This window comes from Monodelphis domestica, chromosome 2, assembly GCF_027887165.1.
Source record: "Monodelphis domestica isolate mMonDom1 chromosome 2, mMonDom1.pri, whole genome shotgun sequence".
NCBI classification, from domain to species: Eukaryota; Metazoa; Chordata; class Mammalia; order Didelphimorphia; family Didelphidae; genus Monodelphis; species Monodelphis domestica.
The window spans coordinates 181,762,666-182,051,023 of record NC_077228.1 but is presented as its reverse complement, the minus strand read 5'-3'; the positions used below and the strand labels follow the sequence as shown (position 1 = coordinate 182,051,023).

The 288,358-nt window shown below is 41.3% G+C and overlaps 4 protein-coding genes and 1 long non-coding RNA gene across 22 annotated transcripts; 1 reads left to right on the top strand and 4 right to left on the bottom strand.

Annotated features, from left to right (window-relative positions):
- Positions 1-30,940: 30,940 nt before the first annotated feature.
- Positions 30,941-34,947, bottom strand: MRPS23 (mitochondrial ribosomal protein S23). 3 transcript variants are annotated; one of them, XM_056816516.1, is made up of 5 exons: positions 34,829-34,947; positions 33,676-33,846; positions 31,963-32,040; positions 31,617-31,743; positions 30,941-31,258 (listed from the first exon to the last, which is right to left on the bottom strand). In XM_056816516.1, exons 2-5 carry the CDS (start codon positions 33,816-33,818, stop codon positions 31,235-31,237), a joined length of 372 nt encoding a protein of 123 aa, XP_056672494.1. In that variant the 5' UTR covers positions 33,819-33,846; positions 34,829-34,947; the 3' UTR covers positions 30,941-31,234. The 3 variants fall into 3 exon arrangements, with proteins under 3 accessions (XP_056672494.1, XP_001367668.2, XP_056672495.1); XM_001367631.4 differs by having other exon boundaries at positions 34,746-34,926; XM_056816517.1 differs by lacking the exon at positions 34,829-34,947 and adding an exon at positions 34,347-34,687.
- Positions 34,844-40,068, top strand: LOC103098634 (uncharacterized). 2 transcript variants are annotated; one of them, XR_461932.3, is made up of 4 exons: positions 34,844-35,229; positions 37,423-37,523; positions 37,826-37,872; positions 38,337-40,068. It is a non-coding gene; the product is annotated as an uncharacterized LOC103098634 (long non-coding RNA). The 2 variants fall into 2 exon arrangements; XR_008916328.1 differs by lacking the exon at positions 37,423-37,523 and having other exon boundaries at positions 34,861-35,229.
- Positions 40,069-64,130: 24,062 nt separating this feature from the next.
- CUEDC1 (CUE domain containing 1) lies at positions 64,131-197,700 on the bottom strand. Of its 9 annotated transcripts, XM_056816509.1 has the most exons (13): positions 197,536-197,694; positions 197,133-197,315; positions 159,370-159,421; positions 98,876-99,519; positions 93,665-93,792; positions 84,462-84,588; positions 82,975-83,161; positions 82,349-82,432; positions 79,463-79,549; positions 76,451-76,544; positions 75,629-75,687; positions 73,002-73,072; positions 64,131-67,823 (listed from the first exon to the last, which is right to left on the bottom strand). In XM_056816509.1, exons 4-12 carry the CDS (start codon positions 99,170-99,172, stop codon positions 73,005-73,007), a joined length of 1,131 nt encoding a protein of 376 aa, XP_056672487.1. In that variant the 5' UTR covers positions 99,173-99,519; positions 159,370-159,421; positions 197,133-197,315; positions 197,536-197,694; the 3' UTR covers positions 64,131-67,823; positions 73,002-73,004. The 9 variants fall into 9 exon arrangements, with proteins under 9 accessions (XP_056672487.1, XP_056672485.1, XP_056672488.1 ...); XM_056816507.1 differs by having other exon boundaries at positions 197,133-197,691; XM_056816510.1 differs by lacking the exons at positions 197,133-197,315; positions 197,536-197,694 and adding an exon at positions 194,361-195,190.
- Positions 197,701-213,997: 16,297 nt separating this feature from the next.
- VEZF1 (vascular endothelial zinc finger 1) lies at positions 213,998-230,064 on the bottom strand. Of its 4 annotated transcripts, none has more exons than XM_007481829.3 (7): positions 229,860-230,064; positions 224,273-224,967; positions 223,426-223,489; positions 222,207-222,408; positions 220,401-220,532; positions 218,017-218,061; positions 213,998-217,454 (listed from the first exon to the last, which is right to left on the bottom strand). In XM_007481829.3, the coding sequence occupies exons 1-7, from the start codon at positions 229,890-229,892 to the stop codon at positions 217,027-217,029; spliced, it is 1,599 nt and encodes a 532-aa protein (XP_007481891.1). In that variant the 5' UTR covers positions 229,893-230,064; the 3' UTR covers positions 213,998-217,026. The 4 variants fall into 4 exon arrangements, with proteins under 4 accessions (XP_007481891.1, XP_007481892.1, XP_001363202.1 ...); XM_007481830.3 differs by having other exon boundaries at positions 222,207-222,390; positions 229,860-230,061; XM_001363165.4 differs by lacking the exon at positions 218,017-218,061 and having other exon boundaries at positions 222,207-222,390; positions 229,860-230,063.
- A 17,675-nt stretch (positions 230,065-247,739) lies between these two features.
- SRSF1 (serine and arginine rich splicing factor 1) lies at positions 247,740-256,466 on the bottom strand. Of its 4 annotated transcripts, none has more exons than XR_461928.2 (8): positions 255,323-256,466; positions 254,587-254,774; positions 253,930-254,102; positions 253,019-253,708; positions 251,721-252,071; positions 249,757-249,826; positions 248,769-248,886; positions 247,740-247,942 (listed from the first exon to the last, which is right to left on the bottom strand). XR_461928.2 is itself a non-coding variant. In XM_003340199.4 (4 exons), exons 1-4 carry the CDS (start codon positions 255,514-255,516, stop codon positions 253,514-253,516), a joined length of 750 nt encoding a protein of 249 aa, XP_003340247.1. In that variant the 5' UTR covers positions 255,517-256,466; the 3' UTR covers positions 247,740-253,513. The 4 variants fall into 4 exon arrangements, 1 of the variants encoding a protein (XP_003340247.1); XR_008916326.1 differs by having other exon boundaries at positions 249,757-249,823; XR_008916327.1 differs by having other exon boundaries at positions 248,825-248,886; positions 249,757-253,708.
- Between the last annotated feature and the right edge of the window lie 31,892 nt (positions 256,467-288,358).

The following is a 288,358-nucleotide window of genomic DNA, read 5'->3' as shown; positions in this document are numbered from 1 at the left end:
CAGTGGTCCACAACTGTAAGAACGTTCCTGACCTCTTAAACAGAATGTGCTCTGAGTAAAAACTCCCTATGCAGAAGACAGAGTTTATGAGTGAAGACTGAACGGCTGAGAAGGGGGATTCATCTTTATTTCACTGCAGAGCAAAGTTCTCCCCCTTGTCCCCCAACAATTTTTCCCGGGCCACTGTGGATGGCACCTATAGCAAAGTCCAGTGGACAGATCATGTTCTCAGAGGTCATTAGCACAGTCCCCTCCTAAATTATCCATACCTTCTCCCTCTAAAGTTATCTTTTATGTATCTATACATATCTTGCATATATCTATTTATTTGCATGTTATCTCCCCTATTAGACATAAACACTTTGAGGACAGGGACAGTTTATTTCCCTTTCCTTGCATCCCTAGAGGTTAGCAAAATGTCTAGCACATATTTGGCACTCAATGCTTTTGATGGGTTTTTTTACTTGTTTGCTTGAACAAGGATCCCCTCTATAAAAAAATCCCCAAGTCTATTATAATGCTATTCACTTTAGAGCAGAATGTGGTATGGGACAGATCCACCTTGGACCCCAAGCATTATGGTTTTAAGAGAGAAGTGCCAAAATATCAGATTCATATTATTGGTATGTTAGGCCCAAAAAAGCATGAGGCAGCCAATAAGTCCTTATAGAAAATCTCCAGTGGACTAAAGCCTGAATCCAGCTTGGGTTTAGAGGATATTCTTTAAGAGCTCCAAAATCCTGAGCAGGCTGGGTTTGTTTTTTTGTTTGTTTTGTTTTGTTTTGTTAATTCAAAGATATTTTATTTTATAATAACAATTTTCAATATACATTTTCCAAAATTATAAGATCCAAATTGTCTTCCTCCCTCCCTTCCCTCTACCTTCCCAAATCTGGTAAGCAATTTTATTAGGGTTATATATGTTTTATCATGCAAAACATAGTTCCATATTGGTCATTTTTTAAAGAGAATCCTCCTATAAAAACCAAACCCCAAAAGAAAACCATAACTAAACTAATGTGAAAGACAGTATTCTTTGATCTACATCTGATTCCAACAGTTCTTCTTCTGGTGATGGATAGCTTTCTTTGTCATAAGTCATTCAGAACTGTCCCATATCATTGTATTGCTAAGAGTATCTAAGTCTTTCTTAGATGATCATATGATGTGGCTGTTACTGTGTATAATGTTTTCCTGGTTCTGCTTATTTCACTCTGCATCAGTTTATGGAGGTCTTTCCAGCTTTTTCTGAAATCATCCTGCTCATCATTTCTTATAGCACAGTAGTATCCCATCACCATCATATACCATAATTTGGTCAGCTATTCCCCAAAAGATGGACATACCCTCAATTTCCAATTCTTTGCCACTACAAAAAGAGTGGTTATAAATATTTTTGTACAAATAGGTCCTTTCTCCTTTTTTATGATCTCTTTCATAGTCATTCTCGGTCACCGAGAGACTACCACTATGATCTCTTTGGGATACAGACTAGTAGTGGTATCACTGTGATATCACTGAGTGAATCAAAGAGTATGCACTGTTTTATAGTCCTTTGGGCATAATTCCAAATTGCTCTCCAGAATGGTTGGATCAGTTCTCAATTCCACCATTCCTGTCCCAATTTTGCCATGTCCCCTCCAACATTTGTCACTTTCCTGTACTATCACATTGGCCAGCCTGATAGCTGTGAGGTGGTACCTTAGAGTTGTTTTAACTTGCACTGGCTGGACTTAAACACAACGCACATGTATCAAGGCCTCTATGGGATTTCCTCTTCATGCTGTCATGCTTTTCATTCTCACAGTATATCTACCACACTTTGAATGGACTCTCTCCTCATCTTTTTTTTTTTAGCATCATTCTCTTTCAAAAAATTTTTTTCTTTTTCTACAAGTCTTTTTCTTATGATCTCTTTGGGGTATAAGGAAAAAGACTTGCACAAAAATATTCATAGCTGTGCTCTTTGTGGTGGCAAAAAATTGGAAAATGAGGGGATGCCCTTCAATTGGGGAATGACTGAACAAATTGTGGTATATGTTGGTGATGGAATACTATTGTACTCAAAGGAATAATAAAGTGGAGGAATTCCATGGAGACTGGAACAACCTCCAGGAAGTGATGCAGAGTGAAAGGAGCAGAGCCAGGAGAACATTGTACACAGAGACTGAGACACTGTGGTACAATCGAATATAATGAATTTCTCTACTAGCAGCAGTGCAATGATCCAGGACAATTCAGATGAACTTAGGAGAAAGAACACTATCCACATCCAGAGGAAGAACTGTGGGAATAGAAACACAGAAGAACAACTACTTGATCACATGGATCGATGGGGACATGATTGGGGATATAGACTCTAAATGATCACCTCAGTGCAGATATCAATAATATGGAAATAGGTCTTGATCAATGATATATGTAAAACCCAGTGGAATTGTGCACTGGCTATGGGGGAGGGGAGGAGGGGAGGGAAAGAACATAAATCACCTAACCTTGGAAAAATATTCTTAAGTAATTAATTAAATGAAAATTTTCAATAAAAATAAAAAAATAAAAAACACCTTACTTTCTATCTCAGAATCCATACTAAGTATTGGTTCCAAGATAGAAGAATGGTAGGAGCTAGGCAACTGGCGTTAAGTGACTTAAGTGGGGTTAAGATCACACACCTAGGAAATGTCTAAGGACAGATTGAACCCAGAACCTCCCACCTCCAGGCCTGACTTTTTATCCACTGAGCCACCTAGCCACCTCTAGAGTCCTTTCCTTTCCTTCAAGGCTCAGCTTGATTCCCAATTTCTCTTTAGAGAACTCTCGTCCTCCTCCAGTTATCTTAGAGCATTTTGTCTTAATCTCTCCATTAATCCCAGAACACCTTACCTTATTGAGGGATATGAGCTACTTCATGTCTGTTTGTTTTTTTATTTTTGATTTCATATTATAAATATAATTTTTAAAAAATATTTTCCATGGTCACATGATTCGTGTTCTCTCCTTCCCCTCTTTCCTCCCCACTCCTGGAGCTGACAAGCAATTCCACTGAGTTATGCATGTATTATCACTCAGAATATATTTCCATATTATTCATTTTTGTAATAATCTTTTCAATTTAAAACCCCAAATCCTTTACCCATATAAACAAGTAACAATCATATGCTTTCTTCTGCATTTCTGCTCCCACAGTTCTTTCTCTGGATGTGGATAGTGTTCTTTCTCATAAGTCCCTCACAATTGTCCTGGATCATTGCATTGCTGCTAATAGAGAAGTCAATCACATTTGATCGTCCCACAATATTTCAGTTACTATGTGTAATGTTCTCCTGGTTCTGCTCATTTCACTCCACATCTGTGCATGTAGATCTTTCCAGTTCTTATAGAAATCAAGGAGTTGTAAGCTGCTTTTTGAGAGCCTATTGTTAAATTTTAACTGGGAGCATTTACATCTCAGCAATTATCAATAGCTATATATCAGAGACTAGTTTTACTGTTCTATAGATTCTCTAGACCCAGGAAAGTGATGGAGAAAACATTAATAATGCAAATTAAACTTAAAAGTGGGATGTGAATACTTTTTTTTCCCTAGAGAGCTCAAACATTTGCCAGCACATCCCTGATATACTTCTCTGTTAGGGTAAGCATTATATTCTCTCCCCACTATAGACTCTAACATACAGACCCAGCCCTTCAAGCGGGCATTGTATGAGTGTTCATTTTCTATTCTGTGCTCCTATGAACGTACTTTGAATTATCATAAGAACATGACCTCTTTTGAGAGCAAGGACCAAGCCTTTGGTTGTTTTTTGTGGTTATTATTTTATTTTTTTAAACCCTTTACCTTCTGTCTTAGAATTGTTATTAAGTATTGATTCCAAAGCATTAAGAGTAGTGAGAGCTAGGCAATTGGGATTAAGTGACTTCCCTAGGGTCACACAGCTGGGAAGAGTCTGAGGCCAGATTTGAAACCAGCACCTCCCAACTCCAGTCCTGCTGTTCTATCCCCAGAGCCACCTAGCTTTTCTTTGTATCCACAGAACTCAGCACATAGTAATCACCTAATAAATGTCTGTTCACTGACTTACACACCTTAAGTACAAAATAAGTGTTTACCTGTTTGCCTCAGTTTCCTCATCTGTCAAAGGATCTGGAGAAGGAAATGGCAAACCCCTCCAGTATCTTTGCCAAGAAAATCCCAAATGGGGTCACAAAGAATAGGATATGACTGAAATGACTGAACAAAAAAACAAATAAATGTTTGCAAAATCTGATTGCATACACTATCCAAAGATTAGGAGAAATTAGGCTAGCTCTAAAGGAGCCACCATCATTGGACTTAAGGACAATATCATTAAGGGGCATCTGCATGGCTCAGTGGATTGTCAGGCCCAGAAAAAGGAGGTCCTGAATTCAAATCTGTTCTTAGACACTTCCTAACTGTGACGTTGGGTGAGTCACTTAACCCCAATTGTCTAGCCTTTACTGTTCTTCTGCCTTGAAATGATACTTAATTTTGATTCAAAGACATAAGATAAGGTGTTTTTTTTAAAAAGACAGTACACATGAAAAAGTGCTCTAAATCTCTTTTAGTCAGAGAAATGCAAATCAAAACAGCTCTGAGGTATCACCTCACACCTAGCAGATTGGCTAACATGACAGCTATGGAAAGTAATGAATGCTGGAGGGGATGTGGCAAAGTAGGGACATTAATGCATTGCTGGTGGAGTTGTGAATTGATCCAGCCATTCTGGAGGGCAATTTGGAACTATGCCCAAAGGGTGCCATAGCACTGTTGGGTTTGTACCCCAAAGAGATAATAAGGAAAAAGACTTGTACAAGAATATTCATAGCTGCACTGTTCGTAGTCACACAAAAAAAAATTGGAAAATGAGAGGATCCCCTTCAATTGGGGAATGGCTGAACAAATTGTGGTATATGTTGGTGATGGGAGACTATTGTGCTAAAAGGAATAATAAAGTGGAGGAATTCCATGGAGACTGCAACAACCTCCAGGAAGTGATGCAGAGCGAGAGGAGCAGAACCAGGAGAACATTGTACACAGAGACTGATACACTGTGGTACAATCAAAGGTGATGGACTTCTCCATTAGTGTCAATGCAATGTCCCTGAACAATCTGCAGGCATCTAAAAAACACTATCCACAAGCAGAGGACAAACTGTGGGAGTAAAAACACCAAGAAAAGGCAACTGCTTGATTGTATGGGTTGAGGGGATATGATTGGGGATGGAGACTCTAAATGAACATCCTAGCACAAATACCAACAACATGGAAATGGGTTCTGATCAAGGACACATGTGATACCCAGTGGAATCGCGCTATGGGAGGGGTGGCGAGAGGGGGGAGAGGAAAAGAAAATGATCTTTGTTTCCAATGAATATAGTTTGAAAATGATCAAATAAAATAATGTTTACAAGTAAAATAAATAAATAAATAGACAAATAAATAAATAAAAAGACAGTAATACTAAAATGATTAATAGGATCATGCTGATTTAGCATATAACAAGAAGTGAGTAAGGGTGGAATTCGGAAGGCTTATTTACTTTTACTCCAATACAAAAACAAGGCTGTACTTCTACCACCTCAAATCCCAATTCTTGTTGAATACTGCAATCCCAAGTGGTCCCAGCTTTATGCCTTGACACATCCATGGGAGCAGTGCTGAAAAGCAGATTGTCACAAAGTAGGTCATATTTTCCCATAGAAATAATGCTATAATTGGTGGTTGCATGTCTAACCAAGAACTCATCATCACATAAATCACAGATACAGCCAACGACATGTCATAAAAGCAAAGGAACAATGACTATAAACCCTATCATCATTTAAAAATAATAAAATTATACTGTCTGCCTATAAAATGGGCCAAAAGGTACTGTAAGCTTGAAATACACAAGGGATTCCCATATACCATTAAAAATGTAAAACAATTCACCTGTCATATATTTTTGCTGGGGGTTGGGGTTTTTTTCTTACTGATACATTTTGTTTTGACCTTCCCAAGATGGAAGCATGAAATGTTGTATGATAGAGAGTAATGAAAGTGGATTTAGAGCCAGAGGACCTGGGTTCAAATCCTTCCTCTTTCATTTACTCTTTGTGTGGCCTCAAACAAGTCACTAGGTTCTTCACCTGTAAAATGAGAGGATTGGAGAGATATCTAGGGAGCACAGTGGACAGAGCTGCAGACCTAGAGTAGGGAAGACCTGGGTTCAAATCTGACCTCAGATACTTCTTAGCTGTGTGACCCTGGGCAAGTCACTTAAATCTGATTATATATCTCTTGCCACTCTTCTGTCTTAGAATTGATATGAGATAGAAAATAAAGGTTTTAAAGGGGGAAGAAATGAGAGGATTAGATGAGATGGTCTCTCAGATCACTTCCCTCTAAAATCCTTGATGCTGTGAATGTTTCCCTACCCTTTGTTGTTGCTATTATTTTTTGTTCAGTAATTTTTTTAGTTGTGTCTTACTTTCCATGACACCTTTGGGGTTTCCTTGGCATGGATACTAAAGCAGTTTGCCATTTCCTTCTCCAGCTCATTTTACAGATGAAGAAATGGGCCAATAGAGTTAAGTGACTTGCCCAGGATCATACAATTATTAAATGTCTAAAGTTAGATTTGAACTCAGGTCTTCCTGACAAGACCTGGTACTCTATCCACCATGCAATCTAGCTGCTCCCCCTACTCTTAGTACTTTCCCGTAAAACATAAAATTGGCAAAACTACCTAATAAAGTGATTGCAACTGACTTGTCATAAATTTGACCAAAAACTAACAGGACAGTTTTTTTTTTAACCAGATAGTTGAATGAACAAATGAATGAGTGAACAAAAAGGTGCCTAACACGTGGCAAGGGCATAATATGGTAAAATGCTTGTTGTTTTATTAACTGAATGAGAATTCCCTCTATACGATACCCAGAAACCCTGTTCCACACTATTCATTATAGAGAAGGAATTCATATCCCACCCAATGAAGTTCTGATGTTAAGATCCCTGGTACTATGCCAATCACTAAGAGAACAGCAATAAAAGAAAGACATGGGGGCAGCAAGTTGGTTCAGTGGATTGAGAGCCAGGCCTAGAGATGGGATGTCCTAGGTTCAAATCTGGACTCAGATACTTCCTAGCTGGGTGACCCTGGATAAGTCACTTCACCCCCATTGCCTAGCCCTTGCTACTCTTCTGCCTTGGAACCAATACACAGCATTGATTCTAAGATGAAAGGCAAGGGTTTAGAGAGAGAGAGAGAGAGAGAGAGAGAATTCAGGCCTTAAGGATTTTCTAAATAGGGAGAAACATATTTTGGGGATTGGTAATCAGGGAGGGTTACTTTAATTTGGTAAGTCACAGAGATGGTAAATAGAGAGTGAAACTCCAATGGACTAGCCACTTTGTTCAAATACCAAACATACATTTTCCTAAAAGACTATTTTACAGAGAACTTAGACAAGGTAAGCATTCACACAGAGATCAGAAAATATGATACAAGGACACTCTCAAGGTCTCTCTAAAGAACTCTGGTCTCAGTTGTGAGACACAGGAGACCCTGGCACAAGACTGTCCAGCATGGCATGCCCACATCAAAGAAGGCATTGTGCTCCATGAGAAAAGCAGAATTGCAAAAGCTCAAAGAAATATGAGAAAACAAATTTCTTTTTTCTTTTTCTATTGTTTTTTTTTTAATTCCAAATTTTACAAAACCAAATAAAACAAGCATTTCCATATATGAAGAAGATTGTACCAAATGCAGTCACAAATCTCTTGTATGTTTTTACTTTTCTTCATATCTACATAATAAATCCCATACACAAGTGTGCCATGCCTCCCTCCCCTCCTCACATGATAGGAGATATCATCTGGGAGACTGGCATGTTCATACAGATTAACTCCTACAAATTAAACCTTCCAGTTCACAGAGATGTGCAAATTTAGAGACATCTCCATCCCAAATGTTCCTCCAGGCTAGCTTGAGTCTGGAGGTCACAATGAACTGATATATGAAAGAGATGCCTAAAAATATCTTGGTCTTAATGCTCCCAAATGGGAAGGCTACCTTGGCCAGGTAGAGTGTGCCATCATCATCCAATATGAGAGCTGTCCTGCTATCATTAACTTGACTGTCTTTACAATCTCACCTTCAAATGCTCTACAACAAAAAGGGTTCTTATAATTTTGAATTATTGTTGCTATTAAATAAATGGACATTTTAGCTTCAAGAAAATACCTTGTCTCTAGTCAATGCACATTTAGTGTGAAGCCATCAAGGAAAAGGTTGTGGTTGAATACAAAAAGATTTGTTGGTATCCTGAAATCAAAACTCAATGGGAAAACCATATTTAAAGCAATGAACATTTAGGCAAACTATTCTTAATGTATCCTCTCAGAACAGTGAAGTCGATTATGACTTGGATTTGGAAAATATGCTAACAAAACACCATAAAATACTCACCAAACACAGTGCCCATCTCCCCAAGATAGTTCAGAGGCAATCTTTCCAAACCATAAAGGAGGAAGAGGATGGATAAATGGTCTTAGAGTTCATGATTCATTAAACATTCACAGGGATACTTTTAGAACAAGCAAGCTTCACTTCAATGGGCAAGAGTAAAGACTGGGGACAGGTCTATGCCACTGGGTTTGCCAAATACATGTAACCTTAAATGGATTATGGGTGGATCCTATGGAATGACAATGATTCAAGAATCAAAATGTCCTCTGTGGGTGACATCCTCATGAACTCTATCAACAAGATGTCATTAAAGAAGTATTAAGAAGACAGCTAGGTGGCTCAGTGGACTGAGATCTAGGTCTGGAGATAGGAGGGCCTGAGTTCAAATCAGGCTCAGACACCAGCTACCACTCTTTTGCCTTGGAATCAGTTGGTTAAAAAAGCTTAAAAAGAAAAAAAAAAAGGAATATCAAGCAAAGGACTGAGTCATGCAGATTTGTTTATGTGAAAAGAGAGCTTTAGAGTGGCAGCTCTGTACTAGTTCATTGCAACCAACATTATAACTTAGTGATCAATATAGATGATGCCAGAAAATGGTAGACATATCCTCATTGAGTTTTTTTTAAAACCTTTACCTTCTCTCTTAGAATCAATCCTAAGACAGAAAAGCAGTAAGAGCTAGGCAATTAGGGTTAAGTGATTTGCCCAGGGTCACACAAGTAGGAAGTGTCTGAGATCACATTTGAACCCAGGATCGCTTACCTATAGATCTGGCATTCTCTCCACTGTGCTACCTAACTACCCCCTCATTAAGTTTAAGTGACATTTTGCTATCACTGCAGAAAAATTCCACGAGATAAAGGAGCTGTTTAATGTCCTCTTTGAGTGGAGTCACAGAGCTTGATGTCATTTATATATAAATGTCTAATAAGATCTTTTGGCACCACTTCATCCTTAACTTGTATCCTGGACCAGGCTCAGGATAGGAATGAAATATGACACTCACAAACTAAATAGAACTTAACAAAAGAAATAGACCTTACAAAAAAAGGGAATTTAGCAAAGATAAGTAGTTAATTTAATTTGCCGTGGTGGCCTGCCCAGTTAGAAGAGTATATTGCCTAAAACAACATTGGGACTTCTATCAAGCCTGAAGAGCACCAACTGCTCCCACACTGGGTTTTATCCTTGAAGCAATTGGGAACTACCAGCGATTTAAGCCTAAAAATCTTGAACCAACTGAGTCTTGCCTTTTTAAGAAAAACAACTTTTAATTAGCCTATGTGGCTGGGACCTTCCAGTCTATCTAAAGTGGGCTACAACTAGATTAGTAACCATTATTACTCCTTCTAGAACCTGGAAGCCATTCTTGGTTTTATTTAGGAGAGATGATCATATATTTAAGACTAGACAACCATAATGAGGTTGAACTATGAAAAATACCACATTTTGTATATGAACTGTGTTGGTGGCATGTTCAAGAGAACAATTTTTTATGTGGGTCTCTAATACTCTGGCATTCTTCCTCTATTTGGTTCTGTCATATCTTTGTAGTACATGAGTGTGGAACTGAGTAAAAGGCTTTGGAGTCATCAATAAAGGCATTTTTAGATTCAGTTCAATCAGTGCTCTAGCCTGTTGAGATATTTTTGAATACTGACACTGTCATCTAGTGTTAGCTCTCTCTCTCCCAGCTTTATGTCACCAGCAAATATGTCAAAGGTGCCATCTGTGCCTTTATCCAAGTCACTGATAAAAATATTCAATAATACAGGGTCTGACACGGATCTCTGGAACACTCTATTGGAGATGCCAAATTGACATCGAAGTAATAGCTATCACTCTTTGAGTATGGCCATTCAACCAGTTCTAAAATCATCTCATTATACAATCATCTAGTCAACTTCTCTCCATTTTGTTTGCAAGAGTAGCAAGAGAGACTTTCTCGAATGCTTTGCTAAAATCTAGATAAACTATGTCTATTAACATTCCCATGAGTTATCAGTTTTGTAAAGCTGCCCAAAAATGGAAATAAAATTAGTCTGGCATGACGTGTTCACTATAAAGCAATGCCAGTTTTTTGTCTTTACTGCCTCCTTTTCTAATTGTTCATTAACAATCCCTTTAATGATACATTCTAGACATTAGCTAGGAATTGAGTTTGAGCTCATGGGCCATTTCTGCAGACTTGATTATGAGGCTTTTTTTTTTAAATCAAGTCAACATTTGCCCTCCTCCAATCCTACAGTACCTCTGACATTCTTCACAATCTTTCTGGTATCACTGATGGACTCAGAATCACTTTCTGCTAGTTCTTTCATTTCTAGAGGACGTAGTGCCTAGGAAGGTGGTGGCTTGAACTCAGCAAGAGCAGCTACTAGACATGCTGTTTTGAGTTTCAGTTCCCCATTGGCTATTTTGGTTCTATTCCTTCTAGACAAAAGACCTTTCTCCTTGTCAGAAAAAAAAAAAAAGACAGACAATATGAGTCAATCAGTTCTGTCTTTGCTTCATTATCCATGATCATTTTCCTATCCATACTGTACAACATTCGTTGTGGTTGTTTTTCAGTTGTTTCTGTCATGTCTGACTTTTTGTGACCCCTTTCGGGGTTTTCTTGGCAAGGATACTAGATTCAAACATTTAATAGCTATGTGGCCTTTGGGCAAGTTATTTAATCTTTCTCAACCTCCATTGCCTCCATTGCCTCATCTGTAAAATGGGAATAACCCTTTGCCATTAGGAATAAGGAATAACTTTCCTTGGAATCATATTCTATTCAAAGGTCTCATCTCACCTGGTTTCAGTTACACTTATGAAGTCCTTGAGTTAGGACCCCTCATTCATTTTGCTGGTTTTTCTTTCTTTTTTTTCTTAAAACGTTGTCTTAGAATCAATACTGGTTCCAAAGTAGAAGAGCAATAAAGGCTAGGCAGTTGAGGTTAAATGATTTGCCCACAGACACACAGTTACGAAGTATCTGAGGTCAGATTTGAGCCCAGGAACTCTCATCTCCAGAACTGGCACACTATCCACTGAATCACCTAGCTGTCCCATTCATCTTGCTTTTTAACCTTGCTTTGTGCATTCGTGAATAGACATCTGAGGCCAGGGATTTTATTACTAGCCCCTTTCTGGCCAACTCTGGGATTATTTTGTTTCCTATGCTATAGTAGTTTTGACTTTAAGTTTAAATCCTTTATTTTTCAAGATTCAAGAAAAAAAAATATATATATATATTCCTACCAACCTTTATTAGGTGTATTCCATCCCTGACCAGGAGCCTATTATTCCTATATTTTAAGCCATAGTCTGGAAGTCTTCCCTCTTCCCAGACACCAACTTTGCAACTAGTTATTAATTTACCAAATTTTCTTTTCTCTTCTGAAGTCCCTAATGAGCATCTATGAGGAAAATCCTACTTGTGCCCCTAAGATCTTCAGTTTCTTACACAATTCTTCATATTTTTTAGAAATGCTATCTAAATGCTTTCTGGCAGAAATAAGTTCAGAAGGGAAAATAAACAGCAAGATAGTTTTACTGCTATCCTGTTGACTGTAGTTCTTTTAAAACCAAATAGGACAGCTACATGGCACTGTGGATAGAGAGCCAGTTTTAGAGATGGAAAGTCTTGGGTTCAAATTTGGCCTCAGACACTTCCCAGCTATGTGACCCTGGGTAATTCACTTAACGTCCATTGCCCATATCTTATCACTCTTCTCCTTTGGAATCAATATTTAGTATTATTTTTAAAATGGAAAGTAAAGGTTTAAAAAAATAACAAAAATTTAGTTTTATATTCAATTCTTGTCTCTAATCTTTGTATGTTGAAATGTTTGCTTTGTTGATAATAGTTTTCATAACAAAAAGGGAAAAAATGAAATAGATTCCTTCTAACAAAGGGGTTCTTCATCTTTCACCATCTTTATCTTGTTCTGGACCTCTATGGCAATCCGTTGAAATCAGGACAATGTTTTGTTGCCTATATTCATGATGGAAGAAAATGCTAAATTTCAGTTAGAGGTTATTGAAAATAAAGATGTCATTTTTCCCCCTTCTGCATTCACAGATGTAATAAATCTCTCTATAGACCCCATTGTGTCCTCCAGATTAAAAATCTCAGTTATAACAGTGTCATCTGTTCCCATGTTAATCAACAAGTGGGGAATAGTCATTCGGTTTGATAATACTTAGGGGAGAGTTCTCAGTTACTTCCTGGACAAAGGTTATGGGAGCCAGCAATCCTCTCTCTGTTTTTATCAAGTTAACAAATTGTTGCCTCGATCTCTTTTAGCAGAGGGTCACCAACCAACACACATCATCTCATGGGACCCTTACTAAGATATTCTCTCATCTGGCAGCTCCCATAGATTCATTCCATCGTTCCTGGGACAACAGGCAGTTGCTGCTTTTTTTTTAACCCTTATCTTCTGTCTTGGACTCAATGCTAAGTATCAGTTCCAAGACAGAAGAATAGTAAGGGCTAGGCAATGGGGGTTAAATGACTTACCCAGGGTCACATAATCAGGAAGTGTCTGATGTCAGATTTGAACCCAGGACCTCCTATCTCCAGGCCTGACTTTATCTGATGAACCACTTAGCCACCCCAGTGGCTTCTTTCTAAGAGAAGCCAGCTCCTATCTCTTTAGAAAGAACTTTCATTACTGTTATTTAGCTCCAAGTGTACTGTAATTCTTCTTCTCTGCAGACCTTTTTTCTTCTTTGTTTTTACATAGAAGTTCTTTTTATTATTATCATTCGCAATATTTTTTAAAGGAACAATTCATTTTCTCTAGAAGAGTGTCCCTTTCTAGGTATCCCCTAATATCTCTAACTCCTCTTTTAGGAGAGAGTACAACTCAGTTTTAACATAGATAATGGATTCCTTTACTGTGGCCAATACAAACACTGTATATACTCTCTAGAGGTCACCTCAAAATCCTTTCTGGGGCAGGTAAGTGGCTCAGTGGATTGAGAGCCAGACCTAGAGACCAAAGGTCCTGGATTCAGATCCAACTTCAGATACCTCCTAGCTATGTGACCCTGGGCAAGTCCATTTAATCCCCATTGCCTAGCACTTACCACTTCTTCTGCCTTGGAACCAAAGACTTTAAGACAGAAAGTGACAGTTTATTAATTTAAAAAAAAAAGAATATTTGTTTCTCTCCTCTAATGCCTACCATGTCTACTAATGACAGATCACCAAATATTTTCTATAGAAAACATTCTACTCTAGATCCCTCCCAGAAACTCAAACCCTCCTTCTCTTTCACTTATTCTGTATCCTTCCTTACAAAACAAAAATAAGTAGGACAATTTTCAATACATTAAAAACAGGTCTTCATGGTTTTGTCAACAATGCTTCCCAAATATTCAAGAACTGTCCCAATTATAAATGCTTTCCCATTGTTCTTGTAAATGATGACAATGTCCTTGAAATTCCAATGCTGAAACAAATAGAAAGAGAATGAATCAAGCTTGTAAGCATTGCAAAAATATAGAGATACTGAAAAACATCGAGAACCACCAAAGATGGAGAATCACAAACTGAGAAAAATATATAGTTGTTGATATTGACAGCATCTGCCCATAAGCATTTGACTTCGACTCTAATCTGTAAAACAATCAGACCCAAATTATGCCAATCCATCCCTAGCAAAAAGGTCCCCAACGTAGACTCTAAACAATCACCCTAATGCAAATATTAATAATATCAAAATAGGTTTTGATCAATGACTCGTGTAAAACTCAGTGGAATTGCACAGATCAGCTATGAGAGGGAGGTGAGAGGAGAGGAGGGAAAGAACATGAATCATGTAACCATGGGAAATTATTCTAAATCAATTAAATAAAAATTTTCAAATAAAAAAATAAATAGATAGATAAATGAATCAATGAATGAATAAATAAAATAAAGGTCCCCAACAAGCCAGTGCTTATCTAACAGTAAACCAGAAAACCTTAGCTGCTTGTTACCTCTTTTATTCGAACCACAGGGAGCAGCAAACACTATCCATCAAAAGGGTTGGGAAAAATCCTGCACTACTGATCACTTCTACACTCTTGGAGATTCCCACAGGAAGGAAAAATATGATTAGTATCCACACCCTGTCATCTACCTGCACTCTCCACCCTGCCCTAAATCATGACTTCATGAAAATCAATAAAAATTCTTTATTAGGACAAGGTTAGGCTCCCTTCCTTAACCCACTGTCATTTTCTCCTTTCCCAAACTGCTTAAGATGTTAAAAGTCAATAGAGAGTCTTACCCAATCCAATAAATATTTACAAAGCACCTACTGAGTGCTCTCCTCCCCAAAACCCAAGCTCAAAATGATTCCGTGTCCTCCACCTGTTCTCCTGACAAAATAAAAACAGAAGAACAGCTCCTGGTAGACTAAAAACTGCTTCCATGATCGACAAAACAAAAGACAGGGTCTGCCCTCAAGATGCTTATATTTTCCTGGGCCTGGCCTGATATGACCTAGAGGGGATGGATTATTGCTAATGCACTGCTCAGGAACAAAGAGAGAGAGAGAGAGACTATTTGATTTCTTGACATCCAAACTAGTTTTTAAATCCAGAAATCCTTAGTAATGACAGCAATATAAGAATGATGACTCCATCTTACTAGGATCTGTGCCATTGTTATGGATGGAAGATTTTGCTAGTCTAAAAACTCTCTTTTTTACTACGGTTTCCAAAGGCAGTCAGGCAAACTCTTTCCCAAGAGGCTCCCTCCAAAGTGCAACCCAACAGAATAGCTGAGAAAACCTGGGTTCACATCCTGCCTTAGGTACCTCTTAGCTGCATAACCCTGGGCAAATGGCTAAGCCTTTCCATGCCTTAAAAGAAAGAGCTGGCTTCTTCCAGAGCCAAATCTTTATCCTTTGCCCAGACCTGAAACAGCTTTGGGTCAATTCCCTGAAAACTTGGACAATAAAGCAACTTAAGCCTTGAATCCTAAGTCTTTCATAGAGTTTTCTTTCCTTCTTTGAAACAGAAGAGAAATGGAAATCTGCCTATCCCTAACAAAGGGACCTTGCCTTAGGGAGCACAGCTCTACTACCAACACTATGAAAGGTTATACAAGGGGCAGTAGATAAAGACCCAGGCCTGAAGTGAAGAGGTCCTAGGTTCAAATTTGACCTCAGACATTTCCTAGCTGTGTGACCCTGGGCAAGTCACTTCACCCCCATTGCCTAGTCATTGACCTTCTATCTTAGAGCTATTACTAAGATAGAAGATAAGGGAAGAAGAGAAGAGAAGAGAAGAGAAGAGAAGAGAAGAGAAGAGAAGAGAAGAGAAGAGAAGAGAAGAGAAGAGAAGAGAAGAGAAGAGAAGAGAAGAGAAGAGAAGAGAAGAGAAGAGAAGAGAAGAGAAGAGAAGAGAAGAGAAGAGAAGAGAAGAGAAGAGAAGAGAAGAGAAGAGAAGAGAAGAGAAGAGAAGAGAAGAGAAAAGGTTATACAAGGCTAGGATCCTATTTTACATAAACATACTGAGAGTAAGGACCATGTACATTTTTGTATCCTGACTAATACTAGGAGCTGTGTGAGATGATTCAAATTCATACCAGCATTTCACCATCTACCCATTTATAACTCTTCCAGGAGCTGAGTCATTTTGACCAAATTTGATTCCATAATAATACACCCCAAGATGCAATTTAAGTTTGCTTTGCACATCAGGCTTGCAACTTGAAACAAAATGGCAGAAGGTGAGTTTTCTAGGATTGTTAGCCAGAGGTCTGTGATTTGGAGAATCAGTAGTCATATGCTTATTAGGTTAAATCACTCCATTCCAAATGACTTCTTGTCTAATTTTTTAATTTAATGTTTTATTTTTAGAATCGTTTCTAGGGTATATATACTCATATGCCACTCCAGCTCTTGGCAGAGGTGCTCCTGGGTTCTCCAAGGCCAAGCCAGCAGAGCTCAAGCTGGAAAGGCTTCAAGTTATGGTCCAGTAACAGATTGTCAGGATCTTCCATCCAAGGACCAAGCCAGCTAAATTTGGAGAGTCTCATCCTCAGCCAGTTGGCCACATGGTAATTCATTCTTTGGCCACAAGAATTCATAAAGTCTTGAGGGGCAGAATGATTATGATCTCCATCAGTGGAGTGAGGGCAATGATGAAATCAGGAATCCTTTAATATGTGGAAATATTTCTAGACTGAGGAAATTATTTAGAGGGCCTGAGAGGCAGGTCCCTGGGAGCTTATCCCCCTTGATTTACTCTGGGACCTGGAATTGTGAAAAGAATAAAACGGTTCAAGTGGGGAGAGGGGCTGGAGATGCCTGGATAAAAGGCACAATGGCAACCACATGACAAGTTGTATTACTATGATAAGGCAGAAGACTGTTTGAAAATAATCAGAAATTCTCTCAGGAAGCCCAATTATATTCTTATATTGTGAATCAAAATGCTGGTGCCAAAAGACCCTGGCCTATCATTCACATACCTTTTATCCTGTAATTAAACCAGATAAGCTGCTGGGCTAATTCTTTCCTGAATGATGCCACCCTTCGAGTAAGACTGTACGTCTGTAGAAGACTTCACTCTGATGATCTATTATACCAATATTTCACTGCAGTGAGCTGCCTCCTTAATGATTTACCCATAACACATCATCAGAATGAGACATCCTTATAATATATTGCTCAATAAGTCTATGGTGGCCAGGAGAGAAAGTCAGGTTCACTGCCAGAGGAAGCGCCCTTACATGGTAGATGTCAGCCTCACATGGAACATGCTGGCCTCTCCTCCCATATAAATGCCTGCGCCTGTTTTCATGAGCATCTTCCTCTCCCTCTGTCTCTCTACCTCTGTCTGCCCCTTCTCTGTCCCTCTGTCTCTCTCTATCTCTCTACCTCTGTCTACCCCATCTCTGTCCCTCTGTCTCTATCTCTCTACCTCTGTCTGCCCCATCTCTGTCCCTCTGTCTCTCTCTATCTCTCTACCTCTGTCTACCCCATCTCTGTCCCTCTGTCTCTCTCTATCTCTCTACTGTCTGCCCCATCTCTGTCTCTCTGTCTCTCTATCTCTGTCTACCTTATCTCTGTCCTTCTGTCTCTCTGTCTCTCTACCTCTGTCTGCCCCATCTCTGTCTCTCTGTCTCTCCACCTCTGTCTGCCCCATCTCTATCTCTGTTTCTCCATCTCCATCTGCCCCATCTCTGTCTCTCTCTGTTTCTCCATCTCTGTCTGCCCCATCTCTGTCTCTCTGTCTCTCTATCTCTGACTACCCTATCTCTGTCCTTCTGTCTCTCTGTCTCTCTACCTCTGTCTGCCCCATCTCTGTCTCTCTGTCTCTCCACCTCTGTCTGCCCCATCTCTGTCTCTCTCTGTTTCTCCACCTCTGTCTGCCCCATCTCTGTCTCTCTGTCTCTGTCTATCTCTGACTACCCTATCTCTGTCCTTCTGTCTCTCTGTCTCTCTACCTCTGTCTGCCCCATCTCTGTCCCTCTGTCTCTCTCTACCTCTGTCTGCCCCATCTCTGTCTCTCAGTCTCTGTCTTTCTATCTCTGTCTACCTTATCTCTGTCCTTCTGTCTCTCTGTCTCTCTACCTCTGTCTGTCCCATCTCTGTCTCTCTGTCTCTCCACCTCTGTCTGCCCCATCTCTATCTCTCTGTTTCTCCATCTCCGTCTGCCCCATCTCTGTCTCTCTCTGTTTCTCCATCTCTGTCTGCCCCATCTCTGTCTCTCTGTCTCTCTATCTCTGACTACCCTATCTCTGTCCTTCTGTCTCTCTGTCTCTCTACCTCTGTCTGCCCCATCTCTGTCTCTCTGTCTCTCCACCTCTGTCTGCCCCATCTCTGTCTCTCTGTTTCTCCATCTCTGTCTGCCCTATCTCTCTCTGTCTCTGTCTCTCTGTCTGCCCTATCTCTGTCTCTCAGTCTCTGACTCTGTTTCTCCATCTCTGTCCCTCTGTCTCTTTCTCTATCTCTGCCTCTGTATCTGTCTGCACCTGTCTCTCAGTCTCTATCTTTCTGTCTCTGTCTGCCCCTGTCTCTGTCTCTCAGTCTCTATCTTCCTGTCTCTCTCCCCTGACCTGTAATTCCTTTTTCTTAAAACACTTACTTTCTGTCTTCATAGCAACTCTAAGATGGAAAAGCAAAAGGCTAAGCAAACAGAGTTAAGTGACTTGCCCAGGGTCACACATCTGATGCTAGGGGAGGGAAAGGTAGAAAGGGAAATGAAGTAAAGCTTTATACCCTGTGTTCCTAACATCCTATGACCTTATGCTAGGAAAGCTATCTTCAAGGTCCCAGAAGGTAGATCCACAGACAATTGGGCAGAAGTTACAGAAAGCCCAACTTTGGTTGAGTATAAAGAAAAAAAAAGTTCCCAATGATTTGTTATTTAGTTGTTTTCAGTCATCTGATTTTTTATGACCCTATTTGAGGTTTTCTTGGCAAAGATACTGGAGTGGTTTGCTATTTTCTTCTCCAGCTCATTTGACAGATGAGGAAACTGAGGCAATCAGGGTGAAGTGACTTGTCCAGGGTCATATAGCTGGTAAATATTGGAGACTAGACTTGAACTCCAGGCTTCCTGACCCCAAGCCTGACACTCTATCCACTGTAGTACCTAGCTGGCTCTTGCTAACAATTAGAACTATTCAAAAAGTAGAGTTAGCTGACTCTGGAGGTCATGAAATTTTTTAAGCCGACGGAAGCTTGCTGATCACTTGTCAGAGATGCCACAGACAGAGTTACTGATTCAGGTGAATCCTTTGACCACTAAGATCCTGGGAGTGTTTCTCTGGACTTGGCCCCTAATCTACCTAGAACTGCAAACTTTCACCTTTTTGTGAGTCATGGACCCCTTTGGGCAGTCTGGTGAAGTTTATGAATCATGATATTTTTTTGCAGTGATTTTTTTAAACCCTTACTTTCTGTCTTAGAATTGATACTGAGTATTAGTTCCAAAGCAGAAGAGTTGTAAGGGCTAGACCATCAGACAAGTGACTTGTCCAGGGTCACACAGCTAGGAAATGTCTGAGGCCAGTTTTAAACCCAGGTCTGGCTCTCTATCCACTGAACTACTTAGTTGCCCCTGAATCATGTTTTTATTTTTATTTTTTTATATTTTTGCTTTCTGAATCATGTTTTTAAATGTAAACAATAAAACATGGGATTACAGAAGGAAGTAAGATGTCATTTTTTTATATTCAAGTTCACAGACCTCCTAAGAATGCCTCACACAGAACATTAGTAAATGCCCAAAGCTCCTACTTAGCCAAGTTCCCCAATCTGGCCTCCTTTGACCAGTCCTAACCTTTTGCTAGACCTAGAGCTGTGAATCTCAGGGCTGCTCTTTCCCCCTCTCCTGAGGGCATTTCTCCCATCACCCGCCCCTCTGCCCCCCAGTCCAATGGGAGCATTTCCTCCCTCCTCTGTCTGGGGTAAGGCAGGGGTCTCATGCTACATGAGGATTGCCATTTGGGCACTCAGGCTCTAAAAGGCTCACCATCACTGCCCTAGAGGGACAAAAAGGATGCCAAAAGGCAAAGAGTTGGGAGTAAAGTCACTCCCTCCAGACTGGACTGGAGACCCTTCCTCAACCTTCTCCCACCAAGGAAACCCACCTGGTTTTTGGACGCCCACCCTGAGACTGTGCTATCCTTGCTGTTCAGTGAATGCAAACTCATCCAACTTACTAAAAGCCATCCACCCCAACTTACTAAAAGCCATCCACCTTCAATATCCCGCCATCTGCACTGCTGGCACATACAGAAACCCTCTCATCTCCACCTTTTCCTCTTATATAATACTCAAATGAACACTACTATTGCTTTTGGAAATTATTTGACAGTCTACTGCCCTGTGACTCCATTCACCATCCCTAGGATCCCTTAAACCAAAACTCTCTTCCTTGCATTTCTTTTCTGTACATGGGCTGCCTTCTTAGAATATAAGCTTTCTGTCTTAGAATCAATACTGTGAATTGGTTCCAAAGCAAAAGAGTGGTAAGGGCTAGGCAATAGGGGTCAAGTGACTTGCCCAGAGTCACACATCTAGGAAGTGTCTGAGCACATATTTGAACCCAGGACCTCTTGTCTCTAGCCCTGGCTCTCCATCCACTGAGGGACCCAGCTGCCCCCGAATAGGCTAGCTTTTGTATTTCAGTCTCCATTGTTCAGAACATAGCAGGTACTTTAAAAAATTTCTTTTTTCATTCATTCAAAGTCAGCTTCCTCCACTTGGGATTTTTATGACACTATTAATGTAACACAACCATTTCCTCTTACTTCAGCCTCAGCTGTGTCCTGCTCTTTCCACCAAAAGCATCTATCTGAAAACCTCACGGGTAAGCAAGAAAAGTGAGTCAAGGGTCCTGAGTCAAATGGACCAAATAACCTCCCATCAAATATCAGGGCATTAAGGGCCTTGGTTCTCCTGCCTTAGAAACAAAAACCCCACTAATCACATGGGTTGACTGTGAGATCACCTCTGTGCCTCGGGTTCCTTATCTGTAACTCAAGGGCAATAATATCTATAGTATTATTAACCTCGCCCCCTTGTTGTGAGGCTAAAATGAGATAATGACCATAAAGCACTTTGCAAATGTTGAAGTGCTGTGGAAATGTCAGGGGGTGGTGGGGATGGTGCTATCATCCCCCTCATCATTATTAAATAGCCTTGAGTTCCCCATATAACAGGAACCCCAGACAGGCACGACATAGATTGTCCCTGACATCCCACCATGTGTCTGGCTTTACCCCTCGATGGCTGGAAGCCTTTAGAATCTGTCTCTGTTAACACCAAAAATGAAAGATTTGGCAGTGCGGGGAGATGGTTCCTGGTGGGTAGCCGGGCATGAGAAATGTGATGACTTAGAGAAGGTCCTTTAGGAACTAGGAGGCTGTGACTCCTGCTGGGGTGATGGAAAAGGGCCATTGCGTCTCTGCTGGTGGAAGGAAAGAGAAGCTGGGTGATAAAGCCCAAAAGCCGCCTGGCTCCCTCTTTAATATTCAAGAGATGACCTCAAGCATCCTCGGCTTTCAAGCTGAGAGCGCTGGGAGGGATCTGAAGAACAACTGGTGCATCCTTCTGAAAAGTCTCAGATTCAATTGCAGGAAAACTTTTCCACTCATCTACCCTTATCTTGCTCCCCTTCCCATGATTTCACAGTCCTCAGATTTCTGGGCCAATTCTGCGCTGACGTCAATGGCCCAGCACCCACGCCAGATCTCCCCATGGCACACTTGGCTCTTGTTATTGTTAGGAGGGGCCCACCTCCCTACTCCCTCCGGCTTGGGGCAAAGAACAGGAGGCCACCCAGAAGGCACCGAGTTTACATGGAACACTTGAAGGCTAAGAGGCAGGCTAAAGTGGAAGAGCTGAGATGAAAGAAGCAGCAGAATGGACTCTTGGACGTTTGGATCCCTGCCTCCCCCCACCCCATCTCCCTCTGTAGTTTCTCTAATGCTAGGATCCTAACTATGGTGCTGGAGGGGTCCTCAGAGGCCTTCTAGTCCAGACTCCCCATTTTGCAAAGGAGGAAACCGAGCTAAGTGATTTGTCCAGGGTGGCACCAGTTGGAATCATCATGGATAGATTTGAACCCAAGTCTCTTGAATTTAGCAATAATTCTCTTTCTGTGGTACCATAATGCCTTGCCTTGCCTTGCCTTCTTTTCCTGCTCCCATTAGCAGATTTAGACCTGAAAGGATTGCTTCCTTCTGAATATCATATGGGCCGACATCATCCTTTAAAAGAAACCAGTCTTGAAGGAGATGAATCAGAGCCACCATTGAGCCCATCCCATGCTTTAGAGACAATGCCCTGGAGCAAAGGTACTGAAGTGGATTGTGGGAAAAGGGGGGGGGGGGGCCGAAGAAATCATGATTGATAATAATAACCCATTTCTATTGAGCTTTTGGGCTTCCAAAGTGCCTTTTCTCACAACCAACAACCAATCACCCTGGGAAGTAGGTAGGGGAAATCTTTTCACCCTGTTTCACAGATGAGGGAAACTGAGGCCCAACGTACTGAAGAGTCTGGGTGGATTACGGCTGCCTAGCTGGAAAGGGAAAGTCCCTCTTACTTACTCGGCCCTTCTTTACCCTTCCCCAGTCTGCCCTGGTGCGGATCTCCCCCTTTGCCCCTTCCATCAAGCATCCAGGTTAGTCGCCGCCCTAATGAGGCCGAGAAACAACGTCCTGGACCCGTTTCCAAGGGTCGGGCATGTCGCTGCTCCCTGCCCTGCCCTTCAGAAAGGGCAGACTGTGTCAGCGACTTCACAGGCCCCTAGACAGAGGGCTCATTGTCCCCTGCCCCCCCACCCCTCCCGATTCCGCCCCAGGGCCTCTGCCCCCTCACTTTTAGCCAAAACACGCCGGTAGAAGGGCACGCCCCAACCTCGGCAGCCCTGGAATGCTGCAAGGTGCCAGTGTGAGGGCACAGCGCCATCTCGTGGTCTAGGCAGGAGCCCACGCCCCACGCCCGCCGTCTCCGGCCGTGCCATCGCAAATAAATCCATACCTCGTCATTACCCATCATCCCAACCTGAGGTTTGCTTGGGGGTAATGTATAACAGCACAGGACACACGCACACACGCACACGCACACGCACGCGCACACAGGCGTACTGGTCTGGGAACCGAGGATTCTAAGCGCCACGATGACTATTAAACAATGTCCGAGGGATTGATTGTCTCTCTTTTTTCAGAGAAGCTGCTCACCCAAAAGAAAGCAGCTGTTGAAGCCCCTGACCTTTCTCTGGCTGTTGGAAGGGAAATGCTGGATAAATAATAAATAGCCCACTGCTGGGCTGGGCTTACAATCATCTTTTAATTAACATAGCTGAGCCACCAGAAGGTCACGGGGACTGACATTTGAGGATCCGTCCAACGGAGCCATCCCCCAAGTGGTCTGGAAAACAGGGCTGACCTCCCCCTCCCACCCCGCCCCCGCCGACCACCACCGGACAGATCCTTCCCGAACTGGGAGTGGGGTTTGTTTTTTTGTTTTCTTGTGGCCGACAAAATACTCGACTTCCTGTCTTTCGGGGAAAGATGGGCCAGAGGATGGCTGTTGTCTGCCCACCACGAGAGCCTAGTGCAGCAGTGACTGTCCAGCCACAGCAGCCCAGGGCAGGGGCTGCCTCAGGGCTGAGACGCGTCCAGGAGACCAAATGTCCTGCCTTGGTTTAGCCTTCGACTCCTACTTAGAGACTGCCGGCCTTGTCAGCTGTTGGTCATCGGTTTAGCCCTGTTTAGGGACCCCAGAAAATCGGTCCGAGACATCTCTGCAGAAACAAAATTTAGCGCGGGAATGGAGGGAAAGAAATAGCCCCATAGTTCCATCTCTGACAGCTCACCTGATCATGCCTCCAATTGCCTGTTTCTCCAGTGGGGACACAGTGCCAGCTTCTGTCACTGTAGGTACCACACAGTCATCTCCCCAAACTTATGGGTCATCCACAAAGATGTCAACTCACTTCTAAGTCTAGCTGTGCCACAACAGCCTAAAGCTGAGGAGGATATATGAGACAGGAAAATTACAGCTCACCATATTTTGGTTTCCATACAGGGGCAGACTACTACGCTAGCTGCAAGGAAAATCCACTTCCCATATTTTTATTTTATATTTTTTATTTTTATCTTTACATTTTATTTTATTTTTAACTAATTAATTAAAAATTCTTTAGAAAAATTTCCATGGTTACATGATTCATGGCAACTTCCCCATTTTAATGAACTTCAGGGGAGGAAGACTAATGGTTAGAGGAGTGGAAGAATTGAGCCATTTTTTTGTTTTTTTAACAATAATAGTAAATTTTCTGGTCTCAGACACTTCACCACTCTTCAGTCTTAGAACCAATAATACACAATACTGATTCTAAGATGGGAGATAGGCATATTTTTTAAAAGTAAGTTGTCATTTAAGGGGAAGAAAAGGTTATTATTGTGCATACTTTGGGAAACCTTGGGGGACATGAATTGTGTTTACCAGTGTCAAAACCAAAGAGTTTGGCGTTATTCAAAACACATAAAAATAAGGAATATTGGGTTTGGATTTCTAGAAGTTTCCATTCAAAGGCCAACGCAGACTTACAAGAGAAATCCATGTAATGGCTTGATGTATTAGGGACCAACCTTTTCCAAGAATTCTGCAATTCTCTTCCATGAGAAAAAGAAGTTGGATATTTATTTTCTTCATTAATTCGCCTTCCTCCTTCTGTTCTTTAACTGAAGGTGAAACCCAAGATTCAGTCCTCAGATTTCTACTTTTTTCTCTTCATACTATCTCTCAGAAAACTCATTATTAGAATTAAATAATTCTTGGCTAGTGGTTTATGATGTTAATTTATTAATCAAAAGAGGGAATGAATGTAAATTACCTTAAAAAGCATAAAGCATTACTAAACAAAGCTATTATTGAATAAGCTATTATTATTACCTTTGACTTTCCTCTTAGCATCAGTGAACTATTTCTAAATGTTTACTTCATACTCTTGTGTGAGTGTTTTGGGGCTTTTTTGGAGTGTGGGAAAGATTAACCATATTTTAATTTTAACATTTTTTTTACATAACATAATTTTTTTTTAATTTGGAGTCCCAAATTCTCTCCTTCCTTCTAGTCCTTCCCCCATCCATTGAGAAGGCAAACAATAAGATACACATGAAGTCATGGGAAACATTTTCATATTGGGCATATTGCCAAAAAAAAAACAAGAAAAATAAAGTGAAAAAGAATATGCTCCAATTTGCACTCAGAATTCATCAGTTCTCCTGAAGGAATTCCATGTGAACTGGAAAGACCTCCAGAAATTGATGCAGAGAGAAAGGAGCAGAACCAGGAGAACATTGTACACAGAGCCTGAAACATTGTGGCATGATCGAACATAATGGACTTCTCTACCAATAGCAATGCAATGATCCAAGACAGTTCTGAGGGACTTATGAGAAAGAACACTATCCACATCCAGAGAAAGAACTGTGGGGGTAGAAACACAGAAGAAAAACATTTGCTTGATCACATGGTTCAATGGAAATATGATTAGTGATGTTGACTTTAAACAATCATTCTATTGCAAATATTAATAATATGGAAATGGGTTTTGAACAATGAAACATGTAAAATCCAGTGGAATTGCTCGTTGGCTGTAGGAGAGGGGAGGGAAATGGGGAGGGAAAGAACATGAATCATGGAACCATGGAAAAAATATTCAAAAATAATTAATTACAATTTTTTTTTAAAAAGAATTCATCAGTTCTCTTTCTGAAGATAGTTAGCATTTTTCACCAGGAGTCCTTTGGAACTGTTTTGAACCCTTATTTTAATGAGAATGGCTAGGTCTTTCACAGTTGATCATCATTAAAGTACTGTTGTTTCTATGTATGATATTCTCTTGGTCCTGCTCACTTCACTGCATCAGTTTATTCACGTTTTCCCAGGTTTCTCTGAAACCATCCTGCTCATAATTTCTCACAGCAAAATAGTATTCCATCATAATCATATGTCACAACTTGTTCAGCCATTCCCTAATTGAGTATTCCCTCAATTTCCAATTCTTTGCCATAATAAAAACAGCTGCTACATATATATTTTACACATATTGATACTTTTCCTTTTTCTTTGATCTCTTTGGGACACAGACCTAATAGTGGTTTTGCTGGGTCAAAGGGTATGCACAGTTTAATAGCTCTTTGGACATAGTTCCAAATTGTTGTCTAGAATGTTGGACTCCACCTATTTTTCCCATAATCCCCTGCAGCATTTGTCATTTTCCTTTTCTGTCATATAATCTGATAGGTAGAAGGTAATATCTTGGAGTTGTTTTAATTTGCATTTTTCTGATCAGGAGCATTATAGAGCATTTTTACATGACTTGGTAGCTTTGATTTCATCTGAAAACCATCTATTTATATCTTTTGACCATTTATCAATTGGGAAATGCCTGTTTTTATAAATTTGACTCAGTCCCCTATATATTTGAGAAATAGTCTTTGTCAGACCTGTTAATTGGTTTTGTTTATGCAAAACCTTTTAAATTTCATATACTCAATTATTTCAATTTTATCTCTCTTATTTGGTAAACCATTCCCTTATCCATAGATCTAACAGGAAAAATTTTCTTGCTCCCCTAATATACTTATTATCACCCTTAATGTCTAATGTATACATTTTGACCATATAGAAATGTTGGTTTATGCCCAGTTTCTGTCAGACTGCTTTCGTTTTTTTGGTATTTGTCAGTGAGTTCTTGCTTCAATAACTAGGAACTTTGGGTTTATCAAACACTAGATTTTATGGTCATTTACTACTGCATATTGTGTGCTTAATCCATTCCCCTGATCCACCACTCTCTCTCTTAGCCAGCACCAGATTGATGATTACTGCTTTGTAACATAATTTGAAATCTGGTATTGCTAGGCCATCCCTTCATTTTTTTTTCCCTTTTGTTCTTCTAGTTGTTATCATTTTTTCAACTCTTTTTAGGATCACAGTTTTAAAGCTAAAAGGGCCCTTGTTAGTCTCTGACTCCAATTCCCTCTCTCATTTTCAAGAAGAAGAAACTGAATAGTGAATAACTTGTTCAAGATCATAGAGAGAGTGAATAATAGAGTTGGGACTTGAACCTGGGTCTCTAATTCAAAATCCAGTGCTCCATAAAAATAAAATTTTTAAATTAAAAAAAAAAAACAAACCTTGCATTATCTCCCTCACATAGTTGTTGTGGAAAAATAAAAAGATGTCTTACAAACCTTAATTGGCTTATAGAGATTTGCATTTCTGATTGGTAATTGGAAGGACCCTTAATTTTTAACATCACCAATCTTAATAGCTTTAATTTATCTGAAAGCTGCTCATATACATTAACATTTATTTTCTATGGGGACTTGGCTTTTGGTCGCATATATATTTAGATTCATTCCCTATTTATCTTGGACATCAGACCCTTGAGATAGGGGAGAGGAGGAAGGAAATGGAAGAATTGCAATCAACTTATTTCAATTTCAAATCATTTATTTTATCTCATGTATATAATTTACTATGCAGGTTACCTATCTATGTACATGTTGTCTCTTCCACTAGAATGTAAGCTCCCCAAAGAATTGGAAGCAAAGTAAATACTCATCAATTAAGGAAAAACACAAATTGCAATAAATCAAAGTACTGACATACTACTAGAATACTTTGAAGAAACAATAAACATGAATATAGAGGAGCACAGAAACACATACAATCTGAGGCAGAATGAAATAAGCAGAGAAAAGAAAACAATGTACATGATGACTAAAACAATGTAAATAGAACAACCTCACAGCAATCAAAAGGCATGTGGCAAAATTACAAGAACAAGCATGGCTCCAAAGACCTAACACCACTCCTCTGCAAGGGTGAAAGGGCCATGAGGGTGGTATACTGCTTGTATTTTCAGATTTTCTCAATGTAATAATCAGCTTTGCTAATTGTTTCCCCTTTTCATTTTAAAAAAACTATTTCTCTGGGAGGGAAAAGGAGGAGGAATCATTACAGAAATTCTGCTTTTGTAAAAAAAAGTCAAAAATTCTTAATAAAAGAAAAAAATGTAACAAGATCCCTGAGGGCAAAGATTGTTTGCTTTTATTTTTTCTTTGTATCCCTATTGCTTAGCACAGTACCCAGCATATACTAAGTACATGTTTGTTCTCTTTTATTCCTTTTTTCCATGATGGCTAGTTACTCCCATCCATTTTGTTCCTTTTTTCTTTTAAAAAGTGTCATTTATAATTAAATCAAATATCCATTTGGAACTTGAAGGTACTCAAGATGCTAGTCAAAAACCTTTAATTTTTTGGCAAATCATTTTCCTATTTGTTATTAGTTCTTTCCTGAACTAGTTTACATGCTTGCATTTATCAAACACTATGTGCCCAGAATGCTCTCCTTCCACACATGTACTGGTAAAGTAGTGCACTTCAGAAAGCGAGTCTAGACACCCAGAAACTTAATTAATGGAACCAATATTTGTTTATTAATCTATTGATTAATAATACATACCTAACTGGCCAGAGCAACCTTCCTAGTGAAAGCCACACCGCAGCAAAGTTACAGAGTTTTTATAGGTGAGGTAAAAAGGTAAAATGAGCTCATACAAAGCTAATGAATGATATATGGCTTTAAGTTAAAAAAAAAATGAAATATGGCCTGGGGCAGACTGACCAGGACAATCAAGTCTTATCGGACACAGGCAAGATGTACCATAAATTGAGAGGATGGACCTTCCTTTATCTTATCCAATACCTGGTTTATCCCGTCCTTCAGGGGGCATCCCCTAGTTCCTCTGACCATCTGTTGTTACAGCCTGGGAAAGTACATTCCTTAAGCCTGCTTTTTATAAGGGAAAGTATACTTTATTGATTACTACCTTTACCAATTGATCAGGGATTTTGTTTTACTCTATTTCACTGGTTTACTTCAAGATTTAGCTCAACATTGAACAGCTTGGTAGATTGAGCCAAGCCCTAGAAGCAAGAGGTTCTGGGTTCAAATTTGGCCTCAGCTACTTCCTAGCTGTGTTGCTTAATCCTGATTGCCTGGTACTTACTCCTCTTCTGCCTTGGAACCTATACTTAGTATGGATTTTAGGACAGAAGGTAAAGGTTAAAAAAAAAAGATTCAGATCAAATCACACCCTCTGCAAGAGACCTTCCCGTCTCTAACTGCCACTGCCTACCTTCTGAAATGTACCCCCTTTTTACATGGGACCCATCTCCCATGTACAGTTGCTTGAATGTTGTCTCCCCCAGGAGAATATGAGCTCCTTGAGTGCTGGGACCATGTTTTGCTGTATCCTCAGGGTTCAGTCCAATGCCTTGTACATAGTAAGCACTTAATACTTGCTTACTGATTATTCCAAGTTCAATTGTCATTGATTCTTACATATCTAATCTGTTCCACTGATCTATTTTCCAAAGAGTTTTGATGATTGCTGCTTTAAACCTTTTACACTTCAGCATCCTCCATGGCATATACCAGAGGGCTAAAATTCATAGTATATACTCAATACCAAAAGAATTTTGTCCAAATTCACTGCACAATTGGTACTAAATTTCCCAGGTAAATTGCACTTTACATTTTGTCTTGGCAGCAAAGTATTAACCAAACTATGGGCCAATATTTCAGAATTGAGTTTTTTTTCCTTCCCAAAGTTTTACTGTACATGACCAATACAGAAATATATTTTGCATGACCTTTATGAAATTGCTTGCCATCTCAAGGAAGAAGGAAGGGGAGAAAAGGAGGAAGAAAATCTGGAACTCAAAATTTTAAAAAGCAAATGTTAATTTTTACATGTAATTGGAGAAAAAAGCTGAAAACCAAATTTGTGTGGAAGATGGTAGGAATGGCTTTCAGTTACACTCTCCCACAAACCAGAGACTTCCTTACCATCAGACTTCCAGTCTGTTTTATCAAATCAAGACACTCAGCAATGGAAAGTTTTATAAGAAAAAGCCAGAAACTTTGCATTCTAGACAAAGTGTACCTGCTGATAATTCTATTTCTGTTTTGATTTTTCTAATAGACTCTGAGTTCCCTGAAAGAAGGAATTCTCTCTTCTACATTTTTAATTTCCACCCTTATTTGTCTTAGTATTAGTACTTTATGGTATTATTGTAGCATGTCACTATTTACTGAAGAAAATAAATTCATTTCTTTTACCTGCCTCTACCTGAACTCTTAATAAAAAGTTTCAAGGAGATGGAATTTACAATGGGCTTTTGAAAGGATGAGGAATATTTTCATTTCCTCCTGAATAATATCATTTCAAGATAACAAGGAAAATATAAGTTCAAAATAGCATTCCATTTGCTTCAAAGTAGTGTGGGAAATAGATGAGGAGGCTCGAGTAGTACATTTATAAACATATTTCTTAGACTAAAGGTTCATAGTCAAAGGTCACATCCTTAGCAGAATAAAATAGCTAAATCTGGGGTGGAATGCTTCCATTTTTAGGAGCTGGGGTTTGTGTATATGCTTCCAGAAAGTTTTTTCCTTTCTCTCTGTCTGGACTGCTTCCAAGGACACCGTGTAAATTCAGTCTTTGACTAACTGGTCTTCTTCAAACCCCCTTTTGTGAGACAAGAACTGTAGTTAAGGCCTCCAGCCCCAATCAACCATGCGTTCAGCTCTCTGGCTGTTACTTTACAAAGAAAGTCAGCCTGGTCTTCCATAAAGAAGGCTGATGGCTCTATAGCAACAAATACAGCAGACATTATTTGGGGAGAGTGATAAATCTGCCATGAGAACACATTGAATCCATGTGAACAATCAACTGACAGATTATGAATTGAGAGAAACAGAAGAGAGCAAAATTCATCCTATCAACAAACTAACTCTGAAACTCAACCAAGCATTTAAAAATACTGAGTGAGCCTATATATGGGGATTTTATCAGATTGTTGGCAACTTCAGACTGAATGTTTCATAAATAGCTAAGCAGTATTACAAAACAAAAGCTCACATAACTGCTTCTTGAATTATAGGCTTTAATGGAAACCCCAAAAAGACAAGCTGAATGTACAAAATTCACATGTAAAAGCTCATAACTTAAGAAATATTTCCCCAGTTCAAGCATGAAAAAAATTCAACACTGGTTTACTGTATATGGTTGTTAAGAGATCAAGCATTTATGGCATACAAAAGTATAATTCAATCATAAAGAAACAAATTTATCAATTTCTCTTCAGTGAACTCCAAAGACTGATCATATTGGGCTACACCAGTTTTCCTCCAATACAGTTCTGATGTGAGGTTCTTGTTTCAGGTTTCTGACTTCCCTAAATGCTAAAAAGAAAGATTACCAACACCAGATGTCAGTATATCACAGATATTGACATTTTTACTCACATTAATCAGGTAGGGGGTTATATACAGACCACATATCAAAACTTTGGTGTTTTAAGTCAAACCCCACTAAAATAAATAGTTACATCCTAGCCTGAGTTGATAACTCATATTTTTTTAGCAATATTCAAAATGGGAACATTCTATTACATCCTTTGGAATTCAATGTAATAGGATTTGACCTGTGTTATATAAGTAAAACCAGGGATGGGGAAACGAGTTATAGGTCAATAAGAGGTCCAGATATTTTTTGACTCCTCTCAGTGGGCTAACCCATGCTTAGCAAGAGGATACTTACAGTCGCTCCTTCTCCCTTTCGTCGTAAAATAATGCCCTCTGCCAATAAAGCTTTTCCTGTTTCCACAAAGAGTTTATCTTCATCTGTTTCTCCCTTTTTCTGTAGTTCAATATATTTTTCCACAAACCTAAAAATCCAAGCAATCCCTCTCAGATATGAACATTTTCAGTTTTCCTGTGCCAGGAAATGATACTTTTTTTTTCCTCAGCTACTACAAAAGAGCAAGCAAACTTACAGAACATCCTAATTTCTTCTTCTCTGAACTGAAACTTACATAAATAACATCATAACACTGCCAAATGTCTTATTATTAAATGTGAGGTGGCACACATATAAAGACTCTTACCTTTGGCAGGAAGATTTAAAGTTTGGGTTGAGAAGGTCAAAAGTTTTGGGACCAGATCCATAAACTTTATAGTATTTCCTAGAACACAAAAATAAGTGGTAAGTCTTCAGTTAGATATCAGTATCAATGATTGATAAAATTCAAGGATGAATAATCACTCAACCTTTGATTAGTATATAAAATACTCCATACACAGCAGTCAGTTTCTATAGCCAACAAAAGAAACATTTCAAGTTATGTTAGCAGTTTGCATGCCCTGGTTTCAGCTACATGAGAAAGCTCTTTGAAAACGTTAAAGGTTCTACATAATTGCAAGGTACTGTGATATTATTATTCACAATAATATTCAGTAAAGGGGGCAGCTGGGTAGCTCAATGGATTGAGAGCCAGGTCCTAGGTTCAAATCTGGCCTCAGACACTTCCCAGCTGTGTGACCCTGGGCAAGTCATTTGACCCCCATTGCCTAGCCCTTACCACTCTTCTGCCTTGGAGCCAATACATAGTATTGACTCCAAGATGGAAGGTACGGGTTTAAAAAAAATTTTTAATTAAAAAATAATAATAATATTCAGTAAAAATCAGGAGCTAGAAAAAGACAATCTGCCACACTCTAAAATGTCACTTGCTCCTTTGTCTTTAACAAAATCAATGAGCAAACATTCTTTAATGTATAAAAGAACCATACACTCTTAGTAAAAACTGCTTCCCCTCCAGTGCCTAGCAGTGTTCTGCCCACAATAGTTGGTTAATGTGTGTCCTTTATATTATTGTCTTTAAAAACTGGTGCAGTGGAGACCAGCAGAATGTTGAAGAGCCAAGAATTTAATAACCCAAATAATAAAAGTATTTCTCTAGTTCCTTTTCTTGATGCTCTCCAAGTAGAGAATGAACATTCTGGTTCTTCTAACTCACAAAAATGAAGACAGATGAGATTATATATAGGAAATACCTTCTCTGTGGAAGAAATATGATATTTAAAATTCAAGTATAATGATTTATTGGTCATTGCCTCCTAGACAAAAGAAACAAGTATGAATGAGATGTCTTGCAATGGTTTTACTGAAGCAAGACCTCAGGTCTTTTCTCAGCTTCTGAAAAAAGAAGTTATATGGAGCCAAAATTTTTCCAAAGCATTAAGTTTTGAAGAAGCTATTTTTCATTATTTTCATTAAGCTATCAATTATCTACTGAGTTGTGATTAAAAGAAATGAATGTGAATGTGATCAAAGTAAAAGTTTCCAAATCAAAGTTCCAGAAATTGTTCCAAGCAATTGCTAACCATGGCACCCCAATTGGAAAGGAAACTTCAAGAAATTTCGGTCCTAATCCCCAAAGTTTATATCCCACTTGCTACATCTGTCCAACCAATAGCCATTTGTCCCTTTTGAGGAAGGATGGAATTCGGGAGTTCTGAACATATTTTGGCACTTTTAAAGCAGCTAGAATCATTGTGTTAAAAGGAGGTATATCCTATTTATTTCGTTGCCAGTTCCTTGACTTTAGATTCTCCTTTTTTAAGCCTTTTTCCTTATACAGAATGAAGAAAACTGATTTCCTAGTCTGAGACTATATCAGCAAATTTCCAACTCATTTCCCTATCAAGTTCCAACTCCCATTTAGGGTTTCACGAATATTTTCACTGAGTACTAACTTAACTGCTCCCTCCTGGATTTTGCCATCACCTTTCCCAGGGTGAGGAGGACAATCACTCACGCTCTGATTCGATCTTCCTGGTACAGGACCTCTGGTATCAGATCTTTAGCTTTGCCATAGCGCAGACGGGGCCTCCGGAATACAGGCTCCCTCAGTGGTGGAAAGGCCTCATACACATCAAACCACAGGGGTTTCTCCTTCATTACCCCAGCCCGAATCAGGTCTCGGGTCCTTAAAGAAAAGAATGAATCAGCTTGCTCAAAAGTGGGTTTTGCAAAAGGCCCCAGGGGCTACACTTATTATAAGCAATGGCCACAAAGCCCACACCCAATAGCTGAGGAGCTATGGGTTTACTTAAGGCCAGAGGTTCAGGAAACTGAACACTCTACCTCCCTGTAAGGTAAGAAGTAGAGGGAACATCTCCCAAAATCACAAGATTTAGAAAGGAACTTAAGAGATCCATCAGCCAAGAACCATTTATTAAGTATTTACTCTATGCTAAGCACAGTGCTTAAGGGTCCCCAAGAGATATAGCCTAAGGGCTTTTAACTTTCAGTCCTAGGAAAGAGGTCTATGAACCTGAAAAGGGGTAAATTTACATCTTTATGTTTAAAAACCCATAACTGAACTTTAACATTTCCTTTCAATGAATTTTTTTAAGTTATTTTGAGAAAGGATCCGTAGATTTCAAAAGACACAATAACAAACAAGATTAAGAACTCAATCCACACCTATTTTACAGAAAAATAAACTGAGGCAAAGGTGAAGTGCTTTATCCAATGTCAAAATGGTGTGACCCAGACAACTTTTGAAATCAAGTCTTCTCTTTCCATTGTACTCATTTTTGTTACTCGCTCGTTTTACAGATGGGGAAACTGAGGTTCAAAAGCATGAAGTGACTTGTCCGAGGTCGTGCGCAGGTTAGTTAGTGACAGAATGGGGATTGGACGCCCTGGTCTCCCGGATCCAAGAAGAGGAGCTGCCATCCCAAGAGGACGCCCAGGAAGCATCAGGGGATGTGGCCCTACTCCCCACGGGGATATTCTAGACCCTTTAGAGCTTCCCTTCCCTGTACCGGCCCCAGGTCCAGCCCCCACAGACGAAGCCCCGTGTGCTCTGCGCGCACACACCGGGTAAAGATGGTGCCAATGGTCTCCAGCCGGCTTCCCGCCATGACGACCCCAAACAAAAGACACCCCTAACAAGGTCCTACCGCTCCCCCGCCCCTGCACGAGAACAGTTCGGGAAAAGGGCATCACCGGAAGCGGAAATAGAAGTCACGGGTCAGGAGGGCCAAGAAGCAGTGCGTGCGCCTTTCTCCGCTTCGGGCCTCGATTCGTCGCAGGGAGAGGGAGGAGCAGACCCTAGGCACGCCGTGATAGGACGTTGCCAAGCAAAAGTAAATGATGCCCGAGTCCGCAAGAGGAAAGGGGGAGTAGTGATCATTCCTACTCAGGCAGAAGCACTTGATCCCAGAGTCACCAAAGGCTATTAAGCTAGGGAGAGGCAGGAGTAAAGGAGCAACGTCGAGTCTGATGAAGGGAGAAGACTTGGAAGGTAGAATATCGGTGCTGGAATAGAGAAGCCCCTAAGCCAAGCTTTCTCGTTTTACAGGTAGGGAGTGAGCAAAGTATACAGGACCCCAATTCCCACAAAACCCGTAAAGCACGCTCATTGGGAGAAACTGCTTGGACTCCATTTCCCAGGAGGACAGAGCGAGGGACTTTAAAGACTTTGACTGGTGGAGAGGGTTCTGAGAGGCGGAAGGTTTAAAAAGCCTGAAGTACGTGGATTGGAGAATGACGAAAGCACTTCGTGGTACCTTAATTGAATAGAAGACTTAACTAAGAAATATGGAAAGACTTCTACAACTCGATGCAGGATTAAGTTTCAGAACCAGGAAGAAAATAGACACAATGACTGCAACAATATAAATGAGAAAAAGAGTGAACAGAACATTCAATCTTCAGGCATGAGATCCAGGAATCTCGGGTTTAGAACAGAAAGGAACCAAAGCTAGTCCCATCCCTTCCTTTTACAGAGGAGAGAATGGACAATTAGAGGGTGACTTGTCCAAGGTGTAAAAAGATGTGGTTCAGATCCCATCTGACATTTACTGCCTATAGGACCTTGGGCAAGTCACTTGATCAGGGCCAACATTTCAGATTCTTAATCTATAGAATGAAAGGGTTATAGACTAACTAACCTTTGAAATCCCTTCCAGGCTAGCTTTATGATTCTATGAAACTGAAGTTTGTGATTATAATAACCAACATTTGGCCAGATGAAGAAATATACCTGCCTCCCCTTCTTTGCAAAGGAAATTACAAGGCAGTGATATTGCATATTCTATGTCAGACAGTATTGATGATGACAGTTGATTTTTTTTTTAACCTTTACCTTCTGTCTTAAATGTGATCCTGCAATCTAAGGCAGAAGAGTGCTAAAGGCTAGGCATTTGGGGTGAAGGGACTTGCCAAGGGTTAGACAGAAGTGCATTAGTATCCCAATTTTTCCACATTTCCTCCAACATTTATAATTTCCCCTTTCTGTCATGTTAGCCAATGTATGAGGTAGTACTTCAAAGTTGTGTTAATTTGCATTTCTTTGGTGATTTAGATAATTATTGTATAAACAGATAGCTTTGATTTCTTCTGAAAATTGCCTCTACATATTATCTGACTTTTTCAATTAGAGAATGATTTATATTTTTATAAATTTGACTCAGTTCTCTATATACTTGAGAAATAAGGCCTTTGTCAGAGAAACTTGCTACAAAACATTTTCCCAGTTTCCTTCTTTCCTTCTAATCTTGGCTATCTTGGTTTTTGTGCAAACCCTTTTTAATTTGATGTAATCAAAATTATCTACTTTATGTCTTATAATGTTTTCTGTCTTATTTGATCATAAGTTCTTCCTTTTTCCTTGATATAAGGTTCCATTCTCCTCTTATTTGCTTATGATATCATACGTTATAAATAAGTTATGTGTCCATTTTGACCTTATCTTTGTATATATTGTGAATATTGATCTATACCTAATTTCTGTCAACTGCTTTCCAGTTTTCCCAGAAATTTTTAGCAGTGAGTTCATGTGTCAAAAGCTTAAACATTTGCATTTTTCAGATACTAGATTCTATGCTATTTTTTAGTTAGTACCAGATTGTTTTGATGATTATCTCCTTGTAATACAGTTTGAGATCTGGCACTAAAGGCCACCTTCCAATGGAAAAAAAATTATTGACTCTTTTGATATTCTTGACCTTTTATTCTTACACATGAATTTTGTTATTATTTTTCTAGCTCTACAAAATAATTCTTTGGTAGTTGTATTGGTTTGGGTACTGAATAAATAAATTAGGTGGAATTGTAATTTTTATTATATTGGTTTAGTCTATCTACCCATAAGCAATTAATATTTCTCTAGTTGTTTAGACCTAACTTTATTGCATGAAAAGTGTTTTGTAATTGTGTTCATATAATTCCCAGGTTTGTCTTGGAAGGAAAACTCTTTATATTGTCTATAATTATTTTAAATATATTTTCTTTTTTATCTCTTCCTAATGGACATTGTTGGTAATATGTAGAAATGCTGATGATTTATATGAGTTTATTTCATATCCTCTAACTTCACTGAAGTTGTTGATTATTTCTTCTAGTTTTTTAGTTGATTCTCTAGGACTCTCTAAGTATACCATCATATTATCTGCAATGAGGGATAGTCTTGTTTTCTCATTGCCTAATCTAATTCCTTCCATTTCTTTTTCTCCTAATTCCATCATTCCTTTTTCTTCTCTTATTGCTATAGCTAGCATTTCTAATGGAATAGTGAATAACAGTGGTGATGATGGACATCCATTTTTCACCCCTGAGCTGATTGGAAAGGCTTCTAGTTTATATTCATTACAGGTAATGCTTGTTGATAGTTTTAGATAAATACTACTTATCATTTAAGGAAAGCTCCATTTGTTTTTAATAGGAATGAGTATTGTATATTGTCAAAAACTTTTCCACATCTATTGAGATAATCACATAATTTTTGTCCTGTTTGTTATTGGTATGGTCACTTACGCTGATAGTTTTCCTAACATTGAACCAACCCTGCATTCCTAGTATACAATCCCATCTAGTCATAATGTCCTTGGCCAATTATATTTTGATACTCTTTGTGATAGTTGAGGATTCATATCCAAAATTTCTTGTTTCTCCAGGATTTTTTCTCTCTCATCTTCTGATTTTCCCACCAGGAATAGGGAAGGTATGTTCAGATTCTTCTAGACTACTACCCCACACTCCATTTGCATGTTTCCTGTGCCAGGGTAGCCAGGGAATATTTCGTTTTGAAAAAGTGACAAAGCCACAAACCTTGCAGCAAAGACTTTATTGTATTCTTTCAACCCCACTCCCTCCAACCTCACCTTAGACACTAGCCTCAATGAAAAAAAAATCTAGCTATATCATTACTTTCCCTTTAATGCCTGAAAGGTATCCAAATCCCAGAGTATAGAGATACAACTGATGCTGTTTTTTAAAAATTGGATAAAGCTTTATTTTCCTCAAATAAATGACAGCTTTGAAAGCTGGATTTATCAGTCAGTAGTAAAGCTGGTATGCATGTGTATGTGCAAGTTATGTCATAACATTTGTGGTTCATTTGCTTTTTAAATGTGTTCACTAGCATTTCAAAAGTTAAATTGCATGTGTTTTCTCTCTCCCCATTAGAATATAAGCACCAGCTTCCAGGTCATGTGACCAACAAGACAGCCAACTAGACATTTTCTCCATTCTTCACTAAATCTCACAAAGTGGGGTGGAGTTTGGGAGTGAGGTTCTGGAATTTTGTGTCTGAGATAAAACAATTACACTGAATCCACAGGACAAGAGAGCAAGAAGCCCAACAAAGGCTTGGGAATGAATACTAGAAAATTCTAATCCTTGAAGTGCTCAGATAAGAATATAATTCAAGAAAACTGTTCACATCTTCTGAATACAGAAAATAAAGCAACTGAAAGAATCTATAGAGCTTCTTCAGAAGAAGAAAACAAAAACCCCTCTATTCTTCAAACTACAGGACATTATGGTCAAATTTGGCAAGCTCTGGGGCAATGGATAGAGAGCCAGGCCTGGAGATGGGAGGTCCTGGGTTCAAATGTGTCCTCTGACACTTCCTACTCATATGACCCTAGGCAAGTCACTTAACCCCAATTTGCTTAGGTCTTAGGCCTCCTCTGCCTTGGAATGGATACTTACTATCAATACTCAGACAGAAGATAAGGTTGTTTTTGTTTTTTAATTTAACAAGCCCAACCACAAATTCTACAAGCATCTAGGAGAAAGACCTTAAAATATAAAAAGGAAATTTTCAGAATACAAAATGATTCTGCATCCATTAGAAATTGCAGAGGAAATAGAAAAATATATTTTGAAAATAAAAAGATTTCAAGATGCAGCCCAGAATGATGTGCACAGCAACCTGAACCCAATCAGCAATGAAATAAAGGATGGATAATTAAAAGAAAAATAATATCGACATTTGAAGCATTGCTGCAAAAAAATTTAATTTAGCTCCAAATGCATTGCTGCTTAAAAAAATACATCAAGTTCAAAAGAATGTGTGAAGGAAATTATAAGACTTCTGACTCTGGGAATGATAAACAGAAGTTGACAACTTTAGTTTAAAAAAATTATTTTAGAAAGTCTAGATCACCACAGCTATTCATTGAATTTGGCACCACCACACATATATACATACTAAGTTTATGAAATTTCTAATTATAAAGTAATTGCTGATTACTTACATCCCAAAAAGGAATTTCAGCATAAGATTATTACATAAATGTTTATGACTTTGAATCTAAATCTAAATCCTGCTTCCAGGTAAAAAGATAACTGAGAAAAAAAACATAGGCACAATTCTATTACTGTGAATTTTTGGCACAAATTATAATGGGAGGGAAATTAAGCCTTTATATGATTCTAACTAGAGCAGCAGTTCTCAACCTCTGGGTCACGACCCCAGTGGGGGTCAAATGACCAAAACACAGGGGTTGCCTAAAGCCATAGGAAAATACATATTTCCGATGGCTTTAGCCACTGAGAAATCCCGCTACTTTACAGCAAGATCTCGGAAAGAATGGGGACCCTGCTGCCTGCACGTTGTACTAATATTAGTTACTTATCAGCAGCCCTCCCCCTGTGAGGGGCAATGGATTTACCCTTTTGCCTGGAGACCCAGAGATAGCTGGCTCCTGAGGGGTTAAGAACAAGTCCTGGAGGGGATAACCCAGCAAAGTGAAGCCTCAGCTCGAACTGGAGGGAGATGACAGGAAGAAAAAGGCAGCATCTGCGACCCATAACCCAGGCAGGACTTACCTCCCATCCCAGCACTCAGGCTGCCTCCTGCTGGATTAATATTTCTCAACATATAATTAAATATTGTTTTTGTGATTCATCACTATGTTTAAATTATGTTTGATTTGTAGCAATGAGAATACATAATGTATATCAGTTATTTACATTCTGAATCATAACTGTAGCAAAATAACAGTTTTGAAGTAGACATCAAAATAATTTTTTGGTTTGGGGTCACTGCAACATGAGGAACTGTATTGCAGGGTCACGGCATTAGAAAGGTTGAGAACCACTGAACTAGAGTGTTTTCATCAGTTTGGAACTTATACGAGTAGCATATTACATGTGTACTGAATTTCATGGATCGTTTTTCCTCTATAGTGAGTTTATGGATTCGCTCCCTCACAGACCATGAAGTTTGTGACCCAATTACTGAGTAATTTGGGCACATATACCCAGAATTCATTACTGGTGCTGTTCTGCCTCCTGGAACCAGAGTTGGCAGAGGAGTCAGGATAGGGTCATCTTTCTTACCTTCCCTCTCTTTCTTGTTGCTGCTTTCTTGTTGCTGCTTCTTCACTTTGGAAAGGATAATATTCTGTTGGTGTATTTATTCCCCCACCCCCTTGAGTTCTGTTCATTTCCCTACTGTGCACTTATCTTCTCTGCATGACTCTTGTGTGCATGAGCTGTTATTAAAAATTCTGAAAGTTAAGTTCCTCCTACAAAGTAGTTATCTCATTAGGCTAATTCCTGTTCTGATGAAAAATGATTTACATACATGTCTTGAACTAAAAATTCCCCAGTGAGATAAATGAATATAGGATCATAGACTTAGAACTGGAAATGTGCTTGAAGAGATTTTGGTAAATGATTCCTTCATTTACAGATGATGAAACTGAGGCCCTAGTAACAAGACAGTAACTTCCCAAACCCAAAACTCTCTACTGCACCATGCTAGTCTTCCATATTTCTTTGATAATAGCCCATCTTCTTTCAAGTCTAACGTTATTGTTCAGCCATTTCAGTTGTGTCCAATTTTTAGTGACCCCATTGGCCTTAGACACTTCCTAGCCATGTGACCCTGGGCAAGTCACTTAACCCCCATTTCCTAGCCCTTTACCGTTCTTCTGCCTTGGAACCAAAACAGTTTTGATTCTAAGACAGAGGGTAAGAGTTTTTTAAAAAATTGGTTTTTTAAAGCCCCTCTGCCCTTCACCCCTACACCTCAGATATAAATTCTTTAGAACTTATATTTAGGCTCTCACCTATGGTCTCCCCAAAAGGAAAGAGCAAAGTGGCACTTAATGTCTAATGTGAATCAGGTATGGGGTAGGTATTTTATTCCTACAATACAAAGGAAATACCAGAAATAAAATGCAAACAGCACACACTGACAGAACAATTTACAAGGTCCTGCTGCTCAGTGCCTGCTGACCAGGCATTTTCTATTTCATCTTCACTCTACTGTTCAAACAGCTCCCAGCACATGTCATCTCTGATATACCCAGTTGCTGAATCACCAAATCCGTGAAGTTCCCGGAAGTTTCATTTTTGCTTTTTTAAATAAATTCTTACTTTCTGTCCTAGTAACAACTCTAAAACAGAAGGGCCAAGGGGATTAAGTGACTTGCCCAGGATAGCACAGCTAGGAAGTGCCTGAGGTCAAATTTGAACCCAGGGTTCTTCAGACTCCAGTGCATTCTGGTGCTCTATTCACTGCCCAGAAGTTTTTTAGAGCTTCAAGCACAGGTGAGCATACACACACACAAGCATGGCCTCTATAGGCCAATTTAAGGTTTATAAGGCTCCCCCCCCCAACCACCATGTAAGGGAGATGATGCATGTGTGTTATTGTATTTGGAGCACTGGATTTTGAATTGGAGACCCAGATTCAAGTCCCAACTTTCTTATTCTCTATATATATGATCTTGAATGAGTTATTCACTACTCTTGAGTTTCAGTTTCTTCATCTTGAAAATGAGAGGGAATTAGAGTAGGAGACTAACAAGAACCCTCTTAGCTTTAAAACCGGGCTGCTACCAAGAATTACTCTGGCACACATTTAACCATCTGCATCATTAACATTTTATTAGTTTATGCTTACTAAAGTCTTGATTTCAAAGAAAGACCTATGAGAAGTTCTCATAGCCCTCGAATATATGCCCAAGTTCCTGAGACTCTTGGAATGTGTTTAAGATAAGCATACATCCATGTGTTTTCCTGAACAGCTCAGGAAATTAAAAAAAAAAAAACATTTTGAGTTTCTAGACACTAGAATAATTATAGTCTTTTTTTTTTTAAACCCTTACCTTATGTCTTAGAATCAGTAATATGTATTGGTTCTAAGGCAGAAGAGCAGTGAGAGCTAGGCAATGGGGGTTAAGTGACTTGTCCAGGGTCACATAGCAAAAAAGTGTCTGAGGTCAAATTTGAACCCAAGACCTCCTTTCTCTGGACTTGGCTCTCAATCCATTGAGTCACCTAGCTTCCCCCTCATAATTATAGTCTTATGTAGATTTGACCAGCTAACTGCTTTTGTCAGTGTAGCAGTGTTGTATTTGCTTACATCAACTGAGAAAGAGCTAAGAATGTTAGATGTAGGATGTTCAAATTCAGTCCTTCAAATTGGAAAAAGCAGTCCTAAGACTGGAAGTTTTTGGTTATGTACCTGTGGCCATCCTAAGTTTCCAAAGCACTATCTCTGTTTCTAGTAGACTGGAAGAATTTACAATGATGACTTTAAGATATTTCACTATAACCACTCCTCAAGCTGTGGTCTTTTCCTCAGTTTATTTTAACGTGTTTGGATAGCTCTAGGAACTATGAGAATCTGGCATAGCCATTTTTCTTTGTTGCTATTCAGTCTTTTCAGTCATGTCCAATTCTTTGTGACCCCATTTGGGATTTCCTTGGCAACGATGCTGGAGCAGTTTACTATTTCTTTCTTCAGCTCATTTGACAGATGAGGAAACTGAGACAAATAGGGCTAAGTGACTTGTTCAGGGTCACACAGCTAATAAATGTCTGAGGTCAGATTTGAACTCAGGAAGTTGAGGCTTCCTGCCTCTAGGCTCAGCACTCTATCCACTATGCCAGCTAGCTGCCCGCAGCCCTTTTTCTTACAGCCCCCATATTTCTGTCTTGACCCAAAGTCGATTCCAGGTCTCCTATCTTTTTTTCCATCCTCCGTTGCCTTTTGCAGGTTCAGAATTGATCATCCCTCAAATATATGCCCTCCTGGCCATATAATTCCTCAATGACAATTGAACGATGACATGAGCTCTTCTGGTTCAAACTCTTTTTTTTTTTTTGTACAGTTGAAAAAGAAGTTCTCGATAGCAATTAAATCCTAGAACAACAAACTTCAGGAACTCCAATCTCTAAAACAGCACTTTCTGCCTTAAGAACTTAACCCAAAAGGACAGCAGAAGAGAGAACCTCAGGCTTGCAGTTTGAATAAATGAATATAATGCCCAGCAGATGTCACTGTGGAAGTCACTTTGGATAAACATCACTTTTCACTTTCCTCCCTTCAGGGGAAATGGGCAGAGTTAATCACGCTTATCTCTAACCACCACCACCCCCCAGGCTTGGGGCAAGGGGCCGAGGCCACTTGGCTTCCTTTCTCTGCAACCGAGAAGACTCAAAAATACGGATTATAAATAAAACTCATAAACTTTCTGAGCCTCCAGACAGCCTATTGAGTGACATGCCAGAAGAGTATCCTCTCAGCCAGCTGAATATGTACTAATCCACAAGTTTTCCCTGTCATCACCCAATCTAGGGCAAAAATACCAATTCAGTACCCAACTAGAACTCTCTTGAGTGACTAATTTTTTAAAATGCGAATAAGTAGTGAGGAAATGTTTAAATAGCAATATTAATATTAAATATTCCATGATATGCAACAAGAGATATATGGGAGAAGCAGAGAATGGTACAAATTCAATAGTGTTTCAATTCGCTCACTCCTGGCTGAACTCACTTACAGTAAACTGGGTGGAGAACAAAGGGGGGAGAGGAGAGGGGGAAGACCTCAGCCACTAACAGGACTTACAATCAGTCTTCTGAAATTCATCTTTTAGCTTCTGCTGCTCTCTTTCTCTGACCTGTCTGTATGTTTCTTTCCTCTCCCTCCTTCTGCCTTTCTCCATCTGTCTGTCTGTCTGTCTGTCTGTCTGTCTGTCTGTCTGTCTGTCTGTCTCTCTGACTCTCCCTTGCTCTGTCTCTGTCTGTCTCTCCCTCTTTCCCTCTCTGCCTCTCCCCTCTTTTTTCCTCCCCTCTCCCCTCCTGCTCTTTCTAACATCTTTTCTCTCCCTCTCTCTCTTGTCTCTTTTCTTTCCTCCTCTCCTTGCCCCCCTTTTCTCTCTCCTCTCTCTCTTGTCTGTTTTGTTTTTCTTCTCTCCTCTGTTTCTCCATCAATCTCTCTCTGTCTCTATCTCTATTTCTCTCTGTGTCTGTCTCAGCCTTTCTAACTTCCTCTCTCCCTCATCCCTCCTTTTTTCTCCCCTCCCTCCCTCTTTGCTCTTTTCTCTCCCTCTCTCTCCTGTCTCTTCTCTTTCCTCTTCTCCTTCTCCCCTCTCTTTCTCCTCTCTTTCTGTCTCTCTTGTCTGTCTGTTTTTCTTCTTCTTCCTGTCTCCTCTCTGTCTGTTTCTCCATCTCTCTCTGTCTCTCCTCTCCTGGAGTTCCTCTACAGAAAAACAAAAACAACCCAACAACTTTAATTGCCATCATAACTTAAAAACTCCACTCTCCAATTCTGATACTTTGTCTCTTCCCTGAGTGGGAAGAAATGCAACTCCCTGAATCTTTAATGACTTAAGGCCACCCCTCAAGCAGCTCAAGTCATGTTAGAATGACTAATAAACGTATATATATACAGATCTGGCTTTGAAATGCAGATACGAGGAGACACCTAAACAACCACAAATGGGGGGGGGGAGGGGGGAATTGATTCATCAAAATAGTGTCAAATCAGTAGAGTCTTACCAAGTGAGAGAATGCCTTCTCCTTAGTAGAAAAGTATAGTACTTTGAGGAAAATATCTCCTGGGAGAAGATGGAAGGGCTGGATGGAGAGGCTTACTAATATACCAGCTGTGGAGGCCCTGAGGGAACAGAGGCCACCCAGGAAACCTGACTCATTAGGAGCTGGAAACAAACCATCCATGGAGTCAAAAATGAATCTGTGGGCCAATGGCTCTGAGAGCACTGAAGGCAACCCTTTCTAATACTGAAGGTGTAGAACATGGCAAAAATGCCATGACTATCTGATCCCAGGAATGTGATCCCAGCAAAGATTTGTTGCCAAATGGTGCCCACTAGGGAAGTATGTGTAATGGCTACTTTTTAAAATTAAACTTTTTATTGATCTCTTCTTCATTTCTCACAAAATGCCACCTATAGCACAGTACCTTGTGACACAGAATAAAAAAGAGGTAAACTAACTCACATATCAACTGAGTCTATTATATGCAATTTTGCACTCCCATCATCCCTGCCCTGCAAGAAATAGAGAGAGGTACATCTTTATGTTTCTTCTTTGGGGCCACTCATAGTCTATAATTTCACAGTATTCAGTTTGGGTCTTTTGATTGTTTTTATAGTCAATGTAAATTGACTCTATTATATATTATTTTTCTTAAGGCAGCTAGGTGGCACAGTGGATAAAGAACTGGGACTGGAATGAGGAAGACCTGAATTCAAATTTGACCTCAGGTATTTACTAGCTGTGTGATCTGGGGTATGTCGCTTAAATCTCTATTTACTTTAATCCACCAGAGAAGAAAATGGTAAACCACTCCTATATCTTTGCTGAGAAAATCCCAAAGACAGTATAGTCCATGGGCTCACGAAGGGTCAGATGTGACTGAACAGCAACATTTTCTTCCTAGTTCTCTTCATTTCTCTGGGCATCATTTCATGAAAGTCTTACCCTTCTCTTTAGCCATCATGTAACAATTATAAGCCCCAGGGTGCTGGGGCTCTCACTCTTTCCCTTTCTACATTCAAGAGACTCTCAGCTCTGGACCTGTGCATGCACCTGGAGCAGCTTCAGGCCTGAGGGATCCAGGGTCTCTAAAGAGAAGGGTCAGGCTCTTTTGTCTAGTTGTCACTACCTCTCTGTACTCCTACCCTGGACCAAGGGTGAAAAGCACTTGTAGCTTAGATTTAGTTCCTATCTAGTCTCCCAAAAAGGAGTAGAAGATTTTTCAGCATGCAATATAGAATCAGGTAGAGGACAGAAATGTATTTGCTCTGCATAAAAGGATTGCTAAATATACAAGTGTGCATTGACAGAAAATTTAAACAAGCCACAGCAGTAACAAAAATAGTGTTAAATACCCTATTCCAGGATACTGAGATGTGCACTGCAGCAGGACTGCTGAATAGGAATTTTACATTTCACCTCTTCTCTGTACTGTCCCAATAATCCCCTCTAGGTCAAGCCCAGCTGGTGTTAGGATTCATCTTTCTGCCAGTGGTCATCCTCTCTGAGGTAGAAACTCCTCTTGCTGCCGCTTAGCTCAGAGACAACCACATTTTTACTTATCATCCTTCAGGTCCCAAAGTGTCAGTTTAGGTCTATTAGATTGTGAGATTCTGGAGAGTAGGAATTGTCTTTTGCTTCCTTTTGTATCCCCAGTGCTTAGCGCAGTGCCTGACTCAATGTAATAGATTAATAAATACATTGTTTCACACGCTCTTGCTCACTATCTCTCTCTCTCTCTCTCTCTCTCTCTCTCTCTCTCTCTCTCTCTTTTCTCTCTCTCTCTCTCTTTTCTCTCTCTCTCTCTCTCTCTCTCTCTCTCTCTCTCTCTCTCTCTCTCTCTCTCTCTCTCTCACACACACACACACACACACACACATACACACACAGTGGCACAATAGACAAAGCAGATGGCCTGGAATCAGATAGATCAGAGTTCAAATACAGCTTCAAACACTTACTAGCTGCTGTATGACTGATCAAGTCACTGAACCTCTGCCTGCCTTACTTTCCTCACCTGTAAAATGTTATAGTACATGTAGTTACAATGTAAGATTGTAATAATAACAATAGGATTATTATAGTAGCAAATGAGATATTTGCTAAGTGCTTTGCAAACCTTAAAGTGTGTAAAAATAGACTCGAATTCAGGACTCCAATCCCCAGAATCCTTTTCTCCACGTCCCCAGAGCGCTTTGTAATCACACTGAATTCTCGCCTGGGCGAGAACACAAATGATTATTTAAAGGAGTTCTCCGCCTATTGAGGGGTCTTTTGGACTTCTGTTTTGGAGCAGACATGGCTCTTTTCATAATGTAGGTGAGGTCTTGTCTAGGCCTCTCTGGCCTAAGCACGTGTTTCTTATTCTGTATTTTCTTTAATCCTTAACCTTTAATAAACCTCTAAAATATGATACTCCTTGCAGAGAGAAACTAATTTCTACCTACCTCAGTCTCCCCTAAATTTTAACTGTTACAAGTGCTATATAAATAAATTAGGTGGCTCAGTGGATAGAGAGCCAGGCCTGGAGTTGGGAAGTCCTGGGTTCAAATGTGACCTTAGATACTTCCTAGCTTTGTGACCCTGCACAAGTCACTTAACCTCAACTGCCCAGCCCTTATGCCTTGGAACCAATTTTTAGTATTGATTCTAAGACAGAAGGGAAGTTTTGGGGTTTTTAAGTGCTATATAAATGCTAGCTATTATTATACACATTCTATATTATATAAATGTATATAAATTGTATATATGTATTATAGTATACAAGATATATATCATATGTAGTGTATGTTATATAAGCATATTATTATGCAAAGGAAAGTACAGAATATTAGCAAATTTCTGATAACACACATAACTCAGTATCTCCAGGGACAGTTTTCACTCCTTTGTCTGATCTTCCACAAAGGTACAAAGCCTTCTAGGCATATTTTTAAAATCTCCAGCTTTCCCTAGCTCTGTTACTACTTTCATAGTATTGTTTCCTTTGCTGGCTCTCTGTTTTCTCTTCTTTAAAATGGGGGGTGGGTTCTTAGAAGCAGTTTTTGTACTAGGAAAAAACCACCAAACAACTGGGAGCATCATGGATGCCCTCCAACTGCAAAATGGGCGAACAAATCATTGGGTATGGGATGTTCATTGTTGTTGGCATTCAGTCATGTCTGACTCTTCATGACCCCATACAGGGTTTTCTGGGAAAAGATGCTGAAGTAGTCTGCCATTTCCTTCTCCCCCTCATTTGACAGATGAGGAAACTGAGGCAAATAGGGTGACGGGGTCACATAGCCAGTAAGTGTCTGAGGCCAGATTTGAACTCAAGAACACAAGTCTTTCTGATTCCTGGCCTGGCACCCTATCCACAGTGCCACCAAGCTGCCCGTATATGGCTGCAATATTATTGTGACATGAGAGACAATGGATGAGAGGAATTCAGAGGATTATGGCTAGACTTGTATGAACTGGTGTGGAAGGAAGTGAGTAGACACAAAAGGACCATCTATAAAGGGACTTCAGTAATGTAAATGAAAACAAAAACACAGGAAATATGAACTCAAAGTCAGTCAATTGGCCTTGGTTCCAGAGGGCAAATGATGGAACAAACATGCTTCCCTCCCCTTGGCAAAGACCCGGGGAAAGAGTCTAAAATGTTGCCTGCATGCAGTCAGACTCGGTTTCTGAATTGTCTGGCTTTGGTTAACTTTTTCTTCATGAAAAATGAGGGTTCTGTAAGGCAGAATTTGAGGAAGTGACTTGTGTAAAAGACATCAAGAAAACTTTTTTTTTTAATGTTTTAATTGAAAAGATTGGATTTTGTTGTAGTTCAGTCACATCCAACTCTTCATGACCCCATTTGGAATTTTCTTGGCAAAGATACTAGAGTGATTTGCTATTTCCTTCTCCAGTTCATTCTACAGATGAGGAAACAGAGACAAACTTGGCTGACGTGACTTGTCCAGAGTCACACAGCTAGGAAGTGTCTGAGGCTGGATCCAAACTCATAAAGAAGAGTCTTCCTGATGTCTCAAAGCCTGGCACTATCTCCACTGCACCACCTAGCAGCCCAGTGATTGGATTCAAAAGCCAATATAATATCCTACCTATGGAGTTAATAGGTCTGCATTTGAGCACTGGCTTTACTCCTTATGTAACTTTGGGCAAGTCATTTATCCTTTTTAGGCCTCAGTCTTCTCATCTCCAAAATAGACGTAGATGGCTTCTCATTTAGAGCCTTCCTAGAGGATTTAAAAGCATGAGGTGCTAAGTTAATGAAACAAATAACAAAAGGTCTGGGGGACCTTCTTCATTAACAGAGATATCAGGGCCAAGAGCCAGGCCTGGAGACTAGGGGTCCTGGGTTCAGCCTCAGCCCCTTCCTAGCTGTGTGACCCTGGGCAAGTCATTTAATCCCCAATGCCTAGCCCTTACAGCTCTTCTGCCTTGGAACTGATAGCATCCATTCTAAGACAGAAAGGAAGGGTGATTATTTTTTTTTAATGCAGGTGCCCCTGGGTGTGCAATTCTTCTAAATGCCCTTGCCTCAGGACCCTGCATTGATCCCCTGGCAGTGATTCAGTGTTGTTACTGTACTCTCTGCAAGGTCCTGGTTTTTTGACTGTTTCTGTTCCTCCTCTAAGTGCCCCAAACACAAAATATTGATGAGATGTTTGTTGAATGAATGTGTTCCCTTGGCCCTCTTCCCCTTCTCCTGGTGGTTTCCTTGAGGACAGAAATCAGACCACTTTGACATTTCCATGATACCCAACAAACACTGGTGCGTAGTAAGTACTGCCTATTTGTGTCCTTATGGTGAAAGAGTTGAAGGATGCTGGTGAAACTGTGACCAGATTCAACCATTTTGGAGAACAATTTGGAACTCTGCCCAGAGAGCTATAAAACTGTGTCTACCCTTAGACCCAGCAATACTACTACTAAGAGATCAGGGGAGAAGGAAGAGAATTTATATGTTCTAAAATATTTTAAGGGTCAGCTGAGTGGAAACTGGAATTCCTGGGTTCAAATCTGGTCTTAGACACTTCCTAGCTGTGTGACCCTGGGCAAGTCACTTAACTCCCTTTGTCTAGCCTTCACTGCTCTTCTGCCTTGGAACCAAGACACGGTATTGATTCTAAGAAAAGGTAAGGGTTATATATATATAATGTCAACTCTTTATGTAATGGCAAAGAACTGGAAATTGAGATGTTTATCCATTGGGGAATGGCTATACAAGTTGTGACATCTGATTGTGATAGAATGCTTCTATGCTATAAAAAGGGATGGAAAGGTAAATTAAAAAAAAACCCAAAACATGGAAAGACCTACATGAAATTATAAAGCCTGAAATGAGGAGAACAAAGAGAACATTACATACAGCTACGGAAATAACGTTTGAAGAATAACTTGTGAAGGTCCACCTCTGGAGAAAGCAATAAAAAATAGAAACATGAAAGACAGAGTCTATAATACATTTTATTTTTTAGTCAAATGATGCTGTCAAAGGCACAGGGAGGAGAGGGAAGGAGTGAGATACCTGAGAATTTTAATATGATAGATATGCAAGAGAATTCTTTACTCTATTGTCTATTCTGAGTTAACACTAACTTAAGTACCCCTATTTAGTACTTCACTAGACTGAAAACAGGATTAACTCCCCCCCCCTTATCTACTTTTGAATTGAATAAACAAAAGATTAAACACCCTACTTAGTACTAGGTGAGAAGCTAGCTAGGCACTTAGAGAATTCACACCCTTAGAAATTCAATCAGACTAGAATCTGTGAATCTTTTTGATGAGAGCTTAACCTTCAAAAAGTGAAAAGTTGGTCCTACAGACTCTGTGTTCTGGGCAGTGCTAGATAATTTGGAAACTGTGATTTGACCCCTGTGAAGAGGGGAGGGGACAAGAAGTCACCATAAAAAGCAAACCCCAAACTCCTTCAGGGTATCTTTGAGAAGATTGTCTGAAGAGATTGTCTCCTGGAGATAGTCTTAGTCTTCTAGGGAGCTTTGCTGGAGACTATGACTTGGATAGTGGGCTCAAAGCACAGCTTCTACTTAGACTCTGACTCTTGGATTACTTCATTGGGTGAGTAAAAGGCTGACCCCTTTCCTAGCTTCTGGAGAGACTAGCTTCCATCTTGGAGGAGGCAGAGTGGTTACTCACTACCGGCCTTCCTGGTTGAGAGCTAATTAATCTCTGCCTAGATTAAGCAGACCTGGAGCAAAACATTTAGGTTGATAGGATGGATAACTTCTCTATCCCCCTCACATTTCTCTTCTTTATTGTTTCCTCTCTATTTGTAAATATTTATAAATACATTTCTGACCCAAGATATAATAAATACTGGCAACCACATAATTTCATATAATCATTGTCCAATCATTAATTTTAACCTTTATAGATAACAGTAAAAATGTTTTTAATTTAAAAAAATAGTTGAAGGATAAAATGTCAGAACTTGGAAGATAGGATCAAGTGGAAAGAGATGGAGAATATGAGGGAATGAGGAGACAAAGGAGCTCCCAAAGAGGAAGGCAAGGGGCAATGGAGCAATGAGCAACTCCTGCAGCTCAGAGTCAAAGGACCTAGGTTCCAGTCCTGACTCTGGCATTTGCTGCCTGTGTAACTTTGGGCAAATCACTTTTCCTGTCTGGGCCTCAGTCTGTTGTTGTCACCAATCATTTTTCAGTCATGTCCAATTCTTCATGACAGCATTTGTGAGTTTTCTGGGCAAAGACACCAGAGTGGTTTGCCATTTCCTTCTCTAGTTCATTTGGCAGATTAGGAAACTGAGGCAAACAGGATGAGATGACCTGCCTAGGGTCACACAGCTAGGGTCCAAGGCTGGATTTAAACTCAGGAAAATGAGATAGTGACTAGATAGCTACTAAGGTCCCTTCAAGCTCTGAGTCTATGAGACTCACCCCCTGCACATCCACAAGGCCTGCAGGAATAGGTGCCTTTCTCTTTATTGCCCATTGCCACTTTTGGAGCCTCCTTCTGCCACCTTTACTCAGCTACCCTCCCTCACCCTCCCTCCTTCCCTCCCTCTTTCTCTGTCTCTCTCTCTGTCTCTCTCTCTCTTTTTACAGATAATAACCCCCTGCTTCTGCCTCAGCCTCATTTCTTCTAAGCTCTTCATCCTTACATCAACCTTCAGCCCCTCATCTCTTCATGTTCATTCAGTCATCCCTGCTGCCACTCCTTTCTCATCCCTTAATAATTCTTGACCCTATAGTTAATCATTAACTACATTATTATATAACATATGATATATTAATATTATTTTAATATTAAATACATTTTAACTCATATAATTTATATAACATAGAATTTGTATTTTATTGATAATAATTAGTGATATATTTATAAAATTTATATATTATAGCTAATTTATATAATATAGAATTTATTTAATATTTTATGTCATTTCTATATTATTTTATATAATGTTATTCAGTTATATAATTTACTTATATTTATATAGAATTTGTATTTATAATTTATTCAATTTTTTATTTATATCATTTATTTATAACTTATTTAATATATAATTTATATAATATATTTTATATCATTCATATTCTATATAATTTATATAATATGAGATTTCTATAGTCATAAAATAATTTATATAATCTATAAATAGAATTTATTTATAGTTGTATAATTTCTATATTTTCTATATTTGTTTATAATTTATAGATTTATGTAATTTATATAATATATAATTATTATATAAACATAAATATATAATTAATTTGGCAATGCCTATATTCAGTGTTGATATTAATATATTATTATTGTAACTATAGTATATCAATTATAATTGTCCTCCACCCTTATCTTGCCTATTGTCCCTAGTATCATTCACTTCCTTCCAGATTTCAATCCTGGATCGCCCTCCCCTCCTACTTCCTCCAACCCTACACATCTTCATATCTTTTCCTCATCTTCAGAAACTGGTAGACAGTGCTGGAAGAAGTCATAGGACCACAGATTTAGAGTTGGGAAGGATCTGAGTCTAACCATCTTATTTTTCGGATGAGGAAACAGGGGTCCAGTTAAGAGGCTTCCTCAGGGTCATGTAGCTAGTATCAATGGTAGGATTCAAACTCAAGTCGTCATCACCTTGTGCTGATTAGCTCCACTAGAAATTCAGTTTATCCAATCTCAATGGGGCCCTTACTACTACACAAATTTTTTTTTCTTTTCATCTTTTTTATCCTTTCTCTCTTATTCTTAGGGTCTTTTTATCCTAATCTTTTCTTCTCTCCTCAAGCCTCCATCACCCTCCTCTTCCTTCTCAGTAGACATTTTTTAATTTGGATTTTTTTAATTTTAGTAACAAATTTCCACATAAGTTTTCCAAAATTATATGATCCAAATTGTCTCCTTCCCTTCTTTTCTCCCCCTCCCAGAGCTGGCAAGCAATTCGATCTGGGTTATAGGTATATTATCACACAAAACATATTTCTGTATTATTCATTTTTGTAAGTGTATAATCTTATAAAACCAACCCCCCCCCCCAAACATATACTCCTGTGAGTGTTCTTGACTGAGAAAATCTAGACTACCTATGACGGGTTTTCCTCATTTTCTTTATTCCACACTCAATCCTTCACACCTTCACCCATTTCTTCTCTTCTAGTGCTTTCTCTAAGGAGGAAAGGCACCTCCATAAACCTTTGATCTTTACTGGGGGGAACAGCCCACGGCCACCCTGCAGTAATTTTGAGGATGGCTTCCCAGGGAAGATTTATACCCAGATAAATGGGCTCCTATTCTCTGTACCTATGTCATTTTAATTGTTTCTCCCTAGGCTAGGCAATTTCTAGGTGGCCTCCCAGGGAAGATTTATTCCCATATAAAATGGCCACTATTCTATATACCTAGGTTGTTTCACTGCTTCTCCCTTTCTTTTGTTTTCATCCCTAAATACATCCTTTTCTTTCCAAGACTAAGTCCTGGGCTATTATTGCCCTCAATTCTGTCTTCTCCTAAAGCCTCCAGTAGCTTGCCCATGGATGCCCTTTCTCTCCCCTTCAATCTTCTTACCTTTCCCTTATCTGTAGGCTCTCTACTGGATATCCACCAACTTTCTCAGTTCTATGCTAGCCTTAAAAAATCCTGCAGTGGAGGGACATCTGGGGGGCTCAGTGGATGGAGAGCCAGGCCTAGAGATAGGAAGTCCTGGGTTCAAATCTGGCATCAGACACTTCCTAGCTGTGTGACCCTGGGCAGGTCACTTAAGCCCCATTGCTTAGCCTTTACTGTTCTTCTCCTTTGGAACGAATACTTAGTATCTATTCCAAGACAGAAGGGAAGAGTTTTGTTTTTTTTAAATCCTTCACTTGGCAGAACTAGGAGAACATTGTACACAGCAACAGCAATATTGTACAACGATCAACTGTGAATGGCTTAGCTAGTCTAGCAACAACACGAAGATCTAAGACAATTCCAAAGGACTCGTGATGGAAAATGCTATCCACCTCCAGAGAAAGGCGCGATGAAGTCTGAATGCAAATTGAAGCATACTATTTTTCCCTGTCTTTATCTTTTTTGTGGGGTTTTTTCTTTTGGTCTGTGTTTTCTTTCCCAACATGACTAATATGGAAATATGTTTTGCATGACTGCACATGTATAACCAGTATCCAACTGCTTACTGTCTCAAGGGGGAAGGAGAGGAGAAAGGGAAAGAATCCTTAAAAATGAATGTGCAATTGGGGGAAAAATAAAATATTAAAGCTAAGGAAAAAAATTTAATCCCTTACTTGAATAAATAGAACAAATTGTACAACAACAACATTATAGAAGCAAACCATTTTGAAAGACTTAAGAACTCCGCTTAATGCAAAGCCAAAGAACCAATGCCGTAGCGTGATGTCCACCTGCTGCCAGAGAGGTGAGCGCCTCCCGTGCAGACTGAGACACGTATTTTTGAACATTACCAACACGAGAATGCAGACCATGCATATTCCTTACAAGGGTTTTGTTTTTCTCTTTCTAAAAACAGGTGGGGGAAGTGAGAGGAGAAAAATAGATTTTTGTTCATTGAAAAAAAATTTTTTTAAATCCTTTACTTGATCTTGCCAAATATATATATATATATATATATCTCTTCCTCTGTGGATCCCTGGGAAGAACAGTCAGCATTCACTGGCTAGACTTCCCAATCACTTCTTGTCCATCCCCAAGACAACATCCTCCTGCTGCAGCTGCCTCTGAAGATGCTGGTGTGCTCATGGTCCTTCTGCTCCTCATCTCCTGCCTTCTCTGTAGCTTTTGACACTGAACCTTTCTCCCTGGACATTGCTCTCTCCTCGTTCTCCTTCGGTCTGCCTCCTTCCTGGCTCTTCATTTTTCTTGGCTGAGTAACTTTGCATTTTCTGACCTCTTGGCATGGATATCCCTTCAGGACTGTGGCCTGCTTCTTCTTCTTGGCTCTCCCCCAACTCTTTCTCTCGGTGATCTCATCCATAGATCTATACCAATGACTCCCAAATCTGAATAATGAACACTGTCTTCCGTTCTCTCTTGAACCCCAGTCCTGCATTGCCAACTTTCTGCTGCTGTCTCATAGGTATTTTGAACTCAATATTTAATTCAGTTCAACAAATTTATTAAGCATTTACTATTTTTTAAAAATTATTCCTTGGGACAACTGGGTGGCTCAGTGGATAGAGAGCCAGGCCTAGAGACCGGAGGTCCTGGGTTCAAATCTGGCCTCAGACACTTCCTAGCTGTGTGACCCTGAGTAAGTCACTTTGACCCCCATTGCCTAGCCCTTTCTACTCTTCTGCCTTGGAACCAATACACAGTATTGATTCCAAGATGGAAGGTAAGGGTTTAAAAAAAAATCATTCCTGTCTTCACTTTGCATTCTTCATTCAGTTTGTATTGCTTATGGCCATGGACTTGTTTGAATTGGAGAGAACCTTTGAGGTCATTAGTCCAAACTCCACATTTTACAGATGGGAAAACTGAGGCTAAGAGCAGTGACATGACTTGCCAAAGGTCACATAGGTTGTTCTATGTGGAATAGGTAGCCCAGCACTCTTTCCAATGGGCCTATGTACCAAGATTAGTAAATATAAAATAATTTCAGGAGAGAGAAAATACAAATAGATATAGGGGATTGGAAAGGGCTTTATAGTTTACCTTTCATCTTGCTTATCCTTGTACTTGTGTGTATATATTATTTTGTTACATGTCATATATCATATATATTATATATATACATATATATAATACTATTTGGAAGATAAATTCCTTGAGAGCAGACATTTTGTCTTCTCCAGCTCCAAGTACAATGCTTTGTACAAAGCTGACAATATTTTTTAACTCTTACCTTCTGTCTTAGGATTTGTATATTGTATTCTGTGTATTGGTTCCAAGGCAGAAGAGTGGTAAGGGCCAGGCAATGCCCCCGGGGTTAAGTGACTTGCCCAGGGTCACACAGCTGGGAAGTGTCTGAGGCCAGATATGAACCCAGGATCTCCCATCTCTAGGTCTGACTCTTCATCCACTGAGCTACCCAGATGCCCCTGATAATTTTGTGATATTAAGTTTGCTGACCTGAATTGAGTCTGGAGACGTATGCTCAGCCATCGCTGTTGCTTCTCTATGACCCTTTGTATCTTCCCCAGAGAGTGGGGGGTATAAAGGAGACCCTAAAAAATTTCCAAGTTTGCCAAGTATTTCCTAGCCCCTGGACGAGGGAAGTGATGCAAACACCATCATTCCTCTTTGTTGCCAGGCCTATTAAAATGAAAACAACCAGGACTCCTTTCCAAGCTCTAGGCTTGTGCTTTACGTGACCTTTTTCTGATGATGCCTTTGAGGCTGTGTTTGCTTCTTGGAAGTTTGCACTCACAAGTGCCATCTTTCCTCCGGGGAATGTCAATGAATCGCTATTGCTTACCAGAAAATGTGAATACATAAACCCATTTCTACATAGCTGCTAAGGCCCTTCCCTTACCCCTTCCTTGTTAGGATCCTTGTTTCTGGGAGTTGCTTTCCTTCTTCCCAGAGAGGTTAATGAATCTGGGGGCCCAGCCCCAGCCCAGCAGTACATGGATCCATTTCAGGGGATTCATTAACTTGGACCAGAGAAAAAAAATGCGCTTTATTTTCACTAAACTTTAACTAATAGTTAACATTTAGTTCAGTTCATTTAAAAACATCCTAGGAAGGGGTCCATAGACTTTTCCAGACTGCCAGGGGGGTCCTGACATAGCACAAAAAGAGAAGAACCCTTGCTGGAGAGAATCCGAGTCAGCATTCATATGCAGAATCCCAGTTTGGGGAGGGGGGTGGTTATATGCCCCTCCAAAAGCCTTTGATCTTTCAAGGAAGGAATGACCCAAGGCCACCCTCCAGCACTGGCCTGGGAAGATTTATGCCCATCGAAATTGCCTATTATTCAGTATACCAGTATTGTTTTAATTGTTTCTCTCAGGGGGCAGCTGGGTAGTTCAGTGGATTGAGAGCTAGGCCTGGAGACAGGAAGTCCTGGGCTCAAATGTGACCTCAGACACTTCCCAGCTGTGTGACCCTGGGCAAGTCACTTGACCCCCATTGCCTAGCCCTTACTACTCTTCTGCCTGGTATCTACCAATACACAGTATTGATTCTAAGGCAGACGGTAAGGGTATAAAAACTAATAATTGTTTCTCCCTTTCTTTTGTTCTCATCCCTAAAACTAGTGGAGAAGTTTCTTCTGGTTTCCCTAATTATAACTTAATAGCCTGGGTGGGGTTCCATAGCCCCATGACACCTGAAGCTAAATAACCCTTTCTGGTTAGCTAACTTTGAGTCAATTGAGAAACATACTCATTTCATGTCTCCTTCCCCTTGGCCAATTTAGTGTGCCCAGAGATCTCAAAGCATACATATGGAAACCAAGGCAACAGAATACCTAGCTCCCCACTGATTCCCATGCTGGAACTCTTCCCCCACCCCCAAAAGAGGGAGCACGTTCCGGACACATTTCAGAGATGGAACTTTTATTGTACAAAAAGAGAAAGACAGGATGCTGTCTTTGGAGCTGTCATCCTACCACCTAGGCTGGATGCAGATTTGGAGAAATAACAGCATCCCAATCATTTGTAGAGATCATCCCATAATAATTCCCTTTGGGACATACAAGTCTTGTACACAGTTGTTGTTTAGTCATTTCGGTTGTGTCTGACTCTTCATGACCCCATTTGGGGTTTTCTTGGCAAAGATACCAGGGTGGTTTGCCATTTCCTTTTCTAGCTCATTTTACAGAGGAGGAAACTGAGACTAGTGGGTTTAAGTGACTTGCCATGGTCACACAGCTGGTTTGCCATTTTCTTCTACAACTCATCTGACAGATGAGGAAACTAAGGCAAACAGGGTAAAGTGACTTGCCCAGGGTCACACAGCTTGTAAGTGTCTGAGGCTGGATTTGAACTCAGGAAGATGAATCTTCCTGACTCCAGGTTCTGTTCTCTCTGCTTCATTACATAGCTAGCCACGTACTGGGTGCTTAATAAATATTACTATTATTTTACAGTTGAGAAAACTGAGGCAAGCAGGGTGAAGTAACTTGCCTAGGGTCCCCTAGTTAGTAAGTGTCTGAAGTCAGATTTGAACTCAGGAAGAAGAATCTTCCTGGCGCCTGCCTAGCACTTTGTCCACTGTGCCACCTAGCTGTCCTGCGATGTGTGGGCTTCCTCCTTTTTCTCTTCTCCATCATGTATTCAGAGTTACCTTGTTATCACTCCCAGAGAGAATTTAACCACCAAAGGATCCAAGGATCTTGGCTATACCTTTGCCACCAAATGAAGGAATTCACGCCAGATGCCTTCAGTTACAGGGAATGCCCTATTTCCCCACTGGGCAGATGAGGACGCCAAGATTCAAGAAAGTTAAATGACTTGCCAGGACTTAGCCATCAGTGCTGGGATTTAGACCCAATTCTAATTCCATATTCTACACACATCCCACTCCACTAACACTACCTTGACTTTTTTTTTCAAAGCCCTCTACCAGGGGCCAAGTGATGGGTGCCCACGTGCCAGCTGGCATGTGGGCACCCATGGCTTGGCCCTTAATTGGCTTTGGGGTGTTGAGGAAGTCACTTCAGTTTCTCTAGATGGCCGTTTGTTTAAAAAAAGATCTGGGAGTTTTCCCATACAGTGTACTTCAATATGAACCAACACAGATTTGTCCAGCCAGAACCAGGAACGTGATAAGCCCACGGCATTCTGTCCAGGTCAGACCTCATTATCTGGAGTGGAGTGTGCAGATCTTGATGCCACATTTTAGAAAAGACACTGATCCATTATCTAGAAGGATTATCTAGAGAGTGTGGCAAAGATGCTTAATCACAATAATAACCTTTATATAACACTTTAAGGCTTGGAAAGCGTTTTCCAAATACTTCATTTTATTCTCACAGCAATTGGAAGGCAAAGTGTTATTATTATTCCATTTTACAGATGAGGAAACTGAGGCACATTAAGTGATTTGACTGAGGTTACATGACTACAAAGTCACTGAGGTCTTCGACTTCAAATCCCTGGCTTTCTGGTGAAAGTTCTTGAGATCACATTGTACATAGTTCAAATTTAAGGAAGTAAGAATACTTAGCCTGGAATAGAGATTTAAGGAAGCTATGATAGCTATATTCAAGCATTTGAAAGACTATCAGGAAAATTTATCTTCTTGAGTTCAAATCTAGCCTCAGATACTTACTAAACTGTGTGACCTTGGGCAAGTCACTTAACCCCATTTGCCTCAATTTCCTCCTCTGTAAAATAAGCCAGAGAAGGAAATGGCGAACCACTCCAGTAACTTTGCCAAGAAAACTCCAAGTGGGGTGACAAAAATTGGGATACAACTGAAACCTCTAAACAACACATGAAAGAATTTGAATTATTCCATTTGGCCCCAGAGGGCAGAACTAGGAGGAAGCTGGAAGTTTCTAAAAGAAATATTTAGGTTTGCTGTAAGAAAAAAACCTTCCTAAAAATTAGAGTTCTCCAAAAGTGGAATGGGTTGCCCCAGTAGGTAGTGAAGTTCCATTCATCCAAGGTCTTCAGGGAAGAATGGGTGACCCTCATTCTGGGGCACGTGGTATTAGAGTGTTCTCAGTCTAGGATGGACTGGGTTGGCTGGCCTCTGACATACCTTCCAAGTTATATTCGGTGCTTAATGATCCCTAAGATCATGTTTAGTCCTAAAATTCTAAGTCCGGACCTGAGAGAATCCTCATTCTTGGCCCTACCTGGGTGACTTTGGGCAAGATACCCTCTGGACGTGAATCTCATTACCTGTAAAATGAGGAACTTGGACTAAATGATGTCTAAGGCCCCTTCTAGCTCTAAATCTGTGTCTTTGATATCTAGGGGGGGGAAAAGATGAGGACCTCGATGCCTTTGGCATCCTGTAGGAAAAATGGGTGCTGGAGCCCTTGGAGGGTCCAGGCATTGTTGCCTCTTTCAGCAGCCACCAGGTGGCAATCAATCCTCCAGCTGCTCTCCACTTTCCTTCTTGGGTTGGCTTCTGGCCTATCCCAGGGACTCTTTTCTGGCTAGAACAGCTAATGCCAAGGTTATCGCCCTGGGAGTGAATAGGCTTTTCACAAGAGAAAGCATTTCCAGGAATTTGACTTCTGAGACATTCCAAGAACGGCTGTTTTTCTGAAAGAGGCATTCCTAGACTCTGGGGTCCCCGTCCTCAGCCTTGCTGCCTCTGTCCACCACTTTGCTCCTCTCCCATCCTCCACCTAAGGCAGTCTGGACTGCCAGCAAGGCTCCAGGGCCTTTGTGTTACCTGTGACCAGTGAGATGGCCCTTCTCTCTTCCCATGCTCCACACTCACACACACACACATCCACCACATCCACAGTCCTCCCGCAGACTCCATGCATAGGGGGAGCACAGGGAATGAGAGTAGGAGCAGGCTCAGTTTTAGCTGCAGAACCAGGTCTGGGCCCAGAGGTTGTTAGTGGAAGTTCACAGAAGTCTTTAGCATCTCCTTTGGTCCCTTTTGCCCCTGGGCAGCCCTTGTCTCAGCTGCCCAGCAAACCCCAGCTTCACTTTTCTATTCCTCCTTTCCCAGCAAAATCAATCCATTTCTAAATAAATCAAAAACCTAAATTATCGTTTCCCAAATGAATTTAGCAATAATATAATTATAGGCTTGAATTATTGTTGTTCCATTTCAGTCATGCCTACTCTTTGTGGGTATTTTCGGTTTTTCTTGGAAGAGATACTAGAGTGGTTTGCCATTTCCTTCTCCAGCTCATTGTACAGATGAAGAACTGAGGCAGTGACTTGCCCAGGGTCACACAACTAGTGTCCGAGGCTAGATTTGAACTCATGAAGATGTGTTGTCCAGATTCCAAGCCCAGTGCTATATCCTAAGGGACCCATAAGTGCTGGATAGGATGGGAAGAGGGACCAGGTAGAATGACCAAGAAAAGAAGAAGTTGGGAAAATGTTAAAGCACAATTGAAGAAATGATTTATTTCAGTTTATTCCCCAAATGACTACCCATGAGAAATGTTGATGTATACATTTTCTATTTTTTATTTTCATTTTATTTATTTTTAAAAATTTTATTTAATTGACTAATTTAGTTTAGTAACCATGGTTACAAGACTCATGTTCTTTCCCTCCCCTCAGCCCCCTCCCATATCTGATGTGTAATTCCACTGGGTTTTACATGTGTCTTTGGTCAAGACATATTTCCTCCATTTTCTATTTTTAAAAGGGCATAAAATCTTTACTCAGAAACCTTTTATGCATCTCCACTGCCATTGGGATAAAACAAAAAATCCTCAGTCTGGCATTTGAAGTTCTTCGCAATCTGACTCTGACCTATTTTTCCAGTCTGATTTCATATTATCCCCTATTATTGGTCAGAATCAAAATGATCTGCTAGCTGGTACCTGTACATGACCTTACATCTCCTGCCTTTAGGCCTCTTCCAAAGACTGGAATGCTCACTACTCACCTTCTCTACACAGACTCCAAACCCCAGCTTCCTTCAAGACCCAACTCAGGTTCTGCCTTCCTGGTCCCAGCTCCTCTCCCCAATCTAAATTATTATCATTATCCTCTTTAAATTACTTTGTAGAGGCCACTAGGTGGCTCATGGGATTGAGTCAGGTCTGGAGACCTGAGTTCCAGGGTTCAAATCTGGCCTATGACACTTCCTAGTTGTGTGACCCTGGGCAAGTCACTTAACTCCCATTGCCTAGCCTTCACCACTCTTCTCTCCTAGAACCAATATTGATCCTAAGATGGAAGGCAAAGATTTTTTAAAAAATTACTTTGTATACACTTTATATTCACGTGTGTAGGCTTTTTATTTGTCCCTTTCCTCCCCACAAAAAGGTAAGCTCCTTGAAGGCAGGAGCACTTTGTTTTTATCTTTGCATGTCTCCCATCTTACACACAGCATTTGCTTAATAATAGTGAATTGAAATATTCTCATGAAACCTCTATTTCTGGCAGAATTCCACAGAGTCGTTTGGGAAACATGTACTAATCTATCCTCTGATAATGGATATTAGCCTAGTTAATATGTTACTATCCCAGGTAACATTTGCACTTTAATGGCGCCCTCCTAGAACCCATTTCTTAATCCAAACAATTTTAATAATGGTGGCAATGTCAGACTAAGCCACTCCAGAGATGCTTTTGAGCAGGTGGACCATTCTGTGTTCCCATGACCTTGTAGGCACCTACCTGTTTCTTCTCTGCGTGATTCCTAGGTTCAATGCTTCTCCATCCCAGACACTTTACCTACATTACTCCCTCTGCCAAAAACAGTCTCCTTCAACTTAAAACCACTCCTAAGTTCCACTCCTACTCAGTCTGACAGTCCTGACTAGCAACAGAGCCCTTACTCCCAAGGACATGAAGCTGCTCTGGTCATCTGTAGTGGGAACAAATGAGCCAATCACCCCATTCCTTGAAGTAGAGACAGTCAAAGTTTTTACAAGTTGAAAAATCTGTGAACTAGAAGAAATCTTAGAAATCACCCAATTCCAGAACTTGCTCTAAACCTCATTCTTTTCCTGAACTTCACTTCCATGATTCAGCTACTGTCTTGCCCTAGAACAGCATTGGTGAAGGATTGACACGAGTGCCGGACTGGCACAGGCTGGGGAGCTACTCTGTTCCCCCTCTTCCCAGAGCCCAAGGACCCAGAGCCATCTAGACTATATTTTTTGAATGCCCTGTCCCTCTATCCAGGCACCCAAAGGGAGCACTTACTTTCTCCACTCAATGGGGTAATGTGGAGGGCTCACAGGCAACTTGAAAGTGCAGTTTGGGCACATGAACTTGAAAACCTTCACCAATGCTGCCCTAGAACATCCTTGTGGTGTGCCTGCCCCTTCCTCCTATGAATGAATTTCTTGTAAGGAACAAGGGCTCTCTTTTAAGGGGAAAACCCTGGCAGATTAGCCACTCCCCTCCAATTCTTCTTAGGTCTCTTTTACAGACTTCCCCTAGTAGAATATAAGATCCTCAATGAAAGGGACTGTCTCTTTTTCACATGTATTTGTATCTCCAGCACTTAGTACAGTGTGTGGCACACAGTAAGTAACCAATAGATACTTGTGGCCTTTCCTTGCCTCTGTCTCTTGCTGTTTGCTCTTTGAACAGCCCAGGTACTAGCTGACCCAGCGCTTGGATGGAGTCAGTGACTTTGTTCCAAAAGACGCCATCAGCTCCAATCCTCCCTGGATTTTCTGAACTAATAATGGTATATGACACGGGCAATACAAAAAAATTTTCCTATTTGATTTGGGAACCAAATTATATAATGCTTTTGTAAGAGATCAACGTTCCCAGTTGTGTTTTGCTTAAGCTAACAGCAGAAGTAGTTTACCTTCCCTAAGCAAACACAGGCTGGGTGACAGGGAGAGGACAGCCTGGGGAAAGGTGCTTGGTGATGGGAGAATCCAAGCAGATAATTAAGAGGCCACCGACCTGGAAACAGGCATCACCATCCTTATGAAATGAGTCACTTAACCCCTTAGAAATGCACCTTCCTGGATAAAAGCTGAGGCCAGAAAATGAGGAAAGAGGATGAAAGACAGCAGCCTCAAGTCTTCTGAGGTCAGACTTGTCCCCAGTCTTTCTCCTGCCTGTCCTGTTGGACCGACTCAACTGAGACCACAACTGAAAGTTAAGAGTACACCATGACTTTATTATATGAATTCCTATTAAACATCTTTAAGAAAAAACAACAACAACAACACGTGGAAACAAAACCTAACATAGCAACCAACACTCACAAAGCTCAAGATTGGGTTTCCACCATATGAATTCCCCAAATGCTGGGGTTTTTTTTGTTTGTTTGTTTAAAAGAACTTTCATGGATTCTCACACTGCACAGCTTTGCTGGAAGTGAACAAGTTTTCGTTTGCAGGAGAAATGAGTCTCTGAATGTAGCTTGCTTTGGCTACTTCCATCCCAGCATCCTTCTCTTCCCTCTCTCCTGAGGATCAAGAGAGATTGGGGCAGGGTGGGTGTTACGTTTTCCGTTTAGTTTTGGATCATCTGATTGCTAAAGCAGATCCCTTCCCTGGCCTCTGAGGAATAACAGGTTTCAGGACCCCCCAGAGTGGGGACCCTCAGATCTCCCTTGGGCCCCTAGTCTGTGGCAAATTGGTATTGGGGAAGAGGAAAGAGCTGTCCTTCTGGCTGGGGGGGGGATCACCTCTAGATGAAAGGGTCAGGTAGCTTGGGAGCTTTGCTTTCTTCTTCTTATCCATGTAGAGCTAGAAGGAAGGCACAAAGGGGTAGGGAAGCCTTGGGGGGAACCTCAAAATCAAACAGATCTTTTTGCTGGGCAAGGGACCTGGGTGAGTGGGAGAGATTGGCAGCTAAGAGGGAAAGGGAGAAGAGCAAAAGGAAGGGAGGAGAGAAAGAGAAAGGAGAAAAAAAAGGTAGCCTTCTCCTCAGCTGTAAATTATTCATTCCCTTGCCAAGACGCCTTCTGTTACCTGTGGCCCCACTCCAGCTTCACCCCTAGCAACCTCTGCACACACTTCCAAACTTGGTTACATTTCATAAGCAGCTCCTCTCCCCCTGGTAGCTGCAGGCACATTCCAGGGTCTGAGCCTGCCAGCCAGCAGACCTGAGCACATTCCAGGCCCAACCACTGCCCAGGGGGGCCACCCATTGTGGAATCCTTCCTTCTTTGGGTCCCCCGGGGTCTGGGGAAGAAAGTGCAGCAACTTGGGGAATGGAGCTGGAGAAATCATGAGTATGTAAATCCTGCTGCTCTACATACTCACATAGATATTCTCTCTCTTTCGTTTCTCTCTCATCTTTCATTCTCTCATTGGTCTTTCTCATTCTCTCATCTCTTTCATTCTTTCATTTCTCTCTTATCTTTCATTCTCTCATTTGTCTCTCATTCTCCCATCTCTCTCTCCTCTTTTTCATTCTCCCATCTCTCTATTTCTCATTCTCTCAGTTCTCTCTCCTCTCTCATTCTTTCATTTCTCTCATCTTTAATTCTATCATTTATCTTTCTCATTCTCTCATTTCTCTCTCTCATATTTCTCATTCTCTCATTTCTCTCTCATTCTCTCATTTCTCTCTCTCTCTCTCTCTCTCTCTCTCTCTCTCTCTCTCTCTCTCTCTCTCTTTCTCCCCCCCCCCCCAACTAAGGAAAAATGCTTCAAGAATAATTCATCATCTTAAGAGATGTTTCCCCAGATCAGCTATAAGCTTCCTCTTACTATCCCACCATTAACAATAAGAAGTCCAGGTCCTAAACTGGGCAGTAGAGATGTGATGCTTTCCTGAACCTGGAAGCCCCTCCTCTAAAAAATTCTCTTTTCCAAGCTTCCTGATTCCTGAAATCAGCTTCTCCCCTTCCCTGTGCCAAGCTACTAATGTGAAAAGACAGAGAGAGTGAACTCCCTAGGCCAGTGATTGAACGAGTGGCTGGGTAGATCCCCCTGCACAGCTTCCTCTTGAGAACAGGTTTCTTCCCCACCCCAAACAGGACTCAGCCTGCACTTCTGTTCTGCAGCCAGCTTTGGGGACTGAGCAGGTGATACCCAGGGCAACTCCACCCCTCACCCTGCACCCTGCATAAAAAAAAAAACAGCTGTTAGGTGGCAGCTGGGTAGCTCAGTAGATGGAGAGCCAGGTCTAGAGATGGGAGGTCCTAGGTTCAAATCTGACCTCAGACACTTCCCAGCTGCGTGACCCTGGGCAAGTCACTTAACCCCCATTGCCTAGCCCTTACCACTCTTCTGCCTTGGAACCAACACACAGTATTGATTCCAAGACAGAAGGAAAGGGTTTAAAAAAAACAAAAAAACCAGTTGTTCCCCCACTGTTCTCTCTAGCTCTGAAGGTCTCATGGTTTAACATCTTCTACTTATAGGCACCAAGCTTCCCCCTTCAGCACCTAGAGGTGTTCCATGCCAGTGCTTTCCTGAGGGAAGGAGCCCCTCCTTTCTTTCACCCGGCCACCAGCACAGCCAAACTGGACTATGGGATTTCCTCCTAGAGGTCCTCTCCCTTCCTTTCCCTTTTCCCACACCAAATAGGCTGGCAAGAGATCCCAAACTTGGGAGTCTAGCCCAGTAATCAATCTAGAGCAGAGTACTGCCACTATGCCTCCACTGGCTCCCCAATGGACAACTTGCCCCTGTTCTATTCCCCAAGAGTAGTAAAAGAAGCAAATGCTCCAGCATGCCCTCATCCTGCCTCCAGACTATTACAGAGGATCCCCGACCACACCATTACCAATCTCCAATGTAACAGCAGATCGCTCTCCCGGTGATGCTATTTCTGCTTCTGGCATAATGGGAAGAATTCTGAATTTGGAGTCATGGAATCTGAGTTCAAATCCCACCTTTGCCCCCCCCCCAAAGGCTTGTGAATCCATGGACTTCTCTGGCCCCCAGTTTCCTCATCTGGAAAATGATCAGGTTGGATTAGATGATCTCGAAGGTCCTTTCCAGTTCTAGGGCTAGCCCCAGGCCCATTTCTCTGGGAGGTGGCAACCTTCCTGAAGGAAGACCCTCAGGAAACTACTGTCCACTAGGCTTTCTCATAGCACTCCCACTGGTTGGCTCCAGGGTCTTTGTGTCAGATCATTATAGCATGCCTGTGCCTGTCTGCTACCCCAGTCCAAGTGTGGGTCTTCCATCAGATCCTGTTTCTTCATCCCTGTGCCTGAGAGAGTTCTGGGGAGGAGACAAGGATGGAGGATGGGCTTCATCCTGAAAAACAGCAGCCAGGGGCCCAGGCAAAGAAGGGAGTGGGGTGCTGAGAGGGGGGCAGGAAGGAGAAGCCTCAGAGCCTTCAGTGGATTCTAGACTAGTCTGAGGGACGAGGGCGGTTACGTGAGGGAAGAAAAGGGTCCATTTGTTCTTCCCTTACAGAAACCTGGGTCTGTGCTTTATGTGTCCAGCCCTCGCACTGACTGGACCTGCTCCCTTCGGGAGAGGGATGACGGGAGGGAGGAAAGGGACGCCAAGAGGCTACAGAGAGACATAAAAAACCCAACAAACCAGGGAGGGGAGAGCTCCCCTCCTCTCACTGCCCCTAAAACAACACAGCTAAAGGAGAAAACTGTGATTGGCTGCTGCCCTTGGCAAGGGGGCCCCCGGATGCTTGCTCCAATCACAATGTGGCAATACCAAAGTTCCAAAACCCTGCACAAGACGGGAAGGACAGAGGGTGGCTGGGAGCAAGGCTTCGGAGGAGCCGAGTGTGCTCTGGCGGAGAAATTCGGTGCCTTGATGCTCACGCACCCTCCGGCTTACTGCAGCAGGCTTGGGCAGCGAAGGAGAGGCCATCACTATTGGCTGCCCCATTAGGGCGTTTCATCTCTGGTGAACTCCAGCACCTGGAAAAAAAAGGGGGGGTTGTTGGAGCAGCTGGAAAAAGAGGGATTTCCCAATAGCCTCTACTACTAAGTGGGTCTCCCTGAACACTAGCACTGCAGGAAACCCAGTGAAAGAATGGATCCAGCTCAACAAAGAAAGGACTTTGATGACCCTTCTCTGGAACTATCAGAGCTCTCAGTGGCCTCCCAACCTCCCAGGGTTCTTCTCTGTTCAGTTTCACATGGAAAGAGCCGTATCTGATCTGGGCGTTAAGGGCCACGGTCATATTCTGACAGGCGAGGCACATGAGAGGGGCGGGGGGGGATTTTAGGTAGAGGGAACAGCATGAGAATAGACACAGAAGCGGGAGATTAGATGAACAGTCCGACTTGGCTGGAGTCTTAAGTAGGTGGGCAGAAGAGCAAGGGAGTGGATTTTATTCAGTAGGTGATAGGGAGCTATTGAAAGTTTTTGAGTGGGGAGTAACACACCCAGAATTTAACTTAAGAGGATCATTCTAGGAGCCATGAACAGAACAGGGAAAAGAAACTAGTTTGGGGAAATGGTTATGAGGTCATTTTGATAGTTGGAGCAAAAGGTAAAAAAGGGTCCAATTATACTGGGAAACAACTTGTAATTATATATGTGTGTGTCGGGTGATTTAAAAATCCACATCTGAAACATACTCTATTTTATTTTCTTCATTTTGGCAGGGTTCAAGTTCTCTTTAACAAAATGGCTAATATTGAAAATTATTTTACATTGGCACACATATAAAATCTATATCAGATTGCTTGGCATTTCAAGGGTGGAAGAGGGGAGGAAGGAAAGGAGAGGATTTGGCTCAAATAATTTTTTTTCTTTTAACCCTTACCTTATGTCTTAGAATAAATACTGTATATTGGTTCTAAGGCAGAAGAACAGTAAGAGCTAGGCAATGGGGGTTAAGTGACTTGTCCAGGGTCACACAACTGGGAAGTGTCTGAGGCCAGATTTGAATCTTGGAATTCCCATCTCTCAATCCTCTGAGCCACCCAGCTGCCCCCTCAAAGAATTTTTTTTTTAAACCCTTAACTTCCGTTTTGGAGCCAATTGGCTCTAAGGCAGCAGAGTGGTAAAGGCTAGGCAATGGGGGTTAAGTGACTTGCCCAGGGTCACACAGCTGGGAAGTGTCTGAGGCCACATTTGAATCTAGGACTTCCGGTCTAGAGGCCTAACTCTCAATCCCCTGAGTCACTCAGCGGCACTCCCTCAAAGAATTTTTAAATGAATATTTAAAATTGTTTCTACATGGAATTGAGGAGAAATAAAATATTAAAAAAAATTTAAATCCATATCCATTGACCCAGAGAGCCCATTGCAAAGGAAGTCAAAGACAGGAAAAAAATAATAAAGGCCCCATTATTTACCAAAATGTTTGTACCAGCTTTTGTGGTAGCAAAATACTAGAAATGAAGTGGGCGTCCATCAATTATGTAATAGCTGAACAAACTGTGGCTTATGAATGTGATGGAATATTAGGAATATAATTATCAAAAAAGTAACTATGACTATGTGGAATTCAGTGATGCATGGGGAAACTTGTAATAACTAATATAAAGTGAAGTAAGCAAAACCAGGAAAACAATAAACATGACAGCAATAATATAAATGGGAGAGGATAATAAAACCACTAAAGCTGAATGCTGAGTAATTGTAATGACTAATCTTGGCTCCAGAGAGGCAATCAAGAAATTCACCTCCTTCCTTTCCTTGGAGAGATAGGACAGTGTGAATATGGAATGTTGCACAGGCAGTCAGAAATGTTGCTTTTTATTTGCTACAACAGAAGACTCACTGGGTGGGAAAAGGGAATATACAGAAATGACTATGATGTCAAAACAAAAGGTATCACTAAAACTTTTTTTTAAATTTCAAAATAATTAATTTTAAAGGCAATGTAGGCTCTAATGCGTAAAAGCAGTAACTACCACCGGACTTGAGAAGATGGAAAAAAGAAGGGGGAAAACAAGGATGGCTGAGGTTTTGAGCATGAGTGACTAGTAGAATGGTGGTTTTCCTAAAAATATGGATGGCACCACTAGGAGAAGGAAATGGTTTGGGGAAGGCAATGGGAAGTTCATTTTTAAACACTCTCAGCTTTGGGAGAAATGTCTACCAACTGAGAAGATGTCTAATTTGCTGCTGGGAATGAGACAGCTGAGAGGGAGAACAGTTAAACTAGAATTGTAAGTTTGAGGATCAATGGCATAAAGGTGATAATTGAGGTCATGGAAATAGATGAAATTGCAATGGGAGAAAGCATGGAAAGAGAAGAGAAGAAGACCAAGGATGGAATCTTTGTCAACACTCACATTTGAGGGAAAAGAAGAAAATGGAGAAAAAGAAAGAATGGATTAAGAGGTAGAAGAAGAAACAGGGACATGTACTAAAGCCAAGAAAAGAATTTCAGGAAGGAAGAGATCATCAATGGTTTAGAATGATATAGAGAAATCATGGAGGATAAGGACTGAGAAAAGTCAGTTGGGTTTAAATATTAGAAGGTCACAAGTGACTTGGATCAAAGTGGAAAGTTGGGAAAAGTCAGATTAGATAAAATAAAGGAGCAAATAAATAGAATTACGAGTTCATAAAGGAGAGTGAAGGTTGATGACAATTAAGAATTTTGGCAGTAAAATTAAAAGAGAAAATATACCAAGTGGAAGGGGTAGCAAAGATGAAGAGAGGCTTTTTTTTAGAACTGGTGACATCTGAGCACTGTTTGTGGTGGGCAAAGAGGAAGGAAACAGTTGGGAGGGAGAGACCAAAGACAAGAGAGACAGAGAGACAGAGAGAGAGAGACAGAGACAGACAGAGAGAGACACAGAGATGGAGAGACACAGAGAGAGAGACAGAGACAGAGACAGACAGAGAGACAGAGAAAGACAGAGCGATAGAGAGACAGAGACAGAAACAGAGAGACACACATACAGAGACACAGAGACAGACAGAGAGAGACAGGAGAGAGACACAGAGAGAGAGAGAAGATGCAGAGGTCTTGGAATCAGGGTATAGTGGGCAAGGTTTGCCTTGGCAAAGAGAAGGGATCTTCTTCCTGTGAGAGGGGGGAAAAAAAGCAGAAAAGAGGATGGGTGAAGATAAACAATGATGTAAGATATGTAAGAGGACGGTAAAAGAAGCTCATGTTAGAGGATTTCCACCTCAGACAAATAGAAAGCCATATCATCTGCTGGGGGAAGGAGACTTGGAGAGTGCAGAGTCTGATATAAAGTGAAGAAGAGATGTCTAAAATGACTCTTGAGCTGCAGTGAGGATCCAGCAACTGTCAAACAACTGTATAAATTCAAGGAGTGGTGCTTGCACAGACTGGTTGTAGGTATCTCTGGTCTTTGCTCAGTACTCTGCATTGCTATTTTATCACTTCTTCATCTCTAAGCTTCCTAAGGGCAAGGGCAGCATCCTTTATGATGTCTGTACAGAACACCATCACACCATGCTCCAGTTTATATAATCTACTCAGGCTACCCATCTGCTAAAAGGGACAGACAATCCAGAAAACAAAACGGATCTTGGTAGAGAAAAGAACACTTCTGAATCAGTTTCAGCTGTGGCATAGCAGGGAAGAGGTGGCTCTCCTGGATTGCAGATCCCTGATCCAACTGTGACTAAACCCAAAGAGAATTGATGCCCCTAAAATGCTACCTTAACTTGGTTCTCTAGACCAGAGATTCTTAAACTTTTTCTGTGTCATGGGCCTCTTTGGCAGTCTGGCAAAGTCCATGGATCCCTTCTCAAGTACATTTTTAAATGCAAAAAATTAAAACCACAGGACTACAAAGGAAACGAATTAAATTGAAATAGTTATCAAAAACAGATTCAAAGACTTCAGGTGAAGAACCTCACTTCTAAATGTTTTAAGTTTGGACTTTTTTTTCTTCTTGAGAAGTCTGAGATAGGTTAAAGGATGGTTAGTCTGGAAAAGAGAAGGCTTAAAGAGAAATGAGGATTGTTTTCAAGGATTTGAAGGGCTTTGATTTGAAGTTATATTAAGGACAGAATAGACTCTTAAATTATATTAGACTGCTTGGCTGCAGGAGCAATGGGTAGACATTTCAAAGAAGCAACAACATATAGATAGACTTGATGTCAGGATAAGCTTCCTAACAATGGAGAGCTGTCCAACAGTGGCATGGGTTGCCTTGGGAGCTAGTGGGTTCCTCCTCACTGAAGGTTGGCAAAGCAAAGGCTGGAAGACTACTGCCTTCCAGCTGGTTCACTGTGACATGGAAGGGATTTTCATCCAAGTATGGGTTGGTTGAGATGGCAGCTGAGATCTCTTATAACTCTGAAATTCTGCGAATTTAAACTTCCCCAGGGCTTGACCTTCTATTGCTGCTGTCTCTGTTTCTCTCAAGAAATACTTAAATGCTTGCTGGAAGGAGGAAGCAATGCATCCTTTTCACACCCAAAAGGCCAGCTATATTGATGGGGAAAAAGAATAGTTGCAGCAACAAAAAGAAAAAGAATGGCCCAGACATCCAAGTCTTCTGGGTCTTCAAGCAGTGCTGGTTTTGCACCTCTGTGCCCCTGTCCACACTGTGCCCTTTGCAGGGAATCCCTGACCCCATTCCTACCCACCCTTCAGGGCCTTGCTGATATGGCTCTTTCTCCCTTAAGTCTTCCTTAATTCTTCTTGGAAATGATCTCTCCCTCTTTTGGACTCACATGGCATTCTGTGACTATGCAAGATGTAAGGGAGTAGGGCCCATGGTTTTTTCATCTTTGTATCTCTCATAGCAACTAACCTTGTGCTGAGCTGAGGGAGTGCTAAACAAATATTTGGTTTGGGAATGAATAATCAGTGAACTGTTGATCAAAAGTGGAGTCCTGGGAAGAGGAAGGTCATAGGATTACAGGGTTACAGCTAGAAAGGAACCTCTGAGGCCATCTAGTCCTCTTTTGCATGTGAGGAAACTGAGACCCAGAAAGGTTAAGGGACTGCCTAACGGCAGTAAGAAACAGAGATGAGATTCAAACTGATCATTTGCTGCCCAGGTACAAACCCAAAATATCGGCTGGGTTCTGCCTCTGAATACAGCACTCTCAGATGATATGAGATGACTCAGAAGGATGTCCTGGGGAGGACACAGTAGACCTTCTAGTCTCCTACTCCATCAGTATCATCCCCCCACCCTCACCTCTTACTGTCCTTCTCTGGGTGCTTCCTCCTCCTTGAGTGGTTCTTGCTTCCTTGCCCGGAAGTCTTCATCTGAAAGGCAAGAAAGGTTCCTGTGTAGGTCTCATCCTCCTCCATCATTTGTAGCCCAGATGCAGACCCATCTCATTAAGAAGTCTTCCTGAGGCAGCTGGGTGGCTCAGGGGATAGAGAGCCAGGCATGAGACAGGAGGTCCTAGGTTCAAATGTGGCCTTAGGTATCTCCTAACTGTGTGACCCTGGGCAAGTCACTTAACCCCCATTACCTAGCCCTTACCTTGGAACCAATACTTAATAATGGTTCTAGGACAGAAAGTAAGGGTTTAAATAAAAGAAGCCTTCTTAGACTAGATAAGAGTAATGTCTCCATTTTCCCCAGCATCCTTTTCAGACATATGGACCTGTGCTGGGAGCCATCAGACCACAACGCCTTGACAGAGTCACACCTGGTAGCTGAGGAGATCACAGAGTGGTCCTTGGCGAAATGTGATTGCCTACTCTATTCCCTTTTACATGACTTCTTTCATCAATGCCCCTTACCTATGAATTGACATGATTATTATTCCCCCAATCTCAAAAGAAATAATGCAAAGCAAAACACCTATTCCCTAATTTCCCAAAACATCACCAAAAGATCAGACCCTCAAACCCAATCCCAAAAGACTATCATGGGTTAATTTTTACTTAGGTACATAATTCCCAGCAAAACCTCAGCTACAGGCCAAGCCCAAAACTTTCTCATGAAGCCAGTATACAAATCAATCATAGAGACCCATACAATATGTACAGGTACAGTACAGGTACACTAAGCTTCAATATGCCTCAGTGACTCAATTACACAAATCAGTAACTCAAACTCCCTAGCAAGCCACCTATGACAAAATCATTTACCTTGTATTCTGTCTGTAATCACAATACAAAAATATAGAATGTTAATCAAGTGATTTGTTAAAAGTTAATGTATCACTTTTCCAATTATCTCTCTTTGAACATGTGTGTTAGGTAATGTAATCTGCCTGCCAAGAAAATGGGTATAAAAATAAAAACCAAGCCTGGGAATGGTGGAGCATCTCTGAGATGCAAAGCAGTTCCATGGCCATAATGATTAAGCTATCTTCCGTTTGTTATTTATTTTGACTGATCATTTGCCACCTGTCAGGAACACTGGAATCTCGAGTGGGGCTAGACCATGACCAAGGCATTCTACCACAACCGTGGCAGACCTGATGATTTAACTTCACACCATGATTTCATCTATATCCTGTGCCATTGTAGTGACTTAGGATCTAGTCATTTAGCTCTAACATGAACTAGACATGTGCCCTGAGGAGAAACATTTCAAGTTCTCTGGGCATTCATTTCCTCAAGTCTTGGATCCTCTTAAGGTCCCTTCCAATAATCAAACCCTGCCACTTTGCAGAGGATTCTCCTATTCTCCAAGGATGGCCATTATCTATACCTCTGCCCCTTTGCATAAAAGTAAATAATCAAGAACTGGCCAAAATGAAATTCAGTAAGCTGCCTCTGGAGGTGGCAGGGTCACTCTCCTTGGAGGTCTTTAAGCAGGATCTGGATAACTACTTGTTGCATGTTATAGAGGGGATTCCATTCATGTGTGACTTGAACTCAGTGACCACTATCTTTTCTCCCAACTCTAAATTCCATGATTGTGTAAAAAGACAAAGATCATCTCTTCTATATCCTGAATCTGAGCCCTGGCCCCTCTCCATCCCTCTGTAACCCCCACCAAAAAGCCCCGGAACAAAAACCTATCACTCCACCTGACAGTGTTCCGTGACTGAGCTTTCTCAATTACTCCAGGATTGGCATCAAACAGGGTATTTCTGAACCTTTGTGGCCTAAGCATGAGGGTTGGGATTAGCTTGTGGTCTTGGAGGAAGCAGCAAGCACTTCTTAGCCCAACCAAGTCTTAGAAGTTCAAGATAACACAAGCTACAAGAACCACCATGTTTGTTTTGGAGCCAAGGGTACCAGCAAAGGTTTCATGTTACTCAGTAGGCTGGTTACTGGGGTGGGACGAGGAAGTCAATGGCCCACCTCTCCTACCCATTAGCTAGCTTCATCAGCCCTGGAAACAATATGGCACTGTGGGAAAAACGCTGGTTAAAGTCAAAGGACCTAGGGTCATCTTTCTTCTTCATGTGTAAACTTGGGTAACAGACTTAACTTCCCTGGGCCTCAGTTTCCTCAACTGCCTAATGAAGGAGCTGGATGAGAGGGCCTCTGAGGTGCCTATGGATCTTTAATTTTAATGCCAGATTTACTGGTTCTTTTGTCATTGTGTGCTTCAGGGAAGGAAGTGTGAAGGCAGGGTGAGGAACTTTGGAGAAGAGGGGATTGTCTACCCATTGCTTCTAGGTTCTAGCTGGCAAGCTTCTACTAATTACCCCTTTCCAGCTCCTTCTCTGATCTCTCTGTGCAACCTCAGCCTTGCTATGTGCACAAAACCCTACCAGGATCCTGGCTAAGAATCACCAGTTTCAAGGAGCTCATTGTGTTGGACAAGAACACAAGTGTCAGCACTCTACTTTTGGAGATTTTGCCCCTCTACCCCTCCACCCGTTTCAATCCCAGAAGTTCAGTTCTCACCACAGGCATGGCCTTCCATGTCATCCAGGAGATTAGCTGTAGATGCCGCCGTCCCCAGCCTTCCCTTCCATTCAGGAAAACCACTCACTTGTCTGGCTCATGCTGCTGTCTACATCCCACTCTGTTCCCATCAGCCACCCACTACTCATGAGTTCCCTACTCATGTCTTCTCCAGCCACAAGGCTCCCAGGTTAGATGCCAGAGTTTTCTCTACTTTAGTTCTCCTATCTTCTCTCCCTTGAAGGAGTGACTGACTACAGAGCACAGGGGCTGTTCCCTGTGATGTCCCCTCTTCCCATGATACAATCTGTGGCTCCCACTTTTCATAACAGTCTCAAGGACTTTTACTCCATATTCAGCATGCTCGTGTGTGTCCCCATTGATATATTCAAAGGAAGTGGAGAGGTTTATGAATCACTATAATTGGTAAAATAAGAAAATGGGATAATTTGTTCAAAGGAACAGATTTTCATAGATTGAGGAATGGCTTCAAGTTTTCCTTAAAAGATGTGAGATGGCCCCTTGGTTCATCTCCATTCCTCCCCACTCCTGCATCCTATCCTCATCCCACCTCCCCACTATTCTCAAACATTGGGGCTAGGCAATATAAAAGAAGGGAATTACTGGTAAAAAGTGAGAACCAAGGACCAAATGTTGAACTGAACTGAGAAATAGGGCCAGGTACCCCAGAATGACCTGGGGAAGCAGATAATACAAAGAATCCAGTAGGTTTTTGCTTTTGTTTTTCAGTAGGTTTTTCTAAGAACCCCCATTCACACCCTCTATTTGTGTGTGTGCACACACAGGAGCTAGGAAGGATACGACTGGTGCTTCAACAACTGTTTTCTCTTTGTCTTCCTCATCTTGGTCTTCTCAGAGAAGGCCCTGGCAAGTTCAAACAACTTCCTCCGGGTGGCTGTGAGCAAAACAGAAGGGACAGGGAAGTGTAAACCACTCTTGTTGTCACTGAGGGGCCTGGGGACTTAACCCTCTCTGAACTAGAGGCCCAGAAGAAGGAAGTCTAGTCTGAATTTTCTTCTTGTTTCCTCTTTTTTGGAGGAGATGCAGTTTAGCTGCAGATGCGACAGAGAAAAAGGGATACAGGGCTGAGATTGAGGGGAGGGCATAGGGCTGAGGGTGAGAAAGAGGGAAATGGGTTCAGGAGAGGAGGAGGGCACAGGGCTGGTAGTGATGGGAAAGCACAGGGTTAGGGATAAAAGGATTAAGATTTGTGGGAAGAAGGATGAAGAGGAGGAGGAGGAGGGCATAAGGCTAAGAGAGGAGCAGGGCACAGGGCTAAGAGAGGAGGAGGGCACAGGGCTAAGAGAGGAGCAGGGCACAGGGCTAAGAGAGGAGCAGGGCACAGGGCTAAGAGAGGAGCAGGGCACAGGGCTAAGAGAGGAGGAGAGCACAGGGCTAAGAGAGGAGCAGGGCACAGGGCTAAGAGAGGAGGAGGGCACAGGGCTAAGAGAGGAGGAGGGCACAGGGCTAAGAGAGGAGGAGAGCACAGGGCTAAGAGAGGAGCAGGGCACAGGGCTAAGAGAGGAGCAGGGCACAGGGCTAAGAGAGGAGGAGGGCACAGGGCTAAGAGAGGAGGAGGGCACAGGGCTAAGAGAGGAGCAGGGCACAGGGCTAATAGAGGAGCAGGGCACAGGGCTAATAGAGGAGGAGGGTACAGGGCTAAGAGAGGAGGAGAGCACAGGGCTAAGAGAGGAGCAGGGCACAGGGCTAAGAGAGGAGCAGGGCACAGGGCTAAGAGAGGAGGAGAGCACAGGGCTAAGAGAGGAGCAGGGCACAGGGCTAAGAGAGGAGGAGGGCACAGGGCTAAGAGAGGAGGAGGGCACAGGGCTAAGAGAGGAGGAGAGCACAGGGCTAAGAGAGGAGCAGGGCACAGGGCTAAGAGAGGAGGAGGGCACAGGGCTAAGAGAGGAGCAGGGCACAGGGCTAATAGAGGAGTAGGGCACAGGGCTAAGAGAGGAGGAGGGCACAGGGCTAAGAGAGGAGCAGGGCACAGGGCTAAGAGAGGAGGAGGGCACAGGGCTAAGAGAGGAGCAGGGCACAGGGCTAAGAGAGGAGTAGGGCACAGGGCTAAGAGAGGAGGAGGGCACAGGGCTAAGAGAGGAGCAGGGCACAGGGCTAATAGAGGAGCAGGGCACAGGGCTAATAGAGGAGGAGGGTACAGGGCTAAGAGAGGAGGAGAGCACAGGGCTAAGAGAGGAGCAGGGCACAGGGCTAAGAGAGGAGCAGGGCACAGGGCTAAGAGAGGAGGAGAGCACAGGGCTAAGAGAGGAGCAGGGCACAGGGCTAAGAGAGGAGGAGGGCACAGGGCTAAGAGAGGAGGAGGGCACAGGGCTAAGAGAGGAGGAGAGCACAGGGCTAAGAGAGGAGGAGGGCACAGGGCTAAGAGAGGAGGAGAGCACAGGGCTAAGAGAGGAGCAGGGCACAGGGCTAAGAGGAGCAGGGTACAGGGCTGAGAGGAGGAGAGCACAGGGCTAAGAGAGGAGCAGGGCACAGGGCTGAGAGGAGGAGAGCACAGGGCTAAGAGAGGAGCAGGGCACAGGGCTAAGAGAGGAGGAGAGCACAGGGATGGGAATAAGGAAAGGGTCTAGGAGAATGAAGAAAGGCCCAGGGCAGAAAGTGAGGGGAGGGCAAAAGGCTGGGGGAGGGAGAGGGCACTGGCTAGTGCCAGGAGCTGTGGGGAGAGACTGCCAGAAGGTGAAAGGGTCAAAGAGGATACAGGGACAGCTGCTGCTTTAGGAAGAAGGGACGCTATGTGAAACTTGGCCAGCAGGGGCAGCACAGGACGCCCCAGAGGCCATGGCAAACAAGAAGCCAAAGATCCGGGCATTCCTCTTCCTAACTCCTACAGAACAAACCAAGTGTCTTCCCCCTCCCTCCTCCTCCTCCCTCCCAAGCCGGCAGGGTTGGTTCTAGGATTTCCATGACTAATCCCTGATCTTCCCTGAAATGGAGCCCGAATCACCCATACTCTGTATGCTGGGGGCACAGGAGGGAGATGGGGGGCTGTGTGCCCCCTGGGGGTCACAGTCTACCCTGGAAAAGGCTGAGAGGAGCTGGGGGGAGGGGGCACGGCACCCTCCCTAGGGTAGATGAGGGCCAGGGTCAGGAAGGACTTTTAAAACTGCACAGGAAGGAAGGGGAGGTGTGGGGCAGATCACTGGAAACCATGGATTTTTTCTTTTTAAAACCAAATTCCTTTTGCACTCAGAAATGCAAGGTCTGACTTTTCTGTCGGGGGACCAGGTGGAGTGGGGAGGGGGGCGAGCAGGGAGGGGGAGGGGCTTGGCAGCAGCCACCGATTTGCTTTCCTGAGCATGTCTGGCTGTTTGGCCCAAGATGAAGAACATGAGTTTGCATTCCCTACATGCTGATTAGCGGGCGGGCAGGAAATACTGGGGTGGGAAAGGGGAAAAACCACCAGTGGAAGCCAGCCTGGCATGAAAACCTTGCTACAGGGACAACTAATGCACAATGAATAGGGTGCCGGGCCTAGAGACATGAGGCCCTGGGTTTAAATGGGACCTCAGAGACTTCCTAACTGTGTGACTCTGGACAAGTCACCCTCCACTGCCTAGACCCTACTGCTCTTCTGCCTTGGAACCCAAGATTAGAGGTAGGAGCTTAAAAAAACAAAACACCTTACTACAAATAATCAGGAGTTAGCTATCGGGCAAAATCTTGCTTCTCCCTCTTCCTGCCCCTTCCTCCCGCCCCCAGGTGCCTGACCTAGGCAAGGGAGACCTTCCACAGAGGGGAGTACCTGTGCCCCGAATTCTGGGCACTCCACCCTGCTGCCCCCAGTGGGACACTCACATTTCCCCATGTGCTTCAGCTTGTCCCTGAATAAGGCATCTTCAGACACGGCAGGATTGGCTTCACTGGCTCCCAAGGCGGCATCACCTGCAAGGCAGCCTGAGTGAATTAAGAACCTGGGGCTCATGCTCTCCCAGGCACTAGGGGACAGACCCATCCTCCCCAAGCAGGCTCGAGGAGGAGCCGGTAGATAGTCTAAGGACCCTTAAATGGACCCGGTAGGGGCAGCTAGGTGGCTCAATAGATAGAGACAGAATGGGGAAGTCTTGGGTTCAAATGTGACCTCAGACACTTTCTAACTGGGTGACCCTGGGTAAGTCACTTAAGCGTCATTTCCTCACCCTTACCACTCTTCTGTCTTAGAACCAATACAGAGTATTAATTCTAAGGAGGAACGTGAGGGATTAAAAAAATTTGAGCAATCCAAAAGCTGGGAGCTGTTGGGTTCTTTTCCTGAACTTTTCCTGTGCACGGTGAGTGATCACTTCCCAAATGCGTTAAAATGGGGATCCCTTTCATGAATGGGCTGGACTAGCAGCTTCCAAACCACCCATTCTGATTCCTTTCCCCCTCCTTCTCCGCTCCTCTGAAGGCACGAGCCCCTCCCGGTTCAGGGTCTTTCCTCCCAGGCGGACTAATACGGCAAGGGGCGATGGGGAGGTGGCCGAGAGCAAGTTCCTCCGAAAGGACCGCGGTGTCAGAGACGAGAGTAGAGGGAGGATGGGGAAGGGGCTCTCCAGCCTAGCCGCGGTGCTTCCCACGTGGGCCCCCCAAACCCCATCTTGGCGCCCCCTAAGTCCCGCCCTAAGGTCGTGCCCAAGGTCTCGGCAGCCCTGCTGCCTTAGGATAATTCGGGATCAAGGACAGCAGGGTCGCTGAAACACCCTGACGGATCTGGGGCGCCGTCTAAGCTCCTCACCCTTCTGCTTACTAATCAGTTCTCCTGGATTTTCTCTCTCCAAGCTGGGATCGGTTTAGAGCGCATCCTTCTGCCCTCCCTTCAGTTACGTTTCCTCCCCTCCCCCACCGCACCCCATGGCACAGCCCGAGCCCAGGAAGTTCCGGGCAGAAGCCGCTTACTCTTCCGCCGAGACAGGACAGCCCGGACCCGGGGCTCGGCTATTAAATAAGGGCTCCCAGACTGTGGGGCCCAAACAAGCCAAATTCTGGCTTTGAGTACACGCATTAATAATGTGACAAATGGGGGCAGCTAGGTGGCACAGTGGCAAGTGCCAAGAGTGCCAGGCCTGGAGTCAGGAGGACCTGGGTTCAAATCCCACCTCAGATGCATCTTGTGCGACCTGTGCAAGTCATCTACCCTCATGCCTAGTCCTTGTCACTTCACACTAGGGCAGAAGGTAAGGGTTTTTAATTAAATAAAATAATAAAGGGCTTACAAAGTACTTTCCTTCCAACAACTCTGTGAAGTTAGTCTACAATATGAAGCAAACCAAGACTCAGAGATGTTTAAAGTGATCTTCCCAAGGTCACATAGTTTTTAAAAAGCCTTGGTCAACTATGAAGGGAATCCTTTGTCTCCTTGGCCAAGTATTCTTTTTTTTTTTTAAACCCTTACCTTCCACCTTAGAATCAATTCTATGTATTGGTTCCCAGGCAGAAGAGTGGTCAGGGCTAGGCAATGGGGGGCAAGTGACTTGCCCAGGGTCACACAGCGGGGAAGTGTCTGAAGTCAAATTTGAACCCAGGACCTCCCATCTCTAGGCCTGGCTCTCAATCTACTGAACCACCCAGCTGCTCCTGGCCAAGAATTCTTAATCCTTTTATGTGTCCTGGACCCTTCTGGAAAGCAGTTGAAGTCTACAGAACCCTTCTTAGAAGAATATTTTTATTTTTGTTTTTAACCCTTACCTTCCTTCTTAGAATCAATACTTGTATATTGGTTCCAAGGCAGAAGAGTGGTAAGGGCTGGGCAATGAGGGTTGGTTAAGTGACTTGCCCAGCATCACACAGCTAGGAAGTGTAGAAGAATATTTTTAAATACATAAAATTAAATATATTGAAAAATAAATTATAATGAAATATGGTATGTAACATACATATATTATATATAGAGAGGGATAATTTAATATATTATATATAGGTGGGACAGTGACTAGAATGCCAGGTCTTGAGTCAAGAGGACTCATCTTCCTGAGTTCAAATCTGGCTTCGGATATTCCCTGGGCAAGTCACTTAATCCTATTTGCCTCAGTTTCCTCATCTGTAAAATGAGCTGGAGAAGGAAATGGCAAATCACTCCAGTTCTTTGCAAAAAAAAAAAAACACTAAATGGGGTCACAAAGAGTTGGATACAACTGAAAGAATGACTGAACAAATGATCATTGAAATATTTTTTAAAAAAGGCAAATTCAAATCCTTGATTTAGACAGTCCCAGGGTCAAGGACCTTAGTTAGGTTTAATACAGAGGGGGAGCTGGCTAAAATGGAGCACCAGGAGAAGAGTAAATGTGTTTCCCAGGAAGGGTACACTTCTCTGTGTAAAAGGAAAGCAGAAGGCACTTGGAAGTGGCCCCCCTGCCTTTCATATTTCTATACCCCTCCCCACTCTTCATTCTATCCTCTTTGCTCCATATACAGGAATGTGCTTGGGGGCCCTCATGTCTAACTAGTGTCTCTGCCTCTGCTCTCTCTAAATTCCTCTCCCTCGAATTAGAAGAACAATTTAAGTCCCCTCTTTCCCACTCCTAGACCTAGTTCTCAAAGATGAAAAACAAGGTTTCCCTCCTCTTAATAAGGACAGAGCTCCTTCTTCTCTGTCCTCCCTTTGACCTGCAACAGCCAGCCAAGAAAGCTGGGGCTGGGCAGGGGACCTCTGTCCAAGCTAGACCGTAGGCAGGAGAGGTGACTGGGGCCAGTGGGGCTCACCTGTGACAGTGGATGGAAAACCAAAGTCATTACTGACAGCCATGCTGCTGGATTTGGATTTCTGAGACTCATATTTCAATCGATCTAGAAAAGAAAAGAAAAGAAATCCCATCAGGTGACCTCCCAGGCTGGATGCCCAGAAGGACAGGTAGATAGATTGAAGGTCTGCTTGGAGCAAGGAGTCTTCACCATTTTAGGGTCATTGGCAATAAATATATCAGGGGCAGCTAGGTAGCCCAGTGGATAGAGAGCCAGGATCAAATCTGGCCTCAGATACTTCCTAGCTATGTGACCAGGGACAAGTCAATCCCAATTATGTAGCCCTCATCACTCTTCTGCCTTAGAACCAATACCTAGTACTGATTATAAGACAGAAGGGAAGGGTCATTATTATTTTTAAGAATTGCTATTAAGACAGAAGGTAAGGTTTAAAAAATGTCCTATTACAGAGGAAACCAAATTGAGTGAAATATAGGGATCAAATTATTTTTTAAACAAAAACAAGTTCATGAGCCCCAAGTTAAGAACCTTGGGCTACACACACATACATACAAGCTGCCCTATTTTTCACTCTGTGAAAAACATAAAGTACTCCTCCACTTCCCCCTGCCACCACAGTCTCCTACCCCTCTCCAGGGCAAGGAGGAAGTCACGGTTCCGTTGAAGCTCCTTCATGAACTCTTCATTCTGCAAGAAGAGGGCAATCCGCTCATCTTCCAGGTACTGCTTCCAGCGGCATTCCTCTTCCAGGTTTCCAGCCAGGGGTTGGCTGGCTTCCCCAAGCCCTGGTTTTGGGGGCCCACTCTGGGCATTCTGCAGGGGAGAGACAGGCACTGGCGTGGGTGTGTGTATGCAGCCACACAGACCTGATCAGCTCTTTCATCAGGATTCCATGAGTCGCTCAAGCATAGTCTTCCAGTCTGGTTACATCAGGAGGGAGGAAGCAGACGGCGCCAGATACCAAGCACCAAGGGAACATACCTCAGGATACTCTGTACAGGTGCTCACACACAAAGGTAGAAAGTGACAGAGCCAGGATTCTCAGTACAGACCTAGAGATTTCTCCTAAATTGCCTTTACAGATGGGTTTTTTTTCCCTTCCCCAAAATTTTTTTTTTACGTTCTTCCTCTAAATCAGGTGACCTCAATGGTCTCCAAAGCAGGAGAGGCAGTCATGAGCATGTGCCTGAGGGTTTGGGATGATGGGATGATGGGCAGCCAGCCCTGATGCCATCCTGTGTCCAGCTCTCTTAAAGTTGAGACTCGCCTGTTTGGGAGAAATCACCTCCCCATGCCCACCTCCCTTCTGCATCCTTAGGGCACTAAGTCTTATAGGACTATGTGATTAATAAATAAAGTTATCAGGGAAGAAATTGGGTCCAGGGGTTCACAGAAAGAGTCTCCAGTCACAAGACCTGAATCCAAATCTAGACTCTGCCGCTTGCCCCCTGGGCAAATTATTTGGCTTCCTGAGGTCTTGGTTTCTGCCTGTGTAAAATAATGATGTTAGACTAGATGGTCTGTGAAGTCACTTCAAGCTCTGCATCAATGAGCCTTTATAGGCTCCACTTGGGACCCTATGGAGGAACTAGTCAGGTCAAGGATCCTCACATCTCCTAGACCTCTATATCCATACACACAGAACCTCCCAGGATCTCCCACCATGTCTGTCCTTTTTTTTTTTTAAATATTCTGAGGGCAAGTGACTTCTGTGGCCCCTGGCCACATCCCCCTGCCAATGAGGGCTTTCCACTGAGGTGGTTCCGAAACCACTGCTTTCCTAGTTCGTGTCCTAAGTATTTTTATTTGGTGGATATCTTATATCTATTCAGCCTGTGAGGAAATCTAGACCAAGCCAGGAAACTGAGAAGAGGTTTCCTGTTTGAGGTTGCTTCCCTCTGAACCCCTTTGTGAATAGTCCAAGCCCAGAAAATTGGGAAGTGAAACAGGCAGATGCCAAATCTCTTGCCTCTCTGTCAACAAGCCAGAACCTCTGACTTGAAGAACTGGGGGCGGGTGTAGGGATAAGAAAGGACAGGCCATCTGATTTCTACTTTAGAACCCACCTCACCCCCAGCTACTGGCCCTCTATATGGGCTCCTCCGTCTCTTACCTGCAAACTGTCCAGTTGCTGGGGCAGAATTCGAAGGAAGTCATCAGGAAGGTTGCCCAGAAGTGGGGGGTTCCAGTTGCGATAGCGCCTCTGAGTTGGGGGGACCCCAGCACTAGGCACATCTATTCTATAGGGGAACAAAGAGAAGGGGGACAAACTAGTGAAGTCAAAGGCTAGAGGAATCAATGAGTGCCTAACCAATGCATATTACCAGTGAGATGGAATTTGGGAGGTGACAGGCAGGGCCATTGGATTCTGTCCCTCCACATGTTCTGACTTTAGAAGTACATACCAGGGCAGGTAGGTAGCCCCGTGGCTAGAGCTCCAAACTTGGAGTCGGGGAGGTCCAGGGTTCAAATTTGGTCTCAGGCACTAACTCTGAGCAAGTCACTTAACCGCCACTGCCTAGTCCTTACTGTTCTTCTGCCTTGGAACCAATACATAGTATTGATTCTAATTTGGAAGGGAAGGGGTTTTATTGTTGTTGTTTTTTAATTGACACCGAGACAGAAGTTAAGGTTGTGTTTTTTAAAAGTTCATACCAAGTCAGGTCAAAATTCATAGAAGCCAGAGGCTTTGTCACAGAAAGAACCCTGCCTAGGGGGCGAGAGAGCTGGGTTTCATTTCTATCCGGCTCCACATTCCCTGTCCAAGTCTCTTTAGCTCTGCAGACCTCAACTTCCTCATCTATAAAAGAGGTCTACCCCTGCCTCCTATCTTCCCTCTCAGAGTTCCTGCAAGGCTCTAAAGATAACGCATATTTTCCACCCGGCTGCATTCCCTTGGATTTCTCTGTCCTGTCAATGTGCCAGACATCTCCCCTCTCTTCCCCCACTTTTTCAGCTTCCTTTTGTGTGTTGCGTTTTCCTTTATTAGATTATAAGCTCTTTGAGGGCAGGTACTATTTTTCTTTTTCATATATATGTCCTCAGCCCTTTGGCCCAGTGCTTGGCACATAATAAGGCTTAATAAATGTTTACTGATTGACATATGAAAGTGCATTAAGATTGCAAGAAATTCTGCTTCTTCATGCCAAATGGGAGTGGAAGGAGTTGAAAGGAGAGAGATATTGTGTCCTGTTGATTTGGAAAAATAAGGAAGTGGGATAGTTTACCCAGAGGCAAAGGCTAAATAGGCAAAGCTGTGCCAGTGAAGTGGTTTTATGCCCCACCCCTGAAAATAAGCAGGACACCATCCTGTCCTGGTACCTCCTCATCCCCAGGGGCAGCGGGTACCCCAAGGCAGAGAGAAGGGGCTCTGCCAATGGTGACAACCATCCCTGTCTAATCTGGGAACTAGGAGATATTCCTTCCAGACTTCCTTTGTGGCCTGCAAGATGGGCCCCTGTGGCTCCCACAAGACATATGGTTTGCTGAAGAAGGGAAATGACACATGGACAAACCAGCCTCGATGTTGGAGGCAGGGGGAGGGAGCATACGTCTCCTAGGCATGGTTTTGATTTCCCCTGCCTCCTCCTTTGGAGAGTGACTCTTCCATTGGACAGAAGTTTCCCTGGCTCTCTCTCCTCTTGGAGGGGGCTTCCTTTCTGTCCTTGAAGACAGATTGAGAGCTGAGGGAGACCTCAGAGACAGTGCAAGCCAGCTCCTCATTTTCCAGAGGAGGAAACGAAAGCCCAGGAAAGTTAAGAGACTTGTCCAAGGGCAAGCAGGTATTAACCATCAGAGGCAGAATTTTTACCTAGAGCCAAAGTTCTTTCCTGAGTGACTAGCTGTGTGCCCCATGGCAAGTCTCTTAACCCTCTTTGCTTCAGTGTCTTCCATCTGTCAGATGAGCTGGAGAAGGAAATGGCAAACCTCTGTAGTATCTTTGCCAAGAAATACCCAAATGGGGTCACAGAGTCGGACGTGACTCAAACAACTGAACAAGGATGAAAGTTCTTTCTACATACCACACAGGAAGCAAAGCAGAATCAACTGATTCATTTAATGCTCGGCACATTGAACACACTCAAAGAACCACAGAACTAGAAAATGTTCGAGCTGGAGAGGACTTTACCAACCATGAAATCCAGTTCCTTCATTTTACAGACACCTACAAGAAGCCACTTCTGTTAGCTGGTGAGTGACCAAATTGGGACTACAGCACGAGAGGCAGTATGGCCTAGGACACAGGCTGGAAGACCTCTGTGCAAATCTTAATTTAGGAACTTACTAGGTGTTTGACCCTGGTCAAGTCACTTAACCTACATATACCTCAGTTTCTTCATCTATAAAATGAGGATAATAATTAGCATGTACTCACAGGGTTATTATAAGAGTCAAATAATATTTATAAAAATAATCTTTAAGCTTTAAAACTACATGAGCATCCAGAATATCAATATTAATTATTAGAAAAAATGAAGAATTTACTACATATTGGTGGATTGGTTGGTTCTCCTCTGAAATCCCTTGTCAGGGATTTCAGGTCCTCTCTGGGAAAGGTAAAAGGAATCCCCCACCTACCCCTCTCTCCCACATGAGCCTTCCATTTTTCTCACGTCAGTGTTCTCATTTGTTAAATGTATCTGCAACCCAGCCCGATCCCACATCTAAGCCGGCCAAGAATCAGAGCCAAAAGTCCTCAGGGCGAGTCCCAGAGCTGCTTAGGCAGGACACTGAGTCTCCCACTGGAGACTGACAAGAGGGTCACTGGGAAGGGCAGAGACCTATCTTTAGGGGTCAGGCAAGACTCGGGCTTCAACCACAAGCTCCAGCCACTGGTTCTTCTGAGCCTTTGGGGGGTGGCGAAGGAGGGGAGGGGGCAGCTCTGTCCCAAGCTTACTGGCACCTTGGGGCATGGAGAGGCAAACGCCAGGGAGGCAGGGTCAGCTCGTCAGCCAGTGAGCTGGGGGCCCTGGAATAGCTTAGAGTCTCAAAAATCGGCTCTGGTCTGGATGGAATGTCAAAAATGAACTAAGAAGGGGGTGGAGGGGGAATGCCAAGGCTGTAATTTCACCAGGAAAACTCAAAGCAGCCAAGATGAAACATTTTTTTCCATACATCTAGCAGTTGCTGCATTACTCTGGGATAAGGACAGTCAGTAAACCTGTATTTATTTTTGTTTTTTCCACTTAAAAAGACTTTAATCAGATTGCTCTGATCTCGGAAAATTGTCATCCTCCCTCAATAAACCTGCATTTGTGCACTTACTATTTCTTTTTTTATTTCTTTTTTTTGCACTTACTATTTCTTCCCCTTTTCTTCCCCCAGCCCCCATTAAATTGTAAGCTATCTGGGGACAGGTCTAGGTCTCTACATCCTTAAAGCCCCAGCTCCTGTTACTTCATCAACTCTGGCATCCCAAACCCTTCATGGTCTACCCCCACCATCGTTCTAGTCTTATTCCTTATTACTCCTAGCCACACTGTCCCCAGGCACATATCCTTGCCTCCACTGGCACCCACCTCCTGGCTGTCCTTTAGACAAGCCACAACTGACCGTCCTCCTGACTTAAGACACTTTCTCTGATTGTCCTCCAAGCCTGCAATGTTCTCTCTCCTCACCCACCTCCTGGCTTCCCTGGGCTTCCTTCAAGTCCGAGCTAAAATCCTACTTCTACAGTAAGCCTTTCCCAATCCCCTTTAATTCTCCTGCTTTCCTTCGATGGATTATTTCCAATCCATCTTGCATAGACCTTGTCATATGTCTTCTCCCATTAGACTGTGAGCTTGAGAACAGAGACTATCTTTGGCCTTTTTTTAATACCACGAGTGCTCGGCTCATTGCCTGGTACGCAGTAGGCCCTCATTAAAATTTGGGGGCAGGGGGAAGTTGGGTAGCTTAGTGGATTGACAGCCAAGCCTAGAGATGGGAGGTCCTGGGTTCAAATCTGATCTCAGACACTTCCGAGCTGTGTGACCCTGGGCAAGTCACTTGACCCTCATTGTCTACCCTTACCATTCTTCTGCCTTAGAACCAATACACAGTATTGACTCCAAGATGGAAGGTAAGGGTTTAAAAAAATTGGGTGGTTTTTAATATATTTTATTTCCCACCCTATTCTATGTAAAACTTTTTTTAAAACATTTTTAAAAAGTTTTGAGTTTCCAAATTCTCTCCCTTCTTCTGATCCTGCCACTCTCTCCCTGGGATAGTAAGCAATCAAATATAGATTTTACACGTGTAATCATGTAAAACATTTGTCTCTATTGGTCATTTTGTGAAAGAGATCTCAGATTTTTAAAAAGAAGAAAGAAAATGAAAGATAGTCTGTTTCAGTCTGCATTCAGACTGGGTTGTTTGTCAGAGGGCAGAATGCATTTTTCATCATGAGTCTCTGGGTCTGTCTTGGATCGCTGCATTGCTGAATAACTAGGTCACTCACAGTTGTTCACCAAGAAATATTGCTGTGTACAATTCCCTTCTGGTTTCACTTATTTCATTTTGCATCCGTTCAAGTAAATCTTTCCAGATTTTTCTGAAATCATCCTGCTTGTCATTTCTTATAACACACCTTATAAGCTTTTAATGACAGACTGACTTGATATTATTGTATACAGTATATCAAGTCCTTCCACTTATGTTCTAGAACAAGTCACACTTAAAATAAATGAGCCAAGAAGAGACCTTAGAGACCAGCTAGTCCAACTGCATCAACAAACTGACCTAGAGGGGTAAACTGGTTGGCCAAGGATCACACAGTGAATTAGTGGCAGATATAGGGCTAGAACCTAGGTCCCAAGATTCCTTGACCAGTGCCATTTAGCCAATGAGAGCAAAGAATGCTGGACCTGGAGTCATGAATATCTTGAGTTCAAATCCAGCCTCAGATATTTAGCTGTGTGATCCTGGGCAAGTCACTTAATCTCTGCCATAGTTTCCTCATCTGTAAAATGGGGATAAAATAACAACAGCTATCTCCTAGGGTCATTGTGAGACTCAGATGAGACAATAATTGTAAAACACTTAGCATATAATGTGCTAATAATTGTAAATGTTAGTTATGGTTATAATTATTATTTTAAAATCACTATTAATGGAGTAGCTGGGTGGCTCAGTGGATTGAGAGTCAAGACTAGAGATAGAAGGTCTTGGGTTCAATCTGACCTCAGGTACTTCCTAGCTGTGTGACCCCCCCCTTCCCCCCCCCCCCATGCCTGGTCCTTACCATTCTTCTGCCTTGAAACCATTGTATAATATTGATTCTAAGACAGAAAGTAAGGGTTTTCCTCTAAAAAAATTTTTTATGCAATACTAATAAGAGAAATGCAAATCAAAATAAAATACACCCCTCAAAGCAACCAAGGTGATATAAGAGAAGATAGTCCATGTTGGAGGGATTATGGGAAGACAAAAATATTAATAATACACTGATGGAAAAGGGATAAATTGGTTCAATCACTGTGTAAACAACTAGAGACTGTGCTTGTTTAGACCTGTTTAGACCCTTACCTCAAGGAGGTCAAAGATGGAAAAGAAAGACATCTCAGAGACACCAAAATACCAGAAGCAAAATTGGTGCCCACTCATTGGGAAAGATTGAAAAAAACAGGATCTTTGAATACCCTGGAGCATTTTTGGTCATGAGAAATGGTAAAAATAACAAAATTAAGAGAAACACAGGAAACCTTATATGAACTGAGGCTGGGTGGAGTAGGCAGAATCAGGAGAACTCTAGACAGAGTAACAAGAATTAATATAAACAAAAACATTAAAAGGCAGGAGCAGCCAAGTGCCTCAGTGGATTGAGAACCCAGCCTAGACAAGAGAAGTGCTGGGTTCAAATCTGGTTCTGGCAAGTGACTTAACCCCCACTGCCTAGCCCTTACCACTCTTCTGCCTTGGAATCGGGACTTCGTATTGATTCCAGGACAGAAAGCAAGGAGTTTTTTGCTTGTTTGTTTTAAAGAAAATAAGATAAAAATAAAAGGATCCTTGATTTAGAATGGGAAGGGAAAGGCCAGTGTGTGCTCCTCTGCATCCCTCTTCATTTTATAGATGAGGAAACTTAGATTAGGAGAGGTAAGAGGCAAGAGACTCAACCAGAAGCAAATTTAGCAATTCCTGTCTTAATTTCAAAGGTTCATGGACTCATGGAAGTGTCGCTGGAAGGGGCCTTAAAGGTCATTTCAGGAGTGGCAGCAGGAATATCAGCATGTTGAGAGTCAGAAAGAAAAGTTAGGTAATTGGAGAGGAGTAACCAATGGTACTAAATAGAATTAGTGGGGGAAATGGCCATGACACCTCCAAAGAAAGACTGGAGAGATCTAGAAACAAGCGATGGCAACTGTTCAAAAGTGTACTCAAGCCACATGTTTCTGATGGCTCTTTGAAGAAAGCTCTCATCCTGGAATCACATGAATCACATTCACTAAAGTAAACATCAAATCTTTGCTGAGATTCTAAAAAAACAAATGTACATTTTTATGCCTAGTGGTGGCAGCATGGTAGAAGGGAGAGAGCTGACCTTAAAGTTAAAAAGATTCAGGTTCAAATCCTCCCTCCTCTAATATTGAGGTTTCTCAATGTGTGGTCGGTCAGTTGACCTCTGGGGGTCACTGAGACACTTTCAGGGGGTCCTAAAGGTCAAAACTATTTTCATAATAATACTCAGATGTTCCTTGCCTATTAAGATACTTCCCCCTTTTCCAGCTACATATCTGTGTGAGGCCAGATTTTCTTCCTATACTTTAACCAAAACAACATTATCTCAGCAGATGGAATGCAGCAACAGATGAGGGCCCAGCTGTCTTCTATTAAGCCAGACATTAAAGAGATTTGCAAAAGTATGTAAAACTGTGCCACTCTTCCCATTGATTGTTTGTGTCTTGGAAAATAGTTATTTTTCACTAAAATGCTACTTACATGAACATGGATTTATTATTTTTAATGAATTAATTAAAATGTCTAAATACATCCATTTTAATTTCCACTATAGTAAATATTGATGGAGAAGCCAAAGCTCTTGGGGTCCTCAACTGTTTCAAAATGTAATGGGGTCCTGAGGAAAAAAACATCGGAGAACCTCCGCCCTCTGACTGCTCAAGTAGGGGCAGCCTACTTAACCCCTCAGTGCCCCAAGCAACTCTCTTAAGGTTTTAAGTAGAAGAAGTAGAAGAGAAGATTCCTGCATTGGTGGAGCCCATTGCATCACCCGGGACTTCCCCCAAACCAATGCAATCACAGGTCCCTACTCTCTACCAGAACCTGCCATTCAATCTTAAGATGCTTTGTCAGTACAAGTTCATCCTTATTATACTGACTGAAATTGCAAGCAGTTCTCTCAACAGTTACATCAATGAATGAACCCACGTTCGTGTTCTTTGGTATTAATTAAGTCAATTAAATGTACCTACTTTCAAGTTCTTCGTTATTAATAACAAAGTTAAAAAATGTTTTTTTCTGCTCTGTAAAACAAGACTTAGCTGCATTTCTTCCCCACCCCTCCAAAAAAGACGGACAAACAACCCTGGCTTCATGAATAGCAGCTTTGATTTCCATAGATTTCTATAAAGCATTGAGAGCCCCTAAGGAACAGCAGAGGTTTCTCCCTCTGAACTCAAAGGGAACAGCTCAGACTGGAGGCCCAGGACTAAGTAAGGGCTCACATTTCCACTCGTCTCTTCTAAGAGAGTTCTTGGGACCCATATAAGGATCTTTGCTACTCCCATAGAACTTTATCCTACCTCTGCTCTAACTACTTGTGCAACTTTGGGTAAACAGCTTAAGTTCTGTGAGACTCAGTTTCCTCATCTATAAAAAAAATAGGTTGACCTAGGTGGTCTCTGAGACCCCTTCCAACTCTTAAATCTATGATCCTATTTATGGTCTCCCCCTAAACTCCAACACACACACACACACACACACACACACACACACACACACACACACACACAGCACACCAGAGCTGCCCCATTCAAAACCCTGAAATAAAAGAGTTTTTCCTTGCCTTGGCTATTCTGGGATCCCAGGGACTTTACAAAAGAAGCATTCGGCAAGAATGAGACCATCTTCTTTTAATTTCTCTATTCTTTATGACCATTAAAAAGTTTTCAGCTACTTTGGGACAAAGAAAAATTATTCTTGTTCCCTAGTAATTCTACAATAAAATGCTGCGGCCTGGAAAATAAAGTTATTTGTGGTGTCTGACCTCCCCACAAAAACTCTGTCAACAAGTTGATTAGTTCCATATTCCCAAACTGTGGAAGTTTTGATTTGGAAGGGGCCTTGAAAGTCCTTCTAAGTTCATCTCACTGCCTCTCAGTGACTCACTGACGATACAGCTAACTCCCCCTTTTTGAAAAGTCACAGGAATTGGGGCAGCTAGGTGCCTCAGTGGATAGAGAGCCAGACCTGGGTTCAAATTTGGCCCCAGATACTTCCTAGCTGTGTGACCCTATTCTTCCATGACATCATCCTCTGTATCAGAGTTTAGGCTGCCAACACTGAGGTTTTTAAAGCCCTTTCTCAATCTATCCTTGCTTCCCTAATGATAATAATAGTAGATAATATTTTTATAGCACTTACTATGTGCTAGGCACTGAGCTAACCATTTTATAATTATTATCTCATTTAATCCTCAAAACATCCTGGGAGATAAGTGTTATTTTATTCATTTTACAGATGAGGAAACTGAGAAAGACAATAGTGAAGTGACTTGCTCAGGGTCATGCTGCTAGTGTTTGAATCCAGATTTGATCTCAGGTCTTCCTGACTCCAGGAACTGCTCTCTATCCACTGCACCATCTAACTGCCACACAGCTTCCCTTTCCATCTATGCTTCACTCATCTACTAAGTCAATATTCCTAAAATCTGGGTCTGACTATATCACCTTCTTACTGAAAAAGCACCTGTGACTTCTTGCCTCTAGCATAAAATACAAATTCCCACTTGCCATTCAAAGCCCTTCATGGTCTGGCTCCAGCCTACATTTCCAGGTTTTCCAACCAAACTGGCCACCAACCCAAAGAATGCCCAGGAGGGCTGCAGTCTGTAGAAGAAGGCAGAACAGCAGCAAGTGGGGAGAGGCAGGGAAATATCCTCACAGTATCCATCTCATCCATGTTCTAGCATCTCATCATAAGTTCTGAAAATTATTCCTGATTCCCAACTTGAATTCCTACTGCTAGAATTGAAATCCATCCCTTTTTGTTCTTGTTAGATCAAGCCACCATGATACTACTAGAGAACCATTCTTTGTCCCTTGTCACACTGGTTCATCCCACCTCCAGCCAATGTAAGAAGACAAGATAAATCCTTACCTGGGAGGTGGGGTAGGGGGAGCCAAGGGATAAGGCCTGTCAAACATGTGCATGTGATAGGCAGGAGGTGAATACACTGGTGGGGGCTCTTCATCAGAGCTATCTGGTTCCAAAGTCCGTTCCAAAATCTAAACCAGAGAGCAAAATGAGATGATGTAGTAATAATTACGATCCATTTTTACATTCAGATATTCTCGAAATGTTTACATATCTGGCTGTGTGTTCCAATGAAAAGAACATTGAACACTAGAGTTAGAGGCCCTGGGTTTGAGTTTTTGGGTACTTGTATCTGTGTTGTTGTGGAATTCATGGAACCTCCTGGACCTATTTTTCTTTTCATAAATAAAATGAAGGGATTGGACTGGATGACTTCTTAGATCTCTTCAAGCTCCCTATCTACCACCTACTTTATCTTATCCTGATAACAACCCTAATAAGATAGAGTTTTATCACCCCTACTACCCTTAGCAAGGAGGAAACTCAAGACCTAGGAAGTGAGGAAGTACTCACTAAAGTCAATCAGCAATTCAGGATAGCTAGGTGGCTCAGTGGATTAAGAACCAGGAGGTTCCATTCTGGTCTCAGACACTTCCTGGCTGTGTGATCCTGGGCAAGTCACTTAACCCTGTGTGCCTAGCCACTGCCCTCCTGTCTTAAAGTTGTTGGTTACTAAGACAGTAAGTGTTAAAAAAAATTTTTTTTCAAGTCATTTGGCAGGTCACCAAAATAAGATCTCGGTCCAGGCATATAGTAACTCCCAGTCAGGTTTATCCATGAGAACCCATTTTACCAGCTTGGCAAAAGTGGGGCTGCATAGAAAGTAGAAAGCACTGATTTCTCCAGTGGGTCCCTTCTACCTTCTAGGAACTCAGAAGAGATGAGGAGAGAGTCCAAGGGATGGAATCTAGAGGGAGGGTCAAGCTTTCTTGACTCTCCATTCCAACAGGTTCTCTTCACTTTAGGTGATAGAGAAGGTATATTGACAAGCATAATCTAGTCCCATCAGAGGTAATTTATGACCCAAAAAAATCCCTACATAGATACTATGAGCTTAGCATGCACAATTAGACTCCTCTCTTCCTTTCCCTATTTTGGATTTTTCTCAATAGTTTTCCTCCCTCTTTATGCCACTGCTGCTGAAGAAAATGGTCAGGGATCCTCCCAGGGATAGCCAGGAAGGGAGGGAATTGGGCACAGGGGTTATCTACTGTATCATCTCCTGAAGGGAATTATGAAGTCCCTTACTGAGGGGTATCTTGGTATAGCCATCCTCTCTATGGGTAACATCTGCTATCTTGTACAGGTCTATTTTCATAAATCATCATAATAGAATAGCTAGCATGTATATGGTACCTAAGGTTTACAAAGCATTTCTCTCATTTGATCCTCACAATAACCTTGGAGCTATTATTATTCCCATTTTACAGATGGGGAAACTGAGGCTAAAAGGTCCCCCCACTAGTGTTTGAGGTCAGATTTGAACTCAGGTCTTCCTGACTCGAGGTCCCACACTCTCTTCGATGTGCACTTAGCTGCCCTTGCTGGGACACTCTATAAAGATCTGGCTTCGAATTTTTTGTTCTTCACCATTTAGTAGCTGCATGACCATGGACAAGTCCACCCTCCTGTACAGAACCACTGGAAGGAAAGTACATTCACTGCTAGCTGAAAGCACTGGCCGAATCTATGGTATGACCATTATTAAGGCCCTAAGCTAAGCTCTACCGGTGCTCTTACCTGTTTGCTCCCTAAAGCTACTACTGGCCACCTCAGCTTTTGCTCTTACAAGTCAATCCGGCCATGGGTTGTGGGAGTCTGAGACTGGGGCAGCTAGGGCCTGGATTTCCTAAACACAGCCCAGGTCCTGATGTGAAATGTATCCAGAAGTATTTATGCACACACCACTTGAGAACATACAGCCACAAGTCTCTCCTACAATATGGCGCCTCTGTCTATGCACCAGTGGTTGTCCAGTGGAATGCACTAACATTTTTCCTTTGACACAGAAACTATTTGCACAGCTGTTTTTATAAGCAAGAATGACCTTGGCTGCCTAGCTGGCCAGGTCTGCTCCATGCCAATATTTCAAGAAGGGGAGAGGTTGGGCCATCAGTAGCTCCTGGCTTCCCCAACTCCTTGCCCTCTTTGGTCTCAGGGTCATTAGGATGGGTCAGGATGTTCAAGTGAGCCAGGAGCCTATGCCGAGGAGACCACTCCACCCCGTTCCTTCTTTGTAATGAACTACCTGGGCCAGCCTCTTTGGGGGGTCAGGAAGCTTACTCCCCACCCAACCCCTCCACTGTTACCATCCCCAGAAGCAGAGCTGCTCTTGCCCTTTCTTAGAAAAGCTGATGAACTAGACTCCTCCTCCTAGAGGAGCCCAGCCAGGCTCAGATTGTGTTCCCTAAAGGCCTGGTCGCTTTGAAGCTGCAATCAGATTCTTTCTCCCAGGGCCTCCAGCCTGAGGGCTCCCCAGCTTATTAGTATCACTCATTCCCAGAGCGGCAGAAAACAGATGCTGCGACCAGAGGGGCCTGGGCCCTGGCCCTGATGTGGAGGAGAGAAAATGAGAAACCACGATGGCTCCAGCAGGGCACCTTTGGCCAATGCCAATCCTGTTTCCATCTCTGGAATCCCCCTGCCTCCCTCCCTGGAGCAATGTGTTTGTTCTTCTGGTTCAAAAATGTGCTGAAGCTTTTGGCTTTGCAGCCTTCTTGTTTAACTCAGCGTGAGTGATAAATGGATGCCAGATGCTCCAGGATGGCTTGTTTTTCTGTCGTTTGCCTGACAGGTGATATTTTTCAATGGCAAGGATACCCCACAGCCCAGCACACCATCCATCAACCCCTGGGGGAAGGGGGGAGGCTTACAGTCAGCAGTTATTGTCATTCCAGCTGCTGCTAATAAATTTACTGAAGGACTCTGAGCTGGCTAACCCAGCCAACTGATGGACACAGAGGAGAGCCGGCCGGGAAGGGTTTGGGGTGGGCTGAGAAGAAACACGGAAGGATGCTCTCTAGGAAGACTGGGGGTGGGGGAGGTGCTTTGCAGAAGGTGGGGCACAGAACTCATTCATTCAAATAAGACAACAATCTTGGAAGCAGGAAACACCCTGAAGCCTCATCATGCCAGGTTATTCTGTGTACCGGGAATAGGACAAAGGTCACTGGAGGATATTTTATGGGATGGGGAAAAAAAAAAAGAAATATGACCCTATCTATATGGCTTAGGTTAAAACGAATCAATATTGTGGAAATTACCAGAGATTAGAGTGAGAAGCACCTTTCAAAGTCAACATGGTAAATGGCATCTAGCCTTATGCTTTGCAATCAGTGTGTGATACATGTTTATTGAATTAAGTGGAATTTTCTCTCTCTATCTCTACACACACACACTCGTGATTCTGATTTGGAGATAGTGGAATGATGGAAAGGATTTGGAGTTCAAAGCTCACCTCGATTATTTACTTATGTGACTTTAAAGCCAGTCATATAACATGCCCAGGCCTCAGTTTCCCTATTTTTAAAAGGAAGATGTTGGACCAGGCAGCATCTGAATTTCCTGCCTTGTCTAGATCTGTAAGTCTATGATGCAGCCCCCTAAACGGGGTCCTTTTTGACAGCAAGCAAGGGTGTTCCCTAGGGGAGCAGGGCAGCTTATTTTCAGCGGGCAAGCAAAGCAAAATCAAGACCTCCCCAAATGAGTGAGACTTGGTTCTCGCCCTCCAGAGGCTTAGGGTCATAGCTTTAGCTTCCAGTGGACCTTCGAGATCACCTAATCCAACCAACCTCATCTTACAGGAGAGGAAACGGAGACCCATAGAAGTGACTTCTCCAAAGTAGAGGAGCAGAAACTGAACCCAGGTCCTCTCCCTGCAATCTGGCCACCTCTCCACTGTACCAAGAGGTGCAGCTAAGTTTATAATCTAATTGGGAAGATCAGATACTAGATAAAGAGCCATTGCAGAAGGCAAGAGACAGAAGGTGGCTGCATGGGGGCAGCTAGGTGGCACATGGATACCTTCTCTGTGTATAAGTTGTCTCCTCCAGTACAATGTAAGTTCCTTCAGAGAAAATACTCATTTTTGTCTTTGTATCTCCAGTGCCTAGCAGGTAACAGTGTTTGTTTCATTGAACCCAATAGCCTCATTTTCATTTGCTTGGGCATTCTTTGTATCTTGGAATTTTCCCCCACACCAATGTGTCTTATCTCACTCCTTTAGACCATGTATTTCTTTTTTTTTTTTAAACCCTTACCTTCCATCTTGGAATCAATACTGTGCATTGGTTCCAAGGCAGAAGAGAGGTAAGGGCTAGGCAATGGGGGTCAAGTGACTGGCCCAGGGTCACACAGCTGGGAAGTGTCTGAGGCTAGATTTGAACCCAGGACCTCCCATCTCTAGGCCTGGCTCTCAATCTACTGAGCTACCCAGCTGCCCCTAGACCATGTATTTCTTAAGCAGGAGTCTCTCTCCACAGTGGGTATGCTGTGCTACTGACCACTTGTCTGACATAGTGTGAAAAGGTAGACCCTGATGGAAAGGCTTATGCCTTTTGATTCGTGTATTTTTTTAACCCTTTACCTTCTGCCTTATACTAAATATTAATGCTTCTAAGGCAGAAGAGTGGTATGGGTCAAGCAATTAGGGTTAATGACTTTAATGACTTACCCAGGGTTACACAGCTAAGAAATGTATGAGGCCACACTTGAACTCAGGTCCTCTTATCTCCAGCCTGGCTCTCTATACAGTGAGCCACTCTATACAGGCTGCCCCTTGCCATTTCCTTCTCCAGTTCATTTAACAGATGATGAAATTGAGGCAAACAGGGTTAAGTGATTTGCCAGGGATCGTGCATATAGGAAGTGTGTGAGTCCAGATTTGAACCCAGGTCTTCCTGACTCCAGGTCTGGCACTCTATCCACTGTGCCACCTCGTTGCCCCACTTCACATATTTAAAAAAATATAAGCACCCCCCCAAATAGGAGCACAAATATTAGCTTCATTTTACATATGAGGAAACTGGGGCTCAGAGGAAGTTGGCTTGCCCATGGTCAAACAGCTAATAACCGTCAGTCAAGATTTGAACCCAAGTCTCTTGAATCTAGATATCTACACACTATACTAATAGAGGAAAGTTTTTTCTTTTCTTTTTCCTTTTGTTTGAAACACAGCTAGGTGGCCAGTGAGGGTGCCTAGAATACCACCCTCACCTCAGGAGGGATGCTGTCGTCTGAGTCTGAGCTATCATCATAGCTGCTCCCATCCAGATTCATCTGCAGCAACTGGTCAATGGTGGCATCCACGGCGCCATTATTGGCACGCAGCACACACTCGATGATGTCATAGTCCATGTTGGGGAACATGGTCTTGAAGTCCTCCATCGCCTGGTTGAACTCCAGGCGGCGGACTTGCCGGGCAGGCCGGCTGTTGTTGAGTTCCTGGGCCGAGGCGTTCCCCCCACCCCGGGACCCGCCATTGCTGCTGCTCCTGCGGAACAGGCTTGTCATTTTGCAGAACTGTTTGGGGAAAATGTTTCAACCTGGTGCCCAACGTGATCCCCCCCAGCCCACCCACCCCTTCCCCCACCTCTGCTGCTGCCACCCCCCCACTGCTCTGAAATTTTACTCCCTCATCACTTGGGGCGGGGAGGCAAGAACAGGGCAGGGGGGGTGGCGGGGCCTCCCAGTCAGGAGGCTAAGTGGTCATGCTGTGAAGTGGCCCTCAGGGAGCTGTCCTCGATGTTTAGTGTCATCCAGTCCCAAGGAGAGGTGATGGGGAGACGAGGGGCGCTGCCCAACGCTGCTCAGCCTGAGAGCTGTGACATGCTGAATTCAAGAGGGAGAATGTTTTCCACCTAGGAGAGAAAGAGAATCCAAGTCAGGGCTGGAGGAGGCAATATATTATCATATCATATTGAGGTGAATGATAAAACAGCATAGTCTGCCCACTGGAATTGGTTTTTTTCCTCCAAAGATGGCAGATTAAACCTTTCATTTTCATAGCTGAGATGCAGACTCGTTTCTAAGAAATATTGAGAAAAGAACTCCCTGACAAAAACTGTTAGGAAAACCAGATGAGAGTATGGAAGAAATTAGATTTTGACCAGCACTTCACACCATACACCAGTAGGAGCTCCGAATGGATGCCTGACCTAGATATATTCAGCCACATAATATACACATTAGAGAAGCAGGGAGGAAATTGCTTTAGGATCTATAGATAGGGAAAGATTTCCTGAGGAAGCAAGTGATAGAATCACTAACTATGACCTAGGAGCTCCCAGCCTGATGGTTAAGACCTTACTCTCAAAAGAACTCTAGCTTCATTTGGATCAATGGACAAAAAACCCCAACAAAAACAAACAAACAAACAAACAGATGGAATCACTCAAGAGAAAATGAAGTTTTGATCATGTAAAATTTAAAAGTCTTTGAACAAAAATTGGGACACTAAAGCATTGCTGGTGGAGCTGTGAACTGATCCAGGTATTCTGGAGGGCAATCTGGAAGGATGCCCAAAGGGCTATGCATACCTTTTGATACAGTAACCAAAGAGATAAAAAAAATGGGAAAAAACCTACTTGTACAAAAATATTTAAAGTTGCTCTTTTTGTGGTGGCAAAGAATTGGAAACTAAAGGGATGTCCCTCAGTTGGGGAATGGATGAATTGTGGTATATGATGGTGACAGAATACTATTGTGCTATAAGGAATGATGAACAGGATGATTTCAGGAAGAACTGGGAAGACCCACATGAACTGATGCAGAGTGAAGTAAGCAGAACCAGGAGAACATTGTACACAGCAGTAGTAGCAATATTGTAGAATGATCAACTGGGAAAGATTTAGCTACTCTCAGCAATACAATGATCCAGGACAATTCTGAGGAACTTAGGACAAAGAATGCTGTCCACTTCTAGAGAAAGAACTACTGGAGAAGGAATGCAGATGAAAACATACAATTTTTCACTTTAGTTTATTTGGGTATATGCTTTGGGATTTTGGTTTAATAAGATTATTCACTTTCAAAAATGAATAATATAGAAATGTTTTGAGTGATAACACATATATAACCCAGATTGAATTGCTCACCAGCTCTGGGAGTGGGGAGGGAAGGAAGAGAGGGAGGCAATTTAGGTGATATAACTTCAGAAAACTTATGTGAAAATGTATTAAATGTAATTGGTAAACAAAATTAAAAATAAGTTTTTGCACAAGTAAGTCCAATGTAATAAAAATTAGAAAGGAAATAGACATCTTGGGGGACGGGGAATCTGTGCAATGAATTCCTCTGATAAAGACCTCAATTCCAAGATATATAAAGAATTTATTTAAATTAAGAACTTTCCCACAATAGTTAAAATATTTCTACTGAATACTAAAAATAATCTATATATTGCATTTTGAAAATTAAGGTGTTCATAACTAACCACATCAATAATAAATCCAACTAAAACAATTTGCATTTCAATATATGCAGAAAAGGCTTTTGGCAAAATATGCCACCTATTCCTTATAAAAACATTAGGGGACATTGGAATAAATTGAACATTCCTTAAAATGAGAAATGGCACCTCTCCAAAACCATCAGCAAGCATTATCTGTGATGAAGATATACCAGAAGCCTTCCCAATACAATCAGCAAGGATGCCCATTATCACCACTATTATCCAATATTGTCCTGGAAATGCTAGCTATAGCAACAAGAAAAGAAAAAGAAATTGAAGGATTAGAAAAGATAATAAAGTTATTCTAAGCAGATAGAACTCCAGAGAATCAACCAAAAAAACTAATCAAAATAACTAACAACTTTAGAAAAACTACAAGATATAAAATAAATTCACATAGAAAATTAAGCTGTCTCATGAAGTCTGACTAAACTGAATTTGATTCAAATTATAGACTTAAAAGTTAGAAGGGAGTTTAGAAAGCAATTAGTCTAACACTTATTTTCCAATTGAGCAAACTGAAAAATAAGTGACTTGGACAAGGTCACAGGTCCAAAAGGAAGTGACAAGGCAAGGATTTTAATTCAGCTTTTCTGGCTCTTTGAATTCGGAACTCTTTCCCCTGTAACATATTGCCTCTGGCATGGTGCACTTCTCTGTGAATGGTTGATCTGTTACATTCTGTATATCCTCTATGCCATAGATTAGCCATAACCATTTTTGGTGCCTTGGATGGCTTCTCCCCTGCCATTCAGTGCTACTTAAACTTCTGTGACCCAAATGCCATTTGTTCCATGACCAGCAAAAGCAGATTCACAGCAGTTAAGCAAAACATGATTTAGGAATGTAAATCTTTAACAGGAAGGCACAGTGCCCAAAACATAACAGATGCCCAATAATATATCTATTGTTTGGTTGGCATATCCTTACATGTTATAGTGGGAAAAGCATTAACCCTGGGGTTCAAAATCCCATTTCTGATGTATACTACTTTTGTGGGTCACCTCCCTGAGCCTCAGTTTCCTCTTTTGTAAAAAGGAGAGCATTCTGAGGTACCCTCTGGCTCTAAAGCTCTGATGTATGGGGTCTCCCTAGCCCAAAACTCTAATTCCCAAGTGCAGGCAACTAGGATTTCGTTACAATTTGAGTTAAGAGCAGCCAGTTGGCTCAGTGGAAAAAGTAGGGGAGGGGGAGAGGAAAGACAGAGAGACAGAGACAGAGAGAAACAGAGAGGAGAGAGAGACAAAGACAGAGGAAAAATAAAATTTGAGCTATAAGACTTCATGATAATAGTGTTACCCTTAGAATAAATAGTGATTCCTTGACTCCAAGGAACTTGGGAGTTATTCTTTCTCTCAAATAATATCCCAAACATGAGGAGACAAGTAGAAACCTGCATTGTTTTCACAGGAGGTAGGTTAATCACCTGAGCATTTATTTTCTGCAGAAGTGTTTGCAGTGGGAACAAATCGATGTAATGGTCTGGCTTCTCTCACCCCAACTCCCAAATTTTGAAGGTTAAATATAAACTTGCCTAGGGTTGCTGGTAAAGTTTGATAAAACCTGAGGCTTTAAGACTCAATGTAAAATGACATCCCTAGGCATACCTGAGGACCTGCAGTAAAGGATTTATTTCATAGAGATAGTAAATGAATGAATGAATAAACGTGACAAAAAATGCAGAAACAGGCTCAACTAACTACAACTTTTCTATAATGGATACAGAAGACTTAACTAGAAAGGATCATATAAGGCAAGAATCTGATCTGGCGCGTTTGTACCTGTGCAAAGAAGTTAAAAGAGAAAAAGAATGATTGCTGGAAGCCCTCAAATGAGCAGAGTAAGATGATGAAAAGAGTGATTTACTGAGCAGCAGCAGATCTGGGTTCTAGCTTCTGCTCTGCTATTACCTAGTTGTGAGGGCTTTGAATGATACCAATAATAACAATAGCTAATATTTATGTAGCACATATTATGTGCCAAGCACTTTACAAATATTATCTCATTTGATCTTCACAACAACCCTGGAAAGTAGATGCCGTTATTATCCCCAGTTTACAGGAAAGGAAACTGAGACAAACAAGGTAAATGATTTGTCCAAGGTCACATAGCTAGTAAGTGTCAGGTTGGATTTGATGTCAAGTCTTCCTAATTCCAGATACAATGTTCTATCCACTAAGTCACCAGCTTTAGCCACTGCACCTCAGTTTCCTTCTCTCTGAAAAGAAAAGGCTGGATTAGAGGATTGCTAGAAAAGGAAGATCCCTTCCACTTCCCATCTTCTATGGTTCTATTTGAAGAGGGTCATATCATCATGGACTCATGTTTTCATATACATTTGACAGGGTCTAAAACACGGGTTCTTAACCTGGAGTCCATAGACCCCAAAATTGCAGGGGCTTCATGAAATTAGATGGGGGGATTATATTTTACTTTTATTAACCCTTGATTTCCTTTGGAATTCTATTTTTTTTTTTGCACTTTAAAACATTATTCTGAGGAAGGATCCACAGATTCCACCAAACTTGCCAAAGGGAAGGTTATGATAAAATAAAATTTAACAGCCTCATCCCTAGTCTAAAAGGATATATATGCACTTCTAAAAGATCTTATTGTTAGTGATATCTTGTTTTTACAATGCCTTCATTTCCCAACATATCTTTCCCTCCTTTTCTGCTTAGCATGCTGGCTCTTGTCACAGACTGGAAAAGGTGGGGTGGCCCAGATCTTCAAAAACCAACAGATGCAACAACCATGACTGACCATACAATCCCCAACTTCTGCAAAGAAGTGAGTGAGAGAGTTGCATTGTCCTAACTCGTGGTCATTATAATATAGGTAAGAATTTGAATTTAAAAAACTTGAGGGGGCAGCTGGGTGGCTCAGTGGATTGAGAGCCAGGTCTAGAGACTGGAGGTCCTAGGTTCAAATCTGGCCTCAGACACTTCCCAGCTGTGTGACCCTGGGCAAGTCACTTGACCCCCATTGCCTAGCCCTTACCACTCTTCTGCCTTGGAGCCAATACACAGTATTGACTATTGACTCCAAGACGGGAGGTAAGGGTTTAAAAAAAAACTTAAAAAGATAATTACCCCCCATCCAAAGACTTTAGCATTAGTGTAACTGCCCCAGCTATAGTGCTCTCCTCCCTAAATACCTTGCATTTACTTTTATATATAAAATTTTTATTAGACATATAATTTTATTATTCATATATTATACTTATATAATTTATAATTATATTAATTTTACTATACATACAAATAATTTATATACATAATTATATATATACCATATATTTCTGTCTGTCTATCTATCTCTCTATCTCTCTACACCTGTAATCTGGAAAATCCACATAAGATGTTTTGGTCCTCCTTTCATACTGGAGAGGAAGTCTGAATTTCTTCTTTTTCTATATGGGGTACTTATAGTACCTTATTGTAAGTTTGGGGCTAAGTATGCATTTCTGAGTTTCTAAACTTTTTCTATGTCTGCTGCTGCCCTTCATGTACCACCTGTGGCTTCCACAAAATTCTCCCAAAATTCCCATTTAATTTCTTATGTAGATCCATGATATATTGAATGTCAAATGGGAAGGTTGTGATGTGGAAAAGATAACTATATATGTGCTTGTATATGTGGATTACACATTAATGTGCATATATTTGAGATGTATACACATGTACATTTGTGATTGTGTATTATGTGTACAATGCACATGTGTGTATATTTGCATGTTTCCCCCCCTTTTTTGGAAATTTTATTTAATTCGATGATTTCCAATATTTTCCATGGTTACAAGATTCGTGTTCTTTCCCTCCCCTCTCCCCTAACCCTCTCCTGTAGCTGGCATGCAATTGCACTGGTTTTAACAAATTTTTCCTCTTTCAGGGCAGGAGCTGTTGCTTGTTTCTTTGTATCTATCCCTAGCACTTGGGAGTGTTTGGCACTCAGTAGGGGTTTAAAAAATGCACACCGGTTCACTGTCATGTGTCCCCCCTCCCACAGCTCTGAATGTTTGAAAGTCTGAGTCTACAAACTGGGACCCCAGTCCCTTAAGCTAAGGATTGGACCCCTAAAGCCAACAAGAATAAAAATAGCTAAATAAAGCTATTTCTGTGGTGTTTACAAGTAAGTGTTTAATATGTGAATCCTGCTTAAGGCAGCTCTAAAACACAAATGTTTACTGAACACAAAAAGGCAACATGCGAAGTGCTTTGGGGGGATACCACACTGGGTTTAAGATTTGTGATCCCAAAACACAGAACTCTTATTGAAGCTTTGCCTGAAATGCCCCTCCTTCCTCACACACACCCCAACATTCCCCCTGTCTCCCCACACTGGGAAACTGCCACAACCAACATCAAGACAGCTTTAGATCCTGTTCAGCCTCCAAAAGATAATGTCTTTGTCCGGAAACCACAGTTCAAGCAGCTGTGTTTGGGTCGGGCTCAGAGAGGCTACCATGCTTGCGTGCATATAAATCATGCTTGAGCAATGATGGTCCTTATGCTGATGGACTGGGCAGGCAGTAAAGCTGTCTGTCGCCTTCTCGCCTCAGGTAATTTAATAAGGGAGATGGAGAAGCTTTAAGTGGCCCACACAGTCCCCTGAGAGAGAAGAAACAAGACCCTCCAGGAGGGATAATATCAGCTGGCCATGTCTGCTGAGCCTGAGACCTCTCCCCGCGGCGGGTCTCCCCACCTCTGGGTGCTTCAGACCATTCCAATGGAGGTCCAGGAAGCTGAGTAGGACACCTTCACTATCCAAAAAGGGCCACCTCCTCCCATGGCTGCTAATGGATCTGGATGCAGATTCCCTCAGCTGGCTAGCCTTGCCTAGGAGCCTGGATTCCCTTCCTCTTCTGGATCCAAATATCTCCCAATCTGGGTATCTGAGTTCCCCTACCAAAACAAACATCTCAGGGTCTTTCATGAACATCCAGCATCCACTGAAAGTCAATGACCATGACTAAAGAAATATAGGGTTAAGGAAGAAGCCAGGAAACTGCAATCTAAAGACACTTTAGGGAATCATTTCAGAGAATTCTGTAAAATTGGAGCCAGGAGTAAGTAGTCTTGGAGATGCTCCCAACAAGCAATTATACAAGTATTTATTAAGCACCTACAGTAAACAGTGAGGTGGCACAATGGATAGAATGATAGGCTTAGAGTTAGGAAGACTCATCTTCATTATTTCAAATCCATCCTCAAGATACTTACTAGCTATGACCCTGGGCAAGTCACTTAACCCTGTTTGCTTCAGTTTCCTCATCTGTAAAATGAGCCGAAGAAGGAAAGAGCAAACCACTCCTGTATTTTTGTCAAGAAAACCCCAAATGGGGTCACGAATCTGGAACGCCTTTCAAATTAGTGTTTTCTTCACTATCATCCTCTAGTGAAAGTATCATTATCACCATTGTAGACATGTGGAAACTGAGGCTTAAAGGATGGACAAATGAATGAAGAAGCATTCATTGAGTGCTTATGGGCAAAGCACTTGGTGAAGTACTGGAGATACAAATAGCAAAGCATGGCAATCCCTGCTCTCCCAGAGCTCACATTCTAGCAGAGAGACACAATGCCTAGAGCAAGTTTCAGCAGAGTAAAGAAACTGATTCATAGGCCCATAGCACTTTGGTTTTTTGATTTGTTTGATTTAATTTAATTTTTAATTTTGAACTTAAACACTAGAAATAGAACATTTCTTTATACACATAGAATATAAAAAGAAGACTGCTTATGAAAACAAATACTATGAAACTGTTCCATGCTAATTGTCTTTAAAAGTATATAATAAATACCATGCATTATCAAATCCTTGTCTGTTGAGCACATTTATTATTATCCTCCTTGTCTACTGAGCACATTTTAAAAAAATCAATCAATGGCGAATATAACCAAAAAAGGAAAATGATACATGTTGGAGGAAATGTGGGGAAATCGAGAATTGTGAACTAATACAACTATTCTGGAGAATAATACAGCACCATACTCAAAGGGCCATCAAACTCGGCATACCCTTTGACCAAGCAATATCACTACTGTATCCCAAAGAGATCAGAGATAGGGAGAAAGGACCTACTGGTAAAAAAAATATTTTTAGCAGCTCTTTTTGTAGTGGCAAAGAATTAGAAACCTAAGGGTAACCATCAATTGGGGAATGGCTAAACAAGCCGTGGTATATGGTTGTAATGGAATACTATTGTGCCATAAGAAGTAGCAAACAGGATGAGTTCAGAAAAACCTGGAAAGATTTATATGAATTGATGCAAAGTAAAGTGAGCAGAACCAGGAGAACACTGAATATAATAAAAGAAATCTTATATGATCATCAACTGTGAAGGACTAAACTATTATCATCAAAACAAGGTTCCAAGATAACCCAAAGGGACTCATGATAGAAAAGGCTATCCATAACCAAAGAAGGAACTATTGGAGTCTGACTGCAGATAAAAGCATCCCATTTTTTAGTTTTATTTCCTTCATGAATTTTTTTATTGTATATGTGAAGGGTATTCTTTCACCGAATGAGTAATATGGAAATAAATACTGCATGACAACACTGGTATAACTTATATCGGACTATTTAACACCTGAGAGGGACAGGGAGAGCTGAATCATGAAATGTCAGACAACAATTGTCAAAAATTGTTTCTATAAATATGGAAATATGTTTTGCATGATAATACATGTATAACCCAGATCAAATTAACTGCCAGCACAAAGAGTGGGAAGGGAAAGGAGAGAGGGAGGGAGATGAATTCAATCATATAACTTAGGAAAAATTGTGTGGAAATTTGTTATTATGTGTAATTGGTAAATATGTGTTTCTATATATAATTGAAAAATTTTTTAAGATTTTTAAAATGAATATTTTAAAAATAAAAATTAAAAATCAACATAGTATGAGAAATATACATTTAAACAACTCTGAGTTTCCACCTCACACCCAAGAGGTAGGAAAAGCTGGCAAAAAAGAAAAATCATCAAGGCTGGCAAGGCTATGGGAAAACTGGGACATTAATGCCCTGTTGGTGGAACTGTAAAATGGTAGAGTCATGCTGAAAAGCAATTTGGAACTATGGCCCAAAAGTTACTCAGCTGTGAATACCTTTGACTCTGCCATATCACTTTCTAGGTCCATACCCCAAAGAGATCAAAGAAATAAGAAAATGGGCCTTTTAATTATAGCCACTCTTATTGTGGAAACTCAGGGGTGTCCATCAACTGGAAAATGGTTGAACAAGTTGTAATATATGAATGTGATGGAATACTACTTACTATGCTGGAAGAAAGGATGAAAGGGATTGTTTCAGAGAAACCTGGGAAGGCTTGAATGAACTGATGCACAGCAAGTTGAGCAGAACCAGGAGAACAATTTATAATAAGACAAATCTAGCCCCAGACACTTCCTAGTGGTGTGACCCTGGGCAAGTCACTTAACTCCCATTGCCTAGCCCTTACCATTCTTCTGCCTTGGGACCAATACTTAGTATTGATTCTAAGACAGAAGGTAAGAATTTTAAAAAAGAAAGCAAAACAATTTATATAAGAACAATAATACTGTAAAGACAAACAACTTTCAAGGCTTAGGAACTCTGAATAACAAATGACCGACCACAATTTCAGGGGATTCATGATTAAAACAGACTACCCACCTCTTAATACAAACATAATAGACTCCAAGCACAGACTCAGATTTATTTTTAAACCCTTCCCTTCTGTTTTAGAATCAATACTATCAGTTCCAAATCAGAAGAGTAGTAAGGGCTGGGCAACTGGGGTTAAAGACTTGCTAGGAAGTATCTGAGGCCACATTTGAACCCAGGGCCTCCCCATCTCCTGGGCTAGTTCTCTGTTCACTGAGCCACCTAGTTGTCCCTGAGATATAATTTTTTTTAATATAGTAAATTCAGGAATTCATTTTGTTTGACTATACAAGTTTGAACTAAGGATTTTGTTTTTCATGCTTTCTGGAAGGAGTAGATGGACGAGAAGACATGAAAAGAAAAAAAATTCAATATAATTTTTTAAAAGTTAATCAATAATCATTTATTAAGCACTTATTATTTTCCAGGCAGTATATATACTAAGGTCTGAACTTTTTACAAGACTAAGATACTCCTTGTATAATACTGTGAATTACAGCTTTTTTTATCCTAGTTGTGAATAACTGGAAGGCAAGGACCAGAGCTCATTTAAGCTCTATAGCTTACCCTGACTATCACCACCAGCATATCCTAGGTATTTAATAAATACCTGTTAAATCAATAAAGAATAGGATCTGATTTACAAAAATTCCATTTCCATATAATCTGTCAATAGTTCACCTAGCATAATAAAAAAGCAGCCTTAGCTCAGAAGTTAAGAGCCCTGGAGTCAGGAAGACCTGAGTTCAAAACCACCCTCACACCCCTCCTAGTTGGGTGACTTTGGGCAAGCATTTTAACTTTTGATTGCCTGAGGAAAGGACCCAAAGGAGAAGAAAAGGGCCACCCACTCCATTATCCTTGCCAAGAAAATCCCATGATAGCTACAGTCTGTGGGGTCATGAAGAGTCAGAACAACACAATCATACCCAAATCAGCATACTTGTGATTGGCTACTAATTGCTACGTTTCTCCTAACTAACACCTTTAACAGCACCTCAAAAGCAGGACCTAATCCTGAAGCCTGTGCCTAGGACATGGCTACAAAGCCAAAGGAGGAGGGGGAAAAAGTAGCCAAGTGGGAGAAGGTAGAGACGGTTCTCTCTTCAAGGATGCAGGTAAGAGCATTTTGTAGGACCTCCCCTCCTCACCTTGAGTTCTTTCCAGTTCAACTAAAAAGGTAATCAAGCAGAAATAACCCCCAGTTGGGCCCTTGAGCAAGTTAATCATCTATCATATCCCACTTTCATCTCCAAAATGGAAGCAATCATGCAGAGTACCTACCTCTGTGTGGTTGTGAGGTGCACACCAAATAATGGATGTAAACATGCCATATACAATGTCAAATATTATTAGAATATAAATATCAATATAATATAATATAACAATATAATGTATAATAGAATAATAATAGAATATAAAATATATATGATAATAAAATAATAATAGAATATAAACGAGTGCTATGATTCTGCCAAAGTCTCCTGGTTGAGAAGAATAAAGACCAAGAAGGCAAGGAATACAAGACTAAGAGGCAGAGAATAAAGCACAGCCCTCTTAGTCAGACTTAAAGATACCTGGGTCCAGTGCGGTTGAGAAAATACAGAATACAGACCTAGCCAACAATCTTGGAAGAGGCCACTGTCCTGGCCCCAAGGCAGGGAGGTGAAGGAGGTAACTTTTGCTTTTGTATGACTTAATGGTTTGATAGAGCTACCTTTCCTCTAAAAAGGAGATCAGACCTGGGAATCTTTGGAGATCAGCTCTGTCTCACAACTGGCTGTCCTTGGGTTGCAGCTATCCACATTGTGTCTGGGATAAGGGTTTGGCTCTAGGGAGAAGAGAGAGTTCCCAGGGGCTAACTATAGTAATGAATCTTTGGAAAAGAGCTGTCTGGTTTTCAGAACATCTAATCTCTCTCTCCTGTCCTTGCAACAACCCCTCTCTCAAAGTCCACAGTGCAGGCAGGCATTATTTATTTAAAGATATTTTATTTTCCCAATTTTGTATTTGTTTTCCAAAATTATGAGATACAAATTGTCTCCTTCCCTTCCCCTTCTCAGAGATGGTAAACAATTTGATCCGAGTTATACATGTATTGTCATGCAAAATATATTTCCATATTGGTCATTGTTGTAAGAGAATACTCATATAAAACCAAACCCCAAAATAAAACAGTAAAAAAACCAATGTGGAAGATAGTATGCTTTGATCTGCATTCTGGCTCCCACAATTCTTTCTCTGGAGGTGGGCAGCATTCTTTATCATAAGTCGCTCAGAATTGTCTTGGATCATTGTATTGCTGAGAGTAGCTAAGTCTTTCCCCACTGAACATCCCACAATATTACTGTTACTGTGTACAATGTTCTGGTTCTAATTATTTCACTCTGCATCAGTTCATGTAGGTCTTTCTAGATTTTTCTGAAATCATCCTGCTCATCGTTTCTTGGAGCACAATAATATTCCATTACTATCATATATGACAATTTGTTCAGCCATTCTCTAATTGATAGACATTCCCTCAATTTCTAATTCTTTGGCAGGTGGGCATTATTAACTCCACTGGCATAAAATGAGAGGAAGAAAATAAGATTTATGTGGTACTTACTATATGTCAGGCACTGTGCTGAGCACTTTTGACAAATCTTATCTCATTTGATCCTTATAACAATTCTGTGATGTAGGTACAATTATCCCTATTTTACAGTTGAGGAAACTGAGGCAGAAGTGAAGCAATTTCTCTAGAATCACATAGCTAGTAAGCGTCTGAGGCCACATTTAAACTCAAGTCTTCCTGACTCCAGGCCCAGCTCTCTAACTCCTGTACCACCAGCTGCGAAAGAAAAGCAGCCCAGAGAGATTCAATATGAAGGGCCAGGGCTCATACATGTATGACAAGGACCAGAACCTGAGCTTTTAGGTGATGCAATTAGGAGCTAGTTCTTCTGCCCCCCCAAAAAAATCTGATCCCTCCATCTCAAGGGAAGCCAGAGCTACCAAGCAGGAGGAACATTAGATCTGGAGAAATATCGGCAGACTCTCTAAACTGTGGCATTTCAGTTTAATCTCCTGAGAGGCCCTTGGCCCCTTCAGTGAGAGGCAGGAGACCAACCGTGACTAGTGGGAGAGCTGGGCAACATGGCATTCCTGGTAAGGCTGAGGCTGGTGAATGGTTTGAGGCTGGGAGTGCTGAGCTGTAGTAGGGTAGGCTGATTAAGTATCTAAGTCTAGCATTAGTAAGGTGAGCCCCTACCCTGGCATGGGAGACCACTAGGCTGCCCAAAGAGGGGAAAACCAGCCCAGGTCAATAAAATGATCCAGATTACAGCTTTCACTCAATCAGTAGAGGGATTGGGCCTATTAGTGGCCACTTCACTTATACATACCTGGGCTAGAGGGGAGATGTTTTCAAATTTTAAAAAAGTGGAAAGAATTAGAAAAGTGAAGATCCCAATCTCCTAAAATGTACAGAGACAGGCCATGGGCTACTCTTCAACTGTCATCAGCTAGCAAAATGTCATACACCTAGATCTAGAAGGGATCTTGGAGGCTGACTAAGAGCATATTTTAAATTGGAAAGGACCTTACTGGTTATCTAATCTAGTCCTCTTGTTTTTTCAGATGAGGGCATCAAGATTTAGGAAAGTGAAGTAATTAGTCCAAAGTCTTACAGTAGGGACTTAACTATTTTCTCTTGTACTAGTTCACTGTGCTCTCTCTCTCTCCCCCTCTCTCCACACTCTCTTCCTCTCCCCTGTCTCTCTCCCTCCATTTCTCTTATTCTTTTTCTTTACCCTTTCCTTTTTCCCTGTCTCTTCCCCTCCCTTTATATCTCTGCCCCTTCCTTTCTCTGTCTCTTCTGTCTGTCTTTCTGTGTCCCTCTGTCTCATTCTATTTCTTTGCCTTTTCCTTTCTCTCTGTCTCTTTCTATTAGTCCTTTCCTTTCACTGTCTCTGTCCCATTCTTTCTCTGACCTTTCCTTTCCCTTGTCTCTCTCTTCCTCTCCTTTTGTCTCTCTGCCCTTTCCTTTCTCTCTCTTTTCTGTCTCTCTCTTCCCGTCCCACTCTCTGGCTCTGTCTCCCCCCCTACCCCCCAATTATTCCCTCCTAGGTTACCATCCATCTTTCTATCTACCTTGCATCTACTTAATTGGATGTGACTGCTGTTTTGAGGGAATCCCTGCAGGTAGGTGGGGCTGTGCTGTAGTCCTTGGAGAGGAAGAGAAAGCATCTAAGACCCAAGCTAAGCATTCTGGGATTTGTAGTTTGGACTCATCTTGCTAGCTAAGAAATCCAGTGCAAAGTAGGTCAGGGCTCAAAACATCAGTTATGTTTGCACATACTGTCTCCACATTAAACTGTGCACTCCTTGAGAGCAGGGGCAACTTTTGTATTTCTTTGTATCTCCAGGGTCTAGTATAATGCCTGTTATATTAAAAAAATTTTTTTTAAATAAATGCTTGTTCATCCTCAGTTTTTAATTCTCATCTAATCTGGACCCTGGGCTGAACAGTTTTCCTAAAGCAGGCAGGAACCATTCTCTCAAAGCCAAACTTAGCATTAGGGGGCTCGGACCTGAAACTTGGCCTGTAGCCATTATTTGTTTTTTATTATAAATATATTTTATTTTACCAATTACATAAAATAACAAATTTCTACATAAGTTTCCTGAAGTTATAAGATTCAAATTGTCTCTGTCCCTCCTTCCCTCCCACTTCCTGGAGTTGGAAAGCAATTTGAGCTGTGTTATACATGTATGACCATGTAAAATTTATTTCCATTTTGATCATTTTTATAAGAGAATACTCATAAAACCAAAGCCCCTAAATAAAGTGAAAAATTGCATGCTTCGATCTGCATCAGACTCCAACAGTTCCTTCTCTGGAGGTGGTGAGCATTCTTTGTCCTAAGTCCCTCAGAATTGTCCTGGATCATTATATTGCTGGAGTAGCTAAGCCTGTCAAATTTGATCTTTCCACAATATTGCTGTCACTGTATATAATGTTCTCCTGGTTCTGCTTATTTCACTCTGCATCAGCGGATCTTTCCTGCTTTCTGAAATCGTCCTGCTCATCATTCCTCACAACACAATAGTATTCCATCACTACTATATACCATAATTTGTTTAGCCATTCCCCAATTGATGGATATCCTTTCAATTTCTTTGCCAACCTGTGACCATTAGTAACTCAGAAGGTGGTTAATACATTTTTCTTCCATTGAAATAATCATTTCCCCAAAGATTTGGGGACTGGAAGTGATTGTAGAAGCCATCTGGTTTATTCATTTTACAGATAAGGAAACTGAGGCCCAGGGAAGTTATGTGACTTAGCCAAAGTTATACACATAGGTTTTCTTTTCTTAAAAGCTGTTTCACTCTGTCTCCTTGTTGGTTCTTTCTCTCCTGTATTTGTTTTGTGATATTATTTTAATATTAGTTGGAGAGGATTCTCATGATGACTGAACTTCTCTGCTTTACAAGGCCATCTTGGCTCCGCCCCCAGAACAGTCCGCATTGGTTTTTAAGGCATGGAGATGACGTTTGAACCCAAGACCAAAAAACTCCCAAGCCAGGAACCTTTCTACTGTAATCATTTCAATCTCTCTACAGGGATATTTCCTAGATTTGAAGCTGTAGAAGAGTCAAAATCATCAAGTCAAACACCTTTATATTACAGATAAAGAAACTCCAGCCCAGAAAAATGAAGCAACTTGCTCCGTCCACTTCTTGATACAAGTAGTAATTAGCTCTAGGATTTGAAACTGGGTCCTGAGTCTCCAAATTCAATATTATTTTCCACTGCTTCTCTCTTACCAGTTAGCAGTTCAAACCCATAGAAGATTCATAGCTTTGGAATCAGACAACGTGGAACTGAATTAATTCCAGGATCTATTAGTTACTACTCTGTCTGGGCGATCCTAGGCATATGCCATCACTTCTCTCTGGGACTCAATTCTTCCTTTATAAAAGCAAGGGGCTGGATTAGATGACGTCCAAATTCCACGGCCCCAGGAAGTGGCCACTAGTTCAGATTTCTGTCCCACTGCCCTCTCTGGTTAGCAGCACCTCCACCCCTCGGCTAGACCCGAGAGAGGCTCCCCCTGCCTGCCCCCCCCCCCCCAAGGGAGAACTGGCTTCTTTCCTTCAGGAACTGAGGCATGCTGGCATGGCTGAGAATCACCAGCGGAGCACTCGCTGCTCGGGCTTCTCAAAGGGATCATAGAGCCTCCTGAATTACACGCTGCGGGGCCCCAGGGCCGAGTATAAATTACTCCTACACAGTCCCCTCGCCAGTGGACGGTGTGTGTGTGGGAATCCCCAAACGGACCCCGGGCAGCCCCAGTTCCTGCCCACCAGCGCGCAGAGCCCAGGAGGGAGGGCGAGGGCGGTCCAGGGTGCCGGGGAAGGGAACTGGGAGGAATGTGTGCGTCAGTGTGTGTGAGTGAGTGAGTGTGTGTCCCGGGAGGGAGGGGAGGGGAGGGTGAGAGCAACCCCGACAGAGAAGCCTTGTCCTGCTGCTCCAGGGCCTCTGCTTGTTTTCTTCCCAAGCTATTAATGTCGTTGCAGCTTCAAAAGCCGGCTGACCTTTAAATGCCCAGCCTCCCTCTCCTGCCAAAGGCACGGAAACGGCTTAATGGAAACTCGGCTCATAAATTATCAACTGGGCTCAAACGTCCACAGCTGTCGGGGCTGCAACAAAGCCGGCCTCATGCCCTCCCCTCCTCCCCTCTCCCTCCCCCCCCCCCCAGCTGCTCAGCTGCCACACCTGTGCCCGAGTGCCGCCGGGAGGGGGCAGGGATGAGAGGGACACCGAGAGGTGGACAAGGAGGAATGGGGATAGTGAGGAAGAAAGGGGCAAGGAAAGGAACAGTGAAAGAAATGGACAGGGACGGTGGGAAACAGAAGAGGTAGAGAAATGCGCGGAGAAGGAAACCTACATTGAAAGGGAAACCGACCGAAAAACACAACGGGAAATGTGAGAGAAACCAATATAAATCGAGAAACTAATAAAGAACACAAAGGGACGTTGTGGGGGGGGGCCCGGGGGGGAGCTAGGCAGACGGACTGACAGAATGGCGGATGGACGGACAGAGACAGATAACAGACGAGAATGAGCGGGAGTTAAGTCCCTAAACGTCTAGATCGATGATAGAAAGCTTCAGCTAGCTGGAGAGAGGGAGGAATTTTCCGTTGAAGGAGTGGAAACCTGCTTAACCGTTTGTGGCAAGCAATCCATCCCTACCTATTCACCACAGTCCCAGAGTCTCCCGAGGCCAGGTTTTAATTCCAACCTTGCTGGACTAACATGGGGGCATTCTAGCTCCCTCTCTCTGTCAGTCACCCAGACAGTGGTTGTAGTCTCTCAGTCCCATCCATACTGACCTGAGCTGGGGGATCCAAAGGAAAGCTTCCAGTCGATTCCCTTGCCTAACTTGCAATGTAACATTTTCTGCCCCATCCACAGCACAGGAAAGTCATGGAGAACAGGTTCAGACTCTGTCATGTGGTCAGTCTATTATTCCAGGAGGTGACTGATAATGACCCTCCCTCTAAATCCTTAAGCTTAAAGTAGGAAGAAACCAATTCAGTTTACCTCCTGCTCTTGGTACCTGAACAGAGAATATCTCAATTCAATTCAACAAACATTTGTTTAAGGGTTTATTGTGCCCAAGTTAAAATCTGTGATTTCATTAGTTTAGGGAGCAGTCCCGTTGAAAACTTCCTCTACTGACTATTCTGCACTTTAGTGACCTAGGACAGAGAAAAGCTAAGGGACTTGCCCAGGGTCATAAGGCTGGACTTGAACTCAGGTCTTCTTTCCCTGTAAGGACAGCACTCTCCCTCCCTACTCTGCCAAGCTGCTTTTATAGGTTGGGGTTAGAAAAGCAATCCATCAGTTAGTCAAAATCAATCAACAGGCACTTATTAAGCACTCCCTTTGTATGTCCTAGGCCCTGGAAATACAAAGCCCAAACTGAAACCATGCTTGCCCTCAGGGAGGGATCAGTCTACTAGATCACAGATTTAGAAGCTGTAGGAGGTCTTAGAAATCATCCAGGGCAAACCCATTTTTCTTAAAATCCCTTACTTTCTGTCTTAGTAACAATTCTAAGACAGAAGAGGAAGGGCTAGATAAATGGGGTTAAGTGACTTGCTCAGGGTCACACTGCTAGGAAGCTTCTGAGGTCAAATTAGAACCCAAGTCCTCCCAACTCAGGGTCTGGTGCTCTATTGACACTGTACCCCCAGATGCTCCTGCAAACCTCAAATTTTAAAAATGAAAACTCTGAGGTCTAGAGAAATCAAGTGACTTTCTCCAGATACTAAATGGTAGGGATACGATTCAAACCAGGTACTCTGACACTTGTTGCTAGATTGTTACCATATTTATCTGCCCTAAAGTATACTCAGCAACCAAGTGGCACAGTAGATAGAGTGCTGGGCCTGGAGTCGAGAAGACCTGAGTTCAAATCAGGTCTCAGCACTTACTATGTGACCCTGGGTAAATCACTTCGCCCTGTTTGCCTCTCGTCTGTCAAATGAGCTCGAGAAGGAAATGTCAAACCATTCCAGTATCTCTGCCAAGAAAACCCCAAATGGGATCAGACTGAAATGACTGAACAAAAGTACATCCAAGTTCCCAGGAGAATCTGATGTTGGAAACCAGATGAGAAGACAAAGAATCTTGGGGGGAAGTGGGGGAGGGCAGGGGAGAGAACAGAAAAAGCCCTTCTGTCTCTGAGCCTTCCCTCTACATTATTTAAGTCTCTTTGTTTTCATATCTTTCCATTCAAGGGATGCAAGGCAAAGTTTAAACTTTGTCTGAACATTTCACTTTCTGGGAGGTATTATCCTCTGGGGGTTTTGAAGCCTGATTAGGACACACCCAACTTCTCACAATCAAATGAGATAGCATGAGATTCGTCTTGCAAACCTTAAAATGCATATAAATGTTAGCTATTATTAATAATTGTTTATTATGAAATAGGTCGCTACCTTCAAAGGCAAGGAGATTTTCTAACATAAAATAAATGGTTTGCGTTTGTAAAAATCAATTTTTAAGAGTATTTTTCTCCCCTCTCCATATGTTGGACCCTAGTCACTCACTGCCTACCCAGTCCTGTTCCGAACCCCTAGAGGTTTCCCAGTTTATGCGATCACGTGATCGAGAAGCAAGAGAGGTCTTAAAGGGCAACTATCTAATCTGCCGTCCCTTCACTTCCTGGATGAGGAAACAGCTCAGATTGGCACAAAACTGCCATTCTCCTCCAAGTCCTCTGACTCCAGATTTAACACTCTTCCTTCTACTCCAGGTTGCCTCTCTGGAGGCGGTGAGCTAATTTGGGATCATCTCTCCAACACTCTCTCCTCCCATCTCACAATGCACACACCCAAACACACAGCCTTTGCCCAGACATTTAATCCAGGCACCTGGGAGAACAAAGATCAAAGCCATATACCGAAACCAGAAAGAGCCAGCAATCATCACCCACACACACCCCCTTCTCTTTTCCTCTTTCTTCTCCTCCTCTTCCTCCATCTTCTCCCCCCTCCTCCGGGCTGGTTGGCCCTTTCTGGGAGGTAGATGGGGAATCACCCAGCCTGTGGGAGCAAACTCAACTCACTCAGCCATTCTGTCCTAGAGCAAGGAGCAACCAAGCAGGCAGCTCAAGTTACACAGACATAGAGTTGGTTAGGCTCCAACCATGATCTCATCATGCCTGGGCCATGCTGAACAGCTCCTGCTGCTGGAGAAGAAGCTCCCCCCCTTCCCCCCCCATCGACAGACAGCCTTTTTGCTGCTCACGATGCAAGCAGAGCTCTTTGGTTATGGCCGAAGGTGAGCTGGGTCTGGGGGGGCTGAAGACCCTAACTCTGACTCTTCGTGCTAACTTTAAGACACTGGAGAAGTCAATTTGTCTTTCTGAACCACAATGGGGAAAAATGGGCTGATCTTTCTCTTTCAGCCCTAAGTCTCTAAGTCCTAAGTCCTCTCCTGTGAAAATTACAATTTGGTTGGAGACATTAGAGGCAGTAACTAGTGAAGGAAGAAGCGAGGGCCCCAATTCAGGGGTGAAGCGATAAGGGGAGCTCTTAAAGCACCTGACAGGTGTGAAGCCCAGAGACCTGGCCCCAGGATACCCAGGTGGTGAGGTGCTGAGCCCCCCCAGAGACTAGATCATAGAGATCAGAAGGAACTTCTAGTTCAGACCAACCCTCTCACTTTTAAAGATGAAGAAACTTAGATGTGGCTTGCCTAAAACAGTGTAAGGAATCTCAAGGGTGGGATTTGAACGGAGGTCCCCAGACTTCAGAACCAAGACTTTTTCTAATGACTGGGAAGGTCTAGAGAAGATGAGAACAACATAAATAAGCAAAAGTGGGAAAGAATTTTTAAGTGATTTGGCATGACGACAAGGAAAAAACAAAGGTCAACAAAACATGAACGGGAAGTTCTGAAGGGGAGCTATTTTAGGAGTGGGGAAGGATGGGTTTAGTTTTAGACTGGTGATAGAGGTGGGAGAAGGAAGAGAAACCCATAATCCTTGAGGGTAATGGTGCAAGGAAGACTCTGCCCTATCTGTCTCTGTCTGACTCTCAAAGTATACAGCAGTAGCCCAAGTCCCTCAAGCACTTTGCACCTATTCCTAGGGGCTGTGCCCAGCCTGATTTAGCAAATGCACAGGACAAGGAAACTGAGGCCGGAGATGAAGAAAATTTGGCCCAAGGACACACAGGAAGCTAAAGGTGACAGTGAGAGCAAGAACTCAGGTGTCTTAACTAGTCCAGTGATCTTTCTACCACACCATGAAGCCTGACACTCTAAGCCTTTTGATTTGGCTCTTTTGTCCTTATTTAGGGAAATAACTTCCCTGTTAACAAAAGGTAGGTGGCTAGCTTATCTAGCAGAGGCCCCAGATGGCAACAAGAGCATTACCATGGAGCCACTCTGTTTATAAAATCAGCCTCTTCTGAAAAGATGACTTCAGCTGCTAAGGAAATCAATGACATGGGACGGGAGCAGGGAACTTGAATGAAGCCTGTCTGTCCTCCTCTTAGTCCCTGACCAGCAAGTGAACAAGAAAATATCTATGGAGGGAAGCAGGAACAAGACCCTCCCTCCTCTCCTCCCCCGACTTGGACAAGCCAGGATACATCATCAGAAATTCCACTCACAAATGTCTGCCCTGGCTGGAACAGCAGATGGGTTAACTGTCACTTAGAGCATAAATCCCAGAGATTCCCACCAACACCCTCCCTCCCCAGAAATTGTATCTGCAAGGAAGCTCACCCTCAGGGGCAGCTGGGTGGCTCAGTGTATGGAGAGCTAGTCTGGAGATGGAAAGTTCTGAGATCAAATTCTGGCCTCAGACACTTCCTAGCTGGGTGACCTTGGGCAAGTCCCTTACCCCCATTGCCTAACCTTTACTGTTCTTCTGCCTTAGAACCAAAACACAGTATTGATTCTAAGATGGGAGATAAAGGTTAAAAAAGAAAAGCTCATTCTCTACAGATGGGAGGGGGTGTGGAGGCAGCCTACCAAGTTGCCCAAGTGACACACCTACCATATACATGTTTACACTCACAGCAAGATATATACATATATATTTATGTATGCAAATAATTTTGTATAGCAATCCATCCACAAGTATTTTATTAACCAGCTAAGCACTTCACTAGGCACCGGGGATATAAGTTAAAAGAATGAAACAATCTTAAGAAGCTTATGGTTTTTAAAAATCCTTATCGTCTGTCTTAGAATCTATACCTAGTATTGATTCCAAGATGGCAGAGCAGTTAGGGCTAGGTAATTGGGGTTGAGTGATTTGCCCAGGGTCACAGAGTCAGGAAGTGCCCAAGATCAGATCTGAACTCACGACCTCTGGAGAAACGTATCTTCTAATGCAATATTATTACACACCAATATATTTGTTCTCCCGTCTGTAACAACTTCCCTAATAACACCTTTATAGAGTCCGTAAAAGCTCACAAAGTACTTTCTTCCCAGTGCCATTGTGAGATTGGCAGTCCTAGTCATCTATACAGTTTATTAGCAGGACTGATTAATCATCTCGTCCAGCACCCTGGTTTTACAAAGAAGAGAGAGAGTTTAACTGTCTAAAGTCATGCTTTGTGGCAGAGCCAACTTTAAAAGGTTGGCCTCCCTAAAGACCTGGCACCTTTCCACTTTACCAGAGTTTATCTACACTAATAAATACTATCTCACCCCATTCATATACTTTCTCATTTATCACATATAACAGTATTCTATAATAATAATAACAAACCTTTATGTAAGGCTCCAAAGTTTGGCAGGTGCTTTAAATACTTTATCAGATATGGTCTTCCCAGCAACCCTGTGAGGTAGGAGTTATTGCTACCCCCATTTTATAGATGAAAAAACTGAGGGTGAGTCTGAGGTTGTGTCTGTCCACAACCAGTAAGTGTGAGGCATGATTTGAACTCAGATCTTTGGTAGTGCCACCTGGCTGCCCATTGACTCTCATATCCATCTATCCATCTATGTGCTCACAAATGAGCTCCTTCTCAGGAAAGGCAGTCTTTTGTGCACACTAAGACATCAAGGTATGAACCATAGTGAAGGAATCACCTTCGGGGGAGAGGGGTCTTCAGCAGAGGACTGCCCCCATAGCCACCCCACTGCCCCACAAGATACTGCTGGATTTGACTCTTCCTGGCAAACACCACCCAGCTCTCCTCTCTCTTCTCTACCTCTCCAATCCCAAAGTCCATAGTAGCTGCTTATATCACACTTTCCTGGAGCACCGGCCCCAGGGCACACACAGGCAGAGATTCTTGTTTGTGGCCCCATGCCTTGGGGAGAGGGTAAGCAGAAGGCAAGCTGGCAAACACTCATTTTGTCACCTCCAATGTGCTTTGCCCCTAGTAGGGGCTGCAGGATGCTTTCTGGATAGAGGTCTGATAGGGCACCCTTCAGGCAACTGTCCTAAACCGAGGCTTGTGGCAAAACTGGGCAAGGCCAAATAATCCTATTTATCTTTCCCCATCTGTGCACAAAAGGCTTTTATGACTTGTGCTCATAAAGTCAGGCTGACCTGGCAATAATAACCAGAACCAGGAAGTAGGGCATCAGGACCTCAAGGGCTTCCTGGATCCAAAGTACACACACCCACATCTAGTTTTCCTCAAGGGCTCAGGGCTCAGTGGACCCTACTGGCATCCAAAAGCCTTTGAGGAAAAGCTTCTGAGGACCCCAGCACTGAAGCAGGGGGAGCCCCCGATGGCTTAAATCAGGGGAGGCAAGAAGGAAGAGCACTGATCTGACCTGGCCAAGAAGGAAGAAGACAACTTGGAAGAGGAGCCACCCAAGCTCCAGCATGATGTATGGCTCATCTCCTGGGGCTGAGGCCATAATTAGCAACTGGTGACAAACTGTACCAACCCACTATAGACAACCTCCTTCTTTTTTCCCCTCTTCTCTCTCTCTCTCTGTTTCTCTGTCTGTCTTTCTGTCTTTCTGTCTCTCTGTCTCTGTCTCCCTCTCTCTGTCTCTTTCTCTCTGTCTCTCTGTTTCTCTATTTTTTTGTCTCTGTCTCTGTCTGTCTCTCTGTCTCTCTGTCTCTCTCTCTCACACACACACACACACACACACACACACACACACACACACACACACACACACACGAGGAAGGGAGGGGGCTGGATCACATACGGGCATTGTGATTCCTTCTCTCTTACACCATCAGGGTCCAGAGGAGAGGGCAACCACTCACTTCGGTCATGCATCAGTTCCTGACACCTTTGTGTTTCATTTCAGCCTTAGCCAGTACTTGAAGCAGTGTTTTATCTAACATCAGAGATGACAGAGGGATGCCTACCGTCCTCCATGATAAGAGGAAAAAGGACCAAGTGGCTTAGTGGATAGAGACCTAGACCTGATGTTGGGAGGACCTGGGTCCAAATTTGGCCCCAGATACATCCTAGCTGTGTGACAGGACAAGTCATTTAACCTCGATTGCCAAGCCCTTATAGCTCTTCTGATCTGGAACCAAAACTCACTATCTATTTTAAGACAGAAGGTAAAGGTTAAAAAAAAAGAGAGTAATTAGGGCAGGGGAGGTCAAGCTTTCTACTCACACCAGCTCTCAGCCCCCGGGGTGTTACCAATATCCATGGGCACTGCCCATGTGCATGGCACTTCTGTGTGTTTCTATCTCTTATTCTGGACGATAGGGAGGATAGAGAGTCAAAGGATTGGAGGGGGAGTCCAGAGAGTCAGATATGAGTTTGTTTCAACTAAGAGAAGGCAGAAGTAAAAAGGAAGCACTACTGTGACTATACTGATTGCCAAGACCTTCACTGGCACCCTGAAATAAAGCTCTTATCACCCCATCCTAGTTAGTCAGTTAGTCAACAAGGATTAAGCACTTAGTATGAGCCAGGCACTGTATTAAGTGTTCAGGATACAAAGCGAGAGAAAAAGACACTGCCCTCAAAAAGCTCATATTCTAATGGGAGAAACAACTTACAAATAAGTTGGTATCCACAAGCTACACGTAGAGGAGATGGGACATGATCTCAGACGGGAGGCAATTCGATTATAGTGGCTAGAATGCCAGGGCTGGAGTCAGTAAGACCTGAATTCACATCTGGTCTTATACACTTATTAGCTATGTGATCCTGGGGAAGTCACTAAACTCTGACTCAGTTTCCTCATCTCTAAAATGAAATACAGATGGAAACGGCAAGCCACTCCAGTTTTCTTTGCCAAAAAAAAAAAAAACCCAAATGGGATTGTGAAAAGTTGGATACAACTAAATAACACCAAAAACAAAATCTCAGAAGGAAGGCACTAGCAGCTGAAGAGACTGCATGGTGATAGGACTGGAGTTGAATCTTGAAGGAAGTGAAAAGGCAGAGATGACCTGAGAAAGCATTCCTCATTAGAGCTCTGTACTACATAAATAATTCACTATTAGCTGTACACCCCTCTTGCATGTGTCATCTTTAAAATTTTTACTACTAAAATGCAGCAACTGACCCAAACCTGGGATAAATGGCATAAGTTCTCCAATAATTTTCCCTCTGTTGGCGTGTCTCCTCCTTTAGACAGTAAGATCCTTGAAGCAAGGGGCCATTCTTATTACAGTCAACTGTCAATCAATCATCCACCAGTGATATATTTTTAAGCCTAGATTATTAAGAGTCACAGGCTAGTTTAGAAATTCATGGATTGATGTTGCCTCACTCCCACCCCCAAAGTAGGCTCTGATCCCCAGAAGGTGTTCAATAAATAATCACCAGCAAAGAGCCTACTAAACTGGCCTTAATATCAGTGTCTAGCATAAGAGATGAACCCAGATGCACTAAGGGCCCCACTATAGCTCCTTTTCTTGCCCAGAAGGCAGCGCTTGTGTCCCATTAAGATTAACTCCTTATCGGGGCAGCTGGGTGGCTCAGTGGATTGAGAACCAAGCCAAGAGATGGGAGGTCCTGAGTTCAAATATGGCCTCCGATACTTCCTAGCTGTGTGACCCTGGACAAGTCACTTAACCCCCACTGCCTAGGCCTTAGCACTCTTCTGCCTTGAAACCTATAAACAGTATTGATTCTAAGATGGAAGGTAAGGATTAAAAAAAAAAAAAAAGATTAACTCCTTCCATGGAGTAGGAATGAGGATGAAGAGTACTGAGCTTTAGAATAGCAATAATGGTGTGATGGGAAATACAATGTATTCAGAATGAGAGGATTTGGGTTTGAATCCTGGCTTTGCTACCTGTATAATCCTGGACAAGTGACAAGACCTCTGCTCCATTTCCTCAATCCACCCATCAATTGGCAAGGACTTATGAGACCCTTGCCAAGAGCCAGGTATAGAGGGATACAAAGACAAAATGAAGACATCTGCTGTTTTCTCTCCTGTATACAATAAGAGGGCTAGATGTGATGATGCCAAAGGTCTCTCCCAGCTCTCAGTCTCATGATCTTCTCCATCTCAACTGATGTGGATCGAATGGAGGATGTGGCAAGGTGATCACAGCCTCATCATGGGCTGAGAAGGTGAGAGATTGGCATGAGGATGGACACAGAGAGAAAGAACCACCAACAGCAGAGGTGGGAGAACAGACTCCAACGTAACCCCACCCTGGGGTGCTTAGATGAAGGCACTTTAAAAATAAAGGGAGATGACTGAAAAAAAAAAACATCATGTGAAGGGGGGTAAGGGAGGGTTGTTTGTTTTTGCTATTTCCTGCCAGGAACAGAAAGCAGAGATCTAATAATCAGGTTCCAATGTCGTGGAGGTCATAGCTGTGACCAATCTTCTCCCCTTCTCTATGACCCCCCCTTAGAAAGTCCCCCTCCCCAGGCTGGGCCACTAAAAACCCCTATTACAGTCCTGCAAGAAAAGGTGCTCAGAAAACGCATTTGTTACAAACATAGGAATGAGATGATGTGACTAATTTTTCCCAGGAGCCTTCCCTCCAAAGGATGCCAAACTAAAGGGTCTGAACCCTTAAGAGGGAAGTTTGAAAAACAACAAAAACCCCAGCAGGATTACAGGGACAGGGACATCCAGATGCTGCTGGCACCAATCCCACTGCCACATCTCAGCAAGCAGATCAGAGAGTGTGGAAAGAGGAGGAGCTGGCAACAGAGCCAGTCTGACCCATGCCACGTGTTGTGTGCTGGAGCCCTTTATCCCATGTGTGTACGTGGGCCCTTGCTTCGTGTGGCATCTCTTTTCTACCTGTGTACTTGAAGGAGATCAAGAAAAAGGGAACGAGAGAAACAGAGACTCAACCAGCAAACCCAACTTCCACCCTTGGCAACATCTGCCAGAACTGTGGCCAAAAAAACCTGCTGATCCCAGACTAGTCTCATTAGTCACTTAAGAACACATAAATAGATCACAGGGGAAAAAAATCATCCTCTCCCATGAGGGATGGCTCACTGTCCGTCATGTGTTTGTGTTAACATGTTCCCATCTGTATACAGGGACTGGAGTTTGCCTGTGTCTGTGTGTAACACACGCATGCCTCCCAGAGAAGGCTAAGCAAGCATCTCTCTGCCAGGTCAAAAAGTAGGGCCCACAAGGGAATAACCCTTCTTTACAGAACAGAAGTGATATTTCTGTGGAGCAGAAAGCAAACAAGCTTTGGGATGAGAAGAAAAACTGAGGCAGAAGGGAAGTCAAGAATATTGGATTTGGAACCTGGATTTAAATCTCAGCTTTGCTACTTAAAGGTCTCCTTTCTGACCTTAGCTAAATTACTTGGTCTCTCTGGCTGTTTCCTAATTTGTAAAATGAAAAGCATCAGGCTTGATCAGAGATTCTTAACTTAGACCTCCAAGAGGTCCATAAACAGATTTCAGGACATCCATGAACTTTGATGAGGAAAAAAAATTACACCTTTAATTTTCACCAACCTCAAACTGAAATGTAGTATTTCCTTCAATTACTTAAAGTGATAAATCATACCTGGTTTGTCAGGACCATGCATGATTCTGAGAAGAGGTCCTTGGGCTTGTGTCTATGACACAAAAATGGGGGCAAACCCCTGGATGAGGTGATCTTTAATTCTCAATTTTCCTAAATTTAGTCCTAAATTTAGTCTAAATCTTGATAAAGACTGAACATACTCAGGGTTTCCTTAGGCTGTGATTGCCCTAAGAAGCCAGTTCTTGGTTTCCTGTTGGGGTCACCAGAACCTGAGGTGGGAGAGAAGGTTATGATAAGTTAGGGTTTATGCCTCCCCTCAATATTTCTGTCTCTCCTTGGGAGACGGAAAGTGGCTCCAAGTGAATCTGGCAGGGATAGAAAGCGGCTATTCCTTGGAAATCACCAAATTTAGTGCCTTTATTCCTAAGAAAGTACCCTATTACTGAGCTTTCAGGGAAGGAAGGGAAGAGGGTAGAGAGACCCCAGGATGATGAAATCAAAAGCAGACTCACAGATTTGCACAGAGAAACACAGATACATATCAAAAAACATGGGGGGGGGCAGTACATAAGACTGCCCAGACACAACATCTGAGAATCCATTCTCTTTTTGGATTTTTTTTAATTTTTATTCTGAACTTAACAGACAACCAAAGAAAATGAACATTTTCATATTCACAATTGAACAGAAAAAGAAGCTGGTCTGTGAGGCTGAAGAGATCTATTCTTCATGGCTTGTTTTTCTTTTTTAATTATCATCTAGTCTACTAGATCTAGAGTCTACTCACCTGTGATTCTTTATGGCCTTCCTTCTGCTTTCTTCTCTGTATTTTTTAAAAGAGATACCCCAATGACTACTTTTCTTTTGATTGGCAACCCTATCCCTCTCCTCCTCCATCCTCCCAAACCCCACACTGGATAAAGAAAAGAAAAAACAAATCCTTGTAACTAAAAGAATCTATTTTTCACAACTGCATGAGTCAAGGGAATCTTCCTGGAGGAAGTGACATTTTTGAGGCAGCTAAGTGGTCAGTGGATAGAGCACTAGGCGTAGAGTTAAAAAGACCCTGGGGGAAATGAAGGAAGGGGATGAGATTCAGGGAGCCAGAGTTCAAGCTCTGACTTTGCTGCTTACTAGTTTTGTGGTTCTGGGGAAATCACATCACTTTGGTTTCCTCATCTACAAAATGGGAATAATAATAGCACTTAGCTTCCAGGGATGTTGGCAGGATCAAATGAGATAAGCTGTGAAAAGCACTTTGCTCCATGAATGCTAATTATGATGATGATTATAAGATATGTAAACATGTATGACCCAGATCAACTTGCCAACACCAGGAGGGGAAAGGGAAGGGAGGGAGGGAGATAAGTTCAATCATATAACTTGGGAAAACTTGTGTGGAAATTTGTTATTATGTGTAATTGGTTAATATATATAAATAAAATAAGATACATAACCAGAAGGGTCTATAAATGAAGTAACATGTATATATGTTGCTTCCCAAGAGAAGAAGGGCAGGAAGGCAGTCAGCTGATGGGATGGTGACCTCCCACATTTCCACAGTGTTGATCACTGTCCCTTGAAGAGTTATGGGGATGAAAGGGATCCTGGGAGGACAGGAATACCCTCTATGACATTCCTGACAAGGGATCAAGCATCTTCCAGTAGGCTTCCAATGAAGGGAAGTCTATACTTGTCCGAGGGGCACTGGGTAGCTCCGGAGATAGAGTGGAGCAGAGTCAGGAAGACTTGAGTTCAAATCAGATTCAGACTCTTACTAGCTGTGTGGTCCTGGGCAAGTCACTTAACTTTTGTTTTCCTTAATCCACTGGAGTAGGAAATGGCAAACCATTCCAGTATCTTTGCAAAGAAAACCTCATGTTCAGTATGGTCCATGGGGATGCAAAAAATTGGACACGGCTGAATAACAACATACCTGTCTTCAATGCAACCTAGTCTGCTTTAAAATGGTTTTAACCGATTGCACGTTGGCCTGTGGGAGGGGGGTAGGAAAGAACATGAATCAGGGAACCATGGAAACATTTTCTTAATAAAATAAAATAAAATAAAACAAAATAGTTCTAACTTCTAAGAAGGTTTTCCTGACACTTCAAATAGAAACTGGCTTTTCTCATCCACTCCTGCTCCTCCTTTTGCCTTCTGGGGCCAAGTAAGAAGAGTCTAATCCTTGAGACAGCCTTTTCAATACTTAAAGAAACCCAACATATTTCCTGTTTCCCCACTCAAAAAAGTCTTCTCAGGCTTAATTCCCTAGGAAGTTAGGTGGGAGCCAAGGGAAAGGACCTGAGTTCAAATCCTGCCTCAGCTACTTTGCAGGTTATGTGGCCCTGGGCAGGTTACCTAACCTTTGTCTGCCTCAGTTTCCTCAATGATAAAATGGGACCTCACAAGTTTTCAAAAGAGATAAATATATGGAAAGCCTTATGTAAACATTAATGTGCTATATAAATGTGAGTCATCATTATATCAACATGAGAAAAGAAAAACAGGAAACAACATTTAACAAGGAACCTTTTCCACCTCCTCCCAAAGCTGCCACTCACAGCATTACAATGCAGCTTCTAGGACACCTCTTCAAAAATGTCATTTCTTTCCTGTAATTGAGAATCCTATTACAAGCTAGCAGTAGGAAGCAAGTCTCCAAATCAAATTAGCCAGCAGCTGCTTAGCTCAGTTCATACAGAATATGCTGGCAAAGGCATACCAAGAAGAAGTAGGGGAGGAGGTTGGAGGGAGAGGGGATATATGGTCGCCCGGAGAGAAAACTCCCTCTAAGACCACCCAGAAGAGTCTATTTTCTAAAAAATTCAAGTTAGACCATTGTCACTCCTGCCCGCCATCCCCCTACAAAGAGGCTGAGACCTCGCTTGTCCGTCTAGCGCCATCATCTCCCTTGCACCAGTCAGCATCCATCTAAACTCAGAGCCTCCAAACAAGCTCACCCTTGATGAACTGAAGAATAAGCAGAAGAGTGTGTCAGCCTTTGGGGAACCCACTCCTACAGGCTCCCAACTAGACACTGAGCCTGTCCAGGCTTCCATTTCCTAATGTGTAAAATAGGGAGAAGAATCCTGGTACCAACAACCTGCCAGGGTTGTTTGGAGGAATGCACTCGGATCAATGTAAGGAGCAAGCCTATTATCTATCATCCCTTCTCTTGCTCTGGCTCCCCACCTCACCTCCAGGAGAGCTAGTCTAGGATTTTTACCCCTGCAGAGAGAAGGTAGGGAAGGAAGATGGGAGAAGTGAGGAGGAAGGTTTGTTCAGGGCATGTGATAGCAACTTTCTCCAATGCAGAGGAAATCCAGGAGTAGTTGATTCTTCTTCCAGGCCACTCCCACCTAGGATAGGTTTATAGATAAAAAGACTTTCAGGTACCAGAAGCAATAAATGGAGGCAAGGAGTAAAGATATCACAGGCTGATTAGCCAGGATTTCCATTCTCCAGCCCAGTTCCTCCTGCAAGAAAGGAGTGAGTTTCCCATGACCAAAATCCAAGAAGAGGAAAAAAATAAATAGGGACAAAAAGGAATACACCTTTTCAGCACCACATGGCACATTCACAAAGATTGACCATACACTAGGTCACAGAAACATGGCACACAAATGCAGAAAAGCAGAAATAATAAATGCAGCTTTTTCAGATCACAAGGCAATAAAAATAATGATCAGTAATGGTACATGGAAAACCAAATAAAAAATTAATTGGAAATTAAACAATATGATACTCCAAAATCGTTTAGTTAGAGAAGAAATCATAGAAACAATTAATAATTTCATTGAGGAAAATGACAATGGCGAGACATCCTTTCAAACCTTTTGGGATGCAGCCAAAGCGGTAATCAGAGGTAAATTCATATCCCTGAGTGCTTATATTAACAAACTAGGGAGAGTAGAAATCAATGAATTGGAAATGCAAATAAAAAAACTCGAAAGCGATCAAATTAAAAACCCCCAGAAGAAAACCAAACTAGAAATCCTAAAAATTAAGGGAGAAATTAATAAAATCGAAAGTGATAGAAGTATTGATTTAATAAATAAGACAAGAAGCTGGTACTTTGAAAAAACAAACAAAATCCAAGAAGAGGGTGTATGACTGCTTTTGGAGAAAGATGCAAAGGAGATTCCTGGTCATGGACAATTTGAATTAGATAGCAGAAAGAAAAGAAAAATACCTTGCAAAGAGGGAAAGCGAAATTCAGAAATGACCACCACATAGGTCACCCACATTTCATCTGGTTCACTTTCTCCTCAAGGCAACCACTGACTTCAAGCTCAATCTGATGGTCCTTTACTGATCCAAGACACAGCCACTGCCTACAAGGTTCAATCACCATGGCACCCTTTTTTAAGGCCTGCCTTCCCTAAACTGTAGGGCTGAGAATTAGATTGCTCCCTCTCTCAGCACAAACACAATAATGGTTCTTCTGCCCTTCACCCTGTTTGAGCCACCCCTTTCCCTACTGACATCCCCACTCTTCTACATACACACAGCTTTTGCTCCAAGTTAAAATACTACTTACAGTTTAAGGAAGGAAAAATGGAAAAGAAAACTTGATTAGTCTCTATCATGTACAGGGCACTGCTCTTGATGCTGGTGATGCAAAAATGTAAATGACACAGTTACTGCCCACAAGGAGTTTCTAATCCAATGGAGGAGGGCCTATGGCACGTAAACAAGTTAGTACAAAATTATAATGCAATGTACAATGGGAGAGATTGAAAGCAAAGGCAATATCCAAACAAAATGAAGAGCTTGTCTGATATACTGGATGAGAAAAAGGATTTGGATTTAGGAAGACTTGGATTGTGGTACTGGGTGCCTCAGTTTCTTCATCTGTAAAAAAGATTTGACGACCTCTAAGGTCCCTTCCAAGTTTAAAGTTATGACCTGATCTCATAAGTTCTCTAAGAAAATGTGAGAAGAGAGGGAGTACTTTCAGCCCAGGAAGAGGGAAGAGTGGGGTATTTTTATTTTGTTGTTTTTTTTAAACTTTTATTTAATTAATTAATTTAGAATATTTTTCCATGGTTACAAGATTTATGTTCTTTCCCTCCCTTTCCTCCACCTCCCTCCCATAGCTGATGTGCAATTCCTCTGGGTTTTACATGTGTCATTGATCAAGACCTATTTCTACATTATTGAAATTTGCACTGGGGTGATCTTTAGAGTCTACGTCCCCAATCCTATCCTCATCAACCCACATGATCAAGGAATTGTTTTTCTTCTGTGTTTCTATTCAGAATGGGGATATTTTTAAAGGAGAATTGGATAGGATTGTTTTAGAGGAACCAATAGCTAGTCTCTGACTGAAGAGAGCATTTCCACAGGTGGAATATGAAAGGGAATATTCCAAGAATGGTGGAGGGGGTGGGCAGAGGTTGATAGAAGTGAAAGGGGGGACTTGGATGGTCAGCAGAAAAGAGAGACTAAAATGTCCATATTCTTTGTCTCAAAGATTCTGCTGATAGCAACACTGGCGACTAAAAGGAAGGCACACATCCACCAAAATATATACACAGCATTTTTTGTGGTAGCAAACATCTGGAAACAAAATAATGCCCATTGATTGGGGAGAAGATAAACCAATAGTGGTACATGAATGTAATGGAATAGTACAGTGATGGAAAAAATGACGAATATGGCAAGCATGGGAAGACTTCTGTGAGCTGACGCTAAATTAGACAAACAAATGCAGACATAACAAAAGCAACACTGTAAGCCTGAAATTCCAAACCTGGGGCTCATAAGATCCCTCCAGAGATTTTAGAGGGGGCTGTGAACTTGGTAGGAAATATATTATATCTTTTAAAATAATTTTAATATTTTGTTTCCTCAATTACATGTAAAATAATTTTGACATTCTTTTTCTTAAATTTGAAGTTCAAATTCTCTCCCTTTCTCAAAAGATTATATCTCTATTTCAATACAATTGACTTCATTTGTAATTTTGTGTATTTTATTTTTATCAATTTTAAAATCCTCTTCAGGGACAGTTAAATAGCACTGTAGATAGTGTGCCAAGACTGCAGTCAAGAAGACCTAGGTTCAAAACTGGCCTCAGACACTTCTTAGCTGTATGACCCTGGGCAAGTCACTTAACTCCATTTGCCTTCAGTCAGACAGAAGGTAAATACTATTCAGAGAAGGGATCCATAGACTTCACCAGACTGCCCAAGGCAGCCATGACATAGAAAGGGGTAAGAAAAGCCCTGACTTAAAAAGAAAGAATAACAAAACAACCAAAACGAAGTATTATGAAATGAATGATGGATGATTGATAGTTAGCACTGACACAGCACTTTATCGTTTCAAGTGTTTTACAAATAGTATCTCATGAAGCCTGCCATCTCCCTCCAGACAGAGCTGACTGACTCAGATTGCAGAATGAAGCATATTTTCTTTTTCTTCTTTTTTCTTTTGGACATGATTAATTTTGGAATTTGGTTTGAATGACTACATGTTTGTAATAGATTTTCTTTTTCTCAATGGAAGGCAGGAGGAGGTGTAGGGAGAAGAGGGAAGGACCACATTAAGAATTGAAAACAAAATAAAATTGAATATAGAAAAAAAATATGGTCTCATTTGATCCTTACAACAATCCTGGGAAGCAGGTGTCATTACTATGCCATTTTACAAAGGAGGAAACTGAGGCAGACAGAGGTTAAGTGACTTGTCCAGAGTCATATAGCTAATAAGTGTGCAAGCTCACATTTGAACTCAGGTTTTCCTGATTTCAGGTCCAGCTCCTTCTCCATCCATGCTAGTCTGGCCCCCCCAAAAGAGACAGAAAAAGACCCTGTCCCATACTCTCTTCTCTTTGCCAAAGCAGAGAATCATGCGGGTGGAATACTGCATATATATCAGACTTTTTTGATATATTGATTAATTTTGGAGTTTTTTCTTTTCTTTCTTTTTTAAAAAAGTTCTTTATTATAAAGGATGGTTCTCTGGCAGGGGTTAGGGAAGGAAGACAGTGGGCAATGTATGTGATGTGAAAATAAAAGATAAAAATATTTTTTTTAAAGAATGGAAAGCCAAATAGTCCAATTAGCTAGATTATAGGATACATAAAGAAGAACAATGTGGTCAGTCTGTGAGGGTAGATTATAGAGAGCCCTAAATACCAAGCTAAGGAGCTTGTACTTTGTCCTAGAAGAAACAGTGAAAATACAGGTTTTTGAACAAAGAAGAAAGATTCTCAGACATTTGCATTAGGAATATTATGTGGCAGTTATGTTAGAGGATGAACCAGAGGAAATAAAGAATAGAAAGGAAGACCACTGTAACAGCCTGAAGAAAAAAAATTAAAACATTTAATATAGCACTTTAAAGGTAGGTGCTACTATTAGCCCCATTTTATTGTTGCTATTTAATCATTTCAGTCACATCAAATTCTTCATGATCCCATTTGAGCAAAGATACTGGAGTAGTTTACCATTTCTTTCTCCAGTTCATATTACAGATGAGGAAACTGAGGCAAACTAGATTAAATTATTTTCCCCAGCTCACATAGCTAGTAAGTGCCTGAGGCCAGATTTGAACTCAGGAAGATGTCTTCCTGACCCTGGACCCAGGGTCCACTGCATCACTTGGTAGCATCTATTCCTATTTTACAAATGAGAAAACTGAAACTCGAGAATGTAAGTGATTTATTCAAGGGCACACAGCTAATAAATGTCTGTGATAGAATTTGTCCTCAGGTCTTTGCTCCTCCAGGACCACTTCTGTATCCAATTTGCCTGGCAGTCTTATAATAAAAAGTATCAAAGATCTGAACTAGAGGGATGGCTGTGTAAGTGGAGAAGAGGGGATACATAGGAGAAATATCGTGAAGGTTCATTAGATAGGTGGCTGCAATTAAAGGTAAAAAAGGAGCCAAAAATGATGAAGAGACTCAACAAGGAGGAAGACGGCAGTGAAAGAGAGAAGTTAAGAAGAATGGAAGATTCTAGGGAGGTAAGTGGTAGTTTCCATTTTAGACAGGTTGGGGATAAGATGTTGTTGGAGGGGCAGCTAGGTAAGACAGTGGATGGAATTGAGAGGACCTAGGTTCAAATCTGATCTCAGACACTTCCTACTGTGTGACACTGAGCAAGTCACTTAAACCCAATTGCCTAGTCTTTCCTACTCTTCTGTCTTAGAACTGATCGTAGGACAGAAGATAAAGGTTTAGAAGAAAAAATAAGGTGTTAGTGGGATATCCAGACGCAGATGGCTGGCAATTCAGATTTATAGCTTGAGGTAGATTGGGAATCATCCACATAGAATTGATACCAGAAACCATGGAAGTCAATGGGATTGCCCAAGGGGAGCATGTCAAGAAAGAAGAGAATAAGGGAATAGGACAGAACATTGGCAACTACAGTACCAAGCTCAGAGAATCAGAGGAGAACAATTAAGAGTCCCCACTCCAACCTGTCAATCATCTAGCACCCTCTCCACCTAAAGCCTGAGCTCTCTGTTTTCTCCAAAAACTTGAATTTTAAAAGAATCTGGAATAGAAGGCTCTGGTTTCCAGTGCTTCACCTTTTCCTGGTTGCTCACAGAATCATATCATGGGGGAAGGGGAAGGGAGGAAAAATATCTTTTCTAGTCTGTTCTATCTAGAAAAGATTGGTATTCCTAACAGTTGTTCCCCTTCCTCTGTCACCATTATCACCTAATCCTTCTTAGGCATGCTCCCTTATGTAATGCTCTAGAGTGGAGAATGCTGGGCTTCCTTGGGATAAGGAAGTTATGATATAAGTGGGAGGGACCATAGCTTCAGCTTAAACAACATTTCTAAGATTTCTTGATTAGGAAAAGTCACTCCACAACATTGAGGGCAGTGAGGCTCTCTCTGTGTATACCACTGAGCCAACGCAAATCACCGGCATAACTGCTCACTAGCAAGAGAAAGCTGTGTTGTGTGTATGCGTGTGCCTGTATCATCACTGTCCCTCCTACACCATCAGTTTCTCCAAGGAGAATATCTAAACAAGTTGTGGCACATTAATAGAATAGAATAGAATAGAATAGAATAGAATAGAATAGAATAGAATAGAATAGAATAGAATAGTATTGTGCTAAAAGAAACAATGAATATGACAGATTAGTGTTGGACTTGGAAGCAAGAAGACCCAACTTCCAATACCTACTATGTATCTGACCTTGGGCAAGTCCTTTCATTCTCCATTTCAAATTTCCCCACCTATAAGATGGGGACAATAATAAGATCTATCTCACAGGGTTCTTTAGAGAACCAAATGAGAAAACATGGAAAGAGCTCTGCAAATCTTAAAGTACTATTACTAATACTACTGTTACTATCGTTATTATTCCAAAAGGTGAGGGAAGATTTCTAGAAACGGATGTAGGATAAAGAAGAACCAAGAAAAAATGCAACGAAGATAGAAAGAAAAGACAACAAACAGCAACCCCCCCAAAAAAATTCAATGCCCAAGTTTGTTGTTGCTGTTGTTCAATTGCACCTGAACCTTCATGACCCCATTTGGGGTTTTCTTGGCAAAGATACTGGAGTGGTTTGCCATTTCCTTCTCCAATTCATTTTACAGAGGAGGAGCAAACAGGGTTCAATGACTTGCCCAGGGTCCCATAGCTAGAAGTATCTGAGGCTGAATTTGAAACTCAGGTCTTCCCGACTTCAAGTCCAATGCTCTATCCACAGAGCCACCTAGCTACCATGTCTAAGCTTAGTCCAAGAAAAAAGTAGAGGAAAAATTGCATTTCTCTCTCCTTTGCAGAGGTGGGGGGCCATGGTATGGAACACTGCATCTACTGCCAGTCTCTCTTTGAAGGCATTAGTTAGTTTTGCTGAATTGAATTTTTTTCTCTTTCTTTCAAAATTATTTATTATAAAAGGATGGTACTGTGGAATGGAGAAGCAATGGGGTTAAGGTTAGGGTTACATTTGGAAAGGAAGCTGATAGAAAAACAAAATAAAAAAACAAAGTGAAAAAAAAAACAAAAAATGCAAGAAGACATTCCAAAAAAAAAAAAACAAAACCAAAGTGAAATGAAGAGGTGGGACTAGATCAGTGAAGTCGGCTATGGACATGCTGAGTAGAAAATATCTACTACATATTTGGTTGAAAATGTCCATTAGATGATTCTGTGAATTTTAAAATTACTCCACCCTAATTAGACATACTTTAGGGGAAGATAAAGTTGTAAACTCCTGATTGAACAATGAAGGTACTTAACTCATACCTTATAGTGAAGCTAGAACTTTAAGCTAAGTCTATTTTTAGATCTAATACAAAAAGGTGTTAAGTACCTATAAAGGTTAAATTAATCACAAAAAGGTCAAGTAACTCATAAAAGGTAAGCTTAACAAAGAAGTGTGAAGTACTCAGAAGATATATTCTAACCAGAGAAGGTGAGAACTAAAGAGTGGATAGCCCTGGAGAAAATCTAATCAAAGAAGGTGAGAACTAAAGAATGAGCAGTCCTGGAGAAAATCGTCTGCTGTGATTGGTAGACGTGAAAATTTAGGGGAGGTGACATGAGAGAAAATTTCTTTAAAAGGAGGCTAGAAAAGTCAGTTCAGGCAATTGAATTCAATTGAGTTCAGTTCAGTTCAGGACTGAAACTCAGCCTGGAGGATCTCCCTCAGACAGCTTCCTGTAAACGGTCTCCTGGTGAGTGATAAGACTGACTCCCCTTCCCTTGGGCTCAGGGAGGCCACTTTGGCCAAGGCCTTTAACTACTGCCTGGCTCAGCCTGAGCCGGAGCAGTTTAAATTAACTCTTTTCTTTCTCTCTCTCTTTTCCTTAATTCCTTCTCTCTATATTAAAATCACCCTAATTTCCAGCTAACTTGGGTATTTTATTATTTGGGAATTTTCCTGGTGACCAAATTAATTTAGAACTTTTAAGTCAAAACACTAAAATTATCCTTTATAATACAGGGCTGGGGTTCAGGAAAGAAAAGTGGGCTGGACTGAGAGATCAGGGAATCATTCTGCATTGCAATGATCACTGAACCCACAGAGTTGATGGGATCACCCAGAAAAGGAGTATGGAAAGAAAAGAAGAAAGGCCCTGGGAAGAAGCCATAGGGGCACATCCAGTTCAAATTTCCAGCCTTAGACGATGTTCTGTTTCACATGTATAAATTGTATCTACCCAACAGGGAAGGATTACAGTATTCACTCCATTAGAATCTGTCAAGTTGAATCTGATCTATAACTACATGGATTGACATGTGCACACAGACACAAATGCACAAGCATCCAGACACCTATAATTACTGTCACACTCATACTGACAGCAAGAAAAATAATTAGTCCCTCTATTAATGAACATGGCCTCAGTTTCTTTCTCTGGAAAATAAGCAGATTGGACTAGACCTATATGAGAAGGAAATAACAAACCGTTCCAGTATCTTGGCCAAGAAAACCCCAAATGGGGTCAAGTCACTTAACCCTGTTGGCCTCAGTTTCCTCCTCTCCTCTGTAAAATGAATCAGAGAAAATAGCAAGCCGTTCCAATATCTTTGTCAAAAAAAAGAAAGGGTGACAGCTCAGTGGATTGAAAGCCAGGCCTACAGATGGGAGGTTCTAGGTTCAAATCTGGCCTCAGACACTTCCCAGCAGTGTGACCCTGGGCAAGTCACTTGACCCCCATTGCCTAGGTCTTACCACTCTTCTGCCTTGGAACCAATACACAGTATTGATTCCAAGATGGAAGGTAAGGGTTAAAAAAGAAAAACCCAAATGGGGTCATAGAGAGTCAGACTAAAAACAAATAAACAACTACAAAATTATGTGCCAGGGTGCTAGAGATATAAAGGCAAAAGCCAACTAGTCCCTGCCCTCTGGAATATAAAGAAAATACCAGACTGGGACTTGGGCAGGAAGGAAATAAGCCTCTGCAATGTGCCAGGCATTATGCTAAACACTTTACAAATATTATCTCATTTTATCCTTACAACAACCCTGGGAGAAGGGAGATGCTATTATTATCCTCATTTTTGGAATCAAAGAAACTGAGGCAGATAGAGATTAAGAACTTGTCCAGGGAGTGACAGCCAGTAAGGGTCGGAGGTAGGTTTGGACTCTGGACCTTCCTGACTATAGACCTGGTGCTCTATTCACTGTGCCCTGGCTTTGAAGTGCGTACAACAGAGGCAGACAGACAGACAGACAGACAGACACACACACACACACACTCACACTCACAGACACACACTCATACACTCTTGAGAAAGGGGGCTTAGGCTTAGCCGTCTGTCACTGTTTGAGATGTCCTTGTTTCCCAGTTAAGCTGCTCCTCTGTGCTCAGGGAAAGGATTTATGGGCAGGAATTATTTTATGAACAGATGTGAGGCTAGAAAAGCAAACAGGCAATCTTGAGTAGGCCAGTAGAGTCCTAGAGCTGGCCAAGAGACGACATGCTAAATCCAGTGGCTCCAGACCGAAGGCAGGGACCTCTTGCTGATTGGATTCTTGTGCCTCCACTTTGTTCCCTGGGCAAGGCTGAGAACACAGATTCTCTAAGATAAGTGCTGGCTGCTACCCGAACTTGGGCAAATGGCTTCACCTCTCTGAATCCCAGTTGTGTTATCTGTAAAATGGAGATGCTATTACCCACCCTAGTAATCTTGTGCAGAAATATCGTGAGGAGAAAATGCAAAGGGAAAGTCCTCTGCAAAATGGAGATCATCTCAGCACCTCCCTGCAATATTTTATGAGAATTAATGGAGAGATTATATATTAAGCACTTTACAAATCTTAACATGCTATATAAATATGAGTATTTATTATTCGAAAATTTTAAAACATCATACAAAAACTCTGATGTTGTGATAGGCCCATCATGGAATCAATGGGGACACTCATTTCCAGTATTAGAGATCACCAATCTACTAATAAGGATTTATTAATTCCCTCCCATGTGTCAGGCATTGTGCTCGACACTGGAGATATGACAACAAAGAAATGGTGCCTGCCCTCAAAGAACTTATATTCTACTGAGGGATACAATCTGTTCACAGATAAGTAACTATTGGATACATGTAAAATAAATGCACGGTTTCTCCTTTCTAGACTTCAACCCTTATTATATTTATTATACAGATATATTATTACATTATTATAATTATATTAATCTTAATGTGGAGCATAGAGACACTGATGATTCAGAAAATCAATTAAGGCTTCCTGAAAGAGACTGTACTTGAGCTGAGTCTTAAAAGGATATATGGGGACAGCTGGATGACTCAGTGGATGGTCAAGCCTAGAGACAGAAGATCCTGGGTTCAAATCAGACCTGAGACACTTCCACACTGTGTGACCCTGGGTAAATCACTTAATCCTCATTGTCTAATCCTTATTGCTCTTCTGCCCAATACACAGTATTGATTCTAGGACAGAAGACAAGGGTTCAAAAAACCAAAAGGATATAGGATGCTCCGACACCTCCTAGCTGTGTGATTCTGGACCAGTCACTTGACCCCAATTGCCTAGCCTTTACTATTCTTCTGTCTTGGAACCAATACCGAGGATGGATTCTAAAACAGATGATAAAGACACACAATGAAAAACTCTGAAAGATTGAGGAACTCTGATAAACACAATGACGAAGCAAGACTCCTGGGGATCAATGATGAAACCTGCTACTCACCTCCTGACGGAGAGGAGATCGATTCAGAGGGCAGAATGAGACACACCATATGGAATGTGTTTTGCTTTATTCTGTATATTTAATGGAAGAGGTTTTTTTCTGTTTTTTTTTTTTCCCCTCAGTGAGAGAAGCTGGGAGGGAAAATAAGTACTTATTGACAGAAGTAAGTTCAGTTACTTAATTTTTTTTTTCAAAGTAGAGATACAGAAGTAAGGAGCAAAAGCATTCCAGGCCTGAGTAATAGATGGCCAGTGGTGACGGCAGATAGCAAAGTAAGTTTGGCAAATAGCAAGTAGGCCAGTTTGGCCAGAGCATAGAGCTAGTGAAATAGAATAATGTATAATCAGGCTGAAAAGATGGACTGGAGCCAGATTGCAAAGGGCTCTAAGTGCTAGAGGGGTTTTATTTTATGCTAAAGGCAATCTTATACTAAAAGCTTCTTGAGTCTGGGAGTGACTTGGGCAGATCCGTGCTTTAGATCGTGCTTTAGATATGGGCTGGCAGCTATATGGGCAAAGGGACGGAGAGGGGAGAAACTAAAATCAAGGGCTCCAGTTAGGAGGCTGAAATTACAACAGTCCAGGAGAGACAATGAGGGCCTGAACTATGGTGATTGGGATATGAAACGAAAGAATTCTAACAGAATTGACGAGACTTGGCAACTGATCAGAGATGAGGGATGGGGAAGCAAAAAAGAAGGGGAAGGGTCATGGATAACATGTAGGTTTCAGACCTGAGTGCCTGAGGGCAGCTAGGTGGCTCAGTGGATTGAGAGACAGGCCCAGAGATGGGAAATCTTGGGTTCAAATTTGACCTTAGGCTCTTCGTAGCTATGTGACGGTGGGCAAGTCACTTAACCCCCATTGCCTAGTTCTTACTGTTCTTCTGCCTTAGAACCATTACACAATATCCAAAAATGAAAGGTAAGGGTTAAAAAAAAGAAGTGATGAAATCTGCACTCAGCAGAAATATTTGGAAAGCCAGGAAGAGCAGTGAGGAGATCAAGAAAGAAAATGAATTCCATTTTGAATGTGATGATGAAGATGACTATGGAGATGTCTGGATCCTAACCCAAGCCTTCTCATCCTGGGTGGTCCATACCTCTGTCCTTCCATAAATCCCCAGGAGGCTAAGATGGGCTGCTGAGTTAAAAGGACCATTAAGGGAAAAGTTTAAAATGGTGACCTTTATTTTCCAGCTTTCTTAAAGACTGAGCAAGAAGAAACAAACTTCAGCTAAGAAGGGCACAGGGCTGATCTGTGTAGGGTTTTTTGTTTTGCTTTGTTTTGTTTTTGGTTTGGGGTTTGTTTGTTTTTTGGTATAAGAAATGCCTAGTAAGGAAATTCCTTCTAATTGTGCTGATCAACACTGTCATCTTCAATTTAAGAGTCTCAAAGGGTTCAAAGGGTTACCCAAGGGCTCTAAAAAGTTAAGTCATAGCCAAATCAGAGACCTTCCTCAAGTCCTTTAACTATTAACAGCTAGATGGCGTAGTGCATCACTCTATCAGTGTACTGGGCTTGGAGTCAAAAAGATCTGAATTCAAATCAAAACTTGGGTGCTTACTGGCTGGGTGACCCTGGGCAAGTCACCTTCTCTTCATCCATCTTAAGTCTCAGCAACTGTAAAATGAAGATAAGAGAATCTATCTCCTGTGGCTAATGTGAGAATAAAATAAAATGATATTTGCACAGCACCAGACATATCCCAGAGGGCTACATAAACAATGGTGATGGCTGAAGGTCTGTATCTGTTACCTTCTGCTCTTCCTACTCAACCAACCCACCTCCTTTGTGCTTCTAGCATCCTCGATGGTGTCTCCTGCAAGCATCCTGCTGATTGATACCCACCTGTGTCCTTCCTTTGCTTAAAACAAACAAGAGTTCATCAAAACTAAAGAAAGGTACTATTTCATGATCCTTGCAAGATTATAAGCAAAAGACAGACTACTTGAGTCTAGTCTAAACTCTAGCAGAAAGCAGACTGTGAGAGAGAATTGGGGGGTGGGGGATGGCCTGGAGGTCCCGAGATTCTCAGAGGATTCTCATCCCCCATCAACAGTACCAAGAGAGAGACCTAAAGAGAGTCAGGCTGAATGTCTACTTTAGAGAAGGCAGCAGAGCATCCCAGCTGATGTAAGAGAGTCCTCCCCTTTGAGTGCTCTGATTCTGAGAATGACAAATTCCTTCTTCATTCCAGTCCCCTCTCTACTATTCAAGGGCCTCCCTTCTTGGCTTGATTTCGCCTGACTCCCCTTCATACATTCTACATTCCAGCCCAACTGGACTACTAGCCTTTCCCTTAGCCTCCTGTGTCCTTCTGTTTACCTAGGCTATGTGCCCCAGCCTGGAATGCCCTCTTCTTCACCTCCGCCTCTTGGAATTTGTTTCAAAGCAAAGCTCAAGCTCTCCCTCCCCCAGGAGGTCTTTTCTGAAATTTCTCCCCCCCCCCACAAAGCAGGTAGTGCTTTCTAAGAGCCCCCTCCACTCCCAAACCCCAACAGTTACACCTTTAGTTTACTTCATAAATATTTTGGATGGAGATACATGGGCACATTTCTGTTGTCTCCTATAGAATATGAGCCCCCTGGGGGCAAGGATTGTTTCTTATTTTATTTTGTTTTCCAACCATCCAGCACAGCATCTTAAAATAGTAAGGATCTAATCAATATTTACTGACTGGAATGTACTTTTCCCTCAACTCTACCTCAATATATATTTTAACCCTTATTTTCTGTCTTAGAATCAATACTAAGTAATATAAGTGGATAGTAGTATCCAACTTAAAATAGTATCTATTCCAAGGCAGTAGAGTGTTAAGGGCCAGCCAATGGGCGTTAAGTGACTTGCCCAGGGTCATACAGCTAGAATGGGTCTGAGGGCAGATTTGAACCCAGGACCTCCCATTTCCAGGCCTAATTCTATCCATTGAGCCACTTAGCTGCCCCTACCTCATTCAATTTTGTTTTTGCTTCAAAGGCTGCGGCCAGACTCCTCCATGAAATGTTGGGAAGGGTTGGGAGAACCAGCTGTTCTTCCTGCTGGCTATTAAAGGGTATTATTTTGGAAAGGGAGATAGAAGTCATTCCATTCTCAATCTTTAAGTAAATGACCTTCTTCTGACATGACTGAGGCCCAGGGCAGAAGTTAGTTTCTCTTCGGCTCCTTTTCAAGGTAGTGAGGGAGGAGCATTTTGTTGTTGAGTCATTTCAGTCACGTCCAAATCTTTGTAACCCCATTTTGGTGTTTTCTTGGCACAGATACCGGAGTGGTTTGCCATTTCTTTCTCTAGCTCATTTTCTAGATGAGGAAACTGAGGCAAACAGGATGAAGTGACTTGCTCAGGGTCACACAGCTAGTGTGGTGTGTGATGCTGGATTTGAATTCAAAGAGAGGGAAGTCTTCCTGACTCCAGGCCCATTGCATTATTCATTGTACCACCTAACTGTCAGGGATTGGGTTGGGGGAAGGTGTGAAGGTGTGACATCAGAGGTAGAAGCCAGAATCAGGTAATATCTGGAAGCTACCACATACTCCTTAGAACCATCCGACCTTGGACTCCTGAACCTCTCTGTGGTAGAGGGAAATAGTGAAGAGGGGTATTTTCTTTCTTCTTAAAATAGATTTTATTAATATATTTTGTTTCTACATCACTTAGATTTCCCTATGTCCCAAAGAGGACATTTTCAATAGTTTAGAGACTTTCTCTGAAGAACTTGCAGAGGAAAAGCCAAAAACCCAGGAAAAAGCGAAAGTGGGCTGGACAATAAAGCCTGCAAAGAAAAGGTAATAAAACAGGCATTCCTTAGCCTGGAAAAGAGAGGGTTACGAGGTGATTATTTAAATAAAGCCAAACTGTTCAGCCTAGAGAAGGCCAGGATGGACAAGTCTCCAAGTAAAAGGTTAAGCCTTTTTTTTCCTCCAGCTCCCTTAAAAACTGAGCAGGAACTCATGAATAGGCTTGAGCCAAGTAGGGACTGGATCTGTGATTGCAGTGGGGTAAGGAATGCCCCAGGGAAGGAAACTCTCTCTACCAACTAAGATTGGCACCTTCTCTGAAACTTTAGGTCTTAGGGAGTTGTCTAGAAAATTGAGGAGTTAAGTGATTTGCCTAGGATCACACAGTCAGTATGTCTCAGAGGAAGGACTTGAACTCAAGTCTTCTGGACTTGGGTTCTCAAGCCACAAAGCTCTCTGCCTGGTGAATAAGTACCAGGAGAAATTTAAATAATAGATGTGAAAGTAGTTTCTCACTTTTAAAGCACTAGGATTTGGAATTACCTAGATCCTTCTCTGTCCTTCTCACATTCTACCATATTTGTATGTCCTAACTGTTAAATATTGAAGTCCCTGGATGGCAAGTGCTATATTGTTTTTCAAATTCAAGTTATCAAGGAGCATTTAATAAGTGTCTACCATATGTCAGTTGGGTTGCACAGTAGATAGAGCCCTGGGTTCGAAATCAGGAAGATTCCACTTCCTGAGTTCAAATCACACTTACTATGTGACCTTGGGCAAGTCACTTCACTCTGCTGATCTCAGTTTCTCATCTGTAAAATGAGCTGGAGGAGGAAAAGGCCACCCACTCTGGTATTTTTGCCTAGAAAATCCCAATTGGGTTCAGAAAGCATCAGACATGACTAAAAACAACCAAACAATAAACCAGGTGCCAGACATTATGCCAAGCCCTGAAGATACAAGAGACCCTGCAGGCCCTCAATTTGCTCACAGTCTGACCAGGATACACAATATACAAATGACTATGCAAACAAGATATATATATAGGATAAACTGGAGATGATCCCACAAGGAAAACAACAGCATTAAGCAGTGAACTGAACAGAAAACTCTTTCCTTCAAGATAATTTTCCATCTGGGTTAGACTGCTTCTGTCTGTCTGAGAGTCTTGGGAAATGACCTTAAGTCAGCTTAGCCAGTCAGAGTCTGTCGATTTAATGAGATCTCCTCGGAAGACCACGTATTCCTGTCCCAGGTCCAGAGTTTGGGGACCATCGGTACAAACTTGAAATTAAATAGAGCCTTGGCCAAGAAGGGTGGACAGATCAAGAATTTTTTTTAAAAGAGGTCATATTTTTTAAATGAAAGAAGTGACAGGGCATGGAGTTCAGCTCCTGATGAATTATAACAAGATTAATTAATCCTAAACACTTTAGTTTTTAACGCATTTATGTGTTATAGCTAAATGACTATTATATTACCATTTCTGCTCATCGGATCATTTGGTTAATCAAGCAGAGAGTCATAATGATGACTGTAAATAAGTAGGGCTCACCCAGAAAACTACTGACTTAAAAATCCTTTAAAAGCTCTACTAGGGCAGTTTTCTGTCACCTCGGTTCACCCTCCTCCTTCCACCACCCCCACCCTTTTCTCTCTAAAGAGAAATCTGAACCGCTTTGAGGACAAGAGAGGGCACAGCTGCTGCTAAAGGCTGTTCAGGGCCAAGGCATGTTGTGTTCTGACCGGGGCCAGAGGGCCCCCAGAACCCAGATCCCCTGGGCTATTTTTTGCCATGGGTTACGTGACATGGGGAGGGCAGAGGGTGATGGATGTGAGACTGAAGTAGTGATGGTTCCTATTTCTCAGTGTTGTTTGGTTCCTAGTAAGGAAGCTCCTCTAGCTGAAAAAAAAGTGCATGAAATGTTTTATTACTATTTAGATTGGCCATATAACGATTACGAGATACAAGGCTATGGGTTCCCCATCACATTAGTCTTCCTTTGTGTGTAGTAGGTCCAGGAAGGCTACCCCAGCAGCGGGTGGACTCTGGAAAGTCCAATCCCAATAGACAAGGCTGACATTATCAGTCCCAGAAAGTCCATGAGTCATACTATTTTTCTGGTACCTTAAAAAGGCTCAATATAACCAGAAGGCTGGGGACCAGGTAATGGATTCTTTGGCCACGGGCCCCTCAAGAAATCTGGATAGGGCAAGGGAGACTCACGTGGAGGACTCTGATAAAACACCATGTACCAAATCATGTGACAGTAGAGTAGTGGGTAGAAAGCCAGGGGGGAATCATGAAAGGTAGGGATGTCAAATTTCACCCCAGACAACCCTGGTGCTGTGTGACCCAAGGGAAGTCACTTAACCTCTCTGTGCCCCAGGCTAGCCTCTAAAACTGAGATTCTTAAGCTTTTTCTTGTCATGGACTGCTTTTAGGAGTATAGACCCCTTCTCGGAATAATGTTCTGGAATACACAAATTAGAATGCATATTCAGACAAAGAAAATGAATTCTAATTTAGTTATTTTAAAAAATAAGTTCACAGACCCCAGGTTGCTCTAAAACTACATATCCAAATGAGTTACTGACTTGTATCAGTGGAAGTGAAATCCCAGGGCCCAACCCTCAAAATCAAAGTCTCTCTCAGAGGCTCAAAATCTCTTCATCTGATATCAGGTCCTTTAGCTTCTTACTTCGAAGGACCACAGAATTTTTGAGCTAAAAGGGACCTATTACAGAAGAGGGAGGGTGACCCAGAAAGACTGTAAAGGGATTTGTCCCAAGGTCACACAACAGAATCCCAAGAAGAGGCTGGGACTTGAGACTCCTCAGCCCCTTCCGGCTCCCCATTAGGGGCTCCATTCTTCTCCTCTCAGCCTCTCAGGAAGAATCCTGTAAAGATAACAATCTCCAGACCACAAAGCACAGAGTGGATGGACGTGAGATCCCAGATTTGGGACAGATTTAGGAAAGGAGCCCAAAGGCCTTCGTGCCCTCTCATTTTCCTGAGGAAGAACCCAGAATCCAGAGAAGTACCCCAGCTCAAAGAGGTCAGAAGTGATGGGGCTGGGATTCAAACGGAGGTCCTTTGATTCCCTCTCCACCCTTCTTCCCCTGCCTCTAGCTGCCTGTCAGCAAGGACTCGCCCCCTCAGAGTGCACAAAGAGTCAAAAGGAGGGAAAAAACATGATTTTCATTGCTCTCCGAGCTCACCTGCTCCCTGGTCACTGGGAGAGGAGGGCTCTCTCCAACAAAACCAGAATACACACAGATCTGCAAAGCCTAAAGCTTGCTGCTTAAGGATGGGGGGAAGTGGGAGGGAGGCAAAGAAAAATCACCATTGATTTGCCCAAAGCAAAAGGAAACACAAAGGCTGCACCTGTTTCCATGGAGACCGGATTGGTGGAGAAAAGGAAAAACACACAGAACACACAAAACAAACTCTAACACCACCACCCTCAGGCCTAGGTTTTTGGAAAGGGTCAACCCTGACCATTAAGATGGAGGAGAGGATGAAAAGTGAACATCCTGGACTCCCTCAGAGTCCTCCAGCAATACAAGGCATTAGCTTCCTTTAGATGGGGACAGATTACAAGTGAAGCCCAGTTTTAAGAAAAGACATTTGCAAAAATAATCATAATAATTTCAATTCAGACCAACCAAAGGATTCCTTTAAGCTACAAAACCTTCCAGTGGGTTGTTTGTTTATAGATCATCCATTATTGAAGAGTGGGGGATGTTGGAGAAAAGGTGAAAAGAAGGCATAAAGGCGGGGCATCTTTGAAGTTGTAGAGAAGCTAGTGATCCAGAGAGATTTGATTTGCAGAAAGTAAATGTATACAGAGCATCATCTGGGTGAAGCAAGAAAATCTAAATCAACTCTATGGGCAGAGAGTACATGGGAGAGAAGTGGGGATCCCCAGTAAGAATAGTTTTAAATTAACAACCTAGTCTGTCCATCAGGAAAGGGGAAGAGTTTTCTCTCCCAAGGCTACAAGAAGAGGATTTAAAAATTTTCCAGGGCAAGAGCCAACAGAAGATGCCAGCGGCAAACTCAGCAGTTGGGGAGTGATAAGAATAGTCCCCTTGGATTTTTATCATTATCTTTCATCAAGAGAAATGTATTAAGTAGCCATTTGTGCAGGGTATTTTACTGGGTGCCATATACCTTATAAATTGGACATAGAACTTGACCTTGGGGAGTTTACAGCATAAGATAGATTCTTCTCTTTCTCAAAGCTCTGGGTCCTTTCTCATTTACCTTGCTGTCTGGGATAGCTAGATGGCATAGGGAGTCAGAAAGACCTGGGTAGATCAGTGGATAGCAGGCTAGGTCTGGAGATTAGGTCCTGGGTTTAAATATGGCCTCAGACATTTCATAAGTTGTGTGATCCTGAGCAAGTCATTTAACCCCCATTACCTAATCCTTACTGCTCATCTGCCTTGGAACCAATACATAGTACCGATTCTAAGATGGAAGATATGTTTTTTTTTTCATTTTGCTATTGCTATGGAATATACTGCTATAAAAGGGATATCCAATTCTAGCCTAAGAAAGAAAACACTTCTTCCCTGAGTAGGCAATACAAAGTGGAGTTTATATAGTTAATAATCTGCACTGTAATTTTTTTTATAAAAGTCGTACTTGTTATAACCCCCCCTAAAAAAAGACAGGAAGCCCTGAGTTCTATTGGTACTTTAGGCATTTATTAGCTGTGTGACCCTGGGCAAGTCATTTAATTTCTCTGGGTCTCTGTTTCCACATCTATAAAATGGGAATAACAATTGCTCTTACCTAATGGGGTTATTGTAAGGATTAAGTGAGATAATAACAGTAACTACCTCACAGGATTGTTGTAAGGATAAAAAGGGAGGACATATGCCTAAAGAACCACATAGGTGTTAGTGATTATATTATTATAATTATTATTATGACCAGTCTTCAGCAGATGCTCTCAGATGGCCAGGAATAAGTATTCCTATTTGTTGACTGGAAATCCTGGGGCACAAAGAGTTCAATTGTCTTGCCCCAAATTAGATTCAAACAACATGGTCTGAGGAAGGGCTAGAATCAAGATGGTCATATTTCTGAACCAAATATCAGGACCTACAAGCCAATCAAATCTGTGATGTTGCTACAACTGTGCAGGCTATTAGTGCACACAGTAGGCGAATCATGACCACTATACCACCACCAGAGGCACTGGCTTACCGTGCCAGACAAATGAATAACATGAGCCAGAAAGTACAAGTCTTTACAACTAACTACAAAGTTTCTTTAATCTGTCATTCTCAATCTTTTGCACTTTGTATTGTTTTTATCTTAACATTTACAGAGTAGCTCATTACTTTTAGCAAAAATGTTGGAAGTGGCAAGATAACACAACAATAGGCATAGGGGCAGAATAGTTGTAACAGGAAGTGAGTGTCCTGGAAAAATCCAGCTCAGCTCCCCTGATACCCAGTCTAGGGTACCTACCACCTGCTCCCTTTCCCAGAAAGGATGCATTTCTCTAAATTACAGGGAGACATAGTGGAGAACATGGGCACTGGATCTCAAGTGAAGTACTAGGTTAGACTGAGTTACTCCAAGGAAACCATCCAGTGCCTCCATTTCCCCCACACACAGTAAAAGGGAGAGAGCATCTCCTAACTCCCACTCCTAGCTCATCAAGGGTACTGTGAGCATGAGGAATCCCTTCTGCTAAAGAATTTGGAACCCTCGAATAAAAGGTGCCAATGGCACAACTAAGTTGGCCATACTAAGTCCAAGTGGTCAGTAAATGAATGAAAATGACTGACAGGCTAAATGGAAGAACTGACTCAGTCCTAACTCCACAGCAGCTGTCCCAGGGAATTCAGAGACTTAGCAGAGGATTGCAGAGCAAAGAGCAAACCCTGGGGTCTTCTCCAAAGTCTCTCCCCTTTCTCTTTCACCTGCTGGCCTCTTCCCTGGAGCTCCCCTCACAGGATATGTTATCCAAGCTAGTGCAGAGGTCAGCTAGCCTGGGTAACCCAAAACAACAGGTGGGGAGTTGGGGCAGGAGAGGGGATTTATATTTGGTTTTGGAATGCCTGGTGCCACATTTTTTTTCCACTCGACTTCCCATCCTGCTTACATTTTTACTGAGGGTAACATCTGAAATGTTTTCATTCCTTGAACACCCACAACTGATGGTGGAATTGGGCTAGATGATCTAGGACTAAAAATAAAGTGTGGAAAACACATGGAGAGATAACCTAGAGCTGCCTGTATTCTATTACATGTGGCCATCCAAGAATACACCCACCACCACCACCCTCCAAGGTCCCTGAGAAAGGAAGAGGACAGCAGAGACTGATGAAGGCAGACTCACACTCTGTCTCTGTGTTCTCCCCCATCCCCCCCCCCCCATCTCTCGGTGTGTCTCTTACTGTCTCTCTCTTTCTCTCTCTTTAATTTAAAATAAAGGAAAGTGATATGACATTCACCCTCCCCCACCAGGCTTCCACTCCCTAAACACAGTGGTTTTGTTCATGACTTTATAAGGAAGATATAGAGGCAGCATAACCTGGATTTGGGCTCTGTGGGAGCCCGGGGCCAACTTCAAATCCCTTTCCAGCTTCAGAGTTCAGTTTGGATGGAGTTCAAAAGAAAAGAAGGGAAAAGAAAAGACTATTTCTCAACGTCAGGCTAATTTTCCCTTTCCACGCCTCCCCTAATCACTCCAGCAGTCTCTCATCTCCTTTCTAGAGACAGGCCATTTTCTTTCAGAATTCTGTTTATTTACCTGGGGGCCAGGTGGGGAGAGAGGAGCTCTGCTTCCTTAACTCTAAGACAAGGAGACTGGAGTTTACATAGTGATGGCAATATTGGAAAGAGAATCAACTTTCGAAAGACTTAGGAACTCTGATCAACACAATGACCCTCCAGAATTCCAAAGGACTCATGATGAAACATGTTCTCCACCTCCAGATGGATTCAGTAAAGATGAAAGCATAATTTTTCCTTTTTCTTGCCTTTTTTGGGGGTGGGGGAGGATAGAAACATAGCCAATGTGGGATAGATGTTTTCCATGACTATATGTATTAATAATGGGTTTTGTTTTTCTTGCCTTCTCAATGGGGGGAAGAGGGAAGAGACAATTTGGAACTGAAAAAAAATTAAATTGAATTTAGAACTAGAAAAAATAAACAAATAAAATGAAAGGGTTCCACTAGATGGTTTCCAAGGTCCCTACCTGCTTGAAAGCTTATTCTGTGATTCTTGATTTGGTTTCCGAGGCAGCATCTTCCTCCACATGTCTAATTCCCTAGCTGAAAGCTATTCTACCCTTGGCCCCCAGTGTTATCGACCTCCTTGTTCTGCTGCCTGTGCCTTTGCAACCCTATTTGGTTCTCCCAGTTCTTTCTCCTAAATCAGTGTCTTCCACCCTGTGAGCTGACTAGAACAGAGGGTTTGCCCATGAATATGGGAATCCATAAATGCCCAAACATATCTCGCATGGACTTAGAAAAATAGAATCAGACAATCAAAGATCTGAAAGAGACCCTAATGATCATTTAGCCCAGGAATTCTTAACCTGGAGTCTGCAGAGATTACAGGAATCCCTGAAGTTGGAAGGGGAAAAAAATATGTCGGTATACTTGGTGTCCTTTGCAATCTTGTGTCTTTTCTTTTATGCATTCAAAAACACAATTCTGAGAAGGCTCATATCATAAGTCCATAACATGAAGGTTAAAAAACCTTGGACTGACCCCCAAATTCCTTTCTTTATTTTTTTAAAACCCTTACCGTCCATCTTAGAATTGATATTAAGTATATGTTCCAAGGCAGAAGGGTAGTGAGGGTTAGGCAACTGGAGTCAAACAGCTTGCCCAGAGTCACATAACTAAGAATTGTCTGAGGCCACATTTGAACCCAGGACCTCCCCATCTCCAGGGCTGGTGCTCCATTCACCAAACCACCTGGATGCTCCCAACATCTTTACAAAAGAAGAGCCTGAGGACAAGGGGGATTGATCCAAGACACAATGGCACAGAGCCTGAGATCATATAGCTGGCATATTCGGGCTCACCTATATGTACTGTTCAATTATATAGAGAAGCTATGGTTACTAATAAAATACTTGTTCATTTTTCAAGGTACTACTATACTAAACTTACACTTTTTGCATCTTATAAACTCGCAACCAATAGATGTTAATAGTACTATTTGTTGTTCAGTCATTTTTTTCAGTCCTGTCTGACTCTTTGTGACCCCATTTAGGGTTTTCTTAGCAGATACTGGAGTGGTTTGCCATTTCCTTCTCCAGCTCATTTTACAGATGAGGAAACTGAGGCAGAGTTAAGGGAGTTGCCCAGAGTCACAAAGCTAATAAGTATCTAAGGTTGGATTTAAACTCTAGAAAATGAGTGTTCCAGACTCCAGGCCTAAGGCTCTATCTACTCACTGCACTACTAATTAGCTCTTACTAATTAATTGGTACTAATTACTAACATGTGGGGTCCATGAAATTTTTTTTTCATTAATTACAGGGTCCTCATACTTGAAGGGGTTGGGAACTATTATACTAGGCCCACTGATTGTTGGAGTTAAAAGATTCCTTAGGGAACCCCATTTCAACTCTTTGATTTGACAGGGGAAGTGACTTGCTCAAGGTCATATAGGTAACCTGGAGTAAATTCTGAAAAATTAATGCAATTTGAGTAGGAAAATGATGCTCAGCTAGGTTTTCTAAGGTGAATTAGTTCAAACCATCACAGGCTTCGATGACCACTAAATCTGAAACATAACTGGGCACCAATCATGAGGAAATAGGTTTAAACTGTAGCAGAAGAGACAGAGGACTGTCACACACTTTAAAAATGATAACAACAGCATTTATGGTGCTTTAAGGTTTGCAAAGCACTTCACAAATATTATATACTCACCACAACCCTGGGAGGTAAGTGCTATCATTATTCTCAGTTTACAGATGAGAAAACTGAGGCTTGCCCACATGGCTGGTAAGTGTCTGAAGCTGGATTTAAACTCAGGTCTTCCCAGCTCCAGGTCCTGGATTCTATCCACTGGTACTACCTTGGATTGTAAACTTCTTAAGGGGAGGGATGGTTTATTTGTAACTTCTAATGTGCCCAGCACAGCTCTCTGGTGCTGCTGCTGCAGAATTAAAATAAGGCATTTGACAATTTTGATATTAAAGAACCCTAAAGAAGGTGCTTGCTATGCAAGCCACTGCAGACTAGACTGGATTTAGTGGTATATAGAAGCAGGGGGATATATATTATGTGGCCTTAAATTGAGACCCCAAGACTCCAAAATCTGGAAAGAAGGCAGCTTAGTGTCCTTAAAGGGAGTTAAGGATTCCAAAACATAGAGCTCAATAGGAAGGGTATTTCTGACATGGGAGAGACTGTGGAAAGGCAGGAATCTGTATTAAACATCTACAAACTAGCAAGTCAGACAATTTGATAGGAATGTAGAGACTATCTGGAAAGGGTCTGGGGGTCTGGGGAAGAGGTGAAATCAATCTGCCTTAACAGATTAGAGCCTTGAAGGTTTTACTTTTTTATTTAAATTTCAGATGGAAGTTGGCATTTTTTTTCTAAAAGCAATGGGGAGTCACTGAAGTCTCCTGAACAAGGAATAAGAGGTATTAGTTAAGTATAGTCTGACATTTTTTGCTCTTGAGGAACAAAAGATAAAGTTATTCTGCACGATGATATTAATCATCATCAGAAGTGTGAGTAAGAGGTTTTTTTTGTGATTGTTCATTCATGTTTGACTCTTTGTGACCCCATTTAGGGTTTTCTTGGCAGATACTGGAATGGTCTGCCATTTCCTTCTCCAGTTCATTTTACAGATGAAGAAACTGAGGAAAATGGGTTAAGTGACTTGTCCAGGATCACACAGCTATTGATCTCAGGAAAAGGATTGCTCCTGACTCCAGGCTCAGTGTTCTATCTACTGCACCACCCAAATGTCCTTGATTAAGAGGTACTAGCATGCATTTTTAAGGGAGAAAGTTGCCTTTCCTGCCTTGCAGTTAGAACTGATTAAGAGGCATCATGGTAGACAGAGTACTGAACTTGGAGCCCAATGCATTCAAATTCACTAAGCTACATGACCAACCTTTCTAAGCCTGCATTTCCTTGTCTGTAGAATGAGGGGTGATCAGCCCTGTACCACCCAGCACACGGAGTTGTTGTGAAGTAAAGGTTAGGTAAACACTAGTCCTTCTCATCATTGCACCCTGATGAGCACAGGCTGCATAAATAACCAACCTCCTCCCCCAGCAGTGCCGGGCCACTGGGTGGACTGCCAGGAAGTAAGGCCACTGCTGGTTTCTCTGACCCCAGAAAAGTACAAATAGCATAAGTTCTCCCATCCCGCCCCCTTTTACGAGGAAGTTCCTGGCTAAGGTTGGGAAGCAAATAGGAGGGAAGGGAGGAGATGCCCAATAGAGGCTGAGGTAGGGACACAACCACAATGCCAAGTCAAAGGCTAGAAGCACAATCCAGACGAGGCATGCCAGAGATGCCGCAGGCAACTTCAGGCCAGGATTACCTCCTACATGAGAAAAGCAGGGACTATGTTCTTTGTATCCCCTGGCACATGAGAAGCACTTAATAAAAGCTCGTTGACCAATTCATTGATCCCCAGAGCTATTAAAGCATCTTATTCCAATTATATATAAATACAAAATACATGTATGATGTCTGGGTACATAGATAAATACACCCAATGAAATGTTTGTAAAAGTGCTTTACAAACCTTAGAGTACTATATAATTAAGAGTTATTATTATTATTGTCAACAAAACCACTGGTCTGGTGCCTTCATATGTGTGTATGTACATGATTTTTCATAGGACCTGTAATTACATGGTATTGTTTTTTAGTCATTTCTGACTCTGTGTGACCACATTTGGGATTTTCTTGGCACCGATACTGTAGTAGTTTGCCATTTCCTTCTCCAGCTCATTTTACAGGTGAGGAAACTGAGGTAAACAGGGTAAAGTGACTTGTACAGGGTCACACAGCTAGTAAGTGAGTGGATTTGAACTCAGGTCTTCCTGACTACAGGTCCAGTATTCTATTCACTGGACCACTTGGCTGTTCTCTACATGAATGTAGAAAGTTCAAAATAAGGAACATCCTCAGTGCAGATGGACACCTCTTCTATAGCTTCTAGTCTTTGGTCATTCGATCAGACATGGGTTTGAACCCAGGACTTCTTGATTCTGAGACCAGCTCTCTTCTCACTGGGTCACATTAACCTTCTACTTTAAATTTTCTCACTTTATATATATTTTGCATTCACTTCTCTCTGCACATGTTATTTCTCCCCAGTAGAATGGAAGCTTCTTCAGGTAAAGAAAGTTGCATTTTTCTTTGTATCCACAGTACCTAGTATGCAGTAAGTGCTTAATGATTGTTGAATGGAAAAGACGAACCATAAGAAGTTACCTGAAGCTGCAGCAGTAGCCTGCCATTGGTGAGAGAACACTGCTTAGAGGCTTCAGCTGATTTCTTCATCTTCAAGACCAAAGTGCTTGGGGGGAGAGGATCAGAGTCTAGCTTTCCAATCAGGACAAGACAGGATGCTTGCAGCCAACTCTACCTCTTTCCCTTTTCTCCCCAACACATACTGGGTCTCTTACTAGCAGCATTAGACCAATAAAGTCTAACAAAATGGTGCCTTCTATACCTTTCCTCCCACCAGATACCACCCATGTTGATGTTGAGCAAGTCACTTGATCTCCCTAAGCCTCAGTTTCCCGATCTGTAAAATTACAGGGTCAAAAAGATGGCCTTTGAGGCCTCCTTCAGTCCTACATAGATGACCCTATGATGGCTTGTAAAGATTTGAAGCTTTCAATAAAAAGCAGGATGTGAGAATATACATTCTGCTCATCCCTAAAAAAGGAAATTGAAACATGAACTCAGGGTAGGTTCCTGGGGCAGGCAACAAACAACAATGCCTCCCAATAAATCCCTCCTTCACTCTAAAGGGGGCACAGAACCATCCTTCTGACCTCCAGAGGGAAGGAAATCCACCTGAGCACAGGTAAACAAGCTCGCTGCATGCTGTCTGCAGAAATGAAAAGCAGCCTGTGGCCCCCACTGCCTGTGGTGCAGGTCATTCAGGGGGTGCCTGTCATCCCCCAACCTGGATAACCACCCCTGTTAGGATACCTTTCCCAAAGGGCCTAATTTTCCACTGGTGCAGACTGGAAAGCCCATTAGCCCTTTAATAGGCTCCCAAGACATGGAAGAGGATAGATGACAAACAGAAACACAATTGAGTCCAGTACTTGGCCTCAAGCAAGGAGGCAGCTGGGGCTCAGGGGGCTTCCATCCCTCAGAGACCCCAGAGCACACAGTGACTCCTTGTTACATATCACACACACTCTGATGGGGAGAACATAAAAGAGACCAGCTTTACCATATGGGGCCCTCGGAACCTCTTGGGAACACCAGTGTGAGCAAGAATGGCAGGTCAGTCACTAAGCCATGTGCAAATGAGGGGGAAGGAAGGTGGGGGGTTAACAGAGAAGGAACTGCACCAGCTGTCTCCAAAGGAACATTAATTAAAGGGGCCAAGCTTGAGCATTTGCCTAGCAATGCAAGTAAATATGCTCCAAAGAGCCTAGGCACTCACCCAGAGCCTTTTTTCCCCATTGCCCTGTGAACTGGAGTCAGGAAGCAACATGGCAAGAATAATATAAAATGTTAGCTAGCATTTACATAGCACTTTAAGGTTCACAGAATGCTTTACAGATATTTGACCTCACAACAATCCTGGGATGTGATATTATTATTCCCATTTTACAGATGAGGAAACAGAGGCAAACAGAAGCTAAATTACCTGCCCCAAGTCACCCAGCCAGTAAGTGTCTGGGACTGGATTCTGACTCCACCCCCCTCTATCCATGGAGTCACCTAGTAGCCTCTGGGTAGACCCAGGTCCAGCACTCTACCCTCTGCATCACCTAGCTGATTGGCTTTAAGTCTCCTGCCTGATCGATTTCCTACATTAGGAGGTGAAAAGGAACAAACAGTACAGGGAAGGAAGGTCCTATTTCAACAGTCTACTAAATCATTGCCAGATGACTTAGGTAAAAGTTTCCCAGTTCTAAATTTAACCCATGGCATAGAATCGACAGCTCTGAGTTTATATAAAGGTTCAGTCTTGAAGGCCTCTAAGGAATCATTCTTTGACTTATTTTCCCACTCGGGATATAACTTGGGAACATCAGAATTTTGGTGAGTTTTGCTCCAATCCAGAGTTTTCCTAGGTGAACATTTAATTCAATTTAAAAAATTTGTGAAGAACCTACTATGTGCAAGGCACCTGGATACAAACTCCAAAACTAAGCAGTCTTTGACCTTGAGGATCTTATATCCTTGGGAGTGGGGGAATGAATACAATGGGTAAATAGGCAATAACTAAGTATATCTGAATTAATTTTAAGAGAGAAAGCATGACGAAAACTTCTCAGGAAAGACAACTTCTAACTTAACATTTAAGCTCTATTTTGCATCAAGCCAGGGATTATACAAAGCAGACATTTTAGACAAGGGGGACCACTATCAGAATGCAATTCACGTTTAGGTCTCTCCAGAAAAGAGAAATGGACTTTCAACTCCCATGAAAGCACTCAGGCTAACAATACATCAAGTAAAGGGCAGACTATTTGACTGGGCAAAACTTAATCAGAAATGACTCACAACTGAGTCCATTAACAGCCAAAACAATTCTCCTTTCCTCTCTAGTGAGCTTCTACTTTCCAAGGAAGGAAATAACTCTTTAAGCACCTACTAGGTGCTGGCATGTGTTCTTGAAACCAGGGTATTGATTCAGAGGTCAGCTCTCTTCTCACTATGTTTTACGAATATTATCACATTTGATCCTTATAAGAATCCTGGGAGGCAGGTGCTATTATGTTTCCTGTTTTACAGTTGAGAAAATTGACAAAAACAGAAGTTAAATGACTTGCTCAGGGTCACCCAGCAAGTAAGTGTCTGAGGCTGGATTTGAAACCAGGGGTTCTTTTTTTTTTTTAACTCTTATTATCTGACTTAGAATCCACACTAAGTATCAGTTCCAAGGCAGAAGAGTGACAAGGGTTAGGCAAATGGGGTTGTATGACTTATGCAGGTTCACACATCTAGGAAGCATCTGAGGCCATATTTGAACGCAGGGCCTCCCAACTCTGGGTTTGGCACTCTATACATGTGTCAAATTTGATAAGCTTATCATCTATACTTTTATTTAAGTCACTGTCTAAAAGATTAAGTAGTATAGGGTCAAGCACAGATCCCTGAGGTACTCCACTAGAGACCAATGATATTGAACTGTTAACAATTTATCTTTAGGTCTAGCCTTCCAAATCCAAATGATTCTAATTTACCTGGTTACATTATCATCTAATCCATACCTCTATATTTTCTCCACCAGAAAAGCACTTTATCAAAAACTTTGTTGCAATCTAAGTAAACGAGCCCTCATTTCCTAAATAGATGTCACCAATCAAGTTCTTCTGAATGATGGAACTTATCCTCATCACCCCTTGACTCTGGCTTCAGGTTGGTCCAGGAATTCCTTTTTCCTCTTCCCTGAAGGAGCCTTGATCCAGAAATTACTCCTCTTTCTCAGGAAGTCCTCCATGGCCTTCTGAATCTTCTACCACCATTCCCCAGCTGCATGGCTCAAATTCCTAGAAGTTCTCAGCTTGGCCCAGCAACTCTGAGATGCTCTTCTACTGTTCCTTCTGTCTGCTGCCATCTCTAGGGCCATCTGGTTCCCTCATCTCCTGGGGCCACAGGGCACCGGATACATATGTCTCCCTGGAGGGCTTGCATGACTATAGAACCACAAAGACTTCCTCCAGAGAACTGGAATCTAAATGTCCCCAACTAGCTTCTCCCAGGCTGCCCTGGCTCTAGCTCTTTCTATGAGTTCATGTATGAATGTGCTCTTACAACAATGACTAGTATGGAAGTGTTTATGCATGACAATAAAAAGAAATTATTTTAAATTTTAAAAATTTAAAAAGAAAAGAAAAAAACCTGAGGAATCTACCTCAAGTGTATAACAGCAATGAATTGTCCTCAAAAGTGAGGTTACTGGCAGGATGTTGTAGTTATGTCAGAAGACTATGGTTCATATCTCTGTTTTGCTACTTCCTCCCTTTGGAGCGATTTAACCTCTCTGGGACAGCTAGAAAATGACCATTTGGACTCTGTGGTCTCTAAGACCCTTTTCAGCACTAAATACTCCTCATACAGGAAGACATTTTCAAAATCAGAACGAAGCCTCAGCCTTTAACCGTGTTAATCTTGATCAGGCTCCTTCTTGGCATACTCTCCATATTTTTCCACCCATAAAATGGGGACTAGTAATCGTACCTACCTCAGGGTGATTCTAAGAATCAGATAAATGACATAATGTAAGTAAAGCACTTTACAAACCTGAAAGTCCTACAAGGAGGCTATTATTATTATTACTGTGACTTGTATTACAGGGGTTGGAAGACAGTGAAATACATCATCCGGGGAGGTCCAGAATGTCCTCTGGAGATTCAGTTATTAAAAACCTACTGTATGCAAAAGCTCTGTGATAAGCACTGAGAATAGAAAGATGAAAACTGCACTATCCCTGTCCCCAAAGAGCTTATAGTTTCTTGGGAATGATATTCTTTGTTCACCAAAAAAGCATTACAGTTCAGGGAAGGAAATGATGGACCAAAGAGAGACAAAATGCTCTTAGAAAATCTAGGGAAAGAGTGAACTCTCTTACCTAGAGGGAATCCATGAAGGTTCACTGGAGTGAATGACACCTGAACTGAGCCCTAAAGGAAGAGAGGCAGAGAAAAAAGGGAGTGAATTCCACAAAATGAGATGGAGTAGGTGAGAGGGAGGACTGCCCAAAGCCAGCTACCAAGAAGCATTCAGGTATTTTTACCTGTCAGCAATAAGATTGGGGGGAGAAGGGAGGTAAATGAGAAATGATCCCTTGGTCTCCTTTAGTCTAATAATTTAGCACTCTCCTGTGGATGGCCCAGATTAATGGGGTATTTCAAAAACAAAAGCCCACACAGGGACACTCCACCCCCAAATCAGAACAGGCCACTTGCTCATTTATGGACAGGAGCTCAAGTTTGCTCTCACTGGAAGTTATGTGTTCTTGATGACTGCCAAGAGAAGACTTCAGCCATCCCTACTGGGTCAGATGGCATTTTCATCCAGAAACTGTCTAAACGCAAAAAAAAAAAAGTCCTTTATTGCCATTGCTTCCTTTCTCCCTGAACAAAGGGTTCTTGATTTGGAAAGATATGCTAGAAAAGGAGGAAATCTATTTCATCACTGACCTAGCACTTCATCTTGATAGAAAACAGTCTATCAGACTTTAACCAACTCCATCTGACACAGCAGGGGCTTAAATGAGGCACTTGGAGAAAAGTAAGCATGACTGGGGGAGAGGGAGGCTGACATTTGATTATAAGTGAATAACATGCAAGTTAGAAGTAAAAACAAAGTAGCAAAGTAGCACAGATTATTTTTATTCACCCACTCACCACCATATACTTTGTTTCAGGATCCTAGCAGTGCCCACAAGGAACAAATAAACAATAGAGTTGATTTAGGAAAGAGGGAATGAAATTGAACCTTAGGTTCTAGATCAGAGTTCCTGCATTTTCTTTTTTTTTTATGTCATGGGCCCTTTTGGTATTAGATGGGTAAAAGCTCTGCCCTTCAATCAAAGATTAAATGCATAAAAACCAAATGCACGGGATACAAAAGAGAACAATGCTATTGAAATACAGTTACTGAAAATTTTTTTAAACAAGTTCACAGACCCCAGGTTAATCAGCCTCACTCTAGACTGTACTGAGACCCCTTGTACCACAGAGGAAAGGAATGAATGAAGGGGGGGGGGAACAAAAGGGGGAAGAGAGAATAAAGGACAAAACTAACAAAACCAGGCAAGAAGTCGGAAGGTTGGAACACTGAGATTCCACCCTCCTGGGAATGAGCCCTGAGTCCCTGGGAAAGAGATGGAGATGAAAGGGAGGCGCAGCTGGGGGAAAACAGGCCATGAGAACAGAGCCCCGATTGTTCCCCAGGACAGGCTCCTCAATCCACCAGGAGAACCCAGCCGGCAGTGCTGCTTTTGTGTTTTAATGTAATTAAGGGCCCAGTGAGGGGCAAACTGTTTGGAATCCTTTAACTCCTTGTCATTAGGACTGAACATTACAGCCGAGAAGCTCCAAGCTTTAACTCGGGCCTGTGAAGGGGGTTTGGAAGCTGCTTATCCTACACCAAAATGTAGAGGGAGCCGGCAAGAAAGAACGCTGCCCTCCTCCTGGGGAGGCTGATGGGAAAAGAAAATGGCCCCTCTTCTCCCCAAGGAGGCATTTCCCTGATGCCCTGCCAGCTGCCCTGTGACCCTCTCTAACACTCCTGCTAACTGTGAAGGAGAAGGGTTGCTGAGGCAGCAGGGATTGGAGCAAGAGAGCCATCGTTAATGAGGGAGGGAAAAAATGCAGCTCCCTCATTCCTCCTCAGGCTCCCTTCCTCCCTCAGAGCCATCTAGGTTGGTGCTCCTAGGTTCGGTAGCACAGTGGAGTCCCTTACTTCCTCTCCCCTTGAGCCAAAAGCAACAAGGAAGCATGGAGAATTATAATTAACAAGTGCAACTCAGATTCCAGAGGGCCCCTGAATGTTCCCCCGCCGGCAGCCAGAGGCACTTCAGGGGGTCTGTTCTTAGCAATTCAAAAGGAATTAGCCTGATGAGCACCTGCAGTCCTTCTTCCTGCAGTATCCTTAGGAGGAGTCTAAAACCAGAGGGATGTCCAACCTCCTCTCACTGAGAGATAAGAAAATGGAAGCCAGAGGTAAAGGGCTAAGGCATCAGGGATGGTCACTGGAAGGGGGCACTGGGCTGGACAGCAGCGGAGGTGGGGAAAATCGGTGGTTCCTATTTTACCAGGCTCAAAGGGAGCAACAGCAGTCTGAGCTGTTGTCGCCATGCCAGTGCAGACATCAGCCCGACCTGGTTTTGCTTTTGAGAGGTGGACAGCCCTGTTCTCTGCCCAGGAAGATGATTCAGTATGGGTCAATATCTAAAGCCCTGGGCAAGGGTTTCTTGCTGCTATATAGTAAAGTAATATCTTAAAGGCTTTAAATACTGTCCAAGATTTCCAATCTAGTGCCATTCCCCACTCCTCCTTTGCTAGGGCAAAATACAGGAGGTAATTGGATTCTTTTTTTTTTTTTGTCAGGGACCCCTTTGTCAGTCGGAAGAAGTTTATGAATCCCTTCTCAGAATGATGATTTTTAAACACATAAAATAAAAACCATAGCACTACAAAGAAAACAATTCCATTAACATCTAATTATTAAAATATGTTTTTGAAACAAATTCTAGGATCCCAAGTTAAGAACACCTGTTCTAGTCTTTGATCTTCTCCTATACCCAAGGCCAACCCTTCTACTCATGCCCTTAACCCCCACCCCACTAACTTGCCCCTCCAATTGTAAACTGCCCTCCAAGGTTCCCCCTCCAATCATAAATTGATTTATGATTGTATGATTGATGGTAGGCAACAGAGTGAATATAGTGATGAATCCACTTGGAGTCAAGACTAACTAAATTCATATTCTCACTCTGACAGTCCCTATCTGTATGATCTTCATCTGTAAAATTGGAAATAATAATCATCTGTAAAATAGGGACCTTCTGTCCTCCTCAGCTTCCTCATCTATAAAATGAGGATCATAACAGCACCTACTCTACAGGTTGTTGTAAGGATCAAATGAGATAAGCATATCTCTTTGCAAACCTTAAAGTTCTATATAAATGCTAGCTATTCTCTTACAGAAATGTCCTGATGATCAGTTAGATGATATGTGTAAAGAGCTAAACTTTAAAGCTCTAGGTAAATCTTAGCAATTATTATTTAATCTCCATTTATCTGCTGGCTCTTTTCCTTCTGTGTATATACATGTCCAGATCTTGCACAACTTTAAATTTTTTTTCACTTGACCCTGCCATCCCCTCAAGCTATCATATCATATTTCTCCTTCCTTACTTTCAGAGCCACTCTTATGAGGGAAAAAAGTCTGTATTTGATGCCTCCACTGAGTTTCTGATCCCACTATCCAAATGAAAGCATACTCTTCAAGGTTATGAGCAATCTCTTCATTGCTAACCCCACTGGCCTAGTCTTAGGTCCTTCTGACTTCTCTATAGCATTTGGCACACATAATCATCCCCTTCCTTTTAGATTCTCTCTGTTCCCCAATGCTGCTCTCTCCTGATTTTCCTACCTGTCTGTTTATTACTTCTTAGTCTCTTTTTGCTAGATTGGCATCTATGTCTTGCCCTTATGTCTAAGTATATACGCCAAGAGCACTATGGTGGGGCTCCCTCAGTAACCTCATTGGCTCCCCAAAATTCAATTATCACCTCTAGGCAGACAATTCCCAAACCCAGATGATTACCCTTACCTCTCTCCTAATCTTCAGTCCTGCATTACAATTAGTTGCTAGACATTTCCACTTAGATATGCACAGTCATCTCAAATTCAGAGCATCCAAACAAAACTCATACATATTTTCCCTCAAACCCACCTCTCTTCTTAACTTTTCTATTTCTGTCAAGGGTTCCACCACCCCTTCTGTAACCCAGATTCCTAAATTCAATCATTATCCTCAACCTTTCATTATTAATTACCTCTCACATCCAATCAGTTGTCAATCTTGTTCACTTGATCCCCCACAAAATCTTTCACATCAGTCTATTCTTTCCATTCAATCTACACCACACTAGTCAATCCCTCATTAACTCTTGCTTCAATTTATTTTAATATCCTTTTTTAAAACCCTTACTTTCTGCTTAGTAACAACAGAAGGGTAAGGACAAGACAAACAGTGTTAAGTGACTGGCCCAGGGTCACACAGTTGTCTAAGGACAGATATGAACCCAGGACCTCCTGTCTCTAGACCTGGCTCTCAATCCACTGAGCCAACCCTTCAATAGCCTCTTAATAAATCTCCCTGCCTTAAGTCTCTCCCAATTTCCAAGCCACATAGATGCCAAAATGACAATCCTAAAGCATAATCATGTCACTCCCTTGTTCAAGAAATTTCAGTGACTTTCTAAAGCCAAAGATAAAATAATATTAATCTTTTAAAACCTCCTCAGTTTGTTCTTTAAACACCTTCATGATCTAGCTCCAGTCTAGATTTCCCAGGCAATCTGAGCAATGGCTCAGTTGTTCCCCAAAGCTGACAACTTACTCTCGTCCACAATAAAACATTCCATCTTCTGGCTCCAGACCTTGATGCCAGCTATTTCCCAGGCTTTGAACGAATCCCCTCTTTACCTCTGCCTTTCAGAAACCTTCAGAGCTCAGCTCAAAGGTCCCCATGTCCTCTCCCCCCTTTCCAAAGTTACTTTGGATAGATTTTCTGTAAGTCCATAGCTTATATAATTTTATTTATTGTGCATGTTGTTCCCTCTCCATCTACACACCCCTCCTCCCAGTAGAGTAAAAGCACCTCAAGAGCACAGACTACTTAAATTTTGTCTTTTTAACTCCAGCACCTGACACAGTGCCTGAATGCTGTAGGCACATAATGATGGCACAATAGAGTAGGTGCCTGATACATGCTTTTTAATGTTGAACAGACAAAATGCTGGACCTCTAATCTAGGTCCTGAGTTGCGATTCTGGCTCTACCAATGACTAGTTGTGACCTTAGCCATGTCACTTCTACTTTGAATGCTTTTTGCTTGTATTTGTGTCACTGTCAGTTAGCATAGTGATTGGCACATTGGCTTGTCTTCCCTTCCCTTCCTCTCCTTTTTCTCCTCTGTGGGATAAGAGGGTTAACTGTTCTCTAAAGTCCCTGCTCATTCTAACAGTCAATGGATTGAAGCCAACAAGTAGCTCAGTGGATAGAGAAAGTCCTGGAGACTGGAGGTCCCGGGTTCAAATCTGGCCTCAGACACTTCATAGCTGTACAACCCTTAGAAACTCACTTCACCCCCATTGCCTAGCCCTTACTGCTCTTCTGCCTTGGAACCAATATTTAGTATTGATTCTAAGAAAGAAGGTAAGGTAAGGCTTAAAAAAAAAAAGCAATCAGTGGATCTACATATACTAGAAGGCACAACTAACATCAAAATACTAAACATAATGGAGGAAATAATAGTTGCTGTCCCAGGCCTATTTAAATGGACTTTTGGGGTCAATGTAGATCCAATAACTGGGGTCTTCCCTAGAATATATCTGCCATCATCAGTTTCAAAAGCTAATGGTAATGAAGATAAAGGATAAGAATATTCGAATTATGTTCTCTACCATTCTCCTCTCAAGCTCCAACCCACCCCAAAACCAAATGTTCAAAATTGGCCTCAAATCCTTCCTACCTGTGTGACCTTGGGCAAGTCATTAGACCTCAATTGCCTAGCCCTTGCCACTCTTCTGTATTAAAATTGATACTAAAGCAAAAGGTAAAGGTTTAAAAACAATCACAACAGCCATATAATAACCTCTCAAAACAAACCAAGAAAAGAAAGACCTTTGAAATTCTCTTGGGCTTTATAATTGATCATCATGATAGCTGACATTTATATAATGCTTTAAGAGGTGCGAAGTTCTCCTTATCAGCCCCTGACAACAACTTCTGGAGGTCAAACTATCCCTATTTTACAGAGAAGGAACTAGAAACTGAAGGAGATTAAGTGACTTATCCAGGATCATACATCCAGTAAGAATTTAAGCTAGGATTCAAACACAGGTCCTCTTGAATCCAAGGTTCTCTTTCTGGCAGAAGGGGGTGAGGAATTAAAAAAGATAAAGCTAAGGACAGTTTCAGCTTCTTTAGGGCTGGGCTGTGAGGCAAGACAAAGATGTACCTGAAAGGTTCTGGTCCCCAATAATAAACTAAGGCCTCCAGAAGTAACTTTTCAAAGAGGCAGCTGTGAATTCAGCCAGTCCTTTGGGTCCCACAGTCCTGGCAAAGCTCCAGAAAAGGAAAACATTTCATAATGGTTTGCAGACATCCAAAGGGAAGAGAAAGGGTGCTGTGCCCATTGGACATGACTGGTTAGAGAACTCACTTGAACTTTCCAGGCCCCAACATCTGGTGGGCAAGGAGTGGCCTTTCCAGACACGACTCCTTTATATCCACAATACTCTAGCATTTGTAGAGCATTTTTTTTAAACCCTTACCTTCCTTCTTGGAGTCAATACTGTGTATTGGCTCCAAGGCAGAAGAGTGGTAAGGGCTAGGCAATGGGGGTCAAGTGACTTGCCCAGGGTCACACAGCTGGGAAGTGTCTGAGGCCAGATTTGAACCTAGGACCTCCCGTCTCTAGGGCTAGCTCTCAATCCACTGAGCTACCCAGCTGCCCCCTTGTAGAGCATTTTTGAAAAACATTTTTCCCAAAAGGTCTCAGAAGGGAAAGTATTCTACAAAACCCTAGAATCCGAGGTGCAAAGGATGCAACGGTTGAGTCATTCTTGAGGTGAAGATTCCACAGTGTCCAGCAGGTCACTGCTTCTCTTGTCTGGACAATCAGAAGGTTCTTCTTTGTTTCTAAGCTTGGAGAGGGCACTGACCTGTGAAAGGAACTAAGGCTCTGGAGTCAAATAATCTGAGCTTGAATACAACCTCTGATACTTATTGCCTGTGTTGTGTGATCTTGAGCAAGTTTCTTAATCTTTTGGGGTCTCAGTTCCCTCACTTGTAAAATAAGGAGGTTGGACTCATTGGTCTCTGAGATCTCTTCCATTCTGGATCAATGATCCCATGATCTCCCTCTGATAAATAAGTTAGGACCCTGTCCCTCCCATTAATTAGAGGGACACCTTAGACAAGATCCTTTTTCTTCTTCCTATTATATAAAGGGAGTTTAATGTATGAGAGATGGAGAAGGGGGCAGCTAGTTGATTCAGTGAATAGAGCTCCAGGTCTGGAGATGGGAGGTCCTGGATTCAAATTTGGCCTCAAACAATTCCTAGGTGTGTGACCATGGACAAGTCACCTTACCCCAATTGTAGAGCCCTTATCATTCTTCTTTCTTGGAACCAATACTCAGTATCAATTCTAAGACAGAAGGTAGGGGGTTTGTTCTGGATTGTTTTTTAAATAGTATAACATAGCTGGGAAGCTGTTAATCCAAGCAAGGCAAAGGGCTACCTAGTTCTCCTTTCCTGCTTGTCTCTGGAGCCAGAAGATAAATGGGAAAGTCAGTTCATTAGCAGTGTTTTTCACATATTCATAGATGTTGGGAGATTTAGCTGGGAGAGACAAATGAGGAGTAAACCCAAGGGAGAAGTAGAATTGATTAAGTTAGGTGGTGACTCTTGCCACTGGCCCCCTGCTTCAATAATTCAACAGACACTAAGTGACTTGGGAGAGCAAAGGCACTGTGTCGGGCACTGAGGATACAAAGAGCCAGGACACAAGCCCTGCTCTTAATCAATCATCCTATAAGCATGTAATAAGAGCCTACAATGGGGGCAGCTAGGTGGCTCAGTGGATTGACAGCCAGACCTGGAGTCAGGAGGTCCTGTGTTCAAATCTAACCCTGGGCAAGTCATTTAACCCCAGTTGCCTAGCCCTTCCTCTTAGTCTTGGATCAGGTACTCAGTATCAATTCTAAGACAGAAGGCAGGTTTTGTTTTTTTTTAAGAGCCTGCTATGTGCCTGGCACTGTGCTAGATGTCAGAGATATGAAGACAAAAGGAAACAGTCCTTGCCTTCTAGCATACAAGAGAAATAATGGACTGGAATTTATGAGATCTAGGTATGAGTTTCGGCCCTGACATTTATTAGCTGTGTAACTTTGGGTATGTTGCTAAACGTCTCTGGTCCTCAGTTGTTTCATTTTTAAAATGTGAATAATATCTGTATTACCTACCTCATAGGGCAGGCATGAAGTAAGTTCTTTGTAAATCTTAAAGCACTCTAGAATTAAAAGAAGTCATGATGTTTGGGGGTCAGGAGAGCAGGAAGAACACAAATATAGAATTCAGTGCTTGTAAGTCAGTCAACAAACATTTATTAAGTGCCCACAACATACCAGGCCCAGATGCTAGGGAGGCTGAGAAAGGAAAAACTGAAAAACTGAACAGTCTCTGTTCTTAAGGGGGAGACAACGTGTATATAACTATGTACAAAGTAGATTGTATATATAAATTTATTTATATATATAAATTGGAGGCATACTCAGGAGAAAGGCACTTTAAGAATAATATTATTGTTGTTGACTTAATCATTTCAGTCAAGTCCAACTCTTTGTGACCCCATTTAGGATTTTCTTTTTTTTTTTAAACCCTTACCTTCCATCTTGGAGTCAATACTGTGTATTGGCTCCAAGGCAGAAGAGTGGTAAGGGCTGGGCAATGGGGGTCAAGTGACTTGCCCAGGGTCACACAGCTGGGAAGTGTCTGAGGTCAGATTTGAACCTAGGACCTCCCATCTCTAGGCTTAACTCTCAATCCACTGTGCTACCCAGCTGCCCCCTCATTTAGGATTTTCTTGACAAAGACATTGGAGTAGTTTACCATTTCCTTCTCCAGTTCATTTTACAGATGAGGAAAATGAGGCAGAGTGAAGTGATTTGCCCAGGAAGACTATACACTTTAGTAACATGTAAGCTGTCTTAAATATTGATAGCACTTAATAATTGCTCATTCAATGTGGAATGAGAGGGAGATAAAGAAATAGGAGACCTGAGAAAGAACATTTTCATCATGGGAGATGGGGTGGGTGGGAGTTACAGGCAGAGAAAGATTTCAACAGATGTCGAGAGGAGTCTATTCTAGGACAGGGATGGGTTGGGGAGGGAGAGAATAGAAGAAGGATTTGGGAGAAAGGGTACAAAGATGGGGTAGGATAAGAGGCGGCCTAGGAAAAGATGTCCTATCTTCTCTAGATGGCCCAATCAGGGACCTAGATCAGAAAGACAAGTCAGCAACTTGGAGATTTTCCCCAGAATTCCAAAGCTACTCCTGATCCCCAGGAAGAAACCAAGTCATACTCTGACTTCCCAAGCCTGCTTCATATATACCATTCCTTGTATTTGTGCCACTCTTTCCTACTTCCCTGTTTTTTTAAACCTTTATCTTCTTTCTTAGAATCAATACTATATATTGGTTCCAACGCAGAAAAGCAGTAAGGGATAGGCAATAAGCATTAAATGACTTGTTCAGGGTCACACAACTAAAAAGTGTCTGAGGTCAAATTTGAACCTGAGGCGTCCTGCCTTCAGGCCTGACATTCTATCTTTTGAATCCCCTAGTTGCCCCCTAGCTCTCTTTACCAATTCATGTCCCGCCCCCCTTGCCCCTAAACTACTCAAAATGAATTGAATGGTGGTGCCCCAGTAAAATATAAAATCCTCAAAGGCAAAAGCTTTGATTTTTCTATCTATATCCTCAGCATAGTAACCTGCACACAGTAAGCACTTAATAAATGTTTACTAAAGTCTTCCCTATCCAGTTACTCCAGCTTTCTTTCAACCTTTAGGTACTGAAGTTCCTTATAGCCTAGATCGATGATGGTGAACCTTTTAGAGATAGAGTGCCGGGCCCCACCCCAACCCCACCCCCCAGACTGAGTGCCATGTTGCCCTCCCCACTGAGTGCCAGGTATACCTACCCTCCACCCTTTACCCCACATAGAGGACAAAGAAAGCACTCCAATTGAGTTGCTAAGCAGAGGAGCAGGTGAAATGAGGAATGTTCTTAGTGGAGAGAGGGAGGGGAGTAGCCCAAGCACTCTGCTCCCTTCCAGTTCTGCTGCCTGTGAGCCACCTACCTTACTCCCTGTATGCTCCCATTAGCTTCTGGGAAGAGAGGCTGGGATGTGAAAAAATATCCTCAGGCATGGAGGAGAGGGGGAGGGGAGCAGCTCCACCCAAGTCCCTCTGCCTTGGGGGGGGGGGGAAGGGTGGGAGGGGGAGATCGGCCACATGCCTAAAAGAGTGATCTTCATGCCATCTTTAGCACCCATGCCATAGGTTTGCCATCCCTGGCCTAGAGTTATTAGGACATAGAGAAATGTCTTAGGGGGCTTTTGCATAGACTTTTCATATGGGGGGGGGTGTATATACTTGTTCTGTTCCCTTCTCCCCTCCTTCAGTCAGACATTAGCAGAAAGTCTTGAAAGGTAGGGAGGGGCAGCTTTTCTTTCTTTGGTATCTTCCCTCTCCCCATGGTGCCTGATTACTGTACTCTGTGGCACAGTGGACATACAATTAATATTTCATAACTAACAAAACAAAAAAAAAGTGAACGTTAATGAAGTTCCTTGCTCTCACAGAATACAGCCAGAATATGCTATGGCATCACTTTCAAGAGGTTTGGGGCCAGACAAAAAGTCTTTTCACAAAAAACTGAGCAACTTAAGTCAGAGAAGAATTTCTATCACTCCTGTTTTCAATTAGGAAGGCCCAGGGATATACCAGCCACCTGATTTTTGATGCCAGTATTCTAACTCTGAATGGATCCTCATGCTTTCACACCCTCCTTGAAGTGTGAGGAAACTTTCCAATGGGTGGCCAGGGACCTAGCCTATTTATATATATACTTATTTGGGCCTCACACCTCCTGGCTCCCAGAGGGATAAGACAGGAAAGGGGATGGTGTCATCATCTGTGGAACCTCCAGTCTAATCAAATGCCTACTAGTTCCCTCTGCTTTATAATCACAAGAAATCTGCCCCTTTCCATACTCTTTGCCTAGGATCCTTTCCCAACCCCTGGGATGCCAAGGAGCATCTGGCAATCTGGTAAAGAGGCCTGGCCAACATTAACAGATGTGAGTTGGGGCTACCTAACTCTTTTTCCCTCCTTTCCATACCTAAGACTGCAATGAGCTTTCCTGTGGACAAGAGTCCTACCTCGGTTGATTTCTCAGTTTTCAATAAAAATGGGTTAAAAAAAAAAGATTTAAACAGTGGGTCAATGGCTCATTATTCTCCTCCTAGCTTCTCTTAAATTTATGAATACCCTCCAAGAAGTGACCATCTTAGGGATAAGGTGCAAATATCCATTTCCAACCCTCTCTTGAAAGGATAGGGACTGAGACAGGATCTGGACCATCAGGAATGATGCCTCTTCTCTACATCAAGAGGTGAAAGAGAACAAGCCATAATATTGGAACTCAATGGGAAACTGTTGCTCAGGAAGAAATGAGATAAAGACTAGACCTATGATTTATTTCACTGATTTAGGGAACTACCAGTGAAGACTTCTTTAAGGCAAGTGGGAACTAGGGATTGGACCTATGATTTCACTGGTGTAGAGAAACATCAGGTGAGGAAACTAGCTACCACTGCAGATTGGCCCCTTTCCAATAAAGTATCATCTTATAGAGTTATGTGTCTGTAGAACACTGGGAGGTTTGTGATTCACCCAGGGTCACAAAGCCAATAATATTGTTAGAGGTGGGGCTTGAATTAAAATCTTCCTGGCTTCAAGGCTAACTCTCTAGAGGTTCCCCAAATTTCTCTTTACAAAATGTACCTTTAGTGTCCTTGTAATTTTTCCAACAGTGCCCCTAGGCCAAAAGAAATACCTAAAAATTTCCTTTATTAAATACTTATATTGACATTTAAAACTATCCCAGAACATCCAGTGAGTTCAGTGGGAGCCATGGCACACTGTGGGAACTTACACCAAACTTCCTCAAAGAAATGTTAAGCATGTAGACATCAGAGAAAGATGGGAAGCCATGTTTAAATTGATCCAGAATAAAGTTAAACCAGGAAAATAGGAATATAAAATGATTGATGAAAAGAATACAGCCATACTGTCTCCCATATTTTTATAATGGTACTAGCTCCAGACCAGAATTGAGGAACAGAGAACAACCAAAGTACAGGGCCTAAGATACAAGAAAATGGAAATATTCTCCTTACTAACAGATTGTCGTTATAGTGGTAATGCTGGACATATTAAAAGGAAGATTTTGTCCTCTTCCGTAATCTCAAATCTGATGCAGATTTATCTTTTAAACTGAGACAATTTATTTCCTATTCATGACCAATTGAAGAAGTAAAGCCCCACTCCAAAGATCATCACAGACAGTCTCAGTCTCAGATAAGGCACTGTTTCTCTCTAGGTTTCACTCTTAAAATTGTTCAGAAGCCAGGGTTTTCCAGACTGAGACTTGTCAAGTAGCTTAAGTCTTTGGGGGGGGGGGGGAAGAGAAGTGGGGAAAGCTATTTCCTTCCCCTCCTCCTTCCTGCCCTACCCTCCTCCAGATAAAAAACAAACTCTGTTGCTTGGAGATGAGACATTCCTGATCCTTAAGCCTCTTCTGGCCCTTAGCTGAAGCTGGGCTGAGGGAATTACCCCCAAACTGAGTATTCTGGCCGGTCCTAGCTTCAAGGCCCCTTCCTAATTCTCCTCCTCCCCCTAGCAATCCACCCAAATCCAGATTTGAAAAGGCCCCACAGGCTTGAACTGAAAAGTCCTCACAGGGAGACAAGGCAGGCTTTGAGAGCAAAGTATTTACCCCCAGAGAAGGGAAAGGAAAGGATTGCCATGACAACAAGCTTTTTTCCTTCTCTCCCCCCAACCCCTCCCAGACCAAGCTTGGTTCTGGCAGGCCTGGGCCAGGTCAGTTATAAAAAAGGTCCCAATGTTTTCTAGCCCCTAAACTAGGAGATGTTAACCTTTTTTGTGTTTCATGGGCTCCCTTTGACAGTCTGGTAAAACCTAAGGACCTCTTCTCAGAAGGGATGTTTTTAAATGCAAAAAATAAAACACAGGATTGCAAAAGGAATAATTATATGGAAGGAAAAAATGGTAACAATTTCCCCTGAGTTCAAAGGCCCCTGAAATCTACTTTAGGCCCTGTGGTAGTTCAGGTACCCAAGGCCTCTGTACCACCCAAAGAGAAGTCGTCCCCCCTTTCGGCACCCCCAAGCCCTGGAAGCCAGGGTGGGGCAGGGAGCTTTCTAACATCCTGTGGCTAGAATGCTAGCCAGTGTGCAGGGCCTGAAGCAGATTAGTACTAATTCCCCCAAGTGCAGGTCAAGCTGTCTCTCAGCTTGTGAAGTTCTGAACTATACCAAGGCTGCTGGGAGGTAAAGGTCTCTGAGCAGGTCCCAGAGGTGGGGCAGGATCAGGAGAAGGGTCTCCGAAACAAACATGCCATGGCTTCCCCTGTTAGAAGGGTGATAGGAGGGACTCTCCCGAGGAAGCAGCCCTGCCCCCCTTTACCCAAATTTCCAGTCCCCCTGCTCTCCACCCCCCTCTCCAGCAGGGCAGTAGCACAACCTGAGCAGAACACAGTTCCAGCTGTTAATGGGATTTATTTATTTATGTAATTCATTATGGGAGAGTCCAGCGGTGAGTCATCAAGCCAGGAGGGAGGGAGAGCATTTTTCATCTGACCTGCCATTCACACCACCTCTGTCTTAATCTCTCAGCCCGGCCAGATGAATCTGGGGAGACAGCGGTTAAACTGCGGCCATGAATTCTACCCCAACAACCCAAAGCAGAGATGGGAGGAGAGGAGGACGGCAGCCTAATGTTTCTCCCCCTCCCCTTTCTGAAGGGAGCTCATCTCTGCAAAGAGCTTCCTCTCTCCCTCCCCAGCCCTTCTACATGCCTGGGGAGGATTCCTTGCCAAGGCACACTTTAGGGGAAATGTTCAGACACAGACTCAAAGGCCTGCCTAACTACGTGTTCCTCCCTCGCTCTGTTCCCCCAGAGAACTGATAACGAGCACATTCTCTAAATAATTCAGTCCGCAAATTGCTCTGTGGTCAGAGGGGGCTTATTTATTTATTTTTCATCCGCCCATCTTCTCTCCCAGTTTCTTCAGCAGGAAGCACTTTCATTATCCTAAGCCTGGAGGGCTGATATAGAACCTAGAGTTGTCACTGCCTTCAAAGAAGCTGCCTGGTACCCTTCGCACGGGATTCTGGGGTGAATGAAATCTCTCACATTCTGGGAGGCCAAGCCTGATTATTCTTCTTACTGATCTGGCCAGTAAGACCATTAGCCCTTGGCTTTATGTTATATATGGGGGCTGGGGGTGGGGACAGAGAGGATGCTTCCCTTCACTTTGGCGGAAAGGAAGAAGAAGAGTGTCCTGGAGGTTGGGGGACAGCAGCCTAGCCAATTGATGCCAAATCTGATTACATGTATGTGGGTGTGTTTGTGTCACACGGATACATGGGCTCTCTCTTCCAAAAGTTTTAGTACAGTTTTAATCGTTTCCATTTTATTAAGTCTTTTGGGAAGCCATATACACATCACACACACACACACACACACACACACACGTCACACCTTCAGGTAGGGTTGTCTACCTGATAGCATAAACCCCCTAAAATCTTAGAGATTCCCAGCCCTCAGGCTACACCCATGCCCTTTGTGTCTTAAAGCCTCGAGGTTAAATTCACCTGAATGTCACCTGTACATACATGCATGTCAGGGGATTAGGGTAGCCACACTGTGATTTGTCCCTAATCCCTTCTACACACACACACACACACACACACACACACACACACACACACACACACACACACTCATCCTGAAGCTATGGCTCTGGATGGGTCCCTAAAACCCACATACACAAACTTTCATATAAGAATATATTTGGGTCAAAAAGGACCTTTAAAGCAAATATTGATTCTCAATCCCTTTTTGACAGATGATCAAGGGATCATAGAATCGCAGATTTAGAGCTCAAAGAGCTCCATATTCTGCTGTGTCCTGAGTCCCCTCAATGAGATTGAAGAGGAAACAGAAGGAGATGAAGCCCAAACCTGTTCTATATCACATACAGAACCTGAGCTAAAACTCACATCTTCTAACTCCCAGGGATTTCTGTAATCTTAATACAATATTTCCTTCATATATGCCCACTTGGGGCACTAAAAACATATACACATACATACACATACCTCACACAGTTTTCTAACATACATAAGCAATAATGAGGCAGCCTAAATGTCATAACTGAACCTTGTCTGTAACAGTCCCAGTCAGTGCCCATAGTTGGCCTTGTCCCCTTCTTCCCTGGCCACTGTCCTATGGCATGCCAAGGCACAAATCCTTTGATTCTACCAAGATTTCCTTGGTATCATCCATATCATTTTCTCACCTCTCTAAGATGCTCAGGATGTCATTTCCTAAAAATTCCTAATTTAATTACCTTGCTGGAGGCAGATTTCTCAAATCCCAAACACCAAATGAAGCCAGGGACTGGATTGAGGCATTTACAACAGGAAAAAAAAAAATATATATATATATAAAAGAAAGGGGGATTCTCCCCTCCCCTTATACACACACATACATGGCACCCCAGGAGTAAAGATGATGTAATTTAACCAGAATTCTCCTTTAGTTCTTCCTTCCAACTGAATCTCAGAAGAAAACCAAAATACTCTCCTCTGGAGACCCAAGTCCATTTAACTCAGAGTTAAATTGGCAATGGAAGTTCCTTAGCTCTCTGTAATGTAAGGGCTCTCACAGGTTACATTGTTGCCCACAGGCGCTCGCGCTCGCGCTCTCTCTCTCTCTCTCTCTCTCTCTCTCTCTCTCTCTCTCTCTCTCTCTCTCTCTCTCTCTCTTTCTCTCTCTCTCTCTCTCTCTCACACACACACACACACACACACACACACACACATTTTGTAAAAACAGTAGCAAAAGAAACTAGCAACTCCAGACTGGACACAGAGAGCACTTGGCAAAGTTAAAACATGGGGAAGGAAAGATAAGGAGATTCTAGCAACTCAGTGTATCCTGGTATCAGGACAAGTGAGCCCTTACTTTGGCAGTGACCTCCAGCCACAGGAAAGTGTTTCCCTTGGCAGAGAACAAGGGGGAGAAAGCCTTCTTCAAGCAGCCTCTGAGAAAAGAAGAGTACAGAGCATCACCCTACTAGCAAGTCAAGATGGCAAAAAACCAACCAAACAAACTGAAGCAGCAGCCAAAAAAAGAGATCATAGATACTGAACTGAAGGGATCTCAAAACACCATCTGACCCAACCTCCTCTTATCGATGAGGAGACTGAGATCAGGGAAGTCAAGGAGTGACATAGCTCAACTGTTCACCACCTCAAACAGAACTTCCCTTTCTCTGCAATAGATGGCCTGTCACTTGGTCTATCCCTGCATGAAAATTCTCAAACCCCTAACTCTCTTCTGCCCTTCTAACTCCCACTGCCAACTCCTACCATGATGGATGCTCATACACCAAAGGAAAAAAAAAAGGGCAATCTCCCACACACTTCAAAAGTTCAATAAGGGGGGAGCTAGGCAACACAATGGATAGAGTCAGGCCTAGAATCCAGAGGACCTGAATTCAAATCTAACCTCAAACACTTCCTAGCTATGTGACCCTGGGCAAGTCTCTTAACTCTATTTGCCAACCAATTACACTTCTGCTTTAAAGTTGTTAGTGAATTTGAAAGTAAGGTGATGGTTGTTTGTTTGTTTTAAAGTTGAATGGATACAAGACATAATAGTGGAATTTAATTGAATCTTATTTTTCAGTAAGAAATTACATTTGTGATTCCATTCATGTAGGGAACTCTGAGGTTAAGAAACTCCCTTTATCAATCAACACAGATCAGTAACTGTATTATAATTTATAGTCTTAGAGCAGGGGCCCTTAACCTGGAATCTATGAACTTCAAAAAAAAGTATTTTGATAACTGTATTGCAATATAAGTGGTTTTCTTTGTAATTCTCTATATTGTATATGTGTATTTTTATAATAAAAGTATTATTCAAGGAAGGAGTCTATAGGCTTTGCCAGATATTAGCAAAGGGGTCCAGGACACACTAAAAGGTTAAGAATCTCTGTTGCCTAGAGAGTTGTCTAGAGCCCTAAGAGGGTGACTTGCTGGTATGAGTCATTGTGGGATCTGAACTCATGTCTTAATGGCTTTAAGGTCAGTTCTCTGTTCCACTACACCCCAAAATCAACTGAATTCAAGAAGTACTTGGTGATCCTCATTCATCAGAGGAAGGAGGCAGGCAATGGGACAGTGAGAAAAGCTGTGGGTTCTAGTGTCAGAAACCCAGGTTCAAATCCTATCTCTGACACTCTAAAATTACTGTATATACTGCCTCTAGGAAATGATGAATATGTGCAAGTAAGGGAAATACAGGAAGACTTGTGTGAACTGATAAAGAATAAAGGGAATGATACAGACCCCAGGAAAAAATATATACAATTTCAATTATGTAAAGGAAAAGGAAATAAAACCGAATAATTATAATAAACAGACTTGGTCCTCTAGAACAGATAATTAAACAAATCTTCCTCTCAGCAGAGTACAAAGATAAAAGACTGCCAATATTGTCAGATTTTGTCATAGTGTTGGGTTCCCTACCCCCAACTGTTTCTCCTTTGTTTAATAAGAGAATTCAGTTGGAAGGAAAGTAGTACTATATTCACAAATGATTTGAGGTAAAACCAAAGGCATCAATAAAATAAATTTTTAATTAACTGGGAGGAGGTAGATGTCCCCAAGGCTTCTCCAAACAGGAAGGGCTTGGGAGGGGTGGAATATATAGGGAAGCAGCATAGCATCAGAGAAAAAGTACCAAGTTTGAAGTTGGAGAAAATGGGTCCAAATCTTGGACAAGACACTTAGCCTTTGTGGACCTCAATTAATTCTTGAGTAAAACAAGGGCACAGGACTAAATGGTTTCTAAGGTCCCTTCTAACTTTAAGCCCTATGGCTATGATGGCAATTGTGTAAAGGTGGCGAGTAAAGGGAAACTAAAGAGAAATAAATGCAAATGTTGTGGAGTCTATGTGCAGTGAGGTCAAAGAGAGAGCTTAGAGAGATAGTGACCATAGGAATCCCCATCATTTGACCAATGGGGTCCAAATCAAAAAAGGACCACTGAACCATACATAAGGATTCCTAGGGACTGCACTTTGACTTAGTTTTAAATGTAATATCTGTCTTTTTGTATTTTTATTTATTTTGTTTAATATTTCCCAATGACATCTTGATCTGGTTTGGGTCGTCATGAGTCTAATACTTCTGATCTACACCACTTTTTATGGGAACGGTCTAATATATCTGGATCATATTCAGAGGGGATCCACAGAAAGTTTCTCTAAGGTACTGGTTCCCAACCTCATATAAAGATCAAGAAAGTCTCCAAGACAAAGAATTCCTCAACTTCTCAGATAAATATGTCATGGAATAGGGAGGCACACCCATAGCAACCATAGATCTAGACTTGGAGAGAACCTCCGAGTCAATCTAGGTCACCTCCCTCCTTGTATCGATAAGGGAAATGAGACTCAAGTAGGTTAAGTTACTTGTCCCATATCCCAGGTGATAAGTGAACGACTTGAGATTTGAATCCATTTCCTCTGACTTGAGTCAGCAGTATTTGCACAGTATCACAGTGCCTCCCTCTTGGAAATGACAAATGAGGATCATGGGATAATGGATTTGGTCAAAAGGTCAATCCCTCTCACTTCACAGATAAAGATTACTGAGGCCCTGAAAGAATAACTTTTCTAAAGGTTGTAGGTGTCAGAGGCAGGATTTGAACCCATGTCTCTGGCCCTAGATACCATTGTTCTTTCCACTGTCCCACATGTTCTCATGAATGAAAGTCACAAAGCACTTCCTCCTTTCAGTGGACTTGTTGACTTGTTGACCAGACCACTGCCAAGAGCATTAAAGCAATAGCCAAGCCATCTTTACTTCCCTCCTGGGCACTTTTGGGGAAAGTAAGTTAAGAACATAAAAAGAGAGTGCATGTATTGTGAGAAAGGAAAGGCTGTGCCAAGCATCCCAGGACCAGCTAAAACCAACAGGTAAATGGTTTTAGTGGCATTTGGTTTGGCTACCTGCTTGGAGTTGATGATGATGATGATGATGATGATGATGATGATGATGATGATCTGGTCATGGCAATCAACCAGTGCTCCTTTCAAAGTGTTACTGGTGGGCCAGCTATATGGCTCAGGGATAGAAAGCCAAGCCAGGAGACAGGATAGCCTGGGTTCAGATCTGGCCTCAGATACTTCTTACCTGGACAAGTCACTTAGCCCCAGTTGTCTAGCCCTTACCAGTCTTCTGCCTTGGAACCTATATTTAGTATTGATACTAAGATAGATGAATTACTGGTGACAGGAGCAAGTACTTGGTGGCCCTCACTTGTCACAGTCATCACTTACTGTTTTGTGTGAATTTTTGTATTTGCCTCCAAAGCAAGCTTTGTTATTCATGCATTTTACTTTAAGTCAAGTTCCCTTTGAGATCTCAAGTTCACAAAACTTCACTGGTGTCCAGTTTAGGGGTTCAAGGAGAAAAGACCAGAATTCACTTGACTAAAGCATCTCAGAAGATCTTACCCTTAGAAGAAATAGTCAGAATTTAGACCTTGGGAACCTGATGTCTCTAAATCTAGTAGTCAAGTCGTGAAGGGTTCTAGTTTCAGTCCACATCCAGCTTCTTCTCTTTCCTTTCCAAGGTGAAAACTAGCAGAATGATTCACTCTTTCATGAAGCTGGCCAGCTCATAAGAGCAGAGAAAGCATTGAGGCACATAAGCTTTTCCCAGCCAAATATAAACAGCTTCACATTATCCTCCCTCTCAACTCTTCCCCCACCCCCTGCCATCTTGAGTAACAAAATAAAACATTTTTTTCAATAAAGACTTCATATACTTTTTTGGATTTTAGCTCAAGGAGTTGCTTCACTTGGTGATTTCTCCTGGTTACTAAGACTAAACCAGGAAAATACTCAGTGATAGTTTAGAGATCGGGTCCTGTGCCAGCAGAGAAGAAGTAAATGTATCCCTTACTTCCAATTCCTTTCTATTTCACTGTGGCCTCTACTTGGTCCCAGTTGGAAAGTGGCTGTTCTTCCCACTCCTCTCCCCCATATAATTCCATGAAATGATCTTATCTATGTCCCCTACCCTGGCTCCAATCTCTCCCCACCCTTTAAGTGTTCTTCACACTTGAACAACCTCCAGAGTTCATATCATTCTTCCCCTAGTCTCTGGGGAAGGCTGCATCCATGTAAGCAACTCAGCTAGGCAGGATGGAAAGTCTCCAACCAAAAAAACAAAACAAAACAAAACACAAAAAACATACAATGACTCCCAACTCTAATTTTAGAATATCCTAAGGAACCTTTCATTTGTCTCAAGCAGTAGTATGGAAATCTCAAAATTAATTTTATTTTACTATATTTTATAAAATAGATATAAAACAGCAATTCTAAGAGTCTCAGGAAAGTCACAAAATCAAATAAACAAGAATAGGCTAGCAAAATCCCCAAAAGTCCCCTAAAAATTGTATATCATTAGTCCAATAACTGGATTCTAACTTTACAATTTCTTTTCCTTCTTTATATTTCCCCTTTTAAGCCCTCTCATCTAGACTACTTTTTTTAAATCCTTACCTTCTGTATTGATTCTAAAGCAAAAGAGTGGTAAGGGCTAGGCAATGGGGGTCAAGTGACCCAAGGGTCACACAGTTGGGAAGTGTCTGAGGGCATATTTGAACCCAGGACCTCCCGTCTCTAAGTCTGGCTCTCAATCCATTGAGCTACCCAGCTGCCCCCTAGACTACTTTCAATAACTGGTCTCCTTGCTTCTAGTCTCTCCCCTTAACAATTTATCCTCCACATGCTTCCTAAAAGAATCTCCCTCATACAGAAAAACCATCGGGGGCTCCCTATTGCCTCTAGGATAAAATACAAACACTTCCACATGTGTTTGTATTTCCACTTGACCCCCATTGCCTAGCCCTTACCACTCTTCTGCCTAGGAGCCAATACACAGTATTGACTCCAAGACGGAAGGTGGTAAGTGTTATTAAAAAACAACAACAAAAAAAAACAGACACATTCCATTTGCAAAAAGTCTATCCCTGAAGTGCCTCTGCCCTCACCACTATTTTCAGAATCCTTCAAAGGCTACTTCTCTCCTTCCTGATATACCCAGTTGCTAATTCTCCTTCCTCAAATTACCTTGCATAAGATCTGAAAAGTAAGACTTCTTTCAGTTTTCCCTTCTGTATCTTGAACAGTTAAGGCAAGCCAGGTAGTGAAGTAGACAGAGTACCAGGTCTGGAGTCAGGAAGACTCATCTTCCAGAGTTCAAATCTGGCCTCAGACACTTACTAGCTATATGACCCTGGACAAGTCACTTAACCTATTTGCTTCAGTTTCTTCATCTGTAAAATGAGCTGGAGAAGGAAATGGCAAACTACTCCAGTATCTTTACCAAGAAAACCTCAAATGGGGAGGGGGGGCAGATGAGTAGCTCAGTAGATTGAGTAGCTCCGGCCTAGAGATGGGAGGTCCCAGGTTCAAATCTGGCCTCAGACACTTCCCAGCTGTATGACCCTGGGCAAGTCACTTAACCCCCGTTGCCTAGTCCTTACCACTCTTTTGCCTTGGAACCAATATACAGTATTGATTCCAATACAGAAGGTAAGGGTTTAAAAAAAAAAAGAAAGAAAACCTCAAATGGATTCATAGAGAGCCAGACACAACTGAAAAACAACTAAACAACAAAATCCTGAACACTTAAACACAGAGATATGTATACAGTAAGAATACTCATAGAGTTGGAAGGTCTTCTTTGGGATTCTACCTCTCCTGTCATACATTTGAAGAGGGTCAGTCAGTACAAATGTGCTGGAATATGTTTGCACACATAAGTCCTAACTGATTACATGTGGAATTCAGCCAAGTATACTTTTTTTTTTTGTAAATGCCCACACTTATCTTCATCCTTGATAATCAGTAGCCAGCCTGTGGAAACATTTGTAAAAATGTTTTCATTACACCCAAATGTCTGTTTTGCTACTTTGACTCTCTCTGAAAAAGATACTTTCAATCTGAAAAAGATTAAAGCAAAATGTTCCCTCTTTCAAACACTCATCAACAAAATCAAAATTTTCTGCAAATGTGAACATTTAAGCTATTAGAGGAAATCCAGATACAACAAAGTAATTGTTCATAGAGACAAACTATTTGGCCAATAAATGCCACTGTGAAGATGGTTCAGCTGGACCCAGATGCCTTCTGTGGCTTGATGGTGGATATCTTTGCCTCAAGTCTCTTCCTACTCCAATCCATCCTCCATTTAGCCACTAAAGTAATTTGCCTAAAACACAGGTCTGATTGTGCCACACACCCCGCTCAATAAACTCCAGTGGCTTCCTATTGCCTCTAAAAGTGAATACCAAATGCTCCATTTGGCATTTAAAACCCTTCATAATCTAGTCCCCTCCTACCTTTCCAATCTTGTTATGCCTTACTCCCTGGCATCTGTTCTTTGATCCAGTGACATTGGCCTTCTGGTTGTTTCACAAACAAGACCCTCTATCTCTCAGCTCTGAATACCTCTAGTAAGATAATCTTTAAATGTATAAACTACATATGTGGAATGATTCACTGGGGAGACCTAACATGTTAATCTCCTAGAAACTTCAAGTGAGGAGATTTAACATGCTTGTCTCCCAAGGAATCAAAGGGGGATTGTGTGAAGGAAATTTACTCTCCTGGGATTGCGCACTTGACCTCATCTCTTGCCAGCGATTTGACCCTGAGGCCAGAGCTGGGTGAAGGAAATAATTGGGTGAATTGAGTCACAAGGAAAGAATGGCAGCCAAAAAGGGACAGCAATGGAGTTAAGATATTGTAAGACATCCAAGTGAACTGGAATGACCTCCAAGAATTGATGCAGAGCAAAAGGAGCAGAACCAGGAGAACATTATACACAGAGACTGATACATTATGGCACAATCCAATATAATGGACTTCTCTGCTAGCAGCAATGCAATGCTCCAGGACAATTCTAAGGAACTTATGAGAAAGAAGTTATCCACATCCAGAGGAAGAACTGTAGAAGCAGAAACACAGAAGAAAAACAACTGCTTGATGACATGGGCCGATGGGGATATGACTGGGGATGTAGACTCTAAAAGATTATCCTAGTGCAAATATTAATAATATGGAAATAGGTCTTGATCAATGACACAGGTAAAACCCAGTGGAACTGTGCATCAGATTAGGAGGGGGTGGGGGGAGGGGAGGGAAAAACAAGAGTCTTGTAACCATGGAAAAATATTCTAAATCATCTAATTAAATAAAAATAAATTTAAAAAATTAAATAAAAAATAAAATTGTAACAGGGCACAGGGTAATCTTCCCTGAAATAACCCCTCCCTGGACTGCCCTCCTGGGCAGCTTAGGCAAAATAGAAAACCATAGTCAGATCCCAAAACATCATGTGTGAGAGTTAGTGGGCAGAGAATAGGTTTGATAAACTGAGGCAAGAGCGGATTTTGTTCTCTTCTCTTCCATGTTTGTTGCTGACTGGGCTTGCCTGTATAGCATATATAGGGGGCCCTCATGGAGGCTGCAAGCTAAATGGGAAGATTCTTTCTAACTGTCCTTGCCTGGAATAATCTCCCTCCTCCACTCTGACTACTGCCCTCCCAGGCTTCCTTATTTAAATCCCAATCAAAATCCTACAGGAAGCCTTTCTCAACCCCTCTTAATTTCCAGCATTCCCTCTGTTACTTCCTATTAGTATGTATGTGGCTTGCTTTGTATATATGTCTTTTCTTGCTGTCTCCCCCATTAGACTGTAAGCTGTCTTTTGCCTCTTTTTTAATCCCCTAGCACAGTACTTGGCACATAATGGGAGCTCCTAATAAATTTTGATTGATTGACTGGTAGGCAAAGGCCATTTATTCCTGTTCTGTCTTGGGTAGAGATAGAGAATTGCTTCCTGGACTCCTAAATATAGACCAGGATTTGAAAAAAGAAAGGGGAAAAAACCCTCCACTAAAGTCCTCCTCCAGTGCTTCATTATGAGATGGGAATGAGCATGAGTCCTGGAAAATGATGACAGCCAGTTGGAACCTTAGCAGGTCTCACATGAAAATGTGTCTTCCAATAAGCCTTCAGCATTGGAATTCATCTGAACCAAGTAAGTTCAGAGAGGCTCATTACCAGGTAGACAGCCCCAGCACTGTGGTTGGGCCAAAATAGGCACTTAGTAAATGTTTGATTGGCCACTAGGTGAGGAATTTGAGGATCCTGGAAGTGAAATGACACTAGCTAGGTAGTCCATAGTAGAAAAAATGCTGAATTTAGAACCAGGAAGACCTGAATTCAAATCCTACCTCTGGCATTTACTAGTTGTATGACCCTGGGTAAGTCATTTAACCTCTCTCAGCCTCAGTTTCCTCATCTGTAAAATGGAGATAATAAAAGCACACCTACTTCCCAAGCTGGTTATGAGGATCCAATCGAATAACATATATAAAGACTTTTCACACCTTAAAGTGTTATGTGAATGTCAGCTAACATCTTCTCATGGTTTGATATGAAGAACAATAAATTAGAAATAAGGGGAATCTGGGGGCAGCTGGGTGGCTCAGTGGATTGAGAGCCAGGCCTAGAGATGGGAGGTCCTAGGTTCAAATCTGACCTCAGACACTTCCCAGCTGTGTGCTCTGGGCAAGTCACTTGATCCCCATTGCCTAGCCCTTACCACTCTTCTACCTTGGAGCCAATACACAGTATTGACTCCAAGATGGAAGGTAAGGGTTTAAAAAAATTTTAAAAAGACGGGGAATCTGAATTCTGGCCTCTGGTATTTTACTAACTAGCTGTGCAACCTTGGGTAAATCACTTAAGTTTCCTCATCTGTAAAACGAAAAGGTTGAAACAGATGGCTTCTAAGCTCCTCTCCTGCTTTACCAGTCAATATGATGTCCTCATCAAGCAATCAATCAAGAGACACTCCAGGCACTAGGTTAGGTGCTCAACATACAAAGACAAAGGCAGAATCGATCCCCGCCTTCAGAGACACTATACTCTATCAGAGGACACATATATACAAAAGAAATCTATAAATATAAGATAATCTTGGGGAGAAAGAATGGCAGTGGGGCTAGGGTGGAAAGGTCTCATGTAGAAAGTGACTATTTTTTACATCAGATTCCGTGCATGGAATTTATATCCTCTCTATACTACATTGAGTTAGGAAGACTCCTCTTCCTGAGTTCAAATCTACCCTCAGACACTTACTAGCTGTGTGAACCTGAGCAAGTCCCTTATCCCTATTGGCCTCCATCTGTAAAATGATCTGGAGAAGGAAATGGCAAACCACTTCAGTATCTTTGCCAAGAAAACCCCAAATGGAATCTCAAAGAGTCAGACCTGACTGAAATGACAACAACAAAATAGTATAAACTGTCTTATTTGTTTTGTGGAGATGAAAGAAAACATTTTAAAAATATTCACCCTAGGTGTTCTGCCTAAAATAAATGATGACCAGTTGCCATGTTAAATGTCATTCAACTTCTCATTTTCCAGCATCCCCTATTGCCCAAGATGAAAGCACCTCGCAAAACACCTAATCTACCTGCATACTCACTACCTACCCTCACTGCCTTGTAGGAACTGAGAGAATGCTGCCAGCAAGACCTCATTAACAGTAGCTCCCAAATTGTCCCATGGATTGTTTTTATAAATCGGAAGAAGAAGACAGGATGGAAATAAGCATTTATTAAGCTCTTATTATGTGCCAGGCATCGTACTGAACACTTTACACATATTATCTCATTTGATTCTCACAACCCTGGGAGGTAAGTGCTATTATGCCCTCCATTTAATTTCAAGATTACAAAACTTATTTTTTGGATTCCAAATATAAGAACTTACATTTATTTTTATTGCATTTTATCTTAAGTGGTTTGGCCTACTATTCTAGCTTGCCATGATCCTTTTGAACCCTAATCCTGGCTTCTAATGTTTTAGCCCTTCTCGGCTTTGTTATCTGCAAATTTGCTTCGACTCCCATCATCGATGCCTTTATTGGAGACATTGACAAGAATGCTAACTGGAACAGGGACAGAACACAGATCCCTGGCAATCTTTACCAGACTTCCTTCTGCCTTGGAACCAGGGTCCCTCATGGAAACTTTAATGTTACAAACAAATAAATTTAAACTGGAAAAAAAAAGCTGTCTTCAAATATCTGAAGGGCTGTCACATGCAAAGGGGATTGGACGTGATCTGCTTGGTTCCAATGGACAGAAGTAGGAGTAATAAGTCAAAGTTGTAAAAAGACAAATTTAGACTTGATAGGAGAAAAAGCTGCCTGAAAATTATAGGAGGAGGGAAAGAAGCTTTTATTAAGCATCTGCTGTGTGCCAGGCACTGTGCTAAGTACTTTAAAGATATTATCTCATTTGATCCTCATAACAACCCTTAAGGATTATTTCCTTATTTATTATTTGTAGTTGAGGAAACTGAGACAAATAGCAGCAAAATGATTTGTCCAGGGTCAATTACAGTTATCTAGAGGTGAATTGAGTTGCTTTGGGAGACAATAAGTTCCGGCCAAAGTTGGATAACCACTTGTTGAATAAGTTAGAGAGATGGTTATTTTTTTCAAGACTAGATAAACTTTCAACACCAGGATGATATGGATCAGCCTGTGACTTATCCAGGAAAGGTTCCAGAGAATGTATTTTATAGGGGAAGCTAGTGGATAGAGAACCATACCTGGAGATGAGAGGTGATAGGTTCAAATAGAAGTTCCTAGCTATATGACCCAGGGCAAGTTAGTTAACCGCAACTGCCTACCTCTTGCCACTCTTCTATCTTTTTTTTTTAACCCTTACCTTCTGCCTTGGAACCAATACTACGTATAAATTATTGGTTCCGAGGCAGAAGAATGATAAGGGTTCGGCAATGAGGATCAAGTGACTTGCCCAGGGTCACACAGCTAGGAAGTGTCTGAGGCCACATTTGAACCCAGGACCTCCCATCTCTAGGCTTGGCTTTCAACCAATGAGTCACCTAGCTGCCCCCTCCACTCTTCTATCTTAGAAATGGTACTAAGACATCAATTGACTAGCCTTTGCTGCTCTTCTGCCTTGGAACTTAAAAAAAAAAAAAGAAAAATGTATCTTATAGATTCATATAGCATTTGAGCTGGAAAGGAACTCACAGCTCACCTCATATATGAGGTTCTTAACTTTTTGTGTGGCATGGACCCCTTTGCCAGTTTGGTAAAGGCTACAGACCTCTTCACAGAAGAGTTTTTAAATACATAAAATAAAACACATAGGATTGCCAAGGAAACCAATAATATTGGACTAAAGATGCAAATATTTCCCACCTAAGTTCACAGGTACTCTGAGATTTATCTGTAGATTTCACATTGTAAACAACTTCTGATCAGGCATAACTCCTTTATTTTGTGGAAGAGGCAACTTAGTGAAACCTAAAACTGAAAAACCATTTTCATGAACTAAATATATTTTTAAAATAAAAAAACTAAACATAGTTTTAAAACTAAAGTATGTTTTTCTTAGATAGCATTGTAATTTTATTGCTTAAGGATATGACTCATCTTATTTTGATCTTTTAAAAACTAGTTATCAGAAAGTGTAGTATTTTGTCTTGTGACTCTTCCTGGCTGTGTCATGTATGTCTGATTTCTTCAATTAGATTGCAAAATCTTGGATGGTAGGTCTACATCTTATTTTTTTTTCCAATTCAGCTAACTAAACACTTATTATAGTATGGTAGGAAAAGTCTTCAATGTGAAGTCAGAGAGATGGGTTCAAATTCCAGTTCTGTGTACCCATGACTGTGACTTGGGACAGTTTGTTTAATTTTTCTGGACCTGTTTCCTCATCTGTCAAAAGAAAGGTGTAAAAATGGAGACTTGAATCCAGGACTTCAATCCCCAGAAGTCCTTGCTCCATTTCCCCAGAATGCTTTGTAATATCACTGAATTCTCACCTGGGCCTAGATGGGGTATTGGTAAGGCTTGATTGGAAAGGCTTCTGGGCCTCTCTTTTCTTCCTGTCTCCACTGGCAAGCAGACACGACTCATGATGTGAAAGAAATTGAATTGGGCCTCTTGGCCCACCTGGCACATGCCTTTCTTACTTGTATTTTTCTTAAATTCTCAACCTTTAATAAACCTCTAAAAATATCATACTCCTTGCAGAGAGAAACTAGTTTCTACCTGCCTCAGTTTCCCTAAATTTTAACTGTTACAAAGGGTTAGACTAGGTAACCTGTTAAGAGCTATTTCAGCTCTCAGTCTATGATTTTGTGAACTAAATATTCACCTGAAACACTCAAGGTTAGCAGCTGCATGATGTAGTGGGTAGTATTGGGCCTGAAGTTAGGAAGACCCAGGTTCAAATCTCACATTTATCCCCCAATTGACAAATGGGCAAAGGATATGAACAAGCAATTTTCAGATGAAAAAAATCAAAGCCATCAATAATTATTAGAAAAAATGTTCGAAATCCCTCTTGATTAGAGAAATGAAAATTAAAACAACACTGAGGCACCACCTCACACCTATCAGATTGACCAATATGGCAGTAAAGGAAAGTAGTAAACTTTGGAGGGGATGTGGCAAAATTGGGACACTAATATATTGTTGGTGGAGTTGTGGACTGATCTAACCATTATGGAGGGCAATTTGGAATCATATCCGAAGGGCTATAAAACTGTGCATACCCTTTGATCCTCTAATACCACTACTGGGTCTGTATCACAAAGAGATCATAAAAAAAAGGGAAAGGACCTACTTATACAAAAATATTTATAGCAGCTCTTTTTGTGGTGGCAAAGAATAGGAAATTGAGAGCATGTTTATCAATTGGGAATGGCTGAACAAATTGTGGTACATGTTGTTGATGGAATACTATTGTGCTATCAAAAATGATAAGCAAGATGATTTCAGAAAAAACTGGAAAGATCTTCAGGAACTGATGCAGAGTGAAAAAAGCAGAACCAGGAGAACATTATACACAATAACAGCAATACTGGACCATGATTATCTGTGAAACTTGGCTGCTCTCAGCAATGCACTGATCTGGGACAATCCTGAAAGACTTAAAACAGGGGATGCTCTCCATCTCCAGAGAAAGACCTGTTGGAGTTGTCTTTCACATCAGCGTATTTATGGTTTTATTTTGGGGGTTTGGTTTCATATCGCCTTGCTCTTACAACAATGACCAATATGGAAGTGTGCTTTGCATGACAACAAAAACTAAAAAAAGAAAAAATCTCACATTTAACCCTAACCCACTGTGGAATCAAGTCATTTAATCCTCCAATCCCGAATAAATATGATGCAAACTAGAGACTGATGGGCTCTACAAATAAAAGGGCTGGGACCATAAACTAAGCCTCAGAATGTTCAGTTCAACCTATTTCCCCCTAATCCAAAGGTTTTCTTAAGCAGTAGTACTTTAAGAGCCAATCACCATATAGCTTCCTCCAAACTGTTTCCACAAATAGTTAATTGCAAATCAAATGCCCTAAAAAGCCAGATAAGGGTGATAACATAGATGATATCACTTTAGCTCACTCTAGCCTTCATTCCCCACCAAGCAAATTTCCTGTGCTGAAAAATCCCTATCACCTAGGTAACCTAATGGTTTTTTTAAACATTCCATGTGACTTCCTGACACTGGCTCACTACAAATGAGTTTTGTTTAAGAAAGGAATCACAGCAATCTATTTTTTGCAAATACATAGCCTTCCAGGTATATGCACACAATCACTGATTACTTCCTCTATATAAAACTTCTATCTTCATTCCCAGGGTAAACTAATAATGGTTAGCACAGGACCCACCCAGTACTATTCAGAAATCAATTTGCTTAGCATTCTCATATCTTTAGGTGCATTTAGAAGATCAAAGTAACCTTCTGCATTAAAAGGGAAAAAAAAACTTTTTAAAAACCCACATGTACATACTTTAAAAAAATAAAATTTCCCATTTGGGAAAATAGTAGCTACATGCTTCTTTCTTATACTATTATAGCAAACCAAGGTATTAATGAGGAGGCATAGAAATTGTGCTTCATTTTCCAGTGACTATCAGAGCACTTAATAAAATGTAAAGCTGGTATTTATGTGATAGTGTACAGTATGACTTAGTTCATATCTGCTGGAATAGAAAATATATTCTGATGAATATTTAAAAGGCTGTACACATTTTCTTTTGTGTTTGAATCCTTTGTACTTTTTCATGTTCAGAATATCAATAAACAAAGTCGAAGGGGGAAAGTTTGGCATTTACATATCAATTTCAGGTTTGCAAAATGTTTTATATCTATTCATATCATTTGATTCTTGTCATAACCCTAAGAGGAAAATTATAGTATTATCCCCATTTTACAGATAAGAAATCTAAAGCTCAGGGAGGTTGGGTGATATGTCTAGGGTCACACAGCTAAGTGTCTGAGATAAGATTTGAACTTGTATGTTCCACAACTCAACCAGGATCCTATTCTACCTAGCTGCCCAATCAATCACTTCTTTCCAAACACTTATTCTCTCTATTCACCCCTACTCTGTTCCTCTATATCCCAGATGTTCCCCACAATTTCTGTTCTTCCATTTTATCTCCACTTTTGAGCAGATGCAGCCAATGGTTTAGAGAAAATTCTCCCTTCACCTCTTCTCTCCTGTTCTAGTCTGTACTGAAATCTATGTAAGAGAGTTGTTAGGTGGTTCAGCAGATTGAGACCCAGGCCTAGAGATGGAAGGTCCCAGATTCAAACCTGGCCTCAGACACTTCCCAGCTGTGTGACCCTGGGCAAGTCACTTAACCCTTGTTGTCTAGCCCTTACTGTTCTTCTGCCTTAGAGCTGATACACAATGTTGATTCTAAGATGAAAGGCAAGGGTTTAAAAAAAAAAAGAAACCAACATCAATTTCATAAAAGAGAAAAAGTGAGCTCCAAGTTTATCATCTCTCCACAACTATCTTTGTGGAAGGGAGAGCTTTTTTCTCAATTGTATGTATGAGTCCCAACACAGTTTGTTGGTCATAGATGAAAGCAAAAGAGCGCTAAAGGGGAGAGGTGGGGGGCTGGTGGCAAAAATAATTTTACTAAGTATCTTATGACAAGAAGATTTTCAAATGAACTAAGGATGTCAAGGCTGAAGGAGACAGAGAAGAGAAAGGAAAGAAGGAAGTGGTGCTCTGGTTGCCCTTTTGCTTAATGCTGTGACTGTTTCTCCATATTGCTCAACCAGTCAATTTAGTTTCACCCTAGGTCTCCAAGTTCATTGCCCTGTGTTTTCAATTCATTATCAACATCAGTTCATATTTGGCTCAATTTTAATCAGCTGCTTCATCTGAGAATAGGATGTGGTTCTTTCTGGGCTCTCTATGCCATCTTAGCAGGCTCAGTGTAGAAATGGTTATTTCTGCATATTTTCTTTAATCTGAAAAACACTCTTTATGCTTCTTCTAGAGACCAAAAGGCTAATAATAGAGTCAAGAATTGGGATGGATGAATATATAATCGACATTTCTAATGAACCCTGAACAAATTATAAAGTTTGTGGATTATTCAGGGCTCATTTGTTAAATACAAGGCTGCTCTCCTTAAATCCTTCAAAAGACTTTGGGGTTTCCTCTCCCTCCTTCAGTTCTTCAACTACTCAAGCAAGGTAAATGGGAATTATTAGCATAAGCAAAAAATAATCAGGAATGCCATTTGGGGTTCCAGTGATAACATATATGTACAACCCAGTGGAATTGCTTGTCCACTCCATGAGGGGGGTAGTAGGTATGAGAAGAGGGAGAAAACATGAACCACATAACCATGGGGAAATTTTTAATAATAAAAATTAAAATTTTAAAGGAATGCTATTTGCTTACACACACACAATGTATCTAACACAAGTTCAAGCAGAAAGCATCAGGAAGTTCCCTGCTATTTCTTCTCCATTAAGATTGGGTATAACTATATTCATAGTGCATCCTCATTAACCACTTTCCAGTTTTCTCGTGGCTCTCCTCACTAGGGAATTTAATACATTGCCAGGAGATTCTTGTACATCTTCTATGCGAAGCATAAGTTTTACTAAATGGCATGGCATGGACCCACGTCTAACTACCCTGCTCTGGAGAAATAAGCACTGAATTGGGATTCTGGAGACTTGTGCTCTGCTTTGAAATATGTCCACTCACTAGATGAAGTCAGGTTATTTCCCTATCCATGTTTCCTTGGTCCTCCTGTCAAATGAGAGAGTTGGACTAGATGAGACCCCTCCCAGCTCTAAAATATTCTGACTCCTCTCAGTGTCTTGGAAATGGAAGAGTTCTGATCCAGATGATCAAAGCAAAGCAAAACAAAAGCAAAATTTCCCCTACCAAATACCCCCCTCTCCAAAGCCAAAAATCTCACACTAATCATCTGCTGGAATAGCCTCATACCTACCTTTAAAAGTTCTTCCTTTTAGTTTACCTAAATCTAAACATTCTCTTTGGCAACTTGATACTTTCCTTGGAGGGAGGAGAAGAGCTAGAAACTTGCTATCTAAGAGTCCTCAAACTTTTCTCCCCTCTTCAGCTGTTCGAAATACAGGCTAAGAAGCCACATGAGGCTACAATGTTTCTAAGATCTATGAAAAACCACAAAGTATATCAAGCAAATAACCACACTTCCACTTCACACCCCAAACCCAACAAGATATTCACAGGATTTAGAAAATTGAGCAACCCCTCCCTTTTTGTTCTTTGTTTCACTCTTAACACAAGCCTCCTAATTGGTCCCTCTGCCTCCAAATTCCTTTCTCTCTAATCCATCTTCCAAAGGGGCCAAATTGTAATTCCTAAAATTCAAATGTCTTCCCTTCCCTTTCTCCTCCCCTCCCCCTTCCTCTTTCTGTCTTTCTCAGTCTCTCGGTCTCTGTCTCTAGGTGCCACCCAACCCCTCAACAAATCCTACGAAGTCATTGAAAGCAGAGATTATTTTTTGCCTTTCTTTGTAGTCCCCCAGCTCTTAGCACAGTTCCTGGCACAAAGCAGGACCTTAATAAATGTTTGCCGACTGTTGCTTCTAGGATAAAATGCAAAATTCTCAGCCTGGCATTTAAAGCCCTCCACAATCTGGCTCCCACCCATCTTTCCATGAATAAATGAATGAATTCAATCTTTCCAATCTTACTCCTAATTACTCCCCTTCACACACTCTATATTCCAACCAAATTGGCAGGCCTACTAGTCGATCCTCACGTTCACAACAATCTCCATGTCCCTGCCCAATTGTTCCCGGAGGAATGGTATACATTTCCTCCTTACCCAAAGATTTCTTCAAGGTGTCAGCTCCTATACAAAGCCTTACCTGATCTCTCTAGTTTATTAGTATTCTGCTTCCTGAAATTATCCAGTATTTACTCTGTATGTGCTATTTATTTAATTAGCGGGGCTCAGGATGTATCCCTACAGATGAATCTAACCTTTGAAAGGAGATTGCCTTTTTTTTTCTGGTTCTGCCTTGCACATAGTAGGCAAGTAATTTTGTTGTGAGTTCTGCTTTCTTACTCAATGTAATTAAAACTTCAATTTCCCTTCCCCCCAGAGACCATGCCCCCTCTGATTCTCTCTACAGATGGGAAGCAACACCATAGGAAACAACATCCTACTTCTGCTACTTTGTCACCAAACCCTATTCATTTGGGCTAGGGGATTTCTCCCTTGGTCATGTTGTAACTGAAACTTAAAAGTCCTTTCAAACTCCCAGCACTCCTTTTCCCAGAGGAGTTTGCTGGGGTTCTTGTCTTTCACAGAGCTGTTTTCTTGCTGGTCTTTTTGCTTTTCCAAAGCCTCCCATTCCATGCCCTTTTACTACCCCCTTTAGTGAACTACACATCATTGACCTTTTAACTAGATACCTATTTCACTGAAAGTACACAAGTCCTTCAGTACTGGCCCTAATAGAGCAGCTCCCTTCTTCAACTCTCATAGTTCCAGACAAAGATTCCCTAGATATTGCTAACTCTATCCCAATATGATTCTACCAAATTCTATCTCTTCGCAGGAATCAACCCCCATTTTGTGCCATGAAGTCCCTGACTGTTCTTTTCCCCCATGTCTTCCTTTTCAGATCTCCTCTTCTAGTCTCCTTTTTAGGCATTAACAGAGAAAAGGGAAAGTCCTCTCTTGTACCCCTTCCCTCATAATACCACCTCCCATTTCCAGCTTCCAGGACAATCTCCAAGAAAAGGGAAAGGGGTTAGTCACACTAAATCACTGCTAACTACTTCCAGACTCTTTTTGGACACCTCTACCTACAATCCCATATATTCTAAGATTAAGCTTAGATACTTTGGACACCTATCCCCACAAGTTAAGATTTTGTTTCCTAAGAACCTCAGTTAAAATTTACCTTCTGTACACAGACTGAAGGTAGCACAATGGATAGAGCACCAAGCTTAGACCTGAGTTTCAATCCAGACTCAAACACTTACTAGTTGTGTGCCCCTGGGCAAGTCACTTAAACCTGTTTGCCTCAGTATCCTCATATGTCAAATGATCTGGAGAAGGAAATGGCCAAATACTCCAGTATCTTGGCCAAGAAAACTCCAAATGGGGTCAACGAAGAGTCAGCCATGACTGAAACAACTGAACAACAACAAATATAAATGAGTGAGATCCTTATGGAATAGCTAGCTAGAAGGAGTAGCCAAAAAAAAAAGTCTGGTTTCCTCACTGAAGTTGAGGTATGAGAAGAAGAGAGAATTAGTGAATTTCAATTATTTTCAATTCAATGGCAGAAGCACAAACTGATCCCACTGTTTCTTCCCTCCAAGACCCCATTCTATATCCTTCCAGGCTTTTTGCCGTCGTCAGACGAAAAGGGGGGAAAAAAAGGATAATGATGGAAAATTACAAGGGACCCTGAATGGATGATGAACTAACTACAAAGACAAGTTATAGAAACTCACCCTGGGAGGATGTGAAGGGACAGTCAGTACCTGGACAGAAACTCAGACAGATGCTTTGAACAAAGGCTCTTATGGCTACATGTGGGGCTTCCAGGAAGTCAAATTCGGGAACAGCAATCTAGCCAGACACAAGTTCAGCTGTCCACAAGTATGCATCTTTGAGTCCATAAGGCACAGATAAGAACTGAAAAGGACAAAACTCTCACTCTTCAGGCTGGTCAGGGTGCTGAAGGGTCTTCTATCTCCATCTCTGTTCACCCCCTGAAGCCACTAGATCTCCATGTGTAGCTTCCTTGTACTCCAGAGTCTCTCTATCCCATCTAGCTTCTGCCTCCAGGCAAACACACTTCACAGCCTCCTTCATTCTCACAAGCTTCCTGCCAATCATTTGCACACATTATTTGATGTCATCACCTACCCTCCTCCTCTTGAAATGACCTCACCACAATTTCCCACATGAGAAAAATGAAACTCTGAAAAGGGACAGAGCTGGCTCCCTTGGACAGTCTGTGGCAGATGGAAAAGTCTCTTGCCAACCACCTCCCTTCCAATAATTTAGCCGTCTTCTGGGTGCCCACAGCCATTCCACCAAATAGACAGGAAAGTCATTGATGCAAAGAGGGGTGCCATCTCTTCAAGGCTATCCAAGTCATTTCCAGGCCAGGAAATTTGGATTACAAATCCAACATCCCCTTGTCTTTCCACTCCTCTTCAGTCCAATATTTGAAGCTCAGAATTGAGAAAGAAGATGATCAAGAGAAGGGGGAAAAAAAACAATAACCAAAGTTCCCCTATGAAAGAGAAAGGTGCCAATGCTTTCTATCCAGTCATTAGCTCAAATGTCACAATTAGAGAAACTTTCTCTGCTAGGTTTCCCTTGCAGGAACTGAACGGAACCACAAAATCTAGAAGGTAATCCAATGGAAATTTTGTCATTCTCCTTACCTCCAAGCAGACACACTCACAACCATTCTTAACAGCCTAAGGTCCAATATTTACACAATCTCCTTTGAAGATTCACCTCTAATCTTTCACAATCTACCAAATGAATGGCCAATACATTCTTCTAATCTTATCTCCATATTCCCAGAAGTAAGTTATACTCTCATGATGTCTCCAGCAAAAGGCAGAACCCTCCACAATCCCCCTTTCACCATCACCCTTACACTCTGCTCCCTGCTGAAAAGGCAAAAGAATCTGGGTTCTTCTAGAAGTACCTTCAATTTGGACCTGTTGCACAAAACAACCCAAAAACAGGCTAGGATTTCCCTTAGGAAAGGTAACATGGTAGACCAAATACTGGTCTTCTTCCATAAGGGAAAAAGGACAAAATGCCTACTGAAATAGGTGATAGAGCTCCCCAACCTGACAACCTCCACCCTTTGGAAGAAAGGATGATATCATTTGTCAGAAAAGCAGAGGAACTACCCACCCAATCTGGTGTATACTGCCCCTGACTCCAGGGAAAGCAACTAAGCAATAAAACGAACCACAGATTTGCTTTTGATAGCTTCCAGAGTTTGATGAACCAAAACAGGTAGCAGCCAATGGATTCTCTATGGTTCCACCTGACGCCATGTCCCAGAGAGGGCACTGGATTCGAATTTCATTATCGGGTACTTATTCTAAACCTGAAGGCACATTTGTTTTCTCTTGCCTTACCTTTTCTTTTGAAAAATCACTCAGGAACTACCCCTACCCCCCATCTCCAGCAAAAGAAAAGAGCCCTCACATTCCTTTACACCTCTTTCCATTTGGGATGCTTGATGCCTTGATCTTTTTTTTTTTTAAGAAAAAGGAAAAAAATGTGGAGAAGGTTGGGAAGTAGGGGAAAGGAGCTTTAAAAGCTTTAAAATGCAGGAAAAGAGAGAAAAATGATTAGGAAGAGGGAAACAAATTTTAAATTTTTAATAAAATCAAATCACCAATGTGCTGGAGCAGGGAGACAGAAGGATGAATAATGAGAGGCTGCTGAGACAAGAGAGAAAGCATGGGGGAGGCAGAAGCTCTGAACTTTCCCTTCTCAGGCTGGGGAGAGATTTGGTTCCCTGGGGAGAGGGTGGGGGGAAGGGGCTCAACTGACCTATAGCGAGGGAGAGAGGAAGTATTCCCTCCCCTCCCCAACTGGGGGGGGGGGGGGTGTGACGGCCTCCAGCACACACGCGCCCCTCCTTTGCACAGGTCAACTGAACCGATGCCCCGACGCTGCACCCCGGACTAAGAAAAGCTGGGAGGAGGGTTTGTTCGGGGCGCTCACACAAAGCGGGGAGCAACCAGAAAGGGGCAGAGGGCGAGGGGGGCGGGGAAACGGCCCTGGCCCCATCGAGGCCTCTTTTCCCTTCCCGGCGCCGCCTGCGCGCGACCACCCTCCCGCCCTCATGTCGGTTCCCCGGTCCATGCGAACACACACCCACACCCATACGCACACACACACACACATCCCAGGGTATTGGGGCTGGGACTGGGCAGGAAGGGATCGGGGCGAAGAGCATGGGGCTGCAGGGAGGGGGCTGCCGGCACGCGGCTCCCGGCTGCACGAGCTCCAGGGAACGTTCTACAGCCACTGGAACTGGCAGTCAATTCACGACGCTACGTTCATCCCCGCACCGCCTCCACGTTCCTTCCGCGCCCCCGCGGCTCCCAGGCTGGGGCCCGGCCGTAGCTTGGGTGCTGAAGGGGGTGCGGTGGGGGGTGGGTGGGTGCCAAGACATGGAAGGAACCGAGTCTTGGAAGGAGAAGAGGAAAGGAAAGCGGGGAGGAGGGGGCGCTTACCCAAGATAAGCGAGGGGCGCTCCTCTACTCTCCTCCCTGGCTCCTGGATGGAGTGCGAGTCTCGCCGCTCGTGGCCCCAGAAAGCCACGGGCGGGATGGGTTGGCTGTGCTGGGACGCGGCGCTGGGGAAGGGGGTGCAGCCCCGGGAACCTCCTCCAGCTCTAGCTCTGGCTCCGGCTCTGGCTAGGGAGGGAGAAGGAGGAGAATGCGAGGCGCCGGCAAGCTTCCTAGTGGCCCGCTGCGAGAAATGCAGCTGTCCCTGCCCTGCCGGCTGAGACCACAAGTGGAACTGAGCGGGAGGAGCGGGGCTGGGGGCGGGCGGGGGCTGCGGGGCAGGGGGGTGGGGAGGGGGAGAGAGCCAGCCAGGGCAGAGGGGATCTCCCGCCCCCAGGCCTCCGCTCACCCTGGCCTTCCAAGGTCCTTCGAGTAAGATTGAAGACTGGGCACTAGCCAGAGGGCCTTCACCACCAGACCGAAGGGAGGGGGCGCCTTCAGTGGGAGGGGGCACAAAGCCTGTAGCTCCTCTTAGGTAACCCCACCCTTTTATCCTACCTCCCTCCCGCCCAGGTCCTTTGGACGCGAGGTTGGGAGGATTAGGAGCACCCCTCCTCAACAGAAGATGCTGGGGTGAGGGTGGAGGTAGGGGGGACGGGGGAGGGAGCACCGAGGCAAGCATCATATCCCTCCCTCCCCCATTCCCTGGGAGGGACGGAGGGAGGGGAGCTGAGAAAGGAAAGGGAAATTGGAGGAAGAGGGACCAAGGCCCAAGAGAGAAGGCAGGAGCCAGCTGCAAGGCCTGAGGGGAGAAGAAACTTGGTTTTTGTGTTTCACCCCTCCCCCACAACCCCCAAGGATCCGAACTGGGTGATGACTCCCGGGAGGTCGGGCCGCATCTCACCAGTGCCGCCTTCTCCTGTATGGTTCTATCGGTTTCCTCCCAGAAATAATCTCAGTCTGAGCTGAAGGCCTTCCTCAAGTTTGGGGTGGGGTTTTGTTGTTTTGTAATGCTCTCCCTCCCTGTGTGTGTGTGTGTGTATGTATATATACACGTATATGTACGTATATGCTCGGGAGCAGCGGAACCTTGGAGGCCTGCATCTCTTACACCTCCCCTCACTCACCTTTTCATATTATATATTTCCCCAACAGTAAGGAGGCAGGGAGGTGCCTGAGAAAGAGTGGAAGCTTGGAGTCATATGACCTGAGCTGGAATTCAGGTTCTGCTGCTTATTAGCTTGGATGACCTTGGGCAAGTCTACTCATCTCTCTGGGTGCCATTTCTTCCTTTGTAACGTGAAACTTTTGTCTAGGTGAACTCTAAGGTCCCCAGGTAGCTTTTACACCACTTCCTTTGGTAATATTTTAGAGAGGCACCCTCATATAGTAGTGGAAAACCTGGAAGCAGGCAGCAAAGAGAGCAGTGGATTTATAGTGAGAAAGACAAGTTCAACATTGAACCAAGCATTTACCAGCGGTGTAACCCTGGAACAAATCACTGCCTCTATCAGCCTTAGTTTTGTCATCTGTAAAATGGGGATAATAATAGCATCTACCTCACAGTTTGTTTTTAGGTATTATGTGAGTGAGGGATTTCAGACTCTCCCCACATACCAGTTAGTTGATAGACTTACAGAAAACAAATAGTAGATAACAGAGGTAATGAAGTATTGTGTCAAAAAGAACCCAGCCATCTCTTTGCAGTGTGAAAAGGTTGGTTATGTGACCTTTAAGGTAAAAGCCTAAAGTGTAGTACCCCGGGAAGATCAATGACAAAAAGAAAAGCTCTGTGTCCACCAAAAGGGCAGCACTTTTTATGGTAGCAAAGTACTGGAAATAAAGTAGGATGCCCATTGATTGGGGAAGGGCTAAACAAATTGTGGTGCCTGAATGTAATGGGATATTTCTGTGCTGTAAGAAATGATGAGTATGATGACTAGAGAGAAGTATCTGAACTGATGCATAAGTAAGCAGAACCAAGAAACAATATGCATATTTTAATGGGGGAAAACAACACAGTGGAACAATCAAAACTTTATGATGCTAAAAATTATAATGACCAAGCTTAGCCCCAAGAAAGAAATAAGAGATGGAAAATCCCTCCATTTCTTTGCAGCAGTAGAGTGGCCAAGGGGGTGGAACCCTGCAATATCAGGCTTTTTAAAAAGTTAGTTTTGCAGAACTTCTTTTCCTCTTTATTATAAAGGATGGTACCTGGAAGGGGAATGGAGGAAGTGGAATGAGTGGAAGCAATGCAGTAGAAAATGCAGATATAAAAAGAAAAAATACAAAAAAATTTCAACAAAGACAAGCTGCAATTTCAGCATTTGAGAAAGGGAACATATCTATAGAGTGTGATTCCCTGCACCTCTACCAGAAAGCAGCAAGGAAGGAGGGGATTTTCCCTTGTAGTGAAAGTCAGCCAAGTAGACTAGTTTTGGAATTACTTTCTCAGGCAGAGACACTACAACCAGCAGCATGTGGTTCAAAGATTCAAGTAGTTCCTAGCAAGGAGCATAGACACCCAGGCTAGATACAGAGAAGTATTCACAGAATGATATTTATGGCAGCTGAGAAGAGAGGCAGACCCAATCTGAGCAGGGTAGAAGGGAGAGCAGTGTAAATTCTCCATGAAAAAAGAAAGCCTTTTTTCAGTCCAGGAAAGATTGCTTATCAGACAAATAATGAGCCCTCTGGTAGTGGAGCATCATATGTTCCCTACATGTGTGTCACAGTTCTTCTGTACTCTAAATTTGTGCCCATTCTTCCCAAGGGTACTATGTGTATCTTTGAGAGAGTGCACCTCAGATTTATGGGGAAAATATTCTGAAGCTATTGTTCATACAAGGTGGCACCCTGGCCAGAGTGCTAAGCCTGGAGTCAGGACAATATGCATTCAAACCCAGTCTCAGACATTTACTAGCTGCGTGACCCTGGGCAAGTCACTGTCTCAATTTTGTCAAATTATAAAATGGGAACCAAAATAACATTTACAACCCAAAATTGTTGTGAAGACCAAATATTGGTGCAGTACCTGGCACATGGTGGGCACTTACTAAACCTTTATTCCCTTCCCTTTTTCCACTATGACAACCTAGAAAAGGGTTTTGCTTTGAACTAATTCTATCTATTGGCTGACCTATTAAAGTTAAGTTCACTAGTTTTCAGCCATAGTTTTGAGATGTCAGGACCCACAGAGAACCTTCTAACCAAAAGTTCTCAAACTTTTTGGTCTTGGAACCACTTTACACTCCTAAAAATTATTGAAGACCCCCTCCAAAGAGTTTTTATTTATGTGGGTCATGTCCATTGATGTTTGCTGCATTAGAAATCAAAATGTCTTAGTATTATTATAAGAAATAACTTTAATCTCATAGGTACCCTGAAAAGGTCTTGGTGACCCCCAGAGATCTCTGGACCACACTTTTTGTATGACTCTGGGCAAGTCATCTAACCCCAATTGCTTAATCCTGGACATTCTTCAGTTTTAGAATAGATATTAAGACAGAAGAGAAGGATTAAAAAAAAAACATTAGGAAAAAAGCAGGAGAGCAGAGGAAAAGGGAGGTAGGAGTGTTACTAAGAGTCTTCTTTTACCTTCTTCATGTTAGCTCTACCCTTGTGGATCACCTGCTATCTCTGCTATCTCCATCAATCTCTATCTAAAAGGTTTGAGGAGGTTTTTTCAGAACTATAATTGGTCTGATGAGCAATTTTTCCTGGACTATGCAGAAAGCCACATGGTCTGGTTTTATACCCTAAATGGAGCTTATGTGATCAGACCTTCTTGATTTTGGTTTTGCCTTGTTATAAGTGCTCAGCTAAGTTTGTGAGCAGAGTAGAGAGAACTGAGAGAAAACCCAAAAGAACATGGGTTCAAATAAGAGTACCAAGAACAGCTAGGTGGCCTAGTGGATAGAGAGCCAAGCCTGGAGGCAGGAGGTTAAATCTGATCTCAGACATTTCCTAGTTGTGTGACTGTGGACAAGTCCCTTAACTCCCATTGCTTAGCCCTTACTGCTCGTCTGCTTTAGAACCAGTAGATGATTCTAAGATAGAAGGTAAGGGTTAAAGAATAAATAAATAAGGGCACAGTCAAAACTCCATATCAAACAATGGCAAATATCATCAGATTTAGAGCTAGAAGGGAATTCATGATCAAATTCAATCCCTTCATTTCACAGATAGGAAAACTATATCTGTACAGACTTGACAGCTGGGTAGCTCAGTGGATTGAGAGGAAGGCCTAGAGATGGGAGTTCCTAGGTTCAAATCTGGCCTCAGACACTTCCCAGCTGTGTGACCCTGGGCAAGTCACTTCACCCCCATTGCCTAGCCCTTGCCACTCTTCTATGTTGGAGCCAAGACTCCAAGACAGAAGGTATGGGTTTAAAAAAAAAAAATATATATATATATATATATATTATAGCCTCCTTCCCCAGTAAGAAGTAAATTCCTTAAAGAAAGTTATTTTCATCTTTTATCTTCAGTCCTAAGCACAGTATCTTGTAGATAGCAGATACTCAGTTGGTTTAGATACTCATTAAATTCTTTTTTAAACTTTGGTGATTATTTTCAGTCCTGATGTAGATGCACACAAGTCCTTCTCTTTCTCCTTTGCTTCACCACCCTGCCCCATACACCTTTTATGGACTTACAGTCTCTTGGACCCATTGACTCAGAGTGACATGTAGTAAACATAGAGCCAACATATTAGAAAAGCATCAGAACCCAGGGAGATGGTCATTTGGACTACTGCCTAGAATCTGTGATCTCTGGGTTTGAGAGCAAAGGGAATAAGCCCAGAAAGTTTTTCTTTTAGAGTTAGTTCCCCCCTCTGCCCAAAGGTAGACTTGAAGCTCCTGGAGAACACAAGCCCAAAGGACAAAAGGTCCATCAAATTCCCTTACTCCTCCATCCCCTAGATCAAATGCTCTAAACAATTTTTTGTGGCATGGACCCTTTTTTTAAAATTTGGAAACTTTAATTAATTAATTTAGAATATTTTCCCATGGTTACATAATTCATGTTCTTTCCCTCCCCTCCCCCACCTCTCCCATAATCAATGAGTTCTTCTGGGTTTTACATATGTCATTGACCAAGACCTATTTCCATATTACTGATGTTTGCACTAGGGTGATCGTTTAGAGTCTACATCCCCAACCATATCCCCATTGAACCATGTGATCAAGCACTTGTTTTTCTTCTGTGCTTCTACTCCCATAGTTCTTCCTCTGGATGTGGATGGTGTTCTTTCTCATAGATCCCTCTGAATTGTTCTGGATCATTGCATTGCTGCTAATAGAGAAGTCCATTACATTCGATTTTGCCACAGTCTCTGGGTATAATGTGGCATGAATCTTTCCCTTTTGGCAATCAGGTGAAACCTATAATCTCCTTCTTAGAATAATGTTTTTCAATATATAGGATTACAATGGAAACTCACTATATTGAAATCATTGCCAGAATATTAAAGAAAAATATTCATGCATACTACATGAAGAATTCCTGCCCTAGATCATGTTAGCATCCCTTTGCTCAACCTTCACCAACCTCCTGGGGAGATTAAATTCAGAGCTGGCACCTAGGTGGGGGCAGAAGTTAGAGCACTGGGCATAGAGTCAAAAGAGCTGAATTCAAATCTAGCCTCAAACACTAGCTATCTGATCCTGGGCAAGTCACTTAACCCTGTTTGTCGTAGTTTCCTCAACCCTAAAATGAACTGGAGAAGGAAATGGCAAACCACTCTAGTCATTGGCAAGAAAACCTCAAATAGGGTCAGGAAGAGTCAGACATGACTGAAAAAACTGAACAGAATTCAGACGGGAAATTATAGGTCATGTAATCCAACACCTTCCATCCTTCAAGGTAAGGAAACAGAGGCTTCAAAAAGTTAAATTACTTGCCCACATCTCTAGATAATCAATGATAGAGGCATCATTTGAATCGTGGCTCCAAATCTAGCACTTTCTTTGTGTTACACTCACTCCTTCTTATGTCATTCTTTTTTTTTTTAATTCAACAAGTGTTTATTTATTTGTTTGTTTATTAGCTTTTATTTAATTAATTTAGAATGTTTTTCCATGGTCACAAGATTCAGGTTCTTTTCCTGCCCTCCCCCAAACCCCCTCCCATAACGGATCTGTAATTCCTCTGGGTTTTACTTGTTCTTGTGTCATTCTTGAGGAGAGAACTATGTTCCAGTTAACCATAATTTTTTTTTTTGCCTTAAAACCTGTTTGCCCAATCCTGAATTTTAAAAATGCATACACTAGCAATTCTGCTTCCATTCCTTCAGCTCAGCCCTTCCCCAGCTCCTTCCAGAGGTGTGCCAGGTACAACTCACTGGCAAATGTGACTTCAGACAAGTTTGCCAGCATGTATCAATTCCTTGGGTAGTCGATGCTGGCAGATAGCAGCTGAGAAGAAAGCAGCCAGGTTTTATTCAAAGAAAGGGCAATGTTTCCTGGCCTGTTCCCAATATCCTTTCTGATAATGCCCAGCCCTTTATTTTTTTCTGGTACATTGAACTGGTAGTAGCCTCTGGGTAGGAGTCTATGTCGGCTCTAAAGACTGTCTCTTTCCAGTATCCTAACTGATAACTCAGAGCTTGTCATCCTATAAGTATAGTTTGGGTTAGTTCTCCCTGAAGGCTTTCTTTTATATTTGCCCACATTAAAATTGATCTTTTACCTTTTGGTCCATTTATAAAGTCTTCCTCTACTTCAGTCTTGTGAGTGTGGCATCTGCTGGTCTGGGAAAATTTAGTGGCATCTCTAAACCCAGAGATTTTGATTTGCACAGACTCCTTCCTCTATGTTATTTTTTTTATTTTAAAAAGGTATTAGTATTATCATCAAGACAGTCCTGACCCAGCACTGGTCTCAGGCAGCTCCCAATTGCTTATATTTCTTCATGCTATAGGCAAAAAAAATTCCCATTTATTCCAATATCATATTTTATCTTTAAACCAATTTCCTATTTATTGGTAGTAATAATAAAAATAACTAGTATTATATAGTGATTTACAATTTGCAAAGTTCTTTATAAATATTGCCTCATTTGATCCTTACAACTACCTTGAGAGTTGGAGTACTATTATTACCCCATTTTAAAGATGAAGAAACTGAGGGAGATAGAGATTAAGTGACTTTCCCAAGATCACCCAGCTAATAAATGTCTGATGCCAGATGTGAATTCAGGTCTGCTTAGTGATGCTAAAATATTCCCTATAGTACTATGATGAATCAATTTATTTCATTTTCTTTGGGCTGGAATCTTCCTAAAGACTTTCTGAAGGTCCAAATATATCTCACCCTTATTGTTGTCCTCTCAGAGAACTCTTATAGACTCTCAGGCAATTTTTTCCCCTTAAAGAAACCATATTTTATTTTCCCTAATTCATTATGTTTGTTTAAGTATGCAAGACTTTTCAAAAAAAAGGAGCTCCAATAGCTTATCTCATATAGAAATGCAACTCCCCTAGCTCTCATTTCTAGGGTTCCCTCTAGAGTCCTTCGACTGGATGAGACACACAATGGTGTGGTGAGACTGGCCTTAGACGTCAAATGCAAAAGCCCATATTCTAATTTATGACCTTGGGAGTTTCAGTTTCCTCATCTGTAAAATGGGGATAATATTGTGATATCTGCTCCCAGGGTTGCTCTGAGGATCAAATAGGTAAAGGCAGTGTAGAGAAGTGGGAAGAGGGTTAGACTTAGAGACAGCAGAGATGTCAGTTCAAGTCTTGACTTTGACACCTACTGGCTGTAAGGACATGATCTCTCTGAGCCTATTTCTTCAACTGCAAAATGGGGCTAATTATCACTCACACAACCTTCCTGCAGAATTGCTGTGAGGAAAAGCAATGTGTAAACCTTGAAGGGCTCAATAAATGTGACAATAATACATAATAAGTTATATGGTAGAATTTGGCCTCAAAATTTTGTAAAGAAAGTTAAAGTTCTCTTTATGTGTAATTGGGGGAAAATAAAATATTTTCTTAAAAACTCTATAGTACTGGAAAAATGGCTTATAAATATTATTATTAATAGACTAGCTAGTACTATTACTTATCATAGACTAGAGAATAGAACTCTTGTTTTATTGCTATAGGAAACTCTCCCTACCAGTACAGGGCTATACCTTCTCTGTAATACATCTTAAGAGAGTTGTTCCCTAGCTGTGTGACCCTGGGAAAGTCACTTAACCCCCATTGCCTAGTTCTTATGGCTCTTCTGCCTTGAAACCAATACAAAGTTTTGATTCTAAGACTGAAGGTAAAGGTTGACAGAAAGAGAGAGATAGAGAGAGACAGAGAGAGAGACAGAGAGAGAGACAAAGACAGAGACAGAGAGAGAGACAGAGAGAGAGAGAGAGAGAGAGAGAGAGAGAGAGAGAGAGAGAGAGAGAGAGAGAGAGAGAGAGAGAGAGAGAGAGAGAGTTGCCAGAGTTTAGAGGTTAAATAACTTCTAGGGATCACCAAACCAGTATGGATCACAATGGGCTCAATTCCAGATTTCTGTGGCTTCGATGCTGCCTCTAGCCCCCACTCTAGGGTGATTGCCTCTGAGTTGGTCCTATGGTTATGATGATGTGGGCTCAAATGCCAACTCTGCTGCTTACTAACTACAGGGTATTAGGAAATCTCTTTAAATTCTCTGAAACTCAATTTTCTTATCCAAGATTTACATACTAATACTTAACCTACTTAACTTCATAGTGCTTTTGAGGGGAGAAAAATCTATGAAATAATATTTATCAGAGGAAGTTCTTCACTTTTTTGGGGTCATGGACCCCTTTGGCAGTCTAGTGGAGTTTCTGAAGCTCTTTTCAGAATCATGTTTTTAAATGCAGAAAAAAATAGAGGATTATAAAGGAGAACAATTTTACTGAAAAATAGTTCTTGAAATAGTTTAAAAACAAAATTTATGGACCTCATTACAAACTCCAGATATATGTGTGTGTCCACATACATGTATACATATGTACATGCATGAGGGTGTATAAATGAATATAGTGTGTATGTATATATAATTCTGAGTGTGCGTATATGTGTGTGAGTGTATATGTGTGGATAAATGCATGAGCATGTGTGTATGTAGGTAGATAGACAAATAAATTAGAAGGATAGATAAGTAGGTAGGTAGAAAGATAGATGATAAATAAAAAGATGGGTGAATGAATAGATAGATAATAGTTACAATAGATAGGCAGTCAGAGAGAAGATAGGTAGATAGATAGATAGGTAGATAGATAGATAGGTAGGTAGATAGATAGATAGACAGACAGACAGACAGACAGACAGACAGACAGACAGACAGATAGATAGAATGGACAGACAGATATATAGATGATAGATAGAATGGATAGATAGATAGATAGATAGATAGATAGATAGATAGATAGATAGATAGATAGATAGATAGATAGATAGATAGAATGGACAGACAGATGGATGGATAGATAGATAGATAGATAGATAGATAGATAGATAGATAGATAGATAGATAGATAGAATGGACAGATAGAATGGACAGACAGATAGATGATAGATAGAATGGATAGATAGAATAGACAGACAGATAGATGATAGATAGATAGATCAGTATGGAGAGACAGATATATAGATGATAGATAGAATGGATAGATAGATAGATAGATAGATAGATAGATAGATAGATAGATAGATAGATAGATAGATAGATAGATAGATAGAATGGACAGACAGATAGATGGATGGATAGATAGATAGATAGATAGATAGATAGATAGAATGGACAGATAGAATGGACAGACAGATAGATGATAGATAGAATGGATAGATAGAATAGACAGACAGATAGATGATAGAATAGACAGACAGACAGACAGACAGATAGATAGATAGATAGATAGATAGATAGATAGATAGATAGATAGATAGATAGATAAAGCTTATCTAAAGCCAGATAGCTAGGAAGGTAGGTAAACAGACAGATAGAAACAGAGACAGAGAAAGAGAGGCAAAAAACAAAAAGCTTTCAAAATATAAGGCTTAGGGGCAGTTGGGTGGTTCAGTAGATAGAGTGCTAAGTCTGGAGATGAGAGGTCCTGGGTTCAAATATGGCCTCAGACACTTCCTAGCTATGTGACCCTGGGCAAGTCACTTAAACCCAATTGCTAGTCCTTTACTTCTCTTCTTCCTTAGAACCAATACTTAATATCAATTCTAAGATAGAAAGTTAGGGTTCAAAACATACACACACATATAACCTAGTAGAAGAAATCCAAGTTATATAGGGAAAGGATGGGGTATCAGCCCCCTTGTCCATCTGCTACTGGAGTCTTCCTAAAGAGGCTTTTGGTGAATTTACAGAGGATAAGCTAATTTTAACCCAATATTTATCGTCAAAAGCAGTTGATTTTTTCCACCTGGGCAATAATTTGTGGCGTATTTAAAAACCAGAGAATCGTGATTTGTTCTAGGAACAGTTCTATCTGAACTGTTAAAAAAAAGAAAAGAAAAAAAGATGAGCAATGAGAAGAAGAAGGATGATAAGACCTGTGTCTAGGAAGAGAATTATCCCAAGTTCCTAGACACTGTTCTTCGGGGTCCATGGGGATGGGTCCTGCCTGCTTGGGGAGATTGTCCCATTCCTTCAGACAGAGAAGAAAACTTGCTGAGGAGAGAATCCTGAGCTCAAAAGGGAAAGAGGGAGAGGAGGAGCCTGGGGCTCTGCCTCTGACTACTAGCAAATGGGGGCTTCTTGCCAGGGCCCCCAGGGAGCCTGGCTCCCGCCCGACCCAATGGAAATGTTGAAACATCATGTTCTTTCATGGAAAGTCTTCACTTGAGTTACACAACGGCCGGTTACCAAGGCACTATATTGTTGTCCTGGAAGAAAGTGGAGAGTGCATAGGCCCATGTGCTCACAGCTTGTTTTCCTTGAGCTCTCTTATTTCCTACAAGCCCAGTGGGAAAACCCAGGAATGCAGCTTTCTTCCTCCTCCTGCCTTCCCTCAAATGAAAAAAAAATTGAAGCTCCTCTAATAAGCAGGGCTGAGCCTGGTATTATTCCTGAGCCGGAGACCAGATCCGTTAGCCTCCCCACTTTCGCCCCAAGCTTCAGAGGCCACCGAGTGCCACTTAATAACCGGCCAATCTCCTTGGCAAAGCGACAAAGCAAATAAAATGCACTATTTGTGGCCTACTCCCATTCCCCATTCCCCTAAACCCTTTTGTAGACCTGACTCCTTTGATGCCCTTCCTACTGATTCAGTCTGCCTTATCATGGAAGAAAATAATTTAATAAATTAAGCTCATGTTCCCTAATCATCTATCTATTTAGAATTGTGGCAAACATACTGGCACTACTTCTTAAAATCTGGATATTAAGGGGGCAACTGGATAGAGAGCCAGGACTAGAGACGGGAGGTCCTGGGTTTAAATCTGACCTCAGACACTTCCCAACTGTGTGACCCTGGGCAAGTCACTTGACCCCCATTGCCTAGCCCTTACCACTCTTCTGCCTTGGAACCAATACACAGTATTGACTCCAAGACGGAAGGTAAGGGTTTAAAAAGAAAAATCTAGATATGAAAAAAAAAAGCCCACCCAGACTTTTTGATCCACTGGCTGATCTACCTTGCTAATACCCTCTGCCTCCCCTCATCTCTAGGCCATCTGTGAGTCCAGAAGGGAGCAGAGGAAGTTGAGAAACTGTTGGTGATCAGACCTGGCAGAAATAGTGGGCCTGCTCTGGAGGGAGGACAGAAGGATTTCCTGACTTTTTTCTGGTCAGCTTAGCTGTCAGCTTCACTTTTCTGTCCTCTGAAAAGATGAGGAACTAGTTCTACTATCTACTAGAGATGTAGCATGTGTATGGAAGCATGAATGACCTGTAAATAAAGGGCATGGCATGTTCCCACTACAGAAAGATGGTTTCAGTTAGACACAAGGAAGACCTTCTCAACTCTTGGGATTGTGAAAGTCAAAGAAGAGCTCCTGGAATCTCCTTCTGTAGCCCAGAGATGGGCGGTCAAGGGTTCAAGTCTGGCCTCAAGACACTTCCTAGATGTGTGACCCTGGGCAAGTCACTTGATCCCCATTGCCTAAGCCCTTCTGCCTTGGAACCAAAACACAGTATTAATTACAAGATGGAAGGTAAGGGTTTAAAAAAAATCTGTGGAAACAGTTTAGGAGTGCAGAGGAAGAAAGAATTCAAATGAAGCTACTTCTGTGAGGTAGCCTGAGTGGCCAGGGAGGCAGGAGAATGCCCAGAGGCTCAGACCAAGGCTGTTTTCTTTCATTTTTCAATACTCCATCTCCACCTCCCCATGATAGCAACAGAACACTTTCACTGAGGAGGTTCCTTGGGGTGCTGCTGATAAGGGTCTTCACCCACAGAAGTTCAGTGATTTCAGGGGATTCCAATGTCTCCGGGGAAAAAAGGAAGCAAAATGCCCCCATGAGGGGGCCTCAGTCCCTGGAGAGAGCGGAGCCACGAGGCCCCGTGGATGCAGCGAATAGTCTGGGTTTGGGGCAGATTGCCTGGGACATTTACTCGCCACAAATCATTGACTTCTTTCTCTGTGCTTCGGTAAAATGGAATGAAGTATAGCACCTACCTTTGAAGATTGGTGGGAGGATGGAATGGGGGAATGGATGCAAAGACTATTGAAATGGGAGTTCTTATTGGTTTGGTTTTTTAACTGCCCTGGGTTAATGCATGGGTTGCAATCACTCACCCCAAACCTGTCCCAGACCTGGAGCTCCCTGAGGAAAGGGAGCAACCGGTCTAGGAGAGTCAATTCTGTTATGGTGCCATTTTAGACGTCCCCAGTGCTGGAAAGACACTGGTAAGAGGTCGTCTCGTTCATTCTACTCCAGGCAAAAATGGTCCCTAAGCCATCCCACACCAAATAGGTCCTTCAGAGATCCCCAGGCAGGGAAATTCCACGACCTCCCTCAGCCTGGTTCCCTGAGCTCTAAGGCCAGTCAGAACAAAGCCCCGACACTGTGAGCTGCACTGGAATGCAATACAAGTCATATGCTCAAGGATGTCCCCTCTCCCCACTGCTGGCAATAGAAAGAAGATGAAAAAGAAGTTAAAGGTGGAGAGCTAGCTTGAGGAGTTAAATGGACTATGTCCATTTGCTGATGATATAAAGGTACTTGGAAAATCCCAGGAAGTCTGTAGGTTTTCAGGCTTTTCCGATGTACCGATCAATTTTGCTCATTTTTCTCTTTTTTGTCCCTAAAAATAGTGTTTGTTACATGGGTTGGCTGTCTGGGAAAGGGAATGATGATGGAAAAACTTTTGAATAAAAAAAGTCACTAAATAGAAACTTATTTTAAGATGAAAATTAGAAAACTGTAGTTAAAAAATCTACGGTGCACTCAGTTCTGATAGGGCTTCTTCCTTTTCCCTTCCCTATAGGCAGTTATCTGAACAAATTGTGCTTGATTGAAGGATAGAGTAGTAAGTAGATGGCGTGCTAGCTAGTAGGTAGGAAGGTAGATTCATTCATCTCCCCATTTGGGACAAGAACTACCCAGAGCAACCCAGGAATCTAAGTCAAGACTGAGGCTGTGTCTGGGGGGTTCAAGCCCCTGCTACTATCTGCCCTAGAGAATGAGCCAGCGAGGGTCCCCATCCTCACCTCTAGCAGAGCCCATCATCTCTCTTTGTCCCTCCCCACTATACCCCCCACTATACCCCCCCCCCCCAGCACCCTCAGCCTAGTTCTCCACAATCTGGCCTTCTTTTGTGAAGTTCCCTTCAAAGTTTTCCATGTCCAGTCAAACTGCTCTGCTGGGTGATTTCCTAGCTGGACGCCTCCTCTCTAGCTGTCCTCCGTCTCCAGAGTGAACGTGTGGGGTGCTGAGTTGGAGAGATGGCTTGAAGTCAGAGTACCTGGGTTTGAACCCCAGCTCTGAGATAATGTATGTGAGGCAGTCAGCAAACTTTAGTGTCAGATCAAATAGGAATGAGTATTAGTGTGTTTGGGTCTCACTTTCTTCATCTATATAATGCTGAGACTGGACTAGATGACATCTAAATATGTAGCATTCTTTTTGGTTCTAAGTCTCCTAGAACCCTCAAGACTCAGGTCAAGGGTCACTTCCCATGTTCCCCAGATGTTAGTGCTCTCTCCCTTCTCAAATCACCTAGTATGAACAAGCTGTATCAACCCAAAGAATGCAAACTCCTTGCCGGCAGGGACTCACTCCTATCTTGGCTTTGTCTCCCAGGGTCTGGCACATTAGAGATAATGGAAGTCTATTATATTCAGGACAAATTTTTTTGTCCAGAATTTCTTGTCCTCAGTCACCATCATTCTCCCTTGCCTAGTAGGAGATTATGACCCACACTGGAACATTTTAGTTTAATTGAGCAGTGGCAAAACTTGGCATGGATAAATTTATGGTGATTTAATGGGAATAGGAGTAGAAGGGAGAGAGCACCTCTGGTGACTTAAAGGGGGAAGAGTGTCCCTCTAATGATCTGTTGGGAATATCATCTCAATTACTTGAAGCTGGCCTACTGTTTTGCTACCGATTTTATCCTCTTTTCATTTGGGCAAAGTGATTTTTCTGCTCTATTGATGGGGGCTGAAATGAGTATAGCCCCTCTGAACTAGCAAGCTCTCTCAGCATTTGGGTCTTCAGCAATCCTATCTAGAATAGCAGGGAGAGGTGTCCTGGCTGTCCTATACCACAAGAAGCATCATGGCATATTCTTTCTTCCTTTCCTCACTTCTCATTAGAAAGTTAGCTCTCTTGGTTTTGCTGGGTTCTCTCACCTGTTTCCCATCACTAGCTAGGACAGGAATTTCTTTGAGGTCCAAAGATGCCAAGAGTTTGGCACCTGAGCAGAGCCCTTATTCAACCCTTTGGGGTCAATTAAAGCTTTGTTGACTCCATTCCGCTCCAGTATTGAAAAAAATACAAGCCCTGTCATTTTGGTGCCTAGGTGGCATCTAGATTTAGTTTATCATGAAAAGACATGTGGGAACCTTTAAGAAGTGCATCTGGCTAAATAGCTTGTTCTGATTTTCCCTAGTCCTGTGGCATTGCTACAGCCCCACCTGGAGAGCTCAATGTCAGAAAAAAGTTTTCCAACTCCCAACATTTATGTTTAACTCTTGGCAAGTAGGGATGAGGAAGTATGATAGCCTATCTTGTAGTCAAGGAAGACCTGGATTCAAGGCTTGCATCTGTGACCCTGAACGATTTATTTGTGTGTATATGGGAGGAGGGGTTCACTAGGAGTTCCCAACACCAATGAAATCATAGGTCTTTTGGACCAAAGAAGTGGGGAGAGGCTGTAAGGTGGACACATCTAATATATAGTGAACCCCACTAAGAAAAGTCTATATTTGAAAAACTAATCCTATTAGAATATATCAAAGAGGTGATCATTCACAATTCAAAAGGTTAGCTGAAACAGGAATGGAAATAATAGGGGATGGGTCTCTGAAATTAGAAAAACAAAATCCCAAATTTCCATTCCAACTTGTTTCACCACCAAACTTTTCCCAGGAATGGGCAAAGGCGGTAGCCCAAAAGTGTATAATCAAGAGAACCTGGGAACTTGGGTGCCACAAACCATGCAAATCTAGAGAACCAAGACCTGTCTCAGAGATCTATGGGTTCTCTGTTTTTGCAAGGAATGGGTAATTGTCTTCCAGTATTCTACCAAGATTGAGCCAACCATGGAGATTAAAGAGTCAAATAGGGAGTCATAGGATCAAAGAATAAGAACTTGAAGAAATGTTAGAAGCCATTTAGTTCAACTTCCACATCTTGCAGATTAAGAAACCAAGGGCAAGAAGAGAGGTAAAGAATAATTTAAGCAAAAGGCCACAAAGCTAGGAAGTAGCAGCTCTGACCCCAGGTCTTCTGGTTCCAGATCCAGTCCTCTTGAGCAGTCTTCTTCCAAAGTGAAACCCCAAAGAGACAGAACCCAGGAGACTCAGCATATGTGCTTAGACTGTTGACACAAAAATTGGGGAAGTGGCCAGGCAGAAAACTTTAAAATCACCTTCCCATTTATTTTCAGAAGCATAATGTATCCAACCAAAAGATCTTGCCGTGGCTTTTTCCAGTGACTTCCTAAGGTTTTACTGTGAAATCTCCCAAGTGGACATCACTATAGAACTCCAGGGCCCTGGAACACCCTGAGGATAGCAGGGGCTCCTATTCAGCAGATAAATCTCTTCAGGGATAACTGGGAATTCATTGACACTAAGGGCACTTCTAAACTACACCAATAATTATTATGCAATGGCACCTCCTCAATGCTGACAAAACAAAAATTTAAAAACCCACCAAGAAAAACTTCATAATCCAGTTTTTCTGATTTGATGAAGAGGGGGGAAAGAGCAAGCACACCTTAAAGGTTGAAAAATCTGGTTAAAAAAGGGTTTGCCTTTCATTTTATATTCAATTCTATAGAAAACAGACCATATATATTTTAAACCTCTTTGTGGAATGGATCCTCAGAACATGCAAGTCCAGATTAAATCCATTTTTAGGTCAAAGAAAATTGTGAGGAGAACAGCTAAGGAATAAAACATAGATGTGAGAGTGGATTAACCATTTGTTCTGTGACAGCTAGGCACTAGCATGAACCCCTGAGAATTGCTTCTCTGAAGCTTTGTCCAGGGCAATCTTGGAGAGGGCCTCTCCCCAGTCTGAAGACCAATGCTCCTTCCCTTGGGGCATCACAACAATTTTGAGGAGCCAGGTCCCACAAACCCCTTTTGTTCCGCCCCCCTCCTCCCAATTAGAATTCATTCATGCCTTGAGAAGTCATGCTTCAAAGTTTCTCTCCATCCTATTCAAGTAATGAAGCTTCTGAGGTATTAAGCAATCCATGACATTTGTGACTGGTTAACTTTAATTTGTCAAAATAAATTTGCAGTATTTTGCATGTTAGTAATACAGTGCTGGTATTGACAAGTAAAATCATCATCTGCGTACATAGAAACCTTCATTTAGAAGCACACCTTAGGAGGGAAATGGATACACAATAAAAAGCGATCACAGGCCAAGCAGCAAGCCCTAGAGCGTAACAAGCTGGATGTCAGATTTGAGGATTATCTAATACAACTGTTTAGCTGCCAATCTGATAAAGGGGAGCTCAACTAGGTTACAACCCAAAAGGAAGAACACACACTGCCTTCTCATAGAACACTGTTGGACAGGCCTTAGTTCCTCAGTTGAGTCAGTTCATTTACAGTAGAAACTCAACTCGGGCACCAAGACACAGGCAAATTCCATCATATGGCCCTTCATCCCCTTCTCTGTGCATCCAACCCCCTTCTTCATGCTCTCCAGCCTACCCCACCTTTGCCTCTCCCAGTCCCCCAAAAAGACACAATGTGGTTTTATTATTGCCGACAAGCTTAAGTGAATAAAGAGTGCATACGAAATAGCATTTTAACTGAAGTCATACAATGAAGTCTCACTCCTGTTTATTATACAATGAGTTGATAAAACAATCATTTCTAGTAAATATCTCCACTTTTTTCTTTAAAAGAACTAATACTCTCAGGGTTCAAATGACCACATTCTAGCCCAGGGGGGCCCAACCCTTTCCCAACTGAGGACTGCTACCTGGGGGCCATTCTCAAGGAAGCCTGAGGCTTCATGGATTATTAGAGGCATTTCCAGCTTCCCTCCCCAAATCTCCTTTCCCGGGGGAGGACTGCCATATAAAAGTTAAGAGATCCCAGCAGGCAGAGCCAGATCCTAGCTGCTGGACTGCATGCTGAGACTTGAGCTTCCTCCCCAGGTGTGGCCATCGGGCAGCCCATTCCATGCCTCAGCAAGACTGGACATGGGCCTTCCCTGCTCTAGTCCTTCCAGTAGTCCATACGTAATGCTCTACATATCAAAAACAAACAGATCTTTGAACTGTGGATAAGAACAGTTGTAACAAAGTCATAGCTACATATTTTTCTCTACATTTTGTTTATTGAGACAAACTAATTAAAAAGGCACAAACATAGGGCATATGTTTACATGGACATTATAACAAACATATACATTAAAAGTGTAGGAATGTGTTGCCTTCCTGCTAAACAGAAAGTTCCTAAGCTTTTATATATACAAAAGTTGTACAATTTAATGTCCTAAAGTACAAAAGATCATTTATAAAATTATTTTACACTAAGTTCTATTATTTTATTTTATTTTATTTTTTTTACTATGTAGTTCAACCCCCTAGAACTGTTTTGAATAATGACACAGATACCTGTCCCTGATGTAGGAAGTCTGCCTCAGAAAGCAAGGTATTTTGATGTTTGGACTGACACAGAGGGGTACAAACGGAAGTCGTCCAGTTTGATAGTCCTGCAAACATTCTGCAAGATTAACACAACTAATTTCCATTTCTCTCAACTGCAAGATTAAAAACAAAAAAACAAAACACACACAAATTGCAACTTAAAAAAAAGATCGTGTAGAGACTTGGTTTTGGATTTTCTTTTAAACAATGTTTTTAAAACATGAATGTGTGGCATGATGGTCTAAAGAGTATCTTGTTTTCCTAGCTTTTGGTTTCTACCTTATGTACAGAAAAAAAATTCTGCTAAGAAACAAAAAGCACATGTCTCAACGTGTGTGATCATTGCAGGGTTTCTGCAGGGAGCTCAGACAGCTGCCTCCCTGAAAACACTACAAAGTTGATAGAAGTGTTTTCTTTAAACAAAAAATTTAAGGGGGAAAAATGATGATGATGTAAATATTTACAAAAGTCAACAGATCTGCACAACACTTGATTAAGAAAATAGGGAAAGAGAAATTAAAAAAAAAATGACACTCTGCTTGTCCTGAAGGGGCATACTACCTAGTTAGTGGTTAGAATAAAAACTGTATACAATTTAATATAAGACAAAACTTCTAGTGAGCAACTAACACATCTGTCCCTGTTGCAATATCAACAGGTTCTGATTGGGAGAGAGAGGGGCATATACATCACATCTAAGTGCCTCCAGCGTCTTCCAATTTTAAAGCAATATTTCTTAAGTATTTCAAAGTACTCCTTGGCTCTTGAATAAGAGCCCCAGAGGTCTAGCTAGGCTAGGAGCCTACCTGTCCGCATACTTTTGTCTCCTCCTCTGTCAGTAGCGGCCTTTCCTAACCAAACACAATTTTTGTTTTTGTCTTTTTTTTATTTTTTGTTTTTTTAAAAAGTCAACTACAATGCTATACTCCATCAGGATTAATATGCTGAGCAATATTTACATCTCCAAATATCAGGTCACAATCCCTATTATATGTTGAAGTTAGAATGATAAATTATCATATGCTTTGCATATCAGAGCTGGTATCACCTTTCCCATAGGGAATTCTGCCTGAAATTAACATATTCCCAAAGGTAAAATGCATATTCTCTGAAATGCATTTTATTATGACAATGTAATGCATTTATTCATAAAAACATTAAACATAGATAATTCTACACTAGCTCTCAATAAGTGGATTTAGAAGTGGCAGGTTAAAAATCGGCCATCCACCCTATTTGGGAGACAAAGAGTTCTGCTAGTGTTTAAAGCAAAATGATTTCCTAGTCAGAATAATTTCTGGGATAAAAACTGCTTTTTGCACATGTGTGTTTCACTTCATATGTCTGTTTTTATTTGTGGTATTTCATTAATGAACTACTATCCTGTTTCAACATTGCTGTGAGTTAAAGGAAAAACCTTTTGAAATGGAAGTGGTCCAGTGATCACTTTACATACCTTACTTTGAAAAATCCCAAGTTGGAGAAAAATGCTACTTAGGCTTTTATTAACTAGTGTAATAAGACCCCCCAATTTCTTGGTTTGCCTTTTGCTTTAATAAACTAAAAAAATGTTGCTGGTAAATATTTGCTTTAACTTTTTTTTTTTTTAATAACACTGCTTACCAAGGTGGTGACGTGGGCAAAGCTTGGGGTAAGAAAGGCATGCTCTCTACAGGTCTCATTGCTATATTTAGTGGGGCAGCTAATGTCATTGGTGTGGGTAGGTTCATTGGGGATGTGATAGTGACTGGGTGTGCTATATTCACTGGGGCAGTGACTGGGGTGGGGAGGTTGACTGGGGTGGTGAGTGTTAGTGGAGAGGTCATGGATAGTGGACTGGTTATAGTTACAGGATGCCCTATGTTCATTGGGCTGGTTATATTAACTGCACTTGAAACATTTACTGGACTTCTCATGCTCATTGCAGCTGCCACTGTGACTGGGTTTGACATCGTCCCAGACGACACAGAGGAAGTTATATTGAATGGAGTAGTAAGAGTCACAGGTGTTGTAGCAGCCGTGGAAGTTTGGCACAGGTTAGCAGCTTCTAAAATGAGAAAATGAAAAGGACTTTAGACTCTCAAAATCATGAATTAAATTTCAAAAAAATCTGAATATTTAAAAAAAATGAAAAGTCACAAAATATTTAATAAGTTAAATAATAACTTTTTTTTTCCAACCAAGATGTCAATATGACAGAGATGCCTTCTGAGCACAGGGCTGGGTAGGCAGGAATTCCAGAGTACTAATCTTATCTCTCATACTAACTCCCTCTAGGACTTGGGCAAGTTGCTCAGCCTCTCAGTCTAGGTTTCCCCCCACAAGGGGGGAATCAAACTTACTTACCTACCTCACAGTGGTGGTGTGAGGATCAGTTAACGTCTGCATGGCACTCTGTGGGGCAGAAGCACCACAGTAGGGCTAAGTATTCTCACTATCACTTCATGCAGTTCCTCTGAATTCTAAACGCTTTCCTGGGAAGAGCCAACCACCAGCAGTCGAGAGGGGCTGGTTTACACAGAGCTGGGCCGTTGGTTACACAGTATCGTACAATCAGAAAAATCCTCTCATGAGGCACATTGTAAGTAGTGGAGAGAGTGTGTACATACCGAATGGTACGTACTCTATAGCCTTCTCAAAGGTGAACTGACATTCTGTGAAGGTTTTAAAAAGCCGTTATTAGGGACTGATAAGCAAAGCTATTTCAGTAATTATCTGCTTATTTCAGTCTTAGAAAAATCATTTCTGCTAAATAACTCTAGATTACAATAAGTTTCTTAACTATGATTTAAAAAAAAAACAACCTTCACCCTTAGATCTATGCCCCACTCCCTCTCCCACCCCACTCCCATCTCCTATCTTATATCTATGTTAACTTAACCAGCTAGTTTAGTTGTAACACAATATATTTACACATATTACACATATCATCAAGAAGACAGAAAAGGGTTAACCAGTGGCCAGAACAAGGAGACCCTTCAGTGAGCTGGAGGGTTCCTGGTCCTTCCCTCATCGAGCTGTGGCTGGACACTTTCCCTTGGAAGATAATCCCACCACTGCCCCCACAAAAATCAGCACCACCTGCTGGTTAGCCATAGTACAGAACTCCTAAGAGGGACAGTGGGGGGAAGGGGAAGGGCTGCCAGTGATGTGGCTAACAAAATGAAAAAGGATAGACTGAACTAAAATGAATTTGAAGCTAAATTTGGTATTTATATACTTGCTCCACAAGTGGGCCAGGTTATTTGTAGCATGGATGCTTCATCCATGAAACAGTTAATAGCAACTATTCCCTGGTTAATTCTATACCGTCTGCACAAATTCTCTACACACTTTATTATGTTTTTTTGCTCCAGTACTTAAAGGGATACTCTCAATTTAGTTTAAGTCCTAAACTTATCAAGGTTCCCTTACTCTGGCAAATATTACAAAATTGAACAGGGATACAGAGCTTTCTGCCATCTATGGGCCTTTTCAATGAGAAGTGTACAGTAAATGGGAACACAATAGCATTTTGTTGGGGGGGGGGTGTCAAAGGATGAGCCTAAACAGTTGAGTTATTATTATATAAGCAAAGTGAAACACAATATCTAGCAGAAAAGGTGGTGATTACATAGCTAATGAAGATGGCTTCTCTCTGATATTGTCCTCCCCAAAATACTTTTTGGGGTCTTTATCACTTATACCTGACAGTATCCCTTTAATATGACTTGATTTAACACTTAAGATTCCTGGCCTCTAAATAAAATGCTCTGTGAATATCATTTCAACTAATAAGCAAACAGCCCCTTTATAATACTTGTATTCATTATCATAGAATATTCTTCCCCCACCCCCAACTCATCTATTTCCCTCACTAGCAATTTGTCAAAAAAATGACAAATAATTACATTTGGAAGACAGGAACAAGTAGCCCTTGAGGAAGCCCTGTCTGGAAGGCTGCATTCTTTTTCTTCACTGCCATTGGCTGTATGAAAAAGGTTATGATTCCCACTATCTTTAGTGAAATAATCAACTGTTTAGAAGGGGTCTGAGAGAAGGGAGAGTAGCCACCCTACACAAAAGGATGAAAGGAACTACAGGACCCAGGATATGACAGTGGAGCAACATATATGGGAGATTTCTAAGAAATTCAAAGTCATGGGGATTCGAGGAAAGTCAGTAACAAGAGTTTATAAACCTGCCACGAGGGAGAGGGGAAATATACCAGAAATTGGAGATATGCTGACAAATATGCTTCTCTGAAGCAGCTCCATGCCAGATAAGAAGTCAGCATTGTGACCAGAAAGCTAACAGGCTATGCTGAGCAATTGGTACTTGAACTGATTCTTTAACATGATATACATAAGAGAAAAAGCAAATGATTCTCAATTTTTCAGCTATTACAATAAACTTTTGAACGAAGGAATATTTTATGTTGATCCTAGAGCCTCACTGAATAAATTAACATAAACCATAGAGAGGAAAGAAATCAGCACTATGGTCGTTGGGGGAAGCAGAGAAAAGATGCAGAGGCCAGAACAGGAAGGGATAGAGTGGAAAAATGGGACTCAAAGGAAATGAATTATCCAGTGGCTGATAAAGGCACAAAAATGATGTGCCACCCAACACTAAAAATGAAAATTTTTTTGCAAGAAAGAAGTAGTTAAAAATGCAAGGATATTAATGGCTAAATTCTGGTTTTAGGTAACAAAAAAGAAGACTGAGTATCTATCCAAGGAAGAAATTTGTCTCTAAATTTATAAAACACATAGACCAAAGAAATCAAGAAAGATATAAAGAGATTCTAGTTTTCCAATAAGGAAAAAAATTATTGAGATACTTTATTGTCAACAACAAAACTTTACCAGATTTTTTTTTGCCTATCATGTTTTACAGTCCACAAACTTATCACTTTTAGTTATACATTGTCTCTTATAATGATTATTTGACATACCAAGATAAAACATTTTCCTATCTAACCATAAAATGACAAAAAAAAACCTCTTCTTACCTTTCTTCCTTGCCTTGACAGCTTCTTCCCACAATCTCAGTGTCTCTACCTGCTTCCCTGGCCAGCTGGTCACATGCTGTTGCTGCTGCTGTTGCTGCTGCTTCTGGTTGCTGGTCTCTTCATTCATGCATGCTATTCCAATCAAATACAAACACAAAACATAAAATTCACCTTGAAAAGCTTTGTTTTGTTTCAAAACTCCTAAAGAGACACTCTTAGGGACAGCTAGGTGGCTCAGTGGATAGAGCCACACCTAGAGATGGGAGAGGTCCTGGGTTCAGATCTGGCCTTGGACACATCCTACCTGTGTGACCCTGGCAAATCACTAGACCTTCCATAGCTTAGTCTTTACCACTCTTCTGCTTGGGAACAGATAATTTCTCTCCACTCTAAGTTGGACACGAATATCCACTTACATTACTCTTCATGATCTTTGCAGTTTATTTAGATAGCTCCCTTTAAAGGTCTTCTCTTCTAAGACTATTGACCACACCAGTCAATAAGAAACAAACACAAAACAGGAGAGCAGAGACATTGGAGAAACCCAGACCAAACAATTAAAAAAAAACCCCAACTCCTTACTATTTCAAAATACTGATGTCTTTTAAAGGGAATTTAATAACAATTGTTGTGAGAAAGCACATCATCCAAAGATTTAACTATGCTCTTGTTTGACCATAATGAAATGCATTAAAAGTTAAACTTTAAAATACCACTAGAAAATTAAAAAATGCTTAATCTGATTTATTCACTCTGTATAGGTTTTTAAAAGAAGTTAGCCAAATTTAATATACATATGAAGCATTTCACTAATTTTTAATCATCTATCTTTTGAGGATTTGTTGTTTTTGTTGAGTAACTCAAATATGATACAAAGTTCTATTTCAAATGACAAGAGATATTAAAGGGAAAAAGCCTGTATAAATGTAAAATTACTCAACAGTATACTGCAGCAGCAAGAAATATCATCAATAATCTATGCAAGGGAAAGATTAATCCCTGAGTCTGACAAGTAAATTTGTTTCACTTTTCTTTAACTGGGTAAGAAACTCCATATCTTTACTAGTTTGAGGATGGAAATGGTTTTGTCATAACTTTTTAGTTGAGCCAAACTTGACCTGGAGGTATGAGAGCTTAGTTCTATTACAATCTCTGGTAATCCAGCTCTGCTTGCCTGCCTACACCCATTCTAAGGAGAGAGACAGAGTCAGAAAAGGAGTCTTCCATATCTTTGGGGAGACATTTTTAAGTTCACTTAGAAAACAAATTTTAAAAGAAGAAAAAAGTACTTCCAGAGCTTTAGTTTACTTTTAAGGTTATTTTTTAAAGGCTATCACATTAATGCAACTAGGTAGTGATGAATATAAATATTTTGGAAATTCTTTATTTTAAACAATCATGAGGGAACTAAAGGGGAAAAGCAGTGAGACAACAGTCACTTTTTGCTTTCTGAGTTGCAATACATTAGGACTTTTCATTCCAGTCCTGGGGAAAAATGATTCACTGGAAAAGAGTCATCAAACAATTCTGCTAGTTCTAGCATGGACATACATAACAAATGAGGCTTGCAAATCAATGTAGACAAATATTAAGATTTGAAAGTAATGGAGTTTCTAATCCAGTGTTTCTTGTATAGATATTGGAAATGTCAAATGCTCTTCTTTTGAAGCACCCTGAGAGGTTTCAATAAAAATTGAAAATACTAAAGTTGACCAAGAATAAGGAATTCAAAACATGATTTAAACATCTTTGGTACATTAAAAAAAATCAATGCAAAATATTACAGCATAAGAAAGTTTCACTTACTTTTATTGATGCCTTGTTTACATGTATTACAGTTGATACTTTGGCTCTGCCCATGTGTCTTTAAGTGGCTGGTGATATACGCTGCACTCAGAAGTTTACCACAGATATTACAAGATACCTTTCCTTCATGGCGAACCATATGTGTCCGTAGTCTGTCTTTGGTGGCAAAGGCAGCAGTGCATGTCTGCATGAGGGAGGAAAACTTTTTTTAAATATAGACTATCCTGTTCCACTCATTTCGAAGTATTCTGTACTATCTATGTGTCACTATTCCCACATTATTCAAACAGATAGAACTATTAAAATTTTGTTTATTTGTGTCTTATGAATGGTGATTTTAACTCTTTTGTGGATGCTAAGTCTCTTCCATTTCAGGGAAAGGGGAAAAAAATTAATCTTTTGGATCTTTCCTTGAATTCAAATAATTTGTACTTATTCCAACCAATTTGTAGTGATATCAATAACATTAAGTCAAAGACTTTCAGCAACAAACTAGAACTAATGTCTAAAAAGTCTTTTGCTTTAGCTTTCAGTATTTAATTTTTTAATAATTTTTATTGTTACACAAAGTCATTAGATATTATCAAACAACCTCTCACAATAGTCCAAAAGGAATATTTTTTAAAACCTGATAAGAACCAGTGACAAAAATTTGAAGACAATTCATGTTATTTCCTAACAAATCTTAGCTATCAACTCAGAAATTTATTTCAAACTCTTCATAGTCTTCTTAATCAAATACAAACTGACCTTTTTAAGAGCACAGTATTGTTAAAAGGACAAGGGGTATAGCTAGGTAGCACTGTGGATGAAGTGCCAGGCCTGGAGTTGGGAGAACCTAGGTTCAAATCTGACCCCAGATACTTCCTAGCACTATGGCACCAGGCAAGTCCTTTAACTGACTCTGACTGCCTAGCCTTTACTGCTCTTCTGTCTTAGAACTCATACTAAGACAGAAGGTAAGGAGTTTAAAAAAAAAAAAGGTAAAGGGACAATTGCTTGACAAAGGTAAAAATATTTCAATTTTTTAAAAAGGTCTTATACCACAGAAATAGAAACTGTCCTTTTTAAAAAAACTAAACTTAGCATTTAAAACAGACCACATTATTCAAGTTGACAATTTCCAAACCATTCTGAATGTGAGAGATGGAACTGGCTTATACTTTCTGGATCATGTGCATTAAGTGATATACTAAGATTAAGTCATTTTAACTCTTACTTGGCATTTGAAGGGTCTCTCTGTTGAATGGACATGTTTTACATGACAGCTTAAGTGGTCTGGCCTGTGAAGGAGAAAGGTATAACATGTAATGAAATACAGAGATGGTACCAGCTGTGATGCTTATATGCCTTTTGCCTTTGGAGAGAGAGGGAGAAGTGGTATATGTAGTTTAAAGAAAGTTGACAGCATTAATTACCTTCCTTTCACATAGAAAAGAAAAACTTTCCCTTTTTACCTGAGAAGATTATCTCCTCTCCAATACCAAATTACACTAAATCTTACTGCCCACAGTTAAAATATGGCCAAAATTGTAGCCCTAATAATGTGACTGGAATGATATAACTATATTAATTGTAAAGAATTTTAAAAATAAGACCATAGGACTTTAGATTTGGAAGGGGCCTTAGAATTCATCATATCTAATCAAAATGAGTGAAAGGCTCAGCACTCAGACAGTAGGTAAGAAATGTTTTCCCATGTACCTTATAAAAAGCTAGCAAGAATCCCCCACCTTTGAAGAAATACTTCCTTGGTTTGTAGAGTCTGTAACTCCTCTACCCAGACATTCAATTACCAGGGCAATTTATGCCTTTCTGCTAAATTCAGGGCTGAGTGCACCAGAGCACTTCCTAAACAAAATAAGATGTTGACCACCTTTCAACTGAACCAAATTGGAGCCAGTGACCTAGAGATATAAGATCTCAGTACCTATCACCAATTTTGTGCAGTAATACAAGCTTGCCCATACCCATTATTAAAATAACCATCCCTCCCCACCATCTTCTGGGAGACAAAAATGAAGTCCACTGAGAACATAACTTTAAAAAGAAAAAAACCCCAGTACCTCGAGAAGCCTTTCCCACAAACACTGCAAGTATATGGTTTGGTGATGCCTCCTTCATGAGACCTCACATGGTAAGTCATCCGATCCTTCCTCTTGAAGCGTTGATTGCAAATAGGACATTCAAAGGGCTTCTCATCTGAATGAGAGAGCTTGTGCCGGTTAAGGTGGTAGACATCTCTGAAGGCCTTCCCACACATCTCGCAAGCATGGTTCTTCTTGACTGGTTTACTGGGCTTCTTGACTGTCTGTGTCACTGGCATAACAGTGGAAGTGGCACTGCTGCTAGGGTTAGTGCCAGAGGAAGATGTAGTGACTGTTGACAAGATGCCTGCAATGGTTGAGACCAACGAAGTTCGGCTGTTGTCTCCAGCGATGGTAGAAATAAGGGGTACCACCGTAGTAGGGGTTTTCTTTGACCGTGACACTAACTTTATCCCAGTGTGGCAGGATTCATGGCGCCTCAGGTGGTAGCTGTCCCTGAAAGCTTTACTGCAGTAAGTGCACACAAAGGAGGTTTTAGGTTTTTCTTTTTTAATCCCAATGGCATCCTTTAATGTTTCTGGTGGTGCCTGAGGTTTCTGAGTTATTGGTAATGGAAGCAACGGCTTCTGATCAGGGGGCTCCACAGCAGAGCTCAGGAGGGGCAGCAAGCTGTTCTGTGCTGCCTGCTGTTGGTGATGGGAGGCTTCGTGGGCCTAAAACCAAACATTTACACTTAAGAAACACAACCACTCATAGCAGCCTTCAAAATTCAACATGCTCCGGACAACACAAACCCAAGAAAACAAATGGAAGACCTTGAAAGCATACTTTCTGTAACAGGGGTTAAGCAAACTTGCAGTAACTCAAAGAACCCAGCACATAACATTTAAGTCACCATACAAAACACAGATTTTTGCCATTCCTGTGCTGAGACTGTTCGATTTTAAACAGCTGACTCACCTACCAGACTACCTTAGTTCAGATGGGATGCATTCACTGTAAAATCCCTTTGCATTATTCTGTCATTACTGAAGCCAAGTTTAAATAACTTATCCAAAAAAAAAATGACACTACAGACATATACTTAGCCTCTCAATGAAATGTAAAACACAACAGAAGCATCCACTTATGAATTAATTAGGGGAGGAATGGCTCAAGTCTCCTCTTTTTTCACCAGAAAATCCTGAGTGATTAAGCAAAAGAGCTGTTATTGCTAAGCAATGAATAGAATCCAGTGTTCTAAGTATATTAGTTGTAATAACTTTACTTTTAAAATTTCCCTTAACCCTACCAGAGACTGGGTTGAAATTAAGCCTGTTATGGTACAACCTGTAGTGTATCTGTCAGCAGAGTACTTCCAACTATTCTTTAATTCACCTGATGCTAGATAAGTCCACTTCCTAAAGTTGTACTAAACTGATTGTCCAAATCACTTAATTGTCAGACAGGTTAAAGGAAAAAAAAATGTTTAATTTCCCCTATAAGCCTGTATTTCTCCAACAGTTCTTGCTTTTGTTAAAATATTAGACAAGTATGTTGTTCTAATGTACATTCCTTCCCATCCCACCATTCCCCCAAAAAACAATCTTCCCCCAAAACTATGGATTTAACAGGCTTCCTAGAAATTGCCATCAACTACACATCCCAATTTTCCCTTATGGATGACCTTGTTGGCATTTGTGTTATGATACTGGTTTTGAGGTCACAGTACTTCCATATTAACAAATTCTTTAGGATATGATGGGTTAATTCCTGAAATTGTTTTTCTAAAAATTTTCCCTTTTCCAAAAATTATCCGAGTCTGAGGCAATGGTCCCAAACCCCAAAGTTTATGTTTTCACAATCCTAGGAGGACACAAGTAACCAGAGTTAAAGACCCTAAAAAGTTCAAGCACAGTATCCTAGGCCTTTTCCCACAGTCTGACTTTAGAAGCTTATTTATCCTTCCTTTACCCTACAATCACAAATCCTGCAGTCATTTAGCTAGCCTCCTACAGGACAGAAAACCAAGGACAAGTAATCACACATTCATATGCATGCATACAATTTCTCCCCAAAGGATAAGAATACCTACTATCACTCCCAGTTTACTTGAAGAGAACACAGCTAAACTTAAAATCAGTGTCCCACATGACCATACAGTGTGATTATCCACAGACTTAATTTCAGTTAGCAGGTTTAGTACCTTTGACTTCACCTCCCTCTGTCTGAGTCCTGGGAAGCTCTCAGAAACTTTGTATGTACTTCAGTTCAAGGCATCTCTGGACTTAGTGTTCGTACTGAATTACTGCATACTTTTTTATGAAGTTTCTCTTGGTCTCTATGAGATTTAAGAATCTCATTGGGTGACATTGAAAATAGTCTAAAGAGATGCATAGTCTAATTCTACCCATTTCCCAAACTCTAAGATTCCCAAATTCATATACAGTATACAAATAGTTAATATTTGAAGATAGGTCAAGATACACAATTTCAAAGCCAGCTGACAGATAAGACAGTAGAGAATGCAGATCTTTTGGACAAGGTTCAGACAGTTTGGAGGCATTTTTCAATACTAAAGAACCATTAGGATAGTTGAGCACTAAAAGCACTTAGTACTATTTTATCGATATAGATATCCAAGTAAATATTTTCACAGAACTGCTGAAGCTCACTTTTACTAGGGTCTTAAGAGTTCCCTTGATTATTTCTCAAATGAAATTATCAAGAATGTCCTTACTATTGAAGGATTCACTTCTTGATTTCCAAGATTTTCTATAGGAAATCTTCTTAATGAAAGTACTGCCACCTCCCACCCACCTCCCACCACACTCCCTGTATCGGAGGTAGAGACAAACTAAAGCAACAATTGCTGCCCGAGTCTGGTAAAGTACAGTTAAAAAAAAAAAATCCATCTGTAGGCAGGCTTTTATTTGACTAGGATCATCATTGAATCAAAAGTTGTTTGATTTTTTTCCCCCATCCCATTTAATTGTAGTGCTTTTAACCCTGCCTGAGCTTTCCTCCTCTTGTGTTGGCCAGAAAAAAAAAATGTTATTTCATCACTCAGGGTGGTAGGATATGGCACCGTGAAATCTCCAGTGCCAGAGGGTAAAAGATTTTGTACTGAAACAAATTAGCATCAGTGAGTCATATCTTGAATGTCCTGTTAGGAGAATCATCCATCAAACATTTTAACAGCTATGGCTTTCACTTTCTATCCTGTATCTGGAAAGTAAGCAGGTGTTAAATTGTTTTAAAATATAAATGTGATAATATGCTAATGGAAACAAACAATGTAATTTACTCCTTCATTTCCTCAATGGAAATCATTTAAAATCCAAACAGGGTAGATATATTCAATACTTTTCAATAGAAATTTCTGGAATATTTTCAATATCTACTCAACTATCTCTCCAAATCTATATTAAATCAGCTTTTTCAAAATTTAATGAGAGCTATATGAAAATTCTGGATCAAAAATTTATCTCTCACACCTATGAGGTAGATGGAATCATTTTCTTAAAAAAAAAACACAACAAAACCTGATATTTTATGTATGAAAATACATAAAACATATCAATAGTTAATCAATGATGTCTTTTCCAAGGACATTGAAATATCAAATATTATATATAAGTAGCAATTAGCTTTATAAATATTAGTCATGAGATTTCCCCTTAAAATAAATACATGATCCTTCTTATGTTTACAATCTCCACTTAAGTTTATATAGCAATCTAAATCATTCATCATATCAAAACTACTCCAGAGGTCTATTAAACACATTTTTAATGAAGGTCTGAAAGGGTTTTTTTGGAGAGATTATTTGCCACCTTTAACACCAACCTGGACATTGGATAGTTAATTTTTTTCCCTCTAACAAATATTCACTATATATTTTTTAAAATGTGGATATATTATTCACCAGCAAACTTATTACAATGTAATAAAATAAAAACAGATCAGATTCGGTGGGAGACAATTTCTTTTTCCGAATTTTGAAAACTTCAATTTCAAGAAGCCTGTGTTTATAGTCTTTAGTAAAAAAAAAAAAATCTAAGCCACCTACAAAAACACAGTTTTGCAGGTATCAGATACTTAAAAAAAAAAAAGACAACTGGTAAACTCTCAAATCAAGACCACTGAGGTGGGTAAAGTGGTTTAGAAAATAAATGTATTAAAAATTCTACATCCGTTCCTAGTTAACTAAGTAAAAGGGCTCAAGAGCTCTAGAAGTCTGGGGTTTCATGAAGTTATTCAAAGGAGGAAAATAACAGAAGTGGGAGGAACGCACTTTAAAGTGATGAGTTTCCTGCCCTCTTTCTGTTCCGAAGTTTCCCAGTGAGCTCATCAGAACTGCCCACTAAACGCTTCGTTTGAAAATTGGAACGAAACAGCAAAATAAATAAATAAAAATCCATCCCAGGGCATCCAAACAGGGTCATCATCTCGCTTCCCCAACGAACAGCATCACTCTTTTCCCCACTCTCCCCCCCCCCACTCCCCTTCAAAGTAAAGCCAGTTAATAAATCGGCCATACAAATGACTTTCACGGTTTCTAGCGGAAAGCGGGTGGCTTCGGGAAAGAAAGAGAAGAAAAACACCCCAAGGGGTGACTCATCTGGGGGCTTTGCAAGCTGGATCTTTCCCAGTCTCCTTCCCTTTCTTTCTCTGGCGCTCCCCCGGGTCAGAGGAAATGTGCGCGGTCAGAGACAAGGGCTCCAGTAGGAGTAGGAGGGGGTCGCTCCATCCAGGACCCTGGCCTCCCTTCTTTGGCCCCCAGTGGGGATTCCCTAGACTGAATGGGGGGGAGGGGGCGGCAGGGAAAGACGCGGGAGAGGAAGGGGGTGTCAGCTGCGGTCAAGTCCCGGTGCAGGGGCTTTTGTAAAAGGACAATTTCAAATCCAGTCGATAAGTTCAGAGACACAGACACTGCCCAAAGCAAACCCCTCCAACAGGCAAGCCCCCGGAGGGAAAAGAACAGGGGGAGCCAAGGGGTCCGGGGACAACCCCTGTACACTCGGAGATGGCCTGCGCAGGGGTGGGGGGGGTAGCAACAAAAAAGAGGGATCACAGAGCTGAGAGAAAGGAGAGCAAGCAAAAGAAGGGGGGGAGTCAAAGAGAGGGGTCGGGAAACTTGGGCGGGATGGGGGACGGGGGGCACCAGGTCTACACTCCCCCCTAGGGTCCCGGGGCGCTACAGACGCGCGCCCTTCCCTTCCCCGGGCCGCCGCCGGTCTGGTGACAGCGGGCCGACCTCCTCCCTTCCCCTTCGGGGCGAGAGGGGAAGGGGGTGAATGCCCGCGGGAGGCCCGGGGGTCACCCCCAGGCCGCGGGCCCCCCCCTCTGCCCCGGCACACGCACACACACCCTCGCGCCCCGGGAGGCCGCCTCCTCACACCTCGGTCGCCCCGCGGCTCCCGGGCGGGCTGGCGGAAAAACAAAGGGGGATTAGGGAGGCCGGGGCCCGGCCGGGGCCAGGGCGCGGAGCCGGCAGGCAGGCAAAGCAGGCAAGCAGGCAAGCGGGCGGGCGGGGAGGAGGGGAGGAGGAGCGCCCGCCCGCCACCCGCCCGGGGCCCGGCCCCCCTGCGCCCCCCCCGCCCCCCGGGGGGGCCCCCAGTACCTGGAACAGGAACGCGGTCCAGTTGGCCTCCATGGCGGCAGCGGCGGCGGCGGCCGAGCCCCCTCCTCCCCGCTCCCCCCGCTTGGGGAGCCTCCTCAGCCGGAGGAGGCGACAACAAAGCGGCGGCGGCGGCGGCGGCGGCGGCAGCGGCGGCGGCTCCTCAACATGGCAGCGCCGAGCGCGGCCACTTCCGGTAACCTCCGGGACGCACCACCGCGGCGGCGAGCGCGGGCGGGAGGGGAGCCCCGGCGGGGCCGCCGCCGCCCCCAACCCCCGCTGCCCTGCCCGCGCCCCCCTGCCGCCCGCTCGCCCGAGCGGGGCGCCCTCGGGGGCTGCCGGTTGGGGGGTCGGGCCCCCGGCGGGGGGGCTGGGGTGGGGCCGGGGGCGGGGAGGCGCCGCGGCGTCCCCCCCCGCGGGGGTGTGGGATGCTGCGGTCCGCGGCTCAGGCAGCGGGAGCAGGGGGAGGCTCAGGAGAGAAGATGGAGGACGCCAGGGTCTGGCGCTGCCCCGTGGGGCGCAGGCCAGACGGCCGCCCGCTCCAGCCGCCGACTCGGCGCGCAGCCCTCTCTCAACCCGCGCGGCGCCGCGCCCCGCTCCGCCCTGACCCTTGGCGGAAGCGGAGCCCAGGCCCCCGGCGCGGCGCCGGCTTAGCCCGGAGGCGCTCCCGCCCCCGCCCCAAACTGAGGAAACCCCCCTGGCCCGGGGGGCGCCCGGGGCCCCCGCCGCCCGCGCGCGCTGACACGCGCAGACACGCCCGCGCGCCCGAGGCTACAGCCGCAGCCTAAGCTGCCCGAGGCCTGGGTGGGGGAGGCTGAGGCACACTCCTCTAGGCTCCTAGACACTCTAGTGCGGAGAAGGATGCTCAGATTCCCGCTCCCGCTGCTTCCCTCCACTTTCGGAGCAAAGGCAGCGCTTGCTTAGGGTGCAGGATCAGGGTCCGCCACTCTTCCTCCAACTCGGGACGCCAGCCCAGAGTTTACTGCAGAAGTCGTTCCTGAACTTTTCCGTCCACTCACCCCATCTTTGAGGTGTGACATTCCACCTCCCCTTCCATCCCCGCAAAATAAAAAATAAATAAATAGAAAAAGAAAAGAGTGAAAGGTGGAGAAGAGAACAGCCTCGGCTAGCTCGGCCTCACTATCTATCCCCATGCCACTGCACCGACCCTGATAAGGACCAGGTGTGAAGGGACCCGAGGCTCTGTGAAGTCTCGAGCCCGAATTCAAAGAGACCTTTAATAAACTCTGGGATGGATCTTGGGCTTATTAAATTAAGAATCGCTTCTTGCCCTTTCTCCTCTCTTAAGGATCATTCCCAGAACTTTCTCTTTCCTGCCTTCTGGCTTCCGAACTGAGAATATTAGAGACAAGCTATTATTGAAAAGTGTCTCGAAGCTCTTGGGGAGGGAGATGAAAGAACAAGGTGTTTCAGTGGTATTTTAACAAACTAATTAAAGAAAAATACCCCAATCTTCAAATGGCTACATTATTACAAGAACTTACATCGTTCATAACTAATTGCCTTCTTACTTCACATCTATTGCTTTTGGACACTCGTTACCCCAGGCTCCAAGTCCATCCTTTCCCCCCACCCACACATTCACTGTTGGACGATTAAATACAGTAGCAGAACATTACGATGAAAAATGCCGAGAAATTGTGAGGGATAGTAACAATTTGACAGCCCGTGCTTCCTCTCCATTTACCACATATGTACAACCTTCTCACTACTTCCTTCTCTCAGTCACCAAAGAAAAGGGGCAGGAAAATGCTGATAGGGTTTCTTTGGAGGAGATTCCCCATTAGGCACTACCTAAAGCCCTTGGGAACTGATGAGCTTTGGCTGAGAAAAGAGACCGCAGCTAGGTTCACTGGGTGCACTAGGTAACATTCAAGGGCAGGCCCCTCAGAGACAAGAGGGAATGGAGAACAATGAGCTATAGGGTAATCAGAGTTTCCAACAGTTCCCTCTGCTGAATTCTCTAGCTGACCCCTATGGCCCTTGCACACTCACCATCCCAAGGGTCTCAGAGTTGGATAATGACTCCCTCTCCCCAACCTTCAAGTTGTTCAGGAAACAGAAGCTCTTGTAAACAAGAACTGGTGGGAGAAAAAAATCCAAGTACCAACACAAGGAAATAGCTCGCATATAGTCATTTGAAATTTTTGCTTAAATCGTGAACATTAAGTGATCCTCAAGTCTCTTATTTTTATTCTTGTGCTGGAAGCCTCCGCTCCTTTCCACCTCACCATATTCCCTCTACCCTCTAAAACCTCTCCTTAAGATTGTGTTCTCCTTCGCTTCCTACATTTCTTCAGCCAGGGGTGAAATTGAACCTTCAAGATTATGAAAATTAGCACTTAATGATGGCCATTATCCTAATGATAATGCCGACTCTCCTGAATCCATTCAGGCTCTCCAGAATTTCTTATCCTAGGATCTCTAAAACCCTTTCTCAACAATCGTTCTCACAGCACCTCTGGGGAGGGGTTTCCCCCACCAGCAGGAAACAGAGGTTAAGTGAAAACAGTCGAGTTCTCATTACCTCAGAGCTGGGATTCAGAAGCTAGAACTTTTAACTTCTTCTCCTCTGATTAAAAGTGCCTAGTTCTACCCTTGATTCCAACAAAGCAGAACCAAGGTATCCCTCACTCCTGAAATCCACCTCCCGTTTACCCAACCTCCAAAGAAGAAACCAAACCACTTTCCATAATCAGGTGATGCTTTAGAAATCATGATTCCAGAAAGAGAAAGGAGAAATTCCAAAACGTCAGCCTTGCAAACAAGAGCCAAAAGCAAGCAACCCCCGCAGCTACAGCTGCCACTAGAAATATATACTGAAACCAGGTCATGAGCTCCATTCCCAGAAGAGTCAGTAAGCTTTGCTCTTTTCCATAGCTGCAGACAATATACCCAATCCCAGCCAGCTGTTGAGGCAAGAAGAGTATGTATGAATGGCTTTGCACAATAAATCCAGCCCACTAACGAAAACATAACTTTGATGTGATCATGCCCATGGTGGCATCTTTCATATATGACAAGTGGTTAAACTAGAAATGTTTAGCATCTAAATACAAATCCTTGAAAGGCTCCCTTTCCCCAAACCCCAATTCAACCCTATTCACTGTCTGTAGTGAGGAGCCCAGGACCCATTCATTCTCCAGCCATTATGAGCTTCGTTAGCACCAAGATCTTTCCATTCCCACTCGGTTCCAATCAATTCTACTCACTGTCAAGACCACTAACCTATTATTGAACTTTCTGTGGAAGGGATCTGTGTAGGGGCTTTAAGGGAAGAAGGCAAAAGGCTCTCCTAGTGACACTAATTTCCTTTGCCTAGAACATAAGCCCATTTACCTCCCCAGAGCTGTGGGAATTGGCCTCCATCTTCTTTGTTCCTAACTTTGGGCTATTTTTCTCTTGTCCCTCTTCCTCACCACTTATCAGTGACAGTGAGTGTTGTCCCTTCCCTCTCCAAAGCAATTCTTGCATCTATCCTTTCCTCTCTATTCCTGTTGCCACAATCCTAATACAGATTCTCATTATTCCCCCCCTCCATTAATCCAATTTTTTCTTTTCTCTCTCCAGTTACTTCATCTTTCATGTTATTGCCAGAATCATGTTTCTTACCCATAGATCTGCCTCTCAAGTCTTCAATGACATCTTCTTGTCTTTCAAGAAAAAATCAAATTCCTCTTCTTGGTATTCAACGCTCTTGAGAACCTGTAGTGATTCTCCCTTTCTAACTTTATTTCATAAAATTCCCATGCAAACACTATGCTTCACTGAAACTAAACAACTTTCTAACAAAGACATCATACTTTCATGACCCCAAACCTTTGCTCAGACTGTCTTCACCTGTTGAAACTATACCAGTACTTTAATGTAAATGCCCCCTTTCCCTATGAAGCATTCTCTGAACCCCCAATTAATGACACCTCAGATATTTTGTTTTGTAACTCTAACGGACATAACATTGTATATGATAGTTACCTGTGCTGGTGTCTTATCCATATATCAAATTGTAATCTCCTTAAAGCAAGGACTATGTCTTATCAAAACTTTATATACTGTCTCCCCCAGCCTTAATATTTATCAGGCAGTTAATTACAATGAAACTAATATTTAGTAGCCTCAAGGTGCCTTACACATAAAAAATCTATTTGTCTGTGATCTCTGGCCTGTGACCTTAACCTAAAAGTAAAGAAAGGCATGAAATTACTTGCCCTGGAGAAATGTTACTTTTGAGGTTAGTGAATCCCAGTTCTCCGTGAGTTTGAGCCCAGTCATTGATTTTCTTTTTTTTTTATTTTGCAAGCATATATTATCTATCCTCCCCACTGCTCTTCCTCTGATAGAACAATTTAAAATATAAATAAAACCTTCATACGTATTCCAGCATTTAGTCATGTCAAAAAAAATTTAATTCTCACAGGATGTGGGTCATGCGCTTCATCTTTAGCCCTCCAGATTAAAGATTTATTATTATAATTTATTATCATATGATCCGAATTCTCAGATATTTCAAGTTTTTTAAATCTAAAATGTTGCTCACTTCATTCTGCATCAGTTCACGGAAGTCTTCCCCATTTTTTTTTTTAAATTTTCCATTTGCTCATTTGTTAGTAGCACAATAATATTCTTACTTTCTCTGACTAAATGGTAGGTGTCTCACTTTTTATATCTCTAGGCACATCTTAGAGATTAATGGCAAATGATACATTTACCAAAGGTAGGTCTACATTCAGAATTCCAGATTTTCTAAAGACACTAATATTAAGAAACATTGGAGAGGCAGCTCAGTGGTTCAGTTAATAGAATGCCAGGCTTGGAGTTGGTAGGACCTGCGTTAGATCTGAACTCAGACACTTTCCTAGCTGTGTGACCCTGGGCAAGTCACTTAATCCCTTTTGCCTAGAAAAGAAGCACTGGAAAACCAGCTATAAAAGATCTTTTTATAATGGAAAGAATTTTTAAGGGACTAAATTCATTAAGGATTTGGATTATTATAGAATCAGAATCCTAGAAGTGGACAGAATAACTTAGTCTCATCCTGGACTACTTCCTAAAAAAAGAAAAGGCTATCCTAGACAGATGATATTATCTTATTTCAGGAAGGTCCCAATAAGATGAGCAATGTGTACTAAGGATTTAACTGAAAAGTCTAAATCAGACTAATTTTCATGCAGAAAACCTGGAGCCACAGTTAAGCAAAAAGAGTGCAATGTTGAATGACAAGAGTAAAAAGGATCAGTCCACAAGAAATGTGACCCTTCAACTTCTGCCTAAATTACACAGGAAAAGGAACAGAAAGGGAAGCTAGCTTTTCATGTACTCTTTAGACCAAGAAATACCTCACTCAGTGAGAAAAGCAGAAGCAAATCCCACTAGGAGTACAGTCACCACAGTTCGCCCCAGGGCTGCTTGTCTGTGGCTGTGATGGTCAGAAGTCCTGCTAGTGTTTCAATTCTACTCCCTGGAGTGTCATCAGTAGCTACTTCTATTTCAATAAATAAAGAGGGGTAAACAGAGTTATTAAATCTTCTATACCTCTCAGAGATAAGGTTAATTTTGCCTGAGCACATTCAGATTATCAACTTCTTAAAAGCAACTATCTATATCTCCATTAGAGAAGAGTTCTTGGCAGTAAAACTCTCTCTACCCTTTCCCTATCCCTTTATAACCTATAGCTTTCAAAAGGTGAAAAACACTTCAAAAAGTGAGACTAGGAGCTCCCTAACAGCAGGGACCATGTTTTCCTATTAGAAGACTATAACTCCTTCCTAATAGATAAATTGATCAAAGGATATGAACAAAAAGTTCTCAAAAGAATAATCACAAACTATTAACAACTATGTGAAAAAAATGCTCCAAATCACTAATAAGAAAAAGAATACAGAGATTTTACCTCACATTCAGTGAATTGGCAAAGATGGCAACAGATGTGAATAATTAATATTGGAGTGCTTGTATAAAGACCCATACTAATGCATTGCTGATGGAGCTGATTTGGTATAACCATTCTGGAAAGAAATTTGAAATTATGTAAACAAAATAGCTAAAATATCTGTACCCTTGATCCAGAAATCCCACAGTCCAAGGAGATCAATGAGTAAAAAGAAGGCTGCATATACACCAAAATATTTATAACATTACTTTTTGTCATAGCAAATGCTTGTTTGATGGGCAATGGGTTAACAAACTGTGGTACCTGAAGGTAAATGTTGATCTGTAAGAATCAATGAATATGATGAATAGAGAGAAGTATAGAAAGACTTATGTGAACTAATACAAAATGGAGTTATGTCTGTAGCAATGCAAATTGAAAGGACCACCACAAATCAATAGAAAAAATCATAAAGAAGAATGGCCCTAAAGAAAAAAGTTATGAGAAGATATATCCCCTCCATTCCTTTGCAGAGATATGTAAATTTGGGGGGGGGGTATAGAACATTGCAAAAAAAATTTTTTTTCAATGTATTAATGGGCTTTGCTGATATTTCCCCCTCTTTATCTTTAAAAAAAAAAATCTTTGTTCTAAGGGGTGGTTCCCTGGGAGGAGAAAGGGGGAAAGGATAAAGAGGGAAATCTAGGTGTTACAGAAAAAAAAATCTATTAAAAAGACTTCTCTATGATGAAAACTATGACTTCCCTACCCTCCACCTCCAATAAGGAGCTCCCAGTTCTTTCCCCCCCTATTCTCCTATTAATATAATGTACTGTAGATAAGTATTCATTCCCTTTCTTGACTAGAAGCCTTCTCCCTGCCTGCCCCCTCCCCCCTTCATTAGCTAATTCCTAGAGACTGATGTGACTCTCTAATCAACCCCATTTCTGGTCATTGATAAGTGAGCCATTAAATGAAAGCAAAGTACTATTTCAACCTGTGATAATGAAGTCCACTGATATCTAGCCAGACACTTCCATATCACCTTCAAAAGGAGGATATGGAGGAGCCTTATTTACATCAAATTAGAAAGTGGATAAATGAACATTTCTTGTTTATAGAGGATCAAAAGTTGCTGCCACACTTCTAGGATATTGCCATATGATCAATTTTATTGAGTACCTACTATGTATCTTGTGTGGAAATGGAATCAGCACTACCTAGCAATGGCAAAATTATTGCCCTATTAGATATAGAGCTGGTGTTTGGGGAAACAGGATTTTTAAGTAAACATCAGTTTCAAGTGAAAAAGCTATTTCTTTATTTTAGTCTAGTCTTCATAGGTAGATAGACCTACCACAATTTATGGTAATAAAATACCCTAGCTTATCTCTTCTCTGGAGATAAGAGAATTGATGCTAACCCTATGAAGGACATTGGTGAGATCATTACTCCTTAATACTGCTTTTGAGTAAAAATATTACAGTAGTTCCAGTTTTATGACTTCTGGATGGGTAATTGGGGAGGGAAATCAATGTGTAGGCAAATTATTACACTCAGGCTTCTAGCTGAAAGAAAAACAGTTTTTTTAAAAAAACCAAGAAATTCAATAATGCTAGAAAACATGCCCTATGTACCTACTTCCTACCACTGCAAATATCCCAGGCCTAGGGCAGAAAGCTTGGGAAATAATGTCCTGTAGCAGGTAGAGGAGTAAAATTTGGTTAGAATACTAATGGAGTCTAGATTGTAAACTCAATCCCTACATAGATCAGCAGCTCCAATCATCCCCACTATCATCCAATATATGTCTTTTTTTCGGTAAACTTCTTGTCTGTACTCTGTATCTCCATATCCTTTATTCTCTTTTAAAATCTCAATAATCTGATTTCCAGCCTCAAACAAAATTGCTCTCATCACCAGTTTGCCAGATCTAATGGGCTTCTCTCAGTCTTCTTCCTTCTTGACTTCTGTGTAGCATTTGACAATTGATCATCTTCTTTCTGAATAATCTCCTTTGGTTATTTGTGACACTTCTTTCTGCAAGTTCTTCTCCTACTTTTCTGACCATTCTTCAGTCTTCCTTTGCTGGAGAATCATTCCATATCTGCCAAAAGGACCTTTGTCCAGAGCCCTCTCTTCTATATATACTTTCATTTGGTGACTAATCATCTTTCATAGGTTTATCATGCTTTTGTAGATGACCCAGATCTATGTATTTAGCCCATGTCTCTCTAATGAGTTCCAGTCACACATCAACTATTTACTGGACATTTCAGACAAGATGTCTTATAATATGCAGTATGTCCAAATCAGAACTCATTGTATCTTCCCATAGACTCATCCTCCTCCTGAACTTCCTTATCATTGCCAAGAACATTATCATCCTTCCAGTCACCCAGTTTTACAACCTGTGTCTTCCAGAATGTCTCACCTTTACCCCACATAGCCAATTAATCGCCTCTCTTGTCATTTCTATCTTCAGAAATCTCTTGTTTGTATCTTCTCCACTTACAGCCACCAACCTAGTTCAGGCTCTCATTATTTCTAGTTTGGATTATTTTAATAGCCTCATGTTTGGTCTTCCTTCTTCAAGTGTCTTTTTACTCTAATCCATTGACAGTTACCAAAGTGATTATACCAAAGTACAGGTCTGACCATGTCACCCTCCAACAACTCTTTATTGCTTCTAGTAATAAATGCAAATTCCTCTACCTTGTACTTAAAGTTCTTTACAACTAGTTTCTTCCCATCTTTCCAGTGTTCTTGCACATTATTCCCCTTTACATAATGTGGTCCAATTATACGGGTCTCCTTGCTGTTCTTCATGTAGGGCACTCAAATGATCTCACATCTCCTACCTTTGCAAAGGCTGCTCCCCCATCCCTGGAATAATATGCTTCTACTTCTTGGAATCATTAGTTTTCTTTAAAACTCAGTTTGAATCACCTTCTAAATGAGATTTTTCCTTATCACTACAGCTGCTAGTAACTGCCCTCTCAATATTACCTTGTATTCATTTGGCATATATTCTATAAATATTTAAATGTACATGTTACCTCCATTTAGAATGTAAGCTCAATAAAGGGACTTTCCGACTTTTATCTTTGCAGCTCCATGACTTAGTGGTATCTGACATATAGTAGGTACTTAATGTTTGTTGATTAATCTAAAACCATATCCTATGATACCAAAAGCAACACCATTAGTCAAAAGTGTGGGTGGCTACTCCCATACCTAGAAAAGTTTCATGGTACATGAAGCACTGCATACAATGCAGAATCCCATTATTTCCTAACATCTATTCCTCACGACTGTCTTGAGTATTTAACAGGGGTCTGGCACGTGAACAGATTGACTATATTTATCCAAAGGGAGGCTAGGGAGCCTAGGAGAGTTGTGATCATGTGATGATGGCAGTACATTGAAGTAATCTTAAGAATATGGGGGAATTTTCTATAGCTAGTTCTGGTCTGCACGCAAATCACATGGTTAGGAGCCTTTTTTTTTTTTATTAGCTGTATAGCCCAAACTGTGGTTTTCTCCAATAAGGTCTTAGTTGGCCTTGGTCATTCTCTTGAGCTATGTACTCTAGTGGTTTTACTCCTTTGCTGATGCTATCTGTGAGACAATGCTATAAGGGAAAAGGTCTTCGGTCTTCTCTCCTATGAGGCTATGTAGCCTCATGAAACAGGTCCTGTTTTTGGCTTTTTTCTTCTTCTTTTCATTTAAGGTAAAGTGATTAGAGTCAGGAACCTGGTGTGAAGTGTCAGTATGTAAGTGTCTGGGTTTTACAGCAAACTTGGCATTAGTGTGCAGAGGGGCAAGAAGAGATCTTCAGAACTAGATCCAATGGTGATTAGGATGAAGACTCATTTGGTCACAGTCATCTGGTTGTGAATCTGGTGGAACCAATACTATGTAAAAAATGAGCTAAGTTTGAACCTACTATCTAGAGACTAAGGTGGGATGGAATGCATATGCACCTAGGATGTTAAGGGGAAATGCTCCTACTGTACTTTTATTGTTTGAAGTAAACATCCTTTCATAAAAGCCAATTGATTATAAAAGCCAAGTGGTTAAATGGAAATAGGGTGATTGTCACTGGCACAGTGTGGGAAACAGCCAGCCAGTGGAGACATCAGCTGATGGCAGTAGAGGCATGCTAAACCCTTCAGAGTACTCCTGGAGTCTTGAGGGAAAGACGTAGCAGGCTTCCCTCTAAGAAAGTGAGATCAGAGAGTCTTCTTTCCAAGGATGAGTAGAATAGGTGATTTATAGGCTTATCAATTTAATATCTCCTTCTGGTTTCCCATCAGTTCTGGGTCAAGAGCCTGTGTTCTGTGTCTCCATAGGTTTTTTTTTTTTTTTTATCAACAGTGAGTCTATTGCAGGGCAATGCCTATAGTTATTTAAACCAGATCATAAAATGTGGATGGAGTCATATTGAAGTTGAGTTTGCCACAGAAAAAGGGTCTTTGAAGTAGAAACTGCCTAAATATTTTAGAACAGACAGAATAATTGATGGTAGAGGGATAAATTGGCTATTAAAATTCTACATGACCATATCCAAGATAACATTTTTGATGATCATTACTCCACTCTCAAATAAAGATCAAAGCAACCTATGGTTATGGAGTAGGTACTCTCGGGCTACCCTCCATAGCTTTGGGCAAGTTTTTTCCTGGCTTGCTGAAAGACAAATCCTCTGCTTAGGCTTGAGCTAACAAAAAAGTAGACTACAGCAAGCTGACTGGAGGTCTTGGGCTTGTGATATATTTTGACTTGGCAGCCCCAGATGCCTTAAAGTAAGGGGTTAGGGAAGACAGGGACAGAATTGGGAAAATCAGTGGGTATTACCACCTGAAGTTTCCAAATGTTTTCACATAAATCAAACTCAGCTCTGCCAGGTAATAAGATTGAAGACCAGGGCTAGTCTTATCCTTACTGCTCCCAGATGGGATTTATTCCTCTCCATTCATCCTTATGCTTTCCTTCACTTTATCCATCTGCTTTTTCTTCCTTCTCCCATTCCTTCCCTACTTGCTATTTTCCTCTTTTCAGCCAGGTTAGCTGATAGCAATATTCTTTGTTGCTAAGCCTGTTTATCTCTATGGAAGTAGACAAAGCCAACCTTACAAATTCTTGTTCCAACACATATCCTCTGTCAGTAAGCAGGTGGTGAATGCTCAGAACAGATGGTAGACAATCCAGTCAGCCAAACACTTTTTGAGCACCTACTGAATACAGCACTGTATATTTTACCTAGCCATTATGGAGAAAGGGATAGAACTAGAAATCCTGTCCTTGTAAAGTTTACAAATTGGCAAGACAACACAACCCAGACACAAAAAGACACAGAAAGGCAAAGTAGTGTAGTGGAAAATCAATTGTCCTTGGAGGCAGAAGATCTGGGTTTTGAGTACTGACTCTGACATTTCATAACTATTTTTTACCTCATCATTTCATCACTCAAAACCTCAATTTCTTTAGCTGTAAAAATAGTATTTGTGCTACTAACATTCCAGGGTTAAGATCAAATCAGACAATATATGTAAAAAGTGATACAAATGACCTCTCTTTACAGAGAAAGGTATTAATCCACACAACTTTGAAACATTCCTTAGGAGAAGTCTGGGTTTTCTATGAAAACCAATTAATCCAGGCCTGCATACAAACATGTGGAAGAGATACAGAACAGACTGGGTCTCTGGAAGAGTTGCAATTTGCCCCATGGAGAAATTTCCTTATTATCATGGCTTAAGATCTTTAGGTCTTAAGGAGACTCCCCTGGTGTCCAGGGACAGGAATATTTTCTTTTGATTTTTAGTGACATTCTCCTTGTGACTTGGGGCATGATCCCAGGGGAAACATCCAAACCTGATGGAAATACATTGATCACACTCCAAGAATTCCAGCCTGGCCTACCAATATCTCACAAAAAAGGACAAAAAGATATATGTATATAAAATTACAGTATCTTTTAGTAGTGGCAACAAAGTTGGGGGGTGTTGCTTATCAATTGGAGAACAACTGAATTAAATATATGAATGAATATAATAGAACATGCTATAAGAAATTATGAAAGGTATAATTTTAGAAAAACCTGGAAAACTTAAATGAACTGATGCAGAGAGAAGAACTAGAACAATTTATATACCATAACAAAAATGTTGTAAAAATGAATGACTCAGACTTAAGAATTCTGATCAATGAAATGATTAACTATAAATGACCTGAGGACCACTGATAAAGAATATTACCTTCTTTCTAATGGAGGTGGGCTAAATATATAGAATGAAATTCTTTTCTTTGATATACTGTGGAAATTTGCTTTGCTTAATTGCACATTTGTTAAAATGGAATTTTCTTCTTTTTGTGGGGAGGGAAGAAAATACTACTTGAAAAAACTGTTAAAAACAAATTCCTGATTGGAACAACCCTGAAAATATTATATGGATTGACAGGGTAATGGGACTGCGGGAAAGGCTTCAATTAGACTAAGTGAGATAGCAAGGAATTTCAGCAAAAGAGAAAGCAGGATGAAATAGCCTTAATCCTTTCATCAGATAACTCATTTTAAAAGTTAATGACAAAGAACACAGTATATGTCCCTTAATATAGTTTTAAAAAAGGTCCAATTTCATCTAACTATATATATTGAGGCATGAGATTGGCACCTGAGGTATTAAACTAAAGAATATAAGTTATAGGGTTAGGTTAGATGACAAAGATTTTTAATTTCACATTGGAAAAGGGTACAAGAAGTTCTCAACTGGATCTGAGAAACAACCATCAGTTTGACCATGTGGACCTTACATAACCATACAGACACATTTCTAGGTTTTCTGTCATCTGCTGGGGTTGTTACCTAGGGCCACCACGTGGGTGGTCAGGTAGGCTGTGCTCATATGCCCAATAGTCTTTCCAGGGGTCAGTTTGGCCAGAGGGTTCATGAAAGGACTCTATTAAGAATAGAGAACTGACTGCACATTGCTGACTATCCAATTCTAGGCATTTCTTCTCTTGTTGCTGGGCTCTGTGCCATCCCCACCCTACCCAGAATAAATCCCCTCCTCTTGCCCAAGTAGTTTCTAGTTCTAATGGGAAGGAAGTAGATCAGAAACAGCACCATGGGACACCCTGGTGGCACCATGTGGTTATTACCAGTATTCTAAGCAGTTCAGAGGCCTGCACTGTGTAGGAGGCAGATCCTAGAGCATGCTGGGTGGGTGCTTCAGGCTTCTGTTCCTAGTAGATTGTCAGACCTGCATGGCACAGGATTTGGATAATACTTTCCTCCTTTGATTCATATGGGAAAAAGGAGACAAGTTTAAAATAAAGTGTGGAAAAGAAAATGAGGTATCCCTATAACTTTCTACTAAATAGGTCAATAAGGTACTTTTCCATAATTTTGGGGGACATGGATGATGTAAAATATTCTATATAACATTATTAGCTAAAGTCATTGTGTCCTAGGTCTGCATTTAGGTACCATCTGGCAATTCAATCAACAAATGAAAATCTTGAGATGACATTGCATATGATAGAATGGAGAAAAACACAAAATTCAGATGTGGTTCTTGCCTGCAACATAGTTAAAAAACAGAAGCAAGCTATCTAAACAGGAATAACTAGAAAGTAATTACTAGTCAACATATAAACAGATGACAATTGTAGTGCAGTACACAAAGAACTGGCCTTGGAATCATGAACACTTGGGATCCAATTCTGCCACTGATACATATTGGCTGTAACACCATGGGCAAGTCATTTGAATTCTTGCCACCCCAGTCAACTAAGACCAAAAATATTCCAGAACAATAAAGTTTTCATACCTTGAGTTTTCCAAATGGATGAAATTTACAGAGGAAAAGAAAAACCCAACATAGGGTTTTAAAGTTTGTAAAATATCTTAGAAATATCACATTTGTGGGGCACCTAGGTGGCTCAGTGGGTTGAGAGCCAGATCAACAGACAGGAGGTCCTAGGTTCAAATCTGACCTCAGACACTTCCTAGTTGTGTGACTCTGGGCAAGTCACTTAACTGCCATTGCCTAGTCTTTACCACTAGTGTATCTTGGATCCAATACATGGTATTGATTCCAAGCCAGAGATACTGACAATAGCTGTTATTCCCATTTTTTGGATGAGAAAAATTTAGTTTCAAAGAATTTTCATTTTCCAGATCTCTACTGTCAGAATCCAAACCCAGATGTTGTGACTCCAAATCCAGTATTACAATAAGCATTGCATCTTTCTATATAGGAAGGAAATTAAATATAATAGTTTTGCAAGGTTATTCAAGAAAAGACTTCTCAAAGGCATAAAACAAGCAAAATAAACATCCTACTCATTTAAAACAGGAGCATGATGATGTTCTATGAGAATAAATAGCAGGGTCAAGGGAAATGGGCAGAAGGATCATAAATCTATAAATGATTCAAAGAAATCTCTTTCCCAGACTCCTAAGCAATATGCTGCCCATCTTTTCTCCACTTTGATTAGGAATCATTGTTGCAGAGGATACAAAAGAGGACTACTAAAACATACCTTCAGAGAAAGAATATTCAAGGAGGCTTTTGCACAAATTGCTGGCCAATTAAAAAGGACAGGTAAGGGATAACCAGGTGTCTAAGTGGATAGAGCCCGGTTTGGGGCTGGAACATCCTGGATTCAAATCCGAATTGACACTTCCTAGTGTGACCCAGGGCAAGTCATTTAACCCCTCCTTCTGCCTTAGGAGATACTTAGTATCAATTCTAAGAGAATGATAGGGGTTTAAATTTTAAAAGATTGGTAGGTTAAATGAACTTCACTGCTTCATTGGTAGGGGAGGGAAGGGAGTACAATACAACCCTTCTGTAGGAGGCTCTTTTGAATTTTGTATATAGCAAAGTAATTTTTTTAAACTGGAGAAGTAATTGTCCATCTATTGGGGAATGGGTGAACTATCTGGCACATTGATATAATGGAATAACTGTAATATTAAGTTTGGGGTTGATAAAAAGTTTTACCAGGAAGAAAAACAAACTGAAGGCTCTCTGGTTTTAATAACAAAACTGGCTCCAAAGAATATGCCCCCCCCCCCTTTTTTTGCAGAGGTTGAGTTTTATTAAATTCACATAACCTTTCAAGTCTTGGAGGGGGTTAACTTTGTTCAAATGCTTTAAATGTTTACATGGGATACCTTTAAAGGCAAGGGAAAGAAAAACAATGTATTTTGGGAATAAAAGATGTAACTTAAATTTTTAAAAAAGGTGGAAAAAGTATAAAGTTATTTCCAAGTGTTGGCTGAGAGTCTGAACTAAAAAGAGAATTCCAACTTGTGCTTTATGGTTCCATGCATCTTACTTACATTGTTGATTATCTGGAGGAATAAACTTTTTTGAAAACCACATAGTATTAAAAAGTTGAATGTAATGTGTATTTCAGCGTGTTCTCCACCCCACTTCAAGTTGCTCAAATTCATTTTACTTTCATTTTCAATAAGCATTTATTATGCAAATAGTGTCTAGTGCTTGGTAGTCCACAAAATTAAAATGTGGTTCCCTGGCTTTAAGGAATATTGTGTATTATAAACATAAAACAGAACTGAATATTGTGCTAATACTGACTATAGGTACAACAAAATTTCAGAAAAGGTTCAATAGTAAATTTAAATAATTGGACGAGGCTGAATTTGATCTTGAAGGACTTGAATGGACAAAATGGCAATTTAGATGAGAGAAAATGCTCATAAGCAAAAGTTCAATAGGAAGAATGTTCATAATACGGACAATGGGTCCAATCTGATTGCAGCAGTGTAAGCTGTGATGTTATGGTAATTAAGATAAAAAACTGAGCATTTTGGTGGGCCTTTGAAGCTGGGCCAAGTTTGGATATTTAAGTGGCTAACACACAGTTTTAGGAAGATTCAGTAGTCGGGGAAACCAGTTAGGGGATTTTTGCAGGTCTTAAATAGGGAAAAATGTTTAAGACAGTGGTTGACTACGTTTGGAAGTCTTTTGAAATCCCATAAGTTGGGGATGTGAAGCAGGCCTAGATGATATGGAAAGGGCTGAATCCATTAGCTTAGCTAACCTGAGAAATCTTTTAAAAAATCAAAGTTTAAGTAATTTTGAATCATGTAGGCAAAATGTCATCATTCTTTAATGCAGACATCCCACAACTAGGAACACGTAACAGTACCTTTTATAATAAAGAACTGGAAAATTATAGGTCTCAATTAGGAAATGGCAATAAAATAAAGTGGTACATTAATGTAATGTTATAAGAAATATCTTGAATAGAAAGCATAGTTCTTACATGAACTAATGAAAAACAAAATAAGCAAAGTAAAAAAAAAATATATTGTGTATGTGTAAATTACAAAATCAAAACCCAATATGAAATTATAAAGAATTTGACACTGAAGAAATGAGACATCTCTTTCCACATTTTTGCAAGTTAGGTTCCAAAGCTGTGACACATCGGAAATGTTAAATCCCTCTGCCACCCCACCCCCCAATTAATCAGTTTTAAATTTTTTCTAACTTATTTTTGTTAGAAGGAATCTCTTTGGGAAAACAAAACAAAAAAAAGGGGGGGAAGGGGGGAGATAAAACAGGCCACATAAGAACAGAAGCTTATTCTATAACCTATTCACTCCTAAATGATGTGATCTAGTTTCCATCACCATTTTGTAGTTTTCAAAGGTCAACAATAGACTCCTTCACTTGGTAGATGCCCAACTATATGCTTTTAAATACCTACTCCCACGACTTCAGTCAGTCAAGACTTATCTTCTAAGGCTAGAATGGCTCTTCTACCTTCAACCACTTAAAAAAGTGAGATGTCTCAGAAGATTATTCTTGATAGGATTAGCTAGTTATTTTGATAGATCTAGGCCTGGGATAAGGGCCTGCATTCAACTGTGGCCTCAGACACTTCCTGTGTGATCCTGGGAAAGTCACTTAACCCCAACTGCCTAGCCTGTACCATTCCTCTGCCTTGGAACTGATGTTTAGTATCAATTCTAAGATAGATGGTATGGGGTTTTAAAAACCAAAATATAGAGGCTTATTAGTAAATCTTGCCCTAAATCTTGAAACCAGAAAATGAGCAGGCCTTGAAATACACAAAACCTTGGTGGTTTCAACTTTGAACAACCATTTAACATCAGCCCTTGGGTCAAATGGAATCTCCCTAACAAAATACTAACACATTACCAAGAGTATGTCTGAGGTACAGCACTGAATCATTATGTGGGTACACAGTATCTATATGCTAAATATATGCTTCCCTATCATAAATTTAATCCCATTCCCCCTCATTTCTTTTGCAAGCTCCTATACTTTTAGGTATATAGTATCATTTGACAAAGTTTGGTCATTTCTATTCTTTGGAAAATTGAAATTCACTAACTCTTGAGCTATAATAAATAATTGGGTTTATCTTTTTAAAAACAAAATGCGTGTTCTTAGCAAAAAAGTCAATGTTGATGTGAAATTCAGCCATTCATTCTTAACCAACCCAATTCAAAGTTTGTTTCTTTTAGAAGTGATTTTTTTGCTTTTCCAACTTTTTGTATTCAACATTGTTTAAATTTCTTTACAACCTAATTTGCTGAAAGGCAAGCTTTTCCAGCCTTCAAGTCCATATTCTTTGCTTCTTTCCATTCTTTTAAAACATTTAAAGATGGTCTTATCTAAACACAATTCAGAGATTGCTCAGATGTGATTTGGGATTTGTTAAAAAAAAATATTTTAAGAGTATTTGGGGAATGTTGAATGATTCTCAACAGTAAACCTAATTTCAGATCAAAGGGTATGCAAAATTGTGTGATCTTACCCAAAATAAATAAAATTACATAGGACCATCTGCAGTTTTTAGCCTTTGAAATCTTGTGAAGACACTATAGTACTCACCTGAAGGCTAGTCACTGACTAACCAGTTATCCTAATGATCCTGTACCCAACTTCGAATCACAGAAACAAATATTTACAAAGGTCTTCAAAAAACAATTTTAATTGTCAAAGAAAGACTAATTCACACCTAAATTCCTTCTTCTTTGCACTGTTATTCTTGTACCCATCCCTCCAAACGCAGTCACTCATTGTAACAGGTTGTTATCAGAAAAGTCCAATTGCACTTGGGCCTTTAAAATGCCATATCCCACGAGAGGTTTCGAAGAAAGCTACCCATTCATTCAAACCTAAATTGAAGTAGAAGAGTTGACTCAGAACTAGCATTGAAGTTCAAATGTAAATAAAATATGGAATGAAAAAGGAATGAGAAATAGTGGTAAAGAATATTCCCTCTTTGCTTCTAATTCAATAAGCAACACTAGAATGGCAACCCAACTTTAAACTTTTGTGGTAGAGATTTTTACAGATAGTATTGGCTCCCCCGTGTGGTTTAGAGTGGATCTTCACATAAATTGTTCTGATGGGAATTCCAAACTATTTTTAAACTTTTCTAGTTGAAATAAATTCCAATTCACTCCTTGAGATAAGTAAAAATTACCGAGTAGCATACAATTACCCAGATTTAAAAAATTATTATGTTCATGGTTCAGATAACTAAAATTCTGACTTACAACTATGGCTATTGCTCTAGTTTGTAGTAGAGAATAAACATCAGAATAACATAAGGATAGACTTTAGGGTATACACATTGAGATTTCATGCTTTGCTTAAGACAAATTATAACAAAAACATGAAAACAGCAGTTCTCTCAACCACAGAGATGCAAAAATCTCTTTTGAAAAAGTTTTAGTCTCAGAATCAAAATTAATTTTTGTATTCTAGACAACTAGAGTTCTCTTTATAATGTATTCAAAAGTATAACACTAGACCAAATAGGTAGAAGGTACAAGGAATGTTTTGGTTAAGTCATACCTTCTCTTTTAAACTATAAAGAACTAAGCCTAAAGAGGCATAAAACTTGTTTGATCCAAAATACCTAGCATCTCCTTATGGGCAAATAGGTATTTGTTTTGTCAGTAAGGAAACAAAGACTTCCTCCCCCAAAAGACTCACAACAGACTTTATCTAAGTATTCTGTTCAGGGAGCTTTCATAGCTGGCAAAAAGCACCTCCAAAGTGCTTGGATTCATAGGAACAAATGCTGGCTTCAGTATGTTGAAACTTCTTGGGCCTAAGCATAAAACAAAAGTTAATTTACGCTATTGTATGCTATTATCCCTTTAAGTAAGGTTAAAAAAGCACTATTAATATGGGAAGACTTTTCCTATGGATAGCATCATTTAATTCCACTTAGGGAATACTATTTTGTAAGGGGACAAAACAAATATCAAGTGACTTACTCGTTTATAATGGTTGAGACTATAACATTGGTACACTGAAAAAACTAGAACGTGAGGTAGATATTTGTTATACTATTTTCTTAAAACATAAGCCTTCTACTTTTTTCAAAGGCTTTCATTAGCCCCCCTCCCCCATCCAGTCAGGATCCCCAAACATACTAAGGGATGTTCTATGACCTGACCCCCTAAAGTTCATATTCACACTTATTAAAGATTAGAATTCTGTTCTCTAAGCCTGACGTTTGGTTGATATACAAAAGAACCCCAGCAGACTGAAAAGCACATGTCTGGGGTAAAAAACTTTTATTTCCAGCTAACTTGATGACACTAAAAATGATAAAATACACACAGGCATTTTATTTTTAAACTGATATAATAAAAAAAGTGAGTTCTGCCCCTATACAGCTGATCAGTTATAGAATTAGCTTAAGCAGAAAAAGTATGTGCCAAATGTCACAAGCATTCAATGATTACACTAAGTATGTCTTAAAAATAGAGATTCTCCATAGGAATTGAAAGAAAATGAAGCATGAAAAGGATACAGTTCTTTAATATACCAACCAAAACTATAGCCTGTGAACTGCTAGTCTCATAATATAGCCAAAGCATGGCTTAAAAACTCTTCTCATAGATTAATTTATTTGAAATTAACAATATATACAACTATAAAAGTATGGACCATAAACAAGTAAACATCTTACCTTTTAGATTTCCAGGTGGGCTGTAACATGGTGGGCTGCTCTCAAGTCAGATGTGAAAATTAAAATGCTTCTTAAAAGAAATTTCTTCTAGGTTAGAAATGTTGGGACTAATTATAGCTCCACCCCGCCTCCCCCAACAACCCAGGTACAGTTCATTCAGAGGCCAAGAAAAACAAACTTTTATTAAACTAGTTTGATAGAACAGTGTTTTCATTGAATTCCTTGTACTTTTTACCCCATATTTCCAAAAGTAGGCAAATTGAATTTTCATTTTCCTCAGTTTAGCCCTAATCATATAAACAAACTACATTTCAAATTTCACTTTTCAGTATACTTAGAATTAACCTCAAATTGTTATGGTATCAAAGTGATTTAGAATGGTAAAGATATCACTCAATTGAGACCAGGTTTCTTTTGTCTACATTGTGAGAGCAAACCAAGACTTGTTTGGTTCTGTTTACATAAATTTCCACCAACATTTTCTCCAAATAGTAATTTGAGAACACTTTCTACTCCTGCTTAGCTTGCTAAGAACCTAATGGGTGTTAACCAACCTTTTCAATTGTACACTATACTTGATAAGCTCAGAAATGGTTTTAAATTTAGCAGAAGGCAGCTAGTAGTACAACAGGAAAAAAAAAAAAACCAAGATTTAGAACCAGATCCTGGGATGTAATTTTGGCTGTCACTTGTGTGATCTCAGGAAGGTTATAGTTGGACTATGGCCCTCTAAGGCACCTTCCAACTTTAAAGCCTATCTTTAGCCTCTTCTAAAGAGTTCATTTTGAATGTTTTTTTTTCCACTGTGGTTGCCTTCTACTTTCCTTTTCACATTTAATGAAATAAACTAACCTTTGATTCTGAAGTTCACAATAAAAGGAGTAAGTGGTTTTAATGGGTATCATTGGGATTTAGGAACCCTCAAGACTGATTTTCACTTATAGGGGTTCAAAATAAACTAGCCAACAAACAACTTTTTGTTCAATTATCATCCCCACCTAGGAAATCTACATAATTTAAATCTTTTGAGAATTCCCTGGGGCACAAGACTGGCATTAATTTTAATTTTTGGTCTTGAGCCCAGGTCCTCCTAATTCCAAAGCCCATTAGTCTCTCTCTGTGGGCTTTTAGTGATAACTACTAACAGATGTTGGAATTTTGCCCAAAGAATAAGTAGGCAAAGTTCAAGAATTCAGTTCCAATCACCTTCTATCTTATAAGCTGATAGCTAAGGATACAACTGCCTGCCAAGGCTGGTAATAGTTTAATTTATGAAAAATACAACTTCCCATCAAAAACCAGCCTTTTATTTGCAACTCAATTTCTCAGATGAAATCAATACATCAATTAATGATGTTTTAAAACATGGGTAGATAATAGTATGGATGAAATCAACATCTTATACAGCAACCTCCTAGTAAACTCTTATGCCTGCAAATCTCAGGTAAACAAATGTTGAATTCAATTTACAATTGCCATTCAATACTCTATTACCTTAATCTACTTAATTTTAACTTTAAATTTATATGAGATTATCTCATTAGGGCCACTCAGTCATATCCTATAATTTCCCACCATTTGGTAGGCTTCTATATAGCCCTTTAGTTGTTTACTAAATAAAGCAGGCACAGAAAATGCTAATCTAACTTTTTGAAGTAATCTGTAATTGCTGATATGGGAAGAAAATACCCAAAACCTATAAGTTTTAGTCAATTTTAAATTAAGCTATTAGACTTCTCACCAGTTTACTGAAAAAGCTGCTCTCACATCAAGATGAAAAAGGACAACCATGCATAGTTTTTTAAAAAATGTTTTATTTTTCAAAGAAAATGGCTATAGCCAATTGGAAACCTACTTACTCTTCAACTCCGAATTTGGTTTTTTTTTTTTTAAATTTAGAAGCGACTTACTGATTTACTATTTTACTTTAAACAAACCCCCCCTTTTCCCCTTTATATGTTTACCATCTACTCGTGCTGAATCCTTCCAAGGAGATTGCTCCAGCGTACCTCTCCAGGTCCTCGCTTTGCTCCTTTTACCAAAAAATGCAAAACACAATTCCATCGTGCATCTTAAGGGCTCCAATCGTCAAAAATAGGAAAAAAATCTTTGGAATAGCCAATTAAGTTGAATAAAAAAAAAATCCACACGAATGCGGTTTGGTTGGGGCAGGAATCCACTCCTATGTTCCTGGTAATCTGATCCCGCTCCATGAATCCTTGTAATTCATCCTCCCTATCCTATCCACATTATGATTTGAATCCAATGATCCAGCTCCAAGGATTGGGATCCAGTGAGCCCTCTCCAATCCAAACCTTTATAACCAGCAAAACCAAAAAAGAGGAGGCAAAATGTTAGATACTGTAATCAAAAAAAGGTTTCTGGGGAATGATGAGTTATGTCTGTCATCAGTTTAACAGATGTACATCAATAACTATCAATTCCCCAAAACAAGCTTTTGAATGGTGAAGTTCAGATAAATTTTAAAAACTTAATTATCATAGAGACTAATTGGAAGAAGCATTGTATATTTACAGGTCAACTGATAATGCCAACATTTGTTACTGTACAGTGTATTACAGGTTTTGTGGTTGCAAAAAGTTATGTAGTTGAAAAATTTACTGCTATAGCTACCCACCTAGTTCTAAACTAAGACTAGTGCTCCCATCTGCAATTTAATCTATAAATTAAAATAAATTCTCTGTTGTAAAACATATCTGGGGAAGGGTGAAGTGAGACTTAAGGTATTATTCCCAACTAGTTATCTACACCAACATTTCGGAGTTCTATATTTTGCTTTCATTTCGATGCTTAAAAATGAAATAGCAACGCTATATCAGTCACACAGAGGACATGCAGATTTAGCAGTATTGATATTATACTCTATCTGTTTGGAATTAAGATACCCTGTACCCACATGTACACCAACAGCAGGTTACATTAACAGTTGTAACTAAGCATAGTGACAAATTAAGTCAGTCCTTCCCACATTAGTCCCTATTAAAACAAACAAAAAACAAAAAACAAAAAAACAAAAAAGGGGGAGCAAAATGAGTCAAAATTACTATAAACGGGCAATGTAATCTTTGCCACAATTGCCAAGGTTTTAAGGAGCAGAGCAATTGTAGCTCAAAGTAACTACAATATAAAACGTTTGCAGGTGTTTTATGGTAGATGTAAATACTCAAGTTTTAACCACTGCCTTCTAGTATAAGGTCAATACTGCCAATTTCATCTGTGACAATAGCACTTGGAGTCATACCATTGCCTCCATTATTGATCTGATCCTCCTCAATCCTCCTTTTGACAATCCTAAAATGATTGAAATGTGCTCCACAATCCTTAATCCAAAGCATTCTTAATCCATCTCTTCAGATATGTCTACAGAAAGACACATGAAAAGGCAAGATAAAACATAAGAATTCCCCCAGATAAGACAAGATAACCAAACATTCCCAACATCCCAGTTCATACACACCATAGGAACACAGACATTTACACAGCATTATCACAGTCTGAAGAGCATGGGTAATTAAATTTAAACAATCCTGCCTACAACATCACTTAAAATACAATTTACCAAAGACATGAGGGGAATGTTGATGTTAGGAGCAAAGGGATATTACACAAGAATGCAATTCAACACCAGCCCATTTTGAATAAAACAGTTTGAATTAAAAAAAAAATGAAAGATTGTACTGAGTAAAGGAAAACTGTATACAACATGGGGTTCTACAAAAAGTGTCACCAATTATCTTTATGTACGAGAGCGAGATCTACTATGACGGGGGGAGTAGCGTGGAGATCCTCTGCTTCTTCTTGGGGAATAACTGCGACTCCTGCTGTTGCTTCGACTACGGCTTCTGCTACGACTACGGCTTCGAGACCGAGATCTTCCATAACTTGGACTTCTTGGCCCATCAACTTTAACACGGATGTAGGCAGTTTCTCCCTATTGAATAGACAGAACTTTCGATTGAAAGATCTATGTCTTCAAGGCATGCTGACTGAAATGAATACAGTGCCATAAAATATCAGGCAGAATAGGAATGTTATTTGTCTCAGTCCATAAAAGCACAGAACATTTTTGCCTGGGTCCTTACCTTTCAAGTCCCATTGTTAAGCCCCTTGTATCCAATTCAGGCCCAAAAAAAGAGTAAGTGTATAACCTACCTCATGAGATCTAAACTTAGTGTTATCCAGTTTTCGAACTGCGTAGGTCATATCTTCCTTCCGAACAAACTCCACGACACCAGTTCCATCTCGGTAAACATCAGCATAACATACATCACCTGCTTCACGCATGTGATCCTTTAAATCCTGCCAACTTCCACTTGGAGGCAGCCCTGAATCAAAATAAAAACTGTTAATACCAAGTATTACATTTTTTTTGGCCATCCATTTACAAAGCACCCATTTATGCACAGGTACTGACAGGAACACAAGGGATCATTTAAAGGAATAAGGACTAAAAAATACCCGGTTATTTGCAAAAAACTTAAGTACATTTTTATCATACTGTACACTAAGTGTATCTTAAGAGTTAATGCCTTAGTTAGTCTGCGATTTCATTGATAGAATAAGATTCTCCCTATGAATTTCTCCTTTAGCAATGATGGTTAGCACTCAATAACTCATAGCCTCAAAAAGTTGCCCAGGGTACTGAGAAGCGACTTGAACTGAGGTAACAACAAAGATTGTATATGTATGTTGGTCAGGATTTTGGAACCTTGCTTTCTTGATCTACAGACACTGCATAATTCTGAAGTTGATGCATCAAAAAAATGCATGCAGTAAACTATTACCGCGCAATGGAAAATGAAAACTCACCAGATACGACCACTCTGTATTCAGATCGCCTGGACGGGGGGCCATAGCGGCCTCGAGGGGCTCCACCACCACCACCGCCGCCACCACCCCCTCGGCCAGTACCCCGGCCACTTCTGGGAAACTCCACTCGGAGCCGATATCCATCATAATCGTAACCGTCACGTCCGTACACTGCATCTTCCGCGTCCCTGAATGGAAGGAAATAAAGAGCACACGCGCGACATGAGCAAATTCCGGGGAGCCAAGTCCGGGTAACTCAGGAGCAAGCGGCAGCCCAGACTTCGCACATGCGCATAAAATCCGCGTGAGGGGAGATGGGAAGGAGGGGTGCGGGAGAAGCAACCCACAGACTCCGCATAAAAGGACCGGCTGCGGCCGCGGCCCCTCCCCCACCCCGGGCACGCCGCGCTCGCGCGTCCCTTCAAGCAGCTCCACGAGTCTTCCCCCCGTTGTGATCTCGGCTTCCCGCCGTAGGGCTGTTGAGCACAGGCTTTCCCATCGGCGTCCACGTGGCCCCACCGAGGCGGTTACAGGGAAGGTGGCAAAGAGTAGTCAGTGGCTTCTCACTCTCCCCAGGGCTTCCCGACTGCTCCCCTCACCCTTTCTGAAGCCATGCATTTGTTTCCTCAACGCAGGCCCCGGTTCCCCCTCTTCACAAGCTGCAGGGCGGGCCTGCGCCCTCCTCCGCCTTACAGCTCCCCTCCCCATCCAGATCCGTCCCGGGCCTCCTCCTCACCGCGGGTCCTCGAACTCCACAAAAGCAAAGGGGGGCCCTCCGCGGCGGTTCTTGAGGTCTATGTCGCGGATGGCGCCGTACTTGTAGAACACGTCCTCTATGTCCTTGGTGCGGATGTCCGGGGGTAGGTTGCCCACATAAATGCGGCAATCGTTGTTCCCGGCCGGGCCCCGAATCACTCCTCCTCCCGACATGGCGGTAGCGACGATGAGGAAACGCGCGGATTCAAGAGCCGGATTTCCCTCCCCCACCCTCCAAACACAGCGGAGGAAAACTGCAAGCTACACCACGTCTCCCGCGGCTGCTCCAAAATGGCGCCCTTATCTGCCTGCTCCGCGCACGGATACGGGGGAGGGGAGACAGGAGGCACTCTCGTGGACACGCTGCGCACGCGCAGGAACGCAACGGGCGCTATGCTGGATTCGTTGCGCACGCGCAAGGGGCGTCACCCTCCGCAGCGATCGGAGAACTTGAAAAAGAGTCCCGCACTGGTACGATATATCGAGTCGTTGGGCTTCAGAATGGCAAAACCACTGGCAGAAAGAAAACCTTCAAAGGAATTGTGTTTACTGGAGCTACTTGTTTCTGTTGGGCCAAGTTGATCTTCTTGGGACCAAGGAGGCCGCGTCTTCTGGGCGGTTTGGCGCCTCGGGGCAGGGCTAAAATAGGCCCGGCTGCCGGCTCCTCTGGCCCACAATTCCGCGCGGCAGTAACGGCTCTTGGCGGGAAAACGCCGAGGGGCGGGGACGAAAGTGGAGTAAAGCAGGGGGCGGGGATTGGAGCTACGAAAGTACGCGCCTCGGTCTTGGGGTGGAGGTAGCGAGTCTGCCAGCGCGAAGGTGTGTGCGGAGCCCTTAACCCGGCCGCATGGTAGGACCTAACAAACCTGGGGGCTCTGCCGTGGTCTCGGTGTCTACTTCTCGTTGACGTCATCACGCAGCGAGAGGCCTCGAAGAAGCCCAAGGTTCGCTCCGCATTCCAGCTCACCACTTGCACAAATGAGTTGATTCCCTGGTGTACAATTATGAATGCTAAATTTGGGGAGGGTACACCCACTAATAAAGAATAGCGAACGTAAACTCTTTGAGGGCGGCACTCAGATTATTCCCCCCTTTTTTACTGTGAACTAAATTAATAAAAAAAAAAAAAACATTTACATGCTACACAATTTTATAATCTTTAAAAATGTGCTTGCCTTCTCAACGCCGGAGAAGGAATAGGAAGATTAACTTGATAATCAGTAAACATTTATTAAGCTTCTACTAAGTTCCAGGAGCTGTGGAATACAAAAAGGGGCAAAAGAGAGTCCCTGGACCTAAGGAGTTTATAATCTTATGGGGGAGATGACATGCAAATGTGTACAAAGCAAGGTGCATACATGGTACAAAGGAAATATTTAAAAGAGGGAAAGTACTGTAATTAGAACTTTCAGGAATTCCTGACAAAATGAACAGAGCTGAAAGAACATTCAGTAATCAAATTCAACACACTAGAGAAGCATAAAAAGGTAAAAGAAAAAACTCAAGCCACTCAACTAATATTCCTATTGGGAAAGTGTTAACCAGGACACTTAAGCTATCTATGATACAAGAAATACTAAAAGGAATCAAGGGAAACAATGGGGTTAAACTGATTGCATTACCACACTAGGTGATAACTATGATACTTAAGATGCTTTGATACTTTAGCTATCAAAGATACCTAACCAAATTACTTATGATACTTAAGATAGGGAGTATACTAAGACAGTGATACTTAAGATGCTTTGATACTTTAGCTATCAAAGGTACCTAACCAAATTACTTATGATACTTAAGATATGGAGTATACTAAGACAGTGAAAAAGAACATAATGGGAAAGCAGGGGTTAAAAATGAACATGATGGGATGATAAAAAAAAGCAAAACAAAATCAAGGAATAAAAATGAGAAATATACTGGGAAAAGAGAAAAATTGGGGGTAAATTGTCTCACATGAGGCAGGTAAGAATCAACACAGTGGAGGGGAAGATGGAAGGGTGGCAGACAATGCTTGAACCTTACTCCTACTGAAATTGGCACAAAGTGGGAATAATAACTTCACAAAGTTAACTATAGAAACCCATCTTAACCTATAAGGAAGGAAAAAGTGGAGAAAGAACAAGAAAAAAGGGAGACAGTCAGAAACAAAAATATTTGTGGACAGAAAAAGACTGAAAGGAGAGGGAGAGAAGGATAAAGGAGAAAATAAGATTGAGGGGAAACGCTTATATGCTTAACAAAGCCCAAGTTGTCCATAGGAGATGCTAAATTAACTAACAAATTTAAACCATACAACAGATAATTCCTAAACACTTAGTAGATGCCTTATTGTCCTGTTTCTGATCATTTCCCTTTCACGACCTTCATCCTTAACAATTATTTTCCAATTCGGATTCATCTTACGTTGATTGCATCAAGGATCATTAAAGTAATTTAAACATGTTTTAATTTTAGTACATTTTCATTCAGGACCATTAAAACAAGTATCTGCTTGGATATATCCATGGCAGTATAATTTAATGTAATCAATTTATTTTCTGATTTTATTGCTATTCAGAGGAAGGCAAGGTAGGCTTTTTGGAGCAAATAAAACAATTAGATTTTTGTCTTTAAATTCAAGAAGTTGTAAGATGAAGATGTTATGAAGAAATTAATATGAACATGTTTTATTCTGAAGAAGAAACTTTCAAGATAGCTTCATTTCAATTCAGTCAATTAATAAAAATTTACTAAGCACCTACTATGTACCCAGCACAAAACTAAATACAAGGGATACAAAAAAGAGGCAAAAGACAACCCCTGCCTTCAAGGAGCTTACAATCTAAAAGGGGAAACAACTGGCAAACATATATTTGTGTATGAGCAAAGCAAGTTACAGGATAAATAGGAAATAGCAGAGGAAAGGCATTAGAACTATGAGGGATTTGGTAAGACTAACTGTAGATGGGATTTTAGTTGAAATTTTGAAAAATAGAGAGGAAACCTATATTTATGATTTATCAATTATAGTCAGTTAACAAACATCTGTTAAGTGCTTACTGTGTGCCAGACATTATCCTAAGCCCTAGGGATACAAAAAAAGATAAAATACAGTTTCTGCTCTTAAGGAGCTTACAGTCTAAAGAAGACAATATGTAAGTCTCTATATGCTGGCAGTGAGGTGGTTCAGTGGATAGAGTGCTAGCTAGACTGGAGTTAGGAAGACCTGAATTGAAATCTGACCTCAGACCCAAGCTGTGTAACCCCGGGCAAGTCACTTAGCCTCTGTTTGCCTTAATCTATTGGAGAAGGAAATGGCAAATCAATCCAGTGTCTGCAAAGAAAACTCCAAACAGTTTCATGAAGAGTCAGACATGGCTAAATGACTGAATAACAACAATATACAAACTAGTTATCTATGAGATAAGTTGGGAATAATCAATAGAAGGAAAGCACTAGAATTAAGGGGGAATGGAGAAAGGTTTCCTATAGAAGGTATGATTTTAGCTGGGACTTACAGAAAGCCAGGGAAGTCAGGAGGCAGAGATGAGGAGAACACTCCAGTATGGGGGAAATTCCCAGAGTTGAGAAATGGAAAATCTTGTTTAAAGAACAGCAAGGAGGCCAGTATCACTGAAATGACATTGGGATAACAAAGTATGTGGATGGATATAAAGGGTATAAGGATAGGAATGTGAGGGCAGTTTATGAAGGGCTTTGAATAGCAAAAAGAAAATTTTAGATTTGATCCTGATGGGAACAGGGAGCCACTGGAGTTCATTGAGTAGAGGAGTGGCATGATCAGACCTGTGTTTTAAGATAATTTTGACAGCTGAGTGATAGATGGGTTGGAGTGGGGAGATACTTGGTGGCAGAAAGACCAACCAGTAAGTTATTGCATTAATTCATATGTTAGGTAATAAGGGCCTTTATCAGATTGGTGGGAAAAAAAGGGACTATTGAAGAGATGTTATGAAGGTAAAATGGACAGATCTTGGCAATAGATTGCATATGGGGGAGGGAGGGAGGGAGTAACAGAAGAGTCAAGAATGACATCTAGGTTGTGAGCCTGGGTGCCTGGGAGGATGATAGCACTCTAGATAATAAGAGGAAAATTCCTAATGGGATGGGAGGGGGAATGAGCTTTGAGGGGAAAATAATGAGTTCAGTTTTGGACATGTTGTATTTAATATGTTTATGGGACATCCAATTTAAGATGCTCAGTCTGTAGTTGGAGATGTGAGACCAGAGGACAGCTGAGAGGTTAGGTCTGGATAGGTAAATCTGAGATCAGCTCATTGAAACTTGTGAGATTACCAGGTGAAACAGTATAGAGGAAGAAGAAAATAAGGTTCTGGACAGAGCCCTGAATAGTCTTTCCATGCTATTGTTAAATAAATCTTCTTTTGTTAAATGTTAGATGGTCTAATGAATGTTTCACTTCCTTCTCTCTCTTTTAAAACCATTATTAATACAATATTGTGTATTGGTTCTAAGCAGAAGTGGTAAGGGCTAGGCAATGGGAGTTAAGTGACTTGCCCAGGATCACATAGCTAGGATGTATCTGAGGTGACATTTGAACCTAGGATCTCCTCTCTCAATCCACTGAGCCATCTAGCTGCACCCAGTGTTTCCTTCTAATCTAGAACCCCAGTCTAGTCTGGTAAAAAGCAGGTGAAAAATGAAAAAAAAAAGTTTTAAAACAGAAATGTATTCTTTAAAAATTTTTATTTAACACCCTTTGTTTATTATAGGTTAATATAAGTTGTGATTGGTTAATTATACAGTAATACTTCAGTTTTCACTAACATCAGCTATCATCAGTTTCGGTTTTCCTGGATTTTTTCCACAAAAAATTTGTCTTGGTTTTCTTCAGTTGCCTAAGATTTCATCAACCTGCCCCCTTGACCTTGATGCTAATTTTGCAAAAACAAAGAAAGGCTGACCCAAATGTTCTCAGTGTGAGCAATACATGTATTGAAAAGCAAATGTATCCATTTATTCATACAGATAGCAAACAAAAATCAGATAAAGCATATGGAGAATATATACCTGACAATAAACAAAATGAATGAGCTCTCTCACTGGGAGTGAAATATCTCATCTCAGTCAAATAGAAATTCTCCCATAGTATCTCAGCTGAGAAGAGGAACATAATGATGGTGACAACTCCTCTACATGTCAGATTCTTTCGAAAGTCTTTCCAGATAGTGCCTTGATACCTAAGGTCCTTATGGAGAGGGATTCCCCTTCCAAACAATAACCTCTCTCTCCCCTCCCTGCTGTCTTCCATATGCCAAGAAGAGTCTTCAGAAAGGTAAATGCCATGTTAAATGTTCATTTATTCTTTACATTAGTTCTTATATTCATTTTATATTCATTTTTTATTGTTTTTAGTATTAAACACTATATTTTCTATAAAATGTGATTTTGGTGTGTATTTTGAAGTGTCTAGAATGAAGTAATTGGATTTACATTGATTCATATGGAAATATTTGCCTTGGTTTTCATTGGTTTCGGATTTGGCCGATTGTTTTCAGGGGATCATTGAGGAAAACTGAGCTATCACTGTAATTACACTGTAATTGAGGGCATTTAAATATGCAGATACCTTGCACATTTAGAGATGCTGTGGTTTTGAATTTTAATCTGCCAACTCATTCTCTCTTCCTAAGAGTCTAAGGGACTTTTGCTTTTTACTACTGTGGAGTGCAGAGACATTTAGAGTAATAATTATAGGTGTGCAGATAGTGTTTCAGTTACCTGTTCAATATCTTGGCCTTCAGTAAAGTGTGTGACTTTCCAAATGACTTAATCACTGTGAGGATTGGACGAGATGATCTTGCACTAAATCCTATGATTCCATGCATTAAAAAAGTTGAGAGAGGAAGAGTAGTCAAAGAAATTATATAGCCATTTGTTAAAATTTCTTCTTGTACTTTGCATGTGTTAATTTACATACACATAGTCTACTTCATTAGACTGCAATTCTTCATTAAGGTTAAGAAACTTCTTTTAAGGGATACAAATACCACCTTCCATTCTTTAGGGTTAATTAATTCTATTAAACATTTGGACCATAGGATCAAGTGAAAATGCAATCCTAACATCATATAACAGATGAAAAAGAAAGGATTTTATGTGATAGGGACTGTAAGTGGGAAGGGAAAGGAGAACTGGAAGGGGGAGGAAATTGAATTCATGGGGTCTCTTAAGAGCCTGCATCACCTTTGGTCCAGAGTTTACCTTGTTGAGAATGACAATCTGGACCAATATACTTTCAGTTTTCTCTCTTTCCATTTTAATGGTCAAATATCTAAAAAAAAAAAAAAAGAGGAAACTATTTTTGTTACCCAGATCCTAGAGTTCAGATCTGAGCTCACAGACCATGTTTGAGCTTTTGGGGCCACTTAGTAAGAATTCATATATGGTTCTGTATCCAGCTAGTGTTCAAATCCTAAGAATATCTGAAATTTGTCTTTTGGTGTCTCTCCAAGGACCCTGACCCCTTCTTTCTACTGCCTTATTTCTCTTGCCAGCCCTGAGACATAAATCACTTAAAAAAGAACAAGTTTATTAATGACAAGAAAAAAATAAACAGAAAAATAGAAGTAGCTCTCATTTCCACTGAGCTCCCCTTTGACTAAGCTTCTGGACAATCTGTCCACCAGGTAATTGGTGAATAGACCAACATGAATGAGAGTCCTTAATGATTTCACTTCTATTTTGCCCCAGGGTGTCCTTGCTTGTATCTTGTTGCTGCTTCATCTTGCTGTTACTAGATGGAGAGTTTTTCCTCCTTTAGTCGAGTCCTAGGTTGTCTTTGTCCTACTCGGCTGACCTCTATCTTGGTCAGGACTCAAGTTAGCTCTAGTCTGGTCATTTCAACAAAATGATTCAATGAGCTTTGCCTCCACTAAGCCCCAGCAGCTTTCCATTTTTTTATTTAAAGCTTTTAAATTCTACACTAACTGCCCCCAAAAGAGAATATTTTCATATGCAAAGCAGAACAGAAAAAGATGATTGCATATGAAACCATGAATCTCTATGATATACAGCTTGCTTTTCTTTTTAAAAGTAGGTATAAGGGGCAACCAGGTCCCTCAATGGATTGAGAGTCAGACTTAGAGATGGGAGGTCTTGGGTTTAAATTTGACCTCACATATTTCCTAGCTGTGTGACCCTGGGCAAATCACTTAACCCCCATTGCCTTACCCTTACTGCTTTTCTGTTTTGGAATCAATGTTCAATATTGATTCTAAAATGGAAGGTAAGGGTTGTTGGCTTTTAAATATATATATATATATATGTATATAAAACATATCACTTTCAAAGTTTGTCCTACATATCTGTTTCTTTCTAAAGTTCTGTCTGTTCTCTTTTGTGCAATTGCTTTTATTTATTTTTTAATTTGGAAAAAATTATTTAATTCTTTAATTTAGAACATTTTTCAATGGTTACAAGATTCATGTTCTTTCCCTTCCCTCTCCCTACCTACCTTCCATAGCCAACACACAATTCCACTGCGTTTTACTTGTGTCATTGATCAAGACCTATTTCCATATTATTGATATTTGCACTAGGGTGATCGCTTAGAGTCTATATCTCCAATCATGTTCCATTGACTCATGTGATCAAGCAGTTGTTTTTCTTCTGGGTTTCTATTCCCTCTGTTCTTCCTCTGAATGTGGATAGTGTTCTTTCTCATAAGTCCCTCAGAATTATCCTGGATCATTGCATTGCTGCTAGTAGGGAAGTCCATTACATTTGATTTGTACCATAGTGTATCAGGCTCTGTGTATAAAGTTCTCCTGGTTCTGGTCCTTTTTCTCTGCATCAATTCCTGGAGGTTGTTCCAGTTGACATGGAATTCCTCCAGCTCATTATTCCTTTGAGCACAATAGTATTCCATCACCAACATATACCACACCTTGTTCAGCCCATTCCCCAATTGAAGGGCATCCCCTCATTTTCCAATTTTTTGCCACCACAAAGAGCACGGCTATCAGTATTTTTGCACAAGTCTTTTTCCTTTTGATCTTTTTGGGGTATAAACCCAGCAGTGCTATGGCTGGATCAAAGGGCAGGCAATCTTTTAGTGCCCTTTGGGTATAGTTTCAAATTTGTGCAATTGCTTTTAAATACTTTTATGACCTTTTCTTTTTCTTTTATATATTTTTTGGCAACACTATAGCTGACTCCCCTTCTTCTTAAATTCTCTTAATCCCCAACTGAAAAAAAAAACCAAACAAACAGAAGAAACCATTGAGGAAAAAAAAATAGATCAAGATATATGAACAAATACTTCTTGAGAGAATAAATCCAAGCTAGTTATAGCTATGTGAAATTCTAAATCTTTACTAATAAGAGAAAGGCAAATTAAGACAACTCCTTATCAGGCCTGCAATATTGCCCACAAAAAAAAAAAGAAAATAATAAGTGTTGGAGGGATTTAGGGAATACAGGCACTTGGTGGAGCTGTAAATTAGCCTAGCCATTCTGGAAAGCAATTTGGAACTTTGACCCCTAAATTACTAAACAATGCATAACCTTTAACCCAGTGATACTATTACCAGACTTCTACCTCAAAGAGATCAAAGTAGGAGAATAAGGTCTTATATATATATATACAGTGATATTTTTAGCACTTCTTTGTAGTGACAAAGAAGTGGAAGCTAAGGGGAAGCCAGGAAATGGCTAACAAATTATAGTATTTTAATGTGATAGAATTCTATTGTGCTATAAGAAAAGAAAAAAAATGGTTTCATAGAAACCTGGGAAGACTAGTATGAACTGATGCATAAAGTAGTGAGGAGAATAATTTATATAATGACAGCAATATTTTATTATTTTTTTTAAAATATATTTTATTTGATCATTTCCAAGCATTATTCGTTAAAGACATAGATAATTTTCTTTTCCTCCCCCCCCCACCCCCCATAGCCAACGCGTAAGTCCACTGGGCATTAGATGTTTTCTTGATTTGAACCCATTGCTTTGTTGATAGTATTTGCATTAGAGTGTTCATTTAGAGTCCATCCTCTGTCATGTCCCCTCAACCTCTGTATTCAGGCAGTTGCTTTTTCTCGGCGTTTCCACTCCCATAGTTTATCCTTTCCTTATGAATGGTGTTTCTTTCTCCTGGATCCCTGCAAGTTGTTCAGGGACATTACACCGCCACTAATGGAGAAGTCCATTACGTTCGATTATACCACAGTGTATTAGTCTCTGTGTACAGTGTTCTCCTGGTTCTGCTCCTCTCGCTCTGCATCACTTCCTGGAGGTTGTTCCAGTCTCCATGGAACTTCTCCACTTTATTATTCCTTTTAGCACAATAGTATTCCATCACCAACATATACCACAGTTTGTTCAGCCATTCCCCAATTGATGGGCATCCCCTCGTTTTCCAGTTTTGGGCCACCACAAAGAGCGCAGCTATGGATATTTTTGTACAAGACTTTGTGTCCATTATCTCTTTGGGGTACAGACCCAGCAGTGCTATGGCTGGGTCAAAGGGTAGATATTCTTTTGTTGCTCTTTGGGCATAGTTCCAAATTGCCCTCCAGAATGGTTGGATCATTTCACAGCTCCACCAGCAATGAATTAATGTCCCTATTTTGCCACATCCCCTCCAGCATTCATTACTTTCCTTTGCTGTTATGTTAGCCAATCTGCTAGGTGTGAGGTGATACCTCAGAGTTGTTTTGATTTGCATCTCTCTGATTATAAGAGATGTAGAACACTTCTTCATGTGCTTGTTAATAGTTTTGATTTCTTTATCTGAGAACTGCCTATCCATTTCCCTTGCCCATTTATCAATTGGAGAATGGCTTGATTTTTTGTACAATTGATTTAGCTCATTATAAATATGAGTAATTAAACCTTTGTCAGAGGTTTCTATGAAGATTTTTTCCCAATTTGTTGTTTCCCTTCTGATTTTAGTTATATTGGTTTTGTTTGTACAAAAGCTTTTTAGTTTGATGTAGTCAAAATGATTTATTTTACATTTTGTGATTCTTTCTATATCTTGCTTGGTTTTAAAGCCTTTCCCCTCCCAAAGGTCTGACATGTATACTATTCTATGTTTACCCAATTTACTTATGGTTTCCTTCTTTATGTTTAAGTCACTCACCCATTTTGAATTTATCTTGGTGTAGGGTGTGAGGTGTTGATCTATTCCTAGTCTCTCCCACACTGTCTTCCAATTTTCCCAGCAGTTTTTATCGAATAGTGTATTTTTGTCCCAAAAGCTGGGATCTTTGGGTTTATCGTATACTGTCTTGCTGAGGTCGCTTTCCCCCAGTCTATTCCACTGATCTTCCTTTCTGTTTCTTAGCCAGTACCAAATTGTTTTGATGACTGCTGCTTTGTAATATAGTTTTAGGTCAGGGACTGCAAGGCCCCCATCATGTGTGTTTTTTTTCATTATTTCCCTGGATATCCTTGATCTTTTGTTCTTCCAAATGAACTTTGTTATAGTTTTTTCTAAATCAGTGAAGAAGTATTTTGGTAGTTCAATGGGTATGGCACTAAATAGATAAATAAGTTTGGGTAGGATGGTCATTTTTATTATATTGGCTCGTCCTATCCATGAGCAGTTAATGTTTTTCCATTTGTTCAAGTCTAGTTTTAGTTGTGTGGAGAGTGTTTTGTAGTTGTGTTCATATAGTTCCTGTGTTTGTCTTGGGAGATAGATTCCTAGGTATTTTATTTTGTCTAAGGTGATTTTGAATGGGATTTCTCTTTCTAGTTCTTGCTGCTGAGCTGTGTTGGAGATATATAGAAAAGCTGATGATTTATGTGGGTTTATTTTGTATCCTGCAACTTTGCTAAAGTTGTTGATTATTTCAATTAGCTTTTTGGTTGAATCTCTAGGATTCTTTAAGTAGACCATCATGTCATCCGCAAAGAGTGATAACTTGGTCTCCTCCTTGCCTATTTTGATGCCTTCAATTCCTTTATCTTCTCTAATTGCTACTGCTAGTGTTTCTAGTACAATGTCAAATAGTAGAGGTGATAATGGGCATCCTTGTTTCACTCCTGATCTTATTGGGAATGCATCTAGTTTATCCCCATTGCAGATGATATTAGCTGTTGGTTTTAGATATATACTGTTTATTATTTTTAGGAATGACCCTTCTATTCCTATGCTTTCTAGGGTTTTTAATAGGAATGGGTGTTGTATTTTATCAAAGGCTTTTTCTGCATCTATTGAGATAATCATGTGGTTCTTGCTAGTTTGCTTGTTGATGTGGTCAATTATGTGGATGGTTTTCCTAATGTTGAACCAGCCCTGCATCCCTGGTATGAATCCTACTTGATCATGGTGAATGATCCTTCTGATCACTTGCTGGAGTCTTTTTGCTAGTATCCTATTTAAGATTTTTGCATCTATATTCATTAGGGAGATTGGCCTATAGTTTTCTTTCTCTGTTTTTGACCTGCCTGGTTTTGGAATCAGTACCATGTTTGTGTCGTAAAAGGAGTTTGGTAGAACTCCCTCTTTGCTTATTATGTCAAATAGTTTGTGTAGTATTGGGATTAACTGTTCTCTGAATGTTTGATAGAATTCACAGGTGAATCCATCAGGCCCTGGGGATTTTTTCTTAGGAAGTTCTTTGATGGCTTGTTGGATTTCAATTTCTGATATGGGATTATTTAGGAATTCTATTTCCTCTTCTGTTAGTCTAGGCAGTTTGTATTTTTGTATATATTCATCCATTTCTCCTACATTGGTGTATTTATTGCCATATAATTGGGCAAAGTAATTTCTAATGATTGCCTTAATTTCCTCTTCATCAGAGGTGCTGTCCCCCTTTTCATCTTTAATGCTGTGTATTTGCTTTTCTTCCTTCCTTTTTTTAATTAGATTGACCAGTACCTTGTCTATTTTGTTTGTTTTTTCAAAGTACCAGCTTCTTGTCTCATTTATTAAATCAATAGTTCTATCACTTTCGATTTTATTAATTTCTCCCTTAATTTTTAGGATTTCTAATTTGGTTTTCTGCTGGGGGTTTTTAATTTGATCGCTTTCCAGTTTTTTCATTTGCATTTCCAATTGATTGATCTCTGCTCTCCCTTGTTTGTTAATATAAGCATTCAGGGATATGAATTTACCTCTGATTACTGCTTTGGCTGCATCCCAAAAGGTTTGAAAGGATGTTTCGCCATTGTCATTTTCCTCGATGAAATTATTAATTGTTTCTATGATTTCTTCTTTAACTAAACGGTTTTGGAGTATCATATTGTTTAATTTCCAATTGGTTTTAGATTTGGTTTTCCATGTACCATTACTAATCATTATTTTTATTGCCTTGTGATCTGAGAAGGCTGCATTCATTATTTCTGCTTTTCTGCATTTGTGTGCTATGTTTCTGTGACCTAATGTATGGTCAATTTTTGTGAATGTGCCATGTGGTGCTGAGAAGAAGGTGTATTCCTCTTTATCCCTATTTATTTTTCTCCATATGTCTATTAATTCTAATTTTTCTAAGATTTCATTCACTTCTTTTACCTCTTTCTTATTTATTTTTTGATTTGATTTATCTAAATTTGATAATGGTTGGTTTAAGTCTCCCACTAGTATGGTTTTATTGTCTATTTCTTCCTTCAATTCTCCTAGTTTCTCCATTAGAAATTTGGGTGCTATATTATTTGGTGCATACATATTGATTAATGATATTTCCTCATTGTCTATAGTCCCTTTTAACAAAATATAATTACCTTCCCTATCCCTTTTGATCAGGTCTATTTTTGCATTGGCTTTATCGGATATCATGATTACCACTCCTGCCTTCTTTCTATCAGTTGAAGCCCAGAAGGTCTTACTCCATCCTTTAATTCTGACCTTGTGGGTGTCAACCCGCCTCATGTGTGTTTCTTGAAGACAACATATGGTAGGGTTTTGGATTCTAATCCATTCTGCTATTCGTCTACGTTTTATGGGTGAGTTCATCCCATTCACGTTCAAAGTTATGATTGTCATTTGTGGACTCCCTGGCATTTTGATTGCCTTCCCTAATTCTAACCTATTCTTCTTCGGCTCTACCTTTTAGTCCAGTGATTTACTTTGAAACAGTCCCCCTTGTCCCCTCCCTTGATGTTTCCCTTTTTAGTCCCTCCCTTTTTGTTCCCTCCCCCTCCCCCCTCTCTTTCCCTCCCTTTTTGTTCTCCCTCTCCCCCTCCCCCCCTTGGTTTTCCCTTCTCCTTACCCTTGTTGGGTAAGATAGAATTCAAGATCCCAATGGATCTGGATGTTTTTCCCTCTCAGAGTTGATTTCCCTGAGATTGAGGTTTAAGTAAATCCCCCCCCCTCTTCCTCTCCTTCTTATAGGAGTTTTCTTCCCCTCCCCTTCCCATATGAATCTTTGTGTGAGAATGACTATTCTATTTGGTCTTTCTTTACCCCCTATTTATACATTACATTTTCCCCACATATTAGTATACATAGGTTGATATAAATGTAGTCCTTATAGAAGAGAGTTTGAGTAAAAGAAGAAGATAACATTTTCCCCTTTCCTTAATATTTACCTTTTCAGGTATTCCTTGCTCTTTGATTTTCGGTATCAAACTTTCCACAGAGCTCTGGTCTTTTCTTTGCAAAAAGTTGGAAGTCTTCTATTTTGTTGAATGCCCATACTTTCCCTTGGAAGTATATAGTCAGTTTTGCTGGGTAGCTGATTCTTGATTGGAGACCCAGCTCTCTTGCCTTTCTGAAGATCATGTTCCATGCCTTACGATCATTCAGAGTAGAACTTGCAAGGTCTTGGGTCACCCTGATTGGCATTCCTTTATATCTAAATTGTCTTTTTCTGGCTTCCTGTAGGATTTTTTCTTTTGTTTGATAGCTTTGGAATTTGGCAATTACATTCCTGGGAGTTGTCTTTTGGGGGTTTAGTGTAGAAGGTGTTCTGTGAGCTCTGTCAGTGGCTGTATTGCCCCCTTGTTCTAGAATCTCTGGGCAATTTTCTTTGATTATATCTTGTATCACCATGTCCAGTTTGGTGTTTATTTCTGGCTTTTCTGGGAGTCCAATTATTCTTAAATTATCCCTTCTCCCCCTATTTTCCAGATCTATCACCTTGTCGGTGAGATATTTTATGTTCTCTTCTAATTTCTTGGTATTTTGGCTTTGCTTTATTGATTCTTGCTCTTTTACACGATCGTTGTCTTCCAGCTGCCTGATTCTGGCCTTTAAAGCCTGGTTTTCTTTTACAGTTTGGTCAAACTGGTTTTGTAGATGCGTGAATTTCTTTTGCATTATTTCCAACTTTTCCTCCCAGAAGGCTTCCATCTTTTTGGTCATTTCTGATTCAAATTCTTCATAGGTTTGTGGAGAGTTTCCATTTCCTTTGGAAGGTTTTGGAGCATTTTCTTTTATATTATCTTCTATCTGCTCTGTATTTTGTATTTTGGCTCCATAGAATGTGTCCAAAGTCGCCCCTTTCTTCTTATTTTTCTTGGTATTTTGGGGCTTCTGTGCTTCTGTGGAGTTTTCCATCTCTGAATGTGGAGGATTGGCTTTTCTTGTCTCTGTCTGGTGTTCAGACGCTTTAGTCCTGGGCAGATGGTTCTATGACTTTCCCTGGGTTAAACTGAATATGCCTCACTGGAACTGGAATGGAAGGGTCAGACCACGTTGCTTTCAGGAAGTTGCCTTCAGAATCGCTGGCCGTGAGGCTGTTTCGTCGGCCTGCGGGGGGATGGGCTGCAGCTAACCCAAGCTCCGAGAGCAAGGACTTTCACTGAGACTTGGATAGCAGGATCCAGCCCGTGAGGCTGTCTTGCCCGCCCTGAGGGTTGCTGTTGTTTCGACCAGCTCTCTGCAGCGGAAGCCCCAGGCAGTAACTTTCACCGGGACTGTAGAAGGCCCTGAGGGTTCTGCTCTCTGAGCCCAGCCGGCAGGGCTGCGGCTTCCGGGAGCCTTGGACTCTGCGCTCCTACCCCTGAGGTCCGAGGGATCTCGGGTTCTGGCTTTTGAGGGGAGCCGTACCTTTTGAACCGGGTCCAGGTCCAGGAGGAGGGTTCCCAGGGTCTGTGCTGTTGATCGTTTTGAATTTCGGCGCCTTAGGAGCTTATAGTTTGAGATCGGTCGGGAAGGGTTTCCGGAGATCTGAACTTGAGCTTTCTCTAAGCCGCCATCTTAACCAGAAGTCTCATATTTTATTATTTTTAAGTGTTTATTTTCAGTTCCAAATTCTTTCTCCCTCCAAATACTTCCATATTCTTTAAGAAGGCAAACAACCAACATGATACCCCACTATTCATGTAGAGTCATGAAAAACATTTCCACATTAGCCATGTAAAAAAAAAGAAGGTAAGAAAAGCAAAGTGAAAAAAAAATGTGCTTCAATAAGTACTCAGAGTTCAATTCCTTTGGAATTGTTGGGGATCATTGTACTGGTCAGAGTAGTTAAATCATTGAAGATTATCATTACAATATTACTGATACCTTGTACAATGTTCTCCTGGTTCTGATTATTTCACTTTGCATCAGTTCATATAATCTTAGGTTTTTCTGAAGTCATTCTCTTTGTCATTTCTTATAACACAATAGAATTCTGTCATAATCCTATACTACAACTTGTTCAGCCATTTCCCAATTGATGGACATCCTTTTGATTTCCACTTCTTTGTCACTACAAAAAGAGCTGGTATAAATATTTTTGTACTTGTGGGTCCTTTTCTTTTTTTCTTTAATCTCTTTGGGATATAGATCTAGAAGTAGTATTACTTAGTCAAAGGGTTTGCACATTTTTTAACCCTTTGGATATAGTTCCAAATTGTTCACCAGAATGTTTAGAGCAATTCACAACTCCCATAACCAGAACAGGGCAGTAGTGCCCCTAATTTTTCCACATCTATTCTGTATTTGTAATTGTTCTTTTTCTGTCATTAGTCAGTCTGATAAGTGTAAAATGATACCTTTGAGCTGTTTGAATTTGCATTTGTCTAATTATTAGTGAGTTAGAGCTTTTTTTTAATATGACCACAGATAGCTTTGATTTCTTCTTCAGAAAACTACCAAAACATTGTCAGATTTATTAACTCTGATCAAAATGCAATGAGCAACCATGATTTAAGAGGACTGATAATTATTCCTCCTGGCTGAGAAATGATGGACTAATATGCAGAATGAGACATAAATTTTGGATATGGCCAATGTGGGAAATTGTTTTTAACTATATTTATTGGTCAAGTGTTTTTCCAATGTGATGTAGAAAAAAATGCCTTCTAATGGAAACTTAAAAAAAAATCATAGATAAGAAAAGCAAATCCTCAACTGGCCATGTCCAAAAATCTATGTCTTATGCACCTTGAGTCCATCACCCCTGTGGGAATGGAATGAACCACACTGACACCATCTTGTGGCTCAGTTCTGGAGCTAACTCAGTTCCCTTTCCCCAGGTTATTGGTCTAGACCAATTAATATCTTGCGAGAAAACTTTATCCAGTTAGGGAATTGTGAGAAAACTTTATTGCATTGTTTGAACCTGGCCCTACATGGTTGGGAAGCTGGACTACCTCTACCTGTTGCTTAGAAACCCTTAAATAAGGATCTAGGTTCTGCTAATCAGAAACCCAGTCAGATCTCGACTGAGGCAAGGAGTTTTCTCACAATTATATCTCAAGCAACCCACATATTTTATATGAAAACTAGCCCTGTACTGATCAATCAGTTATTGTTTTCATGTTCCTTTGATCGAATAGAGACAGTGGAATACCTCTTTTTTGGGGAACTGGACCTGTTTACTCCCTCCCTCTCTCCTAGTTTGGAAAATCCCTAGTCATTCCTCCAACTAGAAATAACATTTCCTAATGTTGTATCCTGGTTAAATTTTTTTAATTAATTGGTCTTATTTTATTATAAAAAATCTGTCTCACGCTATATTCAGGATCTTTTGGACTGACTGGAGAGTCCATTGTCCCATTTATTACACCTTTTTTGCTAATAAATCCTAGAGCTCAGATTGTTTCCCCAGTTATTATTATCTACCACATTCCCTCATTCAGGAAGTGGGCAATGTGCTACATCATCCATCCTCAAGAGCAGCTGAAGCAGCTGATCTCAGCTTCTCTTCCTTGTTCTCCTTTCTCAGGGGAGAGAGAATTCTCCCCATGGTAAAACCTAGTAATCTGGCTCCTCATCAAGGAGGTGTGGATGGGGGGGAGGAATGGTATCAGATAAGGAGGTCGGTGAGGCGAAAGTGACCCTTCATTCTCTTGGATTTGAAAAGTTGTTCTCCCTCATATCCAGAGCAAGCTATCTACCCCAGAATGCAAGGAGAGTGTGGAGGGAATTCAGCCAGGCTCAAAACTCCCAGGAGTTATGCTCATCAGATTTAAGTGAGGCTAGACATCTCCTGGGAATATGGTTTGGATTTTTAATTGTAGAATGCAATCTAGGTCAGTCTAGGCACTTGGACATCTCTCCAAATTGAAAGTTTAGGTACATGGTCTAGCACTTGGTGAATGGACTCTTCCCAGAGCTCACCTTTGTTTCTCAATGGTGACACACTTCTCTTCGATGATACAGTTGACATAACTGGAGGAAAGGAAGCAAATAAATTCCAAAATTAAGCAGATTGGAGCTCCAGAATGACACTGCCCCTTTACAAGGTCCATTCATTAAGTGTTGAACTGTGAATTTATGCCTGGACTATTGTCTTTAGGCCATTGGTGTTGAATCCCTAATGAGGGGCCCATTACCTTATTCCTGTTTTGAACAAACCTGTTTTTTAGTTGAGGGAGCCAGGTGTGTAGAAGATAGAATCCTGGACCTTAGGTAGAGTTCCTGGAGTCAACAGCACCTGAGTTCAAATCTATCTTCAGACTCTTACTAGCTCTAGGACCTTGGGCAAACATTTACCTTGGTCTTCCTCGGTTTTATAATTTGTAAAATGGCAACAATAATAATACCTACCTCTTAGGGTTGTTGTGAGGATAAAATTATATTAGTAAAACACTATGGAAATAATATCTCTTAATATTATTATTACATAGTTTTATAAGTCTTCCTGTTTGTGTGAGGAGTAGAAAGCAAGATCCTTAAAGAGACAAGAACCATATTTTAAATATTCCCAAGGTCTCCACCAGAGTGGAGGGCAATTAAGTAATTGTTGAGGGATTATAAGGATGGAACTTAGTCCAGGTGAGCAGGGATCTGAAATCCTGAGTCCCAAGGCATAGATGTAAATATCATTTATCTTTCATTCTCCTTAACATTTGTCCTCCCTCCCTCCCAGAGATTGAAACTTTCATGAGAATGGGGAATTGCTTTTATTTCTTCCAACTTCCCTCAGCACCTGATATAGGACTTTAAAGAGAGTGAATGTTCAAATACATATTACTTACTATTCCTCAAATAATTACTCTTTGGGAGATGTGGGAGGTTAGATGGACAGAAAGTTTTTGTGGAAACTTTAGTCATATTGCTGATGTTAGTTAGATGCAATAATTAGAATTAGGATTTTTTTTTAACTTCAGAATTCAGCCCTAAATAAGTTTTCTTATGTAATTTTGTATTAGAAAAATCTTTTGTACTACCTGGTTTTTTCTCTCATCTCTCATCATCTCTACCCATTTCTGTTGTCCTATTATTAAGAGGATGTGTTTCTGCCAGAAAGCTACACTGCAAATGATTTCTTAAGAAAAAGATATTTTCAGCATCAGGTCTTTCTAATCCAATTTATGGCTGACTTTTATCTCTATTCTACCTTCCTTTTTTCCCCCAACTTTTTCTTCCAAAATCAGGGCTTGAATTAATGTTGAATATTTCCTAGTCTAAGATATGTGAAGATTGGATTTGACTTTCCCCTGATTGTAACAATGAGGGTACTTAGCTCTTCCTTGATTGTGAAGATTAAATTGTAATCTCCTGTCTATTTTTAGATTTTAATCCCCCCAAATGTAAGCATAGTACTTAAAGTTGAGTGTGGAAATCTACCCTTTTTGGATTTTAACCACAAAAAGTTATGAACACCTATTTCATACATTGAGTGGGAGGTCTATGACCCACATGTGAAAGAGTGGGCAATCCTGGAGTGGAGTATCTGCTGTGATTGGTAGATGTAAAAATTTAGGGGAAGTGATGCAAGAGAAAAAGGTATTTAAAAGTGGAAACAGAGACACACTTGGAGTGGAGAGAGACACTTGGAGTGGAGAGAGAAAGTTGGAGTGAAGACTCATACTTGGAGTGGAACCTCCTGTTCAAGAAGCAGTTCTCCTGGAGTTGAGGCTGAAAAAGAATCTGTTGATTGAACTGACACGGGGTGAGTGTAAAGGCTGACTTCCTTTCCTTGGCCTTTCTAGAGGTGTCAGCCCGGGAAAAGCCCATTGTCTTGAGACTCCTTTCCCCTGGCTGGGGCCTTTGAATTCCTAACTGGCTCAGAGGAAGCCAAAGTGCTCTCTCTCTCTCTCTCTCTCTCTCTCTCTCTCTCTCATTTTCTTCTTTACCTCTTCCTTAATATCTTCCCTCTACTATAAAATAAACTACCATAAATTCCATTCTGACTTTAGTAATTCATTTTTGGGATTTAGTAATTAAATCCCTGGTGACCAATTAAATATATTCCATCCAATCATAAATTTAACAGTTATCACTTTCAAAACAAAATCCTTTTAACTTTAAACCTTTGTCTTCTGTCTTTGAATCAATACTAAGTATCTGTTTTAAGGCAAAAAGTGCTAGGCAATTGGAGTTAAATGGCTTGTCCCGGGTCACACAATTAGGGAGTGGCTGAGTTCATAGTTGAACCTAGGACCTTCCATCTCCAGGCTTAGCTCTCTATCTATGGAACCACTTAGCTGCTTCTTGAGGAGTATCTTTTTTTAAGCCCTTACCTTCCACTTTAGACTCAATACTATGTATTGGTTCCAAAGTAGAAGAGCAGTAAGGGCTAAGCCATAGGGGCTAAGTGACTTGCCCAGGGTCATACAGCTAGGAAGTGTCTGAGGTTAGACTTTAACCTAGGACTTCCCATCTCTAGGCCTGGTTCTCAATCCTCATAGCTTCTGAGCTGCAGTACTTCTTAAATAAATTAGCACTTAGCATAGAACCCACCACAGAAGAGATGCTTAATAAATGTTGATTAATTAGAGAAATTGTGTATTTTCTTTGTTTGCTAAATTGCCATCTTATTCCATCATCTTTTTTTAAAGTGAATTTATGCTGAAAATGCATGTTAAAGATTGACAATTATAGTGCTGTGTGAAGTTTATCTTTTTAAAGGGGGTTGAAAATGTAAATAATGTTTTTCCTCTTTATACTTTTAAAAATATCTGGTAGCAAGGGAGTTGTCTTAGAATTAGTTTGATGAATTTACTTTTAAGCTTCTTTTGAAAAAATCTTGTCTCTCTGTTGCAATAGAAAATAGAATTTTCAGTAAGTCCTTAATTAATTGGTTTGCCTATGTAACTGAACCTCTATCCACTGCCCTAGTTGCCCTGCATAAGCCGATTGCCCGCCAATTGAGGGCAGCTAGGTGTCTCAGTGGATAGAGCACCAGACCTGGAATGGGAAGGACTCAGGTTCAAACATGACCTCAGACATTTGCCAGCTTTGTGACCTTGGGCAAGTCACTCAATCCTGTTTGCCTAGCCCTTGTCCTTCTGTCTAGTTGTTGCCAATAGAAAGTAATGTGTTTTTTTTTTTAATGAAAAAAACTCACCATGGCGGTGGTAGTATTTTTAGGTAGAGTTACTCTTAAGGGTCAAATTTTTATTTTCCTGATTTATCTACACTCTTTCCTGGGCAGAATGTGTAGAGGTCCAGCCTTGGACTCAAGAAGACCTGGGTTCAACCTCTACCTCTGACACCTACTGGCAGCTGGGTAGCACAGTAGATAAAGTACCAGTCTTGGAGTTGGGAGGTCATGGGTTTAAGATACTTCCTAGCTGTGTGACCCTGGGCAAGTCACTTCACCCTGTTTGCCTCAGTTTCCTAATCTGTAAAATGAGCTAGAAGAATATAGCAAACCACTCTTGTATATTTGCCATGAAAACCTCAAATCGGGTCATGAAGAGACATATATAACTGAAATTACTAAATAATGACAGGTAAGCAATTCAAGCTTCAAATGGAATTAAGAACTTTGTGGTAGTATTTTTAGAAATCATTGTTTTATAGTAAAAATTCCCAAGGATCAACCTTTTATTTCGCTAAATTATCTACACCCTTCCCTTGGCAGGATGTTTAGAGTTCCAACCCTTGGATTCAGGAAGACCTGGGTTCAGAGTCTACATCGAACACATATTGACTTTGTGCCCCAAAGCAAGTTACTTAACCTTTAGTTGGGGATAGTATGTCCCCAAAGTCTTAGTGCTGGTTTAAGAACTACACTAAGACTTTGGGAGATATCCTATAATTATAAACTATTGAAACTTTAGATAGTATGGAGACCTCTGAGGTACCCTGTATCCTACTTTAAAGTTTGAAAAAATACTTTATATTCCTTAATGTCATTTGGACCTAATAACAACCCTGTAAATTAGCCACTGCAGACATCATTTCTTCCTTGTTAGAAATTAGAGACAGTAAGGGTCAGAGGGTTAATGAGACATGCCTGAGGTCACCCAGCCAGCAGTGAAGGCAGAATCTGTATCTGAGTCTTCCTAACTCCCAGTTTAGCCCTATGTGTGTTCTTCTGATCTTGGTAGCTACCTTTGGGGAAGTAACACCCTGTGTTAATTCTTTTAAGTTTAAAAAAATGAACTTTTGGGGTAATGCTTTTTAAAAATAACTGAAGAAGACTTATGATGTAATGCACTATCCAAAATAACCATGTGCAAATTGTCCCATTTTTCCTTTATGAAAGCTGCTTAGGCAAGATAAGACTAAAATAGTGAGCTTGATTTTTTCCCCCTCTAGTTCATAAACTAACTCTGAAGGCAATTTCCAAAGAAGAGTTCCAAAAAAGTTATTAATTGAATAGATATTTTGTGTCCTCGTCCCAAAGTATGATGACCACATATCCCAGATTCTCTAGGGCTGGAATTTTGTCATAATAGGATCACAGTGTTGTTCTTTTAGTTAACTTGATAGAACTATGGTTGTTGTTCACTTGTTTCAGTCGTGTTGGATCCTTTATGACCCCCTTTGGGATTTTCTTGGTAAAGATTCTGGGGTTATTTGCCATTTCCTTCTCCAGGTCATTTTTATGGATGAGGAAACTGAAGCAAACAGGGTGAAGTGATTTGCCTAGAGTCATAGCTAGGAAGAGTCTGAAGCCAGATTTGAACCTAGTTCCTCATTACTGTCACTTTATGCCCTGAGCTACCTAGCTGCCCCTATAGAACTATCTATGGATTAATTTTTGTATTTTAGTAAGATTTGTTCATGTAAATACATATACATATTTAAATACATATGTGTAATATGTATTTAATATACATTATATAATATACACAATACATATTATATATAATTAAATAATATTGATATTATTCTACATAATACATAAACAAATCCAGAAATAGAATTCCTTTATCATGCTACATACCTTGGTGGTGTAATAAGAAAGTATTAGAAAGATAGCATTCAGTTGGATGCCTAAATCCTGCCATGATGGTGGTAGTGTTTAATATAACTTTTTGGTCATAACTCCTAAAGGTCAAATTTTTATTTTGCTGATTTATCTACACTCTTTCCTGGGTGGAATGTGTAGAGGTCCAGCCTTGGACTCAATAAGACCTGGCTTCAACTCCTGCCTCTGACACATACTGACTGTGTGACCTAAGGCAAGTCCCTTAACCACTTAGGCTACTCCCTAAGATTATAAATTGCAGAGGAGGAGGTTGATTTACAGTTCTGAAGGACATTTTCTCATTAGAGAATTCTTTTAATAGCTATATGGCATGGTGAATCAAGCTCTGGGGCTCAAGTCAGGAAGACCTGAGTTAAAATCCATCCTTAGATACTTATTTTCTGTGTGATCCTGGGCAAGTCACTTAAACCCTGATTGTTTAGCCCTTGCCACTCTTCTCTCTTAGATGATACCAAGACATATGATGAGGGCTTAAAAAAAAAGCTTTCTTTTGAGTTGAGTGGATGATTAGACATTTTGCTAAAGTGACTGGAGAGAAATTGAAAAGATGGCAAAACCTTTCCAGTAAGGTCATGTTTTCCTCACTTTCTATGAATCGTTATCAGGACAAATTCTGAGAAAACAGCTCAGGCTTCTCATATATGTACAAGAAATGATGCAGAGGTGAAATTGGCTGGACTTGGCTACATCTTAGATATGGGAGGATGAGAGATAGTGAGGAGTACTGGGTGACTTCTAGGTCAGGTTCAAATAGGGAAAGTGGGAGCAGGGGAGAATTTAGGGGGAAAGATTCTGTTTTGCCTATGTTAAGTTGAAGACAACTACTAGAAATCCAGTTCCAGATAGCTGAAAGGCAATTGGAGATGTGAGACTAAAGGCCAGCAGAGAGACTAGGGCAGGATAGGTAGATTTAAGAATCATCAGCAGAGAGATGATAATTAAATCCATGGGAGCTGATAAGACCACCAAATGAAGTCATATAGAGGGAGAAAAAAAGAGGACCTGGGACAAAACTCTAAGTAGGTTTGGAGGGCCCAACACCCCCAGTGGGTGAACCTTTAATGAGTTCGAGTGCCCAAAGGGCAAATTCAAACTGTCAGTGAGCTAGGATTACTAGAGAGAGTTAAGGGAGAAAGTGCTTGCTAGCTGCTGGGCAGAGGAGGGGTGGGGCATGCAAAAAATGTCCTGGGGCACTAGGAATAGTGGGAATGGAGCAGCTCCCCAAGTGCTGGCTCTGCACTTCTGCCACATCTTTGCCAAGAAGGAAGATTCAGCAAAGGAGTCTGAGAAGGGGCAGCCAGATAGGTAGGAAGGGAGAAAATCAAGAGAAAGTAGGAGGGAGGGTTGATTAATAGTGTCCAAGAAAAATGAGAGGACGCCCTCCCATTGGGGAAAGGCAATGCAATGATCCAGGACAATTCTGAGGGACTTAGGAGAAAGAACACTATCCACATCCAGAGGAAAAACTGTGGGAGCAGAAACACAGAAGAAAAACAACTGCTTGTCAAAAGGGTGGATGGGGATATGATTGGGGATGTAGACTCTAAATGATGACCCTAGTGCAAATATTAATAGTATGGAAATAGGTCTTGCTCAATGACATATGTAAAACCCAGTGGAACTGCTCATTGGCTAAGAGAGGGGGGTGGAAAAAGGGGTGGGAAAGAACATGATTCATGTTACCATGGGAAAATATTCTAAATTAATTAATTAAATTTAAAAAAAAATAGTGTCCAAGACTGCAGAGAGGTCAAGGACAATGAAGACTAAGAAAAGACCATTGGGTTTAGCAACTAAGATCATAGGCAACTTTGGAGAAATCAGTTTTTCTGGAATGGTAAGATTAAAAGTGGAGATATTACTTGTGTACAGCCTTTTGGAGGAGATGAGCTATAAAGGGGTAGAAGAGACATAGGAATGTAATAAGGATGAAAGGACCAGGTGAGGGTTTTTTTTTTTTTCTGTATGGGAGAGACATATATATTTATAGGTGGTAGAGAAGAAGCCAATAGATAGAGAAGAAAAAAATAAGTGATATAGCAAGAATGACTGGGGGGCAGTCTGTTAGAGGAGATAGAATGGAATGGGATCATAATTAACAAGACTTTAAAACAAAGACTCAACCTGGGGTTTGCAGATACCCAAATAATTCATGAATAAATATCAAGGGTTCTGGGTGGTTGGATGAGAAAAAAAAAACATTTGTTTTTATTTTTACTAGCTCCTTACTGAAATTTAATACTCCCTTCAATTATTTTCAAACATTATTCTTAATAGGGAACCCATAGGTTTCATTAGACTGCCAAAGGGATCCATAAAACAACAACAACAACAAAATGAAGAATCTCTCCTTTAAGACTATTATTCTAAGTTTTGTTCCTAGGTCAGACAAAGTTTTAGCCATATTCTTGGCTTATTCAGGCATTCCTTGCTGGGTAATCCTGTTACTTATCTCCCAGCCCCTCATAATTATTTCATGGCTATCTTTGAGATCAGTGAGAGGTCATAGCCTTTCTTTTCTGGTTCCAGGTCCTCTCCTCTGTTCCAGGTAAAAGTTTCCCTTCTCAAAGTCATTTGACTCCTTTCCTCTGACTAAACCTTTTTTTTTCCCCCACGTGGGAAGGCCATTTGCCATTAGTACCATCCCTTCCTTTGTTATTTTTTTCTTTCCATTTTAAAACTTTTTCTAATGACTGCTCTATGTGGCTTCTCATTTTTACTTTATTTTAGTTTCTTCAGACTTTCTTAAGACATAGAATGTCAGAGCCAGAAGTGATGATATCATCTAACTACTGTATTTTACAGACAAAGAGACTCTGGCCCAGAGATTATTAGAGGCATGGCAAAGTGGATAGAGGGTAGCTAGGTGGCACAGTAGATAGAGTGTCGGGCCTGGGGTCAGGAAGGTATCTTTCAGAGTTCAAATTTGACCCAAGACATGCACTAGTTGTGTGACTCTAGGCAAGTCACTTAACCCTATTTGCTTCAGTTTCCTCTTCTATAAAATGAACTGGAAGAGGAAATGGGAAACCAATCCAGTATTTTTGCCAAGAAAACAGCAAATGGGGTCATAAAGAGTCAGACTTGATTGAAAAGTGACTGTACAACAACAAAAACAGTAGACGACTGAATCCTGTGAGTTGGGTTTATATGCTATCTCAGACACTAGTTAGACATCCCTGAACAAATTGTCTAACCCATCTGAGTCTGATTTTCCTATTTTTTTTTCTTCTGTAGAACAGGATAATAATAGCATCTCCTTCTTAAGGTGGTTGTGCAGGACTAATAGGAAGAGAGCTACCTACTTAGCAAACTCAAAGTGTGTTTGACTTGAATCAGACCAAACTACTAGGGTATGAATTGGTAGGGAGGACATAAAACCCTACAAGAAAGCTAGGGAGTCCTAGAAATATCAGACTGTTAGACAGCTGGCAAATCCAAGTTTAATCCAATCCAAGAGGATTCCTAACAAGGGAACAGCACTGAGTCAGAAGGATGCTAGGACCCTAGTAGAAAAGCAGGGCATAAGGGCAGCTAGGTAGATAGGGTGCCAGGCCTGGAGTTGAGAAGACCTAGTTTTAAATCTGGAGGACCTGGGTTCTGGACTCAGACACTTTCTAGCTCTGTAGCCCTGGGCAAATCAGTTAACCTCTATTGCGTAGCCTTAACCACTTTTTCCTGCCTTGGAATTGATACTGGATCTAAGACAGAAGTTAAAGATTTTTTTAAAAAGAGCCCCCCCCCCCTTTTGTATAATAAACATGTAGGTTATTTAACCCTTTGTAAAGAATCAATAACTAAAATTTAAAAAATACATGGTTTATTTAAAATTTAAAAATACATCCTTGTATGAGACTAGCAGTAGATCTAAGCCTGAGCATACATGTTGTAGGAGAGACACATCCACGTTTGTAGCCAGGTCTCACTCCAAGAATGGGAGACTCAAACTCCATTCCATCCAGAAGTAAGAAAAGAATTTTATTTGAAGAAGAGGTTTGTGGTGGTAAAGTAGCTGGTGGAATAGGTAAGTAGCTAATTAGGTAGCCTTAGGGCTGATGGATAAGCCCAGGGGTGAGTAGAGTAGCTTCTGGAGCTGACCCATTAGCAGCTCCATAGCCCTAGGCTGATGGAGCAGCAGCCCCAGGGGTGGAGCAGCAGCCCCTGGTATGGAGTCACAACCCCTGGTGTGGAGTAGCAACCCAAGGTGTGGGTCAGAGCTTGCTTATGAATTGAGGGTCTGGAGGCTAGTCATCTCCTATTCCAGAGAAGTCTTCACCTTTCCCCCAAATCCTAGAAAATGGGCATGGCTAAATTTAGGTGGAAGTGTGTTTTGGGGTTTGACATTTACGACCTAGGGAGCAAGGAGTATGTGCCAGTTTGGGGGATTCTTCTGGAATGCCAGAGTCCCCAGTGCGCAGGTACCTTGTTCCCTCATTGTCCACCTTGTCATCAGTTGTCAACGTGGGAGAGCTCTTGCTACCCTCCTGGAATGAGAATATGGGAGGGGGGATGTAGCGTATTGGAGGACCACAGTAGGTAATTAATTATATCTTACAGTTCAGAACTAAAGTAAATAATGAACAATATGAGTCATTAATAAAACACATTAAGCACAAAGTTGATGGCCTAGTATAGTACATTACTGAGCCATTACTAATGATTAATGCTTGCAATTTATGTGTGACTAATGCTGCAGTTTATGTTTCACTAATGCTGACTGGGTAGACACGCAGTATTTCCAAGTATTAGGGTCTTGTTCCTATTACTGCCCATTGCCTGACTCCATCATACACATAATCCAAACATAGTTTCTGGTGAGACAACAATGGTTTAATGAACAAAAATGTCCTGCAAAAGTCTTATTTTAACCTTTGCCACACTGGGTGTGTGTGGGGTAATTCTGCATTCCTGAGGGGTAGTAGCATTGGAACAAAAGTTCCACTTGGCATGAGCAAACTAGAAAGACTTGTTTTTGGAAAGAGTATGGTCCTGGAAATAAATTATGCCTCTTGTTTAATGGTTAGTCTAGCTAAATATGGTCCTAGTAATGCATGTTAACTAAGACCCAGACTAGTTAAGTTGATCAAATTAAATGCTGATAGGAACATGGAGAAATAGGTCTAACTTTACAATGCTAGAGCAGTGGTCAATTTTTTTTTTTACTGTGGGTTCCAGGTATAAAGAAATCATGAAAGTATTGAAGATGCATTCAGTAGCTGACTCTTATGAGCAGTGTGCTCATGTACCAGACTTATGGATATATTCCTAATATTTCACATTATTGGTTTCTGGATCCTTGCATTGAATTGGGACTCAAATCTTGTGGGTACCCCTCCCCACACCTGCAGTCCAAAGGTCAAATGAACCTCTGGGTTGGGTGCTGTCCCCTACATTGTCTTAGCCTTCATCTCTTTTACCTTGTTGTTGTTTATCAAACTGATGCTAAATTCTTTACCATGTCACATGTTTGATTAACTATCTCCCGTTCTCCATTCTCTGAAACTTAAATAAAAATGTTTTCACCTGTAACTCACTCTCTCTCATACCATCAGAGGAGCAATCAACAGGCTGGACACTATGCTGATGAATCCTATGTCTCTGTGTCTCTTTTCTTGCTTTATGTCCTCCCTTCCTTAATCTTTGAACCCTAAAACCCAAAGTCCCTCAGTCCTCAGCTTCCCTTTCAGGTGGTCAACTCACATACGAATATTTTGTAACTGCTGGTCAGCTATATTTAGAAAACAAAATGGAAATATATATTAAGAGCTGTAAAGCTATTTATGACCATTCACTCTGGGATCCCTTACTAGGATTAGGCCCTAATGGCATTATTGAGAGGGTTAAAAAATTGTGTATTTATGAAAATATTCATGGAAGTTTTGTTCGTAATGACAAAATAACTGGAAATAAGACAAATCGATGATTGGGAGAAATGGCTGAATAAACTGTGATATTTGAATGTAATGGATTATATTATGTTATTAGAAAAATGCATGAAGAGATAAAAAGAGAATAAGAAAGCAGAGGATGTTTATATTAGCATACATAGAATTTATATTTTTTTAAACAAATTGTAAACAATGTGGAGTTTGATGTTTGCACAAATTTTTTTGTATTTGTTTATTTAAATGTTTTTTGTTGGTGGTGTTGGTTACTAGGTATATAATAAAATTTTTTTGAAAAAAATACAGATATTATGGTCATAAATAAAATTATACCTTCCCTCCTCCCAAAAAAGAAAAGAAAAAGAAAAGTAGAGTCCACCAGAGAGGAAGAAGAATTATATTGATTTTATTGAACCTGTCCATGGGCACAGACCTGGAGGAGAAAGGGGCTATGCCATCCAATTTTAACTGCTGGACAACTGTCTCTAATGGTTAGTTAAGTCCCAAAGTTCCAGAACAGTAGCAACACCACCTTCCCTACTCTCCCCTGCCCTTTTGGCTCCCACCTTGCACCACACTAGAGGACTCATCCTGCTTGCATTCTGGCTTCTGCAGCCATCACCCAGGGAAGCAATCTTTATGGAGATGCAACCTGATAAATGTTGGTGGCCTCAGCTGCTGAAGATGTAGGAAACAAAGTTATGACCAAAGTTTTGGTATTGTCAAATGGTTCAATATCAGAAATGGAATCCTGGGTTTTGCATTTCACATGCAGTTGAAATCTCCAATTAGTGTTATCTCCTCCAATCGAATATGAGTCCCTTAAGAGATGGGATTGTTTTACTTTCTTATCTGCATTATATTGGTCATTGCTTAATCCAGTACTTGGCACCCAGTAAGTGATTAATAAATGCTTTTTTCATCCCATTTATTTGTTCATTCTGTATTAGTTTATGGGCTTGTGTGAATCCTTTTCACTTTATGCATTTGCTTTGGGCTGAGATTCAGGCTGATTTATATGTGATTGTTATTTAACTTGATTGCTTAAACTAGAGCAGGGGACACCAACACCCACATTGGTGGAAATCTAGATGTGAAAAACACATAAACTATATTAGAAGATTTTCCCAAAGTAAACTCTGAGTGGGGAACAATAAGCCTAAAGAGACACTAACTTTTTAGTATTGTCCCTAGGACTGGACCTAGTCTAGCTGAGCCCAGAGTCTGTAGGGGCCCTGTGACACTTATTTCATTTGTAAGGATTGGGTGAAATAAAACGTCATGCTCTCTCTGATACGATTTTTCACTCCAGCAATACACTGCACTTTTCTCCTCTCAGTCTTCTAAAATAATTTTTTCCCCCTCCAACCTTGGTCCTCTTTTTCCATCTGAATCTCTGCTGGACTTCTCTAGTTATGCTCTATATAAATCAAGTTGAATGCATCCTTTCCCCATGTATGTCCAAATTTGAATCAACATTTTATTAATCACAGACTCTTCCATACCAATGTTTTTTCATATGCTCTTAAAAAAAAAAGCTTTACCTTCGGTCTCAGTATTAATTTCCAAGACATATGAGTTGCAAGGGCTAGGCAATCAGGGTTAAGTGACTTGATCAGTATTAAACAGGTAGACAATGCCTGAGATCAGATTTGAACCCAGGTCTGTCAAATTTCAGGTCTGGGACCTGATTAAGGTATATAGGATTGTCTAAAAAAATAAGGAGTAAGTGAAAAAGGCCTCCCTTAGGTAGCTCCCAGGATCATTGGTATAGAATTACTTTCTTTTCTGGGAACATAAGCATTATCAAAGGTTCTCAGCCCTCTGATCTTTTCTATCCATATTTTCTCTCCCTCTTTCCTTGGGGAATCTCTACTTTCATTATTGCCTCTAAGGGATACAGGCCTTCAGTTACTTACTGGCCATCTCCACCTGAATTTTGTAGCGCTAAATTAAACATTCCTCAAAGGAAATTCATCAACTTGCCTTTCAAAATCATCTCATCTGCCTGTCTTCTCTATTTTTGTGAATGGCACCAGGTTCCTTAGAGTAATTTTAAACATTTCCTTCTCCTGTTCAATTTATAACCAATAAGTCACTAAATTCTATTGTAACAATTAAATTTAGGTTTTGACTCAATATGAGAGTTACAAAACTGGTTGCCATTTATAAAATATTAACCCCTAGGTCAAAATGACTGTTAGCAGCTTTTATTTACAACAGGGTAGAGATAGTGAAAGTAGGAAATACAGGAAGGAAACAAAGCCTGGTCTAGCCTACCAGCCCTAAGTGTTGCTCCAGTGAAGTAGGGCTCAGCCACCAGCAGGGCCTCCCTCAAGTCCTGATCTCCATGTGAAAGTTTTGGTAGTCCTCAGTCAGAAGTCCTGGTGGTGACTTCAGCCAGAGTTCTACCAATGCAGAATGACTCCGAGGAAAAGCGTGTCTCTATAGTGCTATTCACTGATGCAGAATCCAAGGGAAAAGTCTCTTCTTTTACATCCCCTTTTCCAGGTCACTTCTTGTCTCTCCCCTTCTTTACAGGAACCAATTGCAGTTTTCCAATTTGCCTAGCACTGCCCAAGGGGGGAAGTGCTTGTGGCCTTTGGGGGTGTGAACTAGTAAGTGACTTGTGAGATCTCTTACCTAATGGTTAGCTAGCTACTAGGTAGGGACACTTTAAGTTCTTGATTTGATTAACTAAAAATAGACCAAGGGAGAGTTAATTCTATCTTCACACTATGTAATACTGCTGACATTGTCTACTATGGCTATCCATCTTTTCTATGTCAACTTTCATCATCCTAATTTAGGCCTTTATATCCTTTTACCCAAAATACTCCCTTACTCTAGTCCAGTGATGATGAACCTTTTAGAGACAGAGTGCCTGACTCCCCACTCCCCCATACCCCACACAGGGGAGGGAGAATGCTCCCACTGGGCTGCTGGGCAGAGGGGTGGCTTTAGTGATGTTAATATTTATTGTGGTTCGACTCTGAATATTTATATAGGTGGTCGCCAGGGATTTAATTTCTAAATCCCAAAATTATTTACTAAAGTAAATGGAATTTATGGTAGTTTATTTACAATATTTACAATAGAAGGAAGATATTAAGGAATGAGAGAGAGAGAAAAAACTCTGGCTTCTTCTGACACCAGTTAGAATCTCTAAGCCCCAGCCAGGGGAAGAGAGTCTCAAGATGGATCTTACCTGGAGGCTTCAGGGCTCCAGAAAGGCAGGGTCACTAAGTCAGCTTTTTACTCACCAACAGTGACAATCTAAAAGAAGTCTAGGTGTCTGCCTTCTGGTCGCTCCTTAAGAGTCTGTCTTCCAGTTGCTCCTCCAAGTTGGTGCCCAAATCTCTGAATGACTGTTAGAATGTCTGAATCCAAATGATTGCTCCGTATCCGAATTAAATCATTGCATGATCTCCTTCTGTCTTTTGGTCCTCTTTTTAAAGATCTTTTTCTCTTGTGTCACCTCCCCTAAATTTTCACATCTACCCATCACAGCAGACAGTTTTATCCAGGACTGCCCATTCTTTAGTTCTCACCTTCTTTGGTTAGATTTTTTTCTAGGACTGCCCACTCTTTAGTTCTCACCTTCTCTGGTTAGATTTTATCTTTTTGGGTTACTTAACACCTCTTTTGGTAAGTTCACCTTTTGTAGTTATTTAATACCTTTTTGTAGTTAAAAACTAAAAATAGATTGTGGCTTACAATTCTAGCTTCACTATAAAGGAAGAGCTAAGTACCTTCATTGTTACAATCAGGAGATTACCATTTTATATTCACAATAAAGAAAGAGCTAAGTGTCTTCCTTGTTACAATCAGGAGATAGCTAAATCCAAGGTTCACAATTCCCCCTGATGATCATTGGGAGACTAGTCTCCCCATTGATCATTTAACATAATCTTCTTGTAGCCCTAAAACCTTTCTAACTAAAGATGTATACAATATTGCACCTTTTTAAGAGGAAATTACAATAATTAAAGGGAAATAGAAAAGAGAGAAAGCAAAATCAATGTTTTTCTAGGAGCACTGACAAAAAGCCAAATTTGGGGGGGCAGTCCTCTTTGGCATAAAAGTGTACATTTACAATAAATGTTCGATCCTCTTTTGTTAAATTCATTGTATCCAAAAGTTCATTTTGGATCTTCTTGATGTAGTGTAGGTTTCTGTAAGCATTTTCCTTCAAGGAGTTTATTCTCTGGGTTCAAAGAGTTAGCAAACTTCTTTTCCTGAAATTCTTTCTCAAACAAAATTTTAAATATTGGATTTTTTATAAAAGTACAATACACCCCCCCCTGAAGAGGGTATTCATAAACACCCAGATTAACTCAAAGTGGTTGAGTTATGGGTGTATGAGTCAATTATCAAAAGAAAAAAAATCAAAAACATAAAAGAAAAATAAATAAATGGAAGAAAAAGTTAAACTTTGAGAGAGAAAAATTCAAAATTCAGCATCAGAATATCAAAAAAAACTATGTATATAAAATTTCTGAATAAAAGAATAAATTCATAGCAGGCCCTTGTTATTAGGGTTCAATTAAAGTAATTTTCATGTCCTACAAGTCTGTAGGAGGAAAAATGCAGTAATATTTTATTTAC

What these genes read in the sequence shown, in the direction of transcription:
- CUEDC1 (XM_056816509.1), bottom strand. Translation starts at nt 99,172, where the DNA reads ATGACAAGCCTGTTCCGCAGGAGCAGCAGCAATGGCGGGTCCCGGGGT. An exon ending in CCTCCTTGCCCTGGAGAGGG is followed by an intron (nt 82,433 to 82,974) that starts GTAGGAGACTGT and finishes TTTCTTTTCTAG; the next exon opens with ATCGATTGAAATATGAGTCT. An exon ending in CAGTTGTTGAAGCACCAGTC is followed by an intron (nt 75,688 to 76,450) that starts GTATCCTTCCTA and finishes ATGGAAGGGAAG; the next exon opens with GCTGGGGACGGCGGCATCTA.
- SRSF1 (XM_003340199.4), bottom strand. Translation starts at nt 255,516, where the DNA reads ATGTCGGGAGGAGGAGTGATTCGGGGCCCGGCCGGGAACAACGATTGC. An exon ending in GTGGAGTTCGAGGACCCGCG is followed by an intron (nt 254,775 to 255,322) that starts GTGAGGAGGAGG and finishes CCTTCCATTCAG; the next exon opens with GGACGCGGAAGATGCAGTGT. An exon ending in ATACAGAGTGGTCGTATCTG is followed by an intron (nt 254,103 to 254,586) that starts GTGAGTTTTCAT and finishes ATTTTGATTCAG; the next exon opens with GGCTGCCTCCAAGTGGAAGT.
- VEZF1 (XM_007481829.3), bottom strand. Translation starts at nt 229,892, where the DNA reads ATGGAGGCCAACTGGACCGCGTTCCTGTTCCAG. An exon ending in TGTCAAGGCAAGGAAGAAAG is followed by an intron (nt 218,062 to 220,400) that starts GTAAGAAGAGGT and finishes AAACCTTCACAG; the next exon opens with AATGTCAGTTCACCTTTGAG. An exon ending in TATAGAGTACGTACCATTCG is followed by an intron (nt 217,455 to 218,016) that starts GTATGTACACAC and finishes TTCTCATTTTAG; the next exon opens with AAGCTGCTAACCTGTGCCAA.
- MRPS23 (XM_001367631.4), bottom strand. Translation starts at nt 34,789, where the DNA reads ATGGCGGGAAGCCGGCTGGAGACCATTGGCACCATCTTTACCCG. An exon ending in TTTAAATCTTCCTGCCAAAG is followed by an intron (nt 31,744 to 31,962) that starts GTAAGAGTCTTT and finishes TTGGATTTTTAG; the next exon opens with GTTTGTGGAAAAATATATTG. An exon ending in GAAAGGGAGAAGGAGCGACT is followed by an intron (nt 31,259 to 31,616) that starts GTAAGTATCCTC and finishes CTTTCTTTTTAG; the next exon opens with CATTTAGGGAAGTCAGAAAC.